The sequence below is a fragment of the Giraffa tippelskirchi genome, chromosome X (genome assembly GCF_054371585.1).
Source record: "Giraffa tippelskirchi isolate mGirTip1 chromosome X, T2T-mGirTip1v1.2.pri, whole genome shotgun sequence".
Classification (NCBI taxonomy): Eukaryota; Metazoa; Chordata; class Mammalia; order Artiodactyla; family Giraffidae; genus Giraffa; species Giraffa tippelskirchi.
In genome coordinates this window covers 150973945-151262302 of record NC_137289.1, presented here as the reverse complement: position 1 = coordinate 151262302, position 288358 = coordinate 150973945, and the positions used below count along the sequence as shown (strand labels likewise).

The window sequence follows — 288358 nt, the reverse complement described above, 5'->3', positions numbered from 1 at the left end:
AGACAGCACAGTCTATCATTGCTCGAGCCACTCCATCCTCGGTATTTTGTCATGGAAACCCAAGCAGAGAAATATAATCAGGTTCAGCCTTACTAATGCTTTTTGATAAATAATCTTACGGTAACTTGGAATAAAACAAAGAAACAGAAAAGCACATATTTTAAACTGAAATATCTACTTCTTCCCCCTCAATGATGCTAACAGACTGAATAAAACAGGAATGAAGAATTATTATTGCTCCTGTAATGTTAAATTTAAATTTATATCTTTGAATTCATGATCCCAGAAGATACTTCAAAACACTTATTCACATTCACAACTGTAATCGTATTCCTTCAGATGACTATTGTATTTTTAAAGCAAAGCCGTAGCCATTTCCTTAACATTCTTTATTAATCATGTTTAGATTTGGTTCCTGACATTAGTTATTTTAGAATGCAGATGACAGAATGCCCGACAATCGTATTTCAACATTCTACTGAAAAAGAAAGAAAGTGTAGTCACTCAGTCTTGTCTGACTCTTTGTGACCCCATGGACTGTAGCCTGCCAGGCTCCTCTGTCTATGGGATTCTCCAGGCAAGAATACTGGAGTAGGTTGCCATGTCCTCCTCCAGGGGGTCTTCCTGACTTAGGGACTGAACCCAGGTCTCTTACACTGCAGGCTGATAATTTACTGTCTAAGCCATCAAGGACGTGCCTCTAATAAAGTGAAGTGAAGTGTTAGTCACAGAGTGCTGTCTGAGTCTTTGCAACCCTATGGCTTGTAGCCCACCAGGTTCCTCTGTCCATGGAATTCTCCAGGAAAGAATACTGGAGTGGGTTGCCATTTCCTTCTCTGGGGGATCTTCCCGACCCAGGGATGCAACCCAGGTCTCCCACATTGCAGGCAGATTCTTTACCACCAAGGAAACCCACCTAATAAAGTGAAGTGTTAGTTACTCAGTCGTGCCCCAGTCTTTGTGACCCCATGGACTGTAGCCCACCTGGCTCCTCTGACCATGGGATTCTCCAGGCAAGAATACTGGAGTGGGTTGCCATTTCCTCCTCCAGGGGAACTTCCCAACTCAGGGATCGAATCCACGTCTCCTGAATTGGCAGGCAGATCCTTTACCGCTGAGCCACCAGGGAAGCCCAGAATGACCTTAAGTACCTTAAATTTACTGTTGAACTTGAGTGGCCGTCTCCACCCTGCACCCTCAGGCTGCCTCTCTTCCATGCCCACCTCAGATCATGGTCATAAGCATGAAGACACGTTCCTCTGGTGGGCTTTCCAGGTAGCTCAGCTGGTAAGGAATCCGCCTGCAATGCAGGAGACCCTGGTTCAATTCCTGGGTCGGCAAGGTCCCCTGGAGAAGGGAAAGGCTACCCACTCCAGTATTCTTGGGCTTCCCTGGTAGCTCAGCTGGTAAAGAATCCGTCTACAATGCAGGAGACCTGGGTTCCATCCCTGGGTTGGGAAGATTCCCTGGAGAAGGGAAAGGCTACCCACTCCAGTATTCTGGCCTGGAGAATGCCATGGACTGCATAGCTCATCGGGTCACAAAGAGTTGGGTGCGACTGAGCAACATTCAGTTCTTCATGTTCCTCTGGTATGCTGACATCAAAAAGGGCTTGTGCAAGACATATGCAAAGAAATGACAACACAGAGACCCTGGGTTCCTGCAGAACCCTAGAGTAGTTCACTACTGGAAACTCAGCCAACACAGGTTTCCAAAATCACATCTGTGGTAGATAAGAGAGTTGGAAAAAGCAGTGCTTGATAAGATAGACACGCACAATTCATGTCAGGTGAGGGGGCTTTATCCTGTAGGAGCTACAACACCACCCATAACTCCTTCAGTGCTGCATTAGAACCACCTGGGCTCTTGTTACAACTCGGCTTCTAACCCTGCACACCTGGGGGCAGGGGGTGGGGCGTTGTGTTTCTGATCAGCACGCCCGACACACTGCAAGCAGCTGATCCTCACACAAGTGGTCCCCAACCTTTTTCGCACGAGGAACCCATTTCGTGCAAGAGAATTTTTCCAAGGACCTGGGAGTCGGGGGACGCTTTCCGGATGATTCAAGCACTTTACATGTTTGTCACTTTATTTCTATTTTTAGTACATCAGCTCCACCTCAGATCACCAGGCATTAGATCTTGAAGGCTGGGGACCTCTGCCCGGGACTCTATTGTGCATAGCAAGCCCACAGACCTCCACAACACAGGGATTGCAGAGGAAAAACAACGTACTGATAGTTCACTTACTTGGACAAAAGTCATGCATATAGGCGATATTAGAACCTTCCAGCCAAGGTTCGTGATCTTAACAGAAAAGCAATCATTCAAACAGGAAAAAAAAAAAAAAAACAACCAACCCAGGGCTTCCCTGGGGGTCCAGTGGTTTGTTGCAGAAACCAGTACTCAAGAAACCAAGCACCACACCCAGAGAGTTGGAGAACTCACGTTTATTACACCGGCGGGCCCAGAAGACTTAGCTCTGAGCTAAGTCTGAGCTAAGTCTCCAAGCTCTGAGCCAAACTGCGAACAAAGGAGTTACAGAGTTTTTATAGACAGACTGTAGTGGGCAACACAGGCTGTTAATAGGCTGGTTTAAACTAAGGGGTTTCAAGAGCATGAGAACAGCAGTCAAGATGGGGAGGGGGATGCCTGAGCTTTACATGGACAGGCATGATGAAGCAGGTTTGCCGGGCTGGGCAATTGCAAAGAGCAGGACAAGGGCTAGAGAGATAAGCTCCAGTTCCGAGTATTCTGAGTCCCCACTTTCTGAGACTAGGAGACCTACCTGATCCAGACTTTGCAAGGAGCAAGCTGAGTTACAGAGGCAGAACGAGCAGGAGGTTATATAAACCTTTAACTTTTCCTCTTCAGTTAAGAATCCGCCTGCCAATGCAGGGGACACGGGTTCCACCCCCAGTCTGGGAAGATCCCACACGCTGCAGGGCAACTAAGCAGGTGCACAACAGCTACTGAGCCCGCCCGCACCTAGAGGGGGTGCTCCACAACAAGAGAAGCCACCGCAATGAGAAGCCCACGCAAAACCATTACCAGAGAGTAGCCTCCTGCTCGCTGCAACTAGAGAAAGCCTGTGCGCAGCAAGGAAGACCCAGCACAACCTAAAATAAATAAATATTAAAAAAAAAAAAAAAAAGCCAGCACTGAGTCTCAGAGCACGAAGGATATGGAGCCTGAGGTTGACGGTCTGCAAACACATAAGGAAATCAAGAGAGAGAAAGAGAGGGGGGCAATCATACAAACAGCAACGTTGCTGCTGCTGCTGCTAAGTCGCTTCAGTCATGTACAACTCTGTGCGACCCCACAGACGGCAGCTCACCAGGCTCTGCCGTCCCTGGGATTCTCCAGGCAAGAATACTGGAGTGGGTGCCATTTCCTTCTCCAGTGCATGAAAGGGAAAAGTGAAAGTGAAGTCGCTCAGTCGTGTCCGACTCTTAGCGACCCCATGGACTGTAGCCTCCCAGTCTCCTCCGTCCATGGGATTTTTCCAGGCAAGAGTACTGGAGTGGGGTGCCATTGCCTTCTCCGAAAACGTTAGTGAACTGAATAAATAGTGCATGTCTGAAAAGCACAGAAGAAGGCAACCTGGGGCCGTCTGCAGTCAGGCCCAGGTGCCCCAAACCCAGGCTGCTAGACTCAGTGGCACCAAAACAAAAACAAAAACAAAAGCAAAACTGCAAAAAGTCTTACCAACAAAGAAGGGAAAGAAATGAGCACAGGGAAACCAAAAACTTGCCAGGCTGAGCACAAGGTCGCAAGCGTGCCAACAACGCAACCAGGGAGATTCCTAGATGCACGAAATGAACTTACCTGCTCAGCTGCAAACCTCGGGGAGGAAACGTAGGTGTCCTGGTCAGAGAAATCCAGAGGACACAGCGTGTCCAGCGAGCAATCCCAGTAGGCCGAGGTGCAGACTTGCAAACTGAGCAAAGGGCTCAGCTCTAGCCATCCACGACTAGTCTGCGTAAAGCTACGTCGTAAACAGAGGTCGTACAGCTGGGTCTGCTTTTCGACCTGCCTGGCGCACGAGCTTATGCTAGTCTAGGTTAATATGCTGTCTAGGTTGCGACCAACCTAGGTTGCGATTACTTTCAGCCTGATTTCAAAAATGTAGATGGCCACTTCAAGATGACTCGACTTTAAGAGAAGTATGAGAGAGGGGAAGTAAGAGCTTGACATTCCTTTTTCTAAACCGTGTATGGGCAGAATTCATAAACCAAAGAAGACTTGGAGTCAGTGGAAGTTTTACTTCAATATTTAGTTGAAGCCTTTTTTTTAAAAAAAAAGAGAGGCTTCCTTGATGGCTCAGACAGTAAAGAATCTGCCTGCAATGTAAGAGATCTGGGTTCGATCCCTGGGTGGGGAAGATCCCCTGGAGAAAGAAATGGCAACCCACTCCAGTATTCTTGCCTGGAGAATCCCATGGACAGAGGAGCCTGGCGGGCAGCAGTTCACGGGGTCACAAAGAGTCGGACACGACTGAAGAACAACAGCCTGGCGGACAGCCTCTGATTCATAAGTGGTGTCACAGAACGAACACGGGTTGTGGAGTCCAAGCTGAGTCTGGGTGACCTTGACTAGCTTTATCCACAGACGGTCTTGGCAGGGAAATGAAAATGCATGTCCAGGGTCTAAGAGAGCACTCAAACCGTAGCTGCTTAATTCGGTGTTAATTACTGTTGTGTTTACTGTAGAGGAAATGTTATTCTTAGCTGAATCTCTGGACCTCGGGACTACTCCAGCTTCTCTGAATTCTGATTGGTTGGCAGCGTCGGGCATCAGTGGGGTACCTTGTTGAGGATCTGAGTGGGAGGAAGCATGCATGCTCAAAGCACAGGTGCTTTGGCTAGGTATATTGAAAAAGGTGGTGACAGTGTTTAATGCCAACGGGGCAATATTTTAAACAAAAAAGCTCAGGGAGGGACTCCCCTGGTGGTCCAGTGGCTAAGACTCCATGCTCCCAAAGCAGGAGGCTGGGGTTCGATCCCTGGTCATGGAGCTAGATGCCAGATACTGCAGCTAAGATTTTGCAAGACTCCACATGTCACTATAAGAGACCCCAGAGGCCAAAACCAGAGACCCCGCACGCCACAACCACAGAACCCTCACGCCACAATTAAACACCCCAGAGGCCACAACTAAGACCTGGCACAGCCAAATAAATACATAAAAAATATATTTTTTAAATAAATCACTGGGAGAAGCAGTGGTTTCCAAAAGCGACCAGTCCCAGTTCCCAGCCTTCTTCCACATTCCCCAACTGGTAGCATCTTTCCGGTTGGCACCACCAGCAAGACATCACTCCCCCACCCCACCCCCAGATGTGTGAGTCCTGCCTGGTGAACCCTTCTCCAGGCACCTGAAGAGCCAGCAGGCCTTGTCCTCCTCAGAGGTCGGGGTCCCAGGCCCCCAGACTCGGAGCTCTGTGAAGCTCAGTCTCTCTCCTTTGATCCCCGCCTCCGGGAGTGGCAGCTGCTTACTCAGGTTACTATCTCTGGGACCACAGACGCTCTCTTGCCCTTTTCAGCCTTCCAATAGCCCCTGAACCATTTCCCTCTATTAAATTCTCTGCTAAAAAAAAAAAAAAAAGAAAATTCCCAGGGAGAACAGTGGGTTCACTGACAGAAAGGCTAGATTCTGCAACAGAGGCTGCGGTGAGGGTCTGTGGCTTCAGGCTATTAGGGTTGTTACTCGGTACCTCAGCCACTGTTTTATCTGTAGCTAGGATTTGCCAGGTGGCAGAGTGGTAAACAATCCGCCTGCCAATGCAGGATATGTGAGTTCAATCCCTGTGTCACGAAGATCCCCTGGAGGAGGGCATGGCAGCCCACTCCAGTATTCTTGCCTGGAGAATCCCATGGACAGAGGAGCCTGGTGGACTGCAGTCCATGGGGTCGCATTGTGTTTGAAACAACTGAATGTCTGAGCACAGGGAAATTGAAATAGATACCTCTGAACATAAGGAATGCAAATTCTTCCAAGTGATCTTTCTAGCAAAGAATTCAGTGGGAGTTGTAAGTGCTTCCAGGTTAAGCAGTGTAACTATGTGTTGCCTCTGTAAGGGTGGCAGTTTAGATTATATAAAACTAACAAAGGGGGAAGGGATAGGGAGTCTGGGATGGACATGGACACACTGTTGTGTTTAACATGGAGAACCAACAAGGACCTGCTGGACAGCACAGGGACCTCTGCTCAATACTCTGTAATAACCTTATGGTTCCCAGGGGGAAGGATGGGGAAGGGATAGTTAGGGAGTTTGGGATGGACGTGGACACACTGCTGTATTTAACATGGAGAACCAACAAGGACCTGCTGTCCAGCACAAGGAACTCTGCTCAATGTCATGTAGCAGTTTGGATGGGAGGGGAGTTTGGGGGAGAATGGATACATGTGTATGTATGGCTGAGTCTTGTTGCTGTTCCCTTGAACATGTCACAACATTGTTACTCTACTATACCCAGGGATCTAACCCAGGTCTCCTGCATTGCAGGGGGTTTCTTTTCCAGCTGAGCCACAAGGGAAGCCTGACTATACCCCAATACCTCAAGAACCACCCAGCCTGTATGCTTAGGCAGTCAGCCAGCTGGAGCCTTGGTTATGAGTATGATGAACTAAGGTGGAAACTGAGACTTGTCTCATCTCTGCTCTTAAACCTCTTGAAATTCTGCAGCCAGTGCCTCAGACGTTAGTGGGAACCAAACTGAAAGGAACTTGGACTCTTAATTTGGTTTTTGTACGTGTTGTGAGACACTGTTGTAATTTCATTCTTTTACACGTAGCTGTCCAGTTTTCCCAGAACCCCTTATCGAAGAGACTTGTCTTTTCTACATTGTATAGTTTTGCCTTCTTTGCATAGATTAACTGACCTAAGCATGTGGGATTATCTCTGGGTTTTCTATCGCGTTTCATTCATCACTGTGTCTATGTTCATACTAGTACTATGCTATGTTCTTTACCTTAGCTTTGTAGCATGGTCTGAAGTCAGGGAGCATATTTTCCCAGGTTTATTCTTCTTTCTCAAGACTGGTTTCGCTATTCAGGGTCTTTTGTGTTTGCATACAAACTCCTGGTCCAATTCTGTGAAAAACTCCATTTGTGATGAGATAGGAATTGCACTGAATCTGGAGGTTGCCCTGGAAAACATGTGATTTTCTAAGAAGATTGATTCTTCCAGTCCAAGAACACGGTATCTCATGCCATCTGTTTGTATCCTCCTCAGCTATTTTCATCAACATCTTAAAGTTTTCGGATCACAGGTCTTTTGCTTCCTTTCTTGTTGTTCAGTCGCTCAGTCATGTCTGACTCTCTGCTTCCCTAGGTAGGTTTATTCTTAGGTGTTGTGTTCTTTTTGATGTGAATGATGAATGTGATGGTTTCCTTAATTTCTCTAATAGTTCACTGTCTGTGTATAGAAATGCTGCAGATTTCTGTATATTCATTTTGCATCCTTCAACTTTTACTAAACTGGTTGATGAGGTCTAGTAGTTTTCACATGTCTTTAGGACTTTTTGTATATGTATATATTGTATAAGTGCATGCTCAGTCACTGGGGTCTTGCTCAGGTCTCCCATTTTGAGTTGTGTCTGATTCTTTGCAACCCCATGGATTATAGCCTGCCAGGGTCCTCTGTCTATGGGATTCTCCAGGCAAGAATACTGGAGTGAGTTGTCACACCCTACTCCAGGGGATCTTCCCAACCCAGGCACAGAACCCACATCTCTTATGTTTCCTGCATTGACAGGCAGGTTCTTTACCACTAGCACCACTTGGGAAACCATGTATACGTAGCCAACAGTGACAGTTTTACTCCTTCTTTTCCAGTTTGTATTCCTTTTATTTGATTTTGTTTTCCTCTGCTCTGACTAAGACTTCTAAAACTGTGTTGAATAATAGTGGTGAGAGTGGATATCCTTGTCTTGTTCCTCATCTTAGAGGGAATGCTGGCAGCTTTTCAACATCAAGTATTACATTAGCCAATAGCTCAGCTGGTAAAGAATCCGCCTGCAATGCAGGAGACCTGGGTTCGATTCCTGGGTCGGGATGATCCCTTGGAGAAGCGAACAGCTACTCACTCCAGTATTCTTGGGCTTCCCTGGTGGTGCAGATGGTAAAGAATCTGCCTGTAATGTGGGAGACCTGGGTTCAATCTGTGGGTTGGGAAGATCCCCTGGAGAAGGGAACAGCTACCCACTCCAGTATTCTGGCCTGGAGAATTCCATGGACTGTATAGTCTGTGGGGTCACAAAGAGTCGGACACAACTGAATGACTTTGTGTCAAAAAGTCGGACACAACTGAATGACTTTGTGTCAAAAAGTCAGACACAACTTTCACTTTGTCATTTATGGGCTTTATTTTGTTGAGGTAGGTTTCCTCTCTGCCCGCTTTCTGGAGAGGTTTTCTCATAAGTGGATCTTGACATAACAGCCTTTTTATGAGCAAGCTCTTCGTTTATGGGATCAATCTTGCTGGTGCTTTTTCCTGGTCTTGTGAAGAGTGGAATTGTACGACAAGGGAAGAAAACCAAATGTCTCCCAATAACCAGGTGGAAGGCACTTCCAGCCTCCTCAAGTCCTGTTTTACTGCGGATGCTACAGACACATTTTAATAGCTTTTTAAAAGTTTAATTGGAGGATAATTACAATATTGTGATAGTTTCTGCCATACATGAGGATGAATGGGCCATAGGTATACATGTGTCCCCTCTATCCTGAACCCCCCCGACCCCATCCCTCTAGGTTGTCACGGAGCACCAGCTTTGGGTACCCTGAGTCATACATCAAACTCCCACTGGCTGTCTGGTTTACATATGGTAGTGTATATGTATCAATGCTACTCTCTCAAATTAGCCCACCCTCTCCTTCTCCCACTGAATCCAAAAGTCTGTTCTTTATGTCTGTCTCCTTTACTGCCCTGCATGTAGGACCATCTTTCTAGATTCCATATTTATGCATTAATATATGATATTTGTCTTTCACTTTCTGACTTACTTCACTCTGTTTAATGGGCTCTAGGTTCATCCACCTCATTAGAACTGACTTGAATGTGTTCCTTTTCATAGCTGAGTAATATTCCATTGTGTATACATACCACAACTTAGTTATCCATTCATCTGTTGATAAACATATAGGTTGCTTCCATGTCCTAGCTATTGCAAATAGTGCTTCAGTGAACATTGGGATATGTGTGTCTTTTTCAATTCTGGTTTCCTTGGGGTAATAGTTTCTTAAAATTGAAGTAGGGTTAAATTTACAGTGCTTTGCTAATTTCTCCTGTACAGCAAAGTGACTCAGTTATACATCTGTATACATTTTTCTTTGTATTCTTTTCTATTAGGGTTTGGACAAGCAATGGCAACCCACTCCAGTATTCTTGCCTGGAGAATCACATGGACAGAAGAGCCTGGTGGGCTATGGTCCATAGGGTCACAAAGAGTCAGACACGACTGAAGCGACTAAGAATGGATGGTTTATCCCAGGAGGTTGGATCTAGTCCCCTGTGCTATACAGAAGGATCCTGTCATCCATCCATTGTAATATTAATAGTTTGCATCACCTAACTTCAAACCGGAGAAGGCAATGGCAACCCACTCCAGTACTCTTGCCTGGAAAATCCCATGGACGGAGGAGCCTGGCGGGCTGCAGTCCATGGGGTCTCCAAGAGTTGGACACATCTGAGCAGCTTCACTTTCACTTTTCCCTTTCATGCACTGGAGAAGGAAATGGCAACCCACTCCAGTGTTCTTGCCTGGAGAATTCCAGGGATGGGGGAGCCTGGTGGGCGGCCGTCTATGGGGTCGCAGAGAGTCGGACACGACTGAAGGGACTTAGCAGCAGCAGCAGCAGCAAAGTTCAAACTCCCAGTCCATCCCTCTCCGTTTTCCCTCCCCCGTGAAAACCACAAATCCATTCTCTGTATGTGAGTCTGCTGTAGGTTGATCTCTGCTGTATTCTGATCTCACATATAAATGATACCGTGTGATGTCTGTCTTTGTCCGACTTGAAATGTCACTCGGTATGACAATCTGTAGTTGCATCCATGTTATTGCCGATGGCATTCTTGCCTTCTTTTTTATGGCTGAGTAGTATTTCATCATATGTGTGTACGTTTTCTTTATCCAGGGACATTTAGGTTGTTTCCTTGTCTTGGCTGTTGTAAATAGTGCTTCTGTGAACATTGGGGTGGGTGTGTCTTCTTGAATTATAGTTGTGTCCATATATATGCCCAAGAATGGAACTGCTAGATGCTATGATAATTCTATTTTCTGTTAAGGAACCTCCATGCTGTTTACTTGATTAATTCCCACTGACATCACAGAAGGGATCCCTTTTCTCCACATTTATTCCCGCCGCTCCAGCATTTGTTTGCAGTGTGTGTGATGGTTTTTTTTTTTTAAGATTTTTAAATTTATGTATGACCTCACTGGGTCTTTGTGGCTGCGTGGGATCTCTCCAGTTGAGGGAAGTGAGGGCTAGTCTCTCCTTGTGGTGTTCGGGCGTCTCACTGCAGTGGTTTCTCTGGTTACGGAACACGGGCTCTAGGGCACGCAGGCTTACTTATCCCTCAGCATTGTGTGATCTTCCCAGACCAGGGATCGAACCCATGTCCGCTGAATCAGTAGGCAGTTCTTTACCAGTGAGCCACCAGGGAACCACTCCAGCATTCCTTATCTTTAAAACTTACAATGACGGATATTCTGACTGGTGTGAGGTGGTACCTCACTGTAGTTCTGACTTGCATTTCTCCAACAACTGGTGATGCTGAGCACGTTTTCATATGCCTACTGCTCATTCATTAGAGAGATGTTGATTTAAGTCTTCTTCCCATTTCTCAATTGGGTCGTTTTCCTTCTTGATTTCTCTGAGCTATTTTTATGGAGATTTAACCCTTGGCAGTCACATCATTTGCAAGTAATTTTTTTTTCCATCCCATAGGTTGTCTTTTTGCTTTTCTAATGGTTTCCTTTGCTGTACAAGACCTTGTAAATTCGATTGGGTCTCATTTGTTTACTTTTGTTTTTAATCCGTTGCCTTGGGAGACTAAGAAAACATTGGTATGATTCATTTCAGGGAATGTTTTGCCTGTGTTCTTCTCTAGGAGCTTTATGGTTTCATGTCCTCTATGTAACTCTATAGGCTTCCCTTGTGGCTCAGCTGGTAAAGAATCTGCCTGCAATGTGGGAAGCCAGGGTTCAATCCCTGGGTGGAGAAGATCCCCTGGAGAAGGGAACTGGCTCCCTACTCCAGTATTCTGGCCTGGGGAATTCCAAGGGCTGTAGAGTCCATGGGGTTTCAAAGAGTTGGGCACAAGTAAGCAACTTTCACTTTCATTTAACTCTTTAAGCCTTTTGAGGTCACTTGGGTGCATGATGTGAGGGTGTGTTCTTTGCTGATTTATATGCAGCTGTCCATCTTTCCTAGCATTGTTGGCTAAAAATACTGTTTTATTCCCGTTTTATATTTTTGCCTCCTTTGTCAAAGACCAATTAACTGTAAGTAGGTGGGTTTATTTCTGGGCTCTTCCAATTTCTGGGCTTTATTTCTCCCAATACCACACTGTTCTGATTACTGTAGCTTTGCAGCATTGTCTGAGGTCTGGGATGGTTAGGTTTCCTGCTTTTTTTTTTTTTCCCCTCAGGTTCACTTTGGCAATTCTGGGTCTTTTATGATTCCGTATATATTTCTGGAATATTTGTTGTGGTGGTAAAGAACCTGCCTGCAATGTAGGAGATGTAGAATAAGAGGCTCGGGTTCAATCCCTGTGACAGACAGGAAGATCCCTTGGAGGAGGAAATGGCAGCCCACTCCAGTACTCTTGCCTGGAGAATCCCATGGACAGGGGAGTCTGGCGGGCTATATAGTCCATGGGGTCGCAAAGAGGCAGACATGAATGAAGCCACTGAGCAGCATTTGTTGTAGTTCTGTGAAAAATGTCCCAGGTAACTTGACAGAAAGAAGTGAAAAGTGAAAGTGAGGTCACTCAGTCATGTCCGACTCTTTGTGACCCCATGGACTGTAGCCCACCAGGCTCCTCTGTCCATGGGATTCTCCAGGCCAGAATACTGGAGTGGGTTGCCATTCCCTCCTCCAGGGGATCTTCACGACCCAGGGATTGAACCCAGGTCTCCCGCATCGCAGGCAGACGCTTTACTGTCTTGAGCCACCAGGGAAGCTAGAGATGCTGAGTGCTTCTCATTGTGGTGGCTGTGCACAGGAACGAACTGGAAGGTGGAGGACATAGTATAACTGAGCTCCCGGGGCCCATCCTCTGATCTTGTTCGTCTGGGGCCGGGCCTGAGAACGTGCATTCCAGTGCGCTCCTAGGTGACAGAGATACCCACAGACCCAGTCTGAGTAGCACAATAGTAGCCTTTTATAGCCTCTCACCGTGGGTATCTAATCCTCTAGCCTCAGGTGGGTGTCGGAGGCATTAAAATAAGTTGAGACGCACTATGCCGAGTATTCATGCTCAGCCGTGTCCGACTCTTTGAGACCACATGGGCCTAGCCTGCCAGGCTCCTCTGTCCATGGGATTTCCCAGGCAAGAATACTAGAGTGGGTTGCCATTTCCTCCTCCAGGGGATCTTCTGGAACCAGGGACGGAACCCATGTCTCCTGCTTGGCAGGCACATTCTTTACCACTGAGTCACCGGGGAAGCCTTGGATATTTTATTCAAGTGAAAAAATCGCTCAGTTGTCTCTGACTCTTTGTGACCCCATGGAGTGTACAGTCCGTGGAATTCTCCAGGCCAGAATACTGGAGTGGGTAGACTTTTCCTTCTCCAGATCTTCCCAACTCAGGGATCGAACCCACGTCTCCCACATTGCAGGTGGATTCTTTACCACCTGAGCCACAAGGGAAGCCCACACAGCCTACTAAAAGTCAGTAGCCCTGATATGTCCACTCAGATTAGCCCTGACAGACTGCTCCAAAGAGGTAAGTGGGGAGACAATATATAGATGTTTCTGCTTGGGGGCAGGTACATGTAGTGGAACATCAAAAGATGACTTCTATTCACAAAAAGCCAAACATCGGAAGGTAATAATGTTAACTCTTTTCTGTCTTTGGGAATTAAGTATCTTTTGGCCTTTTTATACAATAAAAAGATGGTTGGATGGCATCAGCAACTCAATGGACATGAATTTCAGCAAGCTCCAGGAGTTGGTGATGGACACGGAAGCCTGGCGTGCTGCAGTCCATGGGGTCACAAACAGTCTGACCCAAGCTGGCTACTGAACAACAGAAATGTTTGGGAAGGTGTAAGGGTCTGGGCTGACTGAAGACAGTCCAGGACGTCTTTCAGGCACGGTAACGATGGCTATTCTGCTTGGCAGTGTCTTTTCGAGGGTGTTTGTGTTGTTCATTACTTTTTGATGTCCCAGGATGCTGGTGAGGACGTGGAACCACAGGAAATTGTTGTCGGTGGGAACACAGAATGGTACAGGCACTCTGGGAGATAATTTGTAAGTTTTAGGTTTGTTTTTGTTTTTTTTTTTTTACCAAATTTATTGTATTTATTTATTTGGCTGAGCCAGGTCTTTGCTACACCACACAAGATCTTTTAATTTCAGCACAAAAGATGTTTAGTTGTGGCATGCAAATTCTTAGCTGTGGCATACAGAATCTAGTTCCAAGGACAGGGATCAAACAGGGGCCTCCTACGTCGGGAGCACGGAGTGTCAGCCGCTAGACCACCGGGGAAGTCCCCGGCATTTTCTTAAAAGTAAACATGCTGTTATCCATGCGATGCAGCAGTAACAGTCCTTGGCATTTCCCCTAAGGAGTCGAGACCTTAACATCTGCACAGAAGCCTGCACGTGGATGTTTGTGGCATCTCTATTCACATCTTGGAAGCAGCCAAGATGTCCTCCAGTAGGTGGGCTGACTAATAAAATGTGGTACATCCACGTAACAGGCTGTTAGTCCTCACTAAAAAGAAATGAGCCGTCAAGCTGTGAAAGGACACGGGAGAGACATAAATGCATTTTACTGAATGGAAGAAGCTAGTCTGAAAAAGCTACCTTCTGTGTGATGCCGAGCAGGTGAAATCCTAAGGAAGGAGAAATGATAGGAAAAGTATAAAGATCAGCGGCTGCCTGGGTGGGGAAGGGGTGAACAGCTGGGGCACACGATTTTTAGTAGTGAGACTAATGGTATCATAATGGTGGACACACGGCACTATGCGTGTGTGCGTGCACTGTTTCAGTCGTGCCCCACTCTTTGCAGCCCCATGGACTGTAGCCCAACAGGCTCCGCTGTCCATGGGTTTCTCCAAGCATGAGTACTGGAGTAGGTTGCCATGCCCTCCTCCTGGGTGTGTGTGTGTGTGTGTGTGTGTGTGTGTGTGTGTGTGTGTGTGTGTGTGTGTGTGTGTGTGTGTGTGTGTGTGTGTGTGTGTGTGTGTGTGTGTGTGTGTGTGTGTGTGTGTGTGTGTGTGTGTGTGTGTGTGTGTGTGTGTGTGAATATACACGTATACATTTGAATATACACATACACACTTGAAAATAGATGTATATGTTTGACTAGACGTGTATATGTTTGAATATACACGCGTACATTTGCATATGCACACATATATTTGAATATGCACACATTTGAATATACACATATACATTTGAATATAGATAGGTATATTTGAATATGCACGCACATGTTTGAATATACACATATGCATTTGACTACAGACATATATGTTTGACTATATATGCATACGTTTGAATATGCCTGCATATATTTGAATATACACATATATATATTTGAATATGCAATATATGAATATATATTCAAGTTGATAGAACATATTAATGCCAAGAATGAAGCCTAATGTAAACGATGGGGTAATATACATAAATGTCTTAATATAAATCAACTATATTCAATTAAAAAAGAAATAAATTAAAAAAATAAAAAGATCATGCTGTGAAACTGAATCAGCTATGCAATCTTTAAACTCTGCAGATACCTCTCATAGCTTAAATCGTAAGTATCAGATTCAAATGCTGTCTTAGAAAGAACACACTGTATTTGCTCAGCCCCAAAGAAGTGTGGGCAAAGTGAGTCACCTATGGCCTTTCCTTAAAAATTCAGTGTCCCCAGGGAATCCAGCAGTTTCCCTCCACACAGAGACCCAAACTAAGTGAAGTTATAGACTGATTAGGTATCTGTACACAGATGTTCACAGTGGTCTGATTTACAGTATCTGGAAAGTGCCAACAATCTGTCAATCCATGGCTGAGTGGATAAACAGCATGGTGTATCCATACTATAGACTACTGAAAAAAAGTGAAAGTGTTAAAGTCACTCACTCATGTTCAACTCTTTGTGACCCCCTGGACTGTAGCCCACCAGGCTCCTCTGTCCACGGGATTCTCCAGGCAAGAATACTGGAGTGGGTTGCCGTGCCCTCCTCCAAGGGATCTTCCTGACCCAGGGATCGAACCTGGGTCGCCTGCCTCTCCCTCATTGCAGACAGACTTCTTTCCCTCCTGAGCCACCAGGGAAATCCCAAGTCAGCCTTCAAAAATCTCTGACACAGGCTACAATGTGACCGAACCTTGAGGACAGGATGCTACATGATGCAAACCAGAGAGAAAGAGAAATATTGCATGATTCCTTATATGTGAGGCACTTAGAGAGGGTACCTACATAAGTAGAGTGGGGTGGGGAGGTAAGGGCTGAAGGAAGACAGAATGGAGTAGTTAATGGGGACAGAATTCTACTTTTGCCCACAGAGCTCTGGAGACAGATGGGGGTGATGGTTGTTCAACAGCGTCAAAGTACTTAACGTGACTGAACTACTCATCAGGATTTTTTTTTTTAAGCCTTTATTAAACTTTTTACACTACTGCTTCTGTTTCACGTTCTGGTTTTGCGGCCGTGAGGCCTGTGGGATCTTAGCTTCGCAACCAGGGATTGAACCCACACTCCCTGCATTGGAAGGTCAAGTCTCAGTCACCGGAGTTCCAGGGAAGGCCCTACTCTTCAGTTTAAAGGGATTATTATTTTTTTTTTTTACAGTTAAAAAAAAATGAGTTGGCCCATACAGAAGCCTGAGGTTGAGAGCTCCATGAAGTCATCAGTCCGTCTGTGCATGGTAAGCCGCCTCAGTCGTATCTGACTCTTTGCGACCCCATGGACTGTAGCTCACCAGGCTCCTCCGCCCATGGGATTCTCCAGGCAAGAATACTGGAGTGAGCTGTCATTCCCTTCTCCAGCAGATCTTCCCAACCCAGGGACTGAACCTGCATCTCTTCTGTCTCCTGCATTGAAAGCGGATTCTTTACCACTAGCGCCACCTAGTTGGGGGGCTGTATATACATTATTTGAAGCCTAGAAATAACTAGGCTTCAAATAAAACACCCCCAGAAAGTGTTGGAGACATAGGAGACTTAAACATAGTGGGCTTGCCTGATAGCTCAGTTGATAAAGAATCTGCCTGCAGTGCGGGAGACCTGGGTTCGATCCCTGGGTTGGGAAGATCCCCTGGAGAAGGGAATGGCTACCCAGTCCAGTATTCCGGCCTGGAGAATTCCATGGACTCTTTGGTCTGCTGCTGCTGCTGCTGCTGCTGCTAAGTGGCTTCAGTCGTGTCCGACTCTTTGCAACGCCATGGGCTGTAGCCTACCAGGCTCCGCCGACCCTGGGATTCTCCAGGCAAGAGTACTGGAGTGGGGTGCCATTGCCTTCTCCACTCCTGTGGTCTATGGGGTCTCAAAGAGTCGGGCACGACTGAGCGACTTTTACTTTCATTTTCAAACACAGGTACCCTGGAAAGAAAAGGATATTTTCACACTGAAGGTTATCTAAAAAAAGAATTTCTATTAAAAAAAAAAAACTTCATAGCTCTGCTCTCCATTAGGTGCTAAAAAGGTCACACTTTTAAAAGGAAAATGGCTCATTAGCATTTTACTCCCACTACTCTGATTATAATTGCCGCTGCACCAATGCTTCTGAGCAGTCCGTGCTGTTTAACACTATCACTTGGCTGAAGTTTCACCAAACCTATGGCCACTGACCTAAAATAAAAGTTGCTTAATTAGGAAGTTAACCTAAAACAAATGTTAAAGAAATTATGCAGGAAGAACATAAGAAATCATTTCTTTTTGTATTACGATAGGAAAAGAAAGACAGTTAGCCAAGTGCTATGTGTAAGCTTCGGTGTTTGTGCAAATGCAGAATTTTAGGAGTTGCCTGTTTCTCCATTGGGAGATTTTACCAACGGAAGGGGGAGTGGACAAAGACTTTTGAAAAGCCAGTGTTAATATACGATACTTGTTTTTCCCTTTCTGAGTTACTTTACTCTGTATGACAGACTCTAGGTCCAGCCACCTCTCAAGTACTGATTCATGTTCATTCCTTTTCACGGCTGAGTAATATTCCATTGTATGTGTGTACCAAATCTTTATCCGTTCATCTGTCGATGAACGTCTAGGTTGCTTCCCTGTCTTGCCAGCTGCAAATCTTACCGCTGTGAATACTGGGGTAGGTAAGTCTTTTTGAATTATGGTTTTCTCGGGGGTATATGCCCAGCAGTGGGATGGCTGGGTCATATGGTAGCTTTATTCTTAGCTTTTTAAGGAGTCTCTGCAGTCTTCTCCATAGTGAGTGTATCAGTTTACTTCCTCACCAACGGTGCAAAAAGGGTTCTCTTTTTTTCCACATCCTCTCCAGCATTTACTGTTTGTAGATTTTTAAAAAAATTTTTTTTTTGGCTGTGCTGGGTCTTTGTTGCTGTGCCAGCTTTCCTCCAGTTGTGGCGGGCGGGGGCTACTCTCTCGTTGTGGTGTGTGGGCTTCTCACTGGACTGGCTTCTCTTGATGCAGAGCATGGACTCGAGCGCACGTGGGCTCAGCAGTTGCGGCTCCCAGACTCCGGAGCGCAGACTCAGTAGTTGTGGTTCACAGGCTTTCTTTGCTCCATGGCATGTGGGATCTTCCCGGACCAGGGATCAAACACGTGTCTCCTGCATTGGCAGGCAGATTCTTTACCAGTGAGCCACCAGGGAAGCCCCCCTTGTAGATATTTTCGGTGCTAGCCATTCTAACCGGTGTGAGCTGATACGTCTTTGTAATCACTACCACGTGTAAAATAGATAGCTAGCAGGAAGGTGCTGTATAGCACAGGGAGCTCAGCTTGGTGCTCTGTGATGAACCTAGAGGAGTGGGGTGGCGTCGAAGGAGGAGGGAGGCTTAAGAAGAAGTATACGTATGGCTGACTTGTGTTGCTGCACGGCAGAACCCAGCACCCGCGTTGTAAAGCGATTATTTTGCAATTAAAAAATAATTCTAAAAGCGAAAGCCAAGGTGAGATCGTTCCTTTGAGCAACAGTAGGTCTCCCGACCATTTCTCCTGAAAGGAGGCTTCCTTATGAATCAGGCCCTTTGGCTCCACGCCAAGGAAAGACAAACATATGTGTCTCCCTGACATCCCGCCCCAGGTGGAGCAGTTGTTGCTGAGTCGCTAAGTTGTATCTCACTCTGCCACCCCGTGGACTGCAGCACGCCAGACTCCTCTGTCCTCCACTATCTCCTGGAGCTTGCTCAAACTCATACTCATCAAGTCGGTGATGCCATCCAACCATCTCGTCCTCTGTCGTCCCCTTCTCCTCCTGCCCTCCATCGTTCCCAGCATCAGGGTCTTTTCCGAAGAATGGGCTCTTTGCATCAAGTGGCCAAAGTATTGGAGCTTCAGCATCATTGCTTCCAATGAATATTCAGGGTTGATTTCCTTTAGGATGGACTGGTTGGATCTCCTTGCAGTCCAAGGGACTCTCAAGAGTCTTCTCCAACACCACAGTTCCAAAGCATCAATTCTTTGCCACCCAGCCTTCTTTATGGTCCAACACTCACATCCATACATGACTCCTGGAAAAACCATAGCTTTGACTAAATGGACCTTTATCAGTAAAGTAATGTCTCTGCTTTTAAATATGCTGTCTAGACTGGTCACAGCTTTTCTTCCAAGGAGCAAGAGTCTTTTAATTTCATGGCTGCAGAACCATCCACAGTGATTTTGTAGCCCGAGAAAATAAAGTCTGCCACTGTTTCCATTTTTCCCATCTGTTTGCCATGAAGTGACGGGGCTGGATGCCATGATCTTAGGTTTTTGAATGATGAGTTTAAAACCAGCTTTTTCACTCTCCTTTCCCCTTCATCTAGAGGCTTTTTAGTTCCTCTTCACTTCCTGCCATAAGAGCGGTGGCATCTGCATATCTGAGGTTGTTAGTTCTCCCATCAATCTTGATTCCAGCTTGTGCTTCAAGAACACCCTGGCCCAGGGTGAGCAGATGTTTCAGGAAAGTTAACTTCAGGTGGCGAGAGGCAGGCAGACTACACCCTAGGACTTGTTTTCCTGCGGGCAGTGTCACAAATACCACGGGCTGAGGGGATTAAAACCAGAAATGTATCATCTCGCAGTTCTGGAGGCCATGAGTCCAAAATCAAGGTGCCGACAGGCCACCCTGCCTCAGAAATCTGAGAGGGAGAATGTGTGTTTGCCTCTTGGAGCACTAGGTGGTTGTTGGTGGTGCTCCTTGGTCTTCCTGGGCATGAACGTGCTGGCGGGGATGGAGGGGGGTGGAAAATCCATGTGGATTTTTCTGTAGCATCTTACAGGAAAATGCTCACAGATGTTTTGACCCACCAGATACATCACTCTAGTCTCTGCCTCCATCATCACAAGGCCATTCCCACCCCCCCACCCCCCCCACCCCCCCGCCTCTTCACATTGTCTTCCCTTCTCTTCCTGTGTCCTTTTTCTTTTTTCCTGGCTGGCCCTGACGTGTGCCTTGTGGGATCTTGGTTTCCCAACCAGGGATGGAACCCAGGCCCTTGGCAGTGACCTAACCACTGGGGCCACCAGGGAAGTCCCCCTCTGTGCCTGTGCCTTAACCCTCATCCCTTAAGTGGACACCATCGATGGTGGATTAGCACCCACCCTGATGAGCTCACCTCACATTGATCGCATCCTCCCTGCCCATCATATCTGCGTCCTGTCACATCTGTTCAGAATGATCACGTCTGCTCATGATGACTGGGGATTTCCATGTGGCACTAGAGGTAAAGAACCTGCTTACCAATGCAGGAGATGTGAGAGACGTGGGTTTGATCCCTGGGCTGGGAAGATCCCCTGGAGGACGGCATAGCAACCCACTCCAATGTTCTTGCCTGGAGAATGCCATGGACAGAGGAGCCTGTCCATGGCAGGCTACAGTACATGGGGTTGCAAAGAGTTGGACACAACTGACCAACAGTTTTAACTTTCAATTTGATAGAGAGATACATAGAAATAGATGATAGATAATAAATAAAAATATGATAGATAATAGATTACCAGACCACCTGACCTGCCTCCTGAGAAATCTGTGTGCAGGTCAGGAAGCACCAGTTAGAACAGGACATGGAACAACAGACTGGTTCCAAATAGGAAAAGGAGTACGTCAAGGCTATATATCGCCACCCTGCTTATTTAACGTATATGCAGAGTACATCACGAGAAACGCTGGGCTGGAAGAAACACAAGCTGGAATCAAGATTGCCGGGAGAAATATCAACAACCTCAGATATGCAGATGACACCACCTTTATGGCAGAAAGTGAAGAACTAAAGAGCCTCTTGATGAAAGTGAAAGAGGAGAGTGAAAAAGTTGGCATAAAGCTCACCATTCAGAAAACTAAGATCATGGCATCTGGTCCCATCGCTTCATGGCAAATAGATGGGGAAACAATGGAAAGAGTGAGAGACTTTATTTTTGGGCTCCAAAATCACTGCAGATGGTGTCTGCAGCCATGAAATTAAAAGACGCTTACTCCTTGGAAGGAAAGTTATGACCAACCTAGACAGCATATTAAAAAGCAGAGACATTACTTTGCCGGCAAAGGTCCGTCTAGTCAAAGCTATGGTTTTTCCAGTAGTCATGTATGGATGTGAGAGATGGACTATAAAGAAAGCTGAGGGCCAAAGAATTGATGCTTTTGAACTGTGGTGTTGGAGAAGACTCTTGAGAGTCCCTTGGACTGCGAGGAGATCCAACCAGTCCATTCTAAAGGAGATCAGTCCTGAATATTCATTGGAAGTACTGATGCTGAATCTGAAACTCTAATACTTTGGCCAAAAAGTATGCGGAGAACTGACTCATTGGAAAAGACCCTGATGCTGGGAAAGATTGAAGGCGGGAGGAGAAGGGGACGACAGAAGATGAGATGGTTGGATGGCGTCACCGACTCAATGGAGATGAGTTTGAGTAAACTCTGGGAGTTGGTGATGGACAGACAGGCCTGGCATGCTGCAGTCCATGGGGTCGCAAAGAGTCGGACACGACTGAGCGACTGAACTGAATTGAAGATAATAGATAGGTATGGATAGATAGATACATTGAAAGGTGGATAGAGAGACAGACACAGATGATAGACAGATAATAGGTAAATAACTGATAGGTAGATAATAGATAAATAGATAGATAATGGATAGACAGGTGATAGAATAGACGACAAATGATAGATGATAAACTTAAGAGATATAGATAGAAGATGGAATACATACTAGATAGATGAAAGATGACAGACACATAGAATGGATGATAGGTAGACAGATGGTTTGGTAAGGAATTCGCCTTTAATGCAATAGACACAGGTTTGATCCCTGGGTCAGGAAGATCCCCTGGAGGAGGAAATGGCTGCCCGCTCCAGTATTCTTGCCTAGAGAATCCCATGGACAGAGGAGCCTGGCGGACTGCAGCCCATGAGGTTGCAAAGAGTCAGACAGGACTGAGTGACTTAGCACACAGGCACCCATGATGATTACAACTGTTTGCAAAAGAGCCTATTTCCAGGAAAAGCTCACGTTCCTACTGCCAAGGATTTGGACTTTGAAATATCTTCTTGCAGGACAGGATTCAACCCATCACACTACCCATGTGAGTTTGGAGGAGCGTTGAGGGTCCCACAGTCTTAGAGCCAGTGAGTGGACGACCTCTGTGTGTGACCTTAATCCTGGCTGACCCCTGGGGAATGACCTTGCCGTTACTCAGACCATCACCCACACAAGGAGCAGTGTCAAAGGATGGGGGCTGGCAGGTGTTCCTGCATCTGGTGGCTGCCCGCACGGTCCTCACCCCAACCCCAGCCCGCTCAAACCCTCTCCTTACGTGTACAGTTTCAACATTTTGTTCACTACAGATTTCTTGGCATTAATTTTGCTTTTCACAAACGTGGCCTTAAATGTATCATTCTGATGCCTGAATTTTCAGAACCCCTTAACTTCTCTACCCCAAATAAGACTCCTTGTCCCCTCACCCTAGTCCTCGTCTGAACCAGGGATTATCAGAACACGGTCCCGGATGTAACATTCTAGCTCCCCCAACGCAGTCAAGTTGCCCTGAGTGATACATTCTCCAAAAAGCCGTGTGTCCTCTCGAAGCTCATGTCCGCTGGCTGTCCCAGACCCACAGCAATTTACAACCTGCTTCCACACAGGTTTTATTACTTCAAATGGATATTTAAATAGGCATTTCAATAATTTAAGCAGGCATGTCAATAATTCATCCAGCATCAGATCACTGGTGAGGGGCAAAGTGGGAAAGCAAACTAGGATGTACATGTCCTGAGTTCATTTCTTTTCAGTTCAGTCCATCCAGACATCCAGATGCTGGTACAACCAGACGTGCCGAGTGGGAGGTCAGCCCAGGAAGGTGTCGCGCTGGGCCCACGGGGGTCGGGACGTGGAAATCTCATCTTAAAGACCTGTGTTCTTTCTCTCCTGTTGATGTGGAAGGCTCACTTAATTGTATCAGGGCTTACCAGATCAGGGTTCCCTGTTAGCTGTTTTAACTGTTGCTTCTTGACCTGCATACAGATTTCTCAAGAGACAGGTAAGGTGATCTGGTATCCCCATCCATTTCAGAATTTTTCAGTTTGTTGTGATCCATGCAGGATTATAAGGTGGAACTATCCAATTTCCTTTTTGGGGGTTTTATGTGCTAGTTCCCTGGGAGAGTGTCCCAGTTTTGGGTAAAATACACTGGAGTATTTTATGTGAGATAGCCGGTGGGTATGCTTCATACTGCTATTTCCGTTTTTTTTTTTTATTATACTTGAAATGCCTGAACCATAAATTACTTTTCAAAAGAACCATGTGAAAACCAAGCCATAAAGAACAGAGATGATATCAAGCTTCATTATAGAGGCCAAGCCTTAACCACATTCAGTTCACCCAGAGTGGGGATGCTAATCAGTCTTGCAGGAGTCCACATATTATTAACAGGCATGATGGACTTCCCTGGTGGCTCAGATGATAAAGAATCCGCCTGCTAATGCAGGAGACCTGCGTTTGATCCCTGGCTCGGGAAGATCTGCTGGAGAAGGGATTGGCTACCCACTCCAGTATTCTTGCCTGGAATCCCATGAACAGAGGAGCCTGCTGGGCTACAGTCCATGGGGTCCCAAAGAATCAGACATGACTGGGCAACTGTCACGTTCACTCTGGGAAGATTATAATAGGGGCCAACTAGGTCTCGGGTACTGTGGGCAACATGGGTTGAGTAGAAACAGTGGGATAGCTGGATGCTAGTTTTCCACCTCAAACCACACACACAAAAAGAAAAACTGGTAGAACTAATAAATGAATTCAGTAACACTGCAGGGTATTTTTTTTTGTGTGTGTGTGTTTGTTTTAATTCCACACAACGAGATCATATATTAACAGTATTTGTCTTACACAGAGCTTGACTGGATCAGAGCTCCCTTGATGATAAGTGTTTCCCTGGTGGCTCAGATGGTAAAGAATCTGCCTGCAATGCAGGAGACCCAGGTTCAGTCCCTGAGTCAGGAACATCCCCTGGAGGAGCGCATGGCAACCCACTCCAGTATTCTTGCCTGGAGAATCCCTTGATCATATCAGACTAAGATCCTCACATTCTGAGTTCATTTCTTTCCATCTCTGAAAACCCACCTACAAACACCACTGGCAGTAGAGATAACTAACATTCCTAGGAAACATGCCTTATAAATGTGCTATGTGTCTGACAGATTCATGATCACACTTGGCTAATGAGAGAGAAACTTAATTGTACAGTTTTTTCACATGTTCATTCTGTTGAGATAGAATGGATGTGTTAGTTCAGCTGTGTAGCATGAAAATCTGATATTTGTAATACACTGTAAAATTATCGCAATAAGAAGTCTGTTTAACATTTGTCAACAGCCATAGTTCCAGAAAATTGTTTTCTTGTAAGAAATCTAAAAATCTGCTTTCCTAGTAGTTTTCAAATATGCACTTGAGTGCTAACGATGGTCACCACGCTATATACTTACACCCCTAAGTGTGCTCAGATGCTAAGCTATGTCTGACTCTTTGCAACCTCATGGACTGCAGCCCACCAGGCTCCTCTGCCCATGCGATTTTTGCAGGCAAGAACACTGGAGTAGGTTGCCATTTCCTTCTCTAGGAGATCTTCCCGACCCCGGAATTGAACCTGGGTCTCCTGCATTGGCAGGCAGTTTCTCTACCACTGAGCCACCAGGGAGGCCCACATTATATCCCCATGAATTCCTTATTTTGTAGCAGAAACACTGTACATTTTCACTCCCTTCATCTGTGTCACCTTGCCCCCAACCCCTTGCCTTTGACAACCATCAATCTCTTCTCTGTAGGTAAAAATTTGGTGTTTTTTTTTTTAATTGTGTGTTTCTCGTTTGTTTTGATTCCACGTATTGAGATCATATGGTACCTGTCTTTCTCTGACTTGTTTTACTTAGCGTAATTCTTTGATTCATGAGGACTTCCCTGGTGGCTCAGATGGTTTTCATTCTTTGTTCTGGCATAATATTTTCACATACATACACTGCATTTTCTGTATCCATTCATCCCCAGATGAACATTTATTTAGGTTGTTTTCCTATCTTAGCTCTCGTAAACAATGCTGCACTGAACACAGGCAGTCGGTGCACTGGGTCAAGTTAGTGTTTTCGTTTTCTTGGCGTAAATACCCAGAAGAGCAACTGCTGATCGCAAGCTAATTCTCTTTCAAACTTTCGGAGGCTGCTGCTGCTGCTAAGCCGCTTCAGTCGTGTCGGACTCTGTGCGACCCCACAGACGGCAGCCCACCATGCTCCCCCGTCCCTGGGATTCTCCAGGCAAGAGTACTGGAGTGGGTTGCCATTGCCTTCTCCAATGCATGAAAGTGAAAAGTGAAAGTGAAGTCGCTCAGTCGGAGGAACCTCCTCTTATTTTCCATATCCTCTGCACCAGTTTACACCACCACCAGTAGTACACAAGAATTCCCATTTCTCTACATCCTGAACAACGCTTCTGATTTGTCACTTTGATGACAGCCATTCTGACAGGTGTGAGGTGACTGCCCTCACTACAGTTTTCATTTGCATATTCTGTTTTGAAATGTTTATTCCTTTTTAAAAAATTTTTGGTGGCATTTTTTTTAACAATTTAATTTAAATTTTTTTAAATTTTTCATTGCGGCATGGAGGCTCTTCCTGGCAGTGCATGGGGCTTTCTCCAGTTTCCGTGAGCAGTGGCTAACCTCTAGCCACTCCCTCTAGCTGCGGCACACGGGCTTTGCTGCCCTGCCGCCTGTGGGATCCTACTTCCTGGACCAGGGATCTAACCTGTGTCCCCTGCGTTGGCAGGCATATTCTAAACCACTGGACCACCAAGGGAAGTTCCCACTGAATTCTTGATGAGTCACGATGTTGAGCATTTTCTCGTGTACCTGTTGGCCCTCTCTATATCCTCTTTAAGAAAAACATGCATTCAATTTCTCTTGCCATTGTTAAATGGGACTTTTTTCCCCCCAGTAATAATTTATTTATATATTCTAGATATTGATCCCTTATCAGATATATAATTTGCAGATCACATTTTTTTTTCCCTCTCCACTAAATTGCCTGTTTTAACAGTTGTCCCTTGTGACTCAGCTGGTAAAGAATCCGCCTGCAACGCGGGAGACCTGGGTTCGATTCCTGGGTTGGGAAGAGCCACTGGAGAAGGGAAAGGCTACCCAACTCCAGTATTCTTGCCTGGAGAATTCCACAGACTGCATAGTCCGTGAGGTCGCAAAAAGTCGGACACAACTGAGCGCCTTTCACTTCAGTTTCACTTTCTTTCCTGTGCAGAACATTCTTTCAGTTTGACGTTGTCCCATTTGTATGTATTTGCTTCTGTTGCCGGATCAAAAGCATCATGACAAAGACCTATGTTAAGAACCTTCTGTGTGTTTTCTCCTGTGGATGTTACGGCCTTGTGTCTTAACATTCAAATATTTGATCCGTTCTAAGTTGAATTTTGTGAGTGAGGTGTCAGATCAGGCTCGAGCTTCATTCTTCACGTGTGACTATCCACGTTTCCTGCTTCCGTCATTTTAAAATTAGCTTTTGGCTGTGCTGGGTCTCTGTTGCTGCAAACAGGTATTCTCTAGTTGGCAGCAAGCAGGGGCTTTGCTTTCGTTGTAGTGCGTGGGCTTCTCATTGCGGTGGATGCTTTTACGCAGCAGGGGGTCTGGGGCTCAGGCTTCAGCAGTTGCTCTGTGGCATGTTGGGGTCTTCCTGGACCATGACTCCTGCATTGGCAGGTGGATTCTTAACCACTGGGCCAACCAGGGAAGTCTTCCCACTACCATTTACTGAAGACACAGTACTTTCCCTACGGTGTATTTTTGGTTCCTTTGCTACAGTCCATGGGGGTCACAAAAGAGTCGGACATGACTGAGCGACTTCACTTTCACTTTGCTATGCATTGGCCAAAAATGTGTAGATAAATCTCCAGGTTCTCTATTCTCTTCCATTGATCTGTGGGTGTGTGTGCGTGTGTTTAGGCCAAGAGCACACTGTTTTCATTACTGTGGCTTTGTAATACAGGTTGACATCAAAAAGGATGATGCCGCTGACTTTTCTGTCAAGTTTACTGTGGCTTTTTGGGTCTCTTGTGGTTTCATAGAGATCTTAGCATTGTTTTAATTTCTTTCTGTGAAAAATGCTACTGGGATTTTGATGGAGATTCCATTAAGTCTGTAGAGTTTTGGGGTAGTACAGACATTTTTTAGAACTTAATTTTTATTTTATATTACAGTTTGTGGCTGTCTGAGCCACTGTGGCTCAGACAGTAAAGATTATCTGCCTGCAATGCAGGAGACCCAAGTTTGATCCATGGGTCAGGAAGATCCCCTGGAGAACATGGCAACCCACTCCAGTATTCTTGCCTGGAGAATCCCATGGACAGAGGAGCCTGGTGGGCTACAGTCCATGGGGTTGCAAAGGGTCAGACATGACTGAGAGACTAAAACACACACACAGTTGATTTAAAATGCTGTGTTAGTTTCAAGTGTCCAGCACAGTGATTCAATTATACATAAAAATATATCCATGCTTTTTACTATTCTTTTCCCATAAACTTTATTACAGAATACTGAGAACAGTTCCCTGTGCTATACAGTAGGTGTTTGTTGATTACCTATTTTATATGTAGTAGTGTGTACACCAGAGAGGGCAATGGCACCCCACTCCAGTACTCCTGCCTGGAAAATCCCATGGACAGAGGAGCCTGGTAGGCTGCAGTCCATGGGGTCTCCAAGAGTTGGACATGCCTGAACGACTTCACTTTGACTTTTCACTTTCATGCATTGGAGAAGGAAATGGCAACCCACTCCAGTACTCTTGCCTGGAGAATCCCAGGGATGGGAGAGCCTGGTGGGCTGCCGTCTATGGGGTCACACAGAGTTGGACAAGACTGAAGCGACTTAGCAGCAGCAGTGTGTATACAGTGAAAATGAAAGTCGCTCAGTCGTGTCCAACTCTTTGTGACCCCATGGACTGCAGCACGCCAGGTTCCTCTGTCCATGGAATTCTCCAGGCCAGAATACTGGAGTGGGTAGCTGTTCTCTTCTCCAGGGGATCTTCACAACCTAGAGATTGAACCCTGGTCTCCCACATTGCAGGCAGATCCTTTACCCAGCTGAGCCACCAGGGAAGCCAGGTAGTGTGTATATGTTAATACCAAATTCCTAATTTATTCCCCCAAGAACCTTTCCCATTTGATAACCATAAGTTTGTTTTTGAAATCTGCAAGTCTGTTTCTGCTGTGTATGTAAGTTCATTTTTATCATTATTTTTTTAGATTCCACATGTAAGTGATATCATATGGTATTTGTCTGGCTTACTTCACTTAGGATGATAAACTCTAGGACCATCCATGTTGGTGCAAATGGAATTATTTCATTCTTTTTTAAGGCTTGAGTAATATTCCACTGTGCCTATACACCACCTCGTCTTTATCTATTCCTCTGATGATGGATATTTGGGTTGCTCCCATGTCTTGGCTATTGTAAACAGTGCTGAAGTGAACCCTGGGGTGCGTGCTTCTTTACAAATTATGGTTTTCTATGTATGCAGAGAAGGCAATGGCACCCCACTCCAGTACTCTTGCCTGGAAAATCCCATGGATGGAGGAGCCTGGTAGGCTACAGTCCATGGGGTCGCTAAGAGTCGGACACGACTGAGCAACTTCACTTTCACTTTTTCCTTTCATGCACTGGAGAAGGAAATGGCAACCCACTCCAGTATTCTTGCCTGGAGAATTCCAGGGACGGCGGGAGCCTGATGGGCTGCCGTCTATGGGGTCGCACCGAGTCGGACACGACTGAAGCAACTAAAGGAAGGAAGGATGGATATATGCCCAGGAATGAAACTGCTAGATCATATGGTAGTTCTCTTATTAGTTTTTTAAGGAACCTCTTTACTGTTCCCCATAATGGGTATACCAGCTGACATTCAAATTAGTGTAAAAGGGCTCCTTTTTCTCCACACCCTCCACAGCATTTAGTGTGTGGAGACTTTTTAATGATGATTCTTACTGATGTGATGTGGTATTAGTTCTTATTTGCCTTTCTCTAAGAATCAGCAATGTTGAGCATAGTTGCATGGCCATAGTTTTGGCCATACGTATGTCTTCTTTGGAGAAATGTCTACTTAGTTCTGATCATTTTTTGCCTGGGTTATCTGTTTGTGTTTTGTGGGGTTTTTTGTTGTTTTTTGTTTTAATGATCTGCATGAGCTCAGCTGTTTGTACATTTTGGAGATTAATCCCTTGTCAGGCACTTCGTCTGCAAATATTTTCTCCCTTTCTGAGGGTTGTCTTTTTGTTTTCTTTATGGTTTCCTTGGCTGTGATGAAGCTTTTTTCAGTTTAATGAGGGCCAATTTGTTTGCTTCTGTTCTCGGCTTCTTTACTCTAGGAGGTGGAGCAGAAAAGATATTGCAGTGACTTATGTCAAAGGGTGTTTTGCCTATGTTTTCCTGTGAGCATTTTATAGTATCAGGTTACATTTAGGTCTTGAATTCATTTGGAGTTTTTTTTTTTTTAGTGTATGAGGTTAATTTCATTCTTTTACATGTAGCTGTCCAGGTGTTCCAAAACTACTTATTGAAGAGACTGTCTCTTCTCCATCATATATTCTTCTCTCCTTTGCGCTCAGTCGCTTCAGTCGTGTCCAACTCTTTGCAACCCCATGGACTGTAGCCTGCCAGGCTCCTCTGTCCATGGGATTCTCCAGGCAAGAACACTGGAGTGGGTTGCCATGCCCTCCTCCAGGGGATCTTCCCAGCCCAGGGATAAAACCTACATCTCCTGCGTTGGCAGGCAGGTTATTTACCACTAGCGCCTCCTGGAAAGCCCATTTGGTGCCATAGTATGTGGTCAATCCTAGAGAATGTTCCATGTGCATTTGAAAAGAACATGTATTCTGGGTTTTTTTTTTTTCCTTTCTGTGGGGGGATGGAGATGTGATGTAACATCCTGAAGATATCAATTAAGTCTAGCTCTTCTATTGTATCCTTTAGGGTCTGTGTTGCCTTATTGATTTTCTAGAAGATTGTGTTGTTCATATGAGAGGGGTGTTAAAGTCTCCTACTATTATTTTACTCCATCAGTTTCTCCCTTTATACCTGCAAGTCTTTGTGCTACCTATAAAAGGTGCATATATGTTGGTGAGTGTAATATCTTCTTGTTGTAAGTTAAAAAATAGATAAATAAACTAAGTTAAAATAAATAAATAAAATATCTTCTTGTTTGTATTATGTGCTCATATATCGGGTGTATATATGCTGACAAGTGAAATATCCTCTTTTTGTATTGATCCTTTTATCACTATATAGCGTCCTCCTTTCTCCTATGTTATAGCTTTTGTTTTAAAGTCTGTTTTGCTTGGTATGGGGCTTCCCTGATAGCTCAGTTGGTACCTGCAATGCAGGAGAGCCCAGTTCAATTCCTGTGTTGTTGGGAAGATCCACTGCAGAAAGGATAGGCTACCCACTCCAGTATTCTTGGGCTTCCCTGGTGGCTCAGCTGGTACAGAATCTGCCTGCAACGCAGGAGACCTGGGTTTGATCCCTGGGTTAGGCAGATTCCCTGGAGAAGGGATAGGCTACCCACTCCAGTCTTCTTGGGCTTCCCTGGTGGCTCAGCTGGTACAGAATCTGCCTGCAATGCAGGAGACCTGGGTTCGATCCCTGGGTTGGGAAGATTCCCTGGAGAAGGGAAAGGTACCCACTCCAGTATTCTAGCCTGGAGAATTCCATGGACTGTATAGTCCATGGGGTCACAAAGAGTCAGACACGACTGAGTGACTCTCACTTTGTTTGGTATGAATATTGCGACCACTGCTTTCTTGTCATTTCCATTTTCATGAAATACCTTTTTGCATTCCCTCACTTTCAGTCTTTGTGAACCCTTTGCCCTAAAGTATCTCTTTAGTGGGTCCCTAAAGGCTGCATAGTGTAGTCTTTTTTTTTTTTTTTTTTAAATCCAGTCTGCCCTCTATGTCTTTTTAGTGGAGCATCTAAATCCGTCGACCTTTTAGGTCATTATTGAAAGATATATGTACTTATTGTTGCCATTTTAAATCCTGTTTTATATTTCTTGTCTCTTTCTTTTCCCTTTTCTGATTTGTTGATGTTCTATTGTATTATGCTTACGTTGCCTTCTTTGTGCTTTTTGTGAATCTATTTTATGGTTTTGAGTTGTGGTCACCCTGTTTTTCAAGTATGTCAACCCCTTTGTCGTGGTCTTGTTATAGCCACGCGTTCCGGGAAACAAGCTCACTCAGAAGGACGATGCAGATAGTGAAGTGCAGTTTATTACACCGGCGGGCCCAAGGCAGAGTCTCCTCTTAGCCAAGGACCCCGACCAGCATTTGTGAAAATCTTTTATACCCCATGTGTACGTCTGAACCCACCACCCAACTTCCTTGTGACTTACATAAACAAAGGAAAGGTAAATACAATCACAATAACTCCATCATTCATGTGTTATGTGTTCAGTCAATAATCAATAAGCCTGAGGTTACATTCCAAACAGTCAACAATCAATAAGCCAGAGGTTACAGATAAGAATTTATGACCTGTCCTGAGGGGGTCTTATCCTTCTATTGTCATTTCCACAGGCACTAAGCACAGAGTTCAGAGTCCATTAGAGAGGTGGCCGAGCATAATCAGCACGAACAGGCCTAAGATGGGAGTCCAGGCCCTATGAATTCCTTCTTCAGTCTGTGCGTGGACTGGAAAAGAATTTCCAGATGTGGGGGTGAATGAGCAGAGAATAGAGTTTATTAGAGTGGGAGACACTGTTAGAACAGTGGAATGGCTCAAGGGAGAGCTGATGTCTTTTTTGCAGGCTAGTAGCTGATTTTTATAGCCTCAAGACAGAGAAAGTTCCTGCTGGAAGGCATCAAGTGATTGCTTAGGCTGCTATAGTGTAATAGGGTGGGTATTTTACCTAATAAGTGAAGCCGCTCAGTCGTGTCCAACTCTTCGCGACCCCATAAGGGGTCAGGGAACTGGCTAGTTTAGGTTAGGAGGGCTCACGGCCAACAGTTGCTATGGGGCTTGGTTAATTCTGGAGATGTTTGTTCTGTGACCGTGGCACAGGGGTCCACACCCTTCCTATACCTACTTGCTTTAGACTAGTAGCCATATAGGCTCAAACATACTCTGGGGGAAAACGTGCATTTCTTACTGTCCTTCCCCCAGATTTTATGATTTTGATGTCCTCTTTATAGCCCTGTGTGAAACCTCTTGCTGTTCATCATCATCATCTTCACAGAATTTTTTTTTTTTTAAATCTCTGCACTGACTTATGTAAGTGATTTACTTTCCCATTGTGACTTTCCCATAGCTTCTTGTTTCTTTTTTATTTAGAGAAGACCTGTTAGTATATTGTTTTTAGGATAGGTTCAGTATTGCTGTGTTCGTTTAGTTTTCGTTTGTCTGAGAAATTCTTTCTCCTGCTATTCTAAGTGATCATCCTGCTGGGTCCCGTATCCTAGGTTGCAGGCTTTTTTTTTTTTTTCTTTCTTTTCAGGACTTTGAATATACCTTGCTGCCCCCTTGTGGACCTCCAGTGTTTCTGCAGAAAAATCCAGATAGTCTAGTAGGGGATTCCCTGTATGTAACTCTTTGTTCTCTTGCTGCCTTTAGAACTGTGGTAAGTTTTGCCATTTTAATCATGATATGTCTTGATGTGGATCTGTTTGGGTTCATCTTGTTTGGGATTCTCTATGCTTTCTGTACCTGGATATGTTTCCTCCTTTAGGTTTGCGGCAATGGTTTCAGCCATAATTTCTTAAAATACCTTTTTGACACCCTTTTTTCTTCTTTCTTCTCAGGGATCCCTGTTATGCATAGGGCTTCCCTGGTGGCTCAGATGGTAAAAAAAAAAAAAAAAAAAAATCTGCTTGCTATGCAGGAGACCCAGGTTTGATCCCTGGGTCACGAAGATCTGCTAGAGAAGGGAATGGCAACCCACTCTAGTATTCTTGTCTGGGGAATCCCGTGGACAGAGGAGCCTGGTGGGATACAGTCCATGGGATCGCAAAGAGTCGGACACGACTGAGCAACTAACACTTTACTTTTCAGTCCTTTTGTGTGTTTGCTTTTCCTCCCGTGATTTTCCCTCTCTTAAGAGATTTTTGCTTCTTTTCTATGTAGAGAAGAAGTTTCAAGTTTTTTTTTTAGGATAGGTTTAGCATTGCTGTATTCTTCTAGTTTTTGCTTGTCTGAGAACTTATTTCTCTCCTCTTCTATTCTAAGTGAAAACCTTCCTGGGTAGAGTATCCTAAAGTTAAAGTCCCTCAGTCATATCCGACTCTTTGCAAACCTATGGACTATACAGTCTGTGGAATTCTCCAGGCCAGAATACTGGAGTGGGTAGCCTTTCCCTCCTCTGGGGGATCTTCCCAACCCAGGGATCAAACCCAGGTCTCCCACATTTCAGGCACATTCTTTACCAGCTGAGGCACAAAGGAAGCCCAAAAATACTGGAGTGGGTAGCCTATCCCTTCTCCAGCAGATCTTCCCAACCCAGGGATCGAACCAGGTCTCCTGCATTGCAGGTAGATTCTTTACCAGCTGAGCCACCAGGGAAGGCCAGAGTATCCTAGGTTGCAGGATTTTCTGTTTCAGGATTTTGAATAGATCTTGCTGCCCCCTTGTGGCCTGTAGAGTTTCTGCAGAGCAATCAGCTCATAGCCTTAAGGGGGGTTCCCTTGCAGTTATCTGGGTGTGTTTCTCTAGCTGCCTTTGGAATACTCTAACTTTTGCCTTTTTAATCATCATATGTCTTGGTGTAGGTATGTTTGGGTTCATCTTGGGGATCTTTCCTTTTATACATTTGGCTGTAATTTCTTAAAAGACGTTTTTGACCCCCTTCTCTTTTTCTTCTTCTGGAATTCCTATTAGGCATATAGTGGCATGTTTTATATTATCCCATGGGTGTCTGATATTGGTTCTTTATTTTTTTTCCTTCATTCGCTGTGCAGCTCTGATTGGGTGAGTTCAATCCTGGTTTGGGAAGATCCCCTGGAGGGGGACACGGCAACCCACTCGTGTTCTTGCCTGGAGAATCCCATGGACAGAGGAGCCTGGCAGGCTACAGTGCATGGGGTCACTAAAGAGTCAGACAAAACTTAGCAGGAAAACAACAACAGTAACAACTGACCACTAGACCAGCAGGGAATTCCAGTACTGACATTTTAAATTTGTATTTCAGGTGGAAAGAGTGCCATCATGAAAATACTTCTAAAGAAACAGATTTCTCTGCATGATGTTGTCAAAGCACTAATAAACTGATTCCTTTTTTTTTTTTTCTCCTACAGAGTTACATGGCAATCTTACTTGCAAGTTGGCTATATGAGACCTTCTGCCAGAGCTCAGTAAGTATTCTGGAAGAACTGCTCCATATGTAGATTTATGTTTGATGTATTTACAGGAGGAGATGTCCACGTCCTTCTGTTCCACCATCTTGACTCAAGCGTTGACATTTTGAAAGTGAAAGTGAAAGTCACTCAGTCGTGTCCGACTCTTTGTGACCCCACGGACTATACCACTTATGGAATTCTCCAGGCCAGAATACTGGAGTAGGTTGCCTTTCCCTTTTCCAGGGGATCTTCCCAACCTAGGGATTGAACCCAGGTCTCCCACATTGCACGCAGCTTCTTCACCCACTGAGACACAAAGGAAGCCCAAGAATACTGGAGTGGGTAGCCTATCCGTTCTCCAGTGGACCTTCCTGACCCAGGAATCGAACTGGGGTCTCCTGCATTGCAGGCGGATTCTTTACCAACTGAGTTTTCAGGGAAGCCGTGTTGACATTTTACATTTACATTTTAAAGTTGGAGATTATTAACATGATTCACCTTCATATATGTTTCTCTTTCATTGATCTTATTCATGTCTTTGCACGGAAAAACCATGCCTCATCTGTACATCACACAGTACTTTAAATGCTGATTTATGGGTACTTTGGCAATTTCAATGTCTTTTTAAAAAATAAACAAAAACATTCTACTGTGTGTTGCAATTCTTGTTCTGGTTGTTCTTGGTCAGTCGCTGAGTCATGTCTGACTCTTTGCGACCCCATGAACCACAGCAAGCCAGGCTTCCGTGTCCATCAGCAACTCCCGGAACTTGGTCAAACTCATGTCCATCGAGTCAGTGATGCCATCCAACCATCTCATCCTCTGTCAACCCCTTCTCCTCCTGGCCTCAATCTTTCCCAGCATCAGGGTCTTTTCCAGTGAGTCAGGTCTTCCCATCAGGTGGCCAAAATATTGGAGTTCCAGCTTCAGCATCAGTCCTTCCAATGAAAAGTCAGGGTTGATTTCCTTTAGGGTGGCCTGGTTGGATCTCCTTGCAGTCCAAGGGACTCTCAGGTCTTTCTACTATGTTTCTACCAGTTTCCTCTATCACACTCCTTTGCCCATTATCATCTGAACTTACTATCTCAGTAAGTGGTCCCGCCAGCCCGTCTGGAAAGAGGTGGAAATTTTTGGTTAAGCTAGAAACTTCCTTAGAGAAGCAGAGACTTTTAGGAATAAAGTAATTGGCAGGTGCTGTCAGAAGAAATGGGCCGTCCTTCTGTGAGCAATCAGAACGTGATTTCCTCCGCGGACACGTTCATCAGCTCCAAACTCCTAAAGGGAGGGAGACAGCTGATGCCTCGTGCGGATTGAGTTTCACACGTCCGAACGTTTCCCCCTCGCCTCTGGCAGGAGGGAGATTCTGCAGGTGCCACAGAGATTTATTGCCCTGCATGCTCCTCTCCACATCAGGTATTCATAGAACACTGTAATATTTCTCCTGGATCAGAATGACAGAAGATGAAGATGAGCAGATTCTGCGGCTAGAGGGCAGGAAACATTTGTGCCCCCGGTGGAGTGGCTTTCTGAGGCCTGTTTTAAGGGTAACAATCCTTGGGAGATATGACCAGGAGCTGTTAGAAGCACATCACGATGGGATTGGCGTTTTTTTCCTCTCCTTTGCGCTGTGAGGACGAGAAGTGTACACGGAGTCATGGTGGATATACATGAGTATCTCCTCCCCTAGAGCCCCTGGATGCTGAAAACACTGGCCTAAGGGCAGTGTCTGCAGTTACTGTGAAGCACTGTGCAAATGCATAGGGACCATTAAACACTGAGAAATGTTTAAGACGCACAGTCAGTGCTTTCTGTGTACTTGGAATTGATAAGTACTCTTGATAGCGATAAGCACTCTTGGGCTTCCCTTGTGGCTCAGCTGGTCAAGAATCCGCTGGCAATGCAGAAGACCCAGGTTTGATCCCTGGGTTGGGAAGATCCCCTGGAGAAGGGATAGGCTACCCACTCCAGTCGTCTTGGGCTTCCCTGGTGGCTCAGCTGGTAAAGAATCCACCTGCAATGAGGGAGACCTGGGTTCGATACCTGGGTTGGGAAGACCCCCTGGAGAAGGGAAAGGCTACCCACTCCAGTATTCTGGCCTGGAGAATTCCATGGACTGTACAGTCCTTTGGGTTGCAAAGAGTCGGACACGACCGTGTAACTTTCACTTTATAGTGAAGTCTAAAGCATATCCATGTGATGACTAGGGTTCAGGGCCAACTCTCATCTTTAATTGTTTTTGTCAATAAAGTTTTATTCACACACAGTCATATTCATTCCTTTGTATCTTTTTTTAAGTTTCCACATAAGTGATATCATACTATATTTCTTTGAGTTAATTCACTGAGTTTGATAATTTCTAGGTCCATCCATGTTGCCTCCAATGGCATCATTTCATTCTGTTTTATGGTTCAGGAATATTCTGTTATATATGTGTACCAAATCTTCTTTATCCATTCATCTACTGATGGACATCTAGGTTTCTTCCATTGCTGGCCATTGTAAATAGTGCTGCTATGAGCATTGGGATTTTTCTGGGAATATGCCCAGGAGTGGGATTGCTGGATCACATGGTAACTCTATTTTTAGTTTTTTAAAGAGCCTCTATACTGTTCTGCATAGTGACTCCACCAGTTTACATTCCCACCAACAGTGTAGGAAGGGTCCCTTTCCTCCAAACCCTCTGCAGCATTTATTGTCTGTACATTGTTTGATGACAGCCATTCTGACTGGTCTGAGATGATGCCTCATTGTAGTTTTGACTTGCATTTCTCTGGTATCTTGTGATGTTGAGCATCTTATCATGTGCTTTTTCGCTATCTCTATGTCTTCTCTGGAGATAAATGTCTATTGAGATATTCTGCCCATTTAAACATATCTTCTTATTGACACTGAGCTGTACAAGCTGTTTGTATATTTTGTAAATAAATTAATCTTAAATTTTGTCTGATTTTGAACATTATATAAGAGAACCAGACTGTACACGCCTTTCTTAGACTCTGTCCTTGAACTCTGTGTTCAGAGATATACCCAGGGTGATTTAAATATGTGTGCTTTATTATTCCTCATTGCTGTATAGCATTTTTTTGTATTAATATAAGAGATTTTTTTTACCCAGTCTACTTTTGACAAGCATATGTATGATCTGGGGTATTGCTCATACAAAAGAAGCTTCTATGAATATCACAGTACGTGCTTCAGGGTCTAAACATTTGTGAGTTATCAGTAATACATGCATTCAGGTATAATTGTTGGTTCATGAGTTATCCTTCATGAGTGACTCCTTCCTTTTTTGTATCTGGGTGGATTTCCAGCAGAAGCGGACCTCTGTTCTGAAACCCTGATGACAACTTACAATCCAAGAAGATGTGGGTGATAATGTCCGTTGATTCACAGCTCCAAGTTCAATTGGGATTTTTCAGGTATGTTATCCTAGCCAATTTTATGGGTAAAGACATGAAATATTCTTGTTACATTTATATTTATATTCTGTGGGTGAACTTAAAAACTTTTCACATGCCTCTCTATGAGTTGTAAATGATTACTTATCTCTGAACTACTTATTTATAATTTCCCTCAATTAACTTGTCTTGGGGGTTATGTATTTCTCTGTGTGTACTGTTTTTAATATTTGTTGGAGAAACAGATCGAAAATATAGCCTCGAAAATAGATGGCTCATTTCTCATTCTAACGTTAGAGACAGAATTTTACATTTTCAGGTAAGTCAGTTAATCAAATGCGGTTTGGGGTTTCAATTTATGCATTCCACAATCCCGTGTGATAAAGTCATTTTCGAACATTCTCCTCAAAGTTTAGCAATTTTGATATTTGGCTCTAAGTTCTTAACAAACCTATCAGTGTTAATTGATTCATTTTTTTAAGGGTGCATGCATAATCAACTGAAAGTTGACCTTTCCCTAGTCAGTTGTTTGAAAAGTGTGTTTCTCTGAGTCTCTGTGGGTTTGCTCATTTCCCCCATTGAACTGTGAATGTTCCTGCCAAAACGCTCGTATTGGCTCGACCACCTACTGTAGGTCTGTGGGTCTGTGTGGTCTGTAGGTCTGTGTGGGTTTTCTCTCTGTATGATCACATCGTGGATGTAAACACCTTTCTCTAGCCAGCACAGAACAGACGTGGTGACCGAGAGTAGCAGGGTATTGCTCCTGTGCTACATATTACACGTACATCATCCACTGTAGGTTTTTATGAAGCCTTTGCCTTCATTAAGAGAGCTCCTTTCAATTCCAGTTTTCTAAGAGATCTGTCATAAGTGTTTGTAGGATTTTATTTTTTTGTCATCTGTTGAAAAAAAAATAGTCCACCCTTAAGGGGGAACAACGTGCTTTTGCTGAAAGGGGCACATTCTGCTGCCATGAAGTGGGCTTCATGATTATATTGATTATAATTAATTGATTATAAAGCTATTTTTATACAATCAACTTATGTGTTCATTCTACATCCACCCTGATGAGCGACTTCAGGTCCAGAAGAAGCTGTCTGACCACACCCTTTCTGGGTGACCTTGAATTTCATAGATTCCTGTGTCTCCAACCAGCGTTGCAAACCCTTGGAACTCAAGGCTGGGACAGTTTGTGTCAAATGTCACTGCTTTCCTAAAGGATCAGTGTCGGAATAAATAGTTTCCAATAATTTCTCTCACCGTGAGTTTGTCTTAGTGTTGATCTGTTTTTAAACCCAAATGGATGCGTAGTTATTTATCATTATTAGACTAATGCGCACATTATGAAACCAAACGTGTAACAGTGCAGGTTGGTGAGCTTCAATTATTCATCAAAGAACCACTTGTATGACATGTCTGAAGATAACAGTACATAGCTACAGCTTTGTACAGAAGAAGCTGCTATGAATATCGCTAGAAAGCACCTCGGGATCCGAACATTTGTGAGACAGCTATGATATGTGTGTGCAAGTACCATTGTTGGTTCATGAGTTACTCTTACGGTGGATTTCCAACAGAAGCTGAACGTTACTCTGAAACGTTGACGACAGTGTATAAGCTGAGAAGATGTGGGTGGTAATAATGTCCCATTGATTGACAGCTCCAAGTTCTGTCAGTATTTTTCAAGTATGTGTTGTCTTAGCCAACTTGATGGGTAAAGACGTGATACTTTCTTGTTACGTTTATGTTTATATTCTATGAGTGACCACCTATGTGTAAAAACATTTCATGTCTGTGAGTTCTAAATGATTACTTCTCTCTGAACTACCTATTTCTGATCTCCTTCCTTTTTTGTATCTGGGGTTATGTATTTATATGTGTGTGTTTTATATTGGCTGGATAAAAAGATTGCAAATATATCCTTGAAAATGGATAGTTCACTTCTCACCCTTTGCCATTACAGACAGAATCTTACATTTTCATGTAAGTGAAGTCATCAAACTTTCTGCTCTGGGTTTTGTGTGTGTGTTAAGTCGCTTAGTCATGTCTGACTCCTTGTGACCCCATGGACTGTAGCCCGCCAGGCTCCTCCGTCCATGGGATTCTCCAGGCAAGAACACTGGAGAGGGTTGCTATTTCCCTCTCCTTTCTGGGTTTTAATTTATATATTTCGCAATCCAGGGTTGTAAAGTCCTTTTCAAACGTTCTTCTAGAAGTTTAGGAATTTGGATATTTGGCTTTAAGGTCTTAACAAACCTATCAGGTTTAATTGATTGGTTTTTTAAGTGCACAAGCGTAATTAAATGAAAGTTTGCCTTTCTCTACTCAGTATTCATGAAGTGTGTTTCTCTGTGTCTCTATAGGTTCACTTTTGTTTTCCCACTGAAATGTATATCTTCCTGCAAATGCCACACCCTTCTAATAAGGGTTCATCACGAAGGCATGAAATCTCCACCCACCTGCATCTTTTCCTTGCAGGGCTTCTTGTCTAACCGTGGTAAAACACCACGGTTTTTCTAAATGAGTTTTTGAAACAGCTTATCAAGTCCCACAGAACGTAGTTTTGACAATTTTATTTGAACTTAACTGAATCAGTCGGTTAATCAGGAGAGAAGTGACACCTTTGAGTCTTATACACGTTGACGCCAACAAAATGGTTCTGTTGTTGCCACTATACGTGATACGCCTGTCCACGTTTTCTGAAGGATTATCACTGGTTGCATTTTCTAAAGGGAACTGACTTTTGTAAGTCGCTTCTCTTATCTAACAACGCCATTAAAACACTCATACTGACTTGACCTCCTGTCTGTAGGTCTGTGTGGGCTTCCTCTGGGTGTTAGCACATCCGGGATATAGAATACCTTTCTCCAGCCGGTGCAGTACAGAATAGAAGTCATGACAGAATACAACAGGGTATTGTTCCTGTGTTAAACATCACGTGCACCTTATTTGCTGTGTGTCTTCAGAAGGCCCTTTCTTTTGTTAAGAGAGCTCCTTTGAATTTCCATTTACGAAGACACAGGCTCACAAATGTTTACAGATTTATTTTTTGACATCTGTTGACAAAAGCGTCACTTCAGATGACCATTTACCAGTTGTGAACTGCTACGGTTTAAAAGATATTCCAGGATCAAGGGGGGATAGATAAGCTTTCTCAAAATGGGCTTCAACTGATTACAAAGCCTATTATTTTTATACAGTCAACGCATGTGTTAATTCTGCATCCATCCCAGTGAGCCAACAAGTGGTCTGGAAGAAGCCGTCTGACCACACTCTTTCTGAGTGATCCTAAATTTCAGAGATTCCTGTATGTCCGTCAAGCATCGCAAACCCTCAGAACTCAAGACTGGGTGGTAAACGGTAACTGCTGTCCTAAGGACCAGTGTCAGAATAAATTATTTCCACTACCTTCCCTCACCTTTCCTCCATTTCTCTGACTGTCAATGTCTTTTTAAATTCAAATGGATGCATGGTTATTATCATTATTGAATTAACGTGTACATTATGAAGCCCAACATTTAACAGTGTGGCTTGGTTCAATCACACTTCATAGAACCCTTTATATTATTTGTCTGAAGATTCAGTACGTAAGTGGACTGCTGGTGAATATTCAACAAAAACTTACAAGATTTTCTATTTGAAAAAAATAGTTGTGTTTTGGAGCTCCTGTCAACCTTTACTTCAGTGATTACATCTTGAAGAGCTATTATGTGCTGTTCTGATCATTACACAGCTTGCGTGGCTAGATGGAAGTGGTTTATCTTCTAGTGGCAGGCTAGTTTTAGGCAGAATAAAGAGTCCATACAGTCTTTGAAGTGCACTGAACAGAAAGCATTTGTGTGTGTGTGATTTGACATGGGACTTTGGGTCTTTCCAAATTCACAAGACCATATGGCTGGATATTACTAATAATGCTCCAAATAGTTGATGTTTCTTATTTATCATTGGAAGAGGAATATTCAAAGGTAAGGGAACTGCTGTGTGTCAAAGCTTCACGTGGAGGGGTAAGTGGGCATTTACATATTCAAGAAAACCTGCCTTTTCCCCATTTTTCCTCCCTATGCATGGGTATGACTCCTACTGATGTTGAAGTTTCTGGCACCTGACATTAATTCTTATGCCTCGCTGGTTGCCATTTCATTAAGGGAACAAAAGATGATGCTGATGAGAAAGGCATTGGCTTGTAGAGAGAGACGGTTTTAAAACCTTGCACTAAATTACATAACGAACTGACTACATACATAATACTTTATCATCCATGCAAAGGTGACACGGCCCAGAGAAATGTGTTCATAACATCCAGAAACTAAAAGTTTTGGTGGAGGGAGTCAGGAGCCCCACAGCTTTCATTTCTGCGAGAAGCCTTGCATGCACATACAGATGTAAATTTATGTTTACATGTCTAGTTAGTTGTCCTCTTACTTCGGTGTTTCTGGTTTGTTCTATAGTCAAACGGCAACCCACTCCAGTGTTCTTGCCTGGAGAATCCCAGGGATGGGGGAGCCTGGTGGGCTGCCGTCTATGGGGTCGCACAGAGTCGGACACAATTGAAGTGACTTAGCAGCAGCAGCAGCAGCAGCAGCTATAGTCACAGCAGCAATTTTGTGTGCTTACGCTGGGTGCTTCAGTTCAGTTCAGTTGCTCAGTCATGTCCGACTCTTTGCGACCCCATGGAATGCGGCACGCCAGGCCTCCCTGTCCATCACCAACTCCTGGAGTTTGCTCAAACTCATGTCCATTGAGTCGGTGATGCCATCCAACCATCTCATCCTCTGTCGTCCCCTTCTCCTGCCCTCAATCTTCCCCAGCATCAGGGTCTTTGCAAATCAGTCAGCTCTTCGCATCCGGTGGCCAAAGTATTCGAGTTTCGGCTTCAGCATCATTCCTTCCAATGAATATTTTCAGGACTGATTTCCTTTAGGATTGAGTGCTTAAATGGCTTAAAACGTGTTGTTTTCAATCCCCTAGCAACTTTGACCAGTGAAAACACACACACATACACAAATATGACACATGGGCTTTATGAAATAATTAGTCCAATGGGAAACCACGGAATACACTGACACCACGGAATATATTCTCACTATGGAATACATTTTCAAGTTTTAATTACCTGTCGCCTCTGAGATTTTTTTCAGTTCAAGATGTAAAGTCACTAGATGTCGGCTTCCTTGGTCGTTACATGGATAAAATGATCAACTACGCACCGTTGTTTTTAGGATGAAAAGTGTACATGTTCGTAAACCAAAATGAGGTATGAATCTCACTTTAGGGCATGTTTCACGTTTGATGTTTAAATAACACGAACAGGATGATACCTTATGGCGAACAGTGTCAGATTTGTGATCTCTGAAGAAGAATATGTAGCTTTGGGACCAGGGACCAGACTTGATCACTCAAGAGCTTCTGTGTGGCAGAGTTTTATTCAAGTGAAAAGGGGACAGACAAAGCTTCTGACACAGACATCAGAAGGGGAAGGCGAGTGCCCACCTCGATAGTCTTAGAAAAGGGAGCTAGATACTTTTTCAATTGGTTATCACAATACATCAAAAGAACGTCTCAAGGTTGTAAAGATTTTACAAGGCCCACTCCCACAATTTACATTTGAAGACGACAGGATTAGAACTTAACAAGAGAAAGATCTTACCAGGCCCATACATTCTGAGATAACAGGATCAGTCGGAAGGTTTTCAAGAAGGAAAAACTGTCCTCAAGCAGGATACAGTGTTGTTACAGAATTCTTAGTACAGAGTTTAATCTGAGTTGTTTGTTGTGTAATCATCAGCTCCAGGCTTAAAGAAAAAGACATTTGTCCTTTCCTCCTTCTAGAGAATGCCAGACCCCTTTCTCCTCCTAGGGGGCCCCGGGCTCCTTATCGACCTGCCTAGGAATTGGCTCTCTCAAGGAGATGGTAAACAGACAGGTGTCTGCTCTAGTGGGGAAAATCTATGTGACTCTGTGACAGTGTACATTTGCTTCATTTGGTTACTTGCATGGTGGTACTAGAGCTTATCACACAGAAAGGAAGAAGGGTCTCTTGAAGCACAGGATCAACTGGACTCTCAAGGTGATTTGGCCACTGGGCAGCTCTCCGTGAATTATTGAAGGGAAAGAGACCCCGCAGCAATGCACTAAAATGCTGGCAGTCACAAGCCTTTTCATAAACACAATGTAACGTGTTTTTTTGGAGCGCAATAGGGTTGAAAAGTCATTTCTAAGAGGGGGTTTTTGGGGTGACAAGAAATAACTAAGATACATTCAGTTAGACAAAGAGGGAGGAAAACTAATTCTCAGGCTTTGACGTATCTCATTAAAATTCCTGAACACCATTCAAACACAGAACCCTGTAAATTCTAGGGCTCTCTGCAGGGAAATATTAGTAATACTGTGATTACAAAAGCCATCTTCATGGCAGTATATTCACCTAAATACTTGCAACTATTAGACATCCCCTGGAGAAGAGAATGGCAACCCACTCCAGTATTCTTTCCTAGAGAATCCCAAGGACAGAGGAGCCTGGCAGGCTCAGTCTCTGGGGTCGCAAAGAGTCAGATACAACTAACACTATTATACATCAGGTATGTTGAGCATCAGCTGAGACAGATTATAAGTCAGATTCATTAAAAACATGGTGAAAGTTCTATAGCTAGCTTTTTACCCAGAAACCCAGATACTTTTTTTCCCTTAAAGGTAAAAGAAAACAGTACTCTGAGCATGGACCAACTCAGTTATAAACAGTGAGGATATCTCTTAAGGATGTTTACTGACAAAAAAAAAAAAAAAAAAAACAACCTCTAAATAAAACTGATGGTATAATATGTAGGGGAACATAAGAGGTTCAGAGGGAGTGAGGAAGGATAAATATTACAATATTGTTTAACTGTCTGCGGACGGAATGAATGTGGTTTTCACAAAGGCCTGGAGAGTGAAGAGTAGACAAGGAAACAAACTTATCTGGAGGGGGGATTGGTACAGTGCATCTTAACGAATTAACAGGGGAAAAGAGAAAAGAGTGATCAATCAGTTGTGAACACAAATTTGAGGATTTTGTATTCCCTATAAGACAGACTTTCATACTTGTTACTTTTTTTTCTAATTCTTATTTTTATTGGAGTACGGTTGATTTTACAATGTTAGTTTCTGCTGTACAAAGTGATTCAGTTATACATATACATATATCCATTCTTTTTCATCTTCATTCCCCATTTAGCTTTTATAGAATATTGTATAGAGTTCCCTGTTCTATACAGCAGGTCCACGTTGTTTATCTGTTTTATATATAGTAGTTGTGTATATGTCAATACCAGTCTCTTAATTTATCTCCCACCCTTTCCCCACCTGGTAACCACAACTCTAGTCTCTAAGTCTGTGAGTCTGTTTCTGTTCTGTAAATACGTTCATTTGCATCATATTTTTAGATCCCACATACAAATGATATCATATTTGCCTCTATGTCAGAACGACTGAATATTGAAAATCTGTAGGTCCATCTTTGTTGCTGCATATTGCATTATTTCATTCTTTTCATGGCTGAGGAGTGTTCCATTCTATATAGGTACCAAACCTTCTTTATCTCTTCATCTGATAGATACTTTGATTGCTTCCATATCCTGGCTACTGTAAATACTGCTGTAAAAAAAACACTAGGGGTGATTTTTTGTTGTTCAGTCACTAAGTCACATCTGACTCTTTGTGACCTCATGGACTGTAGCATGCTGGGGTCCTCTGATCTCCACCGTCTCCCAGAGCTTACTCAAACTCATGTCCATTGAGTCAGTGATGCCATCCAACCATCTCATCCTCCATCGTCCCCTTCTCCTCCCGCCTTCAATCGTGTCCAGCATCATGGGCTTTTCCAATGAGTTGGCTCTTTCAGCAGGGGGCCAAAGTATTGGAACTTCAGCATCAGCCCTTCCAATGAATATTCAGGATTGATTTCCTTAAGGACTGACTGGTTTGATCTCCTTGCTGTTCAAGGGACTCTCAAGAGTCTTCTCCAACACCATAGTTCAAAAGCAGCAATTCTTCAGTGCTCAGCTTTCTTTATGGTCCACATCTCACATCCATACACGACTACTGGAAAAAGCAAAGCTTTGACTAGATGGACCTTTGTCAGTAAAGTAATGTCTCTGCTTTTTAATATGCTGCCTAGGTTGATCATAGCTTTTCTTCCAAGGAGCAAGTGTCTTTTAATTTCATGGCTTCAGTCACCATTTGATAATTGCTTCTAATTGTCTCTAATGATTCTTTGCACATCTTTGGTGTCACTTTTAACTTTGTCTTTTTCACTTCTAATTCTGTTGATAAGAAGCCTCTCCTTTTCTGTTGTTCATGAGTCTGGTTAGTGGTTTATCAAGTTTATCTTTCCAAAGAACCAGACCAGTTTCAGAGATCTCTCTGCTATTGTTTTGTTTGTTTCTATTTCATTTATTTCTGCTCTGATCTTGATGATTTTTTTTCTTCTTCTAGTAACACAGTGTTTTTGTTCGTTCTTCTATCTTTGCGTTGCTTGAGGTGTAAGGTCAGTCATTTCAGACTGTTTTCTAAGGTACAACTATATGTTATAAACTTCTCTCTGAGATCCGCTTTTGCTGCGTCCTGTAGGTTTTGGATCGTCATGTTTTCATTTTCACTTGTCCTGAGAGATGACATATTTCTTGATTTCCTTTCTGATTTTTTTCCAGTGATCCGTGGTTGTGTAGTAGCGTACTGTGGAGCCTCCATGTGTTTCTGCTTTTATTGTTTTCTGCTGGGTATGACTTGGTTTGTTTCTGGGTGGAGGAAGAAGACAGGCTTACACACACTGAGCTGACATTACTCTTAAAGCAATATTAACAGGAAAACTCCCAAAGGAAAACTTCAACTATATGCCATTTAAACATACATCCTCAGAGAATGCAGTAACCAAGAGATTGTCTAAGAGAGGTGGCTTCTCTAGGGACCTTTCAACATTGTGTGTGTGTGTCTGTGTGTGTGTGTGTTTCCCAGGTGACAAAGAATCCACCTGCCAATGGAGGAGATGCAGGTTTGATCCCTGGGTCAAGAAAATCACCCAGAGAAAGAAATGGAACCACTACAGTATCCTTGCCTTGGAAATCTCACGGAGAGAGGAGCCTGACGGACTACAGTCCATGGAGTCACAGAGTCGGACACGAATGAGCAGACACGTATGTATACATCTTCTCAGTGTATCTATATTCAGTCTGTCTTCTGTCTGTATGTATCTATCTTCTTTCTATGTATACCTTTCTCTCTCTCTCTCTCTCTATGTATACACACACACACACACACACACATATGTATATATAAAAAATATCTTCTTTCTCTGTGTACCTATCAACTCTCTATGTATATCTAGCTATCTTCTCTATATATGCTCTGTGTAACTATATTCTATTTTATTTCTCTCTGTCTTCTCGCTGTGTATCTGTCAACTTTTCACGTATACCTAGGTATCTTCTCTATACACATATCTGTCTTCTCTCTTTATAACCTCTGTATCTAGCTATTTTCTCTCTCCGTATATTTATACTTTCTCTCTCTGTCTCTCTTTCTCTCTCTCTCTCTATATATATATATATACATATATTTACTCTCTACATATCTACTTTATCTGTTTTTATCTCTTTATTTTTGTTATATAATCTTCCATGAATTATCTTCATGGTATATACCTCCTGTTTTCTCTATACACTTACCTTCTCTCTGCTGCTGCTGCTGCTGCTGCTAAGTCGCTTCAGTCGTGTCCGACTCTGTGCGACCCCACAGACGGCAGCCCATTACGCTCCGCCATCCCTGGGATTCTCCAGGCAAGAACACTGGAGTGGGTTGCCGTTTCCTTCTCCAATGCATGAAAGGGAAAAGTGAAATTGAAGTCGCTCAGTCGTGTCCGACTCTTAGCGACCCCATGGACTGCAGCCTACCAGGCTCCTCCATCCATGGGATTTTCCAGGCAAGAGTACTGGAGTGGGGTGCCATTGCCTTCTCCGTACCTTCTCTCTATACACTAATAAGTACCTTGTGTCTCTATATATGTCTCCTGTCTCTGCATACCGAGCTGGGTACTTGCTCGCAGTCTCTGTCGTCCCTCTAGCTATCTTCGCTCTCTGTATGTCTAGCTCCCTTCTGTGTCTCTAGGCCTATCTTCTCTCCCTCGAGACATCTGGCCGCCTTCTGTCTCTCTATACTTTGCCATCTGCTCTATTTTCTGTCTTTCTCTTTCTGTCTTCTCTCTCTCACTGTCCCTACCTACCCTCTCACTGCCTAGCTACATTCCGTCTCTATATCTCACTATCTTCTCTATGTGCTGTCTCTCTCTGTACACCTCCCCACCTCTGTCTCTGTAGACCTAGCTCCCTTCTCTCTCTCTCCTCTTTCTGCCTACCTTCCATCTCTCTGTACATCTAGCTCCCTTCTCTCTCTCTCCTCTTTCTGCCTACCTTCCGTCTCTCTGTACATCTAGCTCCCTTCTCTCTCTCTCCTCTTTCTGCCTACCTTCCGTCTCTCTGTACATCTAGCCACCTTCTCTCTCTCTCCTCTTTCTGCCTACCTTCCATCTCTCTGTACATCTAGCTCCCTTCTCTCTCTCTCCTCTTTCTGCCTACCTTCCGTCTCTCTGTACATCTAGCTCCCTTCTCTCTCTCTCCTCTTTCTGCCTACCTTTCGTCTCTCTGTACATCTAGCCACCTTCTCTTTCTCTTCTCTCTCTACCTACCTTCTGTCCCTCTGTACACCTACCCACCTCTGTCTCTGTAGATCTAGCTAATGTCTGTCTTTCTTTGTACCTAGCTTCTGTCTCTCTCTCATATCTAGTCATTTGTATCCTCTGTCTGTCTCTAGGTACATCTTCTCTCTCTTAGTATATCAGACTACCTTCTGCTTCTCTGTACCTATCTTCTGGTCCCCTCTATATCTGTCTTCTCCTTCTGTGTGCATCTAGCTATCTTCTGTCTCCATGTTTAGCTGCCTTCTCTGTTTATCTAACTGTCTTCTTCTCTCTTTATGAGTAGCTGTGCTCTATCTCTCTGTAGCTATCTCCTCTACATATACTAATATATGTATATTAGTACATATCTACATATCTAGCTACCTTTTGCCTCTCTCTGTACCTGTCTTCTGTCTCTCTTATATCCAGCCATCTGTCTCCTGTCTTTCTCTGAATCTATCTTCTCTTTCTCTGTACACCTAGCTACTTTCTCTCTCTGTACCCATCTACTCTCCCGCTGTCTTTCTAGCTGCATTTCTCTCCATATATGTCGCTACCTTCTCTATGTGCTGTCTTGCTCTATATCTATCTTCTCTGTGTGTGTGTATATCTAGCCACCTTCTGTGTCTCTGTATCGAGCTATCTTTTCTCTCTCTCTGTCCACCTAGCTATTTTCTCTCTGTGAAAGCGAGTGAAAAAGTGAAAGTCACTCAGTTCTGTCTGATGCTTTGCGACCCCATACTGCATGGACTTCCCTGGTGGCTCAGACAGTAAAGTGTCTGCCTACAACGCGGGAGACCTGGGTTCATTCCCTGTGCTGGGAAGATCTCCTGGAGAAGGAAATGGCAACCCACTCCAGTATTCTTGCCTGGAAAATTCCATGGATGGAGGAGCCTGGTTACAGTCTATAGGCTGCAGCCCATGGAGTCGCAACGAGTCGGACACGACTGAGCGACTTCACTTTCACTTTCAGAATATACAGTTCATGGAATTCTCCAGGCCACAATACTGGAGTGGGTAGTCTTTCCCTTCTCCAGGGGATCTTCCTAACCCAGGGATCAAACCCAGGTCTCCCGCATTGCAGGCGGATTCTTTACCACCTGAGGCAGTATATCTAGCCAACTTCTATCTCTCTGAACTTCACATCACTGTCTGTACATCTAGCTACCTTCTCTCTATATATACTTAGCCGACATCTCTGTGTATCTGATTACCTTCTCTTTGCATGTCTCTTCTTGTCTCTAATACCTAGTCACCTTATCTATCTCCTCTTTCTCTCTATATCAGGCTATCTTCTGCTTCTCTGTACCTCTTCTTCTGTCTCCCTTATATCTAGCTAACTTATCTTTCTATCTTCTGTCTATACATCTATCTATCTTCCCTTTCTCTGTACCTGTCTTCTCTCCCAATGTCTATCTACCTACCTTCTCTGCGTGTGTGTGTGTGTCTCTATATTTAGCTATCTTCTCTCTATCGCTATCTTCTCTGTCTCTCTTATACCTAGCCATCTTACCTCTCTATCTTCTATGTATATATCTATAAATGGCAACCCACTCTAGTACTCTCAGTTGGAAAATCCCATGGACGGAGGAGCGTGGTAGGCTATGGTTCACGGAGTCACAAAGAGTCAGACACAACTGAGTGACTTCACTTTCTTTCACCCTGTCTGGATGTCTCACTACACTCCCTCTATACTTTGCTACCTTCTCTATCTGCTGCCTCTATATCTATCTCCTGTGTACACTCAGCCACCTACTATCTCTCTAGAGATCTAGCTACCTTCTGTCTAGCAACCATGTCTGTCTCAGTACCTAGCTTCTCTCTGTGTGTATATCTAAACACCATCTGTTTCTCTATGTCTTGCTATTGTCTGTGTGTGTCTCTGTCTTCTCTCTTGCTGTACACTATCTACATACTGTGTGTGTGTGTGTGTGTGTGTGTGTGTGTGTGTGTGTGTGTGTATATATATATAGCTCCCTTCTCTCTCTGGACACCTAGCCACGGTCTCTAGCTATCTTCTCTTTCTCGGTATGCCATCCTCTCCCTCTGTGTGCATGCACCTAGCTTGTGTCTCTCTACATTTAGCTATCTTCTTGTACATCTGACTCTCTTCTCTGTGTTCATAGGTAGTGACCTTTATAAGTAGGGACCTCTCTCTACTTTTAGCTGTCTTCCTGTATATCTGACTCTCTTCTCTGTCTTTACAGGTAGTGACCTTCTGTCTGTCTGTGTATCAGGCTCCCTTCTGCTTCTGTGGACGTATCTTCAGTCCCTCTCTCTGTCTAGCTGTCTTCTCTGTCTGAATCCATGTTCCATCTCTCTGTACATCCAGCCACCTTCTCTCTCTCTGTGCCCATCCTCAGCCCCCCTCTCTCTCTCTGTCTTTTCTCTGTGTGTGTATATATCAGGCTCCCACCTTCTCTCTCTCTGTGCCCATCCTCAGCCCGTCTCTCTCTCTGTCTTTTCTCTGTGTGTGTGGATATCAGGCTCCCTTCTGATTCTCCATCCCTCACTATCTTCTCTGTCTTCTGTCTCTGTATGTGTCTTCTCTCTGGGGGGGGGCGGTGTACCTAGACACCGTCTGTTTCTCTCTCTCTTGCTATCTTCTCTGTGCACATGGAGGCACCTTCTCTGTGTGTGTGTGTGTGTGTGTGTGTCCCTATTTTCTGTCTCTCTATATACGTAGCCACGTTCTCTACTTATACTTGGCTCCCTTTTTCTCTTTCTGTGTCCCTATGTTCGCTCTCTGTCAGGAGATCTAACTCCTTTCTCCCTCTCTCTCTCTGTCCCTACCGTCTGTCTCTCTCTGGATCGAGCCACCTTCTGTCCCTCTGCACTGAGTCCTCTTCTCTGGCTCTATATCCAGCTGCCTGCCCCCCACCCCCGAATCTCTCCTCTCTGTATACCTAGCGACCTTCTCTATACTTGGCCGTCTTCTCTCTCGCTGCAGCTAACCTCAGTCTCTCTCTTCTCCGTCCTTGTGCATCCAGCTACCTTCTCTGCACCTCGCTCCGTCTCTCTGTACATCCGTCTGCCTTTTCTACTCTGTCTGTACCTGTTTTCTCTCCTGCTGTATATCTAGCTATGTTCCGCCGCTCTATGTTTAGCCGTCTTCTCTCTATATACGCCTGCTCCCTCTCCCTCCGTATCTATCTGTATTTGTGTCCATCTCCCTTTGTATACATCTACCTTCTGTCCCTCTTAGATAGGAATCTTACCTATATCCTAACTTCCCTCTCTCTCCCTACCTTCTCTCTGTATGTCCAGCCACTTTCTGTGTCTCTGAATTGAGCTCTCTTTTCTCTCCCTCTCTTGTCACTGTCTGTCTGTAGCCAGCTCACTTCTCTCTGTGTTTCTGTCCTCTCATACTATTTACATGATACATGTAGAAAAGCATATGAACAATACATACAAGTACCTTTATATATTCTTTTAAGTACATATATATATATATATACACACACACATATATACATATACATATACATATATATATATATATATATATATATATATATATATATTGTCCTGGGTAACATAAATATTATTACCCAGGTAATATATATATGTGTGTGTGTGTGTGTATATATATATATATATTAACCTTTTCCTCATATATGTATACACATGTATTTTCATCCTGTATATATGATGTGCACATGTGCGTGTGCACACACACACACACACATATTTTCATCTTCTTCCTGTCCCTCGGTGTGGTCCTTGGATCAGGTTCCTGCCTCTCCTAGGCTTCCTTAAGGTTGTACCAGGCCCCAAAGGCATGAAGGAATGATGATGCTAGAACAGAAGCCTTCAAATAAATGGAAGGTGGAAGTTGAACACTACCATATTAGAGAAGGCAACCATCTTTGACTCCATCTTACTTATTCCAGTGAAGTCATAATAAGTGTGTGTGTTCGAATAGCTATCAAAGGATGCAGAGAGAATGAAGTCTGTGTTTTAAGTATATTCAAATCATCTTATATCATTCACATTATCTTTTCTGTCATCGCATCGTTTTTACACACATCATTAACATACGTTCATTCTTCCATATAACCGTCATTATTTGTCACTCTATCATTTATCCTTCCATCTATCCCACTTTTACACACAATCAAAGTGTTGAGAGCTTGGAGGAAGGAGAGTTAAACTACAAGGTCTTTTTCCTAGGAACACATCCTACAGTGTCTTCAATTATACATGACTAACCATAACTGGGTGACATGGCTCTATGAGTCTAGGGAGATAAAGGGAAAAGGGGGTTGGAAATGTATATTCTGTATAGGTATTTCACACTGTCTGCCAGAGAGTAACTTAACTCCTGTATTGGGTGAGAATTGCTAAATAAAATTATATATATATGTATATATATATATATATATATATCTACTCCCAAGTATTAATTTGATTTTTTATAAGTCATTTTCAAGTAATGATCCTTACAGAAGAAGTAGAGCCCTGTGCCTTACTGAAAGTGCTGTAATATGCACCCTGCACTGAATTTATAAAGCAAAGACCTGGCTTTTTCCAGGATAAGCCTAGGCTACACATTACAGAACAATTTTCAGTCATTTTACTCATTTTCTGAAAGAAGCATGAGTCAAACCAGCACATGTCGTGGTTACCGATACATTATTTCAGAGTTTAAAAAATGTTTTTCTAAAAGAAAATTATTGTAATTTTGAGACATGATAGAAACACTCAGAAAACTGAATCATGGAAGCAAAGCTAGTTTGTTATTTTAGATCAATAAAATTATGCCAACATCTGGATATATAGAATTAAGGAAAGCTGACAATACACTGAATTCTATCATGCGTGGTTTTAAAACATGCACACCTAAAGAATTATGCCTCATATTGTTTTGTGTGAGTGACTGCTCTCACTGTAATCCCTGCCTTTGTAAGAATTAGTTCTCTATCTCAGTCTCAACAAATCCACACACTTTCAATGCCTTACCATCTTTGAATTCCACTGCCAAGATTTGATTTTAGTGCACTGACACGCAACAGAAATAGTTATGTCCCTCCATTTGTAATGACATTTTCTCCCCCCTCTCCTGTTTCTGGAGAATTACCTACACAAGAGAAGAATAAAGTAGGAAAATATTCTAAAGAAACATAGGTGAGACCCCAAAGACCACTGCTGATCCCGGGTGATGGCTCTAGTGGGCTTCAACCTGCGGGAGACAGCCAGTCAGTATTCTAATGTTCACTTTTGGAGAAAAGACAATGCTGGAAATCGATGACTACACTTACTTGGCAACTGAAAGGTTTGTGGTGGTTTTTTTTTTTTTTTGGTATCCGAAATGTCTGTGGTTTCTGACTCAAACGAGGCAAGCTACAGATTGAAAGTAAGCCTGTATTTAATTAGCAGCAGGCCATCTTTGAGCAAGTGTCTTGTGCACACGTAAGATTACTTAGCACTCACTTAGGATTCCAGTGACCTGACGTTACAGGGGAAGTTAGCACCGAGAAGTTGCCTTCAATAAATGTCTTGCTGTAACCCCCTTAAAGTAGCAACAGCAAAGTACTCAGTAGGTTTAGTCTGTAACAGAATGTACAGCCACCTCTAGAAGTGAGCAAAGCTGACTCTCACCAGAGCCCTGCTACCCGAGGAAGCAGCCACGATGAAGAGATTGCTCATGTTCTGTGTTCTGGGAAACTCCTTTATCACCTGAGTTGGTAAGACGGCTGCCACCCCTGCACGTCTACCTTGGTGACAAGGCCACATGCAGACCCTCAAAGTTCCCATGTGTGTCGTGAGAGATGCTCTAAATTGTCCACACTTACTGACCAAAACAAAATGCTTGTCAGTTTGTCTTTCTTCTGCAGGTGAACGATGAAGCCTGGGATTGACCCTCTTTCAGTTCAGTCAGTTCAGTCCAGTCCTCAGTCGTGTCCGACTCTTTGCGACCCCATGAACTGCAGCACGCCAGGCCTCCCTGTCCATCACCAACTCCCGGAGTTTACTCAAACTCATGTCCATCGAGTCAGTGATGCCATCCGACCATCTCATCCTCTGTCGTCCCCTTCTCCTCCTGCCCTCAATCTTTCCCAGCATCAGGGTCTTTTCCAATGAGTCAGCTCTTCGCATCGGGTGGCCAAAGTTCTGGAGTTTCCACTTCAGCATCAGTCCTTCCAATGAATATTCAGGACTGATTTCCTGAATATTCAGGACTGATAACATGATCCTCTTTAACCGTGCCCAGTTCACCCCTCCCTATAAAGAAAGAGGAGGCCTTTCCTGCCTCACCTGGAGAGGACACAGGTCCCATGGTTAGTGTGGTACCTACGGAAGCATCTCTCCCCCCAGCTCAGCAGCCCCCCACACCTTGCACTAATTCCCCATGAGATAGCCCAGCTCCTCCTGCGATATGGCTTGGTCAGCTGCACAAGAGGGTTTCTGCATGTCTGCTCTTTGCCCGTCCCCACACGCGCACGCCACGTTGGGGGGTGAAGGGTTCAGAAATGACCAACAGCACCGTGAGATCGTGAAGATCTTGCACCGGTGTTCTAGCAGCTTGATCACTCTCTTCTGAGACCCAAACCATCTGTGCTTCAGCCTCATATGGACTACAGGACCCTGAGTTACCTCACACAGCTCAACCGACAAGCCCATCTCAAGACAAGAAATCCCCTGCAAGAAAGAAGGCAAGATTACCCCCGGAGAGGACCTCAGCACAATGAATTACCAGAGTGATGGCCGGGCCACTGAATGAGAGCTACTCAGGGCAGAGAGACTGTCTGACATGTACGATATAATGAGAAAAATGCACTGTTAGAGTAAAATAGCACGTTTTTCAAAGTTACTTAGAAGAGATGGGAGAGAAACACAGTTTGAATGCAGGCTTAGTTTGTGAAGAAAAAATGTAAAAAATTAACACTCAAAGCTGTCATGAAAGAAACCAAGGGACTTTTCCAAAGTACAGATATCAGATGACACATTTCTCAAGAAAAAAAAAATAAAGCTCAATCTCAGCCAACACAAAGAATTAAACATCTCAGAGCTATATGTGCATAACCACGTGTACAACCAGTGTACATACATATGAACACACAAGATGCTAAACCTTAGTGATATATTTATACAAATCTATAGTCTCTATATATTTGTGCATATGTCGTATTAGTTACATGTATATTTATACATAATCTATAAAGTCTTTGTGATATAAGTTATATGTGTCTAAATGTGTATAACAGTAGTAGTCGTTCAGTCACTAAGTCGTGTCTGACTCTTGCGACCCCATGGACTGTGGAGTCCGCCAGGCTCCTCTGACCACGATCAGATTGTCCAGGCAAGAATCCTGGAGTGGGTTGCCACTTCCTTCTCCGATCTATAAAGTGAATCAATATGGGTAGTAGTAGTAGTCGTATAAGCATGCCTTACTGATACGTGCTTCACTGTTCCTTTTTAATGGGAATATAATTGCTTTACAATGTTGTGTTGGATTCTGCTGTACGACCGAGTGAATCAGACGTAACTATACATATGTGCCCTCCCTTTTGAGCCTCACTCCCACCCCCCATCGCACCCCTCCAGGTCATCACAGAGCAGACTTGAGCCCCCTGAGCTATACAACAGCAGCTTCCCACTAGCTCTCTATTTCACACACCGTAGTGTACATACGTCACTGCTCCTCTCTTAATCTGTCCCACCCTCTCCTTCCCTCACTGTGTCCACAAATCCAATCTCCATGTCTCAGACGGTCCCCTTTATAAAACTAGTCAAAACACAGAGAAGCCAATAGAAAACACAAATAACAAGTAATCGAAACCTGTCCATAAAATAGTGACTTGGGATTATTTCAAACAGAAAACTAAAGAATATTTAAACTTCACTTACAAAACAAAGCACATACGCTGCACCTTAGTAACATAATTAATCGCAAAATCACGTACTTTTGGGGTGCAACTAGAAGAAAGAAGAGGGCTTTTGAGAGTTGCTAATTTGAATGGATACACGCATCTTTGGCTGAGCTGTTCTGCTGTGCACCGGAAACTATCACAACATTGTATGAAAAAAAAAAGTTGCTGATTTGTATCTTTTTTTCCAACTGTCTAATGGTGAAAAAATGAGCAACAGTAATCCTGAGGAGGGTATTATCTATAGACATCACACTGTATTAAAATCAGATGAGTTGTTCGTAAAAAAGATTAAAAATGCCTTACCTCTGAGAGTCTGAAAAGAGGGTCTCCTGTAATAAAAACACTGTGGTTCAAACACCTCAGGTGGTTTTAACAGAGTGGCCCTTTCATTTTGAGAACAATTGAAAGACATGAACCAAAACCTTCATCATCAGTTCAATTATAGAAAGAGAAATATTGGCATGCACTAACCCCACCACACACAGCCCCAAAGGGTATATCAGATGGGACTGGCAAATAAGGCAGGAACTGTCTAGTGAAAAACAAAGCCAAGGACGAGATGAGATCACAGGAATTAACCCAACCCAAGAGTGTAGTACAGCTTTACAAGGTCTCAACAAACCAACTCTGTAATGAATCAACTCTAATACACTCAACAGACACAAATAAATTGCATCCGGAGAGCTTAAAGGGTAAAAAGTTCATGGAAACACACAAAAATGGCAGGCACATTTGGATCTAAGTCATGTGTGCTAAGTCCCTTCAGCTGCGTCCAACTCTTTGTGACCCCCACAGACTGTAGCCCACCAGGCTCCTCTGGCCATGGGGATTCTTCAGGCAAGAATACTGGAGTGGGTTCCATGTCCCTTCTCCAGGCGATCTTCCCAAGCAAGGGATGAAACCCACATCTCTTACGTCTCCTGCATTGGCAGGGAGGTTCTTTTCCACCAGCGCCACCTAGTAAAAACTGTATACATTATATTACTCAGGCTTAAGAAAATGAGACTACTATTTGCAGCAATATGGATGGACCTAGAGAATATTATGCTTTGTGAAATAAGTCAGGCAGAGAAAGACAGTATATAAAATCACTTACATGTGGAATATTAAAAAAATACACATCAGTGTACATGCAGAACAAACAGAGACGCACAGATGTAGAAAACAAACTAGTGGTTACCACTGGGAAGAGGGAAGGGAGTGGTAGGGACAAATTAGGGCGTGTGGGATTCACAAACTACTGCATATAAAATGCTGCTGCTGCTGCTAAGTCGCTTCAGTCGTGTCCGACTCTGTGCGACCCCATAGACAGCAGCCCACCAGGCTCCCCCGTCCCTGGGATTCTCCAGGCAAGACCACTAGAGTGGGTTGCCATTTCCTTCTCCAGTGCATGAAAGGGAAAAGTGAAAGTGAAGTCGCTCAGTCGTGTCCGACTCTTAGCGACACCATGGACTGCAGCCTACCAGTCTCCTCCGTCCATGGGATTTTCCAGGCAAGAGTACTGGAGTGGGGTGCCATTGCCTCCTCCGCATATAAAATAGGCAAGCAATAAGGATTCACTGTGCAGCAAAGGGAATTATACTCATATCTTAAAATAACTATAACAGAATCAGTTCAGTTCAGTCGCTCAGTCGTGTCCGACTCTCTGCGACCCCATGGACTGCAGCACGTCAGGCCTCTCTGTCCATCACCAACTCCCGGAGCTTACTCAAACTCATGTCCATTGAGTCAGTGATGCCATCCAACCATCTCATCCTCTGTCGTCCCCTTCTCCTCGTGCCCTCAATCTTTCCCAGCATCAGGGTCTTTTCCAATGAGTCAGTTCTCAGCATCTGGCGGTCAAAGTATTGGAGTTTCAGCTTCAGCATCAGTCCTTCCAATGAATATTCAGGACTGATTTCCTTTAGGATGGACTGGTTGGATCTCCCTGCAGTCCAAGGGACTCTCAAGAGTCTTCTCCAATACCACAGTTCAAAAGAATCAATTCTTTGACATTGAGCTTTCCTTATAGTCCAACTCTCACATCCCGTGACTCCTGGAGAAACCATAGCTTTGACTAGATGGATCTTTGTGGGCAAAGTAATGTCTCTGCTTTTTAATAACAGAATAGAATCTGTTAAAAAAAAATTAATCACTGTGCAGTTCATCTGAAACTAGCACAATATTGTAAATCAACTATACTCCAATCAACCCTGAATATTCATTGAAAGGACCGATGCTGAAACTTCAGTACTTTGGCCACCTGATACAAAGAGTCAACTCCTTGGAAAAGACCCTGATGCTGGGAAAGACTGAGGACAGGAGGAGAAGGGGATGACAGAGGATGAGATGGTTAGATAACATCACCGACTCAATGCACATGAGTTTGAGCAAACTCTGTGAGACAGTGAAGGACAAGGAAGCCTGGCTTGCTGCAGTCCGTGGGATCGCAAAGAGGCGGACACAATTTAGTGACTGAACAATAACAGTAAAAAATTAAAATGGAAAAATTGTAAAAGGCAAAGCTATGTAGCACTTGTGCCTGTCTGAGTTAAATATCTAAATACCAAACTACACAGAGCAAACCTCCCAAGAGGCCCCACTATGATTTACTCCTTTCATTATCAAGACATTCCTTTCATTCAGTTCAGCTCAGTCGGTCAGTCGTGCCCGACTCTTTGCAACCCCATGGACTGCAGCACACCAGGCCTCCCTGTCCATCACCAGCTCCCAAAGTTTGCTCAAACTCACGTCCATGGAGTGGGTGATGCCATCCAACCATCTCGTCCTCTGTCGTCCCCTTCTCCTCCTGCCTTCAATCTTTCCCAGCATCAGGGTCTTTTCCAATGAGTCAGCTCTTCGCATCAGGTGGCCAGAGGATTGGAGCTTCAGCTTCAGCACCAGTCCTTCCAATGAATATTCAGGACTGATTTCCTTTCGGATGGACTGGTTGGATCTCCTTTCATTAATATGGTAATAGGTCCCTGTGTCTTAGTTTACAGGGATCCCCAGCTTCCAGGATCTAATGCCTGATGACCTGAGGTGGAGCTGATGTAACAATCCTGGAAATAAAGCGCACAGTAAGTGTAGTGCTCTTGAATCATCCCGAAACCACCTCTCCCCTCCCACCACTGCGCGTCCCTGGAAAAACTGGCTTCCGTGAAAGCGGCCCCTGTTGCTAAGAAGGTTGGGGACTTCTGTCGTAGAACACAGATTCCGTCTCTGCTTGAGGGAGAACAAGCTGCTGAACTATTTAGCGTTCTCTGTGGGTGGCACCCATGGGTTTGCCATCTCGCTGTCTGGTTTCTGACATGTTTATGCTGCCCTGAGAAGACACATCCTCCCCCTAGGGTTTTGCAGCCCTTGAAGGCTGGACTTGTCAGTAAAACCATGGTTAGGGAACAAGCCAGCGCCTTTTACAAGACAATGCAGTTAAAAAGGTCTGGTGGTTTAAGAGATGGTGGGCAAGTTCAGATAGCAGTTGCCTGGCCGTGACAGGACAGCGTAGAGCTGCAGGGAGGGTGAGGTCATTCCATCCTTGGCCCAGATACTCTAGGACTCAGCAGGGAATCGTCTTTTTTGTACCCGACGCTGACACAAACAATCAGGAGAAACAAGTGGTCCTGGGCAGGAAGAGTCAAGAGGTTCAGTGAGAGCAAAGGTGCCCGCACCCTGAAAAGATTCTGGGAGCACACAGCAGGAAACCATGACCACTGCACGCCCGGCTTTACTTTGCCAAGAGGGACTGGAATGTTAGAGCAAAGGCATTGTCTTCCTTCCCTCATCACCTGATTGTAACTTCTGAAAATTATCATGAGTGAGGCCACCATTTCAATAAAGCATTACAGACATTCCAAAGGCTTCAAGCAAGTGAATATCCTACCTTGTTGAGTACACAGCTCCCTACGACTGCACAGAAGCCATGATGAAGCTGTTGGAAATATAACTGAGGTGGACAGGCCCTTCAGGAATTGGCTGTGGTAACTCACTCTCTCTCTCAGCATTGGTCATTTTTTTTTTTTTAAACCAAAGCAGCAATGCTTGAGGTGGTATATTCTGAAGATGATAAATGCCGTTGCTCACGGGAGGTAGAGGTTGTGCTCACATCTAAAGACAAGAACACGATGAGGTGGGTGCTGGTCCCCGCTAAGGGGCAGAGGTTAAACTCTCTGCATTCTTCTCGCTGAGCTTGCAGAAAGCACTCCACTGTACGCGTCTACTGTGTTTCACTTTGGCATCCGTGGCCTGGGACAGAAACACGCATCAGGAGAGTGACTCTGGCTTCGCTTGCAGGCTGCCTTTTTGAGATCTAGCCAACGGTCAACTGGGAGATCTGGGCTGGGGGTGGAGTGGTGGCAAAAGGGGGTGTCTTTTGCAGATAGTGACCCCTGTACCCCAAGTCTCCATGCACATAAATGCACTGCATCCTTAGGACAGCAGACATGGACTCATTATGTCTTTCTTCACTGAAGAGTATGTGCTAAGTCGCTTCAATCGTGTCTGACTCTCTGCGACCCTGTGGACCGTAGCCCGCCAGCCTCCTCTGCCCGTGGGATTTCCCAGGCAAGAATACTGGAGTGGGTTGCCATTTCCTCCTCCAGGAGATCTTCCCCACCCAGCGATCAAACCCATGTCTCTTATGTCTCCTGCCTTAGCAGGCAGGTTCTTTGCCGCAAGTGCAGCCTGAGACGTATAGAGACTTGAAAATCTTATGCCAAGTTGCTGAAGTCTTACAAATTCCAGGGGTGACCCCATGTGGGATGCAGAAAGATTCCCACTCGCCTCCACCTCCCAAAGCTTCGCCCATGCTGACCCTGGAATCTGTGAAGACTGTAACTTACAGCAGGGGTTCCCCAATCATCGGGATCCAGTGCCTGATGATCTCAGGTGGAGCTGATGTAATAATACCAGAGACAAAGTACACGAACAGTGCAATGATCTTGCATCATCACTGCAAAACCACGCCCACTCTACCCCTGGTGAGCGGGAAAACCGTCTCTTATGAAACCAGTCTCTGGCACCAAAAGGGCTGGGGACCACTGTCTTACAGGACAAACTGGGTTTGGCAGACACGACTGAGTGAAGGACCTGAGGAGGGAAGTTATCACGGATGATCCAGGTGGACTCAGCATCACTGCAAAGGTCCCGTATAGTATGGTGAAGAAGGCATGAGACTGGACAGACTGTGAGAGACAGCTCTGTGAGAAAAACTGACCAGACGTGGTTCGCTTCACAGATGGACGGGGGCCATGAGCAAAGGTCACCTTGCATTCAATCCAGCGAGACCCACCTGAGACTTCTGACCGCAGAGGAACAAGATAATCCACGTGTACTGTTTTAGCCCCGAGGAGCAGTATTCGTTACGGCAGCCACAAGCAACTCATTACAGCTGGAAAAGGAGATGCATGTCCCAAGCAACTCATCAAGGCAGAACACGGTGTGTCCGAGCAGGAAAGTATTGTCAAACCTGGTCAAAGAGTGCAATCCAGGAACCCAGAGGAGCACTATGGGTAAGCAGGTGACTTGCAGCCTTTCTGGAGGACCGAGTTCAGGAGCCTCAGACAGCCCAGATGACAGATCCATCCCCAGGTCCACTACACTCCCCAAATCTACAGAACAGGATGCCCCAGGAGGTGTCTTCTCAACACCAGGAATCATGATAAAGGACTCGAGGGCAAGGCTGAGGTGGGCAGGGGAACATCCCTTGCTGAGAATTAGGTCATTGGGATATAGTCCTATTCCAGTTTTGTAAATTTCATGCTGATGCTGCTAAGTCACTTGAGTCATGTCCGACTCTGTGCAACCCCACAGACGGCAGCCCACCAGGCTCCCCTGTCTCTGAGATTCTCCAGGCAAGAACACTGGAGTGGGCTGCCATTTCCTACTCCAATGCATGAAAGTGAAAAGTGAAAGTGAAGTCGCTCAGTCGTGTCTGACTCTTCCCAATCCCATGGACTGCAGCCTACCAGGCTCCTCTGTCCATGGGGTTCTCCAGGCAAGAGTACTGGAGTGGGGTGCCATCGCCTTCTCCATGTAAATTTCATGGATTTTACTGTTAAAACGAGAAGATGACTCCATGGAGCCATTTATTTAACCAAAGAAGTGTTGGTCATGCACGTAAGGGATCCTCTGTTCAGCGATTTTAAAAAATGCAAATATGTTCCAAAAATAACCTTACATGCATACTGCCAAGTGAAAGAAGGCACTCTCTATAATGCAAAAGAATCAGAAAAAGAATATACGTGTACGCATGTTTGTGTATAAACATACACACATATTACTGAATCACTGATGTACACCCAAAACTTCAACTATACTTCAATTAAAAAGGGAGCAAAGTATCATTCTAGCTGATTCATTTTGTTGTACAGCAGAAACTAACACAACATTGTAAAGCAATTATCCTCCAGTTAAAAATTTAACAACTCTGTAATTTCATAATTTAAAAAAAAAAGGTTGCAGTCTGAAAAGACTCTACACAGAATGATTCCACATATATAACCTGACACTGTGGAATAGCCAAAACTAGAGAGGAAGTAAACCCATCAGTGGTAACCAGGTTTTAGTGTGGAGGAGTTCTAGGTGAAGCGCGGGGATACTTTTAGAATGCACGACTATTCAGCATGATACACTACTGGTAAATACACGAAACTACGCATCTGTCAAAAGTCACAGAACTTTACAGCACAAAGACTGAAAGTAAGCTTTGCAAATTAAAACAAACAAAAGAAACCACCGAGAAGTTTAGTGATTCCCAGGGGGGATGCATATTGTGACAGAAGAATTTAGTGGTGTACACATAACTGTATTTAACATGGAGAACCAGCAAGGACCTGCTGGACAGCACAGGGAACTCTGCTCAATACTCTGTAATATCCTTATGGTTCCCAGGGGGAAGGATGGGGGGAAGGGATAGTTAGGGAGTTTGGGGTGGACATGGACACACTGCTGTATTTAACATGAAGAAGCAACAAGGACCTATTGAACAGCACAGGGAACTCTGCTTAATGTCATGTGGCAACCTGGATGGGAGGGGAGTTTGGGGGAGAATGGATACATGTTTGTATGGCTGAGTCCCTTCACTGTCCACCTGAAACTATGGCAACACTTTTCATCAGCTATATTCCAATATGAAATAAAAGGTTTTTTTGGAAAAAGAATTGAAAGGTGTTCCCAGTGTGTGAAACAACCATCACTGAGGTGGGAGGGGAGTGGGCAGTGCTCACGTAATATCACTTTACGTATTGATGAACCTGTAAGATGGAAGACAAGAACAATCAGGCTCCAGTTGAGAAAACCGTTTCCCTTGGAAAACAGTTTACACCGGAATTGATCCAGTAAGTGAATGGACGGCAGGCAGTAGGAGCCAGTCCACAGATGGCCACTGGAGGACGCTACAGGACCCATGTGGGATGCGTGGGTCAGACCTGGACATCATCGCCACACTCTCAGGTCCACCTTAGTATTCCAACACATCCTCATGTAAAGGAATATTTACAGATACATGTGCACACATGAGTTGGCAAGCACACACACACAGTCAGCCCTCCGTATCCGAGAGTTTCGAATCCTCGGAGACAACCAACCATGGAACACTTCTACTGGGGTGGGGGTGCGGGTGGGGGTGGGGCTTCCAGGAAGTTACAGAAAGGAAACTTTGCACTTGCTGTCAGAGGGCACTGATTTACACACTATGTACAACTGTTTACACAGTATTCACATTGTACTAGGGAGTATACAGTTGGTGGTGGACAGGGAAGCCTGGCGTGCTGCAGTCCATGGGGTCGCAAAGAGCTGGACACGACTGAGTGACTGAACTGATCGCTGACAGGCATTGTAAGTAATCTCCAGATGACTGACAGTACAGGAGAGACCAGCCTGCATTATAAAGTGAAAGTCGCTCAGTCGTGTCCAACTCTTTGTGACCCCCGTGGACTATAAAGACCATGGAATTCTCCAGGCCAGAATACTGGAGTGGATAGCTGTTCCCTTCTCCAGGGGATCTTCCCAAGCCAGGAATCGAACCCACGTCTCCCACATTGCAGGCGGATTCTGTACCCAAGAATACTGGAGTGGGTAGCCTATCCCTTTTCCAGCGGATCTTCCCGACCCAGGAATCAAACCGGGGTCTCCTGCATTGCAGGTGGATTCTTTAGCAACTGCGCTATCAGGGAGGCCCTGATATGTGCTGCATAGGCCTGAATTACACGCAAATACTAAGCCAACGCTTGGAGCATCCATGGACTTTTCACTTCCCAGGGGATTCTGGAACCAGCCCCCCACAGATACCGAGGGACCCCTATATACCTCCTCGCTCTCTCAGCTGGCCAGGCCCTGAAGAAACAACACCCCAGGGGCCACAAGCCCATCGGCTGCCCAGAGCTCGGCTTCTAATCCCACTCTCCCATACAAGGGCTCCTGGGACAGACGGCCGACTCCGGGATTTGGACAAGTGTCAGAAACAGACCGGATGTGTGTGGCCCCTTGTACGATGGACCCGGAACCTGTCATACAGAGTGAGGTAAATGAGAATGAGAAGAACAAATAGCATCGTCATGCGTATCGTCATGCGTTTATATGGAATCTGGAAAAATGGTACAGGTGGAGCCATCTGCAGGGCAGGAATAGAGATGCAGGGACAGAAGTTGGCACAGTGGGGAAGGAGACGGTGGGATGAATTGAGAGAGTGGTACTGACATATACACACGACCGTGAGTAAAACAGACAGCTAGCGGGAAGCTGCTGTATAGCACAGGGGCTCAGCTCGGGGCTCTGTGAGGGCCCAGAGGGGTTGGGGGGGGAGGGAGGCGGCATACGCACGCGTAGAGCCGATTCGCTTCACTCTAGTGAACGTGCGGGTCCCAGACCTGGTCGTGGAGCTTGGTCCCACAGTGCGGCAACTCGGGGTTGGCACGACGCAACTGAGACTTGGTACAGCCAAACAAACAAAATGAATACTTTCACAGAAACAAAGAAACAAATTAGAGAACTAGAGCTCCCAAGTTTTCCACGGATTGCTGCAAATACTCAAAGACTGATCATGGAAAGCTGGTTATCTCTTGGTGTCTCCTAGGACCTGCAAGCTGGCTAAATGTTAGCTCTCAAATTAATGAGAGCTAAGATACCTATTTCTTAAAAATAATACACTCATTTGTTTTTGTTTTTTTTTTTTCACGTAAGGAGTTACTGTAAAGGTTTATGGGGAAATTTAAAACAGGTTAATTGAAGAAGTTTTATCACTTAAAAAAAAAACACATAGCAGTATAGAAATTACGTATACTAAAATTGGTACTGAGAGCAGAACAGGATAGTAAACATCTTTTAGCATGTTATACAATTATGTGTTCTCTATTTTTTATTTTTAAGCAATAGTTGAACTTTTCAATGTGTCTCACAGCAGTATCACTTTCAAGTTGTATGACTAGGACTTCCCTAGTGGCTCAGTGGTAAGGATCCACCTACCAATGCAGGGGCCACGGGCTCGATCCCTGGTCTGGGAAGATCCCACATGCCGTCGAGCAACTAAGCCCGAGGACCATAACGACTGAGCCTGTGCTCTAGAACCTGACAGCCGCAACTACTAAAGCCCGTGTGCCCTACAGCCTGTGTTCCACAACAAGAGAAGCCACCACAATGAAAAGCCCTCACACTGTAACTAGAGAGAAGCCCCTTGTAGCAATGAAGACCCAGCACAGCCAAAAATAGATCAATTAATTTTTTTAAAAAAAAGCTGTATGACTAGTTGGCTTCCTCTATTTTCTGTATCTTATGAGACACATACAATACAGAAAATCATCATCCCATAACAAAAATCTCATGTGGGGTTAGCGTCCGTGAACTCGACGAAAATAATATATATTATCACTTAGGTATTTATTAAGTAAATGGACTGATCCATTCTCCTCACATACACTAGCAGAAGCAATCTGTTCAGCAGACAACAAAGCTTATTCTGTTGCTATTTTTAATAGCACACACTTTACATCTTGCATTATTTCAAAGAATCTCTAGATGGAGTAGTCCTCTTCCCATGGATAAATACAGATGTTAATAAGGGAAGATAGAAATGAATGGTGTACAAGCACAATCATTAACCAACAGTCTTCAACTACAATAACAAAACCTTCAACGATAATTGAGGAAACTGAACACAGCCTGTTTATTATATTAAGGAATTATTGATCATTTTGTTGAGTACGACAATGGTATTGTATATTTCAAAGAAAACTGTCATCTGTTAGAAAAAGATAAGGATGTTCAGGTAAAATAATACACGGGGCTTCAATAATTCTTGCTCTATCTCTCTCTACACATACATACATACATACATACATATAAAAAGAAATGGATTACCAAGGACCATACCAATGATTGTTCTAAGGTCTTTACAATTATTACCCTGTTTGATCATCAAAATAACCCTTCTGGACTGACATGTTAAGAAGAAGTAGATCAACCTTCCTGACTTCAGACTATACTACAAAGCTACAGTCATCAAGACAGTATAGCACTGTCACTAAGACAGAAATACAGATCAATGGAACAAAACAGAAAGCCCAGAGATGAATCCATGCATCTATGGACACCTTATCTTTGACAAAGGAGGAAAAAATATGCAACGGAGAAAAGACAATATCTTTAACAAGTGGTGCTGGAAAAACTGGTCAACCACATGTAAAAGAATGAAACTAGAACACTTTCTAACACCATACACAAAAATAAACTCAAAATGGATTAAAAATCTAAACGTAAGACCAGAAACTATAGAACTCTTAGAGGAAAACATAGGCAGAACACTCTCTGACATAAATCACAAGATCCTCTATGATCCACCTCCTAAAGTAATGGAAATACAAACAAAAATAAACAAATGGGACCTAATTAAACTTAAAAGTTTTTGCACAATGAAGGAAACTACAAGCGAGGTGAAAAGGCAGCCTTCAGAATGTCAGAAAATGATAGCAAATAAAACAACTGACAAAGAATTAGTCTCTAAAATATACAAGCAGCTCATACAGCTCAGTACAAGAAAAATAAACGACCCAATCAAAAAGTGGGCCAAAGAACTAAACAGACATTTCTCCAAAGAAGACATACAGATGGCTAACAAACATGAAAAGATGCTCAACGTCACTCATTATCAGAGAAATGCAAATCAAAACCACAATGAGATACCATCTCACACGTGTCAGAATGGCTGCTGTCAAAAAGTCTACAGACAATAAATGCTAGAGAAGGTGTGGAGAAAACGGAATCCTCTTATGCTATTGGTGGGAATGTTAGTACAGCCACCATGCAGAACAGCATGGAGATGCCTTAAAAAACTGGGAATAGAACTGCCATATGACCCAGCAATCCCACTGCTGGGCATACACACCGAGGCAACCAGAGTTGAAAGAGACACATGTACCCCAGTGTTCACCACAGCACTGTTTACAATAGCCAGGACATGGAAGCAACCTAGATGTCCATCAGCAGATGAATGGATAAGGAAGCTGTGGTACATGTACATGATGGAATATCACTCATCTATAAAAAAGAACACACTTGAGTCAGTTCTAATGAGGTAGATGAAACTGGAGCCTATTATATACACAGTGAAGTAAGTCAGAAAGAGAAACACCAACATAGTATATTAATGCATATATACGGAATTTAGACAGACGGTAACGATGACTCTATATGCTAGACAGCAAAAGAGACACAGATGTAAAGAACAGACTTTTGGACTCTGTGGGAGAAGGAGAGGGTGGGATGGTTTGAGAGAATTGCAATGAAACATGTATATTATATCATATGTGAAGCAGATGACCAGCCCAAGTCCAATGCATGAAGGAGGGCACTCAACGCTGTTGCTCTGGGACAACCCAGAGGGACAGGTGGGAGAGGGTTCAGGCCGGGGGACACATGTACACCCATGGCTGATTCATGTCAATGTAAGGCAAAAACCACCACAACACTGTAAAGTTATTAGCATCCAATTAAAATTTATTAAGAAAAAAAAGAAGTAGTAGAACCATATTTTACAAATGGAAAACAGTTCAATATAAAGCTGTCTCCTTTAGACCCCCACTTTTACTCCGAGTTTCTCACTGGCCCAGGAAATCACTAAATGGTTAACAATAAATACTGTTGTTTCACCACTGAACACCTCAAGTTCCCCATCTGTGCAATGGGATAACAACGGTCCCCAGCTCACAGGGTTAACGTGAGAAAACAAGAGCTGAGAGAGGGCCCTCCCTGGTGGCTCAGTGGCTAGGACTTCCTGTTCCAAATGCAGAGGGCCCTGCTTCAATACCTGGTCCAGCAACTAGATCCCCATATTGTAACTAACAGTTGGCACGCCACAACTAAAGATTCTACATGCCACAACTAAGACCCAGAACAGCCAAACAAATATTAAAAAAAAAAAGAATGCTTAAGAGAATGTTTTTAACAACGAATTCAGTAAGGAGCCAAGGGCTATCACCTATGAATTTTTATCACTAAGTTCAGTTCAGTCGTTCAGTCGTGTCCAACTCTTTGCGATCCCATGAACTGCAGCACGCCAGGCTTCCCTGTCCATCACCATATCCCGGAGTTTGCTCAAACTCATGTCCATCAAGTCAGTGATGCCATCCAACCATCTTAACCTCTATCATCCCATTCTCCTCCTGCCTTCAATCTTTCCCAGCATCAGGGTCTCTTCAAATGAGTCAGCTCTTTGCATCAGGTGGCCAAAGAATTGGAGCCTCAGCATCAGTCCTTCCAATGAATATTCAAGACTGATTTCCTTTAGGATGGACTGGTTGGATCTCCTTGCAGTCCAAGGGACTCTCAGGAGTCTTCTTCAACACCACAGTTCAAAAGCATCAATTCTTCAGCGCTCCGCTTTCTTTATAGTCCAACTATATCTTTATCAACTTTATAGTCCAACTAGATTATGAGTTGGACCTTATAGTCCAGTTATATTATATTATAGTCCAATTATAACTTTGTAGTTATAGTTTTATAGTCCAATTATAACAGATAGTCCAACTGTATTACTTTTATCACTAATAATAATCTGTGGCTTGATGGAATTTTTTCAACAAAAATATTTTGTCTCTGTCTATGTCTACATTGAATGCAACATATGTGTCACCATCAAGGGTCAGAATGACTGGAGAACTGGTTTCTACATCTGGTGTCTCCCCCCGGAGGAGTGGCCCATGATGATGCCTCCTTTGGAGCTGTCCATGGTTGGGGAACACGCTACAAATGTGTACTTTCATGTCATTCACCACACCTAAGTGTCCTTCTACACATATCCCTTATAATAAATTACAGATTGTAGTATAGATTAACTGCCATGAAACCACTTAATAAAGCCGATACAGGAGAAAGCTGCAATGGTATCTGGGAAAACATGGCTAAGCAGACCCGCCGAGACGTAATGAAGCATTCTGTGCTTGGATTGCTAACTGTAATAAACCAATTTTTAAATTTTCAGACTTGTCACAAGAAAGTTATGTGAATTACCCGAAAGGTGTGAGTCACCTTCCAGTCTGCTTATCAATTATCTCAACAAAATTAAAGCAGAGAAGCAAGCTATATAACACTGTGGGAAATATTGCTATTTATATGTGTGTATGTGTCCCTAAAGCTGTATGCATTTACATTTATATTTTTGCCTCGATCCAACTATAAACTCTATCATACATTTATCTGTCAAATTAGGGCATTTTCATAAAGGAAAACTGTGATCATAAAGACCCATGGCACAAAACTGGTTACATTACCTTGATAATAATTGGTAATTTATTGTGATAGCAGGGATGGCAATAAAGCTGTGTGATAGAGTTGAAAACTGGGAAAGTCAATCTAATAATTCACTGTCTTATAAGATAATAAAAAAAATGAGATGTATGAGGTTCATGATTAAACTTGTTGGCATGCCGACACGCAGTACAGTGTTATCATGTTTGTTTGGCTAGATTATCATTAATTATTTCTGACACTGTACAGTCCTTGTCTAGAATGCGGTTTGTTAATATCATCCCTACATACAAAGACATCTGTCTTCACGTATTTTTTGCTTGAGTCCCCGTCTCCTGTGTCCTGAATTGTTAGTATTTGGTTATGATAATTGTTCATCATAACAATATTTCACCACGTATCAGCGATAATAAAAAAATATTCTGACAGTGGTATGGATTGATCTGGAAACTACATTGAATTTACAACAGAATCAAGATGTAGAGTAACCAGCTTTAGAGAAACCCAAAAACTAGAACACACGTACAAGCAGACGTAGCCTAGCAAAACATGAAATCGTACCTACGTATGGCCTACAGACGATCTGTTTTTTCACATTTCTTCCCTCTATCTAATGCATAGAAGTATAAGTAGGTGCTGAAGGTAATGCATCAGAATAAAAATATTTTCAGACAATGAGAAAATCAAGCGTAGCCAGGGAAATCTGAAAACTGAGGAGTCTAGTGGGAATTTGCTTTCATTCCATCATTTCTTCTTTCTGGTTTCACGGCAGTTAATCTATACTACAATCTATAATTTATTATAAGGGATATGTGTAGAAGGACACTTAGGTGTGGTGAATGGCATGAAAGTACACATTTGTAGCGTGTTCCCCAACCATAGACAGCTCCAAAGGAGGCATCATCATGGGCCACTCCTCCGGGGGGAGACACCAGATGTAGAAACCAGTTCTCCAGTCATTCTGACCCTTGATGGTGACACATATGTTGCATTCAACGTAGACATAGACAGAGACAAAATATTTTTGTTGAAAAAATTCCATCAAGCCACAAATTATTATTAGTGATAAAAATAATACAGTTGGACTATAAAGTTATAATTGGACTATAAACAGAAAGACCATCTTTTAACATGGTTTTAATACCACCTTTTCTTCCGAGGAAGTGAAGAATTTCGTAAATCTAAGCGTAAACGAGGGCGTCTCTGGTGTCTCAGTGGTAGAGAATGCACCCGCCAATGCAGGAGACGTGGGTTCGGTCCCTGGCCCAGGAAGACCCCGCGTGCCTCGGGACAACTAAGTCCGTGTGCCACAACTGCTGAGCCTGCGCACCGGAGCCGCAACGACTGAGCCCACGAGCTGTGACTACTGAAGCCCGCACGCTGTAAAGCCTGTGCTCTACGAGAGGAGTCACCGCAGTGAGAAGCTTGCAAACCGTAACTGGAGGGTAGCCCCTGCTCTGCACAGCTAGAGAAACACCCAAGCAGTAACGAAGACCTAGCTCAGCCATAAATAAATACATGGCAATTGAGAGCACGTGGTCAAGAGGCTTTTACAATCTTACCTATTTATAATCTACGGACTTTGATCTCTCTGTTACTGAGAGAGGGCTGTTAAAATCTCCACCTATGTCCGTTGATTCCTCTCTGCTTTGAGTCTCTGCAGCTGAATTTCCAACTGCAGCTGTTCCTGCAGAACTTGAGGCAATGGCTACACAGGAATAAACAGTGCTGTGATCCCGAGAAAGAAAGAAAGGTGGTGAAGCGCAAAGTAAGACAGGGGATTGTTACTTCCAAAGAGGGGGTAACCAAGCACCAAGTAAGAACGGGGATTGTTACCTCCAAAGTGGGGCAGGGAGACAGGCCGCCCCAAGCAAGTCCACTTGCTAGTATCACCCGTCTTGCACAACCGATGTGTCATCAATGGACGAATGTGTGTAATAAAACAGCAGCACCAAGAATGCCATAATGTGCACGTTCGTTAAAAGTTACCCACAACGATCTTCATAAAGAGACTGCATGGCCTGGGGCTCATTCAGGGACAGGGACTTTGTCTAGGAATTGCCCTGAGAAGATAGAAAAATGTGACTACATCTCGCTTGTCACTTGCCCCCATCTCGGGCTCCTGTACACATGGATCGTTCTCTCCCCCACGTTTCTAGCCACCAGGCTCTCCAGTCACGGCCTGGTGACTCCCCCCACCCGCAGCAAAAGCTCCCTTAAACACACTCCCCTCTGTTTCACCATCCCCACCACCAGGGCCACTGTGCCAGTCTTGCAGCTTCAGAGTGTACGCACAATTTCTAAACCCCACCTTCCTTATGGACATTTTTCTACATCCACCTGTCTAAGCACCTCCAAAATACTTTCGTTTGTCTAGAACTACATATTTTTGCAACAAGTACTCGTAATATTACCCTTGCTGTTATTACATGTTGTGCATACCTTGTATGACTTGAGTAACATTTACATTCCAGAGGGCAGAAGCCAGGGTTCCTTGTACACATGAGCCCGAGCATAGCAGGAGGGGCAGGTAGGGGTGAAATATTTTCGAGAAGCACATGTACATACAATAAGGTTCGCCTGAGGACCTACTCGCGGGAGCAATGCATCTCTTCCTTATACGTTGTACCGAGCACCTACAGCATTCCTGCTACCTCCCCTGTTACTGGGAAAAGGGGTGCCTGTGATTCCTCGGGAACCAGCGGAGAAAGTCTCATTGTGACAACACTCTAAGGATGACAAAGCTCGTCACGGGTATGCAGAGCATGGAAGGGCCATTTTTACTGCTCATGGGGACGGTAGAGACCAGCCAGGGTAATGCGATGCTTGAGCAGATGGCCACTCACTAAAGGACAGGCTTTCATGACGTCACCTAAACCCATGACATATTCATCTAAGGGTGGTTCATGATAACAGCTGAAGCATGCAAGTGGAAAAGACTAGCAAATTCAAAGTGCAAAGAGAAGCTGAGGAATGTGAAAAAAAGCCTCCTTGGTTATCTTAGGACATCGGGTCCTGTCCAAAACGCCCCTAAGACATCTGCATCTGCAGCTGCTGCTAAGTTGCTTCAGTCGTGTCTGACTCTGTGCGACCCCACAGACAGCAGCCCACCAGGCTCCTCTGTCCCTGGGATTCTCCAGGCAAGAATATTGGAGTGGGGTGCCGTTTCCTTCTCCAATGCATGCATGCACGCTCAGTTGCTTCAGTCGTGTCTGACTCTATGTGACTCTATGGACAGCAGCCCACCAGGCTCCTCTGTCCACAGGATTCTCTAGGCAAGACTTCTGGAGTGGGTTGCTATTTCCTTCTCCACCTAAGACATCTGCTCCACACCAAAAGGGACTTGATATCTGGCTTGTCTTTACTGCCATCATATTTACTGCCATCCTAAGGCTTCCCTGGGCTTCCCTGATAACGCAGTTGTTAAACAATCTGCCTGCAATTCAGGAGTCCCTGGTTTGATTCCTGGGTCGGGAAGATCTGCTGGAGTACCCACTCCAGTTTTCTTGGGCTTCCCTTGTGGCTCAGCTGCAACGTGGAGAGACCTGGGTTCCATCCCTCGGTTGGGAAGATCCCCTGGAGAAGGGAAAGGCTACCCACTCCAGTATTCTGGCCTGGAGAATTCCACGGACTGTATAGTCCTTGGGGTAGCAGAGTTGGACATGACTGAGCGACTTTCACTTTCACTAAGGCTTCCCTGGTGGCTCAGATGGTAAAGAATCTGTCTGCAATGGAGAAGACTGGGTTCGATCCCTGGTTCGGGAAGATTCCCTGGAGGAGGAAATGGCAACCTACTCCGGTATTCTTGCCTGGAGAATCCCATGGACAGAGGAGCCTGGTGGGCTACAGTCCATGGAGTCGCAAGCCTTGGACACATGACTGAGCGGCTAAAACGCACTCAAGACCTCCTAAGACAACTGCTCCATAACAAAAGGTCCCTGATATCTAGTCATATTTGGTCCTGTCCAAAATGACCCTAAGATGTTTGTTCCACACCAAAAGGTCCCTGATACCTGGTCATATTTGGTCCTGTCCAAAATGACCCTAAGAAATCCGTTCCACACCAAAAGGTCCCTGATACCTGGTCATATTTGGTCCTGTCCAAAATGACCCTAAGACAACTGTTCCAAACCAAAGGGTCCTTGATAGCTGGTCTTGTCTAAAAGCCATTTCGCATGGACTGAATACGCATATGGATGTTTAGAACAGGACCAAACATGAAGGATCGTTTGGTGTGAAACAAGCATCCTATAGACCAAACATTTTATGGACATTTTGGAAAGGAATAAGTGTCTACTAACTACCTAGATTTCTGACCTTTTCCAGATCCCATTCCAATAATACACATTTTCACTGTGTGTGTGTGTATGTGTGTGTATACACATATATGTCCATCACACATATTATCAACTGAGTGCCAGATAATGCTGGCAAACAATGTAATTCTCTAAACAAAAAGAATGTATATATACAGTTATTATATAGTGAAATTTGAAATATACAAATGCATAGAAATATTTGTGCATGTGTATATATTTATATATATATATGAACATACCTATGTCCATGTATGTACCTTGTATGAGTTTTCTGTAGCTACTACAAAAAATCACTACACAGCTGTTGCCTTAAACTATTAGAGAAATGTCTAAAATAACAGATGTATTCCCCCTAGTTCTGGAGGGCAAAGGTCAGAAATCAAGGTGTGGGAATGGTCACACTCCCTCCGGAGACTCCAGGGGACAGTCCTTCCTGCCTCTTCCACCTTCTGGGGGTCTCCGGGAGTCCATGGGCTCGTGGCTGCCTCCCTCCTGTCTCTGCCTCCATCTTCACGTGGCTTCTCCCATCTCTGTGTATCCAAGTCTTCCTCTCCCTTCTAAGGATACCAGTCAGTGGACAGAGCCCAGCGTAACCCCGTATCACTTCACTTTACATATATATATACACACACACACACACACACACACACACTATCACTTCACTTTACACACACACACACACACACACACACACATATACGCACGGCACATATTTACAAACATATGCACACATATCCACGCCACCTGTTATGAATTAACCACCGGGACAGGTATTGGAGAAACCACACAACTCTAGAATGAATGCTGCACTGGTTCAGAGCCATGAAGTACAGACAGAGAGGAGAGAAGGCAGCTGTACAGAGAGGAGGAACAATTCTCTCCTGCAGAAGCAACTCCTCCTGGCAAGGGGCCCTGCGGTAGAGCTGACTGTCCTAAGCCGGGGAAGAAGCCTGGACTTTGGCCACTGCCTCACTTCTGTGCTGCTTTATGGCCAAGTCTTGTTCACTGAAGCAGAAACACTGGAGGAGGTCAAACATCAGCATTAACAGATCATTCTGAAAATAACAGTGTGATATGAAATTGTGTCTCTGTGTTGGCATGTGTGTGTGTGTACTGTATGGTGGGTGAAGTCCATAGTTACAATTCAGACCACATTTATGGTGAGTGAGTGAGTGTGTGTGTGTGTGCGCGCGTGTGTTTCTCTTCTGCAGGAAAAAAGGCGGCAATTTTTATCTACCTAAATCCCCCACCTTCATTTTCTTGAATGATGGATACCTTCTCTGCGCTGATAACTCTGTCTACATCTGTAACTCAGGCATTCAGCTAGAGTGAGTTACTCTCATGAGGACAGACTGCTCTGCATGTTACTTACAATACTGGGTAGCGAGCCTTCTGGACAGAGAAGTCTTACTGTTTTTAATAACGAAAGAGTAAACCTCCTCTCAGAATTTCTCGGAGCCTGAGGGCTGCCATTTCCCCAGCTCTGCATTGCAAGGTCTGTAGAGTACCACAGTTGGCAAGCAAAAAGAAACCCCCAGAAATTAGTAACAAAAGCAAAAAAAAAAAAAAAATCACTAAAATTCTGATCTTGCTTCCACCTAACAAATTAGTAAATGCTCTCTCACACACACATCACACAAATACAGACATACACACCCATACACACATGCATACACATACACACACCCACAACTCCCAGAAATTTGTAATAAAAGACAATCACTAAAATTCTGATCTTGCTTTCACCTAACAAACTAGTAAATGCTCTCTCACATACACATACACACATATACAAACATGCACACACATACACATCCACACACAACTCCCAGAAATTTGTAATAAAAGAATCATTTTTTTAAAAAAATCACTACAATTCTAATCTTGCCTTCACCTAACAGAACAGTAAATGCTGTCTCATACACACCCACAACTCCCAGAAATTTGTAATAAAAGTCAAAAAACAAATCACTAAAATTCTGATTTTACCTTCACCTAACAAAACAATAAATGCTCACTCAATCACACCCACAACTCCCAGAAATTTGTAATAAAAGACAATTAAGAAATCACTAAGATTCTGATCTTGCCTTCACCTGACAAAATAATAAATGCTCTCTCACACATGTACACACCCAGACACACACACACACACACACACACACACACACACACACGCACTCAAACATAAACACACCCAGCCAGAAGGAAACAGAAAACCTGAGAAGTCCAAAATCAGTGTTAGATTTAAGTATCTCTCTCTCTGAACATGTTTGACAAGCAGAAAGGTATTTAGAACAGAAATGTAGATACAACCTAGAATATTAACAGGCCTGTACCAATGAAGTTTTACAGAACATTGCACACTGGGAATAATTACAAATGTAATACGCTGACCAGTACTCTGACACTCAGCAGCAGAATAATACAATTAAAATGTTAACCTGACAACACTGTAGTACAATTAGAAACTGATAAAACATCAGTGAAAAATTTGTCATCTGCTTGGATCATGAAGCATATACTTTTAAGAAATTCAAGGTGGTCAAAAGAAAAACAGAACTCAGAAAATAAGCAGAATCCAGAAACACTGACAAAGTCAATCACCAAGTCATGTGAAGTAAAGCTAACGGGAACTAGCTTCACAAATTTTAATTTTAATGTCAGTAATTTTATTTTTTTACATATAAATTTATTTATTTTAATTGGAGGCTAATTACTTTACAATATTGTAGTGGTTTTGCCATACTGACATGAATCTGCCACGGGTGTACATGTGTTCCTCATCCTGAACCCCCCTCCCACCTCCCTCCCCATCCCCTCCCTCTGGGTCATCCCAGTGCACCAGCCCCGAGCACCCTGTCTCATGCATCGAACCTGGACTGGCGATTCGTTTCACATATGATAATATACATGTTTCAATGCCATTCTCCCAAATCATCCCACCTTCGCCCTCTCCCACAGAGTCCAAAAGACTGTTCGATACATCTGTGTCTCTTTTGCCGTCTCACATATAGGGTTATCGTTACTATCTTTCTAAATTCCATGTATATGCGTTAGTACACTGTCAGCTGAATTCTACCAAAATTTAGAGAAGAGCTAACACCCATCCTACTCAAACTCTTCCAGAAAATTGCAGAGGAAGGTAAACTTCCAAACTCATTCTATGAGGCCACCATCACCCTAATACCAAAACCAGACAAAGATACCACAAACAAAAGAAAACTACAGGACAGTATCACTGGTAAACATAGATGCAAAAATCCTTTACAAAATTCTAGCAAACAGAATCCAACAACATATTAAAGAGATCATACATGATGACCAAGTGGGCTTTATCCCAGGGATGCAAGGATTCTTCAATATCCTCAAATCAATCAAGGTAATATACCACATTTACAAATTGAAAGATAAAAACCATATGATTATCTCAATAGATGCAGAGAAAGCCTTTGACAAAATTCAACATCCATTTATGATAAAAACTCTTCAGATAGCAGGAATAGAAGGAACATGCCTCAACATAATAAAAGCTATATGTGACAAACCCACAGCAAACTTTATCCTCAATGGTGAAAAATTGAAAGCATTTCCCCTAAAGTCAGGAACAAGACAAGGGTGCCCACTCTCACCACTACTATTCAACATAGTTTTGGAAGTTTTGACCACAGCAATCAGAGCAGAAAAGAAATAAAAGGAATCCAGATTGGAAAAGAAGAAGGAAAACCCTCACTGTTTGCAGATGACATGATCCTCCACATAGAAAACCCTTAGTGTGACTAATTTTAAAGCAGAAATATAAAGGACAAAGTAATTAAAAGTTGGAAAACCCAGATTAAACGCAAAAGAAAGCAGCAAGAAAGAACTGAGATGGAAACACAGAGAAGGAAATAACCACAGGACTTCCTGTGCAATGCCTGGGAGAAATCAATAGTATAGCTAATAAAATTTAAAATACTGGCTTATGGGAAAAGTAGTAATGGGAATAACACTGAAAAGCTTGGTCAGGAAGAAAGAAAGAAAAGCATAAACCGTCAACAGTATATTGAAACATTAGATAATTTCCTGATGGAGAAATGCGTCATAATGCATCATTTTATATCCCACAGACTATGTGTATAAACCATGAAACAGCCCAGCACAGCTGAGGAGACACTTTAATCCTGACACGACTCGATAATTAGCTACAGTTCATGACATTTTCCAGGGTGGTGGCCGGAGTGGGGAGGATCCTTGAAACAAGCTGGTTCTAAACCCATAGTAAATGAAGGTCAGCAGTGAGTATATTCATTATACTCATCTCTCTACGTTGGCAAGTGCTTTAAAATTCACCTATTTTAAAAGTTAATCTCCCCAAAGGAACACCAGTCCCTGATTAATTTACAGGAATATCTTTAGGAGACTAATGCTAGGAGGGGGCTTCTCTTAATTCACAAAGGATTTGCTTCTCAACATTTTGCAAGAATCAGAAGTACTCAGCGAAAAAGATAACGCTGCACTGATTCAACATTGTATCTGAGGATGCACCTCCTGCAAAAAGACAGGGAGAAAGACTATAAAAAGATGAAGGTGTTCAGAATTGAAAGAAACATGCGTACCCCAATGTTCACCACAGCACTGTTTACAATAGCTAGGGCATGGAAGCAACCTAGATGTCCATCGGCAGACGAATGGATAAGAAAGCTGTGGTGCATATATACAATGGAATATTTCAGCTATTAAAAGGAATGGATTCGAATCGCTTCTAATGAGGTGGATGAAACTGGACTCTATTATACAGAGTGAAGTAAGTCAGAAAGAAAAACATCAATACAGTATATTAACGCATATATATGGAATTTAGAAAGATGGTAACAATGACCCTATAAGCGAGACAGTGAAAGAGACACAGATGTAAAGAACAGACTTTTGGACTCTGTGGGAGAAGGCGAGGGTGGGATGATATGAGAGAATAGCATTGAAGCATGTATATTATCATATGTGAAACAGATCGCCAGTCCAGGTTCGATGCATGAGACAAATTTTCAGGGCTGGGGCAATGGGACGACCCTGAGGGATGGGATGGGGAGGGAGGTGGGAGGGGGTTTCTGGCCGGGGAACACATGTACACCCATGGCTGATTCATGTCACTGTACTATCTGAGCCACCAGGGAAGACTCTTTTGTAAGAGTCGAATGCTACTTAGTAGAAAATTAAAGGGAAAAACACATGCTATTGTCATTATTTCAAAATATGACTTAGGGCATAGATCTTAATTCTGATAAAAAATATTTTTAAACATTTGATAAGAACCTAATATGTGACCCAGAGCTAAGTCAGTAAAGAACTGCCTGCAATGCAGGACACCCAGGTTCGATCCCTGGGTTGGGAAGATCCCCTAGAGAAGGAAACGGCAGCCCACTCCAGTATTCCTGCCTGGAGAATCCCATGGACAGAGGAGCATGGACGGCTATAGCCCACGAGGTCACCATACTGGGACACAACTTAAAGAGTGAAGCACCACTGTGCACTGCACATATCACACTATGAAGCCTGTAAGCATTCAAGTCAGACTCCACCAAGAGGAGTTCCATTTCAATACCTGAGTCAAGTGCGCACATGTGAAATGTCTGGGGCGGTTAATTATTTCATAAGCAACAAACATAATCATGGAAGAGATTTATTTCCATTAGTAAAGGGAAAAATAGCAAAAGAATTGAGCAATCACTGCATCGGACTCTGAGGAATCAAAGAGTGATACTGTTTGCAATTGAGTTTTGCTGTCTGTGTACTCCTCTCTGAGATGTTTTCCAATTCTCTGTGAAAGGACTTCTTGATTTTGGTAGCTACAATGTTTTAAAGGATGCAGCTTATAATGGATTTCTAAGAAAAGACTTTCATCCAGTAATCCTATCCAGCTCTAAATACTCTTACCTAAAATACCGTTTTTGATTGCTACATGTTTTGTTTTTTTTTCTCTAGATGGTTCAAGTATTCTTGAATGGTCTTTATGCTCAAAGTTTTAAATTTTAGATTCAGAAACTGTCTTATTTTGTTGTTTTAATTCCATAATGCTGCATAAACACTCAATGAAAGCTTTATCAAATATTTAACACCGATAATTAAAAGCAAAGATAAAAACTTGACACGGGAACATCGAGAAATCAGTCCTTTTTTAAACTGTAATAATCTATGAACTCTATCTGAATTGCATTTTAGCCCAGTCCACTGGGTTAGAGAGATTTCAATACACTCAAATTGCCCTTTATACTATTACTGGTACAAAAACATATACACACACACCGTATAGAAACATGAGTTTTATATTCATTCCTGACTTTTCAGAATTATTTCATAAATCATAAACCAACTAATTATGGTTAGCTACTCATCACTTTGCTGCTGCTGCTAAAATAAAAGATATAAAATTCCATTAGTGTCTGCCCCACAGGAACCAGGTAATAAACGCATGTAAAATAATTAGACACAATAATATCAAATTTCACCAATAAAAATAATGGAAGGTATAACTGTCAACATCAATAACACTCAGAAAGGTAAACTGATCTCATCAAGGTATCATAAGTGTGGAATGAATTAGATATGCCCTGCTGTTAAGAGACTATCTGTCTGAAAGTGAACTTCTGTGCATTGCCTTCACAGGACACAGCTACAGTGGTCTTGTGAGATGAAGTCTTTGGGTAGAAAGCTGGCGTTTCACCACCATGATTTATTTCTCTAAGTCCCTGAATGCTGTGTTCCAGTGCTGGGAGGGTCTGTTAGAACGCATTCCTGACTTGTGTCCCAAAGGCTGAGGTGTTTGTTTTTGCAGGTGAGTTACAGAGTGTGTGTTGATTTACCAAGATGGCAAAACACTACAGATTCCAAATTTCGTCTTGAGGAGCCAAGTGGCCAGTTCTACAAAGGACACCTCAGTGTGGCGTACGTGACCGTGCTATTTCCCTCTGCCTCACGAGGCCTGTCCCCAAGAAATGCAACATACAGCCAGAAGAAATGTGATGGGCAAGACGCTGAAACTCCCAAAGGAGGCATAAAATGATTGCATGCTTCAAAGTGATGCTGTCCCCGTGTTCTCATAAAGGGAATTTCAAGGGGCATGCTAAGATGCGCGTGGTGAGCGAAAACTTCTACTAAGCCTGAGATCCAAACATGCATTAACCTTTCCAGGTCAACCAGTGCTCACAAGAAAAAATTGGAATTCCATTGGACCACAGGACATGGTAACCCTCAAAATATCTCACATATTGTTATAAATTTGGGGTGTCAGCAGTATCATGAAGCAAGACACGTCATGTTGTTGTTGTTTAGTTGCTAAGTCATTTCTGACTCTTCGGGACCCCATGGACTGTAGTCCACCAGTCTCCTCTGTCCATGGTATTTCCCAGGCAAGAAGACAGGAGTGGGTTGCCATTTCCTCCTCCAGGGGATCTTCTGGACCTAGGGATCAAACTCATGTCTCCTGCACTGCAGGCAGATTCTTTTTTTTTTAATATAAATTTCTTTATTTTAATTGGAAGCTAATTACTTTACAATATTGTAGTGGGTTTTGCCACACATTGACATGAATCCACCAGGGGTGAACATGTGTTCCCCATCCTGAACCCCCCTCTCATCCCAGTGCACCAGCCCCGAGCACTCTGTCTCATGCATCAAACCTGGACTGGCAATTCATTTCACATATGATAATATACATGTTTCAATGCCATTCTCCCAAGTCATCCCACCCTCGCCCTCTCCCACAAAGTCCAAAAGACTGTTCTTTACATCTGTGTCTCTTTTGCTGTCTCACATATAAGGTTATCATAACCATCTTTCTAAATTCCATATATATGCATTAGCATTTCCAGTGCTCACGTATGGACGTGAGAGCTGGATGGTGTAGAAAGCTGAGCGCCAAAGAATGGATGCTTTTGAACTGTAGTGTTGGAGAAGAGTCTTGAGAATCCTTTGGACTGCAAGAAGATCCAACCAGTCCATCCTAAAGGAGATCAGTCTTGGGTGTTCATTGGAAGGACTGATGTTGAAGCTGAAACTCCAATACTTTGGCCACCTCATGCGAAGAGTTGACTCATTGGAAAAGACCCTGATGCTGGGAAGGATTGGGGGCAGGAGGAGAAGGGGACGACAGAGGATGAGAGGTAGGATGGCATCACCGACTCGATGGACATGGGTTTGGGTAGACTCCGGGAGTTGGTGATGGACAGCGAGGCCTGGTGTGCTGCGATTCATGGGGTCGCAAAGAGTCGGACATGACTGAGCGACTGAACTGAACTGAACTGATACTGTATTGGTGTTTTTCTTTCTGGCTTACTTCACTCTGTATGATAGGCTCCAGTTTCATCCACCTCATTAGAAGTGATTCAAATGTATTCTTTTTAATGGCTGAGTAATATTCCATTGTGTATATGTACCACAGCTTTCTTATCCATTTGTCTGCTGATGGAATGATTCTTTACCGTCTGAGCCATGTCTTATGTCTAGTTCATCAGGTTAAAAACTAGCACATTTATTTAATTTGCAGCACTGCGACTTAATTTAGTGAAAGAAAGTCTGGTTTTAAACCATACTGAGGTTTTGTACCTTTTTCACCATATGAAACAACTGGTTATTTCCCCTAGCTGGGTCATCAAGCTATTTCAAAGTCTGCCATGTTGAAACTCGAAAGAAGAAATGGAAGCTATGGTATCATCAACTCGTGTCTTGAGTGGAGACACTCCAGAGGACAAGAGTCTCTTTATTCCTGTGTCTGTTGGCCTCAAACTCTAAGGATCTTTTTGCATGCTTATTTCCAGACTGTCTGGGTTCTAACATGCTGCCCTAAACCCTTTTCTCTCATCTTATCTTCTTTCACAAGCCCTTGTGCTGTGCACACCCTGCTTTTTCAAATAGATCTTCCATTGTTCTCCATTCTACCTTATGACCTTGTTCTCTGGCTTTCTTACTGATGCAAAAAAAAGCTCAATGACAAATATGAAACCATACAGAAGCCCTGTCTCCTTTGTGTTTGTGTACCTGAAACTTTCATGGAGACCATCGGGTCTGGAACTACCTGTCACCTTCAAGCCTTACCCATGGCCGTGTGGTCAACCTACGGCAAAACCATGTCACGTTACAGCCGTGATCCCTGCACCTGTCCCTTCATTGCCTGTGTGGGCTTCCTGTGAGTGTTTCAACAGAAATCACCTTGTTTTCAAGAGTGGAGGGCTCATGTTATCACATGATCGACCAGGGGATTTTTTTGCAGAAACTAATGCCTGTGGCCAGCGATTTGCTGTATAAGTGAACATGTCTCCAGTCAATAATGTTTGGGCTTGGGTGGCTCAGTGGTAAAGAGCACATCTGTCAGTGCAGGACACCCAGGAGACCTGGGTTCAATCCCTGAGTCGGGAAGATCCCCTGGAGGAGGAAATGCCAACCCACTCCAGGATTCTTGCCTGAAGAATCCCACGGACAGAGGAGCCTGGCGGGCTACAGTCCACGGGGTCACAAAGAGGGTGACAAGACTGAGTGACTAAACAACAACGACTGGGTAATGAAAGGCTTATTAATACGTCTCTGTTCAACGATGCCTTAAGCAAGATAGACCCGACATGTTTCAGTTATTTCTCAATATTTATTTTGCATTTTTCCCCATGTGATCTATTTGGCTCTGTTTATCATTTAGATGTCCGTGTTTTTTTTTTTTTTTCTTTTACCATTTTTCCTCTCCACTATCTGTTCTGTATCACAGATGGCAAGCTTTAATCAAAGTTTGCATGTAAACAACGCACTTCTCCTGCTCCTGGGTGTGACCAGGATCTTAGGAGTATAAAGGGTGGACATTCTCTTTCCAGCTTATAAGCTGGTGCTGTCATATATATTTAGGGAGATCACACTGCACTATCGTTGCCATAAGGCATCCTTATTTTCAATTCATAAAGACGAGTCTCTGTGTCACTGCACATCTCCTCACTGTCAATAGGCTTCATCTCTCCTTGTGTCCTAGCCCTTTAATCTGAAATGATGCACCTTTCTTCTGAGACTTTCCCACTCTTATTCAAATAATGTTAAAAGCATCTCTGAGACCTTCACTGCCATCACTAAGGAAAATTCTAAGGCTATCTCTTGGATTTAAAATGTCTTTACTCTGCCCTTGCTGTGGAAGGATATATTTTTTTCCGAATTCAAAAATCTAGGCTGACATTAGTGCTCAGAAATCTGATGTCAGACTAATTGTTATTCCTTTGGGTGTTTTTTTTTTTCCCTCAATCCTTTCCAACTTTTAAGATCTTTTTGGAGACCTCCCTGGCGGTCACGTGGTTAGGACTTGGTGCTGTCACTGCCACGGTCCTGGGTTTGGTTCCTCGTTGCAGATTAAGATCCCACAAGCTGCGCAGTGCAGCTAAAAAAAAAAAAAAAGCATTTTCTTTGCCTTAGTATTCTGATTTTAAAACCTGTGCTTTCTAGGTCTGACGTGGTTTGCACTAATCATGGTTGGATTTGCTCCGGTTTTTAAACTCAAAGTTGGTGACTTTAATCAACTTGGCAAAATTAATAGGTGATAACCTTTACAAGCTTTTCTTGAGCGCCGAAGAATTGATGCTTTTGAACTGTGGTGTTGGAGAAGACTCTTAAGAATCCCTTGGACTGCAAGGAGATCCAACCAGTCTCTCCTAAAGGAGATGAGTCCTGAATGTTCATTGGATGGACTGATGCTGAAGCTGAAACTCGAATACTTTGACCACCTGATGGGAAGAGCTGACTCATTTGAAAAGACCCTGATGCTGGGAAAGATTTAAGGCAGGAGGAGAAGGGGACAACAGAGGATGAGGTGGTTGGATGGCATCACTGACTCGAGGGACATGAGCTTGAGCAAGCTCTGGGAGTTGGTGATGGACAGGGAGGCCTGGAGGGCTGCAGTCCATGCGGTCTCCAAGAGTCAGACACAACTGAGCGACTGAACTGAACCTCTTCAAAGAAAGCTTCACCCCTGCCCTGTTTTTTTTTCCCCTCACTTTTCCTCCTTGAAGAGATACATTTTAGATCTCTTCACTGTCTTCTCTATATTCTGCAATCTCACTTTCTAGTTTTCCATGTTTTTGTCATAAGCAAAGCTAGGTAACTTTCAAAGACCCAAATACGTTCATGTCATCATTCTTCCCTGTCTTTCCATATATTGAGCATAATTATATTTTCGCATTATCCATATGAAACACGTGATACAACTGGACTATGGACACCACCCAGCACCCTAGGAATGTGACAGCAACAATAGCTAAGCACAAGCATGTTAAAACTTCCCAGGTGGCGCTCATGGTAAGAAGCAGCCTGCCAATGCAGGAGACATAAGAGACGTGGGTTTGATCCCTGGGTCAGGAAGATCCCCTGAAGGAGGGCACAGAAACTCATGCCAATATTCCTGCCTGGGGAATCCCATGGACAGAGGAGCCTGGCAGGCTATACAGTCCATGGGGTCACAAAGAGTCGGACATGACCAAAGCGACTCAGCACTATTTTAACCTAAATGTTGGCACACGTTTGAACAAGGCAGACAGTGAATCTGGGCTGCCAAACCTCTTGTGCATTTTGAACCCTTCTGCTGCGAGGAATTAAACCGTCTGAACACACACACGGACGTGGCGCCCCTCCGTCTGTTTAATACCTTTGGTCTGCACCTGCGGCCAGCACACAGCACCCGCTTGTGCAGATGTGTTTGTGACAGACACAAGTAGTGGGGGTTCCCAGGCGGTGTGTGACAGACACAGACAGCGGCGGTTCTGGAGCGGAAGGTCAACTCTGCAGTCATCTACTCCTACTTGTTCACCATAACACAGGACCCATTCATCTCTGGAGATCGAGTCCAGCCCTCAGAGAAGGCGGTGTGTCTTCCGCTTCTGGTATGAAGGGAGCGTTCTTTCTGAAATGAGCCTGCATTTATATTCCGCTCACGGTGGCTCTATTGACTGTAGGTGAAAGTGGATAAAGACAGATATCTTGGCAGGAGAAAGAAAGATGCATTTGCAGAAAAGAGCAACTCTGGAGGGTCAATTCTTTTCCATTAAGCAGTCAATTATGATGAGCAGGCTGCCCGGTCCAGGGCTTTCCAGTGTGCGCCTTGGTGAAAGAATCTGAGATCGGGGGCCAAATTGCCCTCAGAGAAGCTTCTGATCTATTTTTTGAGCCACTTATGCCAAAAAAAAAAAAAAAAAAATCCCACATCAATAATTTAGTACCATTTTAGGTGAATTGGGTTTTGAAAGTAGAAACTGCAAAATGGACCTATTTGAAATTGTAAAATACAGTTCTTAGATGTGGGGATTCATATTTAATATAAATTTCTATTGCGTGTTTAAAAATTTAGTGGTGCTCCTTTCTGAGTTTCCAGATGGTAAATAAGCCATCTCACAAGTATGCTTCATGCAGAGGTATACAGATGTAAAAACCAATGAAAATTAAATTTGAAAAGCAACAATGTATTTTATGCATATAAGTAAGTGTTAGTCACTCAGTCCTGTTGGACTCTTTGTGACCCCATATAGCCCACCAGGCTCTCCTGTTTGTGGAATTTTCCAGGCAAGAATACTGGAGTGGGTTGCTGTTCTCTTCTCCAGGGGATCTCCTTAGCCCAGGGATGGAACCCAGGTCTCCTACACTGCAGTGAGTCTTTAGTGTCTGAACCACCAGGAAAGTCTTTATGCATATAAATGGATTTGCAAGTGTGAAAGGGTTACTAGCTTAGTTGTGTCTGACTGTCTGCAACCCTCATGCACTGTAGCCCACCAGGCTCCTCCATCCATGGGATTCTCCAGGCAAGAATCCTGGAGTGTGTTGCCATGTCCTCCTCCAGGAGATCTTCCTGACCCAGGGATCGAACCTGAGTCTCCCGCACTGTAGGTGGATTTTTTTTTACCATCTGAGCCACCAGTCTACCCATATATGGTCAAATAGTGTATGACAAAGGAACTAGGAATATACAGTAAAGAAGGGACACTATCTTCAATGAACAGTGTTGAGAAAACTGGTCAGCCACATGCAAAAGAATTTAACTGGACCCTTATCTTACACCATACCCAAACTTCAACTCTGATTAACTAAAGACCTGAAACCACAAAACTCCAAGAGGGAACTACACATTGGTGATAATTTTTGTGAATCTGACTTGAAAAGACAAGGCAACAAAAGCAAAAATAAGTAAGTGGGAGTACATCAAACTAAAAGTTTTCTGCACAAGAAAAGGATCAATAAAAAGATAGCCTACTTAATGGGAGAAAATATATGCAAATCATATATTTCATACACGGTTAATACCTAAAACATACAAACAACTCATACAACTGCATAGTGAAAACCAAACAATCCAATTCAAAAACAGGCAAGAGGGTCTGAACAGGCTTTTTTCCTCAGGAGACATACAGATGGCCACAGGCACATGAAAAGATGTTCAACACCACTACCCATCAAACCACAGTTAGATAACACCTCATACATGTCAGAATGGCTGTCGTCATAAAGCCACAGCAGCTTCCCACGTGGCTCAGTGGTAAAGAATCTGCCTGTCAGTGCAGGAGACACGCTTCAGTCCCCGGTCTGAAGATGCTACGTGCCAGGGGCAACTGAGCTCACATGCTCCAGCAACTGAAGCCCAAGGCCCTAGACCACCTGCTCCACAATGAGAGAAAACCGGGTGTCATAACTCCAGAGGAGCCCCCACCTGCCCCAACTACAGAAAAGCCCGCACAGCAATGAAGACCCAGCACAGCCAAAAATAAATAACATTTTCTTTTTTTTAAAAAGACCTCCTTTGTTTTAAAAGACCAGAGTGGGGACTTCCCAGGTGACCCACTGGTTAAGAATCTGCCTTCAAATGCAAGGGATTCGAGTCTGATTGCTAGCTGGGGAACTAAGGTCTGGCATGCCGTGGAGCAACTGAGCCCCAAGTACCACCACTGGGACCACAGTGAAGTATCCTACGTGCTGCAGCTGAGACTTGACACAGCCAAAGAAATAAATATGTACGGTTTGGTCGATGTATGGCAAAGTCCACCACAATATTGTAAAGAAATTATCCTCGAATGAAAACAAATTAATTTGTAAAGTAATTAGCCTCCAATTAAAATAAATAAATTAAATTAAAAAATAAAATAAAAAGCAAAATGCTCCTTCAGTAATACTTTGGAAAGATGCCAAACCATTAACTGAAGAAATGAAAATCTGAAGATCTCATAATAAATGAAAAATTAATCAGCATAAAAAAAAGAAAAATGAAATTAATAAATGAAACACAAGAGTGAACCGGGGTTAATGGTGCAGGAGGTGTTTCTCAACTGGGGGCAGTTTTGCTTGTCTGCCTGGTGGCGCAGTGGTGAAGAATCTGCTTGCTGATTCAGGAGACATAAGAGGCTCGGGTTCGATTCCTAGGTTGGGAAGATCCCCTGGAGTGGGAAATGGCAACCCACTCCAGTATTCTTGCTTGGAGAATCCCATGGACAGAGGAGCCTGGCAGGCTACAGGTCATGGGGTCGCAAAGAGTTAGACACGACTGAATCACTGAGCATACTGGGTCATTTGGTAATGCCAGGGGACATTTTTCAGTCACCACTGTGGGTGAGAGGGTTGCTACCAGCATCTGGTGGGTGGAGGTCACGGATGTTGGTTGGCATCCCACAGTGCACAGGATGACCCATCACAGACACTGATCTCTCAAATGTCAACAGGGTCAATACTGAGAAGCCCTGGAATAATAACAAATTTGGAGTGAAAGCTGAAAGGTGTTCTTTGGTGATCTGGGTCTAAAAGTGTATATTGAAGACATCATGTTAGGCATCAGGTTTGATCCAAATATGGTCATCAGCTACTTTGTTGCAGTATAGCTGTTTTTATTTCTGCAAAGTGTCCATTAGACAGAATGTTTAGTTGGCAGCAATGAATGTATCATGTTTCCACAGCCTGAGCTGATTCCTCTCACTGTTGTCATTACTGTAACAAAATGTCAGGGAGACATAATATTGAGTATCTAGATATGAATCAATACTTAGCTTCCAGTAATGAATGCGCTAAATGTATTTAATATGGAACAAACATAAATGCAAAAATCGTGAGGCTATGCCTTCTAAGACTGGTTTTAAAATATTTCTAGGGACTTCCTGAATGGCCCAGTGGTTAAGACGTCACACTGACAAAGTAGAGGGTCGCAGGCTTCCCTGGTGGCTCAGTCAGTGAAGAATCTGCCTGCAGTGTAAGAGATCTATCTGGATTTGATCCCTGGGTTGGGAAGATCCCCTGGAGAAGGAAATGGCAACCCACTCCAGTATTGCTACCTGGAGAATCCCATGGACAGAGGAGCCTGGTGGGCTACAGTCCATGGGGTCCCAAAGAGTCAGACACGACTGAGTGACTTTTACTTTCAGGCAGAACTAAGACTGTACATTGCTGTGCAGCACGGCCCAATCATTAAAAAAAAATTCCTTGATTCAAAAATATATATTTGTATTTCTCTGTCCTCCCTGTGCTGGCTCAGCTGGTAAAGAATCCGCCTGCAATATGGGAGACCTGGGTTTGATCCCTGGGTTGGGAAGATCCCCTGAGGAAGGGAAAGGCTACCCACTCCAGCATTCTGGCCTGGAGAATTCCATGGACTGGATAGCCCATGGGGTCACAAAGAGTCGGACACGACTGAGACTTTCACGTTCACGTCCTTCCTGTACTCAGCCAAATAAAACTGCCTTTAAAAGAATCAGATGATACGAGACACCACCTGTGATGTGACTGGCAATCCCCTCATTTGGTTGGCCAAACCTGCTTCTGTTCATTTACAAAACTGCAAGCCGCGGGACTGCCCTGGCAGTCCAGTGGTTACAACGTTGCCATGTGGGCTTTCCCGGTGGCTCCGGGTAAAGACTGTGAATGCAGAGGACCCGAGCTCAGTCTCTCCTCTGGGAAGACCCCACGTGCCTTGGAGCAACTAAGCCCCCTGCACCATAACTACTGAGCCTGTGCTCTAGAGCCTGGGAGCTACAACTACTGAGCCCAAGTACCCTAGAGCCTGTGCTCTGCCACAAGAGAAGCCCCTGCACTGAGAAGCCCAGGGAACCACATCGAGGGGGTAACCCCCACCCTACCCCCCTACTCGCTAAACTAGAGAAAAGCCCACACAGCAACGGACACCCAGCACAGCCAAAAACAAATACAATCAATCAATGAATAAAACAGTAATAATCATAAAAACTTCGCCTTCCAATGCCTGTGTTGGAGGGGGTGTAGGTTCGATCCCTGGTCGGGGAGCTAGATCCCACATGCCTGGGGGCCAAAAGATCAAAGCATAAAACAGCAGCAATGCTTTCAACTGCAACACACTCTTTTTTTTTTTTTTTCTGTTTAGTTCTGCCACGTGATTTTCTGCCCTCAGCTCTGAGATTTCCTCCTTTTTCCTGTGATGAACCCCCAGGCACGTGGGCTGATGGAGGCCTAGCTTCTTCCTTCTGTATGTCTGTCTTCATTTCTTTGTCTAACCCTTTTGAGGCAGCTGAGAAAAGCAGCTGTCTCAATTTCCCATCCCCACCCCAGCAGACAGATTATCATCTTCCGGCTTATCTCTGTTCTTTAGAATCAACACAAAGGAAGCATTTGCCTCAGGTCCCTGACAAGTAATTGCTGGCACAAGGAAGGATTTTTTTTTTTTTCCTGATTAAACAATGTTTATATATGCTGAGATGTCTAACTTGGGAATAATAGTATTTTTTTTTTAATTTCCTATTTCACTACTTCTTTTTTTTTTTCCTGCAAGTGAATATAATTAAATATATGTTGAGATTTGGTCTGCAATGCTTCAGGTTCACATGAGAGGGAAAACGTAAGCCACTCAGTCGACCTCATGGACTGTATAGCCCGCCAGGCCCCTCTGTCCATGGGATTCTCCAGGCAAGAATACTGGAGCGGGTCACCATTTCCTGCTCCAAGGAATCTTCCCTACCCAGGGATTGAACTGATGTCACAGTTACTCCACCTCCTCCAAAATTAATGGATTCTTAGAAATAATGTATATATATCTTTTTTCCTTTTCTTTTTTTTTTTAGGCTGCAATGCATGGTATGTGGGATCTTTGTTCCCCGACCAGGGATGGAACCTGACCGGTTGCAGCGGAAGGTGAAGTCTTAACCACTGGACCTCCAGGGACGCCCAACAATGCATATATATATATATATATTTCTTAAACTTAGTTCAAATTACAGCCAAGCAGTGTTCACATTAAAGACCATTTGAGTAGGAAGATATCAGCTTATATTTAAGTTTCTATACTGAATTGGATTCATCGGGAAGGAGAGTTCTTCTTATTTTCTTTAGTTATATACAGCCCCTTAAGTAAGACTCTCACTTCTCACTTGCCTTAAGGAAAGATTTTGTAACAATACATCATGAACACATAAGTCAAAAGTGATTAACAAGGCAAGCTTTGCACCACCATTCGGGTTAAAAAGAAGACATGGGAAAATAAGTAAGACACAGTTGTGATTAAGAAGACCATCAACCCTTGACTAGGGCACCTATCTCCCCCAAAACTGAACAGCGTCTATTCCCTGTTTTCAAATGTGTCCTTAGCGGGTTCGATCCCTGGGTTGGGAAGATCTCCTGGAGAAGGAAATGGCAACCCACTCCAGTACTCTTGCCTGGAAAATCCCATGGACGAGCAGCATGGTAGGCTACAGTCCAGTGGGTCGCAAGAAGTCGGACGCGATTGAGCGACTTCACCTTTCTCATTAGCTTCATATTTGCAAGAGGGAATCATGTGACCAAGGAACTTGGATCAGCCTCACTGAATGAAAAATGAAAAACTGAGTCGCTCAGTCGTGTGTGACTCTTTGTGACTCTATAGACTGTAGCCCTCCAGGCTCCTCTGTCCACGGGATTCTCCAAGGAAGAATACTGGAGTGGGTTGCCATTTCCTTCTCCAGGGGATCTTCCCAACCCAGAGATCGGACCCAGGTCTCCCACACTGCAGGCGGATTCTTTACCAGCTGAGCCACCAGGGAAGCCCAAGAGTTAGCTGCTCAGTCGTGTCCGGCTCTTTGTGACCACACGGACTGCAGCCCACCAGGCTCCTCTGCCCATGGAATTCTCCAGGCAAGAATTCTGGAGTGGGTTGCCATGTCCTTCTCCAGAGGATCTTTCTGACCCACGGATGAAACCCAGGTCTCTTATGTCTCCTGCATCGCAGGCAGATTCTTTACCATCTGAGCCACCAGGGGAGTGATAAAGAGGAGAAAGACAGGCTTGATCTCACAGGGCAGAGTTGAAATCAACCTGAGAGCCAAGAAGAGGAAGAAAGTTACCGGAAAAGGAACAGCTTCTGCAAAGGGTACACTCTGAAGTCAGACTGCATAATCACGGGATGATAAGAAGTGCGTTTCATAATGAAAATGCAAATCTACATTTGCAAGTGTACATTCATTCATATGTTAAAGATTTTGCAAATATCAGTGCCTAAAGATTTCTTCAATGTAGACAAGCTCCAAAGTACGGTGTTAGCATCAGTTTAAGGTAACTGGAACAAAACAAACTGCATGGGATTTAGTACTGCTTTACAAATTTATAGTGAGAGTTGGACTCTAAAGAAAGCTTATCACCAAAGAAGTGAGGCTTTTGAGCTGTTGGAGAAGGCTCTTGAGACTCCCTTGGACCGCAAGGAGATCCAACCAGTCCATCCTAAAGGAAATCAGTCCTGAATATTCATTGGAAGGACTGATGCTGAAGCTGAAACTCCAATACTTTAGCCACCTGATGTGAAGAACTGACTCCTTGGAAAAGACCCTGATGCTGGGAAAGATTGAAGGCGGGAGGAGAAGGGGACGACAGAGGATGAGATGGTTGGATGGCATCACCGACTCAATGGACATGAGTCTGAGTAAACTCCGGGAGCTGGAGATGGACAGGGAGGCCTGTGGTCCATGGGGTCGCAGAGTTGGACACGACTGAGTGACTGAACTGAACTGAGCTACAAATTTATGTTCTAGGGCATTTTTTAATTTTGGGGGAGAATAGTCAGGTTACTTACCAAGGAACCAAGTAATCAACAAGAGTAATCATATGTGAAACAGAACACCATTCCATGTTCGATGCATGAGACAAGGGCTCAGGGCCGGGGCAATGGGATGACCCAGAGGGATGGGATGGGGAGGGAGGTGGGTGGGGGGTCCAGGAAGGGGAACACATGTAAACCCATGGCTGATTCATGTCAATGTATGGCAAAAACTATTACAATATTGTAAAGTAATTAGCCCCCAACTAAAATAAATAAATTTATTAAAAAAAAAAAAAAGAGTAAATGCTAGAAAACCTAAGAATAAAAATTGTGACACCTACTCCTGATGACTATCATTTTCCTCAATATTTCTTACTTGCTTTGAATCTCCTTCTTCTCTTTAGGTCATGTTGATAGAGTCATTATAAAGTTGCTGTCTTTGCTCCTAAAGCTTGTGAGGAGGACAGGCAAAAAATAAATAAATAAATAAATAAAATCAAGAAAGAAGCACAAACTTCCAGTTGCAAAATGAATGGGTCATTGGTTTGAAATGTACAGTGTGGGGAATACAGTCAATAGTTTATATAATATCTTTGTGTAGTGACAGAAAAAAGGAGATTCATCCTGGGTATTTTTATAGACGCAACAAAACAGCAACAAATCAAGTAGTGATACTTGTCGATACAAGAGACACACAAGCCAGGATGCTGTGTAAGTTAGAAATAGGAATGTGAACAGAGTAAAGGCGATTAGTTTCATCACGAATGAAAGTGAAAGTTGCTCTGTCGGGTCCAACTCTGCCTCACCATGGAGTGTAGCCCGCCAGGCTGCGCTGTCCATGGGATTCTCCAGGCAAGAATACTGGAGTGGGTAGCCGTTCCCTTCTCCAGGGGATAGTCCTAACTCAGGGATCGAACCCAGGTCTCCCGCATCGCAGGTAGATTCTTTCCTGTCTGAGCCACCAGGGAAGCCCAAGAAAACTGGAGTGGGCAGCCTATCCCTTCTCCAGGGGAATTTTCCAACCCAGGTATTGAACCAGGGTCTCCTGCATTGCAGGCAGATTTTTTACCATCTGAGCCACCAGTCTAGTGGATTCAACAAGCATAAGGTGAAATAAATATACCTAAAGTTGGGATTCAGTTCTGAGCAATAGTCATTCAAAGACTAGTATGAAAGGATTTCTTTAACTATACAGTACAATTAGATTTGGACCAAACATACTTAAATGTCCCTTCTTATAATAACATGTTCCATAAACCTCACCTTTGCTGCTTGCTATATAACTAATGTTGTGTGTCTACGTATATACACAATCACATATTAATTACTTGCATTTTGTTTTCATTAACAAGGGGAATAAATGATTACATTTCTAAGGTTATCTACATCCAAGAACATCACCATAGCTTTTTGGTGTTTTTGTGGCTTATATCTGTTTCAAGGGACACTGAATGTACCACAGAATTATTATACTCATTCCTGAATTAATTAGTAGATACAAATCTGTGACTTTTTTGTTGGCAAATCAATGTGTAAAAGTCTATTTTATAGGACTCCGACTGCTGTCCATAAGGAACCTGAAGGCAACCAGAGAGCTTTTGCCATGCCTCTAAAAAACACATTATGTAGGATATGTGTGAGGGACAGGATCTTGACTAGACTTGATAAACTATGGATCGAAAGAATGTTTGTCACACATCCATAATTCTATTACAACTCTTTCTTGCTTGTCCCTTACTCACCCTAAAGCACTAAGTCTGAAAGCAAAATGAGCTGGTCCAATGGTTAAGAATCAACCTGCCAACGCAGGGTACACGGGTTCGATCCCTGGCCTGGGAAGATCCCACACGCTGTGTGGCAACTAAGCCCGTGTGTGCGCCACAACTGCTGAGCTCATGTGCCTACAGCCCGTGCTCCACAACAAGAGAGGCCACCACGATGAGAAGCCTGTGTACCACGGCTGGAGAGTGGCCCTTATTCCCCTAAGTGGGAGAAAGCCTGTGAAGCAATGAAGATTCAGCGCAGCACGGCCAAAAATAATCAATTTAAAATATGTCCCAACTCAAAACATTTAGTACTATAAAACTAAAGTCTATGAAATACATATTTTTTTTAAATCTTATTGTCTTTGATTATTGGGTTCAACAGAAAAATAGAGGGATCAATTCTTCAGCATTCAGCCTGCTTTACGGTCCAACTCTCACATCCATACATGACTACTGGAACAACCATAGCTTCGACTAGATGGACCTCTGTTCAAAAGGTGATGTTTCTGCTTTTTAGTACACTGTGTAAGTTTGTCAAAGCTTTTCTTCAAAGAAGCAGGTGTCTTTTAATTTCAAGGCTGCAGTCACCATCTGCAGTGATTTTGGAGCCCAAGAAAATAAAATCTGTCACTGCTTTCACTTTTCCCCCTTCTATTTGCCATGAAGTGATGGGACCGGATGCCATGATCTTAGTTTTTTGAACGTTGAGTTTTAAGCCAGCTTTTTCACTCTCCTCTTTCACCCTCATCTAGAGGCTCTTTCCTCTTGCTTTCTGCCAGAAGGGTGGTATCATCTGCATATCTGAGGCTATTGATACTTCTCCTGGCAATCCTGATTCTAGTTTGTGATTCTTGCATCCTGGCATTTCCCATGATGTACTCTACATATAAGTTAAATAAGCAGGGTGAAAATATACAGCCCTGACATACTCCTTTAGATCCACAGAGTCAGAGGCTCTAGTGTAGTCAATGAGGCAGAAGTAGATGTTTTTCTGGAATCCCCTTGCTTTTTCCATGATCCAGAGGATGTTGGCAATTTATCTATGCTTCCTCTGCCTTTTCTAAATCCAGCTTGTACATCTGGAAGTTCTCGGTTCACATACTGTTGATAACTTGAAGGATTTTGAGCATTACTTTGCTAGCATGTGAAATGAGTGCAACCGGGCATGGTTTGAACATTCTTTGGCATTGCCCATGTTTGGGACTGGAATGAAAACTGACCTTTTCCAGTCCTGTGGCCGCTGCTGAGTTTTCCAAATTTGCTGACATACAGAGTGCACCACTTTAACAGCATCATTTTTCAGGGTTTTAAATAGCTCAGCTGGAATTCCATCACCTTCACTACTTTGTTCATAGTAATGCTTCCTAAGGCCCACTTGACTTCACACTCCAGGACGTCTGGTTCTAGATGAGTGATCACAGCATTGTGGTTATCAGGTCATTAAGAACTTTCTCATACAGTTCTTCTGTGAGAATTCTGTATTTTATTTCAAATCGAAAAGAGTGCTTGATATCAATTGTGGAACACAGCATAGATATTTAACAAAATATTAATAAAGCTAGGCATTAATGGAATGCATGGTGAAATACTATCCCAAATTACAAAGTGCTGTATATTTTAACTACGTATCCACTGCAGATACAGTCATATGCTCCAGTCTCCAGTTCAGCATTTTAAAATATCTGGATTGCACCCCAAGGAGTAAAAACCATATTACATACCAGAGTAAGAAATTTAGTGTGTGAATTCACAACATTTTAAGGATAAATATGTAGTTCCATATCTGAGAGCAGTGTTCATGGACATTAGAATGTTGGCAAAATCATGAAGAGAAGTTATGTCAATAAGACATCAGAAACCTGGAAAAGAATCAGACTCTCCCTTGCATGATCTGATGATTCAGACTCGAAATATCTCGACCTGGCAGTTTTCCAGCTCCAATAGTTTTATGTGGTCTCTTAGGGAGATGACTTTCAAAGGCACTATGTTAATAGATCACCTCGGGTGAGCATTTTGAGTAAATTCAGTTTTTCAGGCTTCTTCACTTTCATACTTTAAGATGGAAATCCTCCCCCAAATAACTAATAGAAATCATTAAGTGCTATTCAGTTGATGGACTGTCATTCCAAAGGAGAGTCGTTTTTTTGTTGTTTTTTTTTCCCCTCTGGCACAAGATCTTTTAGGGTACTCCAAGGGCCAGAAGTTCAAAGAGGAATTCATGGGACCCCCGTTGCTATCCTGACTGGAGCTGTCATTAATACGGAAATGCAAAGATAAAATTCCACATGAGCCGAGGGCCTTTCCATTCTCACAGTCTGACCTGGTCCTGGGCCTCTGAAAGTCACAGTTTGCTTTCCCTCAGTGCCTGAAGGAGGGGCAGGGGGAGGCAGGATACTGAGAATAGAGTCGGCAGCAACTGAGGCTGTGGAACGCGGTCCTCGAGACAAAGATGGGGCTTCCCCAGCGGCTCCATCGGTAAAAAATCCACCTGCAATGTGAGAGACGCAGGTTCAATCCCTGGGTCGGGAAGATTCCCTGAAGGAGGAAATGGCGACCCACTCCAGTATTCTTGCCTGGAGAATCCCATGGACAGAGGAGCCTGGCGGGCTACAGTCCATGGGGCTGGAAAGAGTCGGACACGACTGAGCACAGGGGACATTTTTCAGTCACCACTGTGGGTGGGAGGACTGCCACCAGCATCTGGTCACGAACGTCGCTTAGCATCCCACAGTGCACAGGACGACCCGTCACAGAGACTGATCTCGTCACAAGTGTCAACAGGATCAACAGAGACGGAATTCATTTTCCTTCAGAGCTGGGTCCAGAGTTCCGGGGTTCGTATCCATTCACCTTCATCCTGTGTTGTCTTTATCATCACACCACGTTTGGGGCTCACCCTAAGACAACATTTCAGTCACTATTACAGGACCGTGAAGATGAGTTGACTGGGTTTGGGGTTTCTTGGCTTGTTGCTGCTGACCTTGGTTTTGTGTTGAGGTCTATGGGTGGTGCTGTTGTTGAGGTCTGGGTGAGAGCTGACAAGGCCCTTTGTAAACTGGCCTTGGCCTCATAGCTCAGTTGGCAAAGAATCCACCTGCAATGCAAGAGACCCTGATTCGATTCCTGCGTCGGGAAGATCCCGTGGAGAAGGGATAGGCTATCCACTCCAGTATTCTTGGGCTTCCCTGGTGGCTCAGCTGGTAAAGAATCTGCCTGCAATGCGGGAGACCTGGGTTCAACCCCTGGGTCGGGAAGATCCTTTGGAGAGGAAATGGCAATCCACTTTCGTATTCTTGCCTAGAGAATTCCATGGACAGAGGAGCCTGGTTACAATCCATGGGGTCGCAAAGAGCTGGACACGACTGAGCAACTACACTCTTACTTTCTCTCCACAAAAACAGACACGGAAATCAGACGCTTCAGAAAGGATCCTACTGGTCACGGTCTTTGCAGACCGGGACCTGGGGACTGGAGTTGACAAGAAGAAAGACGCAGGGGACCCAAGTCTCGAGTGAAACAAGGGTGCCTGATTTGCAGGAACGCATGTTTATATACCTTCATACAAGGCAGCTTTAGGCAGTAAAAAAAATGGAGCAAAAACAAAGCCAAGCAAATAACAATCTTCAAAGGGCCAGAAAGCATCCCGTATCCTGAGTAAGAGGGGCATAACTGAATAGGTTAGCTTTAAGTAAGGTCACTGAAGAGAGTCACTGAAAGGGACCCAAGCAGGTGCCCTCTCTCAGGATCTCAGTCCTGAGAACTGCATGCAGCTCTGCTCATTCCTGTTTTCCAGGAACTGATAAGGAATAGAGTCTTTGAGAAACGGCACACAAAAGAAGAAAACAACATATTGGGTCCCTTAAAGTTGAACGTCCCCTGACACCTACTCATTCACGTGTGATCACAGGTGAGTTACCTGATCTATCGCTCATCTACCTGCCTTATCCTGTCATCTTCTGGTTGGAAATGTTAGGGGAAACACTGACTGAAACCACACACCCTGGCCAGGCACCAGAGTAACCGTTTCCATGAGCTATCTTACAACAGAAGGTCCTGGTAAGGAACATGGAACTAACAAGACACCATCAACTGGAAGAGTTCGGGAAAGGTCAAAAGGATATACCACATGTCCTATCAACCTCCTAGAATCCTCCTTGCTGGAATCCATCTTGGCTGAGCAATGCGTGCACCACCAGGAAGGACCCTGAGTCAGAACGATGGGCCAGGGACAACCTGGAAACTGACCCCATCACCATAAAACCACATGGCTGAACAGTCCTCCTGGGTCCCCTTACCCTCCTGCTCTCTGCCCAGGCGTCCCTTGCCAATACAGTCTCTTGCTTTGTCAGCAGCAGTGTCTCCACAGACAATTCATTTCCGAGTGTCAGACAACAGCCTATTTCTGGGCCCTAAAAGTGGGTCCCCCTTCCTCCAACAGAATCAGGGCCCTAGTTCCAGCACACACACCAGGAGAGGGGGTAACAGAATGGAGGTGAGGGCCACAGACTGAGGGCTGGTAACACTGCAGATTCTAGATGCACGGAGTGCCTCTGAATGCAGCTGGTATATCTACCGGTGAGTTGGCTAGGTATGTAAGTCACTGAATGATAATGAGGACTTTAAAACACAGAATGAGGGACTTCCCTGGTGGTCCAGTGGTTAAGAATCTGCCTTGTAATCCAGCAGATGCTGCAGGTTCGATGCCTGGTCAGGGGACTAAGAGCCAACGTGGTTCAGGGCAACTGAGTCTACACGCCACACCTAGAGTCCGCACACGGCAACTCCTGAGCCCACGCACTGCCTCAGAAGATCCTGCCTGACACAATGAAGATGCGACACAGTCAAAAAAATAAATATCAAAAGTAATAATAATAAAAAATAGAATGACAACTACCATAGTCATAAGACGAAAAAGGTGGGAAACAGATGCTGAAAATATGTTGGGCAGCAATTAAAAATGCAACCTCCCTATCTTATCCCAGAGAAAGATTTACCAAGTCTTCAGTTTTTGTCTTGGGTAGAAACACAAACAGGGTTCTCTCTCGGAATGAGCTTGTCGGTTTCTGGTTTCCATCCCTCCAAGAAAATGAACAGTACTGCTTTTACTTATTTCCTATTCACATCTAAGAAATCAATGATCCAGTCTGAGTCAATTCTACACTCTGACATGTTCTCCAATTTCCACATTCTCAACATTTATAACACACATCTTAGTGTTATTTATGCAGTGTGAATTAAAACAACAACAAAAGCAAAACAGTTTCAATACATGTCACACACAAAAGAGAAAACTGTGAAGTATTGATTACAGACCAGATTGAATCTGAAATAGGGTTTAATGAGTCAAAAAATTCAAACAGCCCCTTGAAAGTTAATTATGGTGCCAAAAGCCTGTCTTCAGGCCCTTTTATTAAATCTATGTTTTGCTTTATGATGGAAAAATATAGGGCCCTTGAGGCGTTCTTTGCGCAGTAATTACTTCTAAAGGGAAAACCTTGAACACTGCAATGACACGATCTGAATATCATACGCAAGCTTTCACCCTTCTTTGCTTTCCCTTCAACATTTTTATCATAGATAATAGGAAAGAAAAATGGATTTATCAGACTAGTGGAAATAATTAGACTCAGATTATCAAAAAAAAAAATGTGTCAGTTGATGACAGTTTTTGTAGAACTGTGAGAAGTAACAGGGCTTTGCTAGTGGCTCAGATGGTAAGGAATCTGTCTGCAATGCAAGAGAACCAGGTTTGGGAAGTAATAAAACCCTATTTCCAGTAACAAGCAGGATGTATCTGTAAAAAAAAAAAAAATGCTCTTTCTCTGTCAGGCTAAAGTCAGATCTGGAGCAAGACAAGATACCCACACATTGTCTGAAATGTTATGCAGATGACAGAGAAGGCTGTAGGTAAGGAAGGTAACGGTGTGTAAGTAAGGAAGGAGGAAAGTTACGGTCTGAAGAATCTGGTCAAACGATCTCTCCTACATGCGTGACAGTCTTATCAAGGCAAGGGCTCCGTGCGTGACACGGAGCAGACCTGGAAAAATACACTTTAGCCAGTGAATCTGTCTTGTGATGGGTATGGGTTCTATGATGTAACCAGTGTCCACACTAGCAAGATTTCTGACAACAATCCCTAGACTCCTCGTGTTCTGTTCCTGTCTCAGCCCATTATACGAGATGTTTTCTCCAAAGCTTTTATTAAAAAAACAAAAACAAAAAAAACTATGTGCTTAGTCACTCAGTGGTGTCCAACTCCTTGCGATCCCACGGACTATAGCATACCAGGCTCCCCTGTCCATGGGATTCTCCAGGCAAGAATGCTGGAGTGGGTTGCCATATCCTCCTCCAGGGGATCTTCCCAACCCAAGGATCGAACTCAGGTCTCTTGCACTGCAAGTCGACTCTTTACCATCTGAGCCACCAGGGAAGCCTGAAAAAAACTACAGTCTGTTCCCTAAAGTGACTGCTGAACTGAATCATCTCACCCAGCCAGTCTTGGGAGCCCCAAACCTCTAGCCCCCGTACGATTCGGAATGTAGCTGGGGTGATGCATGCCCTCGTGTCTATGTGGGCAGGACAAGCTAACTTAGGAATGGCCAACAACCTGGAGGTCTAGGAATGAACACAAGCACATCTGCACGACCGAGAGTTCTCAAGAGTAGGATTTCATCCAGGGGGCTGTGCACAGGGTGGGTGAAGCCTGGGACCCTATGAAAGAGATGGGGGTGGACCCGTGTGCAGGAGGGAACACAGCAAAAGAGCTAAGATGAAACTCCGGAAATCCATGAAAACAGAGAGACAGAGAAGGTCGTCACTGGGGTGAGTTAAGTGGTCCTTACCAACAGAGGTCCGTCCAGTCAAAGCTACGGTTTTTCCCATAGTCATGTATGGATGTGAGAGTTGGACTATAAAGAAAGTTGAGCACTGAAGAATGGATGCTTTTGAACTGTGGTGTTGGAGAAGACTCTTGAGAGTCCCTCGGACTGCAAGGAGATCCAACCAGTCCATCCTAAAGGAAATCAGGCCTGAATGTTAATTGGAAGGACGGATGCTGAAGCTGAAACTCCAATCCTTTGGCCACCTGATGCGAAGAACTGCCTCATTGGAAAAGACTCAGATGCTGGGAAAGATTGAAGGCGGGAGGAGAGGGGGACAACAGAGGATGAGATGGTAGGATGGCATCACCGACTCAACGGACATGGGTTTGAATAAACTCCGGGAGTTGGTGATGGACAGGGAGGCCTGGTGTGCTGCGGTTCATGGGGTCATGGGGTCACAAGGAGTCGAACACAACTGACTAACTGAAGCGAAGAAGACTTCTACTTCCTACCTTGCTGAATAACATGACATGACATCATGATTTCTATTGGAGCAGAGAGCATAGAATTCTGCTCAGATGGCTGGATGGCATCACCAACTCGATGGACGTGGGTTTGAGTAAGCTCCGGGAGATACTGAAGGCCAGGGAAGCCTGGTGTGCTGTAGTCCACGGGGTTGCAAAGAGTCAGACACGACTTAGATAATGAACAACAATGAGTATATTTTATCTATTAGAAGTTTAGATTTCTAAACGACACAAATGAACTTATTTACAAAACAGAAACAGACTCACAGATATAGAAAAGAAACTTATGGTTACCAAAGGGGAAAGGAAGGGGAGGGATAAATTAAGAGCTTGGGATTAACATATACCCTGTTATACAACCAATAAGGATTTACTCTAAAGCACAGGGGAATATAGGCTTCCCTGGTGGCTCAGACGGTAAAGAATCTGCCTGCAATCCAGGAGACCCGGGTTGGATCCCTGGGTCTGGAAGATCCCCTGCAGAAGGAAATGACAACCCAGTCCAGTATACTTGCCTGGAGAATCCCATGGACAGAGGAGCCTGGCGGGCTACAGCGCACGGGGTTGCAAAGAGTTGGACACGACTGACTGACTAACACTTTCACTTTTTCCCCCCCACAAGGAAGTAGGTTCAGCGTCTTGTCATAACCTCAAAGGGAAAAGAATATGAAGAAGAATAGATATATGTAGACTGTAAATATATGTGCAGGCATGTATATTTGCAGCCAGGTGTGCTGCAGTCCAAGGGGTCACAAAGAATCAGACACGACTTAGTGACTGAACAATTTATATATATATATATATATATATATATATATATATGGGAGGGGGGTGTGTACAACTGAGTCACTTTGCTGAATATGTGAAACTAACACAATATAGTAAATCAACTATACTTTGATTAACAAAAAAATGTTTAGGAAAATTCTGCAGTGGGGCCACTGGGGCCTGGTTTCTTGGTGGAAAGGATCTTAAAGACAAATTCAATTTATTTAACCCCTCTATGGATATGCAGGTTACCCACTCCTTCCTGAGCGAATGCTGGTTGTTTGTGTTTTTCAGGAAACTCGTATATAGAAGCAATTTTCATATACCTGCTCTTGGTCTTCTCTTATGTTTTCAAGGCCTACAGAGATGCAGTGATAAGAGATTTTTCATTTCTAATGTTACTAAATCGTTTCCAGTTTGGCCAAAAGCTTAGAAATTTTATTGATCTCCAGAAGAACCATCTTTGGTGTCCTTGCTATGTTCTATGGTTTATCTGTTTCCTAGCTCATGATTTCTGCTTTGTTATTACTTCCCCTTTTCTGCTTGTATCTGGTTTATTTTCTAGCTGCTTAAAGTACAAAATGAAGTCAGTGACTTGAAGCATTATTTCCTCCGCAATATAAATGTTAATCGTATAAACATCCCTATAAGTGATTACTTCTTTAGTTGCAACCCACATTTTCTTTCTGGGTGAGACTATTTTTTTCCAGGTTTATTGAAGTCTACTGAGTACATAAAAAGCTGCAAATAATTAATGTACATAATTTGCTGACTCTGGACATTTCTGTACACTAATGCTACCATCACCACAATCCAGGTAATAAACTTAACTATCTCCTCCTGACACTGTTGCTGTTCAGTTGCTCAATCGTGTCCAACTCTTCGTGACCCCGTGGCCGGCAGCACGCCAGGCTGCCCTGTCCTTCACTACCCCCCGGAGTTTTCTTCAATCCTCTCTTCTGTACAAGCAAAAGAACATCCTCCAGCACCGTGCGTTTCATCTTCACTTTCCATATCAGAATCAGTCACTAAGGTTTCTTGTCTTTTTGTTGGTCTAATATTCACTTTGTCTGAATCAGAAATATATTCCGAAGAACTATCATCTTCCAAGCCACTAGGACATGGGTAGCTTGTACAATCAGAGAAAGCATCTGCATAAAATTCACAGCAAAATTCTTCTTTGCTCAACATTTTTGAAAGTTTTAGGGGCTTCCCTGATAGGTCAGTTGGTAAAGAATCCACCTGCAATGCAGCAGACCCCGGTTCAATTCCTGGGTCAGGAAGGTCCCCTGGAAAAGGGCAAGGCTACCCACTCCAAGATTCTGGCCTGGAGAATTCCATGGACTGTGTAGTCCATGGGGTCGCAAAGAGTCAGACACGACTGAGCAACTTTCACTCAGGGTAATAAACTTGCATTTATAATATACACAACGCTGGAACAAAAACCTGACGGAACAAAATGTGAATGATATCTACAATCACAAGTTGCATGATGAACTCACGATCAATTTTAAGTTCCAGCAACTTTACATGGTGACGATAACTGCATCAGTCTCTAAAAACGTATTTATACATCTCCAGTCAATAACATTCGGGTACCAAAAAAATGTTTTAATACACCTCTAGCCAATAATGTGTTAAGAAATGCACATTCTTTTATATCTACTGTGATACATATCATTTATGATGGTTTGCATTCCTTCGCACAGATCCAGGTCTCTATTTGCTACAGTCGCCCTGCTGTTTTTAAGAATTCTTTTCACATTGCCTGTCGGGCTGGTCTGCTGGGGTGACTTCCTCACCGGTGTGTGTCTCAACAAGTCTGTATTTCAGTTTCCATTTTTGAAAGATATCTCCACTCAGTTTACCATTCTAGGATGAAGAGTACTTTCTGCTCTTGAAGGACGGCACGCCACTCTTTGCTGGCTTACATTGTTTCTCAAGAGAAATGTCAGGTCATCCTTATCTTTGCTCCTCTGAAGGGAAAATCTGTTTAAGAGCCTCCCTTTAAAAGGCTATCTTTATTATTGTCCGATTAAAGTGCATTTTGCTTTCGTTTTCCTCCGTTTTCTCCCATTTCATCCATGTTCACGTGATATTTTCTGGAAATGCGAGTTTACAGGTTTCATTAAATTTCGTGGGGGGTTGGGGGGTGGGTGGGAAATGGCATTATTTATTTTATTTTATTTTTCCCTTTCACTCTCTCTGCAATTCTAATCACACGCATGTTCTCCTGTCTGAAGTTTTCTCACAGATCACTGGATCCTGTTCTCTTGTTAATCCATCATTTTAATCTGGAGGTTTCAATCTGGATAGCTTTCTTTTTAAAAAAAAATTTCCCTAACTTTTCATTTTTCAGCGTCTGCCTGCTGTGAATTCCATCCAATGGAACCTTTATCTCAGACACTGTATCTTTTGACTCTAGAGTATTTATTTGTTTTCACAATTTTCCTGACCCTCTTTATGATACTGTTAACCTTTGGCCACCTTCTTGAAATTATGGGATTCTTAAAAATAATTATTTCATACCGTTGCCTATTAATTCTATCATTTCTGTGTTGCTGTTCCGTTGCTAACCCATGTCCCCATGGACTGCAGCATGCCAGGCTCCCCCAATCTTTCACCATCTCCTAGAGCTTGCTCAAACTCAAGGCCACTGAGTCGGTGATACTACCCAACTATCTCACCCTCTGTCTTCCCCTTCTCCTGCCTTCTTTCTTTAAGTTTTCTGTTGTTTCTTGGTCTGTTTCTATTTACTGATCTCTTTTCTTCACAGTAATGGCCATTACTTTTCTCCTTTTTTGCATGTCCATAATATTTCCTTAGATACCAGTCTTTATAAATGTTGCCACTGTGGGTGCAGGATGTATCTGTATACATATTGGAGATTTGCCTCTCGAATACTCTTATGTAACTTGGAAATAGTTTGTTCAAGTCTTGCTTTGAAGCACAACTGAGAGGAAGTAGAAAAGCCTTTTGTCCAAGACTGAATTTCTGAAGCAGTACACTTTTGAATGTATCCTACTTCTTTTCACTTTTTTTTTTTAATTGTGGGCAGATACACATAACATATAACTTACTATCTTCACAAATGTTTAGTGCACAGTTCAGTGGTATTGAGTGCATACTATATCTTTCTCTTCTGATCCGAGGGGATGTTTTTCAATTGTTCTACTGCTTTCTAATATACCATTTAATTTACTGATTATCTCTGCTATCTGTTACCTGTTAGATCCATGCCATGAGAGTTACATCTAAATCCCTGCACCTGTACTTGACATATAACAGGTATTCAATAACTATTTTGTGAATCAATCACTCCGTTCATTCAATACCAGAAAAGTACAATGAAAGTTTCTTTTTTCCTTTAAAAACTACAGTTTAGTGAGAAGACTATACTAAAGAGTGGGAGATGTGCTTTTAAATTGATATACAATAGTGTGTTAATTTCTGATGTACAGCAAAGTGATTACTATTCTTAAGTACTTTTATGTAACCACCTGCAACCCACAAGTTGAGGGACTGAAATTTGTATAAAAGGATAATGTAAGGTGAGTGCAGAGAAAAAGAGAGCAAGACGGGCAGTCAGGCAAGAAAAAGGAAATTTATTAGAGGGAAAAGAGAGGGTGACTGGCTCTTAAGGAGAACCAGAGTTTTCCCTTTCTGACAGAGTCCTTTTTATACCCCACCAATGAAAAGTTCTCTGAAGGGATGGTCACGTAGCCAGAGGTCTGCAATCTGGTGGTCTTGCAGCTTTAAGAAGATAAGCGCCAATGAGATAACAGGAAGCCATTTAGGCAATTTGGTCAGTCTCACAGATTACTGTGATTTTATTCTTTGTTTGCAAGGTCAACATAAGGACATAACTAGCCATCTTATCAATGAGACCCCATGTGGGCCCTATCAGAGAGCAATCTGTCTATAGACCTGTGTCTTTCCTTTGAAGGGCCATGGGCACATATTCTTTATAACAAACTGAGAATGTCACAGCAACTGCAAAAACTGGTGAGAACAATTTCATATAACCATACAATAAAGGAAAGATGTAATAATCACTTTAAAATTATAAAGCTATAAATGCTGTCACTTTTACTTTCAAAGAGGAAATGAGGTGAAATTTAAATATATATGGGACCTCCCTGGTGGCTCAGTGGTTAAGCATGCGCCTGCCAATGCAGGGACACAGGTGCTATGCCTGATCCCGGAAGATTTCACACGCCCTGGGGCAATTAAGCCCCTGTACCACAACCACTGAGCGTGCCCACTACCGCCAGTGCTCTTCCACAAGAGAAGACATTGCGAAGGAAAACCACCTCAGTGAGAAGCCTGGGCAGCACAGCAAAATGTAGTCCCTACTCGTTGCAACTAGAGAAAGCATGTGTTGCAGCAATGAAGACTCAGCGCAGCCAAAAATAAATTAATTTTAAAAATCTTAAAAATACATTTTGGTGTGTATATATGTATATGTCCATGGGGTCACAGAGAATCGGACATGATTGAGCCACTGAGCTAAACTGATACGTATATATAAATATATGTATATATAACAGTTTATCATTTTCTCAAAACAAAGAGGAATACAATGTGTGCACCCTTTCTGATTAACTAAAATGATCGTGTCACTGTGAAAAACCTGAAATATATACAGGGAAAATATTCATGTGAAAAAAAATAGTTATCTATTTCTTTCTGTAATATTCTAACAAATAATATTTTTCCTGAATAGAATAAAAATCTCTCCTTGGGGCAAAAATGGTGATCCTCACCAATATTTTGTTAAGTAATCATTTTGATTAAAATATGGTTATCATCTTATTTGAAGCTATAATTTCTGATTTTAAAATACAATAGGATTTTAAAAACTTTATGTTCTGACCTTTGAAAGTAACTTTCTAGTTTAGATTCCTTAAGTTCAATAAGATGTGTCAACCAAAGAAAATAAAATTGATTCTGAAAGTTAACCAAAATTGAATTTACATATTGTAACAAGAGATCATTGATTGATGGCACTTTAAAAGAAAACTAAAAAAGAAATGTATATTGGAACTATTCAGGGTTCTGAAAATGTAGCCTGATTAATGCTGACTTCTCATGTCTTTTTCCTTTTTTTTCTCCCCCTTAAAGAAAAAATATATATACTGGCAAGTTATGTCCTTTGAGAATCCCTGACAATTCATCTATATTCTGCTCACTAAAACTTTAAGATCTGCTTCCAAAATCGAAAGCCTGTCAACAGGTTATGGCTGTAGGAAATAGAAAATGAGTATTTTTCAAAAATGTCTCAAAATGCGTTAATGCGTGTGTGTGTTCAGGTAGAATGTAACAGTGAAAATACCAAGTAAAGACAACCACCTTTTAGGAGCACATTTTAGTATAAGTACAATAAATAGATTCTCTAAAAAATAAATGAAAAACAAAAATAAATTATGGTAGAAAAATATATGCCTAAAATCAAAAGGAAAAGGTAAACTCTGCTCAATGTCACCAGAAATGAACTACAGTCCATAAAAAATACTCATTTCCCTCTGCTTATTATCCTTAAAAGAGAAAGAAGTGGGCTGACTTAAAACCTTAGTGACTCAAAAGAGAAGTTAACGTGAAAGTCTGTCAGTCATGCCCAGCTCTCTGTGACTCCACGGACTGTAGCCCGCCAGGCTCCTCTGTCCATGGGGATTCTCTAGGCAAAAATACTGGAGCGAGTTGCCTTTCCCTTCGCCAGGGGATCTTCCCGATACAGGGATTGAACCCACATATCCTGCAATGGCAAGCAGATCCTTTACCACCTGAGCCACCTGGGAAGCCCAAGAAAATTGGAGTAGGTAGCCTTTCCCTTCTGGAGGGGATCTTCCTGACCCAGGAATTGAATCAAGGTCACCTGCATTGCAGGCAGATTCTTTACCAGCTGAGCTACCAGGGAGGCACAAAGAGAATTTAAGAGACTTTCTAACAGATGTCCTTTCACCAGGGCTATGGCAGCTGTCCTGGGGCTACTCGCTGTGACCCAATAGAGACTCACCAAAAGTCAAAAATAAAGCAAAACTCAACCTGTTATAGCCACGCGTTCCGGGAAACAAGCTCACTCAGAAGGACAATGCAGATAGTGAAGTGCAGTTTATTACACCGGCGGGCCCAAGGCAGAGTATCCTCTTAGCCAAGGACCCCGACCAGCATTTGTGAAAATCTTTTATACCCCATGTGTACGTGTCTGAACCCACCACCCCAATTTTCTTGTGACTTACATAAACAAAGGAAAGGTAAATACAATCACAATAACCCCATCATTCATGTGTTATGTGTTCAAACAATCAATTATCAATAAGTCCGAGGTGACAGAAAAAATTTATGACCTGTCCGGAGGTAGGGGGATTAGTGTATGTTTTCTCTTAGGTGATGAGTAACCTGGATATAATCTTCAAGATTCCCCTGTCTGGAGGGGGTCTTATCCTTCTATTGTCGTTTCCACAGGCACTAAGCACAGAGTTCAGAGTCCATTAGAGAGGTGGCCGAGCATGATCAGCACGAACAGGCCTAAGATGGAGCCCAGGCCCTATGAATTCCTTTTTCAAACCCTCTTGAACTACTGGTGGGAACGTTAACGGAGACAACCACTATGGAGAACAGTATAGAGAGTTCTTAAAAAACTAGGAATAAAACTACCACAGGAGCGAGCGATCCTGAAGGAGGAACAGGCTCAGTCTTGAAAGCAGGACTCCATCTTGGGCTGGACTGTGGAATTTGAGCTCGATGCCCAGTATCTATGGAGACCACATACCAACTGGAAAACCAGGCCCCCGGATGGAAGAGCCCCAGGGCTCATACCCAGACTCTCCATCACCTAAAAGAATACCCTAATTATCTGTGCAACCAAACAGAATCAAATATTCTATTATGCTTTTTGGGGTATGACCACAGGCCTATTGATAATTGTCCACTGTTAACTACCTAGGCTTAAGGCATACAAATCATGGGTTTAAGGCATACAAATCACGGGTTAACTTTGATTGTATCTTTCTTTTCCTTTGTTCAGACTAGTTTTGGGGAATTTGGGGAGGTGGGTTTGAGCACGAACACTTAGGGTATATAACGTTTTCACAAAAATTGGTTGGGGTCCTTGGTTAAGAGGAGACTCTGCCTGGGGCTTTCACAAAAATTGGTTGGGGTCCTTGGTTAAGAGGAGACTCTGCCTGGGGCCCGCCAGTGTAATAAACTGCACTCCACTATCTGCATTGTCCTTCTGAGTGAGTTTGTTTCCCGGAATGTGGGGCCACAACAATCACACTCCTGGGCAACTACCCTGAGAAAACCGTAATTCAAAAAGACACACATATACCCCAAGGTTCCCTGCAGCACTATTTATAATAGCTAGGACACGGAAGCAACATAGGTGTTCACTGACAGAGGAGGGGATAAAGATGTGGTACAGATAAACGATGAAATATTACTCAGCGATAAAAAGGAACAAATCTGAGTCGACTGAAACAAGGTGGATGAACCAAGAACCTGTTATACAGTGTGAAGTAAACTGTATACTAATACATACATATATATATATATATATATATGGAATCTAGAAAAATGGCACTGATGAACCTGTTTGCAGGGCAAGTTCCAGGAGATGGTGAAGGACAGGGAAGCCTGGCGTGCTGCAGTCCGTGGGGTCGCAAGGAGTTGGACACGACTGAGCGACTGAACTGAACTGAATCCTAGTGCAAGGTGTGAAGAGATTGCTGCTGCTGCTAAGTCACTTCAGTCATGTCCAACTCTGTGCGACCCCACAGGCGGCAGCCTGCCAGGCTCCCCCATCCCTGGGATTCTCCAGGCAAGAATGCTGGAGTGGGTTGCCATTTCCTTCTGCAATGCATGAAAGTGAAAAATGAAAGTGAAGTCGCTCAGTCGTGTCCGACTCTTCGAAACCCCATGGACTGCAGCCTACCAGGCTCCTCCGTCCATGGGATTTTCCAGGCAAGAGTACTGGAGTGGGGTGCCATTGCCTTCTCCAGTGAAGAGATTAGGAAGCAAGATAAAACTACTGCTTTCAACTCATACATTTTCAACCAAGCATTCCTGGCTGAAATAAAGTCCTCAACAGACAGCCCTGCCCTCAGACTATCACTTGCAAAATCCAAGTCATTTGCAGAGATGTGGGTGCATCTAGAGGCTGTCTTAGAAAGTGAGGGAAGTCAGAGAAACCCAAATATCATTAACGCATATATGCGGAATCTGATGAAGAAAAAAAAAAGTGGTACAGACGATCTTAATTACAAAGCAGAAATAGAGACACAGATGAAGAGAACAAACAAAGGGGAAGTGGGGGGCAGGTTGTGAGGTGGCTTGCGAGATTGCAGTTAACATATATACACCTTTGATAACTACGTAGAAATGGCAACTCACTCCAGGATTCTTGACGGGCAACTCCAGGAACACAGGAGCCTGGCAGGCTACAGACCATGGGGTCTCAGAGAGTTGGACACGACTTAGGGACTAAACAGCAGCAATCACCTCACAGACAACAACATAAAATGGATAAGTAATGAGAATATATTGTGGAGCACAGGGGGCTCTACTCAATATTCTTTGATAATCTAAATGGGAAGGAAATCTAAAAAAGAGCGTATTATTTGTATAACTGATTCACAAATGGGAAGGAAATCTAAAAAAGAGTGTGTGTGTGTGTGTGTGTGTGTGTGTGTGTGTGTGTGTGTGTGTGTGTGTGTGTGTGTGTGTGTGTGTGTGTGTGTGTGTGTGTGTGTGTGTGTGTGTGTGTGTGTGTGTTTTTCCCTGGTGGCTCAGATGGTAAAGCATCTGCCTGCAATGTGGGAGACCTGGGTTCTATCCCTGGGTCAGGAAGATGCCCTGGAGAAGGAAATGGCAACCCACTCCAGTCCTTTTGCCTGGAAAATTCCACGGACAGAGGAGCCTGGTAGGCTACGATCCACGGGGTCACAAAGAGTCAGACACAACTGAGTGACTTCACTCACTCACCCATACATATATAAAAAACTGATTCACTTTGTTATATAGTAGGAACTAACACAGCTTTCGGAGAAGGCAATGGCACCCCACTCCAGTACTCTTGCCTGGAAAATCCCATGGACGGAGGAGCCTGGGAGGCTACAGTCCACGGAGTCGCTAAGAGTCGGACGACTGAGCAACTTCACTTTCACTTTTCCCTTTCATGCACTGGAGAAGGAAATGGCAACCCACTCCAGTATTCTTGCCCGGAGAATCCCAGGGACGGGGGAGCCTGGTGGGCTGCCGTCTATAGGGTCACACAGAGTTGGACACGACTGAAGCGACTTAGCAGCAGCAGCAGCAACACAGCATTGTAAGCCAACTATAGTCCAGTAAAAATTAAAAGCAACAACAAAGTCAACAGACAGCCCTGCCCTCAGGCCATCACTTGCAATAATTGGGGTCCACGAGAGTCTTCCAGCCCACTAGGACTAAGCCAGGGTCATGGGATTCCAGAGCAGGGACAAGGGAGGCTTCTAGGTCAGATGGAATGGGGGTCTCTGGGGCTGGCCACCATGATGGCACCCACAGCCAAGGTGTGGCAGCCAGGGAAGCCACAGACAGCACCAGCTAGAGCCACGAGTTCAGGAGAGGGACAGATGGACACAGCTGATGCCAACAACCAGGAGAGCCCAACAAGCATCCAATGGTCCCCTCTCTTCCCTGCATCCAGGATTCCCAAGATGCCGCTCTCCTCCACATCTCTGGGGGAGAGGCAGAGGATAGGAGGCTGAGCATCAGGCTTCCCTGTGACTCTGTGGTCAAGAATCCGCCTGCCTGTGCAGGCGACTGCGGGTTCTAACCCAGGTCCGGGAAGGTCCCACGTGCCCAGGAACAAGCAAGCCTGTGTGCCACAACTGCTGAGCCCGGGCACTGCAAATACAGAGTCCTGTGCACCCCCGAGTCCACACTCCTCAACAAGAGAAGTCAGTGCAAGGAGAAGCCCACCTACCGCAACCAGAGAGTAGCCCCTGCTCACCGCAAATAGAGAAATCCCACAAGTAGCAATGAAGACCCACCATATCCAAATAAATACATTTTTTTAAAACACAGTCATTCATAATGTGTTTTTTTAAATAAAGGTGAGAGTCTTGAGATCTCTTTCCAAGAAATTCTACCTAATAATAAAATAATAAAAGTTAATAAAAATAATTTTAAAAATTTCAAATTACCTAATGAAATCGAGATGTTAAAACCATGTCAAAAGGTAGCTGATTTTTCTCCAAATAAATACCTTTTTAAAAAGCACAGTCATTAATAAAGTTTTTACTATTTAAAGAAGGCTGAGAGTCTTGAGATTTCTTTCCAAGAAAATTCAATCTAATAATAATAAAAAAAACTATTCAAATTATATAGTGAAATCAAGACGCTAACAGGTTGTCGATTTTTCTTCCAGCTAATGAGCAGGTTGGGACTTGAAAACAAGGACAGATTCCAGAGTAAATAAATATCATTTTTAAACTGTCATTTACCCTGCCGATCTGAGTGACAGTGTAAATGAAACGTTTGAGCATATCATTATATTTTACCGTGGCTACTGTATTTCAAAGCAGTCTGTCAAATGGACAGCCAAACAGGCATGAGAAGAACTGTCTCATCTTGGCCCATCTTTTTTATATACTGATGTGGAAATGAGCATGCGAATGAGGGAGCGGTGAATACTTAACTGCATCAACACAGGAGAGGAAAGATTCCAGGAGGTTGGGCTTGGTGGGATCATCCCAGAGTTACAGCATTATTTGGAAGAGGTGACCTCCCTATCAACTGGGAATGTGTGTGTGTGTGTGTGTGTGTGCATGCGCACGCACGCGCGCACTCAGTTGCTAAGTCGTGTCTGATCCTTTGCGACCCCATGGACCATAGTGTGGTGTGTGTGTGTGTGTGTGTGTGTGTGTGCGCGTGCACGTGCGCACTCAGTTGCTAAGTCTTGTCTGACCCTTTGCGACCCCATGGACCATAGTGTGTGTGTGTGTGTGTGTGTGTGTGTACCATAGTGTGTGTGTGTGTGTGTGTGTGTGCGCATGCAGAGTGTGTGTGTGTGTGTGTGGGCGCGCACTCAGTGTGTGTGTGTGTGTGTGGGGGCGCGCACTCAGTGTGTGTGTGTGTGTGTGTGGACGCACACTCAGTGTGCGCGTGTGTGGACGGGCACTCAGTGTGTGTGTGTGTGTGTGTGTGTGTGGGCGCGCACTCAGTGTGTGTGTGTGTGCGTGTGTGTGGGCACGCACTCAGTGTGTGTGTGGGGGGGGTGCGCACTCAGTTGCTAAGTCATGTCTGACCCTTTGCGACCCCATGGACCGTAGCCCACCATGCTCCTCTGTCCATGAGGTTTCGCAGGCAGGAATACTGAAATGGGTTGCCATTTCCTCCTCCAAAGGATCTTCCCGACCCAGGGATTGAATCTGAGTCTCCTGCATTGGCAGGTGGGTTCTTTACCGCCAAGTCACCTGGGAAGGCAATGGCACCCCACTCCAATACTCTTGCCTAGAAAATCCCATGGACGGAGGAGCCTGGTGGGCTTCAGTCCATGGGTTCGGGGAGAGTCCAACGCGACTTCACTTTCATTTTTCACTTTCATGCATTGGAGAAGGAAATGGCAACCCACTCCAGTGTTCTTGCCTGGAGAATCCCAGGGATGGGGGAGCCTGGTGGGCTGCCATCTATGGGGCAGCACAGAGTCGGACACGACTGAAGTGACTTAGCAGCAGCAGCAGCAGCACCTGGGAAGCCCTTATCAATTGGGAATGGTAACCATGAAGCAGTATGGCGTCTTGACTCCCATTGGGCCTTTCAGGAGGTATGAGACGTGTGTGTCTGACAATTTAGTTCACTGCACAGAGCTCTCAGTGCCACCGGGATTCATTTGTAAAAGGATCTGTATTCGGCAGGGCCAACTAATTAAATGGCTCCCGCTGGCATTGGTGAATTGTGGGTGCTGACAAAAGTTTACTGGCAGAAAGAGAACCAGCTTCTACATAAGAGATAAAAGAGTCTGGCTGTTTTCCTTTATCAGGTGACAGAGACTCCAGAAGAATCACTTTGTCAAGGCAGATCAAAAGCATCGAGCTTTCTTCCTCTCTCTCTCCTTCCATTTTTTAAAAAATATTGATTTATGTATTTATTTATTTGGCTGAACTGGGTCTTAGCTGTAGCATCCAGGATCTTTTTTTTTTTTTTTTAGTTGCTTCATGCAAACTCTTAGTTGCAGCATCAACTTCCCAGACCAGGGTTTGAACCTGGGCCCCCCAGCACTGGAAGCTCAGAGTTTTAGCCACTGGACCACGAGGGAAGGCCCTCTGTGCTTCAACCATGAATCACATTTTTAGATACAGGCAACTCCATACTCTGAGAATCTGTAGATCATAAAAGTATGTGAAGGACAGGGAAAACCAGATCGCATCTCCAAGAATCACTGTTTTCCAAGGCAAACAGTTTAAAAATGTCATTTTTACAATGAACACTTACATTATGACTGAAAGAAATGGATGTGGATTTTACTGACCCAGAGATGGGATGTCAAAGACGTTTGCTTGGGGATCTCCCACATAGTTCACTGGCTAATACTCTGAGCTCCCAATGCAGGGGGCCCAGGTTCGATCCCTGGTCACGGAGGTAGATCCCACAGGCCGCAGCTGAGAGTATGCATGCCAGAACTAAAGATTCCATGTGCTGCAACTAAGACCCTCTGCAGCCAAATAAATAAATATTGGGAAAAAAATACATCTTTGCTTCAGGAATGCAGCTTGGGGATACAGCTACTGGTTTTTCTGTCACTGTTTCCCCTAACATCTACTGTGGCCATAACTGTGACCTGCTTCTGCTTGTTCACAATTTATTGAGGCACAAATCGCACACCATGAAATGCCCAGAGATGAAACATGTGCTTTGATATTTTGCTAATCCCATGAATCAGACAAGATGGATTGTATTCTCATGGCTAGAAAAACGTCTCCCAAGCTCCTCCCAGGATTGAAGACTACTGTTTCTGTCTTGCATTACCACTGTTTGTTTTTTCTGCTTGTTGTTGAACTTCACACAATCCTAAATCCAACCTACACATATGCACTAATTTGTATCTGCTTTCTTTCAGTCAACCTAACGTGTGTGAGAGCCGTCCATACGATTCACTCGTCACTGTCTGATTTTTCTGTTTTTTCTTTCAGTGAGTGATATCCCATGGCCATCTGCAGACCTAGTTTCCCTGTGAATTTCATGCAGGTATTTCATTCAGTTCTTCTTCCCCCCACTGTCTCCTGCATCTACTCAGTTGACTATACGGTTGTCCATCTTTATGCTTATAACAGAATTACGGAGACAATCACAAATTGATCTTCCCATGTTAAACCCACCTCACGCCTCTGGACAGAAGGCCACTGTACCTTTTTTCTATACGGCTGGGTCTGATTTAACAAACAGGGCACCTGACTCAAGGGGATTCTCCCTGAGAACCTCGCTCTCCGTTTGGTTGTTTCAGGAGAAGGACACTTTTAGTTATTTCCAAGCAACAGAGTACAGGTTAAACATAATCTAAGAATGGCTTTACAGAAGGAAAGAAGTCACATATTAGGCGAGTAAAATGAGTCCAGAGGATGCAATTATGTTGTGAAACTATTCTGCTTCACTACAAGGGCTCATCCAGGGGCCCTTATCTCAAGTACCTGATTTTTTTTTGGTAAAACGTCTTACTGGCTAAGGAAGGAAACAAACAGCAGGAGCGTCATCCTGAACCTTGAACTTACTGACTGTCTACCTCTGCGCCTCTGACCCATCTTCTTGAGAAACTTTCCTTTGTTGCCACACACACCCATGTATTTTGGAGCCAATATGCCAGTTTGAATATGACTCATTTGAAAAGACCCTGATGCTGGGAAAGAGTGGAGGCGGGAGGAGAAGGGGACGACAGAGGATGAGATGGTTGGATGGCATGACTGACTCAATGGACATGAGTTTGAGTAAACTCCGGGAGTTGGCGATGGACAGGGAAGCCTGGCGTGCTGCGGTTCATGGGGTTGCAAAGAGTCGGACACGACTGAGCGACTGAAGTGAACTGATGCTAATTTGGGGTATCAACTCCCCTACGATTTATAAATATAATCTATTCTGATTTATAAGGTTATCTAGCAGTCCAAACACTGAGAGGCAAGAATATATGGTGGATACTTCACCTTTGTACTTGAAAGCTTTGTCCGAAAACAGTACAGCCCCCTAAATGTGAATGAGTTCCATTCTGAGAGCACATTCCTCATTTCAGTGTTCGTAAGTCCAACAGAGTTAGCCTACGTATCCAACTAATACAACCGGCTACACAGTACTGTACTGTCACACGTTTATAATATGTTCACACAAACACATAAAAAATAAATGTTTTTAATCTTACAGTTCAGTACTTTGAAAGGTACATTTCAGTTCAGTTGCTCAGTTGTGTCCACCTCTGCGACCCCATGGACTGCAGCACACCAGGCCTCCCTGTCCATCACCATCTCCCGGAGCTTACTGAAACTCATGTCCATCAAGTCGGTGATGCCATCCAACCATCTCATCCTCTGTCATCCTCTTCTCCTCCCACCTTCCATCTTTCCCAGCATCAGGGTCTTTTCCAATGAGTCAGTTCTTCCCATCAGGTGGCCAAAGTTTTGGGGCTTCAGCTTCAGCATCAGTCCTTCCAGTGAATATTCAGGACTGATTTCCTCCAAGATGGAGTGGTTGATACAGTAGTGCAGGACAACAGCTGGCGTACAGGGGCTGGCATCGAGGGAACAGGCAAGAAAGGCACTGACTGGAGGAGGGAGGAGGGATGGGAGATGGTAGAGCTGATGAGGGGTCAACAGCAACAGGAGGCAGAGGGCAGGCTGCAACGTCACTCATGCCTGATGTGGATGGCACCGGTTCTGCACGTCCGCGTCTTTGAAAGTCTACAACCTGAAGCTTCGTCTGTAGGGGAACTTAACATATATGTTACCCAGCTCCCTTCCATTTCAAACAAGTCCAGCCTAGCAACTACTACCTATTTTTATAACTTTTTTTTTAAGTCTCTCTGCAGCTTTGACACAGAGGCAACCCACCGCTCTACAACTAAGAGTTAAACGAATCTCGGTAGGATCTTTCAGCTCTTCTCTGTACTGTTTGCATGTACTGCCACGAATCCCTGGTGAAGAACGGTAAAGAGTCCGCCTGCAATGCAGGAGACTCAGGTTTGATCTGTGGGTGGGGAAGATCCCCTGGAGAAAAGAATTTCTTTCTCCACCCCACTCCAGTATTCTGGCCTGGAGAATCCCATGGACAGAGGAGCCTGGTGGGCTCTGGTCCGTGGTGTCGAAAAGACTCAGATACAAACCTAGAGAAACCCATGGACAGAGGAGCCTGGTGAGCAACTCAACACGCTTACATACACAAGATGTCTCTAAAGTGTCTCTAAAGATGAACACACAATGGTCAAGCTGTGTTGAACACAAAGATACACGACTTTGGCAATAAATTCAACGGACTATTAATACCGGTCTATCATCTCTCCCCACTTCCCTCTCTCTCTCTCACACCCACACACATAATCCCCAAATGGACTAAAGCTGTGAAGAAGCCCCGTGGCTCTGCTCAGCGGATCTAAAAAGACGAACTCCCGGGACCACGCAATCAAGCTCTTATCTAACTTTCATATAATGAGGATGCAGGATGGAACGAAAGTGAAGTCTCTCAGTCGTGTCCGACTCTTTGCGACCCCATGGACTGTAGCCCGCCAGGCTCCTCCGTCCATGGAATTTTCCAGGCAAGAGTCCTGGAGTGGGTTGCTATTTCCTTCTCCGGGGATTGAACCCGGGTTTCCCGCATTGCTGGCAGACACTTTATCATCTGAGCCATCTGGGAAGCCACCTGGGAAGGATGGAACAGATTTCCAAAATCACAGCAAGAGCTGGCCGCACCTATATGGGATGCACGATGCTTCCTGATCCCCTTCTTTTTACACTGCAGGCAGTGTTTCATCGTGTTGAAGTTAAATGTTCTAAAGAGGGAGGCTGGCAGACTCCGGGTAGGAGGCACTGGTTGTTTCCTGAGGGAGGCATTCAAAATAATACTGCAGTGCTGTCCGTTCTGTGGCCTTTTCTGTTACTATGACAGGTGAGTGAGAGCTGTGAAGCTCATGTCAGAACACGGGTTTAGGTGTCTCCAACTCGAACACAAACACATTTTAAATACACTTGTTCCAACGTCACAGTCACTCAACCGAATTCAAAATCTCCAAGTGTCACCAGTGCGAGCGACAGTGTTTAAAGGACTGATTCGCTGAAAACTGGCTATTTCCGGGGCGTCTCTGGTGGCGCAGGCACTAAAGAAGATTGGCTGTTTCTGACCCATCTTTCAGGACAGCCACGGTCTGCCCTCTTTTTCCTACACGTGTTTTCCCTTCCACAGAAAAATACTTTAAAGGACACAAAAAGCATTTAATTGGCTCCAAGAGAAATAGCAAACGTTAATCAAAAGGACTAAGGCACTGAAGTAAATCTTTCATTTCACATCACACAGATGAAAGTGTACTGCTTGTCACGGTTTTCACCTTTTAAGACAGATTTAAATATTCATCACAATCTGAAGTGGTAAGTCTAAAGCTAAGGAGTACACCATTCTACATAAAATAACATCAGTCAACAGGAGCAGGAAGAATGAAGGGGGAGAAAGCTCTAGTCTCATACCAGGAAAGCCAATGGGAACTCAAGTGGGTTCTGCCCGGTTTGATGTTCAGTATGACCTTTTATGGGCTTCTCAGAGAGCGCTAGTGGTGAAGAACCGGCCTGCCAACGCAGGAGACATAAGAGACGTGTGTTCAATCCCTGAGTGGGGAAGATTTCCTGGAGCAGGGCATGGCGACCCACGCCACTGTTCTTGCCTGGAGAATCCCATGGACACAGGAGCGTGGTGGGCTACAGTTCACGGGGTCGCAGAGAGTCGGACACGACTGAAGCAACTTAGCACACGCGCACAGGATCTTTTTATAATAAAGCAGAGGAGAGGCAAATTGTGTTTGCCTTCCACCGCTGGAGCAATACCCTTCAGCAGTTAAAGTTCATCTGTGTAATTAAATCAACAGTAGAAGAACCGCCTCCCTGTGGAAAGGTCACACATCACTGCAAAAGGCAGAAATATCTAGCTGTAGAAGAAACGGTGATTAATTGCCAAAACACGAGGTAGCTCTAACACTCTGCCAGCACAACTAAGAACTTAGAAAGATTCTGGGTAAGACTCAGAAGGAAATACTGACAGACCGTGAGGGAACATTATTTATCAATGACAGCCTTCCTTCTATCCCTCTTCTTGCTTTGGAATGGATAGATTTTTACAAATCTAAGGATTCTCTTATCTTACTGGTTTCTGGAAGAAAATGCTCCTCAGACGCACTAGTCTTGAAAAAGTCAGATGAAATAGGAGAATGTACTCCTAAAACTTAAAAACACAAGTAATAAGCTGGTAAATGACATTAAGTTAAGCAGTATGTAATAACTACTAAGTGAAAGCATTATAGTAAACAAAGTTTCTTGTTTACTATTGAAAGCCTATATTCTTAAAGTAACTTATGGCAATAATTTTAGTTGTCAATGCTACTTTTATTGGAAGACATCTGTTTATCTATCTTTTAACTCATCACTTAAGAAGGAGGGAAAGTAAAACATAGCTCTCATGAGAAAGTCCCAGTGCAAATTAGCCAAAATGCTACAACTGTTCACATGTTTTAAGGTCAGTTGAAGAAACAAAAGAGGTCAGCATAGGGTATTAATATAATAACATGAAATTATTTTAAAATGTGTATGTAATTGCATTTTTTTAAAAGAAAATATTTCCAAGTCAAGAATTAGGTACCTAACAATTGAATTAAAGAGAAAACTCCTACAGAGGATTTAAGACAGAACAAAACAAATCCAAAAAAAAATAAAACAAGAACAAAACAAAACCCTTCTTCCTTAGAAACATATATTCTCAGCCAAATGCTACACAAACAGAATGAAAGCAAACAACCCATTTCATATATATGTATTTGTTGCCATTTTCTTGCTAAGTCATGTCCAACTCTCTGCAACCCCATGGACCGTAGCCCATTAGGCTCTTCTGTCCATGGGATTTCTCAGGCAAGAATACTGGAGTGGGTTGCTATTTCCTCCTCCAGGGGATCTTCCAAATTCAGGGATCAAATCTGTGTCTCCTGTTTGGCAGACAGAATTTTTGTCACTGAGGCACTAGGGAAGCCCAGAAATAAAGGACTAAGTGGTTTTCCAAATTAGGTACTCAGAATGCGGATTCCAAATGCTTTACAGGAGTATTTGCCCTTACAGAAGTGATATCCAAGAAATTAAACTGCTTATATTTTTATTTTCATTCACAACCAAAGATTGACTCTTTTCTCACTACACTGTAATATCACAGTTTCGTTTTGTCACTTTTGTACTCACGATGAGGGATAATTGTCATTTAAGTGATCTTTAGGACACTAACAAAAACAATCCTCAGAGTAACATAATTTTAACTCTGCTCATCTAAATTACTGAATTAAGTGGGAGTAAAAAGTTATCTCAGCTTTAGGTGGCATATTATTCAAACAGGTGTAGCCCAGCCAAAGATTAAATTACAATGTAATACAAGTTTACTAGGAAAAGCAAAAGATTTCTGAATGGCTTCCAAGTACAACCTTAAAGTGCTTTTTCACAGAACTCAATTCTATCTTCAATCACTTTTACTTATCCACTTAAATGACTAGGATCCAACTATTAATTTCCTGGCAACACTGTGACTAAGCATTTCATTTGTCTTCATTGTCCACATCAGGCCAAGTGCTTTTCTAGACTCCTCTGGCCAACTTCCCTGCCCCTTGAGTTCTCATCAAAGGGCCAGTTTTACTGTTGGAGGCATGTATTTATTTGCCTACCAACACAGTTTTTACTCAGTTGGAAGCAATGAATCTTACAAAATTAAGGGTTTCTCCACTAGCAACAAAGATTTATATACAATGTGTCAATTTTAAAAAGAAAGCTTGTATTAATTTTTCAAAAAATATAATTTACCATCAAATATACACCTAACTCCTGGAGGAGGGCATGCCAACCCACTCCATTATTCTTGCCTGGAGAATCCCCTTGGACAGAGAAACGTGGTGGGATACAGTTCATGGGGTTGCAAAGAGTCGGACATGACTGAGGGACTAAGCACACACAGGCCTAGCTATATATGACATGTATCTGTGAATCGATACACATAACTTCACATACAACATATATATGTGAGTATACATGTAGGTGCATATGTGTATACATGAATACATAATATACACCGATGCATAAAGCAGCTAACAAATGAGATTAAACACTTTAAGGAGAGAAATAAGATATTGGACTGCACAATACCAAAACAATTAAATAGGCCAAGCAATACACAATAGGTATGTATATAAGAAGACCCTGCATCATTCATGTCTTTCTAAGTTCCACATCGGCGCAAACCAAATTCTTGACTGCTTTCCTTGTGAAGCTCAGAGAGAAACTGGTCTCAGAAAGGCAACACTGGCTCCTTTGCAGATACCGTGTGCATGTCCTAGTGTTATTAAAAATGCCCAGATCTACATGCTTCTTCTTTTACACGTTGAGGTGGATACTGACACTTCTATAGAAGAACAAGAGGCCAAGGGTGGAAAACTACCTTCTGAAGACGGACAGAAGCAGAACTCACCCTCTTGTGTGCTGGCTGTCATAAAAGGTTCTGGTAGTGAAGAATATGTACTTATATGCAGAGTACATCATGAGAAACGCTGGGCTGGAGGAAACACAAGCTGGTAGCAAGATTGACGGGAGAAGTACCAATAACCTCAGATACGCTGATGACACCACCCTTATGGCAGAAAGCGAAGAAGAAACTAAAGAGCCTCTTGATGAAAGTGAAAGAGGAGAGTGGAACAGTTGGCTTAAAGCTCAACATTCAAAAAACTAAGACCATGGCATCTGGTCCCATCACTTCATGGCAAATAGATGGGGAAACAGCAGAAACAGTGAGAGACTTTATTTGGGGGGGGGGGGCTCTAAAATCACTGCAGATGATGACTGCAGCCATGAAATTAAAAGACTCTTGCTCCTTGGAAGGAAAGTTATGACCAACCTAGACACCATATTAAAAAGCAGAGACATTATTTTGCCAATAAAGGTCCCCCTAGTCAAGGATATGGTTTTTCCAGTAGTCATGTATGGATGTGAAAGTTGGACCACAAAGAAAGCTGATCACCAAAGAATTGATGCTTTTGAAGTGTGGTGTTGGAGAAGACTCTCAAGAGTCCTTTGGACTGCAAGGAGATCCAACCAGTCCATCCTAAGGGAGATCAGTCCTGAGTGTTCACTGGAATGACTGATGCTGAAGCTGAAACTCCAATCCTTTGGCCACCTGATGCGAAGAACTGTCTCATTGGAAAAGACCCTGATGCTGGGAAAGATTGAAAGGAGAAGGGGACGACAGAGGATGAGATGGTCGGATGGCATCACCGAGTCAATGGACATGAGTGTGAGTAAGCTCTGGGAGTTGGCGATGGACAGGGAGGTCTGGCGTGCTGCAGTCCACGGGGTCACAAAGAGTCAGATACGACTGAGTGACTGAACTGAGCTGAACAGACGCTTTTAACAAATCCCAAAGTTTCCTTGTGTCCCTGTGGTTTAGTCTTTTGGTGAGAACACTCCCCATGAGATGTACCTTTGTAACAAATGTTACAGCATACGACCTCATCTTGTTTATTGGAGGTGTGCTCAGTACACAAGATCTCTAGGATGTCTTCACCCAGCATTACTGAAACTTTGTTAGGACCACTCCTCAGTCCTGCGGCCTTCAGACACAGGCCAACCCTAGCGGGCTCTCTGCTTCTGTGGGTGACCCTGCTGAGGGTCCACGTGTAAGGGAGATTGTACGGCACGTGTGTTTCTGTCATCAGTTCATTTCTCTGGGCACAATGTCCTCTGAGGGCATTCATGTTGTCAGACAGGGCAGGATTACCTTCTCTTTTTAAGGGTGGACGATATTTACAATGTGTAATCAACATGTGTGTGTGTCTGTGTGTGTTTCCTGTCACTGGCATCTGTGCTCTGAGACCCGTCCTCATCCTCAGCTTTCTCTGCCTGCAGGCGGCAGGCTCCCTTGGCAACTGGCATCTTTAATTCAACTCAGCGAGAGGAGGCCAAGGTACAACATGGGACAGGTAAAGGAGGTGAGAGCCTGGGTAACTCCTTTGCTTCTGCTCTGCAAGAAGCTCTGTCTCCACGGTCCCAATCCTGACGCTTGGGTTCAGCACCTAGACTCCCTGGGGGGTGGGAGAACTCATGCCTTGAAAGGCTCCCCCATTCCTGACGGGTCCTTCTACCTGTCTCAGTGCTTTGGCAAACAGCTTCCAATATTTAACTCTCCTCTGCAGCTAGCTGGTGTACATCCTATTTTTCTGAGTGGGTCAAGAATGACATACTCAAGAAACCAGAATTGAAAGAGACACGTGTACCCCAATGTTCATCGCAGCACTGTTTACAACAGCTAGGACATGGAAGCAACCTAGATGACCCCAGGCAGATGAGTGGATAAGAAAGCTGTGGTACATATATATGATGGAATATTACTCAGCTATTAAAGAGAATGCATTTGAATTAGTTCTAATGAAGTGGATGAAACTGGAGCCTATTAGACAGTGTGAAGTAACTCAGAAAGAAAAACACCAATACAGTATATTAATGCATATATATGGAATTTAGAAAGATGGTAACGATGACCCTATATGAGAGACAGCAAAAGAGACACAGATGCATAGAACAGACTTTTGGACTCTGTGGGAGAAGGCGAGGGTGGGATGATTTGTGAGAACAGCATTGAAACATGTATATGACCATATGTGAAACAGATCACCAGTCCAAGTTCAATGCATGAAGCAGGGTGCTCAGGGCTGGTGCACTGGGATGACCCTGAGGGATGGGATGGGGAGGGAGGTGGGAGGGGGGTTCAGGATGGGGGCCACATGTACACCCATGGCTGATTCATGTCAATGTATGGCAACAACCACTACAATACTGTAAAGTCATTAGCCTCCAATTAAAATAAATAAATTAATTTTTTTAGAAAAAGAATGACATCGTTGAGATTTCTCTGCTGGTCCAGTGGCTAAGACACTGAGCTGCAGCGCAAGGCACCCGGCTTCAATCCCTGGTAAGGGAACTAGAGGGGCTTCCCAGGTAGCACTAGAGGCAAAGAACCTGTTCTGCCAATACAGGAGACCCAGGTTCCATCCCGAAGGCGGGGAAGATCCCCTGGAGGAGGAAATGGCAACCCATTCCAGTATTCTTGCCTGGAGACATGGACAGAGGAGCCTGGGGGCCTACAGTCCATGGGGTCGCAAAGAGTCAGACATGACTGAGCACATGTGTGCGCACAAGAGAACTAGATCCCACATTTCATATCTAAAGATCCCATATGCTGCAACTAAGATGCGGAACAACCAAATAAAATTTTTTTTTAAATGACATATTCTGAAACTTGAGGTTTTAATTGATGCAGCTTTACAGAGTTGCTTGGCCACTGGCAGAACCTCCTATGTACCCTGGGATCCAGCAACAACAATGAAAAGGACCCACAGGTTTCTGAGATCCTTCGTCTCTTACCCACGATAACCACTTGTCCAGACCACTGACCTGTCAGTTTCGAGACAGTAAATACTTTTGTATAAATAACGAGCAACGTTAGTATCACAAACCTGTCACATCTATACATCTGGGGCCCCTTCTCCCTAGATTCAAGTCTCCACACAACCAAACAAAACAGTGATGGTAACTTAGAAGCGATCCACTTTCATTCAGAAAATGTGTGTTACTGGCATTTTCAGAAATACGAGTTTCATTTAACGTGAGGGCTACTGTATTGCCAGAGATTAAATAATTCTTACAAGCTTTCCAATTTTCTAGTTAATTCATCATTTGAAAGATGGATTCAACCCATATTAGGTCTTAAGAACTGAAGTTTGATGAGATGATGCAAGTCAATTTCCCAACAGATATGAGTTAATGTCCTTAAGGAATTTATTGCGATATACAAAACGGAGTAGAATTTCAGGATGCCAAGTCCGATCTACATGAACATTTCCATTTGTTTGTCAGAGTAATCACATCTTTCTCTTTAGAGCTTCATAGATATTCAAGGGATGCCCCCAACTCCCCCTTGCTTTGTTCTCTCTATAGACGTCAGCAATGCTGACTTTATGTCACCAAACTTGTCTCACTGGCTGGTACACACATCTTTTCCAATAACTCAACACGAGTAAAGTCTTATATACCTTGCCGGGGAAGTTGCGCTGTTTAGTTTTTACACATGAATTGTGTGAATTCTTCTAAAATGTGTTATTTTGAAAACACATAACTGGCCTAACTGGCAGAGAGCTCTATTTTATTTATTTTTTTGCCCACACTGTGCAGCATGTGAGATCCTAGTTCCCTGACCAGAGATTGAACCTGTGCCCGCCTGCATTGGAAACGCAGAGTCTTAATCACCGGATCACCAGGGAAGTCCCAAGAGCTCTATTTTTAAACATGTGAGTGTTGAAGAATTCATTTTGGTTCTGGGACTCCAGGGTGGCACTTAACACTGTCATAAAAAAGCAAATCACAACATAAATTTAGAGGATGCTTTTTAATTTACACGTTGTCTGTCATACACCTTAGGGTTTACACATAAACAGCACTGAAGACATTTGCAATCTTTTGTCCATGGGGTCCTCCAGGCAAGAAGAAAAGATCTTGATGCTGGCAAAGACTGAAGGCAAAAGGAAAAGGGGACAGCAGAGGATGAGATGGTTAGATAGCATCACCGACTCAACGGACATGAGTTTGAGCAAAACTCCAGGAGACAGTGGAGGACAGAGCAGCCTAGTGTGCTGCAGTCCATGGGTTCACAAAGAGTCAGACACCATCTAGCGACTGAACAACAGCAACCTGCCATGTTCGCAATATGTTTATCTTTGTTTTACATCCCTCATGAACGAGTTAAATATTTGCGAGCACATCAAAGCTTAGTCACCTTTATGGGGCAGGAAAGCTTGGCATCTAAACTTGTTCCATGCAAAGATTCAAACTGGAGCTGTTATTTACAGAGCATGCCAAGAAGAAAGAAATTGGAACATGACACATTCTGAGGGAAGAACCCAATAAGCTCGTTCATAAGAACTGAATCAGTTTGGAAAAGAGCAAATGTCACGGATGTTGGTAGGTACTGCTGAAATTGTTTCCTGAGTTCAGGCATTCCTCAAAAACGTACAGAAAAACAAAAACAAAAAACCTAAGAGTCGGGTCATGAAAATTTTGGAGTATAGATGACCTGTACAAAGCAGAAGAATCAAACACGACTTGGTGGCTAAACAAGAAAATGAGGCCGAACTCCTCTGTAGACGGTTTACAAGAACTTGACAGAGAGAGAGAGACAACTTGACAGAGAGGTCCTCAGGACTGACAGCTGCCTTGGTTCTGAGCAAAGGTCGTCTTTCAGATGATCTAATAGCCCCTAAAATATGACCATGTATTCCTGTGAGCTGAAACCCTGGCTTTTGTAAGATCACGCTATTTTGGATTTTACCTGACACTGCGAGATGATCCTTCTTGGACCCCACTGTAGTATACTCATCCTTTGCCAGATCTAAAACTTTTCATTTTCATCCTAGAACAGGTTTCTTCAAACCCACTCTCACTGGGCAGTTAGTTCAATTTGACGCTTTCAGGTATCATCTAAAAATCGACAACTTTCTTTTCTAGAAATCATACAAGATACGCACCAGACACACAACTCTCCCCTTAGATCTATTATCTGGAACATTTAATACACTTGTGTCTTGCAGACACAGCAAAGAGCTGGCCTGATAATGTCTCTCTTAGTAAGTATTTCTACTTCATGGATATTTATCTTTATAAGCGATGTCAGATTGGTTTTGCCACTTTTTTTTTTTTTTTGCTTTAAAAGGTTTGTCTTTCTGTTTTATTGAAGTTGTTTCTTCTTTTGAGTTGTGTGTGCTAACCTCTTCGTCCCCGTCTGCCCTCCTGACCTTTAGATAATTTCTATATTATATTCCTAAACGTTTTGTCTCTTTTTCTTTTCTATTGGGTTGGCCAAAAGTCTGTTCGAGTTTTTTTGTAACATCTTAAAAGTCCAAGGAACTTTTTGGCCAAATCAGTATTTTCATTTAATTTTACTTGTTTTGTTAAATTATCAGCTTGAGCCTCTTTTAAGTTCACTTAGGAGTTATTTTATAGATTCAAAATTGTACTCAATTTGTTCAAATGAAAAATAAAATAGCAACTCTTTATTCTTATGAAGGATGAAGAAATTAACTTCTGTTAATTGGAAAGTCTCACTGTAAACCCTTTTCACATAATTTTGCTGATTTTTATACATTGCTTTTTTTTTTTTGGAGATAAAACAAATAAATTCCTTACTGTATAGCTATGGCCTATAATTAGTTTCAGTAAACACTTATTTTACAATTGTAACATGTACTGACTGTGATATTAGAGCATTATAAAGATGAACCAATACATATGTAGCTCAAATTATTTAGGCTTTCAGAAAACAGAAAGTGAAAACTTGTTTAAATGAGATTATGATAAGATCAAGATATGGCCAGCAACAATTTATAAAACAGAATTATTACATATACATAATTTTTATAAAAAGTATCTAGGTAAATATGTTACATGAGTTTTTACTTCTGTACTAACTCACAGTTAAGTATATTTCTTAAAAAAGAGCAAACTATTGGAGCAAAAGTTTCAGTATTTCCTTATAAACTACTAACCAAGACCATTAAGTGAACTCACGTTTGAATCATCACTCTTGGTGATGTACAGGTTCACTCAGAAAACAAAGAAAGAAAGAAATACACTACGCAAACCTACACATGCATAGTTGTTACAGAGCCAAGACACTTAAAGTGTAAGGAATAAAACATCTTTTCTAGAAATCTGAATTTGTCTTGCTTAAATATATAATAATCCCTTACTAACCTCTATAAGCCACTCAAATAGACGCTCAATTAAATCTGAATAAAACCCATACCTGAATTCATTATCTTCACAATTATTCAAAATATAGCATTCTTTTTCTCAAAAAATATTTCAAAGTAGTAAAGTGCAAAACTTTTTGTCAGCTCCAGAGAAAGTTAAGGGAACTCATTTTGATAAAACAGCAGGATATATTGGAAACAGATGCACTGGTATCTATTAGAAAGGTTAATCAATTAAAGAAAGAAAAAATTAACTCAGCAACAATAAAAGTCCCATTATGATAACTTTCTAAAGCTGTCATGTCTTTCTCTTGACCATTATAATAATGGCATTTATTTTCTTGAGTTTTTATAAAGGACTTAATTAACTAGAGATTTGGGGGATTATTAAGTATAGGCTTAATTGACTGTTAGAGCCCTATGTTTAAAAATTGTTTCTGCAGCTTCTAAAGATACGTGTTTCCCCTTTCTTTGTCCTAATTTCAAAAGTCCTGGCCTGATCCTTATTTACAATTATTTAATTGTTCAGAGTGCTCACTGTCCTTGTCAAAGGTAACTGCACTGTTGAGTATATATCCAAAGAAACGAAAAACACTAATTCAAATAGACATACACACCCTAATGTTGACACCAGCATTGTTTACAATAGCCAAGTCATTAAAACAACCCAAATGTCCATTAACAGATGAATGGATAAAGAAGATGTCGTACATATACAGCGGACCAGTACTCAGCCATAAAAAATGAAAATTTGCCATCTGCAGCAACATGGATGGACTTACAGGGTATTGTGAGTAGTGAAATAAGTCAGAGAAAGACAAATAGCGAAGCATATCACCTATATGTGAAATCTGAAATATATGCAGCAAACTTGTGAATATAACAAGAGAGAAACCCTCACTGGATACAGAAAGCACATGGTGGTTACCTGTGGCCTGGAGGGAAGTGGGGAGGGGATTAAAAGGTACAAACTATCAGGTATAAAATAAGCTACACAGAAGGACATATTGCACAATATACAGAACATTGCCAATATTTTATAATAACTATAAATGGAGTATAACCTTTAAAAACTGTGAGTCACCATATTGTACACCTGTACCTTATATAATACTTCACAGAAACTATACTTAAATTGAGATACCTGAATAAAAATTAAAATAACTCTGTGGTGTTGGACTGAAAACAAAACAACCACAAACAGATCATTCACTAAATGTTAGATTTGGTTCTCTCTCTGTTCTAAGTGCCCAGCCACAACGCATGGTAACACTTTTTTAGGGCCAGGAGTCTTCTCAATTGATTGCAAGTCAGCATCATTCCATTTTACAGACATTGATAATTATCAAGACCGTATGCAACCATGAAAACAAACAGATGAGTCGCAGGCCCCGAAGCTTTCAGGGTTACACAAACTCACACTGGTGCATGAGTGTGAAAGCACACACAAACACAAGCACTTGTGACCCTTGCGGGGTCACCAAAATATGACAGTAACACCTTATATTTCGAAACACCAGGAGATACCAGAATCCTCAAGGCAAACAAAGAAACGCAACTGCAGAAAACAAACTAGATGACTTGTTACCTCTGACCTTCAACAGTCACTTAATCCTACTGGAAAAACATGACAAACACACTTCACAATTCATCTAGGCCTGTCCCCAGTGTAGACAGAGACAAGGCCATCAGACTCACATCCTGAAATACACTTGACCAAGTATGAGAGTCACAGCTCAGAGCCAACACACGCAGTGGCTTCTCATGAAAGTGAAAGATACACCTGAAGAATGGAGCCAGGAGATTCCAGGGCCACAAATCTGCATCAGGAACAATTGGAAGGTATGACCCTGGTTGGTGGCCTTTCAAGCGGATCACCATCAACCTATACACATACTTACTTCCTCTTCACTTCTCTCTCCCCCCCGATATCATCTAGGTTAACCAATCTCCAACATCACGGTCGTCAGCCTACAACCAGGCTTTCATGGCAAAACCAATTTGGAAACCCCTGTTAGGCTCCAACTCTCCGTAAGGCTACTGCCTCATTTTAAATCCTCATGAACCAAATCACCTTGAACCAAGATACACGTGCCATCTGCATACAGTGTATATCACGGTGGCCTTTGGCCTACTTACCCCAGCTGATCTTTCAGGGCCACAAACGCTCAGATGTCACGACTCTCCCGTAGATGACTTCAGCACTGACCATGCGGCCAGAAGTTTGGGGTCAGAAGTCCACTGGCCAATTTGCTGCCTAGATGGGAAAGGAGGGAAACATATGGATTAAATAAAGCCCACACAGCCTTGGTGAAAACTCTTGCGAGTCCCTTGGACTTCAAGGAGCTCAAACCAGTCCATCCTAAAGGAAATCAGTCCTGAATATTCATTGGAAGGACTGATGCTGAAGCTGAAACTCCAATACTTTGGCCACCAGATGCAAAGAGCTGACTCATTTGAAAAGACCCTGATGCTGGGAAAGATTGACGGTAGGAGGAAAAGGGGACGACAGAGGATGAGATGGTTGGATGGCATCACTGACTTGATGGGACATGAGTTTGAGCAAGCTCCGGGAGTTGGTGATGGACAGGGAGGCCTGGCGTGCTGCAGTGCATGGCATTGCAAAGAATCAGACACAACTGAGGAACTGAACTGAACTGACACAGCCTTGTAAAAGAAAAAAATAAAAGAATGATAAAAGAGAATGAAGGTCTGGGGTTTAATCTGGGTGGGAGTTTAAGTATTTGACAGGTGGATATCAAAGATTTGGGGGCAGCGGGATGAGTAAAACAAGCACACTGCTTAAGAGTAGCTTTTCGTAACATAAGACAAAAACAAAAAAATAGAGAAATGATCCACTTTGGAACCCAATTATGTCAACTTGTACTTATCTCAAATAAAATAATCAGATTATTGGGGGGTGGGGAGGGGAGAAGTAGCTATTCATACTCCAGTAGAATGTGTGGTCATGAAATTAAAAGACACTTACTCCTTGGAAGAAAAGTTATGACCAACATAGACAGCATATTAAAATGCAGAGACATTACTTTGCCAACAAAGGTCCATCTAGTCAAGGCTATGGTTTTTCCAGTCGTCATGTATGGATGTGAGAGTTGGACCATAAAGAAAGCTGAGCACTGAAGAATTGATGCTTTTGAACTGTGGTGTTGGAGGAGACTCTTGAGAGTCCCTTGGACTGCAGGGAGATTCAATCAGTCCACCCTTAAGGAAATCAGTCCTGAATATTCATTGAAAGGACTGATGCTGAAGCTGAAACTCCAATACTTTGGCCACCTGATGGGAATAACTGACTCATCTGAAAAGACTCTGATGCTGGCAAAGACTGAGGGCAGGAGAAGGGAATGACAGAGGATGAGGTGGTTGGATGGCATCACCAACTCAATGGACATGAGTTTGAGTGAACTCCAGGAGTTGGTGATGAACAGGGAGGCCTGGTGTGCTGCAGTCCATGGGGTCGCAAAGAGTCGGACACAACTGAGTAACTGAACTGAACTGAACTGAGAATGTGGTGGTATTTGGACAAAGGCGGTAGCCATGGATGCGGTGAGAAACAGTCTGATTAGGTTCTATTTTGATGGCAGACCTATCAGAAATGGCTAAGAATTGACAGTAAAATATTTTTCCACATTTTTATTTATTTATTTTTTAATTGAAGGATAACTGCTTTATAGAATTTTCTTGTTTTCTGTCAAATATCAACATGAATCAGCCATAGATATTAAAATATCATTTAAATGTGGGCAAGCAGGGTGAATAGTTGGGCCATGTCACATAATAGAAGAATCTAGGGGAAATCAGATTGGGTTTCCATGTATGTTGCTCAATATGTTTATGGGATGGACTTCCCTGGTGGGGAACTTAACCAAGAAGTGGGTAAGACTCCATGTTGTCAATACAGAGGGCCTGGGTTCAATCCCTGGTCAGGGAAGTTCCACAGGCTGTGCAGAGTGGCCAGAAGAAAAAAAAATGTGTATTTGATATCTACTGGGAGTTGCATCCTTTAAAGTGTCATGCCTCATAAAGGACTGTTTTAAAGAAAAGGACAGGAATTAAGGGATGAAGGAAAAAGCGAATTATCGTGGAGCGAATGACTGAATTACATCTTCGATGAATACCCTTGCTTCTTCCATTCTGACTCATCTAGAATCTTCTGTCAACCAGGAAAAGGATCCTACGGTAAAGCTATTCTAAACACGTGAGCTTACTCCCTCAGTCGCTTCTGGCTGTTGCAACACTACGGCCCGCAGCCGGCAAGGCTGCTCTGTCCATGGGATTCTCCAGGCAAGAATACTGGAGTGGGTTCCCTTTTCCTCCTCCAGGGGATCTTCCCGATTCAGGGATTGAATCCACGTCTCCTGCATTGCAGGCAGATTCTTTACCATCTGAGCCACCAGGGAAGCCCAACACAGGTAGCGGTAATTTCTCAGCCTCATAGAAAATGGGAGACATGTGCTGTTCCTGGTACAGCTTTGCGAAGATATCCCCACCACCCAGCTCCATTTAACAACCCGGTCTTTCGGCTTAGGGTTCATCCCTCATTCAATTTTAGATGGAGTTTTCTTTTTCCCTCATCTTTATTATAGGTTTCAGAAAGGCCTGTCTGGTAACTGGTAACTTTGCTCCTCCATCTCTCTCTATAACTCTTAGTCTTTTAAATACATCCAAAGGGAAATTAATAGCTTTCTGGGGAATGTGTGTGATTTTTACTTCATGTTTCCTTAACTCAGGTAGATTCCTGGGAAGACCTCCTGGAAAAGGAAATGGCAACCCACTCCAATATTCTTGCCTGGAAAATTCCATGGACAGAGGAATCTGGCAGGGTACAATCAATGGGGTCTCGCAGAGAGTCGGATACAACTGAGCAATTAACACTTTACTTTTTACTAACTCAGGTAGCGAAGAATAAAGAAGCCCATTTCCAGTTAAATCCTAAGGTTCATCAGTTACTATACATAGCCACAGGAAATTAAAATGTTCCCCTCCCCTTCTCTCTGGAAACATCAAGATTTAATGAATTATCCTCTACCTCAGCATTTTTACTATCACCTTTACTACCTGTGCTGCCGGTCATCCTCGCCCAGAGCAGAAATCATGTTTCACTACTGGCCTTCCTAAGAACATTTTCCCAGAACTTGTAATATCAGTGGTTTTACTATGAAACATGGCCAAATCAAACTTTACTGCTCTGTGATGACAGTGACCTTAAAGATAATAAGAGGATAAAAGTCGCAACTCAACTCCAATGGAAGATCCACCCAAGCTTGAAGTTTCACAGCCCGCAGACTAAATCATTCTCAGGGTCTTTCTTTTGGGAACACTAAACTCCCTTTTGGGCTTCCCTGGTGGCTCAGATGGCAAAGAATCTGCCTGCAATGCAGGATACTCGGGTTCGATCCCTAGATCGGGAAGATCCCCTGGAGAAGGGAATGACAACCCACTCCGGTATTCTTGCCTGGAGAATCCCTTGGACAGAGGAGCCAGGTGGGTTACAGTCCATGGGGTCGCAACGAATCAGACATGACTGAGCGACTCAACAACAAAAATTTCCTTTCACCTCCCAAGATAAGAAAGTTTCTATGAATAACTGAAATGCCAGCATTGGGTCTTTCTCCAGGAACCCGCAGGTGATGCTCCTAAACCCATCACTCTGAGCTCCTCCCAGCATGGACCACACCCTTTGCAGAACATAACTGGCAACCCATAGACAGAGGAGCCTGGTGGGCAACAGTCCACCGGGTCACCAAGAGTCGGAGGGGATGTAGCGACTAAACAACACAAACAAACTCCCTTTCACCTCCCGGGATAAGAAAGATACCATGAATAACCGCAGTGCTAGGACTGGGGCTTTCTCCAAGAACCCTCAGGTGATGCTCACAAACGCATCACTCTGAGCTCCTCCCGGCATGGACCACACCTTCCGCAGACCAGAACTTGCACAACAACTGTCACCGGGATCAGGGCCGAGAAAAATTTACGAGGAGACCGCTGACAATTCCTGAGAACCTACGGGGCAGCAGAGACTATACAGAACATGTGAGAAATCCCACTGAGCTTTGGTGGGGAGGGGGAGAAGGGAACTACCCACAATGCTCCTGGGGAGCCCAGGTGCGCCGCCCTCCCAGAGATGAACTTCCCACACCTGGCGGGCTGCTTGGCAGGCAGGCTGCGGCCTCGAACCTCGGCTGAGGTGGAACTGGGGGGTCCTGGGGTCCCTCCCCGGAACTCCCTGCCCACCCCGCACCCCAGGCTCCTGGAAGTTCTAAGCTCGAGGCCCCGGTTTCCACAGAGCACTGACCCCTCGAGGCCTCCACACAGCCCCCCGGTCCTTACCCCAGTTTTCTGCAGCTGGCCCGGCGGACCTGGGACAGGAAGGGGGTGCAGGCATCACGAGGACGGCGGTTTGCTGCGCAGACGGAAGGAGCCCGCTGTGAGGCGCCCGTACAGAACCAGAAGCCTCCACAGCCCCGCCGCCCGGAGACGCTCCACTCTTGACATCCCGCGAGAGCCTGAAAGATCACGTGAGACCGCCGAGTACCGTCGCGAGACCAAGCGAAACCCCGCGAGATCACCTTTTTCTGGGAAGGGAAGTCACGTCTGCTGGCCTTTCGGGCCTGTTTCCGCCATTTTGGAGTCCACCTGATGCTCTGTTGTTAATTTCTGTGAAAGTTCACAAATTCAAACGCTTTCCCTGAGAAGGCAGACGCAGGGTTTTTTCCTGTCTGCCCATTCTATCCATTGCTTATGACTAAGATACCCTCTTCTGTGTTCCTACGCTGGTCCCTTTAATGCTCCACATACTGAAAAGAATTCCACGACCTGATCTCAAAGTATTATAAAATCTCCAGGTTTGCACACTTGAAGCTACAAGTAAATAAACAGCTGGTTTTAGAGAGAGAAAAAGCCTGGGAGAAGTGAATTGTTATTAATACGCTTACCATCCTGTCTGAAAGTAGCATACTCAGGATTGGTGGAGGGACTTCCCTGGCAGTCCAGTGGTTAAGATTTCAACTTCCAATGTACGGGTGTATAGGTTTGATCCCTGGTCAGGAAACTAAGATTCCACATGCTTCCAGGCCAAAAGACCAGAAGATAAAACAGAGGCAATATTGTAACAAATTCAATAAAGACTTTGAAAATGGTACACATTAAAAAAAAAATTCTAAAAAGTTATGTGGAAAATAGGATCAGATCATAGGTGCGTTCTTCAATAGTCAAGGTTGCTCAAAGACCTCTTGGAAGTTTTTTTTTTTTTAATTACTTGCAGTTTTTTGGTTTTTGGTTTTTTTTCTTCAGACAAGATAATTTTGGAGATAGTGAAAAAAGAAAACAAAGATTTTTCAAGCTTTAAGCCCTGGTAAATTTATCTAGTATATGTGCATTCATTTTGTTTCCTTTATGGAGCAAAGAAGGGAACCAGTATAAGGAGTTTTCCCTTGGAATGCCAGGAGAACACACACATACACACACAACAGCATTAAACAGCTTGTATCACCGAAGAGAGAGAGATTAAAGCTGATCTTCAGAGTAACCCCAGAGTGGAAGGATCCCTTCCAGTGAAGGTTTGGAGTTTTTTTTCTTATATTTTCAGGAAACCTTGAGGATGTGTTTGGCTGGCTTCACTTTCTGCTCTAGAGAGGTTCTTACCTTGGAGAATAAGGCTATTTAAATGTTTAAGATTCTCAACAAGTTATAACTGTTTGGACTCTGTGACTGTAAAGTTTACAAAAGAAGCAAATGTGAAAAAGGGTTTTGTTAACTTGTCTCAAGTACAACTACTTGAAAGCTGATAACTCTTGTTTTATTTCCTGAACTGAAAGTTACCGGGCAAGGTGGTGTTCTTTAGGTCAAGCATGAGAGTTGCCTTAACCTCAAATCATTCCCTCTCCTTCACTTTCTTCTCAGAGATTCAAATGTTTGGTTCTCACTCCCCTTTCACCTTCTCATGATTTATTCATTTTTCAGATATGGATCTTTTATTCTATCCACACCTCTGTCACCCAGTGTACAATTCCTTTTCAGAAATCTGTGTGGAGCCCCGACCCCCCCAAAAAAATTAAAAATAGAACTGCAAATTGACACAGCAGTTTACTTTTGAGTACTTGTCTGAAGCGAACAAAAGTATTATGTCAAAGAGATATCTGCACCCTTATGTTCATCGCATCTTTACTCACAATCACCAAGATGTGGAAACAACCCAGTTTCCATGAATGGGTGAATGAATGAAAAAAAATATTAGAATACTATTCAGCTGGTAAAAATGAGAAAATCCTGCTATTTATGACAACATAGATGGGCCCTGAGGATATATTATGCTAAAAGTTAGAGAAAGACAAATACTGTATGATCTCACTTACATATGGAATCTAAAAAAGAAGCTAACAAGCTCACGAAAAAAAGGAAATCATGTTTGTGGTTCCCAGAGGCAGGGTGTAGGTGGTGGGGGAATTTTATAAAGGTGGTCAAAAGAGATAAACTTTCAGCTACAATGTAAATAAATAATAGAAATATAACACACAACATGATGACTACAACAAAGTTGTGTAGTAATATATGAGTTGCTAAGAGAATAAATCCTAAAAGTTCTCAAGTAATTATGAGATTAAAACCACAAGGCATTATGCTGTACAACTTATACAGTATCTAAATTTACTGTATGTCAACTATATCTCAATAAATTTAGGAGAAAAAATCCTAGTCATGTCCTGTAGATTTATTATCATTATACAGGTAGCATAACTAAAAATTTCCAAGTTATCTCTTAAACTGAGGGTACAAATGATGCCTCTAATTTTTCCTTTTTGTTTTTAAATTTTCAAGTGACTGAGAAAAGTCTTATACTTGCCGGTTGAAAATAAAGATGGTGTAAGTGGAAGAAATAAGCATATGCAAGCATATATCATCTAAACTGTGCCTTCAAATCTTTACATAGCAGGAACATTCAAACATTCAACGTTTCAAGTTATAGAAACTTTATGGCATGAAACTAAAACAAACAAGGCAAAAAGTGAAGGTTGGTTCAATAGTAATAAACACAATAATTATGCACATTTTATAGTGCATAATGCCAAGCATGAAAATGCTTCTTAAATCTTTTAGAAGCTTTGAAAAAGAAAGTGAAGCAATTCCCAAAACTATTCAAATATGGAGAACACATATATATAGACTCAAGAAAAATGGTATAGATGATCTTATGTGTAAAAGAGAATGATACACAGATGTAGAGAACCTATCTATAGACACCAAGGCGGGCAGGGGGTGTAGGATGATTTAGGAGACTGTGATTGATACATATACAGTAGCACTAGTGGTAAAGAACCCGTCTGCCAATGCAGGGAATGTAAGAGACGTAGGTTCGATTCCTGGGTCAGGAGGATCCCCTGGAGGAGGGCATGGCAACCCACTCCAGCATTTCTTGCCTGGGGAATCCCAAGGACAGAGGAGCCTGGCAGGCTACATTCCATGGGGTCACAAAGAGTCAAACATGACTGAGTGACTGCACACACACACACGTGCATATGATGCAATGAGATCAAGAAAAAAAATAAACCCTCTTTGAAGGAAGACCACACTATCCCAAGGCAGATTTTGTTTCTCAAAATTATTTTAAACAATGCCAACATTAAAACAACATACCAGTGTAACAGAAACTAACAACACTGTAAAGCGACTATACACCAGTAAAAATTACAAAAACCAACATAGCAGATATACAAGGAAACACTAACAAATGGCTGAAAACCAAGATAAATGTGGAGAGACAAAAAAAAAACCCTAAACATAACAAAAAGAAAACCCCAACAACACAAAGAAACCGTAACCAATCCAGCTATTGTAGATAGCAGAATAGGAGTTTTACATGCCTGTCATTACCATCTTCACTAAGTGCCCAAGGTCAACATCACCAGTAATAAGACATCAACATGATGAATGAAATGAGAGGACATATTGAGGATCGAGTATCATTCCTACTGGATTTCTGCCCAAGAGGCACACCTGTAGCCTTGTATAATCATGAGAAAACATCAAACTTTGAGGGACATTTGACAAAATAACTGGTGAGTATTACTCAAAAGTGTTAAGATCTTAAAAAAACAAGAAAGACGGAAGACCATTATAACAGGACACTGAAAAGCAAAATTAAATGCACTGGATTGCAGCACTGTTTACAGTAGCCAAGACATGGGAACAACCTACATTTCCATCAACAGAGGAATGGATAAAGATGTGGTACATATACACAATGGAATATTACTCAGCCATGAAAAAGAATGAAATAATTCCATTTGCAGCAACACAGATGGACCTAGAGAATGTCATACTGAGTGAAATAAGTCAGACATAGAAACACATATAATATTTTATATTGCTTACACGTGGGATCTTAAGAAATGATACAAATGAACTTACTTACAAAACAGAAACAGACTCACAGATGTAGAAAACAAACTTCTGATTACCAAATGGGAAGTGGGGAGGAACAAATTATGATTTGGGGATTAGCAGAAATAAAACTACTACATTTGAAATAGATAAAACAACAAGGACCTACTGCATAGCACAGGGAACATATTCAATGCCCTGTAATAAACCATAATGGAACAGAACTTGAAAAATAAAATATATATATTATACTATAATTATATATGTGTGCTCAGTTGCTAAGTCATGTCAGACTCGGCAACCCCATGGACTGTAGCCCACCAGGCTCCTCTGATCCATGGAATTTCCCAGACAAGGAAATACTGGAGTATACTTGGAGTATTCTTGGAGGGTTGCCATTCCCTCCTCCAGGGGATCTTCCCCACCCAGGGATCAAACCCATATCTCCTGAGTTTCGTGTATTGCTGGCAGATTCTTTAGCAGCTGAGCCCTTGGGAAAACCATAACTGAATCATTTTGCTGTACACCACAAACTAACACAACACTATAAATCAAGCATTTAAATTTTCAAAAAAAAAAACAGGGAAAAAATTTTGGATTTTTACTAGACGCCATTAAATCATGAAAGTACCAGCTACTAAATAGAGATAATTGCAATAATGTCTAATATTAGATATTCCCAACAAAATGCTCATCTCTAGCACTTAAAACATTGTTTTATATAAATTATAAAAAGGACAGCCTACTTAATGAAAAAAAAAAAAATAGTTTGCTTAGTAGGATATCAAACTGCCATTCTTTAGCCATCTGTGTAATGTACATGAAGACCATACACAGACCTTGTGTCCCAGAGTAACTGAAAGTATAAAACTGATGATCTCAAGCACTGGCATTAAAGCTCTGGAGTAAATGAAATCTTTCCCGAGATGATGTTTTATACTAAAATTGGAATAGTCACTTAAGACTATTTTAGCAGCATCAGCAAAGTTGAAAATAACCATCTTATAACCCAGGCTCAGTCTCTGTGAAAATAATTGGCTTAAAACTCAACATTCAGGAAATTAAGATCATGGCATTTGGTCCCATCACTTTATGGCAAATAGATGAGGAAACAATGCAAACAGTGACAGACTTTGTTTTCTTGAGCTCCAAAATCACTGCGGATGGTGACTGCTGTCATGAAATTAAAAGACAGTTGCTCTTTGGAAGAAAAACTATGACCAACGTAGTGTATCAAAAAGCACAGACATTACTTTGCAAATAAAGGTCCATCTAATCAAAGCTATTGTTTTTTCAGTAGTCATATATGGATGTGAGAGTTGGACTATAAAGAAAGCCGAGCACTGAAGAATTGATGCTTTTGAACTCTGGTGTTGGAGAAGACTCCTGGGAGCCCCTTGGACTGCAAGGAGATCCAACTAGTCCATCCTAGAGGAAATCAGTCCCGAATATTCACTGGAAGGACAGATGCTGAAGCTGAAACTCCAATACGTTGGCCACCTATTGCTAACAACTGACTCACTAGAAAAGACCCTGATGCTGGGAAAGATTGAAGGCAGGAGGAGAAGGGGCCGATTGGAGGATAAGATGGATGGATGGGATCACCAGCTGGATGGACATGAGTTTGAGAAAGCTTCGGGAGTTGGTGTTGGACAGAGAGGCCTGGTGTGCTGCAGTCCATGGGGTCGCAAAGAGTTGGACACAACTGAGCAACTGAACTGAACTGATAACACAGGCATTGCATTCTTAAATAGATAAAACTGTAGATGTCCAGGAGTCATGTACAGATGTGAGAAAACTGGACCATAAAGAAGGCTGAGCCCTGAAGAATTGGTGCTTTCAGACTGGTGCTGGAGAAGATTCTTGGGAGTCCCCTGGACAGCAAGGAGATCAATTCAGTCAATCCTAAAGGAAATCAACCCTGAATGTTCATTGGAAGGACTGGTGCTGAAGCTGAAGCTCCAACGGTTTGGCCGCAGGATCCAAAGAGCTGACTTATTGGAAAAGATTCTAATGCTGAAAAGATTGAAGGCAAAAGGAGAAAGGGCTGGCAGAGGATGAGATGGTTAGTATCACCGACTCACTGGACATGAATTTGAGCAGACTCCAGGAGACAGTGGAGGACAGGGGAACCTGGCAGGCTGCGGCCCATGGGGTTGCAAAGTATTGGACACAACTTAGCGACTGAACAAAAATAGCATGCAGGTATCTGCAAATATTCCTGTATCTTAGAATTTTAACTTGTCTTGTTTTACATGTAAATATATAAAACACATGTGTACACACAAACTTATTGAAAAGAGTGAAATTGCACACATATTCTTCATAAAGAAACATGTCCTTCCAATAAAAATTACCTCCAGCCTATCCAATGTAGAAATAATATCTTACAGAAATACTATCTGAGTTCCCTGTCAGTTAATTAGCATGGACACAATGGTTTTCCCTGGTGGCTCAGATGGTGAATCTGCCTGCCATGCAGGAGACCTGGGTTCAATCCCTGGGTGGGGAAGAACCCCTGGAGGAGGGCATGGCAACCCACTCCAGGATTCTTGCCTGGAGAATCCCATGGACAGAGGAGCCTGGTGGGCTGCAATCCGTGGGGGTAGCAAAGAGTTGGACACAACTGAGCGACTAACACACACACAATAACACAATAATGGTGACAATTAACAAAGTCAAATACATCTTCTCCCAGAGCTTCAGTGGGAAAAAAATCAGAGTGGGAAAGACAAAATAATTATAACGCTGAATATACAGTGCACACAAATTCAGATACTGCAGCAATTAAAAGGAAAAAAATAGAAATAAATGAATAACTGCAAGTAAAGGTTAACAGTAATTTAAACAAGTGGAGATCAGCATACTCATTTCGTAAATTGCATCTTTTAATAATATCATTGTATTATAATTGCATACATGTAGCCTCAGATCCCAAAAGGATACCCACGAGGGACAGGAGATGAAAACACGACCTTTCCAAAATTATATTTTCTTTAATCATTAAAACATTAATAAAGCTACTTGAAGATGGCGCCTCTCATTTGAACTAGGCTGCATTAGACATTCATTAAACATTTGGAGGAATGTGTAAATAGATTAAGTCAAACCCACATTATAATTGCAAAGATAATAACTCTAGGGTTCTGTCAGTTCTAAAACACACTCACGGCCGTTTGCCCCTAAAAGAGATTAAATGTTCAGTTATCAAGTCGGCAATGACTGTACTCAAGGTAATAGGAAATGACTTTCTTCTATTTAGTAACATTTTGCTATTTAGTTTTAAGGGGTATTGGGTTTTCTTTATAGCGCTCACCTTAGCAAGAAGCAATTATGTAAATATCTCTGCATTATGGCTGTGGTCCTTCCATCACCCTTATTCTAAACAGAAATGACCAATTAAAAAAAGCAAGGGTTTAAAACATTTCACAGACTCCAAGATGACTATTCAGGGGCTAGTGGAGCTGAGCAGAAAAGGTGATTAAGTTAACTAACTATATACTTCGAGAAGTCAGGATAACACAAGCTTTCTCTGAAGAAATTAACATCACAGCATACATTTGTGAAAATTTGCATATTAAATCACCTGTCACCCACCCCCGTTGTTTGGGGTCATTTTTTCGTATTTCCACAAACGAAAATAAATACAAAAAAAAAAAAAAAATAGAGGGAAGCCATTATTTAAAAAATAAAGTCTAGAGTACAACCTTAATTAAGAGTTATTGAGTATTGCTATTGTTTCTACTTATACCACTTTGCTCCCATTGTCTGAAAATCATTCAAATATGCAAAATATGGGGCTTCCCAGGTGACATTAGCGATAAACAACCTGCCTCAAAGGAAGGACACACAGGAGGTCCAGGTTCGACCCCTGTGTTGGGAAGATCCCCTGGAGGAGGGAATGGCAACCCACTCCAGCATTCTTGCCTGGAGAATCCCATGGACAGAGGAGCCTGGCGGGCTACAGTCCATAGTGTTGCAAAGAGTTGGACATGCTTGAGGAACTCAGTATGCATGCATGCAAATTATGATTGTTTTCTCATACCTTCCTCAATTTTAATCTAAGGAAAAAAAAAAAGTGTTTTCTTTCACTCTCAAGTTTCCAAGACAGTAAAAAATACCAGTAAGTAAACAGCTGAAACCTGGCAACCTAATTTTAATCATGTCTTGCCTGCACAAACGTTTTCTCACCAAAGTGAACGTGAAATTAGCTCGATCGAGTCTGACTCTTTGACACCATGTCCATGGAGTTCTCCAGGCCAGAGTACTGGTGTGGGTAGCCTTTCCCTTCTCCAGGGGATCTTCCCAACCCAGGGATCAAACCCAGGTCTCCCACATTGTAGGTGGATTCTTTACCAGCTGAGCCACAAGGGAAGCCCAAGAATACTGGAGTGGGTAGCCTATCCCTTCTCCAGTGGATCTTCCCGACCCAGGAATCGAACCATGGTCTCCTGCATTGCAGGCGGATTCTGTACTAACTGAGCTATCAGGGAAACCCTTTCTTATCAAAATGCCCAACATTTCATTTCTGCTGCAATGATGTACTGAAAGACATAACATGGGAGAGATACATGTACATGAAGCACCCCCTCAACGTGTTTGCAAGTCACCTTCAGAGAATGGAAGAGGATACCATTTCTCTACAGTGATTTTTTAAATTTTATTATATTGATACTTTATTGGAGTATAATTGCTTTCCAATGTTGTGTTGGTTTCTGTTGTGCAACTTCGTGAATCAGCTGTGTGTATACACATATCCTCTACCTCTTGAGCCCCCCTCCCACCCCACGCCACCATCTACACAGTGAGTTTATTCCATCCCTTCAGTAAAGGAAGAGTGGAGCCATCTCTGATGTCTGAATTGTACAGTGACTTGATGTAATTTCACAAATGAGGTCATCTGAAGGAGAAAACTGGCTTACTTTCTTCTATCATCATTTTTTCTCTACTTGGTGTTCCTTCTGTTTCCAGGTGCCCACCTCAGAGATATTTAACCCATCCTCAGAGCGTCTACACATGTTTTCATACACATGTGCGTGCATGCTAAGTCACTTCAGTCTTGTCCGACTCTTTGGAACCCCATGGACTGTAGCCCGCCAGGCTCCTCTGTCCATGGGATTATTCAGGCAAGAATACTGGAGTGGGTTGCCATTCCCTTCTCCAGACATAGAGATCAAACCCACATCTCCTGCCTTGGCAGGTGGAAATTCTTTACCACTGAGCCACCAGGGAAGCCCATTTAGTTAAGTTACTCCCTTTCTATTCTCCACTAATTACCATTAACAGTCAATATTAACTGGAAAAATGCTGAAGAAATTTAGTACGGTGGTTCCTTATTATCCTGCTATAACTGCTACCAATCAAAGACCACTCAAACTGCACCCTCCAAGTTCAGTGTTTAAAAATTAGGAATTGCCATGCAGAAATTAAAAGTAAACTTTTGGTTATCAGGGGGAAATGAGTGAGGAATAAATTAGAAGATTGGGACTCACGTATACTTTGCTGTTATTTGTCGTTCAGTCGTTAAGTCGTGTCTGACTCTTTGCGACCCCATGGATTGCAGCACACCAGGCCTCCCTGTCCATCACCAACTCCCGGAGTTTACTCAAACTCAAGTCCATTGAGTCTGTGATGCCATCCAACCATCTCATCCTCTGTTGCCCCCTTCTCCTCCTGCCTTCAATCTTTCCCAGCATCACGGTCTTTTCCAATGAGTCAGCTCTTCACTTCGGGTGGCCAAAGTATTGGAGCTTCAGCTTCAGTATTATTTTTAGCTTCCTAAAATTATGCTTTTTTTTTGGCAAGGCTTGAGATTGATTCTTAATATGATATCAATGTTTAGACTCCTATCAGTCTTGCAGAAGCCGCTTGAGAAAAACAGCTAGATGGATGGTTTAGGAGAGTTGATGTTATTAAGAAATAGGATTAATTTCAGTAGGAAGAAAATTTCTAAACAACCAGTGCCCTAGGGAATTATCACACAGATGAGAAATCTCTCATAACAGGAAAAAGTTTATTTTTCATTCAAATTCCCAATAACACTGTATGCAAATAATTATAATTCCAAATCAAAGTCCAAATGACTAATATATTTGAAAGCCAGTTTTGGTGGACTTATTAGTTCAAATTCCAAGGAAAACTGGGATATGTATTTCAAATTTATATTTCAAAATCTGAATAACCCAGTGATCAAGCACTAATATACTTACTCTAATTCTGAATAACATCAGTGTACTTACTGCATCAAATTAAAATGCTAATTAATTATTCCCAATAATTCTAGGTGGCTCTAGTGGTAAAGAACCCAGCTGGCAATGCAGGAGATGTAAGAGACGGGGTTCAGTCCCTGGGTCAGGGAGATCCCCTGGAGAAGGGACTAGCAACCCACTCCAGTATTCTTGCCTGGAGAATCCCATGGACAGAGAAGCCTGGTGGGCTACAGTCCATAGGGTCCCAAAGAGTTGAACACAACTGAAGTGACTTAGCATGCATGCAATAATTCTAGTGTGTTTATTTCAATCTCCAATTCGAATTTCAAAATTGAAATAACACTAAGAATAAATATGGGAACAGTTATTATTTTTGATTCCAGATAGCACTAGCATATTTATTAACTTAGAATGATTCTAATTTCTATTTCTGTCTTAATTTATCCGTAACAAATACTAATGTACTTATTAGCGTAAACTGCAAATAGGATTTCGAGTCTCATTAATTCAAGTTCCAACTCAAGTTCTGAAATATAAACTGCATTGGTATCCAGCACTGCAACAACTATTAGTTCCAGTTTCAAATAATAGTGGTGTAATTATTGCTTATTTCAATTAAAATCCAGAATTTAATATCTCATAACATATACTGCGGCAATTATTAGTTCAGATTCAAAATAACACTGAAAAATGACTATGTTACATTTCATTTCTATTTTCAGCATTTCACTATCTCCTCTAACAATCACCGGTACACACATATCATTTCCGATAACAAGTAACACGGCGTTCTAGCTGTTCATTCCCAACTTCAAAGAACAGATGCTTACGTATTTAAACTCCACGCTGGGAAAGTTGATTTCTCGGACTCCCCTGGTAGGCCAGTGGTTAAGAAAGTGCCTGCTTGTGTGGGTGACACGGGTTCAATCCCCGGTCTGGGAAGATCCCAGGTGCCACAGAGCAACGGAGCTCGTGCACAACTATTGAAGCCAGCATGTTGCAGCTACTGAAGCCCACATGCCTAGAGCCCATGCTCCACAACCAGAGAAGCCACTGCGATAAGCCTGCTCACCACAATGAGAGAGTAGCCCCCACTCTCTGCAACTAGAGACAGCCCGCCCGCAGCCACAAAAACCCAGCACAGTTGAAAATAAATATTTTTTTAAAAAGTTTACTTCTATGTTCAAATTCCAAATGAGATCAATTTGCGCATAAATTCATCTCTCAGTCCCCATTCTAAAATGCAAATAAAACTGATAACAAGGTTGGATGCACTTATCACTTGACATTTCAGGTAACGCTGATGTATTTATTCCATCCCTATGCTCAAAAGCACGTAACGTCCGGGGTTCACTTTTAGCCGAAGTGCCACTTCGATTCCAAAGTGTAGATAAATCTGACCACAAGCATAGGTGCACCGATAAGGTTGAAATTCCAATTAAAACTGGAGTGTGCTAATTAATTAATATGCCAATTGGTGCGCAAGTATGCTAAGCTGCTTCAGTTGGGTCTGACTATTTGCAACCCTATGGACTGTAGCCCACCAGGCAACCACCAGGTTACCATTCCCTTCTCCAGGGGATCTTCCCAACTCAGGGACTGAACCCAAATCTCCTGCATTACAGGCAGGTTCTTTACCGTGAGCCACCAGGATAGCCCATATTTTGATAAACACTTTTGAATTACTGTCATCCTGTAAAACTATTTAAACTTGCTCAACCATGTGATCACTGAAACCTCACATTATATCCTTTAGATAGCTCAGCTGGTAAAGAATCCGCCTGCAGTGCAAGAGACCCTGGTTTGATTCCTGAGTTGGGAAGATCCACTGGAGAAGGGATAGGCTACCCACTCCAGTATTCTGACCTGGAGAATCCCATGGACTGTGTAGTCCATTGGGTTACAAAGAGTCGGACACAACTTTCAAATCAAATAAAGTGTTCTAAAAACTCTGTGGGGGTACAGTAGACCTTTAGAACATAAGACATCTTTTTTAATGTTTATTTTTATTTATTTATTTGGTTGTGCCAAGTCTTAGTTATGGCAAGTGGATCTTTACTTTCAGCATGTGGGATCTAGTTCCCTGACCAGGGATCGAACCCAGGACCTCTGCATTGGGGGCTCAGTCAGCCACTGGACCACGTGGGAGTGCCTTAGACTTCATGCATAACCAAAAGCTTGTACATCCTGTACTAACATCTCTCCAACCCCTTCTTCCCCCAGTCCCTGTGAACTACTATGCTACTCTCTGCTCCTATAAGATGGAGTATTCTAGATTCCTTATACAAATGGTATCATGCAGTATGTGTCCTTCTTTTTCTGGCTTATAAGTTGCTGAGACAGTAGATCCTAATTGTTGTTATCACAAAATAACAATGATGATATAATGCTAGTAGTGGGAAGAAACTTTTGGAAGTGATGGAAATATTCATGGCATAGGTTGTGGTTTCACAGGTATATATCATACCTGTCTCCCAGCTCATCAATTTGTATATGTTGAATACACAGTTTTTTGTATGCCAATCACACGTGCATAAAATGGTTTAAAAAGATACTAAAGAAACTCCAAAGTGTTGAACAGGTACGCTTCAAGTAAACAAAAACCTCTCAACTATTTCTAATATTTCACCTTCATTGCTTAATTCTTTAAGTTTTCTTTTATGGGGCTTCCCAGATGGTGCCAGTGGTAAAAAGAACCCACCTGCTAATGCAGGAGACATAAGAGATGCAGGTTCTATCCCTCGGTCAGGAAGATCTCCTGGAGGAGGAAATGGCAACCAAAGTGTTCAACAGGTATGCTTCAGTCAAACCAAAACCTCTCAATTAGTTCTAATATTTCAACTTCATCCCTTCATCATTTGTTTTCTAATATAGACCAAAAATATATATATATTGATAAAAACATATTGGGTTGCAACTAGAGATTATCATACTAAGTGAAGTCAGAAAGACAAATATCATTTGATACCGCTTACATGTGGCATCGAAAATATGACACAGATGAACCTATCTAGGGAAGAGAAACAAAATCAGAGACACAGAGAACAGTTGTTGTCAAGGGGAAGCGTGGAGGGAAAGGGAAGGACTTAGGAGTCTGGGATTAGCAGCTGTAGACCATTGCATATAGGATGGATAAACAACAAGGTCTTGCTGTACAGCTCAGGGAACTCTTCAATATCCTGTGATAAACCATCATGGAAAAAAAAATAAGAAAGCATGTATGTATGTATAACTGAGTTACACATACTGCTTTGCTATATAGAAGTAATTAACCTAAGGCTGTAAGTCAACTATACTTTAATAAAAAATAGATTAAAAACAAAAAAGACGCTTTATATATAAAGAAAAAAACTTCACTAAAATAGGAGAAAGTAACATTTTTTCATTCTGTGCAGGTGGTCTACATGCATGCAATAATAAATACCTGCGGGCTTATTCCTACTGAGATACATTATATCAAGAAAAGGTTACTCAAATATAACTGTGAGATTGAAATATTTCTATATAGAGCCAAAAATTCAATCTAATTCAAAAGACAGGGACATTTCTTCCAGGTAAGGTGGTGAGTTAGTCTCTTGGGCAGTCTGGGGCTAAAATTTAAATTTTAAAAATTTTAAAGAATTTTAAAAATACTGAATCTATGTGTAGAACTTCTCTGGGAGACCAGAAAACTGAACAAAAAAAGTTTAAAATCATACCCATGGCTGAATCATGTCAATGTATGGCAAAAACCACTACAATATTGTAATTAGCCTCCAATTAAAATTAAAATAAATTAATTTTTAAAAAGATTAAAAAATCAAATCAAATCATTGTAAATGAAATTATGTATCATATTAGAGAAATTTTGATGTCTTATTCGAAAGTCAATCATGGGTACTTATAAAGAACAAAATAATCTAGGGGACAATTCTATTTATATGTATTTCTAATCTGTTTTCAATGTTCCCAGTTGCAGCCCTTTAATTTTCCTGTAATAATACACACTCATACTGTAGTAATTACTTTGAGTTAATTTCGTTTCGTTTATAAGCAAATGAAGCTAATTTAAAATTAAAATTCAAATGATAAGCCTTTCACTTGATTTAAATTAATAAAAATAATTGACCTGAAGGTTTATGAAATTATTCTACCTGGAGCATTTTCTACTGAGGATCCATGCAGATGTAATTTTCCTAAGGTCTAAGAGAGGAGATGCAAGCAGATTCAGTCTGATTTATATCCAGAAAAGATGTCTGTGTAGTCCATTTTTCCCCCTTTCTCCTTCTTTCAGTGAGTTGCTGGCTGGGTTATCACAGTCTAAGGGAACCTGGCAACTGAGCAATGCTTAGGAATCAGCATGCATGTTCAGTTGCTCAGTCATGTCTGACTCTTTGTGACCCCACGGACTGTAGCCCACCAGGCACCTCTGTTCATGGGATTCCCTAGGCAAGAATACTGGAGTGGGTTGCCATGCCCTCCTCCAGGGGCTCTTCCCGACCAAGGGATCGAACCCATGTCTCTTGTGTCTCCTGCATTGGCAGGTGCTTTCTTTACCAACTGCGCCACCTGGGAGTCAGTAGAATCTTTATATAGATTTTTTTTTTCTCCAATCGGTTCGTAATTTAGGTCAAAACTTGGCTATTATGTAAACCCTCTAAGGACAGAAGAGTGGTGAGAATATGGCCATGAATTATGTGCATACTGAAATGAATAACCCGAGCGGAGCTGTGATGGATGCTACCCTTGCCAATTTCTATTTCCAGTGTTCCCTTTCTTTTCTAAGAAGAAGAATAAAACATGTCACCCAACTTCACTAATTGGTATCATTGCTTCCAGCACTGTGATTCATGTCTGATGTTCAAAAGCTATGGAGTGGAGCTGGACTTGGTATTAAATTGTCAAAGAATTACCCACAGAAGCTTTCCAAACTCTTGCAGTTGTGAAGGCAGCATGCTTTATTCAACCTCCATTCAGACAAATCATTTCACGTACTGCCTATATTTTGACTCAATTTCCTTGCAACAACAAGAATAAGAAGGTAAAAATAAACACACGGTCTTTAGCATACTTGAAAAGTGTTGCCTTGCCTTGGGAAGGAGACAAAAATGATGAATTCTTCATGCTGAAAAATGTATGACACTTGGGTGAAACTTAGCAATATAGTGAATATGAGTTAGCCATTTGTTTGAGGGGATAACAGCTAGTTTATGTTCAATAGGGCTTCCCTGATAGCTCAGTTGGTAAAGAATCCACATGCAATGCAGGATACCTGGCTTCAATCCCTGGGTTGGGAAGATCCCCTGAAGAAGGGATAGGCTACCCACTCCAGTCATCTTGGACTTCCCTGGTGGCTCAGCTGGTCAAGACTTTGCCTGCAGTGTAGGAGACCTGGGTTCGATCCTTGGGTGGGAAGACCCCATGGAGAAGGGAGAGGCTACCAATTCCAGGATTCTGGCCTAGAGAATTCCATGGACTGTATAGCCCATGGGGTCACAAAGAGTCAGACACGACTGAGCGACTTTCACTTGCACTTTCCCAATACAATGGACATGAAGTTGAGCAAACTCTGGGAGACAGTGAAGGACAGAGAAGCCTGGCGTGCTGCAGTCCATGGGGTCACAATGAGCGAGACACGGATTACCAACTGAACAACAGCATACTCCAAAAGGACTGGGGTCCTTATAAGAAGAGGAGATCAGGACACAGACACACACAGAGGGATGACCACGTGAGGACAGAGGGAGCAGACGGCCGTCGACACGCCCAGGAGAGAGGCCTCAGGAGGAACCAGCCCTGCCCGCACCTGGATGTCAGAGTTCCAGCCTCCAGGACTAGAAGGGAATAAATGTTGCTTAAGGCCCCCAGTCTATGGCCCTTTGTTACATCAGCTCTAGACACTACTAACAAGGGTTATCGCCCATGGCAAACACTGGACTTCCATAAGTTTCCGCTTCTACCCACATCAAGGTGTGATGAATCTAGGATGCGGAAAAAATCAAAACAGTAACGCTCTACATTGATGCAGAGAGGCGGAAAGCTGTCAGGACGATAAAGATGTAACGTTGGCACGGCTACCACAAAGTCAACGTCTATTAGACCCTGCTGCTTATTGAGACAGAGAATGAACAAAAGGAAGAGATGAAACGGATACAGTTGCCCACACAATAGCTGTATTCTACAGGCCAGGTGTCTGTGTTTGGTTCATTTGTTTCTCGGGAGAGATAAAAGAACATGCATTTGAATGGCAGTTGCAATTGAAGTCTCCACCAGATGAATTTCCGTCTCGATCCCTGTTGCTCTGCAAAAGCACCTGGATTCTGCAGAGGACAGACATGATAACAAACAAAAAGAACCACCACCTGCGCCTGGAAACGTGGGCTGCCTCTCAAAACACCGATTATCATCTTCTTTTCGTTTCCTTTTCTGAAAGAAAGACCAGAAAGCTGTAGCTGCTACACTGTTTTCTGGACCATCTTTCATGCTACATTGTTTCCATGCAGATAGCAACTTTTTAAGTTCTTCCAAATAAATGCACTTGCCTAAGAGATAAAGCCAAAGCTGATGCAGGTGATAGGAGAGGCAGGCTGAGGCATCAATGGTACTCATACAGATGATAGCTGAAGTGGCATGATTTGAATCAAGTAATTATTTAGAAAATGATTATTTGGTTGCACCAGGTCTTAGTTGAGGCTTGTGGGAGTTAGGTGAAGAAGAACTAAAGAGCCTCTTGATGAAAGTGAAAGAGGAGAGTGAAAAAGTTGGCTTAAAGCTCAACATTCAGAAAACAAAGATCGTGGCATCTGGTCCCATCACTTCATGGCAAATTGATGGAGAAACAATGGGAACAGTGGCAGACTTTATTTTGGGGGGCTCCAAAATCACCGCAGATGGTGACTGCAGCCATGAAATAAAAAGATGCTTACCCCTTCGAAGAAAAGTTATGACCAACCTAGACAGCATATTAAAAAGCAGAGACATTACTTTGCTGAAAAATGGTCCATCTAGTCAAGGCTAAGGTTTTTCCAGTAGCCAGGTATGTATGTGACAGTTGGACTATAAAGAAAGCTGAGCACCAAAGAATTGATGCTTTTGAACTGCGGTGTTGGAGAAGACTCTTGAGAGTCCCTGGGACTGCAAGGAGATCCAACCAGTATATCCTAAAGGAAATCAGTCCTCAGTGTTCATTGGAAGGACTGATGTTGAAGCTGAAACTTCAATACTTTGGCCACCTGATGCGAAGAACTGACTCATTTGAAAAGACCCTGATGCTGGGAAAGATTGAGGGCAGGAGGAGAAGGGGACGACAGAGGATGAGATGATTAGATGGCATCACCAACTCAATGGACATGAGTATGAGTAAACTCCAGGGGTTGGTGATGGACACAGAGGCCTGGCGTGCTGCAGTCCACGGGGTTGCAAAGATTCGGACACGACCGAGCAACTGAACTAAACTGAACTGTGGGACTTAATTGCAACATGCAGGATGTTTAGTGTTGGCAGGCAAATTCTTAGTGGCAGCATGCAAACATTAATTGCAATTTGTGGGATGTAGTTCCCTGACCAAGGGACAATTCCTGCATTGCAGGGCAGGAATAGAGAGACAGACCTAGAGAACAGACTTGTAGATAGACATATATACACTGCCATGTGTAAAATAGATAGCTGGTGGGAAGCTGCTGTACAGCTCAGGGAGCTCAGCTCGGTGCTCTGTGATGACCCAGGGGGTGGGGGATGTGGTAGGGAGGCTCAAGAGGGAGGGGATATAGGGATACACACGGCTGATTCACGTTGTTGTACAGCAGAAACCAACACAACATTGCAAAGCAATTTCACTCCAATTAAACTCTAAATTAAACTGTGCTGGGTCTTTGTTGTTGCACATAGGCTGGGGGCAAGGGGGAGTTGAGGAGATGGCAGTCAAAGGGGTACCAGCTTTCAGTTATGCATGAAGTCTAAAGGACGTTCCTGGTGGTCTAGAGACTGAGACACCTCCCCATGTATGCAGGGGACCCAGGTTCAATCCCTGGTCAGGGAGCTAGATCTCACATGCCATAACTCAGAGTTGCTGCACCCAAATAAATAAAAGGTAAATATTAAAAAAGATGTCTTAAATTCTAAAGACCTATAGTACCCCCACAGAGCCTACATTTAACATGTTGTAATGTGTACTTTTTACATCATTTTCCTTCAGCTAGTGAAAAATAATCATGTGAGGTTTCAGTGACAAAATGGTCACATAAATTAAGGTAGTTTTATAGGATATTTCATTGGGTTTCAGCCAGAAAATTGAAGGTGGGTCATAGGGAAGCAAAATTTCTGCAAAAGTGATAGCAGTGCTCCAGCTTCGGTCTCGAGGAGACTCACACTGCAGAATTTTTACCAGATAAAGCGGAAAGTAAACCTAAAAATTGAAACAGTTTCCTTGCATTGCAAAGTGATCATCACACCACACAAAACACATCTTCTCACCTAAGTGGTTGAAAATGGTATCATCTGAAAATCTGCTTTTATGAATTTTTGCAATCCTGGATGCAGCCTGCAGAAGTCTAAATAGGCACTGACTTCAGTTTGAAAAGAACGGTAAGCGAGCAATCCAGGACCTAAAATTAATCAGAATGCTGCTCGCTTGGATGAAATCATGGAAAAGTGCAAAATAAAGCATATTAATTTTTCTCCTGCTTTTGTGACTATTACGATTATGAAAGTGAAATTTTCTCAGTTGTGTCCAACTCTTTGCACCCCCACGGATTGTAGCCCTCCAGGCTCCTCTGTCCATGGGATTCTCCAGGCCAGAATACTGGAGTGGGTTGCCATGCCCTCCTCCAGGGGATCTTCCCGACCCAGGGATCGAACCCTCATCTCCTGCATTGCAGGCAGATTCTTTACCATGAGTCACCAGGGAAGCCCATTATGATTATATCCAAACCTTTTTATGCCAAACAAACTCAGAATGGTATAGAGTCAATTGACATCTGATATCTTTTGCAATGGGTAGGAGGAATATTGTCTGCTTGAAACTGACTCTGTAGAAATTATTTTGCTTTAAAAACTTATATTTCCTGGACCTCCCTGGTGGTCTACAGCAGCCTGGTGGGCTACAGTCCACGGGGTAACAAAGAGTCAGACACGACTGAGGGACTAAGTATACACACATTTGACTAATATCGGTCACCTGACAAGTTCTTAATCTTGAGGACACAACTGAATCATGGTAATGGAAAACATATTGACACAGCCATCTTCCTAAATGCGTGTATGTTCCTGGTCTAGAACAATAATATCTCAGTAAACTGGATACCATTTCCAGGCAAAAGCTGGGGGAAGAAAAGACAAAAGATGACGCTGTATAATTTGAGGGTATGTAGGTATTCATGATAACATCTTCTTGTCCTTCATAGAAATTTCACAGACTGTGACTCAAAAACAGATTGGAAGGACTTTCCTGGTGGTCCAGTGGTTAAGAATCCAGCTTATGGTGGATTCAGCAAAGACCCAGTGCATTCAAATATTAATTTCCTAAAAATGTTTAAAAAATAATTTTTAAAGGAACAGATTGGAAGACTAATTTTTAACTCTGTCTTTTTTCCGCTCATCTATAACTAATATTCACAATGACACAGGCAAATAGCACCCTCAAGTAAATAGGTACTCTTTTCTCTTCCATTTTTGACACTGATATTTATCTGCATTCTCTCACTGACAAAGGGACCGATTACTGCAACATGAAAACAGGACACCATCAGATGACTTGCAGCAAGTTGGTGGAAAAATAAAATATTGCTAATTATACAGACAGCATATACTTTTAGCATGAAATGAAACCCAAAATTACTGCCTACCATCCAGTTAATGAAAATGAAAAGGGAAAAAAAAATAAAAACAGATGCTGAAAGTTATGCCTTATAGACTTCAATCATTACCCAAGTTACCCCTCATTAGAAATGGCCTTTGACCTGCGAGCAGAAAACCTTCTTTCATGAAATTTTAAATTGAGTTCTCCGGTAAAATGAATCCTGTAAGTTGCACATTGCCATCAACCTAGACCGACCTCTTTCTCGTGGTTTACATAGATCTGATTGTCACTGGGTTGCCATGGATGCTGAATTTGATATTATCGACATGTATTTCCCCAAGCAAAGTAAACTCTCATTATATGGTCACTTGTAGGTGATGTTTAATTAAAAATCCTACTTAGTTCAAATCATTTAAGATACTTAAGGCTTTAAAATTAAGATGGGGTGAAGCCTACATCAACGATTTATTACATGTTTTTAAGAAATGATTATTCTTTTACAAATAATACATGCTGGAAGGGATGTGGGAAAAGGGGAACCTTCTACACTGTTAATGAGAATGTAAATTTGAGCAGCCACTGTGGAGAACAACATGGAGGTGCCTTAAAAAACTAAAAGTAGAACTACGGTATAATCCAGCAATCCCACTCCTGGGCATATATCTAGCGAAAGTTCAGTTCAGTCACTCAGTCATGTCTGATTCTGTGACCCCATGGACTGTAGCATGTCAGGCTTCCCTGTCTATCACCAACGCCCAGAGACTGCTCAAACTCATGTCCATTGAGTTGGTGATGCCATCCAACCATCTCACCCTCTGTCATCCCCTTCTCCTCCTGCCTTCAATCTTTCCCATCATCAGGGTCTTTTCTAGCGAGTCAGTTCTTCATATCAGATGGCCAAAGAATTGGAGCTCCATCATCAGTCCTCCCAGTGAATATTCAGGACTGATCTCCTTTAGGATGGACTGGTTTGATCTCCTTGCAGTCTAAGGGACTCTCAAGAGTCTTCTCCAACACCACAGTCCAAAAGCATCAATTCTTTGGTGCTCAGCTTTCTTTATGGTCCAACTCTCACATCTATATGTGACTGCCAGAAAAACCATCGCTTTGACAAGATGGACCATTTTTTGGCAAAGTAATGTCTCTGCTTTTTAATATGCTGTGTAGGTTGGTCGTAGCTTTTCTCCCAAGGAGCAAGCATCCAGAGAAAAATATGGGCCAACAGGACACAGGCACCTCAGTGTTCACCGCAGCACTACTTACAAGAGCCAAGACACAGAAGCAACCTACATATCCATCAGCAGAGGAATGGATAAAGACGAGGTGCATGTGTACAATGGAGTATTAACCATAAAAAGGAACAAAACTGTGACACTTGTAGAGACCATGATGGACCTGGAGACAGTCATATAGAGTGAAGGAAGTCAGAAAGAAAAAGACAAGTATCATATAATTCTGTTTTTATGTGGAATTTAGATTAATTGTAGAGATGAGCTTATGTGCAAAGCAGAAACAGAGTCACAGACTTAGAGAACAAACGTATGGACACCAAAGGGCAGAAGGGAGAATGGGATAAGTTGGGACATTAGGACGGACATATCTACATGATTGATGCTATGTATAGAACAGATAACAATTGAGAATCTACTGTGTAGCACAGGGAACTCCACTTAGTGCTCTGTGGTGAGATAAATAGGAAGGAAATTCAAAAAAGAGGGGATATATATATAGGTATATATCCCTATACAGGTATATATAGGTATATCTATCTATCTATCTATCTATCTCCCTATATAGGTATATACCCCCTATATGTATAGGGAATATATGTATAGCTGATTCACTTTGCTGTACAGCATAAACTAACACAACATTGCAAAGCAACTATGCTCCAATAAAAAAAAAAAATTAAAAATATAAACCAAACCAACTTTATTATACACACAATTTTTTTTTCTAATTGACACTATATGTAAAATACATAACTAATGAGAACCTCTGTCCGTGGATTCTCCAGGCAAGGAACCACTGGAGTGGGTTGCCATTTCCCACTCCAGAGTTTAAAAAAAAAAAAATCAAACCAACTTTGAAAGTGAAAGTCGCTCAGTTCTGTCCCACTTTTTGCGACCCCATGGACTTTACAGTCCATGGGATTCTCCAGGCAAGAATACTGGAGTGGGTAGCCTTTCCCTACTCCAGAGGATCTTCCCAACGCAGAGATTGAACCCAGGTCTCCCACATTGCAGGAGGATTCTTTACCAGCTGAGCCACAAGGGAAGCCCTAAACCAATTTTATTACAAAAAAAAAAAAAAAAAGCCCTTGATAACATTTCTTCTCTTTAGTTTGAGGACTGGAGAAAGTCTGTTGGACTAGTAATGAGCATGAATACTCATACAACATCTAAGATACATCTAAAATACTCATACAACACCTCCTCTGGGCTTCCCTGGTGGCTCAGCTGGTAAAGAACCTGCCTGCAATGCAAGAGACCTAGGTTCAACCCCTGAGTCAGGAAGATCCCCTGGAGACAGGAATGGCAACCCACTTCAGTACTCTTGCCTGGAGAATCCCATGGACAGAAGAGCCTGATGGGCTACTGTCCATGGGGTCGCAAAGAGTTGGACACGACTGAGCCACTAACACTTACTGCTCCAGTAGGACCTCATCAGAGCTGATTACATCTGCAGTGACCCTATTCGCAAGTAAGAGTCATCGCACCACTTTCTTACACAATTCTATCAAGCTCGGGCTAAGAATCCATCAACTAATGTCATTACTTCATGCATTCAAAAAGGCACTGATATAAGAGTATCATTTTTCTAGGTCTATGGAGGGGAGGGGGTCAGTGATATTGTCAAATTTACATCAAATGAAAATGAGAGACCAACAGATCTTAATGAGATAGAGAAGACCCCCAAGTAGCCAATTTATAACCTTTCTATTGTTACTTATGGGGTGGCTCAGCAGTAAAGAACCCACCTGCAATGTAGGAGTCACAGAAGACTTGGGTTTGATCCCTGGATTGGAAGATCACCTAGAGGAGGGACTGGCAACCCACTCCAGTATTCTTGCCTGGAGAATCCCATGGACAGAGGAGCCTGGCGGGCTACAGTCCAGGGGGTCGCTAAGAGTCAGATACGGCTGAAGCGACAGAGCATGCATGCATTCTTACTTAATAATTTAAAAGTGATCAACTGATAAAAATCCAGTATCTTCATTCTTACTAAATTATATTTTATTCCCAGAAAAATACGTGCCTCCTAATTCTTTTTTCTCTTAACTTGTCTTGCTCTCAAAAATCCCCTGGTTATCCCAAGAAACAGAGTTATATTTCAATGTCTGACAAACCAAGGCAGAAAGAATAATTTGGTAACTACATGTAAAGTAAAAATGCAAGAGGTTTCAGTCTCCTCCCCACGGATACGAAAAGAAGATTTTGTGTTGACTGGAGAAGTCGTCATTTGTAATTGAAAATTTGTAATTTTCTCCATGAGACCTAAAGGGCAGTTAAATATACATTTGTGAGTCTTATAGTACAGGAAGGGCAGGAAGTAAATGGTACAGATGAAATATCAGATGTTGTTGTCAGATTTGGAGCAAAATAAAATACATCCACATACAACAAGGAAACTCCCACAGGACTGATGAAATTTGGAGACTGAAGGAAGAGAAATGTTTAGAGATGCACTGCTACAGGATAAATTTCAATTTGCAAATTCTTAAACTGAATTCTAGCTATGACAAACCTAGACAGTGTATTAAAAAGCACAGATATCACATTGCCGACAAGGGTCCATATAGTCAAAGCTATGGTTTTCCCACAGCTGACTCATTGGAAGCTCATAGAGCTAACTCGCTGGAAAAGATCCTGATGCTGGGAAAGATTGAAGGCAGGAGAAGGAGGGGATGACAGAAGATGAGATGGTTGGTTGGCATCACCTACTGGATGGACATGAGTTTGAGTAAGCTCCAGGAGTTGGTGATGGACAGGAAAACCTAGCGTGCTGCACTCCATGGGGTCGCAAAGGGTTGGACATGACTGAGCGACTGAACTGAAATGAACTGATGGTTTTTCCAGTAGTCATGTACAGATGTGAGACTTGGACCATAAAGAAGACTGAGCACTGAAGAATTGGTATTTTTGAACTGTGGTGCTGGAGAAGACTCTTGAGAGTTCCTTGGACTGCAAGAAGATCCAACCTGTCCATCCTAAAGGAGATCAGTCCTGAATATTCATTGGAAGGACTGATGCTAAAGCTGAAACTCCAATACCTTGGCCACCTCATGGGAAGAGTTGACTCATTGGAAAAGAGCCTGATGCTGGGAAAAATTGAGGGCAGGACAGAAGTGGGCAGCAGAGAATGAGATGGTTGGATGGCATCACCGACTCAATGGACATGAATTTGAAGACAGGGAAGCCTGGAATGCTGCAGTTCATGGGGTCACAAAGTTGGACTTAGAGACTAATTTTAAAAGTCGACTTCAAATACATAGTAATATTTAATCCCATCTCCTTTCTGAAAATTTACATCCATTTTCCTTTTAGCAGATTTCTAAAACTGGTGTTCATAGTGATAGTATTAGGGAATTTCTATCCCCCTAAATAGTAATAAGAGATGTAGGCAGAAGAACAGATTCTATATAATCGGAAGAAAAGGATACATGGTCTCCGTTTGTAAATTAAAATACATTATTTCAGAGCAGAGCAATGGGTGAAGCTTTGGTTTGTATACAATCAAAGTCCAAGAAGGGCTTAGGGGCTTCCCTGGTGGTCCAGCGGTTAAGAACCCAGCAGTCAATGCAGGGGACGGCAAGTTCCCACATGCTGTGGGGCATCTCCTGAAGCTTGTGTACCTAACACTTGTGCTCCACAACAAGAGGAGCCACTGTGATGTGGCCCACGCACCACAACTGTAGAGTACCCCTGCTCGCCAAAACTAGAGAAAGGCCATGCACAGCAGTAACGACTCAGACCAGCAAAATAAAATAAAAAAATAAAGAATAAATCAAGAAATAAATAACATTTTTTTTAATTAAAAAAAAGAAAAGGAAGGGAGGATGAAGTTAAGGCCAAGTCACTGGGATGGGTCCTCATCCCATAGGACTGGGGTCCTTATCAAAAGCGGGGATCAGGTCACAGACACACACAGAGAGATGAGCACATAAGGACACAGAGAGAGACCTCGGGAGGAACCAGCTCTGTTCACACCTGGGTCTTAGAGGAAGAGCCTCCGAGTTTATGAGACAACCTCTGATGTTCAAGCCAGCCAGCCTATGGTATTTTGTCATGGCATCCATCGCTGACTAACAAACAAAAATAAATCAAAATGAGCCAAGAAAATAAATTTTTAAAATTTATCTTCCATCACATACATTCTCTATTTATGAGAATAGTAATAAAGTATTCGGTGCACTTAATGTAACCACGATTCTAAAAAAAAAAATTGTATTTACACTGGAGGCACTAGGTATTACAGAAAAAAAATCACATACTAGAAGAAGAAGGTTATGAGCTTATTCAATATATTTTTGCCTCCTTCCAGAAGGGGAAAGACAAAGAGCATCGCGATTGTCATAAAGATGATGGAAGTGAAATCACTTTTAAGGTCCATCAAGACAGATTGATACTCTAATCTCTTAATATGGCATCATGTTTTTAAGAATAGCTGCCATCTAAAATGATACTCATTAACTGTGTACCAGATAAACCCTACCTTCTATTTCCAATTTGCTTCCACAAAGAATTATACACGCATAAAATTCTAGGCTATAGGCCATGCTTGGAAAAAAAAAAAAGATGATCTAATATACCATTTTAACATTTTAATGCTTTGGGGCTATCACCAAGCTGTTTTGTTGTTTGCAAAGATTACAATTGATGGCATATTCTTGTTTCAATAAATGGCGGAACATCTGGCATTAAAAAAAACACACACAAGAGCAAGCTATTAAATGCAATCTTATTATTAGGGAAGCCTGAGAGAAAGGGCAGGGAATTTTGGTGGTGAGTAAATTTGTGATGGTAAATTTTATGGTGCTAAACTCCCATTTTTAGGTACTTAATTATGAAATGTACTCGAACACATTCATAAGAATGTCTTTGGGTAGAGCTTACGGAATGGTACCAAAAATATGCAGAAAAGAATATTGGAGTGGGTTGCCATTCCCTTCTCCAGGGGGATCTTCCCAACCCAGGGATTGAACCCAGGTCTCCTGCATTGCAGGTGGATTTTTTGCCAGCTGAGCTAGAGGGGAAACCCACCAAAACAGCTGGTTACAGTGGAACTGTTTTTCGACTGTTTATTTGTTCTCTAAAGATATTTGTAACCCTCAAACATCATCTAGATAATAACAGTAAAGAAATGACTGTAACCTAAAGGTTGTTCAGTCACCAAGTCATGTCTGACTCTTTGAGACCCCATGAACTGCAGCATGCCAGGGTTCCCTGTCCTTCACTATCTCCTGGAGTCTGCCCAAGTTCCTGTCCATTGAATCATTGAACCTAAAGGTATCAGCTAGATAAGATGATTGACTTTATTCAATGGTGTGACTGTTTTTTTGTTTGTTTGTTTTGTTTTTTAGTGTTTATTTCTTTGGCAACATCGGGTCTTAATTGCACGTGGTATCTTTAGTTGAGGCATGTGGGATCTAGTTTCCTGACCTGGAATTTAACCAGGGTCCTCTGCATTGGGTGCAAAGAGTCTTAGCCACTGGACCACCAGGGAAGTCCCTGTTCATTCTTGAAATAATGGTTGTGCAGACTATCAAATATTGCGGCATGGGAAGCATATCCATGTTCCTTCTCCATCTGCTGGGCTTTGGAAAGAAATTTATTTTTGTTTAGTCTCTCCGTCTTGTTTGACTCTTGGCGACCCCATGGACTGCAGCCCGCCAGGCTTCCCTGTCCTTGAGTATCTCCTGTAGCTTGCTCAAACTCATGTCCACTGAGTCAGTGATGCCATCCAACCATCTCATCCTCTGAAGCAAGTTACGTCTTAACAACCTCTTTATTTCCTTATATGATGCCAACTGGATTGAAGCCACATTTCTGACACTTGGTCTAAGAGACATGTTTTTTGAAAAATTACAAAGGTCATGAGGTAAAACTCTATTCTTAAAATTGCTAGGAGAGAAACAGTGGGCCTATGTTTAATCTCTGCTTTTCCCACTGGTCACAATGGCTACCATAAAAAAAAAAATCCACAAACAACAGATGCTGGAGAGGATCCAGAGAAAAAGGAACCCTCCTGCCCTGTTGGGGGGAGTGTAAATTGGTACATCCCCTGTGCACAACAGTATGGATGTTCCCTAAAAAATAAAACTAAAAATAGAGCTATCATTTGCTGGATATCATTGCTATCTAGCAAGTCCATTCCTGGGCGCATATTCAGAGAAAACTACAATTCAAAGAGATACAAGCACCTATATATTCATACCAGCACTATTTAAATAGTCAAAACACAGAAACAACGTAACTGCCCACTGACAGATTGACAGCGATTGCAGCCACGTCAAATAAGACCTCGTGAGCCCCGAGGAAGTTCAGGAAAAAGGACACCTGCCATCTAGCCTCCATCAGGCTGCAACCGCTCCCCAAGGTGAGCCCTGAGGAAGCTGATGATGTGAATACACAGGATACTAGCCCCACATGGCTGAGGTGTGGATCAAAGGAATGACTTCTGTGAGCCCAGATTATTGCATCTTTACGTACGTAGAAAAGCACAAAATTCCTTAACTTGGGATATCTGATTTTCTTTCATTAACGATCATCTTTTGATGTTCAGACTACCTGCCCTTTGTTGCAAAACTCCTCCATAACTTCACTCCCCTACTCGCCTCCTTGGAGCAGTTCTTGCAGGGTTACTTAAGATTCTATTTCCCACACTCAGAGTCCTAAAATTTCCTATGAAATGGAACATAGCTCTCAATTTTCAGGCTGTGAATGTTTTTCAACTCGACAATCCATAGCCGCAAAGCCTAGTGAAATTTCTACATCTGCTTACAGCATAAATAACAATCATACCAGTGCAAGCGACATATATTTAACCTGATTTTTGTTCTGCATAACTGAGTCAGTATTTATACCTTTATATAAACAACTCCAATCCCACTTCATTCTAGAAGAAAAATGAAGAGAAAGGAATTCAGTGCTTTTTATCAAAGCATAAGTTTCGATGGGTTAGATTTTTAGTGTTTTATGTTTACAAAATTAAGTGGCATATTAGTTTTTTGGCATCTGCCAATAATATGGAATCTTTACAAAGAGTATAGTATGTTTCCCAAGCATTAAGACACATACCAGTATATGTTATAGTTCAGATAGCTGAAAATCTTATTGGTGGTTTAATTGCTAAGTCCTGTCCAATTCTCTGCAGGTGGTGTCCTGCAGGCAGATTCCTCACTGACTGAGCCACCAGGGAAGCCATACTCAAAATAAACAGAATGTACATTAATTTCCTTCCTTCTCAGATTTGCAAACTGAACCAAAGTGCTATTTTCACATAGGAAGCACAGTTTTATAAAAGGTTGGCAAAGCCAGTATATAACATATTACCTGATAGATGATGTTGGTCTTCTAGGTTATTATGCATATTATCAACCTTTTTACAGCAAAATAAACTTAAACTAGGCTTTCTCTTTTCAATGGAAGAACTCAGAATTCTTTTGTAATTATTTTCCATGAATACAATACACAGAAGCCAAAGGAAGTGGCTTGAAAATCAAGTTGGGTTAAACAGCTATGCTTTTCATGGTTTAAAAAAGAATGTCAGTTTACTGTGTATAATGGTGTCTAGGTCCATCCACGTCTCTACAAATGACCCAGTTTCGTTCCTTTTTATCGCTGAATAATATTTTATTGTATATATAGATCATATGTTCTTTAACCATCCATCTGTTAATGGACATTGAGGTTGCTTGCATGTCCTGTGTTAAGTCCCTCAGTCGTGTCCAATTCCTTGCGACCCCATGGACTGTAGCCCACCAGGCTCCTCTGTCCATGAGAATTCTCCAGGCAAGATTACTGGAATGTGTTGCCATTTCCTCCTCCAGGGGATCTTCCCGGCCCAGGGATCGAACTCGCATCCCTTACATCTCCTGAATTGGAAGGTGGATTCTTTACCATGAGTGCCACCTGGGAAGCCCTGCCATATCCTGGTTATTATAAATAGTGCTGCAATGAACACTGAGGTTCACCTGTCTTTTCTTGAGTTATGATTTTTCTCAGGGTATGTGGCCAGGAGTGGGACCGCTGGGTCATATTAATGCATGTGCACGGAGTCTAGAAAAATAGTACAGATGAACCTGTTTCCAGGGCAGGAACAGAGATGCAGATGTAAAGAACAGACTTGCGGACACAGGGAGGAAAGGAGATGATGAACTGAGACAGAACAGCACTGACATCTATACATTTTTGTGTGTAAAGTAGACATCCAGTGGGAAGCTGCTATATATAGCACAGGGAGCTCAGCTTGCTGCTCTGTGATGAGCTAGAGGGCTGGGATGTGGGGTGGTGGAGAAGGGGACTGCAAAGGGCAGGGATATATGTACACATGTGGTGGATCCAATCTGTTGTACAGCAGAAAATAACACAACAGTGTAAAGGCAATTATCATCCAATTGAAAATAAATACAGAACAAGAAATTTCAAAAATGTTTTGAAAAAAGAAAACAAAAGAAGAAATGGATGCTAGTGATACTCTTTAGATACTAGAGAATAAAAATAATGCACATGAAAATCAGATGAAAAACTCTGGGCTCCCCCACCTCTCTTTGCAAGATCTTTAGTTTTCCAGGACATATGACTGCCAGATAACACCGTGAATGTATTCTAATTTCAGGTAAACACAAAAGCCACGCTCTCCTGCCCATTGGTGAGAACTGCATCCAGGAGCAAATACTTTGCACTCCTGTTTAGGAAGCTTCTTTTCTTCTTTTTAGAAGACCACTGAAAACGCTCTTGCAATATGTTTTGCTTCTTTTTGGCCACCCTGAGGAAAACCTGGAAAGCTAGTTTTCTTGCTGATTTTATGAGCTTGTCATTAATTCTGGAATGTAAAGCATCTTGCCGCCACCCCACCACCATCCTTCTTTGACAACCTCTCACCAATTTTTCTCAGCCCAAGAATATATGTAAGCATGAGGAAATGACCATTGTACTTCCCTGGGGGTTGGGAGTCCGCCTGCCAATGCAGGAGACACAGGTTCGATCCCTGGGCTGGGAAGATCCCACATGCCACGGGGTACTTAACCCCATGGACCACAACTATGGAGCCTGTAGTCTAGAGTCCATGTTCCATAACAGAACCCACTGCAATGAGAAGCCTTGCGCTGCAACTAGAGAGTAACCTCCACTCATCACAACTAGAGAAAGTCCACACAGCAACAAAGACCTGTGAAATGAAAATACCTCCTCCCATTTTAATAAGCAAGAGATGTCACAGCCATCAGGGATTGCTGGCTTTTCCAGTAGTCGTGTATGGATGTGAGAGTTGGATTATAAAGAAAGGTGAGTACTGAAGTATCGATGCTTTTGAACTATGGTGTTGGAGAAGACTCTTGAGAGTCCCTTGGACAGCAAGGAGATGCAACCAGTCCATCCGAAAGGAAATCAGTCTTGAATATTCATTGGAAGGATTGATGCTGAAGATGAAACCCCAATCCTTTGGCCACCTAATGCGAAGAGCTGACTCATTTGAAAAGACCCTGATGCTGGGAAAGAGTGAGGGCAGAGGAGAAGGGGATGGCAGAGGATGAGATGGTTGTGTTAGGTAGTTAGAATAGGAAACAGGAGTCCAGAATGGCGGTGGCTAAAAGATAAGGGAGGGAAAAGCCTGCAAAAATAGAACAAAAGAAGGTCCGAGGACAGGAGTGAGGACCTCAGGTAGAACAAACAACACTCCTTGCTAGCCCAGTTTACATAGGGCAGGCCCAGGGGGAGAAAAAAAACATATAAAAAGAGGAGCTAAAGGGCTGGGGGTCTCTTTCTCTCCTGCGTGCTGGGGCGCTCTTCTCTTCGCGTCTATGGGTCGACACGCCTTGAGGATGGATTTTCCTGCTATTTTCTAAATAAAATAGAGCTATAACACGGAGCTGTAACACTGATTTATCTAAGAGCTATAACACGGTCTATTCGAGACTTGAGAGCTATAACACGGTCTGTCCAAGACCCGAGAGCTGTGACACACCCAGGGCTTTAATGTCCGTCACTCCAAATCTTTGTTGTGACGAGACAGAACCAAGAGTATACACTCACCTGTCAGTTGGATGGCATCACCCCCTTGATGGACATGAGTCTGAGTGAACTCCTGCAGTTGGTGGTGGACAGGGAGGCCTGGCGTGCTGCAGTCCGTGGGGTCGCAAAGAGTCGGACGCGACTGAGAGGACTGGACTGAGCTGAACTGAAATGTGAGTGAGGGCTCCCCAAACTGCAATAACGCCACCCCCCATGGTGACTGCTGAGGAGCTGGGGGAATGAATACAGGAAGCAACATCAACAAGAAAACAGGATTGGCCCCAGATAGCAGAGGTGCATATGAAAGGAGTGAATTCAGTGAGCCCAGGTGCTTGCATCCTCCCATTCACAGAATGCTAAATTCCTTAACTAGATACCTGATCTTTGATGTATCACTTTTTTACAACCTTTTGATGTATCCTGCCTGCTCCATTTGTTGTAAACTTGTATATCGCCTGACTTCCTCCTCCTGCCTCTCGGGAGCAGTTTTCTCAGAGCTTCTGAGATGCTGTCTCCTGGGCTCGGTGTTAGGGTCCACAAGGGGCTCATAGCGTATAGTTTAAAAATGGTCCTTTGTGGTGACCTGAGAAATGAGGGATGAAGTCACAGTGGCCACATTGCCCTGGTGGGCATTCTGTTTTTTTTCCTTAAGGTGATAGCCTGTTTTTCCATGCTGGTGACAGTTTCTCAAGACTGTGTGACCACCACACCGTGAGACCCCCTTTCGACTGTGTAATCACAAAGACCCCAGCTGCAGGCAAAAGATAAACTAAGGCCGCCCTTCCTCTGGGGCACTATTTCCCATCCATAGCGTTATAAGAAGGGCTGGCTGCAAAGAGTGAGCACTGGTTTTTCTCTAAAGCCAGTCCCTTTCTTTCTTCCTTATAATAAATCTTTCTCTGCCTGAATGCCCGTCTCCTTCTCTTTTTCTCCACGCTCACCTTACCTTCAGATTCCTAAACATTCCTACCAAATAAAATAACTCTTCACGTTCATGTTGTGACTATATTTTTTAGTTGACAGGCCCAGCACACACAAATATGAATTAATTAAAAAAAAAATCCGTAACAGACAATTAAATAATTCCCTTCCTTATACTCCCATCTCACTTAAACAGAGATCATATCCAAACTTTGAGTGTTATGGGATTACCCTTCGATTGAGATGATAAAGTGGAAAAATAAAATTGATAGAGATAGCTATCATTTCCTTTCAATGTGCCACTGGTACAGAGCTGGTGAACACTGATAATTGAAAATATTTACACTGCATAAGGGCTTTCTTGATAGCTCAGTTAGTAAAGAATCCACCTGCAATGCAGGAGACCCCAGTTCGAGTCCTGGGTCAGGAGAATCCCCTGGAGAAGGGAAAGGCTACCCACTGCAGGATTCTGGCCTGGAGAATTCCATGGACTCGCAAAGAGGTGGACATGACTGAGTGACTTTCACTTCACGTACTGCATAAAGTAGAGGAGAGGAAATAAAATTATTTTGAGCTCTGAGTTTTTTTTTCATGTGCTTTATTTCTTGGTCACACTGTCTGCTCCCTTGGGAAAAACCACAAAACCAACATTAAACAGAGAGTAGGAGCATTTACATATGCTGCTGCTGCTGCTAAGTCGCTTCAGTCGTGTCCAACTCTGTGCGACCCCATAGACGGCAGCCCACCAGGCTCCGCCGTCCCTGGGATTCTCCAGGCAAGAATACTGGAGTGGGTTGCCATTTCCTTCTCCAGTGCATGAACAGGAAAAGTGAAAGTGAAGTCGCTCAGTCATGTCTGACTCTTAGCGACCCCATGGACGGCAGCCTACCAGGCTCCGCCGTCCCTGGGATTCTCCAGGCAAGAATATTGGAGTGGGTTGCCATTTCCTTCTCCAGTGCATGAACAGGAAAAGTGAAAGTGAAGTCGCTCAGTCATGTCTGACTCTTAGCGACCCCATGGACGGCAGCCTACCAGGCTCCTCCGTCCATGGGATTTTCCAGGCAAGAGTACTGGAGTGGGGTGCCATTGCCTTCTCCGGTTTACATGAGAAGCATACAAACGCGTGATGTTGTCTCTTGAGGAAAAAGGGTATTTCCAGGGATGGCTCAGTGACTTGCCCAAGGGGAAAAGTTGGGACTTACAAGTTCCTAAAGACTACAGCATCAGCTCTGTGACGATAATTACTTCGTGAGTTAAATCTCAATCTAGTAACCCTACTTCTGAGAGGTCAAAGAACAAGAAAGGAAAGAAATTAACATATGAATTGTTTGCCAGGCGCCAGAAAACTATTATTATTGAAATTCTACTTTGGTAGAAGAATGCTACACTTTCAGTTTTCACACTAGAAGTCTGAAGGTCAACCAAGAAGCTGGAAGTTCAAGACCCAGGTGTGGACAGTGCTGGTTCCTCCTGAGACCTCTGTCTGCTGGGCGTGTCGATGGCCGTCTGCTCTCTGTCCTCACATGGTCGTCCCTACGTGTGGGTCTGGGTCCCGACCGCCTCTTCTTATGAGGACCCCAGTCCTGTGGGGTCAGGGTCCAGCCCAGGTGACCACATTTTTAGCTTCAACACCTCTTTAAAGATCCTCATCTCCGAATACAGTCTGACTGTGAGGTCCTGGGGCTTTAGGACTTCAACATACCAATGTCAGCAGAGGAGGACCAGAGTTCAGCCCAGAACTGCTGCTCTATTAATATTTTTATTTATAACGTTGTTAGCCACACGTTCCGGGAAACAAACTCACTCAGAAGGACAATGCAGAGAGTGGAGTGCAGTTGATTACACCGGCAGGCCCCAGGCAGAGTCTCCTCTTAGCCGAGGACCCCGATCAGTTTTTGTGAAAACTTTATATACCCTCAGTGTACGTGCCCAAACCCACCTCCCCAAATTCCCTGAAACTAGTCTGAGCAGAGGAAAAGAAAGGCACAAAGTTAACCCGTGATTCATATGCCTTAAGCCTAGGTAGTTAACAGTGGACAGTTATCAATAGGCCTGTGGTCATACCCCCAAAAGCATAATAGAATGTATGATTCTATTTGGTTACACAGATAATTAGGGTATTCTTTTAGGCGACGGAGAGTCTAGGTACGAGCCCTGGGGCTCTTCCATCCAGGGGCCTGGTTTTCCAGTTGGTAAGTCGTTTCCACAGATACTGGGCACAGAGCTCAAAGTCCACAGTCCGGCCCAAGAAAGCAGGAGTCCTGCTTTCAAGATGGAGCCTGTTCTGTCTGTTTCCTCCTTCAATAATATTCTTAATATTTATAATATTTTTCCCCAGGGCGTTTTCTTCATCTGATTGTTAGGTTTTCTGTAATAGGAGTTGTCTGGATTTTTGACCCTGGACATTGCTAATCCAATGTGGAAAGCACCCTGGAGACATGAGAACTATACATTTCTACTTTTGAACAACATTACATTCTTCTCAAGAGATGGCAAAATTGTGTCTCCTGGCGATCCTATATCTCGGTTACTCTCGAATAGTTCTACTCTGCTGTTATGGCCGTGTCCTACAACCTTCTCAACGTTTCCCGTGTTCAATTGCATTCATTGCTTTTAACGTTACTGTTTTAGTCATGTCCAACTCTTGTGACCCCACGGAGAGGAGCCCACCAGGCTCCTCCATCCATGGGATTCTCCAGGCAAGAATACTGGAGTGGGTTGCCATGCCTTCCTCCAGGGGACCTTCCCGACCCAGGGATTGGACCCAAGTCTCCTGCATTGGCAGGCAGGTTCTTTACCACTAGCACCACCTGGGAAGCCAACAGCTAGGTGTGTTTGCCATGAATGCCACGTGCCTATTTGTTTATTTTGTGTGGCTTTTAAGGTCTCATTCACTTTCCAAAGAGCCTGAGATTCTTCAGACTGGCTCTCTCAAGGAATTTTTGGATAAAATATATAATTTTAGGAATTTGTAATTTTCACCTGTTTGCTGATATGCACATAAATATAGACATAGCTGTCTGATATTCTTTTATAATATTAATTGTGGATAATATTTTTATATTTTCAGTCTTGTATCTGTTTATCTTGTGCTTTAAAAAAAAAAACCTTACGACTTCTATTTATTATTCTTTATGAAATTTCATCAATATTTTCCAGACTTGACAAAAAAAAATCCTTTGTTGTCATATTCTTGTTAATTCCCTAAATCACATGTTTTAATCCTACAACACCAATGTATGACTTCTTTCTTCCTTTATCATACAATTTCAGGAAATATTTAGTTCATCAATTTTAATTTTTAATACAATTATTTTAAGGTCTATTTTAAACTACTAATGTTTATTTCAGTCACTCATTTTTATATATAACTGTATCAATACACTGATATAAAAATTTTAGACTATCTTAAAGGAAAAAAATCAATGTGTAGTAAAAAATCTACAAATGCTCCACATTTTGGAATCAAACAAGGAGTCTAAAATAATTATTATCAATCATCAAAACACAATATAGGACAAACTAAATACAGTAACTGAAAAAATGGGGGAATTTTAGGAAAGATTAGAATGCTGTAAAAAGAAAATATTCTGGAACTGAAAAGAACTATTTGAAGTCCAGTCACTGAATAGAAATCACTGAGGATTGTATACAACTGAGAAATCAATGAACTTGGAAAAGTATTCATCTGGAAGCATTAAAAAATAGATATAGAATTCTATATCAAAATTACTTTCATAAATAAGGTGAAATAAAGGCAGCTTCTGAAAAATGAGGAATTTATCTGCAGGCCTGGGCAGAAGGAATGAAAATCAACAGGAATGTCGATATGCAGGTAAATGCACAGGCTATTTAAGTAAACATGGACTTCCTTTAGAACCATTACTAAACAAAATCAAATACATTGTGAGAACTATGATATTATAGAAGTATATTTCATGAGAGCACCAAGAAAGATTTGAGGAAGGTAAGTGCAATTTTACTGTTGTGGGTTTCTTAACTTGTGTGAAAAATTACATTAAAAAAAAAACAAAACATTAACTAACAGTCAATCTTAAAGGAAATCAACCCTGAATATTCACTGGAAGGACTGATGCTGAAACTCCAATACTTTGACCACCTGATGCAAACGGTGGACTCATTGAAAAAGACCCTGATGCTGGGAAAGACTGAGGCAGGAGGAGAAGGGGACGACAGAGGATGAGACGATTAGATGGCATCACTGCCTCAATGGACGTGAATTTGAGAAAACTCTGGGAGATGGTGAAGGACAGGGAGGCCTGGCGTGCTGCAGTCCATGAGACTGCAAAGAGTGGGACATGACTGAGCAACAGAGAAACGAGAACAAAAGAGTCTAACAGGGACACTGTAGTCACTGGAATAAATGCTGCAAAAAAGAGAAATATCTAGAACTCATAAACAGTTCAAGTACAAACATTTTGCTAAATGCAGAAGAATGTGGAAAAGAAATAAGAGAGAAAAAAGAACAGATGGACCAAACGGAAAATAAATGTCAAGCTGACCCACTGAAATGCATCCATGTGAAACACTGCACTGTATGAAAATAGACTAAGTGCCCCAGTTAAAAGACAGATTTTCAGGCTGATTTAAAAAAAAAAAAAAAGCAAGACATTGCTGTAGGCTGTTAGCTTTTCAATGGATAGAAATCTAAAGACACAGACTGAAAAGCATTAAGGTGAAAAGAATGATCATACTGGGTTTCCCAGGTGGCTCAGAGGGCAAATAATCCACCTGCAATGCAGGAGACAAGGGTTGGATCCCTGGGTCGGAAAGATGCCCTGGAGAAGGAAACTGCAACGCACTCCAGTATTCTTGCCTGGAGAATCCCATGGACAGAGGAGCCTGGCGGGCTGCAGTCCATGAAATGTGAAAGTTGCTCAGTTGTGTCCGACTCTTTGAGACCCCATGGACTATACAGTCCCCCCATGGACTATACAGGGAATTCTCCAGGCCAGAATACTGGAGTGGGTAGCCTTTCCCTCACTCTTCTCTGAAATGGTTTATTTATTGCCAAGCTCCAGATACCAGGGTTTTCCTGGCAGCTCAGATGGTCAAGAATTCACCTGCCAATGCAGGAAACCTGGGTTCAACCCCCGGGTTGGGAAGATCCCCTGGAGCAGGGAATGGCAAGTCACTCCAGTATTCTGAGAAATCCCATGGATGGAGGAGCGTGATGAGCTGCAGCCCATGGCGTCACAAAGTCGGATACGACTGAGCAACTAACACCATACTCCCTGTATGCAAGGCTGCAAGAACAGCAGTTACACTATCGGAACCCTCTTGGTTGAAATGAGAACTTTCTTATATGGGACCTGAGCCAACTATAAAGCAAGTGCATGTCATCGAGTTAACAGAACCTGCATATAAATGTGTGCTCAGCTGTGACTTCATTAAACATGGTAATGTGGATTAAAAATAAGTGTGTGGGATATCCCCGGTCATCCAATAGTTGAGACTTTGCCTTCCAATGCAGGGGGCGTGGGTTCAATCCCTGGTCGGGGAGCTAAGATCCGACATGACTCCCGGTCAAAAAACTGGAACAGAAACAACAGAAGTAATACTGTAACAGATTAGATAAAGAGTTTTAAAATAGTCCATATCAGGGCTTCCTTGGTGGCTCAGGGGTAAAAGAAATTGCCTGCCAATGCAAGAGACACAGGTTCCATCACTGAACCGGGAAGATCCCACATGCCGTGGACCAACTGAGCCCATGCACCCCAACTACTGAGCCCGTGCTCTAGAGCTCAGGAGCTGCAACTACTGAAGTCACAGCAACCTAAAGTCTGTTCTCTGCGACAAGAGAATCCATCGCAATGAAAAGTCTGTACTTCACAGCTACACAGTAGCCCCTGCTGGCTGCAACTAGAGAAAAAGCCGATGCAGCAACAAAGACCCAGCACCATCAAAAATCAATCAGTACACATTTTTAAAAAATTGAAAATTGTCCCAAAAAAACTCACATTAAAAAAAAAATTCTTGAAAAAAAGTATGCGGGCTGCACCTAAGATATACCGCATTACATACAATACAGTTGATTTATAAAAATGACACAGAAGTCTCAAGTAGCTGTGACCACTTCTGTCTATTGAAACCCTTTATCCATCATCTCTCCACTGATTTAGAAGGTTTCTGTGTTTAGTGTATGTGCCAAGGGATCATGAATGAACCTGACTCTTTTTTTCATCTGCCTGAAGTGAAAGTCCCTCAGTTGTGTCTGACACTTTGCGACCCCACGGACTATACAGTCCATGGAATTCTCCAGGCCAGAATACTGGAGTGGGTAGCCATTCCCTCCTCCAGGGGAATCTTCCCAACCCAGGGATCGAACCCAGGTCTCCCGCATTGCAGGCAGATTCTTTACCAGCTGAGCCACCAGGGAAGCCCAAGAATCCTGGAATGGGTAGCCTATTCCTTCTCCAGTGGATCTTCCTGACCCAGGAATTGAACGAGGATCTTCTGCATGGCAGGAAGATTCTTTACCAGCTGAGCTGTCTGGGAAGCCCATCACCTGCCTGGGAGTAATGACATTCTAGGATGGGGATATCTGGCTGCAGAGTCCTTCCACATGAACAGAGTTTAGAATCTTTCTGATGTCGTCTAATGAGATTGGGCACACAGCAATTAGTGAGCCCTCAGGCACAAGGGAATAAAGATTGGACCACTGCAGGGAGCAAGCCAGCTTCTGCTTGTTCTTGTCAGTGATGCACCTTTTTTTCTGGTAAAAGCTTAAACTTTATTATCTTCCCCTTACACAAAGGTATGATGGAGATTTCCTGTTCAGTCTCTAAGTCGTGTCCGATCTGACCCTTTGTGACCCCATGGACTGGAGCACGCCAGGCTTCCCTGTCCTTCACCAACTCCCAGAGCTTGCTCAAATTCATGTCCATTGAGTCGGTGATGCCATCCAAGCATCTCACCCTCTGCCGTCCCCTTCTCCTCCTGCCTTCAGTCTTTCCCAGCATCAGGGGCTTTTCCAATGAGTCAGCTCTTCGCATCAGGTGGCCAAAGGGTTGGAGCTTCAGCTTCAGTCCTTCCAATGAATATTCAGGGTTGATTTCCTTCAGGATTGACTGGTTTCATGTCCTTACTGAACATAGGACTCTCAAGAGTCTTCTCCAACACCACAGTTGGAAAGAATCAATTCTTCCACACTCAGTCTTCTTTATGTCCAACTCACATCTGTACAGACTACTGAAAAACCATAGCTTTGAGTATTCAGACCTTTGTAGGCAAAGTGATGTCTCTGCTTTCTAAAACACTGTCTAGGTTTTTGATATAGCTTAGGGAAGAAGGGTCTTTTAATTTTGTGGCTGAATTCACTGTCCACAGTGATTTAGGAGCCCAAGAAGAGAAAACCTGTCACTGTTTACACTTTGTCCCCATCTATTTGCCATGAGAGTAATTAAGAAGTTCTTTTTCGTTATTATTATTTTTTGCAATAATAGGCAGAGATTCTCTAATTTTATTTTTCAATAGTCCATGAGGCCTGGCCAAGTAAACCATCACACTTAATGCATTCTGGCTAAAATAAATAAATGAAGACTTAAAAGAAAAATACTTAATCAGGGACTTGCCTGGCAGTCCGGTGGTTAAGAATCCCCCTTGCAATGCGAGGGGACCTGGGTTTGATCCCTGGCCAGGGAACTAACATTCCGCACACTGAGGGGCAGCTAAGCCCATGTGCCTCAGTGGAAAATCCCGCATGACATGACCCGGACCCCCAAGTGCTTCAACTAAGACCCACTGCAGCCAAGTAAATAAATATTTTTAGAAACTATTTTGATCATGGTTGTTTCAAATTGTGCTTAGGGCTTCCCTGGTAGACCAGGGATTTTTTTTTTTTTTTAAATAAATTTATTTATTTTAGTTGGGGGCTAATTATTTTACAATATTGTAATAGTTTTTGCCATACATTGACATGAATCAGCCATGGGTTTACATGTGTTCCCCCTCCTGGACCCCCCACCCACCTCCCTCCCCATCCCATCCCTCTGGGTCATCCCATTGCCCCGGCCCTGAGCCCTTGTCTCATGCATCGAACATGGAATGGTGTTCTGTTTCACATATGATAATATACATGTTTCAATGCTATTCTCCCAGAACGTCCCACCCTCACCTTCTCCCTCAGAGTCCATAAAATTGTTCTATGCATCTGTGTCTCTTATTCTGACTCGCATATAGGGTTATCGTTACCATCTTTCAAATTCCATATATATGCATTAGTACACAGTATTGTTGTTTTTCTTTCTGGCTTACTTCACTCTGTATAATGGGCTCCAGTTTCATCCATCTCAATAGAACTGATTCAAATGTATTTTTTTTAATGGCTGAGTAATATTCCATTGTGTATATGTACCACAGCTTCCTTATCCACTCGTCTGCTGATGCACATCTTGGTTGCTTCCATGTCCTGGCTGTTGTAAACAGTGCTGCGATGAACATTGGGGTACACGTGTCTCTTTCAATTCTGGTTTCCTCGGTGTATATGCCCAGCAGTGGGATTGCTGGGTCATATGGCAGTTCTATTCCCAGTTTTTTAAGGAATCTCCACACTGTTCTCCATAGTGGCTGTACTAGTTTGCATTCCCACCAACAGTGTAAGAGGGTTCCCTTTTCTCCACACCCTCTCCAGCATTTATTGCTTGTAGACTTTTGGATAGCAGCCATTCTGACTGGTGTGAAATGATACCTCATTGTGCAGACCAGGGATTAAGAGTCCACTTGCCAATGCAGGGGACTTCAGTTGGACCCCTAGTCCAGGAAGATCCCACATGCCAAGGAGCAACTTAGCCCATGGGCCACAACGATTGAGCCTGTGCCCTAAAGCCCAGGAGCTGCAACTAAGGAGGTCACACACCCTAGAGCCCACAAGTCGCAACTACTGAAGTCCGTGCACCCTCGAGTCCCTGCGCCATAGAGAGAGGAGCCACCGCAATGAGAAACCCAAACACCACAGTCAGAGGGTAGCCCCTACTAGAGAAAGCCCGTGTGCAGCAACAAAGAACCAGAATAGGTAAAAAACAAATGCATAAATAAATAGAATTTTGCAGACCGTAAATGCTCTAAGAGTCATAATTCAGTGAAGGGCCGGTATGCCTGAAACAGATTCGTGAAATGAGAAGATCAATATCACAGTGAGATTTAAGTCATCTTTTCAACATTTCACCTTAATGCATACTGAAATAAATTACCCTATTATTATTTCAGTCTATGTTTTGAGTGAAGGTTTTAGCTTCTTGTTAATCCTGTAAATGTGATACTGTTGACAAACCGTTAAAAAATAAGATAAAATTTGAGACTTCTCTATGCATTACTTTTTCATCCCTTTCATTTCTCAAGAATTATATCCAAAACCAACATCGCTTTCAAGAGTGTACACAGCTCATTTTAATACATTCTCCTTCTTGACATAAAGACACCTATTATTTATGCCATGGTTGCTGCATACAAGCCACTTAATACTTCATTGTTGGATATATTTTCCTTCACATCTGATTGCAAACTAGAGTCTTTTAACTTCCTTTCACGATGAGAGAAATCACTTGAAGCCTACAATAGTTTTCATTTACAGTGAAATGCAAGTATCATATTCTGGTCCGTCACTGGAGACAGTTTCATGAGTCACAGAGATTAGGAAATGCTCAGTATTTTTCAGAAAAAAAAAAAAAAGAAAGAAAACTACAGTGTTGGAGTGGGTTATGATATCAAGGCCAATACTTGGAAAAGTATTGAGTTGCTTGATATTTACAGAAAGCTATTTAGACAGCAAAGACCTTGTGAAGATACAATAGAGGAAAAAAAAAAGCAGAAAAATTACAAAATCTTGCATTCTAATCGGCCTAAGAGCTGGCTAAGCCAAGGTCACAGACAGAGTTGCCAAAATGGAACAAAGCTTTGTATCAGATACTAAAGTTGGTTTTGTTTAACAATGGCAGGCTTTTATGGTAACGGTTACAAAAATGATACAAGTCACATGCAAATAAAATAATTAGGAATCAGAGGCTGAGCGGACATGGTCCAGTCTGGGAACGTGTCAATGGAGCTCTTTGGGGACAGAGTTGAGAAGAACTCACACACTAAGTGTGATCCTGGGGGGATTCATTTGCCTCCAGGTAAACATATAAAAGTCATCCTAAAGGAGATCAGTATAAAACCTATAAAAGATCATCCTAAAGGACATCAGTCCTGGGTGTTCATTGGAAGGACTGATGCTGAAGCTGAAGCTCCAATACTCTGGCTACCTTGTGCAAAGAGCTGACTCATTGGAAAAGACCCTGATGTTGGGAAAGATTGAGGGCAGGAGGAGAAGGGGACGACAGAGGATGAGATGGCTGGATGGCATCACTGACTCAATGGACAGGAGTTTGAGTAAACTCTGGGAGCTGGTCATGGACAGGGAGGCCTGGCGTGCTGCGATTCACAGAGTCACAAAGAGTCGGACACCACTGAGCGACTGAACTGAACTGAAACATATAAAAAGATGCTTGCCGTCCTGTAGTTGCGTTCCCTTCTCCTTAACAAGTTGGGTGGATAAATCATGGAATGTCAGGTCACCAGTGGGCTCTGTGTGTTATCGGCACCAGCTCTGCATGGAAGGGACTTGGCATTGGAAAAAGACGACCTCCATATTTTATAAGCATAAGCTTAAGACTGGAGGGGTTATTCAGCCTATTCAAAGATTCATCTATTCCTCTCTCTGTTACCTTGGAGGTTTAAATCTGTCCAGAAGACAAAACCACCAATGAAGCTGCGTGATATTAATGTAGAATCTCTTTACCCATGCCGTGTACTCTCAATCGGGGAAAAGACCATCAACAAGGAGACAGCAGGTGGAAGGCGTAAACACCTTACTCTTTGATGTATAAAACACAGGCATGTGTACTGTACAAATCAGACATAGGCTTTGTCTAACATCCATGGGAGCAGGGGGCAGATCTTTGGGCAAATACGTCCAAAAAGGCTCCTTCAAGGGAATGGAAACAAACAAACAAACAAACAAACAAAACAAAACAGATTGGCATTGTCAAAGGAACAAACAACCCAATAGAAAACTGGGCAGAAGATCTAAACAGACATTCATCTGAAGAAGACGTACAGGTGGCCGAGAGACTCAGGAAAAGATGCTCAACTTTGCTGGTTATTCAGTTCAGTTCAGTCGCTCAGTCATGTCCGACTCTTTGCGACCCCATGGGCTGCAGCAGGCCAGGCCTCCCTGTCCATCACCAACTCCCGGAGTTTACTCAAACTCTTGTCCTTCGAGTTGATGATGCCATCCAACCATCTCATCCTCTGTCAGGCTCATTATTAAAGGAATGCAAATCAAAACTACACTGAGGTATCACCTCACACTGGCTGGGATGGCCATCATCAAAAAACCAACAGAGAATAAATGCTGGAGAGGGTGTGGAGAAAAGGGAGCCTTGGTACACTGTTGATCGGAATGTGAACTGGTGCAGCTACTATGGAGAACAGAAGGGAGGTTCCTTAAAAAACTGAAAATAGAATTACCATGTGATTCTGCAATCCCACTCCTGGGCATCGGTTACTGCTGTTGTGTAGTCGCTAACTCATGTCTGACTCTCTTTGACCCTATAGTCTTTAGCCCACCAGGCTCCTCTGTCCATGGGATTCTCCAGGCAACAATATTGGAATGGGTTGCCATTTCCTCCTCCAGGGGATCTTCCTGACCCAGAGATTGAACCCATGTCTCCTGCATTGGCAGCTGGATTCTTTACTGCTGAGCAACCAGAGAAGCCCCCTGTACAACTTAAAAATGAGTCATATTTTTCCTGTTATTAATTGAATGTCAGTATATTTAAAAAGGATCACTCTGGTTATCAGAGTTCATTTGTATGAATGCTGCATAAAGCTACAGAAACAGCTGCCTGAGAACTGGTATAGTCTTACTGTCGGGAGTTGAAATTAGTGCATTTTGATTTGCTCAAATTGCTAATGGAGAGGGGGGAAATAGCATATAATTGCTACAAACGAACACATTTCCTGTTTCCACAGTTGCATGGAAATACGTGATTGACAGTTCTGAATTTAACTTTATGCATCTCAGCGTTTTGGAAGGGTTGAAAATACAAGTCATTTTCTACATGTTGTCCCTTATTATTATAATCAAATTACCTCAACAATTCAGATAAAATATAATTCAGGGTTTGGAGTTCTTCAAATGATCACATCAATTTCCCACATTTAGTGGATTGCAGAGACGAATCCATCTTGAGAGAAAAACAGTGATGAATTCTTGCGTGGGTTAGTTGCTCAGTTGTGTCTGACTCTGTGTGACCCCATGGACTGCAGCCCTCTAGGTTCCTCTGTCCATGGAATTTTCCAGGCAAGAATACTGGAGTGGGTTGCCATTCTCTTCTCCAGAGGAGCTTCCCAACCCAGGTCTCCTGCATTGCAGGCAGATTCTTTATCATCTGAGCCACCAGATAAACTCTCAGAAAAGTCAAATGAATGAATGGATTAGCAAACATGCTTGTATTATGGGTCGACATTAATCAATGCACCTTTCTTTCTAGCTAGACTTGTAAACATCCATGTGTGAACTCCTCAATCCATAGCACCCTGCTGGGTATGCCTGTGTGCGGATATACGTGCTCACATGTTCATGACTGTTTGTGTATAACTCTGGAAGAGAAGGAATGTTTACAAAGTTATAGATATAGAAATCATCCTCTAAATGACTTCACCTCCTCTGAACAACTAAACAAGCACCTAATTAGTCTGACTCAAAGGCTACGGTGGTTCTTTCTCATCAATATTATATGACACCACTTGGAGATAAACAGAAATCAATTTAAAGGGGAAGAATAAACAACTGTCATAAGTGAGCAAACAGCGATGAGGATTTAGCCTCAGCTCCTAGAAATGCTTTCTCACTTCTGTTGTTCACTTTTCCTGAACGTTGCGTCTCCGAGGGGAATACGATGGTCCCCGTACCGTGTCAATCAGAAAAAGGAATAGACATTATAATTCACTTATCTTCACGATGTCTTTAAAGTTTACTTGCAGTATCCCTTTTCATCAACTTCGGTTCAATTCAGTCGTTCAGTCGTGTCTGACTCTCTGTGACCCCATGGACGGCAGCACGCCAGGCTTCCTTGTCCATCACCAACTCCCGGAGCTTGCTCAAATTTATGTCTATGGAGTCGGTGATGCCATCCAACTATCTCATCCTCTGTCGTCCCCTTCTCCTCCTGCCCTCAATCTTTCCCAGCATCAGGGTCTTTTCCAATGAGTCAGTTCTTTGCATCAGGTGGCCAAAGGATTGGAGTTTCAGCTTTAGCATCAGTCCTTCCAATGAATGTCCAGGACCCATTTCCTTTAGGATGGACTGGTTGGATCTCCTTGCAGTCCAAGGGACTCTCAAGAGTCTTCTCCAACACCACAGTTCAAAAGCATCAATTCTTCGGCGCTCAACTTTCTTTATAGTCCAGCTCTCACATCCATACATGACCACTGGAAAAACCATAGCCTTGACTAGATGGATCTTTGTTGGCAAAGTAATGTCTCTGCTTTTTAATATGCTCTCTAGGTTGGTCATAACTTTTCTTCCAAGGAGCAAGCACCCATCAACTTAAATGTACATAAAGAGCTTTGCACGCAGAATCAAACTGACAAATGTTTCTCACTTGTATATATATTTACTCACATTCCTGTGGTTGTTTTCATGATGAAATTTTGCAACAAAGGCACGCCCAACGTAGTAAGCTTGCATAGGTAGAATGAAAGGTCCCATCGTGGTCCATAGCATCTTAAGGTTATTTTTTAAAATGCCCCACTCCCTTACACAGCTCATCTAGGAAACACAGTATGTCTTCTTCAAGCGACGGTTGGCTCGTTTTACTCTTGATGTACTTGTTAGAGTGCACTGAATGTGATTTGAGACAGATATTCTTTTTTAAAAAATTTATTTATTTGGCAGCCCCAGTTCTTGGTGGCAGCCCGTAGGATCCTTGGTTACGGCATGTGGACTCTAGTTTCCCGGGCCAGGGATCGAATCCGAGCTCCCCGCCCTGGGAGTGCAGAGTCCTGGTCCTTGGACCACCAGGGAAATTCCGTGACAAATATTCTTGATTTCTTTTTCAAATTCCAGATCCTTTCACGTGGAAGTTTCTCACACACATGTAGGCAAATATCTGTGTATGCGTATTCACTCAGTCATTCGAGAGTATCCAATTCTTTGCAATCCTATGGACTGTGGCCTGCCAATGTATGCTGAGTCATTGAGCTATAGCCCGCCAGGCTCCTCCATCCATGGGATTCTCCAGGCAAGAATCCTGGAGTGTGTTGCCATTTCCTCCTCCAGGGGATCTTCCCAACCCAGGGATCGAACTTTCATCTCTTAACATCTCCTGCATAGGCAGGTGGATTCTTTACCATTGAGCCACCCTCAGAAGCCCAACATCTAGGTAAATCTTTTAATATTAGATCTCCACACAGCTATACAACACATATCTGTATATACATGCAAATATACATGGATATAAATGCATGTGGAACATATGTGGAATATTGAGTGCCATTTTGATAAATAGTATTACACCATTGGGGGTGTATATACTGAGGCTATTTCCATGTCTGAACATATGCTTATAGAAGTCATGCTCTGTTTGTATATGGTGATAAGAAATTCTATTCTCTGCAAAACTTGTTTATAGCACATGATACTTTTTATATTTTATCGCTTTTGGTATCCATCCTCTTGATGGAGGGGATTTTAAGGGAGGTGGGAGGGAGGTTGAAGAAGGAGGGGACAAATGTATGCCTACCTCTGGCTGATTCATGTTGATGCATGGCAGAAACTAATACAATATTGCAAAGTAATTAGCCTCCAATGCAAAATTAAGAAATTCATTTTTTTAAAAAAAAGAAAATAAAGTCTAGAAACTGCTGTAAGAGGGAAATTCGACCCCCTATAGATGAACAGTATAATCTGACAACTTGGACAGAAAAATGCTTTGGTATTTGGGGGTTTTCTTTTGCCAAGGGTTGGGACTGGACAGAGAACCTGGGAGGTTCTTAATGATGTCTACAGAAGACAAAAATGAAAAAGGTGAGATTAATGTCACCTTCTTCTATTTAGGTGCCAAAATCTAATGACACAAAATTAATTCAAAATACAGTAGTACAGGGCTTCAGTGGTGGCACAGAAGGTAAGAATCTGTCTGTCAATGCAGGAGACATGGGTTCGATCCCTGGTCTGGGAAGATCCCACTTGCCTTGGGGCAACTAAGCTGGTACACCACAACTGTTGAGTCTCTGCCCTATAGCCTAGGAGCCACAACTACTGAGCCCACGTGTTGCAACCACAGAAGCCCACACGCCTCAGAGCCGGCATAACACAAGTGAGGCCACTGCAAGGAGAAGCCGGAGCACTGCAACTAGGGAGACACCCACATGGCAATGAAGACTCAGCACAGCCAAAACTAAGTGAATAAGATACTTTCAAAAACTAAAATAAACTCTTAAAAAAACACAGAAGGGTGAAAATGAAGGGACTAAAAACAAACAAAAAAATCCCAAGTACAATAAATGAAGTGATTACAAATATCTTAGATATTAATCCAATTATCTCAATGAATGATAGTATTAATGGCTCAGTTGAGTCCAACTCTATTTGACCCCATGGACTGTAGCCCGCCAGGCTCCTCTGTCGATGAGATTCTCCAGGCTTGAATACTGGAGTGGCTTGCCATTCCCTTCTCCAGGGGATCTTCCCGACTCAGGGATAGAACCCAGGTCTCGTGCATTGCAAGCAGATTCTTTACCATCTGAGCCACCCAGGAAGCCCCTTGCTTTAAATGTTAGCACTTTAAATACAAGGATTAAAAGAGAAAGGCCCCCTGCTTGCCATAACTAGAGAAGGCCTGCACAGCAATGAAGATTCAGCACAGCCAAAAATAAGTAAATAATACTAAAAAAAAAAATCAACTCCACAACTGTGCATTAGACCTTGGTTGGGGCTTCCCTGGTGGCTCAGCTGGTAAAGAATCTGCCTGCAATGCAGGAGATCTGGGTTCGATCCCTGGGTTGGGAGGATCCCCTGGAGAAGGGAATGGCTACCCACTCCAGTATTCTGGCCTGGAGAATTCCATGGACTGTATAGTCCATGGAATCTCAAATGGTCAGACACGACTGAGTGCATCAGACCTTGGTTAAATGGTTTTGAAAAAAGTGTATCAAAAACACAGTACTTGATACCATTTTCTTTGGCTTTCGTTGACCAAACCACTTACTCTTCTTTCTAGACTTTCCTCCATCCTCTCGAGTCAGCTAATTCTGTCTCCACTCATTTATCTGTGTGCGTGCTAAGTCACTTCAGTTGTGTCCGTCTCTTTGCAACCCCTCGGGCTGTACCCCCCAGGCTCCTCTGTCCATGGGATTATCCAGGTAAGGATATTGGAGTGTATCGCTATGCCCTCCTCCAGGGGATCTTCCTGACCCAGGGATCAAACCTGCATCTCTTATGTCTCTTGCACTGGCAGGTGGGTTCTTTACCACCAGCACCACCGGGGAAGCACTAATGGTAAGGAACCCGCCTGTCCTTTATCTGTCTACTTATATACAAATTCATATGTACATCCATATGGGGCCAATTTGAAAACAGTGTTTTAAATTTAAAAAAAAAAAAAAAAGGTAGACAAGTTTTAGAGCCATGTTCTCAGAGCTACTGTTGGCCAAACACACATATACAAATTTTCACTTTTCATTATCATGTTGTAATGATTCACAGCAGATTAAAAACAAGCTGTTTCTAGTAGAAAATGGATAGTGGGAACCTTTTGTGGGAGGTGCAATTATTTTTTCTGTCGCATATACTTAATTTTTAAATTTGAGAAAGGCGGTTATCATCAGCTACCGTTTGTTTATTTTCTTTAAATTTCCGTTACTTGTCCATCCTAAAGGAAATCAGCCCTGAATATTCACTGGAAGGGCTCATGATGTTGAAGCTGAAGCTCCAATACTTTGACCACCTGACATGAAGAGCTGACTCATTTGGAAAGACCCCGATGCTGGGAAAGATTAAAGGCGGGAGGAGAGGGGGGCGACAGAGGTTGAGATGGTTGGATGGCATCACTGACTCAATGGACATGAGTTTGAGCAAGCTCTGGGAGTTGGTGATGGACAGGGAGGCCTGTTGTGCTGCAGTCCATGGGGTCGCAAATAGTCGGACATGCCTGAGTGAACAGCACAGGGTGATGGAATGAAAAAGATCTTGCTGCAATTTATGTCAGCCTGTTTTTCACATGTTTTCCTCTAAGCGTTTCATAGCATCAGGTCTCATATACAGGTTTTTAATCCATTTAGAGTTCATTTTTGTGTATGGTGTTAGGGAGTGTCCTAATTTCATTTTCCATGCACCTGTCCAGTTTACCTAGCAGCGCTTATTGAAGAGACTTGTCTCTTTTCCATTATATAGTCTTGCCTCCTAAACTCAAAATCTTTCTGCACAGCAATGGAAACCATAAACAAAATAAAAAGAAAACCCATAAAAGGGGAGAAAATACTAGCAAGCAATGTAACCAACAAGAGATCAACTTCCAAAATCTACAAACAGCTCATGCAATTCAATATTAATAATAAAAAGAGAACCACCAAAGAACCCAATCAAAAACATGGGCAGAAGACCTATAGAGACATTTCTCTAAAGAAGACATACAGACAGACAACAGGCACATGAAAAGAGCTCAACATTGCTAATTATTAGATATATGCAATCAAAACTACAGTGAAGTATCACCTCACATCCGTCAGAATGGCCATCATCAAAAAATCCACAAACCACAGATGCTGGAGAGAGTGTGGAGAAAAGGGGCACTCCCTTACACTGTGGGTGGCAGTGTAGATTCGTACAGCAACCATAGAGAACAGTATGCAAGTTCCTCAAAAAAACTTCAAAACTACCATATGATCCTGCAAACCCAGTCCTGGGCAGATATCCAGAGAAAACCGTGGTTTGAAAGGCTGCACGCACCCCAGTGTTCATAACAGCACTATTTACAATAGCTGGGACATGGAAGCAATATAAAAGTCCATTGACCGATCCTTCATCCAGGGACCGTGCCTGCGGGATGAGGAGAGGGGGTTGGAAGATGTGGTACATATATACAATGGAATACTACTCAGCCATGAAAAAGAATGAAATAGTGCCATTTGCTGCATGATAGATGGAACTAGAAACTGTCATACTAAGTCACAGAAAGACAAATATGACACTGCTCAAATGCAGAATCTAAAAATATGATCCAAATGAACTTATTTACAAAATAGAAACAGATTCACAGACTACGGGAACAAACTTGTAGTTACCAAAGAGGAAAAGTTGGAAGAAGTGGATGAATTAGTAGTTTGGGATTAACATATATGCAGTATTATATACAAAATAGATAACCAACCAGGACCTACTGTATAAAACAGGGCACTAAACTCAACATTCTGTAATAACCTGGGAAATGATTTTGAAAAAGAATAGATATATGTATAAGTATAACCTAATCACTTTGTTGCACACCCGAGACTAACAACATTGTTAATCAACTATACTGTAACATAAAATAACAATTACAAAAGCAGTTTAGCAAATAATGCTTACTGCCTTAAACTCCAGAGTCCATTCTTCATGCCTAGCTATAGATTGAGATATATATATATATATATTATTTATTGCTGTAGTTCAGTTGCTAAGTCGTGTCTGACTCTTTACTGCCCCAAAGACTGCAGCACACCAGGCTTCCTTGTCTTCTACTGTCTCCTGTAGTGAGGTCAAGCTCATGTCCATCAAGTCAGTGATGCTATCCCACCATCTCATCCTCTGCCACCCTCCTCTCCTTTTGCCTTCAATCTTTCTCAGCATCAGGGAACATTATATGTACATGTATATATACATGTATATTTACACTATATGCACATGTTTAAAAAAACACCTCAAAGCACTTAGCCTATTATTTTAAATTGGTGTTACAAAAATTTCAATCATGTTTCGTTATGCCATTCATTTTTGGGGAATAGATCTTCTTCCATGTCTTCCTCTACTTGTCAAGCCGACTCACTTTGCATTACATCTGTCGTTAGCTGTTTTGGTTCTGACATCCTGAACTTTCCTTGATACTCAATTCTTGTTCCTAATCGTGCTTAATTAAGCTTTCCTGCCTGGCATTCTAATGAGACTCAACCAACTTGACAAGCCTTATCCCGACTTCAAGATTCATTACATCAACTTGTTCAGTGAAGCCCTCTCCTTCACATTTTCTCTTAAAAAGATAAATTAGAATTCATAAGAGACATCACTTTGTTGACACAGAATCCACACAGCCAAAGCTAAGGTGGTTTTTCCAGCAGTCATGTATGGTTGTGAGAGTTGGACCATAAAGACGGCTGAGCACTGAAGAACGGATGCTTTTGAACTGTGGTGTTGGAGAAGACTCTTGAGAGTCCTTTGGACTGTAAGGAGATCCAACCAGTCCATCCTAAAGGAATCAACCCTAAATATTCATTGGAGGGACTGATGCTGAAGCTCCAATACTCTGGCCAGCTCATGTGAAGAACCAACTCATTGGAAAAGACTGTGATGCTGGGCAAGGTTGAAGGCAGGAGGAGAAGGGGGTGAAAGAGATTGAGATGGTTGCATAGCATCACCAGATCAATGAACATGAACTTGCATCAACTCTGGGAGAGAGTGAAAGACAGGGAAGCCTGGAGTGCTGCAGTCCATGGAGTCGTAAAGAGTCGGACAAGACTTAGTGACTGAACAACAACAAAAGTACAAACCAGGGTCAATGTTTTGTTTTTTTTTTCTTAACCCTAAAACATTGATGCAGTATTTGTAAGCTACTCTTGTGTGTCCAGAAAGCTATGGTGGTTTTTCCGGTAGTCATGTATGGATGTGAGAATTGGACTATAAAGAAAGCTGAGCGCTGAAGAATGGATGCTTTTGAACTGCGGTGTTGGAGAAGACTCTTGAGAGTCCCTTGGACTGCAAGGAGATCCAACCAGTCCGTCCTAAAGGAGATCAGTCCTGAATATGCATTGGAAGGACTGATGTTGAAGCTGAAACTCCAATCCTTTGGCCACCTGATGCGAAGAGCTGACTCATTTGAAAAGACCCTGATGTTGGAAAAGATTGAAGGCAGAAGGAGAAGGGGACGACAGAGGATGAGATGGTTGGATGGCATCACCGACTCAATGGACATGGGTTTGTATAGACTCAGGGAGTTGGTGATGAACTGGGAGGTTCATGGGGTCGCAAAGAGTCGGACACGACTGAGCGACTGAACTGAACTGAATTGTGTTTGTGATTGTTATTTCAAAAATCTATGAGATTTAAGATGTGACTGTGACTTAACCAAGAGCAGCCGGAGTGAAAATGCAGCCCAAGGCCACCCTGTCTTTTCAGGAACAAGAAGCTAATTGCTTATGACGCCAATTAAGCAGCTTCGGGTGCTCAGTTGAGTCTTTTTTGATTGGAGAACAGACATAACAAGAACTTGTAACATTACAGCTTACACAAGTGGTGAAGATACGTTCCCATGACTTATTCACATTATAGAGCAAGAGACCCAGAGGAACTAGAAAACTTGTTCAAAATCCCTCAGCAAATAATTAATTAGCCACAAGGACATAATCAAAATTATGAATCTTGTTCTAATGCTTTTCTCCTGCCTTATGTTTCTTTTGATCCAAAGGTCAAAAGGTCTCGGTAAGATTACCTGGAATACTAACAGTAATAATAAGTCCCACTCAGCGATTGCTTACTGGGCTAAGTTCTGCCTACAGCTTAACATATGCTATTTACATTTTTTCAACAGTTTTGAGGCTGGCGTGATTATTCCCATTTGACAGAAGCAAATTGAGTTTGGATAAAGATTAAAGATTATTCCCAAAACCCAGAGGTAGGAACTTTTAGAGGATATAATAACTAAAGAAATGTTTCATTTAAAAAGTGAGTATTTTTCCTGGGGATAAATCCAGAAAAGAAGAAAACTAAAAGGTTGACACACCCCAGTGTTGATGGCAGCAATATTTACAACAGCCGGGACATGCACACAACCTACATGTCCATCAACAGATGAATAGATAAAGAAGACATGGTATGTATATACAATGGAATATTACACAGCCATAAACATAAGGAAATAATGCCATTTGCAGGTACATGGATGGACCTAGAGATGATCATACCAAGTGAAGTAAGTCAGACAAAAGACAAATATCATGTGATATTGGTTATATGTGGAATCTAAAATAGGACACAAATTAGTGTGTTAGTTGCTCAGTCCTGTCTGACTCTTTGCGACCCCATGGACTGTAGCCTGCCAGGCTCCCCTGTCCAAGGGATTCTCCAGGCAAGAATACCGGAGTGGATTGCCATTTCCTTCTCCAGGGGATCTTCCCGACCCAGGGATCAAACCGGGGTCTCTAACCTTGTAGGCAGATTCTTTACTGTGCGAGCCACCAGGGAAGCCCCACAAATTAACTTATCTATAAACAGAAATAGATCCAAAGACATAGACAAACTTGTGGTGACCAAAATGGAAAGGGAGGGGGAGAATAAATTAAGAGATTTGGGATTAACATATACACACTACTGTATGTAAAATAGATAACCAAGGACCCACCATATAGCACAGGGAACTGTACTGAATATTTCACAATAACCTTCAAAGGAAAAGAGTCTGAAAAAAGTGGATGCATATATGTATAACTGTATCACTGTGCTGTACGGCAGAAACTAACACAATATTACAAATCAACTATCCAATTTTTTAAGTGAGTATTTCATTTTTACAAATTCTAGCGTAAAAGTCCATAAAATGTTCTGCAGATTTTCAGGAGGCAGATATTTTTTGTCACCCTTCTCTTTCATGCTAAGAGTTCCCAATTCCATCATCTTGTTGTTATTTTTACCCTGATACACATACACACAAATGTGTATTATTTTATTATGGCCTTCAATCTGTTAACTAAATCCTAGTGGAAATCTTTTTTTTTCCCCTTCTAAGCAATTTGTAAATCTTTATGTGTAAATATAAAGACTCTTGGCTATGGAATACATCATGATCTTCATGCTGGCAAATCTACCATCTCATTAAAAATTAATTTAAATATAATATGCATAAGGAACAAGGTCCTACTGTAGAGAACAGGGAAGTATAATTGATATTCTGTGATAAGCCATAATGGAAAGGAATATAAAAAAGAATGGAAAAGAATATATATAAGTGTGTGCATATATATCTATATATATACATACTTATATATACACACACACAGTTAGCTACATATTGGCACTTGCCATCCACCTCTACAAATATTAAATCAGGTGCTGCTGCAGCTGCTGACCTTCAACACCCCCTGAAAGGAGCTCAGGGTGGAAAGCAGAAACAAAGCAATCTGGGAAAAACTGGCAGGACAGGTCTTCAGATAGTTAGATATTTTCAGGAGCTGATTTTATGAACCCAGGTCTTGTGTCTCACCTCATATCTAGAAAAGCACTGAATTCCTTCATGGAGATGACTGTTTCTCGTGATTAGTGAAACCTTCTGCAAAAAATAAGTGTCTGGCTGCATGTATTCCCCTTCACCAAAATCACATTTATATTGACCTTTGCCCTTGCCTCCTTGGAGCAGCCTGTCAGAGCTATCTGAGGTGCTGTCTCCTGGGGTGCACGCCTCAGTTTGCCCCAAACAAAACCTAGCTGGGAACGCTCATTTTGTGCACTTAAGTCTACAATATGTATACATAACTGAGTCATTTTCTCATGTAGAAGACATTAACACAACACTATACTTTGATAAAATTTTAAAAATATGAAAAATGCAGAAAAAATTAATTTAAAGACGCTAGTTGAGCCGCCTGACATTATTGATGGAGAACATACTCACAGGGTAACTATTATATTCCAGTCGTGGGTTTTACAGTGTAGATGGAAAGTCTGTTATGATGTCGGCTTGTGGTTGACAGTACTATGCTAGTCATAATATCCTTATTGCTTGAACCTCATGAGTATTCCTGCCTGGAGAATCCCATGGACAGAGGAGCCTGGAGGGCTATATAGTCCATGGGGTCACAAAGAGTTGGGCATGACTGAGGTGACTTAGCATACATGCATGCATGACTGAAAACATACTTTTTTTTTTTTTTCCTTAATATTTATTGTTATTTATTTGGCTGTGCTGGGTCTCTGCTGCAGCATAAGAAGAGTTAGTCGTGGGATGTGGAATCTTGTTCCCTGAGCAGGGATCAAACCGGAGCCACCTGCATTGGTAGTGCAGAGTCTTAGCCACTGGACCACGAGGGAAGTCTCAAAATAGAACCTCATTTTTAAATTTTTTTAATGTATTTTTTAATTGGAGGAAATCTGCTTTACAATGTTGTGTTGGTTTCTAGAGCTGGAGGCATCAGACTTCCTGGACATTAGACTATACTACAAAGCTACAGTCATCAATCCAATATGGTACCAGCCAAAACATAACTTTCCAATAGCACTTTCTGGCTATTTCTGCTTGCAACCTCCTCCCTAAAGCCCAGTAACATTTCTCTCTATACTTTTAGACATAACAATAAGGTCAAGTCATCTCCATAAAAAGACGACCATCCAAGCGGGCAGATTGTAAAGAAGGGCACTGCACAGAGATGAGGGCTTGGTCCACTGAGACGTGGGCTTGGCCCAGAGATGCTAACTTGGTCCACAGAGATGCAGGCTTGGTCTACAGAGATGAGGACTTGGTCCATAGAGATGAGGCCTTGGTCCACAGAGATGCAGGCTTGGTCCACTGAGATGGGGGCTTGGTCCACTGAGATGAGGACTCGGTCCACAGAGATGCTGAGTTGGTCCACAGAGATGCCAACTTGGACCACATTCCTGCACGTCGTCGGTGCATAAAAATGATTCAGTCTGTAACCCAGAAGGGTGGGATGGGGTGGGCAATAGGAGGGAGGTCCACGAGGGAGGGGACATATGTATACCTCTGGCTGATTCATGTAGATGCATGGCGGAAACCAACACAATATTGTAAAGCAGTCATCCTGCAATTAAAAATAATTTAAAAAATGACTGAGTTCGTGAAAATGATTTGAGGCTTCACCTGGTCATTTGACATCAGGGGTTCTGACTAATGTCCGCCGGTGCTTGCTTGGGGCTTGATGCCCGGCGGTTCCACCGGCTGTCACTTGGTCTAACCACACAAAGCGGCTGGAACGTGCATGAAGGATTAATGCCCACTGCAAGCTGAATCCATTACAGATGCACTCACCTACAGACTTCTCTTGTGTCTACCTCCTTAGGCAATAACATTATTGGAAAATCCCGTCAGAACATAACTTCCCCCGTGTACTGAGTGTTTTGCCCTAATGTCTATTATTACGCTTGCTTATTTTAAGACAGATGCATCACTGTGAATAGTTACCTCTGCTCACCAGCCAATTCATGAATTATTACCTCAAAGTATTTTTTTGCATACAAATTTGTAAGTGAATGCCACAGAATGCATTATTTTTCTGGATATGAAAGTTTCATCTCATTGGCAAATAAAGGGTATCTAAAAGCAATCAACGTTACACACAGTTTTATACTGAGTTTATAGAAAAATCAATTAGCATTGTTGATGCCTGTGTGTTTTTTTTTTTAAATATTTGATGTAGTTACAATCACAGAGATTGAAAAGGACTTTGACAGCACATTGGAGTTGGGTTAGATGCAAAATGCAGGAGAGGAAAAATGAGAACTTTCTAAATTGAAGGAAGAGAAAAATGAATGGAATTCTGCCATTTGCAACACCGCAGATGGACCTAGAGATTATTATGCTGAGTGAAATTAAGTCCGAGGGAGAAAGACAAATACATATGATATCATTTAGGTGTTGAACCCAAGAAAATAAAACAAATGAATGTATGTGTAAAAACAGAAACAGACTCACGGATACAGAAAATAAACTGCTGGTCACCAGTCGGGAGATTGAGACCAGAGGATTATTCTGGATTAAGAAGGACCAACTACTATGTACAAAATAAATAATCATTGCATTGGGAATACACTGCATATAGCCAAAGATTTTCATTGGCAAGACGGACTTGGAGCTGTCACAAAATTCAACTTTTCTAGTGGCAGAACTTGACAGTGGTTTATGAGAAAATGCTGTCAAAAATGAGGTGGTTTTATTTGCTATCTCACTGCCACTGTTTTCCTTGAAAATTTAATAACTATAAACTGACACACGGAGTTTACAAAACTTAAAAAATTGTAAAAAGTGAAGTACATGTATACTCCCAGAGGTATCTGTAACACTGTGCTGAATCTACTTCCATTTTTTTTTCAGATGTGCAAAGCCACACACACACACACACACACACACACACACACATTGTTGTTTGTTTAGTTGCTCAGTCGTGTCCGACTCTGCGACCCCATGGAGTGTAGCCTGTCAGGCTCCTCTTTCCATGGGATTTCCCAGGCAAGAATACTGGAGTGGGTTGCCATTTCCTCCTCCAGGGGATCTTCCCAATATACGGCTACCACTATCACCAAATCAAAGAACAGAACCCAAGCAGGACTTCACAAGCTCACCTCTTGCCATAGAGATGTCTACTTGCCATAGAGACATCTCTTCTCTTCCAAATGGCAACTCTTTCCCCCTGAGATTTAACACCAAAGAAATGCTTCCCCAAGTTTTCTTTAACTGCAGATGTCTCGGCTCATCCTTATAGTTCAGTTCAGTCCAGTTCAGTCACTCAGTCGTGTCTGACTCTTTGCGACCCCATGAACCGCAGCACGCCAGGCCTCCCTGTCCATCACCAACTCCAGGAGTCCACCCAAACCCATGTCCATTGAGTCAGTGATGCCATCCAACCATCTCATCCTCTGCCGTCCCCTTCTTCTCCTGCCCTCAATCTTTTCCAGCATCAGGAAAGGAGATTAGGTGTGATGTAGCATGGGGTCCCAAAGAGTTGGACACGACTGAGCGACTACAAAACAGCAACAGCAAATTTATCCATTCCACTGTTAGTGGACATCTGTATTGTTTTGAGTTTTAGCAGCTACATATGTTATAGAGACTCTTTGGCTCATATAAGTCAACAACCACAAAAAACAAACAACCCAATTAAAAAAAAAATAGAAGACGTAGACAGAACTTTCTCCCAAGAAGACATACAGATGGCCAAGAAGCACATGAAAAGATGCTCAACATCACTAATTACTGGAGAAACGCAAGTCAAACGGACAATGAGGAATCAGCTCACACTTTCATAATTCCCATGATTAAAGTGTCTACAAATGATAAATGCTAGCGAGGGTGTGGAGAAAAGGGAACCCTCTTACACCGCTGGTGGGAGTGTAAATTGGTACAGCCACGAGAGCAAACAGAATGGAGGTTCCTTAGAAAAGTAAAGATAGAATTACTATGTGATCCCAGAATCCTGGTCATCTATCCAGAGAAAACATTAACTGGAAAAGCTACACGCAGCCCAGTATTCATAGCAGCATTATTCACAATAGCCAAAGTCACGGAAACAACTTAACGGTCCATCGACAGATGAACAGATGAAGATGACGTGGTACATATACATGGTGGAATATTACTTGGCCATGAGAAAGAATGAGATAATGCTTTTTACAGCAACACTGATGCATCACAGTGAGTTAAGTAAGGCAGACAGGGAAAAAGACAAGTATCCCATGATATCACTTGTATGTGGAATCTAAAATATGACACAGATGAGTTTATCTAAGAAACAGAAACACTCACGGACCTAGAGAACAGACCTGTGGTGGGCTACAGTCCAAGAGGTTGCAAAGAGTTGGGCAAGACTGAGCACGTAAGCAAATTATTGATCATACTAGGAATAGAGCCAGTCAACACAGTTATGAAAGTACACTTCAGTCTTGCGGGTTGTCATAAAGCCAGGTAAACAATATAATAAGCTAATATGTTGTAAAAATGTACATATACTAATACTGAAACAACATTAATCAAAAAAATACTATGTGTTCCTCCCATAGTTGAGGGAGTGGGGAAGATAAATGAAGTGAAAATCGCTCAGTTGTGTCCGACTCTTTGTGAACCCCATGGACTGTAGCCCGCCAGGCTCCTCCGTCCATGGGATTCTCCAGGCAAGAACACTGGAGTGGGTTGCCATTCCCTTCCCCAGGGGATCTTCCCAAGCCAGGAATCGAACCTGGGTCTCCTGTATTGCAGGCAGATGATTTACTGACTGAGCTATGAGGGAAGCCCATAGTTCATATAGTTAATAGATATAGGTTAATAGTTAGGTTAATCGTTAATAACTGCTACCAGGTGGTGCTACTGGTAAAGACTCTGCCTGCCTAATGCAGAAGATGTAAGGGACATGGGTTCAATCCCTGGGTCAGGAAGATCCCCTCAAGGAGGGCATGGCAACCCATGCTAGTATTCTTGCCTGGAGAATCCCATGGACAAAGGAAGCTGGTGGGCTGCAGTCCATAAGGTCACAAAGAGTCAGACACGACTGATGTGACTTAGCAAGCATGAATAACTGATAATAATGTTAGTAGTTAATAATATAGGTTAATAGTTAATAAGGTTCATAGGAATTAACCAGGGTTAAACTATTTTAACAGATAGCTTACTATGTTTCTGTCATAAAAAACATGACTTTGACATTTCCCAAATATGTATCAGATACCTCAAATGCCATGACATTGCTTAGCATTTTGTTTTTCCTCTCCCCGACAAAGGAACATAGTCTGAATATTTAGCTCTTTCGCTGCAATTTTGTAAATTGGAAACCTTTACATCCCAAATAATATTGTTTTACCATATACCAGCTAATGTGTAGAAAAATACCGTGAATTCATCTAACAGATATGTGAAACACAGTACTCCTCTCTGTTTACTTGCTGGATATAATCTTGCACAATTCATTCTGAAAACAAATTTCCATAGTAACGCAATGTTTTATAAGATGCACTGACCCATGGAGTTGCAGGTTTTCAGTCATAAGCTGGCAGCTGTCCTTGAGGGAGCTAAAAATAAACCCCACATTAATGCAAAACATCTCCATAGAAGCACATTCTGTTTTCACAAAACCTGCTTTCGAAATAGATGTTTGACTAATACTCTTCTTATTGAAACGCTTAACATTTGTCTTCCTACTTTGTGTACGGAGTAATTCTACGATATCCCAAAGTATTGAAACTTCAAAGATTTGGTGGCTCTCACTCTAATATCTGTTGTTCAGTCGCTCATTCATGTCTGACTCTTTACGACTCCATGGAGTGTAGCACGCCAGGCTTCCCTGTCCATCACCACCTCCTGGAGCTTGCTCAAACTCAAGCCCAGTGAGTGAGTGATGCCACCCAACCATCTCATCCTCTGCCATCCCCTTCTCCTCCTGCGCTCAATCTTTCCCAGCATCAGGGTCTTTTCCAAGGAGTCAGTTCGCATCAGGTGACCAAGGTACTGGAGCTTCAGCTTCAACATCAGTCCTTCCAATGAACACCCAGGACTGATTTCCTTTAGGATGGACTGGCTGGATCTCCTTGCAGTCCAAGGGACTCTCAAGAGTCTTCTCCAACACCACAGTTCAAAAGCATCAATTCTTCAGCACTCAGCTTTCTTTATAGTCCAGCTCTCACATCCATACATGACTACTGGAAAAACCATAGCCTTGACTAGACGGACCTTTGTTGACAAAGGAATGTCTCTGCTTTTTAATATGCTGTCTAGGTTGGTCATAACTTTCCTTCCAAGGAGTAAGCGTCTTTTAATTTCATGACCGCAGTCACCCCTGCTCTCTGTAGTTACTTTCAAAACAATCAGAAGAAAACAGGTCTGGTAACTAAGAAAGATGGAAACTCAAAGGTTAGAAAAGCTCTTGAGAGTATCTTTCAGATACTGGCAAACTAGAGAAAGGAAGAGACCCTGATGCTGGGAAAGACTGAAGGCAGGAGGAGAAGGGGACGACAGAGGATGAGATGCTTGGATGGGATCACCGACTTGATGGACACGAGTTTGAGCAAACTCCAGGGGATGGTGAAGGACGGGGAAGCCTGGTGTGCTGCGGTCCATGGGGTCGCAGAGAGTCGGACACGACTAAGCCACTGAACAACAAAGAGAAACCAGATAAAAATTTACAGTGAAAAAAAAAACACTAGAAAAGCTGGACAAAATAATTTTCTAAAGTGTGACTGTAGTTACTAGGTCAATTCTTAGTGCATTTTGTGGTGATTTCTTCCTAAGACTGTCTCCTAACTGTTGAAGAGGCAACTGAAATGCTGTGAAGGTGAACAAATATTTTAATAGCCTCATAAATTGTGCAGGAAAAATTTAATGCAGTGCCCACAGGCACTGATGAGATTTTCTATGTTTTGAATGGAGATCCTAAAAGTTATATCCTAGTGATAAGTGTGAGCTAGAAGAAGTCTGCCCAGCACCAGAGAGAAAACTCAATGAACCCTGGAAAATATGTCATGATTATCTAGGATTAGCAATGCCCACAGCCATCTAGTGGCAGCAAATGCAATTTTTTTTCCCCCTCTGAATGAAGAAAGTCATTCAAGACCTACAGTTATTCCTATGTTTTCATGTATAATGTCTGGTCCTCCATTTAAAATGATTAGGTACTTGAAGGCATTAAAAAAAATGACATCAGCAAAAGCCAAGAGAAATAATAATAAAACAGAGTAATGAAGAACGAGCATATTGTCGTATCTGAAAATGACAAAATACAAAATAGTTTTCAACATTTTTTTCTCCCATCCCCCATCCCCACCCCCGTGGACCATTTTTAAAGTCTTTATTGAACTTGTTACAGTATTTCTTCTGATATTTATGTTCTGGTTCTTTGACCTCAAGGTATGTGGGATTCAGCTCCCCAGTCAAGGCTGAACCTACATACGCTGTGTCTGTTTCAAGAGTTCTAGCAAAAAATGTTCACTTTGGGGCTACCCCACTGGCTCAGTGGATAAAAATCCGCCTGCCAAGGCAGGAGACATGGGTTTAATCCTTGGTCCGGGAAGATTCCGCATACCATGGAGCAAATAAGCCGGTGTGCCACAAGGACTGATCCCGGGCTCTTCCAGAGCCTGGGAGCCGTAAAGACTGAGCCCACAAGCTGTGAATACTGAGCCCATGTTGTACAACCACTGAAGCCCTACTGCCCTAGAGCCCGTGTTTCACAGCCAGAAAAGTCACAGCGATGAGAAGCCCACGCATCACAACGTGAGAGTCGCCCCTGCTCCCCAAAACTAGAGGAAGCCCCGCTCACAGCAACACAGCACAGCCCAAAATAAATAAAATTATTTAAGAGTGTATCTTTTTTAAAATTGGTAAAACCACGAGAATGTCTGTCTTTTCTGTAACCTTCTCAAGCCGATATCGGAGAAGGTGATGGCACCCCACTCCAGTACTCTTGCCTGGAGAATCCCATGGACAGAGGAGCCTGGTAGGCTGCAGTCCATGGGGTCGCTAGGAGTCGGACAAGACTGAGCAACTTCCCTTTCACTTTTCTCTTTCATGCATTGAAGAAGGAAATGGCAACCCACTCCAGTGTTCTTGCCTGGAGAATCCCAGGGATGGGGGAGCCTGGTGGGCTGCGTGTCTATGGGGTCACACAGAGTCGGACACGAGTGAAGCGACTTAGCAGCAGCAGCAGCAAGCTGATATCTCAGAGGTGGAAAACCAGTCTTGTTTCAAGGAGCGTTGAATATAAACATCCAACTAAAGGTGGCGTTCTCAAAGACGAAAAACAAACTGTAAAGATTCCAATTCAAAGGACTTATTATCAGAATGTATTCATTTAATAAAAAGATGTGCAACCCAATGTAACTATATATCATTTCACTGCAATGAATATAACAATACATCATTTCTCTGTGAACATCTGCTGTGTGACATTCCTTTTATATTAAGAGCAGATGTAAAAATTAATAGACTTCCCTGGTGACTCGGGTGGTAAAGAATCTGCCTGCAGTGCTGGAGACCTGGGATTGATCCCTGGGTCGGGAAGATCCCCTGGAGGAGGAAATGGCAACCCACTCCGTTATTCTTGCCTTCAGAATCCCATGGATGGAGGAGCCTGGTGGGCTGCAGTCCACAGGGTTGCAAAGAGTACAAAACAACCACGTTTATAACTTTAATATGTCAATTAATATTAAAGTCAATATGCCAATTAATATAGTATCTAAAAATTGCCTAGAAGTTTGCCTTTTCCCCTTCTTTATGCTCATTCAGGAAAATGCCTGCCATTTCCAAAATTCCTGTAGGTTCCTTGGGAGAAGCAACAGGTGTAGACTTGAGTTTTATCATACACCCATGAATTAATTACAGGCTCTTTGTTCAGTAATGCTCCTTCCTTAGTGAAAGAGTCCTGCATCAACAAATTGCTGTGACTCTGAACATTGGCTAAGATCTGTGATCCCCTATGATACTGATTTACGTTTTTGCCAGGAAGAGCTAGAAAATCCCCCTCTTTGTGTATCAAGTAGCACCTATTTGGTTACGACAAACCTAGACAGCATATTAAAAAGCAGATACATCACTTTGGCCACAAAGGTCCGTCTAGTCAAAGCTATGGCTTTTCTAGTAGTCATGTCTGGATGTGAGAGCTGGACCATAAAGAAGGCTGAGTGCCGAATTGATGCTCTTGACCTGTGGTGTTGGAGAAGACTCTTGAGAGTCCCTTGGACAACAAGGAGATCCAACCAGTCCATCCTAAAGGAGATCAGTCCTGAGTGTTCATTGGAAAGACTGATGTTGAAGCTGAAACTCCAATCCTTTGGCCACCTGATGTGAAGGGCTGACTCATCTGAAAAGACCCGGATGCTGGGAAAGATTGAAGGCAGGAGGAGAAGGGGACGACAGAGGATGAGATGGTTGGATGGCAGCACTGACTTGATGAACACAAATCTGAGCAGACTCTAGGAGACAGTGAAGGACATGGAAGCCTGGAGTGTTATAGTCCCTGAAGTCGCAAAGAGTTGTATACAACTTAGCAAGTGAACAAGAACAATTGAGTTATTTCATCTTCTGAGGTCCCGTGATCAGTGAGTTCAAGACTCTGAAATCCAACATATGCTCTCCTGCTGTCCTCCTGTGGAGTAGTTCACGTGTCATGTAAGAAAATTAAATGTACTCTATGCTTCACCCCCTCAGGATCCCTTGACTCAAACTGAGATGAAACAGAGAGTGCAATTCTGATCTTTCCAGGAAAAAAACATCCTAAAAGCAAAATCTAGAATGATCAAACTGTTTTCAACAGTGTCTGAGAACAAACTTCAAGAATACTCACAGAAAATTTTAGCCCTGAAACAAACAAAAAATGGTCAACCTAGAAATTGATACCAAGTAAAAATACTTCTCGCTTTCAGAAAGTTAAAAAAATATATATATTTTTGGACATATGAAAGTTTGAGGTAGTTTATCACAAGCGGACCTATAGTATAAGAAATTGCATGCAGAAAAGAAATTTTACCAGGTGGAAATATGGATCTAATCCTAGTAATTCAGTTCAGTTGCTCAGTTGCGTCCGACTCTTTGCGACCCCATGGATTGCAGCACGCCAGGCCTCCCAGTCCATCACCAACTCCCGGAGTTTACCGAAACTCATGTCCATCGAGTTGGTGATGCCATCCAGCCATCTCATCCTCTGTCGTCCCCTTCTCCTCCTGTAATAAAGAAGTACAATAAAAAGTACCCGAGTGCACCTTCCCTGGTTGTACAGGGGACAGGAATCCGCCTGTCAAAGCAGGGGACATGGTTTTGATCCCTGGTCTGGGAAAGTCACATATGCTGTGAAACCTCTAAGCTCATGTGTCACTAGAAAAAGCCTGTGTACCGGTGAAGACTCAGCACAACCAAAAATAAATAAATGCATATTTTTTTTTTTTAAAGTACATGTGTAAGTGCATAAGGTTATTTTATTTCATCTCTTTAATGGATCATTGGATATTGAAACAAAAATTAAAATGTAGCTTGTGGTTTGCAGCATATGAAAAACTAAAATGCATGAGAACATGGCACAATATTCAGAAGAGGAGAAACTGAAGTTAGTCATTCCAAGAGAAGAAAAGTAAAAATTTTCCAAGGTTCTTATACCATCTACGAAACAATGTAATATCACTTGAAAGTAAATTGTGACAAGTTAAAGGCTTAGCCTATAAAAAGTAAATGAACGGTTAATAGAACAAGAAAAAGAATTAGAGCTAATGTTTTTTAAAAAAAAGAATTAGAGCTAATATGATGACAAATGAGACACAATGGGAGGATAAGAATTATTCAGGCAACCCAAAAGGATGAGGAAAATAAGAGAAAAGTGAACAAACAACAGATGGACAAATAGAAAAAAAAATAAAAGTGATCGTGCGTTTATTCTTGACTACAACAAATTTAGATGTAAAAGACTGAAGACTTCTCACTCAAAGATAGAGTCTCAGAACATATAGAAAGCAAGACCTCGCTTTATTCTGTTTATAAGAAACACATGACATAGACACAAAGGTTAAGATAAAGTGATGAAAGAGAATGTAACAAACTAACGTTAATCAAAATTGTGCTGAGAAATCTATATTAGCATGAGATAAAATAGATTTTTAGGGCAAAAGCTATTGTCTTGGATAAGGAAGCTCATTTTATAACAATAAAGGGTTCAGTTCATCAAGAGAACATGTGTGTCCAACTCTTTGCGGCCCTGTGGACTGTAGTCCGCCAGGCTCCTCTGTCCATGGGATTCTCCAGGCAAGAACACTGGAGTGGGTTGCCATTTCCTCCTCCAGGGGATCTTCCCCACCCACGGTTTGAACCTGCAATTCTTGTGTCTCCTGCATTGGCAGGTGGATTGTTTACCACGGAGCCATCTGGGAAACCCCCATACCACACTTGATCTTAGCAGGAAGGCTGACGAATGCATATAAGATTCTTCAGTGTTTATGCATCTGATACTGCTGCTGCTGCTGCTGCTGCTAAGTCGCTTCAGTCGTGTCCGACTCTGTGCGACCCCATAGACGGTAGCTCACCAGGCTCCCCCGTCCCTGGGATTCTCCAGGCGAGAATACTGGAGTGGGTTGCCATTTCCTTCTCCAATGCATGAAAGTGAAAAGTGAAAGTGAAGTCGCTCAGTCGTGTCCGACTCCTAGCGACCCCATGGACCGCAGCCTACCAGGCTCCTCTGTCCATGGGATTTTCCAGGCAAGAGTACTGGAGTGGGGTGCCATTGCCTTCTCCGATAAGAGAACTTCAAAATACATGAAGGAAAAACATGAAGAGAATTGCAAAGAATTAGAGATTTCAGTACCCCTCTTCAATAACTGATAGAATAGCTAAAAATTCAGTACGTAGGTAGAAGCCAATACATGGAAATTTTTCACAACGCTGTTGCATATCTTCAGTCATTTTAATGACGGAGCCCCAGTTTCTGAAACGCATTAATTAAGGTATAACCAACATGTATTAAACTGCACATATTTAAACCATATAACTTGATGTTTTGATGAATGTATATAATGGTGAACTCAAACCCCCAAATTTACATAGACTCCTTGGTAATTCCTTTTTTATGTCCTACCCAACCCTTACCAGTCAATCCTTAAGACTAAGGTCAAGAGGAGAAGGGGGCATCAGAGGATGAGATGGTTGCATAGCATCAAAGACTCAAGAGACATGAACCTGAGCACACTTCAGGATAGTGAAAGACAGGGGGGTCTGGCATTGCTGCAGTCCATGGGGTCGCAAAGAGCTGGACATGACTTAATGACTGAACAACAGCAACAACTCACCCCCTGCTAAATGACTGTGATTCCAAAAAGGCCATCAGAAGGAAAACTACGATTTGAAACCATATCATAAAATAATGAAAGCATAATATTTGTTTTGGAAGGAAACAGATGAGAATTGATTGGAAGTACACTGATATTTCTATATTCTCTTACTAGAAAATGGATAAGGAAATGGCAACCCACTCCAATATTCTTGCCTGGAGAATCCCATGGACAGAGGAGCCTGGAGGGCTACAGTCCATGGGGTCTCAAAGGGTCAGTCACGACTGAGTGACTAACTTTTACTAGAAGAAGTTTGCTGCTATCTAAGGAACTTTCCATCTTATGAAGGTAGTCAAGTAAAAATATGATGTATTAAAGAAAGGAAAGCATTAATAAAGAGGGAATTGACTATTTACTCATTGTCTACTGAGCCTTGGCAAATATGGCAAAGAAATGCCAATGTATGTGGCAAGGTGTCTGCTTATAATTACGTGGCAGAATTACCACAAAAATACAACACACACATACTAACATATTGTGATACAACTAGACTGCTATTATTCTAAGTGACCAAAATTGACTCAAGAAAGAATGATAGTGAACCAGTTCCCCCTAAAAGACTGAGTAGATGGTATGTGTTTTGAAAGCCATCAGGGGATGGGAAAGTGAGTCAATAAAAGTTGCTAGTGGCTCAGCGGTAAAGAATCCACTTGCAATGCAGGAGACGTGGGTTCGATCTTTGGGTCGGGAAGATCCCCTGGAGGAGGAAATGACAACCCACTCCAGTATTCTTGCCTGGAGAATCCCATGGACAGAGGAGCCTGGAGGGCTACAGTCCATGGGGTCAAAAGCAGTCGGACACAACTGAGCGTACACACACACACACACACACACACAAATCAGAAATAAAGGGTCTTTGGCGAAACATGAACTCCTCAGACAGGTTATCATTACTTTCATGGTACATCAGTGGCGGACAGAAGCTGAAAACTGAGTGAAACAACACAGAAAAATACTGAAAGATGCAAGTCTACTTTCATCATGTCCAAATCAACAAACTTTAACATTTAAACATAAAACATTTAGCAAAATCCAGCAGTAGAAGGCATGCTTTACTTTTCAGATAAGTTGAAAGTTGAAAAATTGTTAAATCAGTTAAACACACACACACAGTTCAGTGCAGCTTTGGAAGCTGCTTCTTAATGGAACTGCCCATAAAATGTATGAATCCCATAAGCATGTTATCATTTCTTCCTCTTTTTTTTTTTGCAGGGGGGAAGTTGCATAGCATGTGGGATCTTAGTTTCTTGACCAGGGATCAAACCCACACCCCCTGTAGTGGAAGCGTGTCATTCTAACCACTGGACCACTGGTCCCTTACTATTTTTTAAAAAAATTTAGATTTATTCCATTTGATGCTTAAGTATTTCTTTAGATGTCCAAAGTGAAATGAAGTGAAAGTTGCTCAGTTGTGTCCAGCTCTTGGCGACCCCATGGATTATACAGTCGACGGAATTCTCCAGGCCAGAATACTGGAGTGGGTAGCCTTTCCCTTCTCCAGGGGCTCTTCCCAACCCAGGGATCGAACCCAGGTCTCCCTCATTGCAGGCAGATTCTTTACCAGCCGAGCCACCAGGGAAGCCCAAGAATACTAGAGTGGGTAGCCTTTCCCTTCTCCAGGGGATCTTCCCAAGCCAGGGATCGAACCCAGGTCTGCCTCATTGCAGGCGGATTCTTTACCAGCCGAGCCACCAGGGAAGCCCAAGAATACTGGAGTGGGTAGCCTTTCCCTTCTCCAGGGGATCTTCCCAAGCCAGGGATCGAACCCAGGTTTCTGGCATTGCAGGCATATTCTTTACCAGCTGAGCTACCAGGAAAGCTAGATGTCCAAGAATGTGCACAAATAATCAACACATTTCAACTCTGCCTGTCAAGTAGAATAATACCATCCCCAGTAACTGATACTGTATCGACTTTTCAATGTAACAACTGAAATAGCACTCAAGTTGGTTAATCCCACAAAAAACCGGAGACCTTAAGATGCTTTCAGGATAACCGTGGAAAATAAATGCACTTCCCGTTTGGTCTTGTTTTGCTCTCCTTCTCTCCCTAATCTCCGGGCTCTGTGCAATGCTGCTTCATCTAGTTATTCAATCTTTATCAAACTGAATTGTGCTGATAACACAGTTCTCGTGTTTCATTCGCGGTCTGGGGGCCAGCGGTAAACTCGTTGAGGATCCGTTACTGTGACAGCCTGGTGTGGGGGGGTGTCCACAAATCCATTCCTGTCTGAACACATGTATTCCTAGAAAACTGTCAGCAGAAAAAGAAGACCAAGAGCATCATTTGTAACCTGTTTCTCAAGGCGTTTCTGACAACAAGCCTCGTTTGAAAGGACCGTTCTCTACACAGTGTACCATCCAAAATGAACTTCCTGATCATTTTTTACATTATTAGACAGAGCTTCTATTTTCTTGGCTGTTTTCCTGCAACAGGACATCTTGGAAGCTGAGGTTTTCATGGCAATACTGACTGGTGAGAAATCATGTAAAAAGATCACTCCATATCTATTTCAAGATATATGGAATATCATATATGGAATATTATATGAAATATATACACTCCAAATAAAAGAAACACACTAAAGGATATATACTATGTCCCAAACACTACTTATTTTGACCTTTTTTATTGTAAAAGTCAGACGGCTCATATGGTAAGGAGTCAGCCTGTAGTCTGGGAGACCTGGGTTCAATCCTTGGGTTGGGAAGATCCCTTGGAGGAGGGAATGGCTACCCACTCCGGTATTCTGGCCTGGAGAATCCCCACAGACAGAGGAACCTGATGGGCTACAGTCCATGGGGTCACAAAGAGTCGGACACGACTGAGCGACTGACACTCTCACAGGCTCAAAGGTCCATTGCAAAAGTCGTATCTAATGAGGGGAAAAAAGATATCATTAAAAATGGATAACCACATGAGACATCAAGGCATTCGATGCCTCCAAAACATTGGTCCTCCATTGCCTCATGCGTGCTCAGTGGCTAAGTCGTGTCTGACTCTGAGACCCCACGGACTGTAGCCCGCCAGGCTCCTCTCTCCATGGGATTCTCCAGGCAAGAATACTGGAGTGGGTTGCCATGCCCTCCTCCAGGGGACCTTCCTGACCCAGGGATCAAACATGGGTCTCCTACATTGCGGGAAGATTCTTTACCCACCGAGCCATTGGGGAAGCCCATTTCTGCCTCCTAGAGGTAAATACTTAGTAAAATGTTCTCATCTGTCCCTCCAAGAATATTTATAAATGAGCATCTCTGTGCTTGTCTTCACTAAGTGAGTTCTGCACTGCAAAATGAGATGCTAACTGATGGTCCTACTCTGACTGGGTAGGATGTTTGAGTTCTCCAGGGTTTGCTTCTGCTTGTCTCTTTCTTTCCCTGGTTCACCACCTTGGCAATGCCTGTAGCTCTCTGTTCATACCAGCCCAGTCACAGAGAGATACCAGAGAACACCCTTCCAGATTCAGGGCTGCCTGTTTGTACAGCTTCCTCATCCTGCTTGCCTGATCCCGCAGACTCCAGCCATGTGAGGTTCTAAGAAATGAGACCAGCACCTTCGCAGCTCAGAAGAGCCACTTGACTATTCTAAGCTTGCTCACCCACCGGGAATTCACACTCAGGCAAAAAGCTACGCTCACCCCATGAATTCTCTGTTTTCTCAGAAGACCATTATCCTGTCTGCCTGCTGGTCAATACCAGAAGGCAGTGGTCCCAGATGGCCAAGACACACATGAAGGAATGCTCCATACCACTAATCATTAGAGAAATTCAAACAGAAATGACAGTGAGGTACGACTTGCATCAGTCGGAATGGCCATCAAAAAAAAAAATCTACAAAAATAGATGCTGGAGAGGGATGCCTCTTGCAGCATTGATAGGAATGTAAATTGATGCAGCCATTTATGGAGAACAGCACAAATGTTTCTTAAGAAACAAAAAAGAGAGTTACCGTGGGACCCACCAATCCCATTCCTGGGCATATATCTGGGGAAAAGTTTTAAATTAAGAAATTGTTGATTGCACTGGCTCTTTGCTGCTTCCTGGGCTTTTCTCTAGGTGGGTGAGGGATAATTTTCATTGTGTTGCTGGAGAAGACTCTTGAGAGTCTCTTGGACAGCAAGGAGATCCAACCAGTCCATCCTAAAGGAAACCAGTCCTGAATATTCATTGGAAGGATTGATGCTGAAGCGGAAGCTCCAGTACTTTGGCCACCTGATGCGAAGAGCTGACTCATTGGAAAAGACCCTGATGCTGGGAAAGGTTGAAGGCAGGAGGAGAAGGGGACGACGGAGGATGAGATGATTGGATGGCATCACCGACTCGATGGACATGAGTTTGAACAAACTCTGGGTCCGTGGGGTCGCAAAGGTTTGGACATAACTGAGTGACTGAACAACAATGTCATCAGTGTCAATAATGAACAGAATTACTAGCTTCAGCCTCATTTCTCCCCAGATTTAGAAATGTTCCAATCCCTATAACTTTCACTTGGGTCATATTTCCTAATTTTCTAATCTAACAGGATGTGCTTGATAACTATGGCTATTTTAATCACCTCTTTAGTAACTGTTTTCCCAAGTCTATGAGAAAAAGCTTGCCACTTTTCCTTATCTTTTCTTTCAGCGGCATCCCAAGGCTTGTGGGATCCTAGCTCCCCAGCCGGGGATATAACCGGGGCCCTTTGGCAGTGAAAGCGCAGAGTTCTAACCACTGGACCAGCAGTGAAGTCTCAAGCTATGTCCTTTCTCTCAGACCTGTCAAAGAAAAAGAAAGAAAGTGAAGCCACTCAGTCATGTCTGACTCTTTGTGACCCCATGGACTGTAGCCCACCAGGCTCCTCCGTCCACGGAATTTTCTAGGCAAGAACACTGGAGTGGGTTGCCATTTCCTTCTCCTGACCCAGGGATCGAACCCGGGTCTCCTGAATTGTGGGCAGACACTTTACCATCTGAGCCACCAGGGAATCCCACATAGTATATAGGTCAGACCTGTCAAAAGTCTATCCTATATACTATGTGTGGGCTTCCGTAGTAGCTCAGCTGGTAAAGAATCCGCCTGAAATGCAGGAGACCCTGGTTCGATTCTTGGGTCGGAAAGATCCCCTGGAGAAGGGCATGGAAACCCATTCCAGTGTTCTTGCCTAGAGAATTCCCATGGACAGAGGAGGCTGGCAGGTTCCTCCATGGGGTTGCAAAGAGTCGGACATGACTGAGTGGCTAAGCGCACATATGCTATGTGTCATTTGTATGAACTACTTTATAAATCCTAACTGTGCTATGAGACACAGCCCTCGATCTTTCTGGTCATCAACGTGCCATTCAAGGCCAAGTTCAATTCTATCTGGGATTCTCTCACTGTGAGAGCCTCTCTCTTCTTAGCAAAAAGATCATACTTCCTTTCCCTTACTGGGGAGTTCTCGTCATACCTAAAATAATCACCTGCCAACTCTACAGTTTCCTGACTGTATAGTTCAGAGCAGAGGGGGGAATTACTTCAGCGAAATAAAAGAACACAGATTCGGGTGACTCTGAAAGCGTCTAATGATTTCTTGGGTGGACAGTTGCTTGCTCATTCAAGAGCTAAATAACTCACAAGAAAAGCTCTTAGGAGAGATTTGTTTCTCCCTTGGCATGGGATGTGGGATCTGAAATTTCCTGACCAGGGATCAAACCTGTGCCCCTTGCATTGGAACTGCAGAGTCTTTACCACTGGACCACCAGGGAAGTCCCCCAGTGACAAGATCTTTAGATAAACGTCATCCGTGTTGCTAACTAACCGGTGGTCAAAGGATTCAACTGGGCTTCCCTGGTGGTTCAGCTGGTAAAGAACCCGCCTGCCAATGCAGGAGATGCAACAGATGTGGGTTCCATCCCTGGGTTGGGAAGATCCCCTGGAGAAGGAAATGGCAACCCACTCTGCTGTTCTTGCCTGGAGAATTCCATGGACAGAGGAGCCTGGTGGGCTACCGTCCACGGGGTTGCAAAGAGTTGGACATGACTAAGTGACTTTCATTTTTCATAGTTGTATAATATTATATAAGTATCAGGTGTTTATATCCTAACTTGAGAAGCCAAAGCAACCGCGGATAACATCCACCAGTAGACTTTGCCACGCCAAAATTAAAAATACCAAGTAATTAAGACCTCTGGGCTTCCCACGTGGCTCAGTGGTGAAGAACCTGCCTGCCGATGCAGGAGACGCGAGAGATGTGGGTTCTATCCCTGCGTCAGGAAGATCCCCTGGAGAAGGAAATGGCAACCTGCTCCGGTATTCCTGCCTGGGAAAATTCCACGGACAAGGGAGCCACGGGACATGAGCCAAGAGTTGGACATGACTGAACCGGCACGCACATGCAAAGGATTCAGCTCAAGCCACTTCAGATCATTTCTATGCCGCCTGAAGCCACGAGTTAGGTTTGAAAGTAGAGCAAGCAGGTTTATTCTTAGCACGAAGTCAGATATTTCTGTAACCCAGGAGGGCTGGAGGAGAACGCGGGTGGTGCTGTTTAGAGAGACATCAGAGAGCTGATGAAAGCGTTAAGCCCCGGAAGGTGATGGTCACAGCCTTTTACTCGCCGAGAGGGCAGGTCTCAGGGACCGCCTTTATGGCAGAAACCCTGCAGAGGGTGTCTCTGCACTTTCAGCGCTTGACAATAAATTAGGCTGGGCAGGACCCCCTCCTGGGCAAACCTCTCTTTTTATCTACCTTGCTCTGCGGTTCTTTATCACAAGCTGAAGCTCACGGCATCCTCAGAAAAACATGAGATGTCACCACTGGAAGCACAGCTGGGGAGGTCTGCCTGCTTTCCCCAACTCCCGGTACACGCCATTCATCTTCAGTGAAACATTGCTTTCCCATCTCCTTTCATCAAATGTCAGCAAATAAAATATCACATTTAAAAGTCATTCGTGCTATGCAGGTACAAAATATTTTATTCCTGTGAACAGAAAGGGCTCTTGCTTTTTATCGGAGTGGAAAGGGCAGAAAGGTCTCTTGCTTTTTCTCGGAGTGCACAGAAGATCTTCTGAATTTTAAATCAGTTCAGAATGGCTCGAAATAGTAGCTGAACGGGCAGTCGTCACGGCGACCGGGGCTCTTGGGGGAAATAAAAGAGGCTACTCAGTCAACGAGAAAGCAGAGAGTTTATAAATTCATTGCTAAGTAAAGTCTGGCAGTTACGAAGCCGCTGATGAGTAAAGACGCTGAAGAACCTCCTAAGTGCTGTACAAAAATTTCCTCCGTGTCATCATGTACCAACAGGGCTTATAGAGTCACCATCCAGAACTAATGGAGCTGAAATGAAATTGTAAATCCGTGTGCTGTGGATTTGCTTGGCATGGAAGCTGTTAGAGATCTTGGAGGCTGAAGGTGGAAGAGATACACCGATACCATTTACAAGTGGTGAAAACAAAAACCATCAAGAAATAAAAACAAGTCAAGTTGTATGTGTATTTATAATTGTCAGTGCTTGCCCACTGAAGTAATGTGAGCAGTTTTTGTTATATTTTTTTAATTTATTTTTAATTGAAGGATAATTGCTCTATCGTATTGCATTGGTTTCTACGTGGATCATTTTCTTAGCCTTTTTGGAATTTGTCACAATATTGTTTCTGTTTCACGTTTCGTTTTTTGTTGTTGTTGTTATTGTTTTCTTTTTTTTGGCCACAAGGGATGTGGGAATCTTAACTCGCCTGAAAAGTGAAAAATGAAAGTGAAAGTTGCTCAGTTGTGTCCGACTCTTTGCAACCCATGGACTATACAGTCCATGGAATTCTCCAGGCCAGAATACTGGAGTGGGTAGCCTTGCCCTTCTCCAGGGGATCTTCCCAGCCCAGGAATCAAACCGGGGTCTCCTGCATTGCAGGTGGATTCTTCACCAGCTGAGCCACAAGAGAAGACCAAGAATACTGGAGTGGGTAGCCTATCCCTTCTCCGGCAGATCTTCCCGACCCAGGAATTGAACCGGGGTCTCCTGCATTGCAGGTGGATTCTTTACCAACTGAGCTATGAGGGAAGCCCTAGCTCCCCTACCAGGGATTGAATCTATATCCCTTTCACTGGAAGGCAAAGTCTTAACCACTGGACCACAAGCAAACCTGTTTGAAACAATATGCCTAGCCTATGTTTTGGAAGAAGAATAAACACTTTGTTTTTATCAATCACTTTGGGAGGAAATGGAGAGTATTTTATTATAACATGTGTCATATTCATTCTACCATATCTGAAATTTTCCTTATTTTGATATTTGAAGAGTTATCAGAAATATTCACAGTTTGTCACTACTTTGCTGCATAATCATGAGTATAAGTACATGAACTTGACAGAAAATTATAATGACTGTATAAAAAACTGTTGCACCTTCAGGTAGAGAAACTAAACAAGAAAACTGACTAATACAGTTAGAATGACATATAGAATCAAATTGAAAAAGTGAAAAGTGAAAGTTAGCCGCTCAGTCGCGTCTGCCTCTTTGTGACCCCATGGACTGTTGCCCGCCAGGCTCCTCTGTCCATGGGATTCTCCAGGCAAGAATACTGGAGTGAGTTGCCATTTCTTCCTCCAGGGGATCTTCCCACCCAGGGATGGAACCTGGGTCTCCTGCATTGCAGGCAGACTCTAATTAAGAGTTTGGGATTAACATATACATGCTTCTTCACATAAAATAGATAAGCAACAAGGATACACCATATAGCACAGTGAACTAAACTCAATATTCTGTAACAACCTATAAGGGAAATACATCTGAAAGAGAGCAAATATATGTATCTATTTGTATAATCGAATCACTTTGCCATAAAGCAGAAAAACTAACACAACATCGTATATCAACTATGCTGCTGCTGCTGCTAAGTCGCTTCAGTCGTGTCCGACTCTGTGCGACCCCATAGACGGCAGCCCACCAGGCTCCGCCGTCCCTGGGATTCTCCAGGCAAGAGCACTGGAGTGGGTTGCCATTTCCTTCTCCAGTGCACGAAAGTGAAAAATGAAGGTGAAGTCGCTCAGTCGTGTCCGACTCCCAGCGATACTGCAATTAAAAAAAAAAAAAAAGAATCAGGGACTTCTCTGCTGGTCCAGTGGCTAAGACTCCATGCTTCTACTGCAGGGGGCGTGGGTTTGATCCCTGGTCAGGGACTCACATCCTGCATGCTGCAACTAAGACCCAGTGGGGCCAAATTGAAAGCAAAAGAATCATATTGGAAGCAGAATCAACTTGGATTTGTACCAAATACGAAAAAGGCTGACCTTCATTTCTTGATATTAACTGAGCACCTATTAAACAGCAAAAGTCTAGGAATAAATGATAAAAAAAAAAAAAACATGCTGTATAACATAGGCACTCAACATGACTTCAACTGTATTTGGCGGTCAGAGGATGGACAACAAAGTAGCAAGATAAATAATTGAAAAAGCTCCAGCAGAATGTCCCCAAAGAAAGACAGCCTCTGTCTTCTCAGCTGCTCTCAATTCTATAAAGTCCTGGACACCATTAAGAATCTCAAGACATAGAATGACAGTCTCTCGTTTGAAGCTCTCTCATTTCATACAACATGGCGCCATGGAAAGAGAACTCTGGGTCCACTGGACAGAAGGAGATACACAAGGTTTGTCCTCACATGAGGTTTCCTACTACAGGATTGTTCCATATCACGGGCGACCCTGAAATCATTTTCAAGCATATGTGTGTCCACGGGCAATGGTTCACACTGTTCCTTGACTTGGAAGAAGTGAACAGCTGCAAAAATACAGACTGCTCTTGAACAAGTTAAAACAAGTGTAGATGCATATCTGGATCTAAGTGAAGAAATGATGCATTACACCATGGTTTTGGAACACATCCATGTATTTTTTTTTTTTTTTGGTCTCACTCACACATTACAGTTCTATAATTTTCAGCAAATGATCATACTTATCATATGCTATTGATGTTGCTTAGTCACTAAGTCATATGGTTGATACTTTTGCGACCCAATGGACTGTAGTCCACCAGGTTCCTCTGTCCGTGGGATTCTCCAGGCAATAAGACTGGAGCCAGTTGCCATTTCCTTCTCCAAGGGATCTTCGCAACCCAGGGACTGAACCCACATCTCCTGCATTGGCAGGTGGATTCTTTACCACTGAGGCACCAGGGAAGCCCACTTTTCAGATCACATCACCTCAGAATGGAACATGGATGCAATGTACTTCGTTTCTGTGATCAATAATTCCTACTAGAATATCAAATCCTTTCCTGCCAAGAATTGAACTCTGCCCTCCACATCTTTGCATCTGAAAAGGAGAGTATTATAAATTGCATCTGATATGAATCTATGGGAAAGTGGATATAGTCAGTCATATTTCATCCCAACTCATTAAGGTATAGTGAAACAACTTATACTGGTGACAGGTATTTATACAAAGCGAATGAGATGGAAAAGATATATTGGGTTGGCCAAAAAGTTCATTAGAGTTTTTTTTTTTTTTTTTTTGTAATATGTTACAGGAAAAACCCAAACAAACTTCTTGGCCAACCCACTGTGATACACTTTCATCATTTTTTATTAATTCCTGATGGTTGTGATCCTTTCTCCAGACTTCCATTTATTTTTAAAATTGGAGTATAGTTGTTTTTTGGGCTTCCCTCATAGCTCAGTTGGTAAAGAGTCTGCCTCCAATGCAGGAGACCTGGGTTCCATCCCCTGGAGAAGGAAATGGCAACTCACTCTAGTATTCTTGCCTGGAGAATCCCATGGACAGAGGAGCCTGGTGGGCTATAGTCCAGGGGGTCGCAAAGAGTTGGACAGGACTTAGTGACAAGACAACAACTCTATATATGTCTATGTCAATGTTTAATTCCCACGTGAATCATTTGAGCAGCTCATCTTAGTAAGAGAACCGACTTCTCTGTTATTTCCCCAAGAGCCATACTTTTTCTCAGGAAACCTATATTTCAACATACAACTCAAAGTATGAGTTGTAGCCTTCTGAGTAGGCTACTGATAATCGTACCATTCCCCCCCAACCCAAATTTATAGCAAATCTCCTCAAAAAACCCGAGTAACCAGTAGGTGTAATGAGATTCATTTAAGGAGATTGAAATGGATGGGCAGTTGTGCCTTCTGGCCAGCTGACTGATTATCAAACACTCTCAGCGCTGCCATCCACGATTCCATTCCCTCAAACCTGCCACTCCCAAACTTTCTTCTGGATTCAACATTTGATTACAGCACGTGTCAGGTTTTATATGGTGGTGAATCATTTTCAACACATCACGGATTGGGGGATTTCTACAGAAACTCTAATGCCTGTGACTGGCACTTTTTATTTATTTTGACTGGCCAACAATTAATTCTGTTATTTCACTAACACTTTGTGGGTTATTACGTTCAATAACTGGAGAAGGAAATGGCAACCCACTGCGGTACTCTTGCCTGGAAAATCCCATGAATGGAGAAGCCTGATGCAGGCTACAGTCCCATGGGGTCGCAAAGAGTCAGACACGACTGAGTGACTTCACTTTCTTTTTTTTTCTGTTCACGTCCAGGAATTACACCTGGGCTTCCCTGGTGGTTCAGTGGTGAAGGATCTGCCTGTGAATTCAGGGGACAGGGGTTCCATCCCAGATCCCGGAAGATCCCATGTGTCGCGGAGCAACTAAGTGCATGAACACGACTATTCAGCCTGTGCCCTACAATCTGTGGTTGTTGTTGTTCATGGCTCAGTCGTGTCCGACTCTTTGCGACCCTGTGGACTGCAGCATGCAGGCTTCCCTGTCCTTCACCGTCTCCTGGAGCTTGTTCAAACCACCCACCACGACTTGAGAGTAGCCCCCACCCGCCACAACTAGACAAAGCCCGGGCATAGCTTTGTGATGACCTAGCACAACCAAGAAAAAAATATATATTAAGAAAAAATAGTTACATCTCACACACCATACACATCTTCTCCAGCATGGTGAGCTTTATTTTCATGTTTCATATCAGAATCAATCACTATGGTTTTTTCTGTCTGTTTGTTGGTCTAATATTCACATCGTCTGAATCAGAGCTATATTCCGATGAACTCCCAACTTCTGAGACACTAGTACGCGTGTCGCTCAGTCAGAGAATGTATGTGCATAAAATTCACCGTAAAATTCTTTCACTCAAAATTGCACTTTTGAAAAAATGTTGATGTTTTTGAAAATCTTACACCAATAAACTTGCGTTTATAGTAGAACCAGGGGGGGAGACACAGACTTAATGGAGCCAAATGTGAATGGTAACAACAGTCCTAAGGACTATAATGAACCCTTGGTCAATGTTAAGCTCTAACGTCTTCGCATGGTGATGTTAACTAATTGCATCAGTTTCTAAACACATATAGATAAGTCTCTGGTCAATAATGTGCTAACGATAGCAATTTTGAAAACATTCATGGGAAACACAAAGGTGTCATATCTAATCTCATTTTTGATCAAAAGATATTACAGCACAGAGGTAGGTGGGCAAAGCCATTGAAAATACAAGTTTTTGTTAGCTAGCATATCAAATAATTTATTTCCATGAAGTTAAAACTTTAATAGATTCAGAATAAAGATATTTCCCCTAATATAGACTCTATGGACTATAGCCTGCCAGCCTCCTGTGTTCATGGAATTCTATAGGCAAGAATACTAGAGTGGGTTGTCATTTCCTTCTCCAGGGGATCTTCCCCACTCAGGGATCAACCTGGAGTCTCTTGCATTGCAGGAGAATTCCTACCATCTGAGCCACCAGGGAAGTCATTAGTCACCAATGAACAGGCTCAAAATGTCCAAAATACTTACTATTCTGTAAAAGAAATCATAAGATTTGCTGAAGTTTTGGTATGTTTTCTTTTTAAAAAAATTGTCAGTTGCCATAAGTTGTTTATCATTTTTCGCATAACTGCAATATTCAGTAAATGCAGAATCTGCTCTAATAATCTGTGTTTGTTTTCCATAGCTATTACGTTCTTCAGAGTAAAATGGAAAACAGCATGCAACATAGAGATAGCAATTAAATTGTGCTAATTATTAATTACTTCTAAATAACTGCAAACAATTCACTCTTGGGGGTATAAATGCATTTGCAGCCATACACAATAAATGGTCAAAATATGTTTTAAAAAAGTCAGTGAGTGAATTGTGGGTGAAATCCTCACTGTGCAATCTGGAATCAAGGGTTTTGATTTAACGCTTTCTTTACCCAGATGGAAAAGTTTGGGATTTTCATCTTCATAAAATCCCAGTAGAGAATTCTACTAACTTTACTCCAAAATGCAAAATAGTGTTCATTTTACTAAAGGTACACATTTAACACAATTGGTAAAATGTAAATAGTATTTTTCCAAGTTAACATCTGTCTTTTTGAAATTATATTGCAAATAATGGAATTATATTTGGAATTATGTTTGCATTGTTGAAAATAGACTTCTAATAAGAATAGTTAATTATGGGTAGTGATGTGCTCAAGTCAAGTATGACCCTTTATGACCCCATGGACTACAGCCCACCAGCCTCCTCTGTCCGTGGGATTCTCCAGGCAAGAATACTGGAGTGGGTTGCCATGCCCTCCTCCAGGAGATCTTCCCCACTCAGGGATCGAACCCAGGTCTCATGTGTTTCCTGTATTGGCAGGTGGATTACTTACACAGTGCCACCTTGGAAGCCCCAAGAATAGTTAATAGCCTTATAAATTTTGAATCTTAAATATCATCAGTCTTAGATTTAATCATCGATTTAAAAACTTTACCATTCCTCTCCTCTATGTTTTACTTAGAGAAATATAATGATTTGCCAGTTACTTTATGTTCTTTCAATTCTCTGTAAAGATTTATATGATTTTAACTTGGGATCAATTTCAAATAAGGTTAATTATTTTAATATTCCATTTGTCCATGAAAATATCAGTTCAGTTCAGTGGCTCAGTCGTGTCCGATTCTTTGCGACCCCATGGACTGCAGCACACCGGGATTTCCTGTCCATGAAAATACACTGAATAAATTGAATATGGACTATCATAATTTGGCAATGAACCAATGCATACTTGTAAAGATTTAGCTTATGAAAATACTATACATATATAAACTACATATTTATATTATTATCTTTTTTGATTAATTATTTTGACTGCATCTCACAGGACGTGGGATCTTAACTCCCAACCAACCAGGGATTGAACTCAGGCCTCCTGTATTGGAAGGCAAAGTCCTAGCCCCTGGACCACCAGGAAAGTAAGTGCTGCATATTGCCATTATTTTCATTTGCTAATCTCATGCATCCTCCTCCTATGAAAACTATATTAAAATCTATACAATTTTATGGACAAGGACATTTTTCTTATGAGAAAAAGTGAGGAAAGTATTGTATTAGTGGCTGTGTAGATAAGGAAGAAAAAACAAAAAAGAAAGCAAACTGTCAACTTCTGCTTGAAAATATCTTTTCCAAAGCAGTGGTACACATTATGTTAACGCCAAAGCCATCCTTTAAAATTGTGAGCCACAGAGAGCATCTGAACGGCTTCTCAGATAAGCAAGCATCTGGAACACTAATTAAAATACGTGCATGGAAACCTGGGCTGCTGCTCTGTGCTCCTTGCAATGAGATAGTGACGAAAAGTAAACTGGTTTGATGGCGTCACCGACGCGAGGGACGTGACTGTGAGCAAGCTCTGGGACTCGGTGATGGACAGGGAGGCCTGGCGTGCTGCAGTCCATGGGGTCGCAGAGACTCGGACACGACTGAGCGACTGAACCGAACAGAACAGGGCTTCCCTGGTGGCTCAGCGGTGAAGAGTCCACCTGCCAATGAAGAGATGTGGGTTCGATCCCTGGTCCGGGAAGCTCCCACAGGCTGCTGAGCAGTGAAGCCCGGGAACCACAACTCCCGAGCCTGTGTTCTAGAACTGGGGAGCTGCAACCACAGAGGCCGTGTCTCACAATTACTGAATCCAGGGCACCCTAGAGCCCGTACTCCACCACTAGGGAAGCTACCGTCACAAGCAGTCCTCCCACCATGACTACAGAAAAGCTTCGCAGCAGTGAAGACCCAGCACAGCCCAAAACAAAGACAGTTTTCGAAAACAAACTCAGAGCAAGGTCGTGATTTTCACCGACTTGGTGCTGTGGAGGACGCCTGGCGAGCCTCTAAGTATACTTGGCTTGTGACTCTCAATGACAAGACGTGCCTGAGCTATCATTGTGTGGCGACCACAACCATCGGGGTTTTTCAATAATTTTTTGGTTAGCTTCATGATTGTAATGTTAAATTAATGTTGATACGAATGTTAAATTAATCGAATGTTAAATTCCCCATTAAATGTTATATGGGGAACACCAGAGTATTTCTCAATGAAAGGAGACAGTTAAACATCACGATCCGAGCTGTGTTGTCCTATTGCCCAGGGATTCTAGTGTTGAAAGTGAAAGTGTTAGTTGCTCAGTTGTGTCCGACTCTTTGTGACCCCATGGACTGTAGCCCACCAGGCTCCTCTGTCCATGGGCATTCTCCAGGCAAGAATGCTGGAGTGGGTTGCCATTTCCTCCTCCAGGGAATCTTTCCAACCCAGGGATCGAACCCGGGTCTCCCACATTGCAGGCAGATTCTTTACTGTCTGATTATAGGATGTGGGGGAAAACGGTGGAAACAAAAATCAGAATTTCGTCCTACTTGACAGGCCACCATCCAGGCCTTTGCAACAGCTAAGGATGTTCTCACAGTTTTCTATGTTAAATTCTCCCCTTCCTCGGGACTTCCCAGGTGGTCCACTGGTTAAAACTTCACCTTCCAGTGCAGAGGGTAAGGGTTCAATCCCTGATGGGGGAACTAAGATCCAATATTCCTCAAGGCCAAAAAACCCAAACATAAAACATAATATTTTAATAATTTCAAGAAAGATTTTTAAAAATTATGTTACTATACTTGTATTGTTGTTGTTTAGTCACTAAGTCATGTCTGACTCTTTGTGACCCCATGGACTGTAGCCCACCAGGCTCCTCTGTCCATGGGATTCTCTAGGCAAGAATGCTGGAGTGGGTTGTCATTTCCTCCTCCAGAGGATCTTCCCAACCCAGGGATCGAACCCATGTCTCTTACGTCTCTTGCATTGACAGGCGTATTCTTAACTGTTAGTGCCACCTGGGAAGCCCGATATAAGGTGGTGCTTCTTTTTATGGATACTTAACGATTTTTAAAGGGTATATAAGTTACCAGATCATGAATGGCATACACATACAACTAGGATTTGGCTGTCTTGGTATGCGTAGGGGACTGCTGCATATTAGGATGAGAAAAATACATTTATTTTCAATAGTGACAAAAGGTGATTTCTTTTTTTTTTTTTAAAGGCAATTTCTTTATATCCTGAATTCACAAATGTAATTATGTATTTAAAAACGTTTAAGGTCACTGGATAGTAAGTTGGAGAAGACTTGTATAAAATACATAAAGGCTTGAGCATGTTTTATTTCAGGCGGCAAATATACAGTCTATAATCATTAAATAACTTGAATTTCAATGGGCATGAATGACATGAGTGTCTATTCTATACTCCAAACTCCATAAATTATGCAACATATTACAAAGAGTTATTATAACAGAATAAAGCACAAAGACTTCCCTGGTGGCTCAGCTGGTAAAGAATTTGCCCACAGTGGGGGAGACCTGGCTTCAATCCCTGGGTCGGGAAGATCCCCTGGAGAAGGGAAAGGCTACCCACTCCAGTGTTCTGGCCTGGAGAATCCCATGGACTGTATCGTCTTTGGGGTGTCAAAGAGTGGGACACGACTGAGTGACTTTCACTTTCAATCTTTCAAAGCACTTAACAAATGTTTCTTTCTTTGGAACGTTTTTTTTTTCTAATTTACAAAAATATTCCACCCAGGGAGGGCCTGCCACAGTCTGTCATTCATAGGATGTCAAATCAATCATAGTACAAGTGGTGTGCATATGAAAGTGTTTGTAGAATCTGGTTCTATAGTAAAACTTTAGATGAAAAGTCACAGCTGGTAGGAATGCTGGCATCCTTATGAATTATAGTTATTGAATCCCACACTAATTATTATGATTAAATCCCCATAATCAGTGTTGACTGAATGTCACTGCCCATATGTTAAGTTAGTACCATTTTACTTGATTAGTGAAACCATCAGAAAAATGTGAAACTTAAAACTTCTGAAACAGAAACCTTCCTACTCCTCCTAATAGTGTGTAAACATTCATGACATGTAATTTCTTACGTTAAAACATGTCATGGTGGGATGTCCCTGGTGGTCCAGTGGTTAGGAATTCGCCTTCCAACGTAGGGTGTGTGTGTTGGATCCCTGGTCAGGCAACTAAGATACCAGGTGCCTCGTGGCCAAAAAATCAAAACATAAAACAGAAGGAATATTGTAATAAATTCAATAAAGACTTGAACATGTTTAATGGTGCACATTATCATTTTTTTTTTTTTTAAAGACATGTTGTGGTATTTTTCTGGCTCTGGGGAAAACTATGATATTGTTGGAGGCTTTCCTCCTATAAGGACATTGGTTCTGATTTTAAGTCTTATTGTTGTTCAGTCACCCAGTTGTGTCAGGACCTTGGCGACCTCATGGGGTGCAGCATGCCAGGCTTCCCTGTCCTTCACTATCTCCTGGAGTTTGCTCAAACTCATGTCCATTGCATTGGTAAGGACATCCAACCATCTCATCCTCTGTCGTCCCCTTCTTCTCCAGCCTTCAGTCGTTCCCAGCAGCAGGGTCTTTTGCAATGAGATGGCTCTTTGCATCAGCGGGCCAAAGTACCGGAGCTTCAGCTTCTGCATCAGTCCTTCCAGTGAATAATCTGGGCTCATTTTCTTTAGGATGGACTAGCTTCATCTCCCTGCTGTCCAAGGGACTCTCTTCTAGACTCTCCTGCGTCGCAGGCAGATTCTTTACCATCTGAGCCACAAGGACCCTTATCTCTTCTAGATGACCACAAACTTTATTGCAAAGTTCAGTTCAGTCGCTCAGTCATGTCTGACTCTTTGCGATGCAAAACCAAGTATCAAATATTAGAATTGTATATATGCTATAGTAATATAAAGGCCTTTCCAGGTAGCATAGTGGTAAAGAATCACCTTGCCAATATAGGAGAAAAAGGAGACATGGGTTCAATCTCTGAATCAGGAAGATCCCCTGGAGAAGGGAAAGGCTACCCACTCCAGTATCTTTACCTGGAGAATCCCAGGGACAGGGGAGCCTGGTGGGCTATAGTTCATGGGGTCACAAAGAGTCGGACACAACATAGTGACTGAGCACATATAGTAACATAAACATATCAAACATATATACTCTATTCACAATGCAAAACTAGTCATTAGATAACCAAAAATTATGAATTTGTTTGTGTTTAGATTAAATATTTAAATTTCTAATTGCAGTATAGTTGATAGACAATGTTCTGTTAGTTTCTCCTGTACAATAAAGTGAATCAGTTACACATATACATGTATCCATGATTTTTTAGATTCTTTTCTCAAATAGGTCATGACAGAGTACTGAGCAGAGTTCTCTGTTCTATACAGAAGGTTCTTGTTAGTTACCTATTTTACATATAGTATTGTGTATACGTCAGTCCCAATCTCTTAACTTATCCTTCCCTACTATGCGGCTTAGTAACTATTTAATTTTTGGTAAAAGAAGATTAACAGAACTTTAATATTTTAATGATATCATAACTATTGGAAAAACAGGAGTTTCTTATAGAAACATCAGTTCAGTTCAGTTCAGTCCCTCAGTCGTGTCCGACTCATTGCAACCCCATGAACCGCAGCACACCAGGCCTCGCTGTCCATCACCAACTCCTGGAGTCCACCCAAACCCATGTCCATTGAGTCGGTGATGCCATCCAACCATCTCATCCTCTGTCGTCCCCTTCTCCTCCTGCCCTCAATCTTTCCCAACATCAGGGTCTTTTCCAATGAGTCAACTCTTCGCATGAGGTGGGCAAAGGATTGGAGTTTCAGGTTCAACATCAGTCCTTCCAATGAACACCCAGGACTGATCTCCTTTAGGATGGACTGGTTGGATCTCCTTGCAGTCCAAGGGACTCTCAAGAGTCTTCTCCAACACCACAGTTCAAAAGCATCCATGCTTCACTTCTCAGCTTTCTTTATAGTCCAACTTTCACATCCATACATGACCCCTGGAAAAACCATAGCCTTGACTAGACGGACTTTTGTTGGCAAAGTAATGTCTCTGCTTTTTAATAAGCTGTCTAGGTTGGTCATAACTTTCCTTCCAAGGAGTAAGCGTCTTTTAATTGATGGCTGCAATCACCATCTGCAGTGATTTTGGAGCCCAGAAAAATAAAGTCTGACACTGTTTCCACTGTTTCCCCATCTATTTCCCATGAAGTGATGGGACTGGATGCCATGATCTTTGTTTTCTGAATGTTGAGCTTTAAGCCAACTTTTTCACTCTCCTCCCTCACCTTCATCAAGAGGCTCTTTAGTTCTTCTTCACTTTCTGCCATAAGGGTGGTGGCATCTGCACATCTGAGGTTATTGATATTTCTCCCACCAATCTTGATTACAGCTTGTGCTTCCTCCACCCCAGCGTTTCTCATGATGTACTCTGCATATAAGTTAAATAAGCAGGGTGACAATATACAGCCTTGACGGACTCCTTTTCCTATTTGGAACCAGTCTGTTGTTCCATGTCCAGTTCTAACTGCTGCTTCCTGACCTGCATACAGGTTTCTCAAGAGGCAGGTCAGGTGGTCTGGTATTCCTATCTCTTTTAGAAATTTCCAGTTTATTGTGATCCACACAGTCAAAGGCTTTGACATAGTCAATAAAGCAGAAATAGATGTTTTTCTGGAACTCTCTTGCTTTTTCAATGATCCAGCGGATGTTGGCAATTTGATCTCTCGTTCCTCTGCCTTTTCTAAAACCAGCTTGAACATCTGGAAGTTCACGGTTCACGTATTGCTGAAGCCTGGCTTGGAGAATTTTGAGCATTACTTTACTACCATGTGCAATGAGTGCAATTGTGTGGCAGTTTGAGCATTCTTTGGCATTGCCTTTCTTTGGGATTGGAACGAAGACTGACCTTTTCCAGTCCTGTGGCCACTGCTGAGTTTTCCAGATTTGCTGACATATTGAGCGCAGCAGTTTCACAGCATCATCTTTCAAGATTTGAAATAGCTCAACTGGAATCCCATCACCTCCACTAGCTTTGTTCGTAGTGATGCTTCCTAAGGCCCACTTGACTTCACCTTTCAGGATGTCTGGCTCTAGGTGAGTGATCACACCATCGTGATTATCTGGGTCGTGAAGATCTTTTTTGTACAGTTCTTCTGTGTATTCTTGCCACCTCTTCTTAATATCTTCTGCTTCTGTTATGTCCATACCATTTCTGTCCTTTATTGAGCCCATCTTTGCATGAAATATTTCCTTGGTATCTCTAATTTTCTTGAAGAGATCTCTAGTCTTTCCCATTCTATTGCTTTCCCCTATTTCTTTGCATTGTTCGCTGAGGAAGTCTTTTCTTTTCTCTCCTTGCTATTCTTTGGAACTCTGCATTCAGATGGGTGTATCTTTTCTTTTCTCCTTTGCTTTTCGCTTCCCTTCTTTTCACAGCAATTTGTAAGGCCTCCTCAGACAGCCATTTTGCTTTTATGCATTTCTTTTTCTTGGGGATGGTCTTGCTCCCTGTCTCCTGTACAATGTCATGAACCTCCATCCATAGTTCATCAGGCACTCTGTCTATCAGGTCTAGTCCCTTAAATCTATTTCTCACCTCCACAGTATAGTCATAAGGGATTTGATTTAGGTCATACCTGAATGGTCTAGTGGTTTTCCCTACTTTCTTCAATTTCAGTCTGAATTTGCCAATAAGCAGTTTATGATCTGAGCCACAGTCTGCTCCCGGTCTTGTTTTTGCTGACTGTATAGAGCTTCTCCATCTTTGGCTGCAAAGAATATAATCAATCTGATTTCGGTGTTGACCATCTGGTGATGTCCAAGTGTAGAGTCTTCTCTTGTGTTGTTGGAAGAGGGTGTTTGCTATGACCAGTGTGTTCTCTTGACAGAACTCTATTCGCCTTTGCCCTGCTTCATTCTGTATGATACAGAAACATACTGCATGATGTTTAGATGATCTGATGAAAAAGACTTTTGTGGCATGAATTGCCACATTCTTGAAGTCTTTTAAGAACTTAAATGCTTAAAATCTTCCACATAGCTCTCCTGGAAAGGTTATCCTACACATTCCATTATCCTAAAAGAACTGTAAATCTTCTTTTATGTGAGTAACCTTGGGAAACAAGATATGAGGAGATTCAGAGCAATACTTATGTGCAGAGGCATATACAGACAGTGATCTGAATACTATTAGCATAAATAGCGAGGATTGTTAATATTATGGGCTTGGTGATTGGCACATATCTTTCAATAGAGAGATTTTAAGAGTCTCATGCTCTACCGACTGAGCTAGCCGGGCTTTCAATAGAGAGATTTTAAAAGCAAACTATGAATTAAAGTTCAAGTGTCACCTGGAGAAACTCTCTGTGGTAACAGAAAACCAAATGTCAAGGCACACCTAGAACAGAGAGTAAGGAAGAGAATTTCATGGGAGAGTTTTTTTCTTGTATTAATTTTTTTTTAATTGAACTGTAATGGGTTTATAATGTTGTGACAATGTCTGCTATACAGCAAAGTGACTTGGTTATACACATACAGACATTCTTTTTAAAATATTCTTTTCCATTATGGTTTATCACAGGATATTGAATACAGTTCCTTGTTTATCTATCCTACATATAACAGTTTGCATCCGCTGATCCCTCTCGGTCCGTCTTGCCCCCATTCCAATCCCCCTTGAAGGGTGCAAGTCTGTTCCCTGACTATGAGCTGGTCTCTGTTTTGTACCTTTAATCATTTGTATCAATGTTTCAGATTACATATACAAGTGACATCATATGGCATTTGTCTTTCTGTTTCTGACTTAGTTCACTCAGGACGACAATCTCTAGTTGCGTCCAATTCAGTTCAGTTCAGTCGCTCAGTCGTGTCCGCCTCTTTGTGACCCCATGGACTGCAGCATGCCAGGCCTCCCTGTCCATCACCAACTCCCAGAGTCTACTAAAACCCATGTCCATCGAGTCAATGATGCCATCCAGCCATCTCATCCTCTGTCGTCCCCTTCTCCTTCTGCCCCCAATCCTTCCCAGCGTCAGAGTCTTTTCCAGTGAGTTGCATCCATATTGCTTCAAATAGCATTTCTTCGTCCTTTTTAATGGCTGAGTAATATTCCATCATATATATGCCCCATGTCTTTTTTATCAATTCCTCTGCTACCCACTCCAGGATTCTTGGGTTTCCCTGTGGCTCAGCTGGTAAAGAATCCATCTGCAATGAGGGAGACCTGGGTTTGATCCCTGGATCGGGAAGATCCCCTGGAGAAGAGAAAGGCTACCCACTCCAGTATTCCATCCTGGAGAATCCCGTGGACTGTATAGCCCATGGGGTCGCAAACAGTCAGACACGGCTGAGTGACTTGCATTTTCACTTCACTGTTGATAGACACATTGAGATTGTTTCCATGTCTTGGCTGTTGTGAACAGGACTAATATGTAGAGGTACCTGTATCTTTTTTTTTTTTAATTTGGCTGCGCAGGGTCTTATTTGCAGCATGTGGGATCTAGTTTCCTGACCAGGGATCAAACCTGGGACCCCTGCGTTGAGAACATTGAGTCTTAGCCACTGGACACCTGGGGATATCCCGTATCTTTTTGAATTATAGTTTTGTGATCCAAAAATCCCACTCCTGGGAATATATCCAGAGAAAACTGTAATTCATGGAATAGTTTAGGATGAGAAAGTATATCAGGTTTTGAGTAGGTTGGGAAAACAGAACCCTATCCCAGTCAACCAAAGATGAACCAAGTACTAAGATAAGTTTCTCACATGTGGAAATAACATAAATAAAGATTCATTCACCTCTCTATTCTCTCACGCATGACTTGTTCAATTAATAAATTATATTCAGCTGGATTTAATGCTCAAAAAAATAAATAAATAAATAAATAACAGACGTTAGGAGCACAAGCTCCCTGATTGAATAATGGCTCTGTCCCTTAGGAACTTTATCATTTTGGCCAAATTATAAACTTACTGTCTTTATCTTTTGTATCTGTAAGTGAGGAATCTTTAAGAAGAAGAGGGAGGCATAGGATGAGGTGGTTGGAGGGCATCACCAACTTCATGGACACGAGTTTGAGTAAAACTCTGGGAGACAGTGAAGGACAGGGAATCCTGGAGTGCTGCAGTCCACAGGGTTTGCAAAGGCTGGGCATGACTTAGTGACTGAACAACAGCAACGGCAGATATGACTTCATGGCTAGTACGGTGGCCTAGAAGACATAATATACCTAAATTCTGGGTGAAGACACAAGTTGATAAACAAAGTATACCATATATAGCTCTCTTTGTTTCATCCCTCATCTGCACAGAATCAGAGGCTGAAGGAGTGACACAGAATTTTCATATCTACCTTGTTCTTTAACTGTATGACTTTGCGTAGTTTATTCAAGACTCATGAGCATGTAAAACATTTCACCACCCTTGTAAGCACTGGTGTGTAGAAGCACCACATCAAGGCTTTCTATGCCAAAATAAGGAAATCAATGACTGCATCTGCCTCAATAGGAAAAGTTCTCTGTGCCTGGATAAATTTTCCAGGAGATTCATCTGCAACATTCAGCCCCACAATCGTACACCATGCGTGAGCCGCCATATTGGATGTTAGGAAGCAAAAGTGTATGTGGAATGACGCCCTGGTTGAAGCTGGAAATGTTGTTTAGTCGCTAAGTTGTGTCCGACTCTTTTGCAACCCCATTAACTGTAGCCAGCCAGGCTCCTCTGTCCATGGGATTTCCCAGGCAACAATACTGGAGTGGGTGGCCATGTCCTTCCCCAGGATGGGATCTTCCCAACCCACAGACTGAACCCAGATCTCTGGCACTGCAGGCAGATTCTTTCCCGTCTGAGCCACCTGGGAAGTGAGGCATCTCTTAAGTCTTTCTCTCAGGGACTTTAACTAGTGGTCCAGTGGCTAAGACTCCAAGCTCACAATACAGGAGACCTGGGTTCAATTCCTGCTTATGGAGCTAAGATCTGACACGCCAAAAAACCAAAACATAAGACAGAAGCAACAATGTAACATATTCAATAAAGGTTTTTTTAATGGAAAAAATAAATCTTTTGCTATTTATGCATTTCCAGCTTAGTAAATGATGATCAAATTTAATTATAAGGAAGCCTACCTTGTAATGAATCCCCAGAGGAACAGGAAGAGACTAGTCAACACTCAAAGAATAAAAAAGTTCTGCTTCCACACTTGATGAACACCAAATGTCCCCTTGAGGCAAATAACCAGGAAAAGCTAACTACACTGGGAAAAATATTTTTCCTGTATCCACCAGAGAGCAGAACACAAAACTACGATGGAACACATGAACCTTTACCAATATGACAAGCCTAGACAGCAAATTTAAAAAGCAGAGGCATTACTTTGCCAACAAAGGTCCATCTAGTCAAAGTTATGGTTTTTCCAGTAGTCATGTAAGGATATGAGAGATGGACCATAAAGAAGGCTGAGCGCTGAAGAGTTGATGCTTTCAAATTGTGTGCTGTAGAAGACTCTTGAGAGTCCCTTGAACGGCAAGGAGATCAAATTAGTCAGTCCTCTAGGAAATCAACCCTGAAGATTCACTGAAAGTACTGATGGTAGCCAACTCATTGGAAAAGACTGTGATGCTGGGAAAGATTGAGGGCAGGAGGAGAAGGGGCGACAGAGGATGAGAGGGTTAGACAACATCACCAATTCAATGGGTGTGAATTTGAGCAAACTCTGGGAGACAGCAAAGAACAGGGAAGCCTGGTGTGCTGCAGTCTGCTGGGTCGCAGAGAGTCGGACTCAACTTAGTGACTGAACAACAACAGCAAGACATAAGTATTAGGTTTTTATGATACGAATCAAAGCATTATACTTGTGTCAGCTTTAAACGATTATCTTTCGATCTCTTTGGTACAGGAATCTGAGGACACCATACCTGCGTCATAAGCAAGATTGCAACCTGGGGGCTGGTCATAGCTGTTTCTGTTTTGAAGCTTTTGCAGATACACTTCTGTAATACACTCGCTTAGTTTGTTGCAAGAACTGATTTTCTTACAGATGTGGAACTTGCGAACTCACAGCACCTTGATTCTTCATAGCCGGCAATGGAGAGAAAGACAGAGTCAGAAGTTGGGTGAGAGAGGGAGAGAGTAAGGGAGAGATCAAGAATAACGAAAAATTTCATAAGCCTGACCCTTATAATCAATAGGAGATGCAGACTGTAAAGGGACGTGACTATTTCTGAGAAGCAAGTTCCACAATTCAAATAGATTAAAAAAGATAAATTAGAATGAACAGAATGATGAATCAACTTCAAGCATTTTAATAAAACCTTGATAGAGGTAAATATCTAATTGCTCCAATTGAAAAGCAGAAATTATCAGATTGGATTAAAAATTGACATACACTGTCTACAAGGACTCTTACGTTAAATATAAAGACACATAATGTTTCATAGTTTGAAAATATTTAGTCATGCAAATGCCAAAACAAAGCTGGACTGGCTGTACAGCAAGCAGAAAACGTGTACTTCAGAGCAAGAAGTAATGCCAGGGATAAAGAAGGGTATTATGGGATGATAAAAGGATCAACTTGCCAAAAATACTAAAATCCTTACATGTTTATGCATCATACAACTGGGCCTCCAATGCATATCACAAAATCTGACAGATTGCAAAGAAGTAAACAAATCCAAATTTATAATTGGAGTTTTTAATACTGCTCTCTTAGAACTAGTCAGGAAAAGCAGAGAAAATCTCAGTATTAATATGGCAGACCTAAATGTTGTGTACCCATGTGACATTATCAACATGCTCAGGCACAAGAGTGAACAGGAGAATATACACTGTTTTTGCACGCTTGCTCAGTTATGTCTCACTCTTTGTGACCCCATGGACTGCAGCCCACCAGGCTCCTCTGTCCACGGGATTCTCCAGGCAAGAATACTGGAGTGGGTTGCCATTTCCTTCTCCGACACACTGTTTTGGAGTACCACTAAGAAAGATATTCAAATATAATTGATATTCTGAACCATAAGCCATCTGTAGATTTAAACAGTAGAAAATCATACAAGTATGTTTTCTGATGTAAGGAAGGGAATTTTTTTTTTGCTTTCTAGGTTTCTTGGCTAATCTAAGAATTAAATTGGCATAAGAGGGGTTAATAGGAGAAACAAATGTAATTATGTATACAATAATGCATGTTAAGTTGGTTCAGTGGTGTCCGACTCTTTGTGACCCCATGGACTGTAGCCCACCAGGCTCCTCTGTCCATGGGATTCTCCAGGCAAGAATACTGGAGTGGGTTGCCCTTCTCTCCTCCAGGGGATTTTCCCGACCCAGGGATCGAACTTGCGTCTCCTGCAAGGAGGGTGGGCTCTTAACCACTGAGCCACCTGGGAAGCCCCATGTACATCAGAGAGCTCCACAATGACATAAGACCCCCCACCCCACAAGGTAAAAGTAAGTCAGTTGAAGCAAAAACGTTCTCCTGAGTTAAGAAATGGGAAAGGGACTTGGGGTTTCAAAGTGGGCGGGTGGGGTGGGCAATAACTCACAGGATGAGAAAAACAGACGTTTGTTAAATTGTAAGTTTGACCTGCCATGGGGGTGGAACTTTCACACAAAACGCTGTCTCTAGTGTGGGACTTCCCTGGTGGTTCAGTGGTTAAGAATCTGCCTTGCAATGCAAGGGACACCGGTTGGATCCCTTGTCTGGAAAGATCCCACATGCCATGGGGCAACAGAGCCCGTGTACACAACTGCTGAAGCCCGAGTGCCCTGGAGCCCGTGAGTCACAACAAGAGATCCACTGCAATGACGACCCTGCACAATGCCACTACAGAATGGAGAAATCCCAAGTCCAGCAACAAGGACCCAGGACAGGCAAACGTAAATAAATAAAAACTAAAAATTTTAAAAACGTTCTCCCTGGTAATAACTCTTTTTTCGGGGGTGGGCTCCCTGTCTAAAATCTAAATTCTTCTAGGCAGTGAGGGCATAGAGAAAAGTTTTTCCCCTGAATCTGCCATCTCTTAATCGCCTTCAGCCCGCACGCCATAGTGGCACATTTAGAATGGCAGAGTCTGCTCCCCTTCAGTGATTACAACAGAATTTAATTAGAATAAAGCTGCAAACAAAATGCAATTACAGACTTTAAAAAAAAATATGTCTGGAAAAACTCGTAATTACTTCGACCTGAAGTAGCGCATTTCAGAGTCACCTATGAGTCAAGCATGAGCTGAGGAGGTAGTCACAGCGGAAGATAGAAGATGTTTTTAATTGAATGAGGATGGAAACAAAGTACGTAAAAGTTGGTGGGATGCATCCAAGGCAGTGCTTGCAGGGAAATTCAAAGCATTAAATGCTTACATCAGAAAACAATAAAGATTATGCACGGATAATTGAAACTTTCACCAAAACAGGCGGAAGAGAGAAATAAAAGTCAGAAGTCAATGCACTTGAAGGGGAAAATAGAAAAAAATCATCAGGCTTAAAAACTCAATATTCAGAAAAACAAAGATAATGGCACCCAGTCCCATCACTTCATGGCAAATAGATGGGGAAACAATAGAAAATTTGGGGCTCCAAAATCAATGAGGACGGTGACTGCAGACACAAAAGCCGCTTGTTCCTTGGAAGAAAAGCTATGACAAACCTGGACTGCATATTAAACAGCAGAGACATCACTTTGCTGACAAAGGTGTGCATAGTCAAAGCTATGGTTTTGCCAGTAGTCATTATGGATGTGAGAGTTGGACGGTGAAGAAAGCTGAGCGCCGAAGAATTGATGCTTTTGAACTGTGGTGTTGGAGAAGACTCTTGAGAGTCCCTTGGACTGCAAGAAGATCAACCAAGTCAATCCTAAAGGAAATCAGTCCTGAATATTCACTGGAAAGACTGATGCTGAGGCTGAAGCTCCAAACCTCTGTCCACGTGATGCAAAGAACTGACTCTTTAGAAAAGACCCTGATGCTGGGAAAGATTGAAGGCGGGAGGAGAGGGGATGACAGAGGATGAAATGGTTGGATGGCATCACCGACTCAATGGACATGAGTTTGAGCAACCTCCAGAAGGTGGTGAAGAACAAGGAAGCCTGGCATGCTGCAGTCCATGGGGTTGCAAAGAGTCAGACACGGCTTATCAACTGAAAAATAACAAGAAAGAAAAGCTGTTTTGCTGACATGAATCACTAATGTAAATCTCTTTTCAGACAAATACAGAGAGAGATACAATAGAAATTACCACTAACAAAAATTAACATCACTGAAGGTAGCCCATCATAGTTTTAAGGAATGTTATCATCAATTTTATACTAATGTATTCGAAAACTCTGATGAAACCATTCGATATATGAACTACCAATGCTTATTGAAGAAGGAAAACATAACATGAATCGGTTCAGTTCAGTTCAGTCACTCAGTCGTGCCCGACTCTTTGCGACTCTCTGCGACCCCATGGACTGCAGCACGCCAGGCCTCCCCGTCCATCACCAACTCCAAGAATTTACTCAAACTCATGTCCATTGAGTCAGTGATGCCATCCCACCATCTCATCCTCTGTCGTCCCCTTCTCCTCCTGCCTTCAATCTTTCCCAGCATCAGGGTCTTTTCAAATGAGTCAGCTCTTCGCATCAGGTGGCCAAAGTACTGGAGCTTCAGCTTCAGCATCAGTCCTTCCAATGAATATTCAGGACCCATTTCCTTTAGGATGGACTGGTTGGATCTCCTTGCAGTCCAAGGGACTCTCAAGAGTCTTCTCCAACACCACAGTTCAAAACCATCAATTCTTCTGCGCTCAGCTTTCTTTATAGTCCAACCCTCACATCCATACATGACCACTGGAAAAACCATAGCCTTGACTAGACGGACCTTTGTTGGCAAAGTAATGCCTCTGCTTTTTAATATGCTGTCTAGGTTGGTCATAACTTTTCTTCCAAGGAGTAAACATCCTATATTTACTACAGAAACTGAATCGATAGTTAAAATCAATCTAATAAAGAATAGGTTGGTCATAACTTTTCTTCCAAGGAGTAAATATCCTATATTTACTACAGAAGCTGAATCGATAGTTAAAATCAATCTAATAAAGAAAACTACAGGCTGTTTGTTTTCCTGGTTCTTTCCATCAAATATTTAACAACAAAACATTGCAATGCTACATTGACTATGAAAAGCATAGAAAAGGAGGAATGTGTTTCGGGTTCTTCTAGGAGGTCTAGACGAGCGTGGTCACAAAAGGAGACAGAGATATTCTAAGAAAAGAAATTTACACACCAATTCCTTATGTCCAAAGGTAGAAAAATTGCTAGAAAGTATTACTAAGTATAAATCCAGCCATAGATATAAATGTGAATACACTATGATTAAATGAGATTTATGTCAGGCGTGTGAGATTGGACTTCCCAAGTGGTTCAGTGGTAAAGAACCTGCCAGCCGATGAAGGAGACCTGGGTTTGATCTCTGGGTCAGGAAGATCCCCTGGAGGAAATGGCACCCTACTCCAGTAATTCTGCCTGGGGAATCCCACTGGGTCCAGTGGGCTACAGTCTGTGGGTTCGCAAGCAGTTGGAAAGGACTTAGTGGCTAAAAACAACAGTTGAGTTCAGTTGCTCAGTCGTGTCCGACTCTTTGTGACTCCATGGACTGCAGCACGCCAGACTTCCCTCTCCTTCATCACTTTCCAGAGCTGGCTCAAACTCAAGTCCATTGAGTTGGTGATGCCGTTCACCATCTCATCCTCTGTTGTCCCCTTTTCCTCCTGCCTTCAGTCTTTCCCAGCATCAGGGTCTTTTCAACTGAGTCAGTTCTTCGAATACTTTTTGGCCAAAATATTCGAGTTTCAGCTTCAGCATCAGTCCTTCCAATGAATATTCAGGACTGATTTTCATTAGGACGGACTGGTTGGATCTCCTTGCAGTTCAAGGGACTCTCAAGAGTCTTCTCCAACACCACAGTTCAAGAGCATCAATTCTTTGGCGCTCAGCTTTCTTTATGGTCCAAGTCCCTCATCCATACATGACTACTGGAAAAACCATAGCTCTGACTAGACAGACCTTTGTTGGCAAACTAATGCCTCTGTTTTTTAATATGCTGTCTAGGTTGGTCATAACTTTTCTTTCAAGGAGCAAGGATCTTTTAATTTCATGGCTGCAGTCACCATCTGCAGTAATTTCGGAGCCCAAGAAAATAAAGTCTGTCACTGTTTCCACTGTTTCCCCATCTATTTGCCATGACGTGATGGGACTGGATGGCACGATCTTAGTTTTCTGAATGTTGAGCTTTAAGCCAACTTTTTCACTCTCCTCTTTCACTTTCATCAAGAGCCTCTTTAGTTCTTCTTTGCTTTCTGCGCTAAGGGTGGTGTCATCTGCATATCGGAGGTTATTGATATTTCTCCTGGCAATCCTAAAGCACAAGCTGGAATCAAGATTGCTGGGAGTTCAACTGTGAAAACAGTAATTAAAAAAAAAAAAAAAAAACACCTATTTGACATCAACAAATACTATTACATACAAATAGATGAACAACCAGGACCTACTGTAAAGCACAGGCAGCTATATTCAATATCTTTTAATAACTTATAATGGAAGCAAATTAGAAAAAGAATACATAAAACTGAACCACTCTGCTGTGTACCCGAAACATTGCAAATAAACTGTACATCAATTTGAAACAGTTTACCTTAGTAGCAAAGAGGAGGGGAAAAAAGCTAAAAATTATGATCATTTATAGAGAATCAGAGAAGGCATTTCAAAAAATACAACATGCAATACTGATAAAAATTATCCAATGGGAATACAAGAAGCCTTTATTCAACCAAGAGAGAGTAGCTAAGAAAACCACAGATATATGTACATATATTATAATATGTATATAATCTGTAGATATCCATATATCTCTATGCCTATCTATCTGTGTATTATCTTATCAGAGATATTAGAAATTTGGTTCCAGACCACTGCAATAAACTGAATACTGTAGTAAGGTGAGTCATGTGAAACATTTGTTTTAAAGTGAATGTAAAAGTAATGTTTACAATATACTTCAGCCTATCAAGTAATGCTGGGAAAGACTGAAGGCAAAAGGAGAAGGGGGCTATAGAGGATGAGATGGTTGGACGGCATCACCAACTCAGTGGACATGAGTTTGAGCAAGATTCAGGAGATGGTGAAGGATAGGGAAGCCTAGCGTGGTGCAGTCCATGGGGTCACAAAGAGTTGGACACAATTTAGCGATTAAACAATAACAAAATGTTAAAAAAAAAAAAAACCTTAAATACCTTCATTAAAAAATACTTTATTGCTAGCAAATGTTAACCATCATCTGATGAGGCAGGGTTGCCACAAGTCTTCATCTTACACAAAGAAAAAAAAAAATACAGTATGTGCAAAGGATGATAAAGTAAGACATAATACAAGGAGGTATGTCTATACTGCAAGTTCTATTCAGTGCAATGATCAAGAAAAAAATCTGAATACAAGGTTGACAGACTGAAAAGGAAGAATCTTAAATGCCTTGCTCTGCATATGACATTATGCTGTCCTGTGCTTAGTCACTCAGCCTTTGCGACCCCCTGGACTGCAGCCCACCAGGCTCCTCTGTCCATGGGATTCTCCAGGCAAGAACACTGGAGAGGGTTGCCATGCCCTCCTCCAGGGGATCTTCCTGACCCAGGGATCGAACCCACGACTCTTGCACTGCAGGTGGATTGTTTACCGTCTGAGCCGCCAGGGAAGCCCATAGATAATGCCAACTGACCTCAAACAAAATCTTCTAAAACTAATGAGTTTATCAATTACACTGGCTAAAAGCTTAATACATTAAAAACCCAGCTGCCTTTGCAAAGGGGGAAGACTTCTTTTTCCTTCCAGGCTTTTTGGCTGCCCTAATTATTCTGACATAAGACAGATTAACAGGAGAAAAGCAAATTTGATTTTGTACATCCAGGAGCTCATAAAAATATAAGACTTAAGTAACCAGCCCAAGCAGCAGCTCCTCTATCGTGTGGACAAAGAAACAATAAATCTGTAAGGAACCGATAAGAGAAAGAAAACTGGGCATGGGGTAATAAATTCGTAAAGAAGTAACACGGTTTGTTTATACAGCCTGCATGGCCATGAATTCCCTGGTGATAACAACATCTCTTTGTCCTGGCGCAAGGCAGACACCTTTCACGGGGGAGATTTATTTCCTGCTTTCAGGGAGACAACGAGGGTCAGTGTACCCTTCTTGCATCAGCCGTTTCTTAAGTCACTTTAATTGAAAATAATCAGGACGTTAGGGGAAACACTGATGGAAACCCTCAGGCCTGGCCAGGCACCATAGCAACCAGTTGCGCGAGCTATCTGATAACAGGAGGTCCTGGCAAGGAACGCTGAACAAGCCACCACCGGCTAGAAGAATTTGGGAAAGGCCGCAAGGAGAGAGGAGACGCCAGTCTTTTGAGCTGTGGTGCTGGAGAAGACTCTTGAGAGTCCCTTGGACTGCAAGGAGATCCAACCAGTCCATCCCAAAGGAGATCAGTCCTGGGTGTTCATTGGAAGGACTGATGCTGAAGCTGAAACTCCAATCCTTTGGCCGCCTGATGCAGAGTCAACTCATTGGAAAAGACCCTGATGCTGGGAAAGATTGAAGGCAGGAGGAGAAGGTGATGACAGAGGATGAGATGCTTGGGTGGCATCACCGACTTGATGGACATGAGTTTGGGTAAACTCCGGGAGTTGGTGATGGACAGGGAGGCCTGGCGTGCTGCAGTACATAGGGTCCAGAAGAGTTGGACATGACTGAGTGACTGAACTGAACTGAAGTCATACCTACCTCTCAGAATCCTCCTTGCTAGAATCCATCTTGCCTGAATGATGCATGGGCCACCAGGAAGGTCCCTGAGTCAGAGTGATTGGCCAAAGACAACCCAGAAACTAATCCCATCACCATAACCCACAAGACCGTGAGCCACAAAGGCAGAGCCTTTTTCCTGGGTTCCCTCACCCTCCTGCTCTCCACCTGGGTGCCCCCTTCCCAATAACATCTCTTGCTTTGTCGGCTCAAGTGTCTCCTTGGACAAGTCATTTCCGAGTGTCAGACAAGAGCCCGCTCTCAGGCCCTGGAGGGAGTCCCCCTTCCTGTAACATTTGCAGTAACACTGATGGACCTGGAGACGACTGTACTAAGTGAAGTAAGTCAGACAAAGACAAATATCAGTGTATTGCTTATATGTGGAACCTCAAAAATAATGCAAATGAATTTACAAAGCAGTCAAGACATGGAAACGACCTAAGTGTCCATCGAAAGATAAATGGATAAAGAAGATGTGGTAATACATGTACAATGGAACGCTACACACACAAGCATAAAAAAGACTGAAATAATGCCATTTGCAACCACACGGATGGACCTTCACACTAAGTAAGTCAGATAGAGAAAGACGAACATCATAGGATATCACTTATGACACCACCTACATGGCAGATTTGGGGAGAAGCCTGCCCCAAACCCCAGTACATTTAAATATATTCACAACGAATGATTGGAAATTAAAATTTAAAGGGAAGCATTCACAATAGCACAGAGCCATAAATGATTCAGGCATAGAGCTGACAAAATACGCACAAGGTGTTTAAGCTGAAGACAAAATACTGATGAGAGAAATCAGAGAGGAATATTGGCCAGAGGTTAGTTCTCAAATTGATCTCTGGATTTAACATAATCCCCGACAATTCACAGCAAAAGATTTAGAGAGACTGACAGCTGCTCCTAAAATTTCCATGTGGAAGGAATGAACCCAGATAAATCAAAACAATGTAGAGAAACTCGAACACAGAAGCTGGAAAACTCCTATAACTTAATTCCACGATTCACTTTAAAAACTTGGTATTCAAGGGAGTCGAATTTTGGCAAAAGCACAGGCACAGGTTTTCGAAACAGATTTGATCATTAGGAGATGGGTTCACATAGATAAATTATTTTTGATACAAGCGTCAAGGTAATAAATTATTTTTGATACAAGCATCAAGGCTAATTCAATAGAGATGACAGTTTTTCAACAATTAGAACTGGAATAATTGTACATCCAGACGCAAAAAAAAAAAAAAAAATACCTCTCTAAACTTAATGGGTTTCTCAGACTGTACTAAACATTAAGTTGATATGTATCAGATTAAAATGGAAACCTTAAAAGAAAACTTCTCGGAAAAAAATTCAGGAGAAAATTGCTAAGACTTGTGCTAAGCAAGGGGCTTCCCTGGTGGCTCAGAAAGTAAAGAATCCACCTGCAACGCAGGAGACCGGGTTCGATCCCTGGGTTGAGAAGGTCCTCTGAAGAAGGGAAAGGCTACCCACTCTAGGCTTCTTGCCTGGAGAATTCCATGGACAGAGGACCCTTCCAGGTCATGGGGTCACAAAGAGTTGGACTCAACTGAGTGACTAAGCACAAGCCAAGCAAATAAATTTTTTTAGAACACACACAAAATGATGAATCGTAAAAGAAAAAAAAATGGAAATGTATCAAAAAAGAGCAACTTTTTAAAAGAAACTAAATAGAAAGGCAAAGAAAAGTCAAGGGCCTGGAGTAACTATTAATATTTGAAAACATGTAGTCAATGAAGGACTCATCCACAGAATGTAGAAACAACTCTCACGATACAATAATAAGGGAACATAAACTGAAAGTCACTCCATTCTGTGCGATTCTTTGTGATCTCATGGTCTATACAGTCCATGCAATTCTCCAGGAAAGAGTACTAGAGTGGGCAGCCTTTCCCTTCTCCAGGGGATCTTCCCAACCCAGGGATCCAACCCAGGTCTCCCCCACTGCAGGCAGATTCTTTACCGGCTGAGCTACCAGGGAAGCCCAAGGAAGCAAAACTCCAAGTCAAACAACCCATCTGAACATACACTCCGCCAGGAAGATATACACAAGGCAAATAATCAAAAGAAACTCAACAGTGGAGATTTAGAAGTTAACACCCCATTAGCTTAAAATGCACATCTATTAGCATAGAACAGGAAGAGAAAAATATGCTGACAATGTCAAGTGTTGGTGAGGACAGGGACCCTCTGGAATTATCTCCCAAGGCTGGTAGGGCTGCAAACTGTCACAGCTACTTTGCAAAGCAATTTGGCCATTTCTTCCACCATTTAACATAACACTCACCATCGAGCCAGCCATCCCATTTCAGAAATTCAACCAAGAGAAAAGAAGACATCTGTACACAGAGACCCGATTTCCATCGAGTCTACTTATCATCAGAAAAAGCTGGAGACCACCCATAAGTTCATCAGTGCGCAAACAGATAATCAAATTGTGGTGAGGGGGAACAGAACATGCCACCCCAAAATATGTCTTGTTGGCATAAGGACTGTCTTTAGCTGGTTACTTTTAGAAAACTGCAGGGGAACTTCCCTGGTAGTCCAGTGGCTAAGATTTCAAGCTCCCAAGGCAGGGGGCCCAGGTCACATCCTTGGTCAGAGAATAAATCCTATCAGAGTAACAGTGAAACTTGCTCAGTCATGTTCAACTCTTTTGTGACCCCATAGACTAGCCCACCAGGCTCCTCTGTCCATGGGATTCTCCAGGCAAGAATACTGGAGTGGGTTGCCATTTCCTCCTCCAGGGAATCTTCCTGACCCAAGGACTGAACCCAGGTCTCCCACATTGCAGGCAGATTCTTTACCATCTGAGCCACCAGGGAAGCCCAGATCCTATGTGCGTCAACTAAAGAGTCTGCATGCTGCAAAAAAAAAAAAAAAAAAAAAAACCACATGCCACATGAAGATTGAAGACCCCAGGTGTTGCAATTAAGACCTTGAGCAGCCAGATTAAAAAAAAAAATTAGGAAAAAATCAGCAGACACAGGAGGAGCTTTGAAAACTGAATATAAGTTGTTTAGTCACTTGGTCGTGTCGGACTCTTTGCAACCGCGTGGACTGCAGCACGCCAGGCTTCCCTGTCCATCACCAACTCCCACAGCTTACTCACACTCATGTCCATGGAGTTGGTGATGCCATCCAACCATCTCATCCTCTGTCGCCCCTTCTCCTCCTGCCCTCAGTCTTTCCCAGCACCAGAGTAGAAGTTGCTCTGTTGTAAAAACATTGCAAATGGAAACCTCCATTTGTAAGAGTGTTTCCTTCTCTATACCAAGAAGAGAACAATGACTCCAAACCTCTAGAAATTCTTATTAATAGAGAAGGCAGAATTGAAATCTGCATAAAAACCATACCCTGCTTTTCCTGGTAAATTTCCTGAACTGACACCCCTTCCCCCAAACACTATCTTTAAGCTAAAGATAGTGTTGAAGGTGATGCCTTGGACAGTTTTGGAGACTTTCAGTGAGTTTGTTCGGGTATCTCCTATGTATACAGGAGATATACATGTTACTAAGCCTCTGTTTTCAGGCCGCTTTCTGTTATATTTCTGAAAATTAAGTCAAGCAATTTCTTTTAAACTGATTAAATCAACTTTGTGTACAAATTAATTTTGATAATACCAGCCAGAGGTAAAGACATATCCATAATGAACATATCCACCCATCCATCCATCAGTCCATCTATCCATCCATCCACACAGACATCTCATAGTTTTCCTGTTCAAGTTTAAAAAAGGCCTCTTTTCTTCAGTCTCAGAAATCACAGAGGATTTGATAAAAGTCCCTGAGAACCCTGAGAGATAATTTACATCTCAAAAGAACAGGAAGAGAATTGCAAGCTCCTTCTAGAAAACCATCTTCCTTTAACCACACATGCGAAAATCAGTTATAAAACCTCCGAGCAGTTTCATCGAGGCTATTTTCAGGGGAAGACTTGCTTCAGTTCAGTTATAATTGATAGCAGTAATAGACAATAATACATATGATTCATGTCCACATGCCTCACTTCTGGAGCAAAGCAAATAAGTGTTCAGGTTACCAAGACCCCTAAGGAGAGTCAAAACCAGGAGGAGAGAATAGGATTTAGACTCATGTACCAGGTTGGAAAGGTCCCCTGGAGGAGGGCAAGTCAACTCACTCCAGTATTCTTGCCTGGAGAATCCCATGAACAGAGGAGTCTGGTGGGCTACAGTCCACAGAGTCAGAGTCGGATGCAACTGAGCAACAAACACTTTCACTTTTCACTTCAGCAGGACACTCACACCTGCTCCTGAGATAAATACCACTCCAATTACAAAAGATTCACTTTGCTACAATACCATCAGAGCCTATACATAAGCAAGTCCTTCCCATCCCCCTTTCCTTTTAGAAAACAGTGGTAGTTGAAAGAGGGTGTTGTAATTCAGAACCCTTAGAGTCCATTGTTCTCCAGATCCCAAGAAACCTAAGGCTCAGCAGTGTGATAACAAAGTATCATTTTATGTCATTCATGAAAGCCTAGCTGAAGATCACCCTGTTTTGCAATAGTCACCCTGGGGGGACTACAAGATGGAACAGAGCTCTGAATGCCCACTGCTGATTATTTATACCACCTGTTGCCATGTATCAGGTAAAAAGCAAAACAATGCAAAGCAAAATGATCCCTTGGGGTCACAGTTCCTTAGCCCCAGAAAAGGAGGTTCTCAGCCAATATCCTATCAGAAATAGAGCCAAGTGACCAAACTTGGGTCTAAGGGACAGAATCCAACCAGTGACCCATCAGAGATGAAGCCAAACGGCCAAACCTTAGTCCAAAAGGGAAAAGCCCAATGAAAGCTCTGCCATATGCAAGACCAACCCAATAGGGAAGGTTACCCAGGTATCATCATTATCTTCATTATGTACCAAAGGTGTTTCAGCCAGCTAGTACCAATACACAGGCAAACATAGACAAGATAAACACGATCCCACGAACAACCGATCAGATGAAGTGTAGTCCCAAAATTTCCCACCACTCTGCCCCTTTCCCAGATGGAGGCTTCCAAACAGATTGGCCTAGCTCTGTAAAAAACATTGAGCCCAGATTGACTCACTCCCCAAAGAGAAAGAATCAAAAGAGTAGAAGTGTTGTCAGCTTGCCCTCCCTGGAATTACTCACCCCAGAACAAAACCGAAGGTGGACCATGATTCACTGTCTTCAGTCCTCATGTGGAGCGTGGCCAGCACCATCAGGGAGAGCCCCTCCAATTTCCTGGGAGCAAAATGAGCTCCAGTAGCTGCTGGAAATCCAGGATGGGGGTCAACCTGCCACGGGCACGGACTGCTGGCTGCCTCGCCAAAACGGTTGTTGAATCCAAGTGTGTGTGCCAGACGCACACCCTGAGGCCAAACAGCCTGAAATGTCAGAGTAATGGAGTAACATTCATTACAGAGGCTGAGCAAAGAGAACAGGGAGCTTGTACTCAAATAAGCCTGAACTCCCTGATGGTTTTCAGGGAAGGGGTTTTATAGGCAACTTTCGAAGGAAGGCTGAAGGGTACGTGACCTTTCACTGATTGCTTGATAGTGAGGTTATGGGAGGCCTTCCCAGGTGGTGCTAGTGGTAAAGAACCCGCCTGCCAATGCAGGAGACGTAGGAGATGCAGGTTCGATTCCTGGGTGAGGAAGATCCCCTGGAGGAGGAGGGCATGGCAACCCACTCCGGTTTTCTTGCCTGGGAAATCCCACAGACAAAGGCGTATGGCACGTTATAGTCCATGGGGTCGCTAAGAGTTGGACATGACTGAAGCATCTTAGGCGCACATAGGAGGTTATGGGGTAGTGTTCCATGAAATCTCAATCGTCAGTCTTTTGCTTCCAACCCGTCTGGGGTCCCCGTGCTTGTGCTCAGCCTGAAGTTACCAGCCTCCACCCTGGGGGGAGGGAAGTGCCAAGTTCCTGCAGACATGCTCAGGGATGTAGTTTTGTGTCTAATCCCTGAGCAGGAACCCAGACCCTGCCCCAAGGCTACACTACTGTTTCCCTGCAGCTCCTCCCTGCTTTCTGCATCAGCTCCCTTCTCTGATGAGCACCGGTTTGAACCTGCCTTTTGGAACACAATTCTCTGGCGCTCAGCCTTCTTTATGGTCCAACTCCCACAACCGTTGGGCTTCCCTGATAGCTCAGTTGGTAAGGAATCTGCCTGCAATGCAGGAGGCCCAGGTTCGATTCCCTGAGAAGGGAGAGGCTACCCACTCCAGTCTTCTTGGGCTTCCCTCGTGGCTCAGTTGGTAAAGAATCCTCCTGCAATGAGGGACACCTGGGTTTGATCCCTGGGTGGGGAAGATCCCCTGGAGAAGGGAAAGGCTACCCACTCCAGTATTCTGGCCTGGAGGATGCCACAAACTGTATAGTCCATGAGGTCACAAAGAGTCGGACACGACTGAGCGACTTTCACTGCCACAATCATATATGACACAATGCAGGGCACACGGGTTCAATCACTGGTCCAGGAAGATGTGGAATCTTCCATGGAGCAACCAAGCATGAGTGCCATAAGCACTGAGCCCACGCAGCAAAACCGGAGAGTAACTCCGGCTCATCACAACTAGAGAACGCCCGTGCACAGCACTGAAGACCCAGCACAGTCAAACATAAATAAAATAAAAAAGTTTTAAATACTTCCCAGAAATGGCAGACATGAAATGTGCCTTTATCTCTGTTCCCTGCCTATGTTGGCACAGCTCTGATGTATTTACACAACTCATTACCCTGAATGCACGGAATAGCAATGATTTACACATGAAAGTGGCAGAGGCTGTATCGGGCACGAACGATTTGCTGTTTTCGTATAAAAAGGTGAGCAGCAGGCTCTGTTTATTCAATTCAATGTATTTCACCTGAAGAAATATGGAAGCAAACAGCCTACGGTGAGGAGAATGAGCAGAGATGCATACCTGCGGCGAATATTAAGAATGCGCTGTTGAAATCGGTGATGAGGCAGGACAAAAGTCATAACATGTGGGATGCTGCAGATGTCAGAATAGAGCGGAAAACTACTGACTATTACATACTGTGATTATCTCTGAAACTTTCTGCATCGTGGGTAGATTCCTTGAGGCAAGGTCTTGAGTTTTCCAATCCCCGTGCTGATGCATAGTCGATGTTTCATGAAATCTGGTAAGAAATCAAGAATGAATGAAGAATGATAAGGAGAGAGGGAGGAAGAAATAAAAGGAAGAAAGGAAGTTTAGAAGGACATGCCTGCTGAGTTGCTTCAGTCGGGTCTGACTCACTGCGACCCCATGGACTAGAGCCCGCCAGGCTCCTCTGTCCATGGGATTCTCCAGGCAAGAATACTGGAGTAGGATTCCAACCCAGGGATTGAACCCGGTCTCCTGCATTGCAGGCAGATTCTTTACCACCTGAACCAACACAGAAGCCCCATAGCCTAAGTCACTCAGCCACCAGGGGACTGGATTTTAATTTACATCATCAGATGAGTCAACACAGAGGCAAGTTGGTGATGGACGCTATTCCGTGGGCTGCAATCAACAATCCTGAGGCACTCCCACTGTGTTCGCTGCAGATCCATGGCATCTTTGTAGGTCTGCTATGTCAGGACAGGCCTATGGGGGACTTTGTGGGTTGAGCTAAATATGCTCTCTCTTTTTTAAACTTCCTATTTTATACTGGAGTGTAGTTGATTAACAACGCTGTATTAGTTTCAGGGGTACAGCACTGTGTAGTTACACATAGACATGTATCTCTTCTTTGTCAAATTCTTTCCCCGTTTAAATCATTGCATCATACTGAGCAGAGTTGTCTCTGCAACACAGAAGGTCCCTATTGGTTCTCTATTTAAAAAAAAAAAAAAAATTATTTTTGGTTGTGCTAGGCTTTCGTTGTTGCACGGGCTTTCTCTAGTTGCGGTGAGTGGGGGCTATTCTCTAGACGTGGTGTGTGGGCTTCCCACTGGGGGTGGCTTCTCTTTTTGAAGAACATGGACTCTAGGCACACGCACTTCAGTAGTTGTTCAAGGGGGCTCAGTAGCTGTGGCACATGGGCTTCATTGCCCCACAGCACATGGAATCTTCCCAGACCAGGGATCAAACCCATGTCCCCTGCATTGGCAGGTGGATTTTACCCAGTGGACCACCAGGGAAGTCCCACTCTGAACTGTTGACAATGATGGCTGTGATATCTCAAGGCTACCCTTGTTTATCTGAGAATGCATCTCTGGAAAATCAGTATCAGTGCGGAAAGTATGATATAAGTTACTGCATCTTTTCAGGATGGTTTGCACACTCATTGTCATTGTAGAGCATGGACCCCTTGACTCACGCTTGCTCGCTATAACACCCATGGTGGCTGAATTGCTTAAGAACTCTGTATATCAGGATTCAGGTACTTCCAGGGTGTAGGTGTGCTCTTTCGTAAGATGTGTTGATAGAGACACAAGGTAACACTGGGTTAATACCCATGTTTGACAAGTTTTCACGTGTACAACTTTTCAACAGACGCTGCTATTACCCACTTAGCAGGAAACACTCCTGATCACAATTAGTCGGGACAAAACCGGAGCCCACGGCTCAACTGAACAGAAAACTATTCTACCCACACTTTGAAATATCGCTTTACCTGAAGGTCGGCATTATCCTTCCATGAGCACAGGCTGCCCGTCCCTCTGGATTAAATGGGAGAGAAGACATCTGCATAATGAAAGAAAACATACAACAAAAATATAAAAGTAGGAAATACAGATGCTAATCCTACTGCAGTTTATGTGTACGGTTATGAACGAGATGTGCTTCCCAGCGGATTCAGTGGCAAAGAAAATGCCTGCCAATGCAGGAGATGCAGGTTCGACTCCTGGGTCGGGAAGATCCCCTGGAGAGGAAATAGTAACCCACTCCAGTATTCTTGCCTGGGAAATCCCATGGACAGAGGAGCCTGGCAGGCTACAGTCCATGGTATTGCAAAGACTCAGACACGACTTAGCAACTAAACAACAACAACAGCTTATGAGTTTTTGAACTTCTCTTTAGCATTGATGCCCTGGAAAAGTAACAGGGAAATTATTGGGCTGGAAGTGCATTTTGAAAAATTTTACTTTCGGTGTGGACCATTTTTTAGCAAGTCTTTATTCAGTTTGTTACAATACTGCTTCTGCTGTTATATGTTCTGGGTTTTCGGGCCCGAGGCATGTGACATCTTAGCTCGCAAAAAATAGATCAAACCCATACGCCTTTCATTGGAAGGCAAAGTCTTAACTGCTGGACTGCCAGGGAAGTCCCAGGAAATGTACATATTAAGGAAAGTGCTGCATGACAGTTCTTTACATCCAACTTGAGAGTCTGACTCAGCAAATATGAGAGGGGACCACTACGCAGGGTATGCCTCAAATAGGGTTCTGTTTTCTCCAGAAAACCTGAATTTCACAATTTTCTGTCCTAACACTACCCCATGTATGTCCTGCTTTGGGCTACTGCTGTTTTCCATAAGAAGCTGGAATTTAGACAACTTTTCATATCTTGAGATAGGAATCTAGGTCCTTTTCCTTATCACTCCGAGGAATCTAATGATATGGATGTGGCATGACCAGTTTAACAATTTTCACAGTGATGGACACTTTGCTGGCTTCACATTTTTAGCTGTAACAAGTAATAAAGGTAAAATCTGAATTCAATGGAATAAAAGCTTTTGCAATAAAATCTGAGTGTCTATCCTATATCTCAGCTCAGAATGCGAGCCAGATACACATAGGGCCAGATTATCAAGTAATCACAAGAAAAAAAAAAAGAAAGGAAAGAAATGAATTTTTTAAACTATATTTGAATGAACCCAATATCCTGATGTGAAGAGCCAACTCACTGGAAAAAGACCCTGATGCTGGGAAAGGTTGAAGGCAGGAGGAGAAGGGGACGACAGAGGATGAGATGGTTGGATGGCATCACAGACTCCATGGACGTGACTTTGAGCAAGCTCTGGGAGTTGGTGATGGACAGGGAAGCCTGGTGTGCTGCGGTCCATGGGGTCACAGAAATGGACACGACTGAGCGACTGAACAACAAGAATGTGTAATGTGATGGTTTGATACCCATGTATATATTGTGGAATTTTTACCAAGATCAAGATAATGAACATATCCATCACCTAACTTTATATATATATACATATATATATGTATATATGTATATATATATGTATTTTACATATATTTTACACCTAACTATATATATATATATTTTATATGTACATATATTTTACATGTATATATATGTGTTTACATTTATATTTACTTGTATATATATGTACATATATTTTTTACATGTATTTTGCACCTAACTATATATATATATATATTTTATATGTACACATATTTTACATGTATATATCTATGTTTATTTATATTTACTTGTATATATATGTGTATATATATATTTTACATGTATTTTACACCTAACTATATATATGTGTGTGTGTGTGTGTGTGTGTGTGTGTGTATTTTTTTTTTTTTTGGTGCTGTTAACAGGTAAGATCTACTCTCAGCCACTTTCAAGAATAACTTCTGAGCACTGAATGCTCAGCATGGTGTCTATAGTTAATAGTAAGGGATTATATATGCAACCATTTCATTTTGTAAGTAAAAAGTAGTATTTCACAAAATACTTACAAATGCATTCTTAGTATGAAAATATTACTGGGTTAACCAAAGAGGTCATTCAGATATTTCCATAAGATGTTACAGAAAAACCCAAACGAACTTTTTGATCAACCCAATACTTTTATACCAGAAAAAAAAGCCTCTCAAAGACAAGGATGCTAATGTCCATCAATTAAAAAAATACATATTTTAACCTATTTGCAAAGCAGAGATAGAGACACAGACAGAGAGAACAAACACACGGACCCCAAGAGGGGAAAGAAAGGAGGGGTGGGATGGACTGGGAGGCAGGGATGGACATATATACACAATTGATACTACATATAAAATAGGTAACGAACGAGAATCTACCGCAGAGCACGGGGAATGCTGCTCAGAGCTCTGTGGTGACTGAAGGGGAAAGAAATCCAAAAGAGAGGGGATGTATGTGTAAGGCATAGCTGATTCACTTTGCTGTACAGCACCAACTAACACAACACTGAAAAGCAGCTACACTTCAATTAGAAAAAAAAAAAATGTTTTTAGTAAAGCAACTGAAAACTGTAAATGCATATGCTTCAAGCATCATAAAAGCATTACATATGTTCACACATCAGTGTTGCAAATCTGAGGAGCTTTTTAAGAGAAATCAAGAGAAAATAAACTCTTTTGCTTAGATAGCTCTAGCAGATGCCTGAGATTTAAAAAAAAAAAAAATTAAAAGATGGATTGCTACTTTGAAAAAAAATCAAAGATGGAAAGTCACATCCTAGCTCAATTAAATAAGCCCTGAGTAACCTAAAAAAAGGAGACAGGCAAATAAATCATTCATTCAGTTCAGTTCAGTCACTCAGTCATGTCCAACTCTTTGCGACCCCATGAACTGCAGCAAGCCAGGCCTCCCTGTCTATCACCAACTCCCAGAGTTTACCCAAACCCATGTGCATTGAGTCGGTGATGCCATCCAACCACCTCATCCTCTGTCGACCCCTTCTCCTCCTGCCCTCAATCTTTCCCAGCATGAGGGTCTTTTCAAATGAGTCAACTCTTCACATCAGGTGGCCAAAGGATTGGAGTTTTAGCTTCACCATCAGTCCTTCCAATGAGCACTCAGGACTGATCTCCTTTAAGATGGACTGGTTGGATCTCCTTGCAGTCCAAGGGACTCTGGAGAGTCTTCTCCAACACCACAGTGCAAAAGCATCAATTCTTCAGTGCTCAGCTTTCTTCACCGTCCAACTCTCACACCCATACATGACCACTGGAAAAACCATAGCCTTGACTGGACAGACCTTTGTTGGCAAAGTAATGTCTCTGCTTTTCAATATGCTGTCTAGGTTGGTCATAACTTTCCTTCCAAGGAGCAAGCATCTTTTAATTTCATGGCTTCAATCACCAACTGCAGTGATTTTGGAGCCCAGAAAAATAAAGTCTGACACTGTTTCCACTGTTTCCCCATCTATTTCCCATGAAGTGATGGGACCAGATGCCATGATCTTAGTTTTCTGAATGTTGAGCTTTAAGCCAACTTTTTCACTCTCCTCTTTCACTTTCATCAAGAGGCTCTTTAGCTCTTCTTCACTTTCTGCCATAAGGGTGGTACCATCTGCATATCTGAGGTTATAGATATTTCTCCAGCAATCTTGATTCCAGCTTGTGCTTCCTCCAGCCCAGCGTTTCTCATGATGCACTCTGCATATAAGTTAAATAAGCAGGGTGACAATAGACAGCCTTGACATACTCCTTTTCCTATTTGGAACCAGTCTGTTGTTCCATGTCCAGTTCTAACTGTTGCTTCCTGACCTGCATACAGGTTTCTCAAGAGGCAGGTCAGATGGTCTGGTATTTCCATCTCTTTCAGAATTTTCCACAGTTTCTTGTGATCCACACAGTCAAAGGCTTTGGCATAGTCAATAAACAGAAATAAATGTTTTTCTGGAACTCTCTTGCTTTTTCGATGATCCAGCAGATGGTGGCAATTTGGTCTCTGGTTCCTCTACCTTTTCTAAATTTGTAATACCTAAATCAGACAACTAGTTAACTTAGATTTCATCAGTGACACATCTGGAAAAAATTAAAGAGCATTTGGGCTGATGTTTATACAGATTTTTTTACAAAAATAAATTGCCAAAAAATTTATAGAGTCAGACACGACCAAGTGACTAAGCGCCTTAAGAAGAATGAAGTGAAAGTGAAGGTCGCTCAGTTGTGCCCAATTCCCTTCTCCAGGGGATCTTCCCAATCCAGGGATCGAACCCAGGTCTTCCACATGGCGAGCGGATTCTTTACCAGCTGAGCCACCAGGGAAGCCCAACGAGAATAGTTACACTCTATGAAGAACAAAAACAACAAAAGAAACGTCAACTCTGTCTCCAGGGGTGACGGATTTGCTAATATTTAATCGTCTTTTACTTTCATTAACTGCCTTGTAAGTGAACCGACTAAGCGATCTTTTACTCATTTATCCCTGCTTACCGTCTGCTCCTGAAAGTAACTCGGTAACAAGGAAATTTTTGATGTATCAGGGATCTTGATAATTTGTCATGTTCTCTCTTCCATAGTGTCCAGATGACATAAAATTTACTATTTTAAGTATCAACATTCATGTTTTTTTAAATTTTTATAGAGCATAATTCCTGTATTAGTAGATGACTTATGAAGATTTCAAGCACAGTTGCCTTTTTCAAGATGTTGGAAAAAGGATAAAGTCACATTTGAACTTCAGGAAAAGCACTCAAGATTTTTCCCTCCGTTTTACACCTTTAGATTACAGGCTGGTGTTTTGTTTTGTTTTTTAATTACCTTTATAAGTGTGAATGATGTATTTTTAATTTGCATGGGAGGTTTTAGCAAAAGGAATGATTGAAGCTAGATCATGGCCCCAGTTTTGCATTTTCAGAGGTACAGCGTCTTGTTTTCTCCTTTACAAAGGGTGCTGTTTCAGATGCTTCCAGCTGAGCTTTGCCAGCTTGTGTTCTGTGATGAATCCTGCCTGCATTCCAGTCCTGCTGCTGCTGCTGCTGCTGCTAAGTCGCTTCAGTTGTGTCCGACCCTTAGCGACCCCATGGACTGCAACCCACCAGGCTCTTCCGTCCATGGGATTTCCCAGGCAAGAGTACTGGAGCGGGGTGCCATTGCCTTCTCTGGCATTCCAATCATAGGAGGGTGTCAACTGATGAGGAGGAAAAAAAACATTGCACAATCTCAGCTAGCTTTGTGTCCTACACACAACAGAGAGAGAACAGAAAGGCAAGTCGGTTTTTATAAATAAGACACGACTTTTCTTTGCCTGTGTTGCTCAGTCACTCAGTTGTGTCCAACTCTGTGCTGTTTTAACACGCACAGCACCAACATAAGTTAGGTTGTTGTTGTTTAGTTGGTAAGTCGTGTCCGACTCTTTGTGACCCCATGGACTGTAGCCCACCAGGCTCCTCTGTCCATGGAATTCTCCAGGCAAGAATCCTGGAGTGGGTTGCCACCTCCTCCTCCAGGGGATCTTCCTCACCCAGGGATCGAATCCTGAATATTTGGCATGTAATATATTTTATGCTTATCATCTCCATATACTCAAGCTTATGGATATATTTATTTTCATCATATTATTCTTTGTCTGATTTTCACTATCTTTGTGAGCAAGAGAGTAAATGCCCCAACTTAACAGTCAAATGACTTAAAAATTTCTAATTTATCAAAAGATGTTTTTTTACTGTACTGATTTTTCAATGGTACTCAGAATATCTGAGTTCCCTTGTTTAAGTACTTGGATGTGGACCATTTTTAAAGTGTTTTATTGAATCTGTTACCATATCGCTTCTGTTTCATGTTTTGGGGTTTTTTTGCCCCTGAAGCATGTGGGATCTTAACTTCCTAATCAGGGATTGAAGCTGCACAGCCTGCATTGGGAGGCAAAGTCTCAACCACTGGATGGTCCACGAGGGAAGTCCCGAGTTCTCTTGAAAAAGTATATCCATGAGCACAGAAAGGAATTAACACGGAACATAAAAGGTAAAAGAGGGTGTAAAGGTATCTTATTTGCAGGATAAAGCAATCCATTCATAGTTGAGCAGTACCTGACAAAAGTCAGAGTTACTCTTCAAAAACAGGACTGAAAACTTGCCTGTTGCATCTATATAGCTTAGGTATAATACCATTATCCATGAAAATGATTTTCTTTACAAGTGATTTTAGAAGCTTCACACTTTTTAGATGGTTTTGCTAGAACTAAGAGATTCTGAATTTATAGTAGCTTTCAACTGCAATATTTAAATGAGTTCCACTGGGAAATTTTCATTATACTTTTTTTTTTTGCCTTGCTTATACATGACTGGATTTCCCTGGTGGCTCAGTGGTAAAGAATTTGCCTGCAATGCAAGAGACGTGGGTTTGATCCCTGGATCAGGAAGATCCTCTGGAGGAGGGCATGGCAACCCGCTCCAGTACTCTTGCCTGGAGAAACCCATGGACAGAGGAGCCTGGTGGGCTGCAGTCCATGGGGTCGCAAAGAGTCGGACATGACTGAAGTGAGTTAGCGTGCACATACACGACTTTTTCTGTATGTTGTCACCAATAACTAATTTCTATTAACTTTAACAAAAAGGTTATCGAGTGCCTGAGAGTACTATTAAAATTGTCCTTATATGTAGTCAACCATTATAGATTTAATCTGTACGTTCTGAATGCATCACTTTTTTGCCCTTCATACAGATAAATTTTAGTACATTTTAATTCAAGTAATATGAAGAAAACTAATAGCACGGTGACCCATATTTCTGGCATGATATGAGATGTTCAAACTCTCTTACTTAGTTGACTGATTTTTTTTTTTTTTTTTTTAATGCAGACAGTAGTTTCAGGAGCAGAAGCACAGTTTCTCCCAAGCTGTCAATGCGCCTGTATTCCTGGGAGAGGTACGCATTGCTTATATCTATGAATATTAATTACCATCTGACAGTATATCACAAATTTATTTTTTACTATGTGTTTTTTATTAACTTTTATTGGAGTATAGTTGCTTTACAAGGTTGTATTAGTTTCTACTGTACAGCAAAGTGAATCAGCTATATGCATACATATATTCCCCTCTTTTTTGGATTTCCTTCCATTTAGGTTATCACAGGGCACTGGGTAGAGTCCCCTGAGCTACACAGTAGGTTTTCATTGGTTATCTGTTTTATACATAGTATTAAACTAGTGTGTATGGGTTCATTGCAATCTCCCAATTCCTTCCACCCCACCCTTTTGCCCTTGGTATCCATTTGTAGAGACATGTATGGACCTAGAGGGTGGGACACAGAGCCAAGTTAGAAAGAAAAACAAGTTTCACATATTAACATACATATATGGAATCTAGAAAAAATGGTACAGGCAATCTTATTTGCAAAGCACAAATAGGGACACAGGCTTAGATGCTATAAATTAAGAAACATGCTCCCGTTACATGTCTAATATACAGTTTGATACATGTGTAGTACATTCTAAATGTGTCTTCCAGTTCCTACATGACCCTGCATATTCAGGGGAACCTTGACTTTGATATTAAAAAGAGATCTTTATTTCTGTCTTTGACCTACTGCTATGAATCCATGATCATTTGTTCTATAAACACTTTCCAGGACCGATGACCACGTATTGAAGCCTCCTTCATATAGAAAAACGGATGGAGAGTCAATAGAATTTTCAGGGTTTTATTTATTTATTTGTTTTTTGCTTGCATTGTCCGCATGAATTGTTTTCCTTTTGCTCTTAGTGATTTGTTGTTGGTTAAGATAAATTTTCTTTCAAAGGTATCAGGGAGCAACTTTTTTTTAATAAAAATATTCATTCCAGGGGCTTCCTGGTGGCTCAGTGGTGAAGAATCTGCCTGCAAACGCAAGAGATCGGGGTTCAGTCCGTGATCCGGCAAGACCCCACATGCCTTGGAATAGCTAAGCTCGTGCACTATTGGTCCTGTGTTCCAGAGTCCACGCTCCACAGCAAGAGCAGCCGCTCTAAGCAGAAGCCCACGCACCGCACCTAAAGAAAAGTCTGTGCAGCCACGGGAGACCCAGTGCGGCCTCGGATAAATACAATTTAGAACAATCCATTCCCTCTACGAGATTGTTTCTTTCAACTAGTGCTTTTTAACCTAATTTTTGTGCTGCTGCTGCTGCTGGGTTTGGCTGGCCCATCTCTCCCCAGTAGTTTTGCAATATTTGTGTTTACCTTTTTCCTTACAAAAGTTCTTTCATCAGTAACACTGAAAGAATTAAACATTATGCGATGTTAGAAATGTTCTTGATATCCTCTCCCCCCACCCCACACTGGTAAATTCTATTTTGTTAAAAAAAATTGGAGTATAATTGCTTTACACTGTTGTGTTGATTCAGATATACAACAAGGTGGATCAGCCATAAGCATACGTATATCTCCTCCCTCTTGAGCCTCCCTGCCACCCCCTTGACATAATTTTAAATAGAAACTGTAGTTTTAAAAACAGGAAACCAGCACAGAAATAATACTAACAAACATTTTTTCTCAGAGCCATGCATCTGCATACTTTCGAGTATTAGTAAAAAGCCCATTTGCCTCTCAGATACCACGAATACACATTTAAATTTCCCTGGAGAACCTCTCACTATTTTTGTTTCCGTTTAATTAGATAGCAAGACAGCACTGATTTCATGAATATCAAAGCTCGCTACAGTACACTTGGAAGACACTTTTTAAAGTGAGGCTAACCCAGAAATGCAGAGTGGGATAAGTCATGATGCTTTAAAGTGAAATACATTTAAAAAAAAACAAACAAAAACTGAATAACAAAAATTTCAATGACACCTGTGATTCAACTGCTGATATTTAACAAATCTCTTGCTATTTCAAAACGATGGATTCAAACAGATCCCCATTCAGAGGATTTATGGAAGTGTGGGCTTTGAATTTAGCTGTTTGCTCTCGAAGCTGAGCCGTTCACAGTTTTCTCAAACTGTGGACATCCTTGTGTCTACTCTTCCATGTTCGACATCTCTCTAGTCGGTTAGATGGATCCTTTTGGCCAAACCTTTGACATATACCGAGAATCGAGTACCGGTTCTGACCAAACTCAACAGCATCGCCATGAAGCCTGTGTCTATTTTCCTCCCAGGAATCCAGAGCATCACCCTGAAAGCTCTGCTCATTTTCCCCCCATGAATTTCTGCATCCCTGGTCTCCACCACATGGGCACATCTCCGAGATGTTTCTAAACACACATAAGATGATAACAGCCTTGCCCAATGCTTTGCAGTAGAAACCCAAGCTACTCAGCGTAACAGACGTTAACACTAGGTAGCCTGTCACACGAGGAATTGTCATACAAGTCTTTACCTTGTATTTCTCCTACATTCTCTTTCTGCCGGCCAGAGGGGTCACTCCTGCCATGGGGTCTCTGCCCTGGTTGAACCCCAAGTCTGTATAAGCTTCCTCACTTACTCCTCTCAAATCTTCCTCCAAGAAATCTCTCACGCCTGTCATGTTTTCCCTTTCTGTCTTTGAGAGCATCAGTCGCTCATTCCTGTCTGACTCTCTGCGACCCCACGGACTGCAGCCCGCCAGGCTCCTCTGTCCGTGGGATTCTCCAGGCAAGAATCCTGGAGTGGGCTGCCATTTCCTTCTCCAGCGTCCCGACCCAGAGATCGAACCCGGGTCTCCCGCACTGTAGGCGAATTCTTTACCAGCTGAGCCACAAGGGAAGTCTCTTCTGTCTTTAGACCTTAATGAAAATTGCAGCCCACAGTCTCACACTTCTACCTCGAGCCTGTCTGCTCTACATCAGCTGTTTCAATAGTACTTGCTATTCTATTCTTCTAAACTAAAATGCTTTTTAGTTTATTTATTATATTCTTCATTGACTCTTTTACTAAGTATAAGACCCCCAAGGGTGAGGACTTATTTTTTGTTTTGTTCATCACCAAAGTATACTCAGCATCCTAGCTGGGACATTTCTGTATCAGAAAATAGGTACCGACCATAGGATATCATAGGTGGTGTTGAAGAAGTGACTCTTGAGAGTCCCTTGGACTGCAAGGAGATCCAACCAGTTCATCCTAAAGGAAATCAGTCCTGAATATTCACTGGAAGGACTGATGCTGAAGCTGAAGCTCCAGTACTTTGTCCACCTGATGCGAAGAACTGACTCTTTAGAAAAGACCCTGATGCTGGGAAAGATTGAAGGCAGGAGGAGAAGGGGACGACAGAGGATGAGATGGTTGGATGGCATCACTGACTTGATGGACATGAGTTTGAGTAAACTCCGGGAGATGGTGATGGACAGGGAGGCCTCGCGTGCTGCAGTCCTTGGGGTTGCAAAGAGTTGGACACGACTGAGCGACTTTCACTTTCAAGTGATAATGGTGGGGGAAAAGAACAGCTTCATGCATTAGGAAAGATGCAATAGAAACCATCAGCCTTACTCCTATCTTGAATGTTTATTAAGCACCTACTGCATATGCAGTAGCCTAGGTGTAGTGAATACAACAGGCATGCAGCGTGCTTTGTCGTCTTAAACATCTCTGACAGTGAACAACTGTACGCCAGGAGCTCGGAAACACGTCTAACTCCTTCCGCAAGTATGCACATCCTTCCGTGTGATACATGTCTCTTATTTGCAGAGCACTGGAGGCAGCCAGAGAGGTAGAAGGATGAAGGAGACACGCTTTAGCCCATTTTTACTAAAAGAGCTCATTGCAATAAAAGCACGACATCCGTAGTAATGTGGGGACTCCTTTGCAGTAGTTTCTTGATAATTATCGTTTGTTTCTCTATCATCCTTGAGACAGTTTTATATTTCAGAGTTGGCCGATAAGGAAAAATCTGTGGGCTTCTTTTATAATTTTTATAACTTAAAAAAAAATTAATTTGTTATTGACTTTAGATGAAGGCTCAGATCATTAACTCTCTAGCAATACACTTGTAGACAATATTATTTGCCAAGGAATTCACAGGGCAAACTCCTCTTATTACAGATTTGTGTATCCCCTTTATGTTATGACCCTAGGATGCTGACTCTCATTTGTGCCACTAAATTAAAACAGTTATTGTGATGACAAAGAAAGGTCAGTGCTCACAGGCTGGGTGGATGAGTGTTAAATCAGTTTTGTGTGTGTGTGTTAGTCTCTGAGTCATGTCTGACTCTGTGCGACCCCATGGACTGCAGCCTGCCAGTCTCCTCTGTTCACGGGATTCTCCAGGCAAGATTTTTGGAGTGGGTTGCCATTTCCTTCTCCAGGGTATCTTCCTGACCCAGGGATCGAACCTGGGTCTCTCGCATTGGAGGCAGATTCTTTACTGTCTAAGCCACCAGGGAAGCCCTTAAATCGATTGCTGAAAACTCTAAATGTTACAGAAAATGAATAACTAATGTATAAGAGCTGCATAAAGGTACTCACAGAAATGAGTAAGAAGGCAGAAAAGAAAATGGAGACTACTTAAAGAAAAAAACTATTACTAAGGTGGAACAAAATTACACTCGATAAAGGTGATATTTGAAACTTAAAATGTTACTATTTCAGGTGGCACCCCACTCCAGTACTCTTGCCTGGAAAATCCCATGGACAAAGGAGCCTGGTGGGCTACGGTCCATGGGGTCACAAAGAGTCAGACTCGACTAAGCAACTTTACTTTTTCTCTTCTTTCTTTAGGTGATTCTGGAGATTTAGTATTATTAGAGTAATGACTAGATAATTTAGTGATTATCATCTATTTTGTGCTCTAACATGTCTTCATCTTACTCTTTATTTATAACCGTCCTGGAATAAAAAATCCTATACGATGTTATAGAAAATGTGTTACAATAAAAGGCATTCAACTCTGTCCTTCATTTCCTTAAAAAGAATGCAGATTTACAATCAGTCCCTGATTTGATTCTGGGTTGAATCAACAAAGATTAAAACGTGTTTCAGAGGGGACTTCCCTGGTGGTCCAGCGGTTAAAAGCTTACCTTCCAATGCAGAGCATTATGGCTTTGATCCCTGGTCTGGGAGCTATGATCCCACTTGCCTAGAGGCCAAAAAACTGAAACATAAAACAAAAGCAGTCCAGTCACAAATTCAATCAAGACTTTAAAGATGGTCCACATAAAAAATATATTTTGGAGCTAATAAAAGAAATTCAATTGGGTATAAATATTATGGAGCTGCTCATAGTTATAGATTTTCATAAATAAAACTAGAGTTTTATGTTGTTTTGAAAGGATATTGAAATATCTACCTATTAAAAAACCATGTCCTCTTTGACATCCTTTACCAAACAAATATAAGCGAAGCAAACATAACAGATACGATACATTGTTAAATATAGAGAAAGAATGTTTAGTGTTCATAATACATTATGCTCTACATTTCTGCGTATTTGAGTGCTTTGAAAATTTTTTAAAATTCAAGAAATATTTCAAGTAAAAATATTCATCGCTGCATATGCATTTAATGAAATACAAAGCCACTTATTTATTCACATTTTATGTCTCTAAAACGTATCTTGTCTAAAATGTGGAGTAATGGTTGAAGACCCTTTACCAAATCAAGAGAGTTGATTGTCCTCCTAAAATACATTTTTATGCATCTTCATGGGAGACAAAATAATGGGACCAGTGCATTCACGTTTGCCCAGTCACATCTAAGCCTTTGATGTGAATGCTTTCATTTGCATTTTTGAGAAGTTGGTGCGGACGGACAAATGAAGATATCTGCTAACACAATATCAATTCTTGTAAGGAAATAAGTGAAGTCCATGGACTGCAGCCCAGAAGGCTTCTCTGTCCATGAGATTGCCCTGGCAAGAATACTGGAGTGGGTTGCCATTTCCTTCTCCAGTGGATCTTCCCCACCCAGGGATCAAACCGGGGTCTCCCGCATTGCAGGCAGATGCTTTAACCTCTGAGCCACCAGGGAAGCCATCCACATCGATTCTTGTAAATGTGTCCTTTTACTCCCAAATGAGCCCGTTAGGGGTGACAAGGTGAAAGCCTTCAGGCGCTGAGACAAGTGTTAGTCACTGAGTTGTGTCCGAGTCTTTGTGACCCCATGGACTATAGCCCGCCAGGCTCCTCTGTCCATGGGATTCTCCAGGCAAGAATTCTGGAGTGGGTTTTCATTTCCTTCTCCAGGGGATCTTCCTGAGCCAGGGATTGAACCTGCATCTCCTGTGTTGGCAGGCAGATTCTTTACAGTCTGAGCCAACAGGGAAGCCCCCCAAACCATAAATCCATTCCAGAGGGAAGCATATTTGTTCAATAGAAATTCATTACTATGTCCAGATGGTTGCACCTTCCAGAAACATAAGTTGGCTCAAAATATGCTTATGTTTAAAGAATATGCTATTCAGGGACTTCACTTGTAGTTCAGGGGTTAAGAAGTTCAGTTGCTCAGTCGTGTCCACCTCTTTGCAACCCCATGGAATGCAACACACCAGGCTTCCCTGTCCTTCACTATCTCCTGGAGCTTGCTCAAACTCATGTCCATCAAGTCAGTGGTGCCATCCAACCATCTCATCCCCTGTCATCCCCTTTTCCTCCTGACTTCAATCTTTCCCAGCATCAGGGTCTTTTCCAAGGAGTCAGCTCTTTCCATCAGGTGGCCAAAGTATTGGAGTTTCAGCTTCAACATCAACCCTTCCAATGAATATTCAGGACTGATTTCTTTTAGGATGGACTGGTTGTATCCCCTTGCCTTCCAAGAGACTCTCAAGAGTCTTCTCCAACACCACAATTCAAAAACATCAATTCTTAGGTGCTCAGCCTTCTTTATGGCCCAACTCTCACATCCATACATGACCACTGGGAAAACCATAGTTTTGAGTAGACGGACATTTGTTGGTAAAGTAATGTCTCTGCTCTTAAATATGCTATCTAGGTTGGTCATGACTTTTCTTCCAAGGAGCAAACATCTTTTAATTTCATGGCTGCAGTAACCATCTGCAGTGATTTTGGAGCCAAAGAAAATAAAGTCTATCAGTGTTTCCATTGTTTCCCCATCTATTTGCCATGATGGGTTAAGACTCCACTTGCCAATTCAGGGTTTGATCTCCGGTCCGGGAAGATCCCATATGTCTGGGGCAAGTAAGCCTGTACGTCACAACTACTGAGCCTGTGGGCTCCAACTTCCGCAGCTCACTTGTCTGGAGCTCCACCGCATGAGAAATCCATGCATTGCAACTAGAGAATCACCCTTGCTCTCCACAACTAGAGAAAGGCCATGTGCAGCAACAAAGACCCAGTGCCACCAAAAATAATTAATTAAAATAAAATTAAAAAAAATTAAAACACATGATGTGGATTGCACACACTCCTGAATTTCTAGTACAATAAACTGTTGATTTCCTGGTGGCCGGATGGTAAAGAATCTGCCTGCAATGCAAAAGAGGCTGGTTTGATTCCTGGGTCGGGGAGGATCCCCTGGAGAAGAGAATGGCAACCCACTTCAGTGTTCTTGCCTGGAGAATCCCATAGATGGAGGGGTCTGGTGGGCTACAGTCCATGGGGTCGCAAAGAGTCAGACAGTATTGAGCGACTAACACCTTTACTTCACTTCAACAGATCCATATCCTGGCTTAGTAGGTAGAGAAGGAAACATATTTTCTATCTACTTTGCATCACATAGACTCTAAATGTGGATGAAATTCAGCAAAACATAAGATTCCAAAGCATCCTCTAGTTTTTGATTATGCCACAGACTACATTGACCCTTGTGATCAATGTTTTTATGGGAAAAAATCTGAAGGGTTCATAGCATATAGTCATAAACATAATAAAAGGGATAATTATGACATATATAACTGCACATTGTAGATGCTCAAAGACGATAAAATAAACTTACTCTATTTACTCAAAGAGAAAAAGTGAAAGTGAAAGTCACTCAGTCGTGTCCGACTCTTTTCGACCCCTTGGACTATGCAGTCCATGGAATTCTCCAGGCCAGAATACTGGAGTGGGTAGCCTTTCCCTTCTCCAGGAGATCTTCCCAACCCAGGGATCAAACCCAGGTCTCCTGCATTGCAGGCGGATTCTTTACCAGCTGAGCCACAAGAGGAGCCATTTATTCAAAGTATAAAATAAATTTACAGGACTCTGAGTTGCATTGTGATATGGAAGTGCTGACTATAAATAATGAAAGAAAATAATGTCCTTAGTTTTGAGGGACTTTGATCCCACTATAAATTTTTTTTCAGCAAAGTTTTTGCAAAGAATTCTCTTAGGTGAAGTGCTGTTTTTAGTGTGGAGAAACCACAGGTGTCCGGCATAAAAGAGGTATAATTTTGACAAGCCCAGTTCATTTTAAAACACTTTCAGGTAGTACTACTTTTGGAAATGTTAAAAAAAAAACGCAGAATTACTTTTATGTTTTTTTTTCTTTCTTTTAATTTATTTACTTTAATTGGAGGCTAATTACTTTACAATATTGTGGTGGTTTTGCCATAGTTTGACATGAATCTGCCATGGGTGTACATGTGTTCCCCATCCTGAACCCCCCTCCCACCCTCCTCCCCATCCCATCCCTCAGAATTACTGTTAAAGTAGATACAGAACATATATGGGACTTTCCACGTGGCTCAGCAGTATTCTGTCAATGCAGCCAATGTAGGAGACCAGGGCAGGAGACTGGGGTTCAATCCTTGGGTCAAGAAGATCCCCTGGAGGAGGAAATGACGACCCACTCCAGTGTTCTTGCCTGGAGAATCCCATGGACAGAGGAGCCTGGCGGGCTACAGTCCACGGACTCTCAAGGGTCAGACACGACTTAGCAGGAAAACCATCACCACCACCAGCTTCTTTCTATCCAGTCCATCACACTAATAAAATAATCTCTCTTTCTAATAAAACAATCTCTCTTTCTATAACGTCTCCACCAGACAGAGACCTCCATAAATGCGGTCTCAACATTTGAAATTCATCTTTATACTCTCAAAACATTCCATATTCCCTGTCCCACCGAGGGCATCACTGAGTCCCCTCCATCCTGAATTAATCATCCTGTTTAATCTTTCTAATGAGAGAGGTTTAAAAATAAATGTATGTCATTTGAATATATAAATATTTAGAGAATTAGATGAAATGATCAAATCCCTAATGAAGTTGCATGCATTTTAATTTAATAGGAAATAATACCTTAATTTAGAAACACGACTTGATCTCCTTCTCACTTTGTGATATAGTTTTAGGCACCTTCCCATACACTTTTGGAACTGTCTGCTTCAAAGCAACCACGACCAAATGCAACTGTTCATAAACATCAAATTCATCTCCAACTAATGAATACTTGAAGTCAATCAGGTTTTGCACGCCGCACTGCTGACACTGGAAATTTTCTCGTAAGGCAAGAGTGCTGATTTTTATGCTGTCGTGAGTTTATTTTTCCATTCTGTTTTCATCTGCAGAATTCTTCATTCTACAAACAGAGCTTTTACTCTATGGCTTTTTAAATGGGTTTAACATATTTAAAAGTCTCTTCGATGTTTCCATGTTTTCAGCAAAAAAAAAAAATTAATGTTAAAGTAGTTATTAACATGCAACATACATGTATATTAGTATATTCCTATATACTGTATAGTGTTTATATACATGTATATTTTATTATATATTAGTAGTAGGTACATATTAATTATTAGTAATGACATATGTTCTTGCTGTTTAGTTGTTCAATCTTGTCTGACTCTTGCGACCCCATGGACTGTAGCCCGCCAGGCTCCTCTGTCCCTGGGATTCTCCAGGCAAGAATACTGGAGTGGGTGGCCATTCCCTTCTCCAGGGGAATCTTCCCGACCCAGGGATCGAAGCCAGGTCTCCCGCATTGCAGGCGGATTCTTGACCAGCTGAGCCACCAGGGAAGCCCAAGAATACTGGAGTGGGTAGCCTGTCTCTTCTCCAGCAGATCTTCCCGACCTAGGAATCGAACCGGGGTCTCCGGCATTGCAGGTGGATTCTTCACCAACTGAGCCATCAGGGAAGCCATTTGCTCTGTTGTAAATATGTACATAGCATTTAAACCTCTGGATTGACCATCTCGCAGGACAATTAATTATTCCTGGTGCCCGAGAGTGGTTAAACAGCAGTGTCTCTCTCTCTCTCTTTTGAAGAAGCCACTAAAATGTAGGAAAAGGGAGATATTATCAGATCTTCAGCTTCATGGCGGGGAGGATTCAGTGCCCTGGATACGAGGCTTACTCCTGTGGAGTTTGCTGCGTCTAGACAACTGGAGATTGTCTCCTGGGGGGCTTGCTGCTCTTCATCTGGAAAAAAACTGGGTCAGTAATGCTGGGTTTTCTCTTCTCAAGGCCTCTGTAAGATCTAATCCTTTTTTATGTATGTCATCACATAATCTCTTGGTGGATTTAAGAGGAAGAAGATGTGAACACTGTGTATGTTGATATTAACACACAGTTTACCCATTTGGAAGATGCCAGAAATGCATTTTGATGGATGAAAGCAGAATGTGATCCAGTGTGGACTATTCTGATTATCTACCCTCCTCATGGCACACCGAGCTGGTTTCAGACACATTTTTATAAACTGTGCCTTGCGTTTCTGTTCAAGCCATCTGCCGGCACTAGTAATAAAATTAGGAAAGGTCTCCCGTGTATCCTGGTTCGGTTAATCAACTTTTATGATTGGATGGCTTGCTGATGATAAAGGTTACATCATTCGTGTCTAAAGGATTATTCACCATATATATATTTGTCTGTTGTTGTTCAGTTGCTCGGTCATTTCCAACTCTTTGTGACCCCACGGACGGCAGCACGCCAGGCTTCCCTGTCCTTCACCATCTCCTGGAGTTTGCTCAAACTCATGTCCAGGGAGTCGGTGATGTTATCCAACCATCTCATTCTCTGTCGCCCCCTTCTCCTTTTGCCCTCAATCTTTCCCAACATCACAGGCTTTACCATATATACATATTTTTTGTTCTTTAGTAGATGGCTACATGCTATCAGCTCCCTGGATTAATCACCTATTCAGGCAACTTACTTTTCTCTGTGGCTGGAGTACTGCCTTTCATTCTTTCCAACTTTTTTTGTTTTTTAATATTTATTTACGTGGCTGAGCCAGGTCTTAGCCGTCACACATGGGATCTTAGTTCCCTAACCAGGGATCATACCCAGGCCCCTTTCATTGGGAGCATGGAGTCTTAGCCACTGGACTTCCCAGTTCTTTTCTTTTTAACTTTTTAACGTTGTTTGAAACTTTTAATTTGCAAACGTTTAAAACGCATAAGGTCATGTGTCCCAAACAAGCTTTAGTGAGGAAAAGATCCAGGATTTCCTGTGGACTAGAGTCAGGATTTTGTGTAGATAAGAGGAAGGCTTCCCTGGTGGCTCAGATGGTTAAAAAACAAAAAACCACAATGTATGCCGACGCAGGAGATCTGGGTTCAGTCTCTGCGTCGAGAAGATCCCCTGGAGGAGGAAATGGCAACCCACTCCAGTGTTCTTGCCTGGAGAGTTCCCAAGGACAGAAGAGCTTGGCGGGCTACGGTCCATGGGGTCACAAAGAGTCAGACATGACTGAGTGACTAAACAGCAACAACAATAATTAGATTAGCAAATCCAATTAAGTAGCTCCTATCAGAACTGCCAGCCTGGAAGAAAATTTGTAACTCAGCGGTCCAGGTTCTTATTTGCCTGCATTGGGTTGGATATAACTTCAAACCCCGTATCTGACATCACATTAGTTGTCCATATACACTGGTCCCAAATAATGCTTGTTAATTAAGAAGGAAATGTATAAATTTGAAGTTACTGGAAAAGACCCTGATGCTGGGAAAGACTGAGGGCAGGAGAAGAAGGGGATGACAGAGGATGAGATAGATGGTTGGATGGTATCACCGACTCAATAGACATGAGTTTGAACAAACTCCGGGAGATGGTGAAGGACAGGGAAGCCTGGCGTGCTGCAGTCCATGGGGTTGCAAAAAGTCAGACACGACTGAGTGATTAAACAACAGAAGCACACTAATAACCTGTTTTAAATAATTTTCAATAGGACGCAGCAAAAGCTTATTCCCAGGTAAATTCTATGCCTAGTCAGTGTCAAAAGTATTTTCATTGCAAAGGCTTTCCCCTCCTTTGCATGACACATAAAAACCCATCGGTGATGAAAAGAAATGACAAATTGCCCAAAAAGAGCAATGTTTTGCCAAAGATACAATATCCGTTTTAGGACAGATGTGTGGACGCCTTATGTAACGTGATCACAGTTGCTCCTCTTTGTCCTAAATCTGCAACATTCTAAAAATACATGACAAAGTAGGCTGTCCTGTTGAGCCCAGATTCTTTGTTTCCTTTTAGACTGAATATTCTCCTGGGCTAACTGCCACCCAGGAAAAGAGCCTGTGCTCACAGAGCAGAGGAGGATTCAACACAACTGTGACAAAAGTGCATTTCAATAAATTATTTCTTTATTTGCCCCTTAAAATTTATGTGTAAGTAGCAAAATTAATCACAGTACTTATACAAGGGCTTCCCCTCTGGCTCAGCAGTATAGAACCCGCCCGCCCATGCAGGAGATGCAAGGACGCAGGTTTAATCCCCGGGTCAGGAAGATCCCTTGGAGGAGGAAATGGCAACCCACTCCAGGATTCCTGCCTCGAGAATCCCATGGACAGAGGAGCCTGGTGGGCTACAGCCCATGGGGTCACAAAGAGTCAGACATGACTGAGTATGCGTACAATATATAAATATGTAATGATTTAGACCTGAATGACCCATTACACAAGCGAGTTCTCATCTTCATGATGCCAGCGTAGATGTAAACACTGCAGAGGACTGGAAGCTAAACTGATCATTAGGAATTTTTTTCTCCAGGTCTTAGTGCAATCGAAGTGCCCGTTTGTAGCTCAGGGACGTCTACTCAGGGCTCTGTGATGACCTAAATGGGAAGGAAGTCGAAAAAAGAGGGGATATATGTATGCATACAGATGATTTCTACAGGCAGGAGGAGGAGGTGACAGAGGGTGAGATGGTTGGATGGCATCACCGACTCAATGGACATGAGTTTGAGCAAGCTCCGGGAGTTGGTGACGGACAGGGAGGCCCGGTGTTTCGCATTCCGTGGGGTCACAAAGAGTCGGACGTGAGTTAGCAGCTAAACAATAGCCACATGGCTGATTCACTCTGCTATACAGCAGACATTAACACAACACTGTGAAGTGGTGTTAGAACCATAAAAATAAATATTAATTTAAACCAATTTAAACACTAAAAATAAAATATTCCAATAAAAATTAATTTTTTAAAAAAGAGGGTGGGATGAATTGAGATAGTAGTGCTGACACATATACACGACCGTGTGTAAAATAGCCAGCTAGTGGGAAGCTGCTGTGTAACACAGGGGGCTCAGCTCCGGGCTCTGTGATGACCTAGAGGGCTGGATGGGGGTGGGAGGGAGGCTCAGGAGGGAGGCGGTATATGTACACTTACAGCTGATTCACTTTTGCTGTACGGCAGAAACCAACACAACACTGTAAACAAGTATACTCCAATACAAATTACTTTCTTTTCAAATGACCTTTTTTAATATCTGTAGGGACTGCATTTAGCCAATGGCAGCTACTGATTTCACTACAACCTCTGACGGGGACAGAGCCCATGACAACTGCATCCAGGAATTTAACAACTTTGTGATTCAACAACAACAAATACATGACAAATACTGCATGCACATATTATCTACTAATGAAAAAAAAAAAAGCCTCTCTATTTTGTTGAACCGCATTTTTAAAAGCTGATGCTTCCCTTGGATAATAACCCAATCTCTAGAAGACAAAACTTTTTAAGTATCACTTTTCTTATAACCAGTATGAGTAGAAACTTAAAACTCCTTTTCTTAAAACCCAATATGAGCGGAAGCTTACAGCTCAAGAATGTAGCTTTCTAAATGTCAGTGCAGAATGTATGCATAGCAGTCTATTTGACAGACTGGTCCCCTTAGGTCCAGAGGGGGCTAAGACTCCGTGCTCCCAAAGCAGGGGGCCCGGGTTCCATCCCTGGTCAGGCAACTAGATTCCGCGTGCCATAATTAAGAGGAAACACGCTTCCATTAAAAGATCCCACGTGCCACCACAAAGACCTGGGCAAGCAAATAAATACATACGTAACAATTTATAATAAACTTTAAAAAAAAAATTTCTTTTTAAAAAGTCTATTTAAGAGTGAATCTGTGGACCAACTTCTAAAACCGACAGCTTTTGAACCACCAGACTTGTTCTCTCAAACCCCATCCACCAACTACTGATTTAAACTCACAACGTCATCATTTTCACAGCATCAACTTGATCTCTGGCAGAACACTATTCCCTAGCTCAGGATTGTGGATTCAAAACCTAATGTCTTTTCACAATATTACAGAATTTGTTCTTGCTGTATTTTTTCAAACTGCATTGCTGTGTTGATAAAGAGTTGTTGTCATTGTTTAATTGCTAAATCTTGTCTCTTTGCGACCCCATGGACTGTAGTCCGCCAGGCTCCTCTGTCCATGGGATTCTCCAGGCAGGAATACTGGAGTGGGTTGCCATGCCCGCCTCCAGGGGATCTTCCTGACTCAGGGATCAAACCCACGTCTCCTGCTCTGGTAGGTGAATTCTTTACCACTGTGCCACCTGGGAAGCCCATTGATAAAGACAGTGGGTTAAAACTGTCTTAAGAGGGATTACGGAAAATGAAAAGTAAATGCATCTTTGAGTTATCATCCCCTATCCCAGTCACTCCACAAAATTGAAAGTGAAAGTCATCCAGTCATGTCTGATTCTTTGCCACCCATGGACTACATGGTCCATGGAATTCTCCAGGCCAGAATACTGGAGTGGGTAGCCATTTCCTTCTCCAGGGGATCTTCCCAATCCGGGGATGGAACTCAGGTCTCCCGCATTGCAGGCAAGATCTTTACCAGCTGAGCCACCCGGGAAGCCCCTCCACAAAACCTATGATGAAATACCTACACTGGTGATTGTTGCATTTATTATAAATGGTTTTACTAACAGAAGGACCTTTAACTTAAATTATTTGACAAACAACAACTTTTTTGGTTTCAACTCACTGAAACCAAAGGCTGTATGTCAATTGTCATGTCCTTGGTTTTGAGTCAGGTCTTATGGTTTTGTTGATCTCCTTTTCTATATCTTTAAGTTGTATAATATGCCCATGAGGAATTTTCAAATTAATGAATTAATTTAAAAAGTATAGTTGATTTGTAATGCTGTATTAGTTTCTGCTGTATAGTAAAGTGATTCATGTATGTATGCATAAACACATACACACACACATATATATACAAATATATGGATATATTCTTTTCCAGATTCTTTTCCATTATAGGTTATTACAAGATATTAAGTAGAACTCTCTATGCTATATATTAAATCCTATTTTACATACAGTAGTGTGTACATGTTAAGCCCAGTCTTCCAATTTATCCCTTCTGCCTTCCCACTTTGGCAACCATAAGTTCACTTCCTATCTGTAAGTCAGTTTAGGTTTTGTAAATAAGTTTATTTTTAAGATATGTCCAGTAGAATCTAAGATATATGAAAGACCTATCTCATGTGACTCAAATACTGCTTTTTCCATCATCTCTAGAAAAGCTGTGAAAACCACAACTGTAAAATCTCTCTTGGCCATTTATCCTTCCCCCGTAAAAATCTGGATATCTGTTTCTGCACATCTGTGCATGCTGGCACTTGCTGGCAGAAAAGGGAGACAGCTTTGCAAGTCCCTGCTGTTCAGTCACTAACTCGTGTCCGACTCTTTGCGACCCCGTGGACTGCAGCACGCCAGGCTTCCCTGACTTTCACCATGTCCCAGAGCTTGCTCGAACTCATGTCCATTGAGTGGATGACGCCATCCAACCATCTCATCCTCTGTTGCCCCCTTCTCCTCCCAGCATCAGGGTCTTTTCCAATGAGTCAGCTCTTTGCATCAGGTGGCCAAAGGATTGGAGCTTCAGCTTCATCATCAGTCCTCCCAGTGAATATTCAGGGTTGATGTCCTTAATGATGGACTGGCTGGACCTCCTTGCTGTCCACGGGACTCTCAAGAGTCTTCTCCAGCACCACAGCTCAAGAGCATCAACTCTTGGGTGCTCTACTCCACGAGCAAGCCTCGTGACAACATATCTGGAGGAAGAAGGGCCTTTGCTGATAACAGCATTGCCTACCGGGGAAATCTGGGCCAGTTGATCTTCTCAGGAAAAAAAAAAATAATCTTTCCCACATGCAACCACAGTTCATTATTCCTTGTTGTCAAAACACACCTAAAATATCTCACGGGTTGTCAGCCCACCACTGCAGAGAAGTGACGCGTTTTGACAACCACCTATTTGTTGATTTTGGAATTTACATCGTGTGTGACAAGCACCCAGTAAGATATTAGGTCTTCCTGTTCCTTCTTTTCCACGTGATTTAGTTTTCTGGTCCAGGTCCTGATGCCACATACTGGAGACAAGACTTCTCAGGAAAAGTCTCTGGTCACATACAGGAGGCCATCAAGGGACATCAGGCAAGGGGCAGGGTTTCTACCCACGTTTCTAAGTGGAAAACCATGCCCCAGTTGCAGAGAAGACATGTGTAGATGTGGAATCCATGGACATCAAGCATTTTGCTCATAAGCATTCTTTAGAATTTATTAAAAAAAAAACACACTGATTTTATCATTGATAAGTGTAGACCATCCTGGTTGCCATAGAGTTAGAAAATTTCTCTCGAAGGAGAAAAACAAAGATGGAATAATAATTCATGCATGTGGGATCTAGAATAATGCTACAGATAAATCTATCTGCAGGGCAGGAACAGAGATGCAGACGTAGAGAACGGACATGTAGACACGGGGGGGAAGGGACTGGTGGGACAAATTAGCACTGACATATATACACGACCGTGTGTAAAATAGACAGCTAGTGGGAAGCTGCTGTCCAGCACAGGGAGCTCAGCTCGGGGCTCTGTGATGACCTAGAGGGGTGGGGTGGGGGAGGGAGGCAGGCTCAAGAGGGAGGGGGTATATGTATACTTATGGCTGATTCACATCATCGTTATAGCAGAAACTAACACAACATCGTAAAGGAATGATACGGCACTTTAAAAAAAAAGCCCCATTACACTCTCTAATAGCTTCATCAAAAATAACGCTGCTATTCTGATGTGAAATAAAAAAGAAAATTTCTCTCTGCCAATCCTTACACAAGGTTCTCACTTTCATTAAAATGTGCAGTATTGTTAAATTATATGTGTAACATTTCTTTGGGGTCGTTAAAAAACCACATTGCTCACACATTGGACTTAAATATGATCCAACAGGGCATATTTGGGATTCCCCTGTGGCTCAGCTGGTAAAGAATTGGCCTGCAATGTAGGAGACCCCAGTTCAACTCCTGGGTCAGGAAGATTCACTGGAGAAGGGAAAGGCTACCCACTCCAGTATTCTTGGGCTTCCCTGGTGGCTCAGCTGGTAAAGAATCCACCTGCAATGTGGGAGACCTGGGCTCGATCCCTGGGTTGGGAACAGCCCCTGGAGAAGGGAAAGGCTACCCACTCCAGTATTCTGGCTTGGAGAATTCATGGACTATACAGTCCATGGAGTTGCAGAGTCAGACACAACTGAGCAACTTTCACTTCACTTTCAACAGGACAAACTTGCAATTATAAGATAAATAAGCCCTGGGTATATAAGGTTACAGCATGGTGACTGCAGTTAATAATACTGTATTATATATTTTTGTTAAGAGAGTAGTACGTCTTAAAAGCTCTTATCACAAGGAAAAAATACTGTAGCTGTAGGTGGTGATGGATGTTAACTAGACTTACTGTGGTGATCAAGTCACAGTACATACAAATAGGGAATCATCATGTTGTACACTTGAAATTATAGCCTTGCCAGGTGGCTCAGTGGTTAAAGAATTCCTCTGCCAATGCAGAAGGTGTGGGTTCAGTCCTTAGTTCGGGAAGATCCCCTGGAGAAGGGAATGGGAACCCACTCCAGCATTCTTGCCTGGAAAATCCCATGGATAGAGGAGCCTGGTGGGCTACAGTCCATGGGGTCACAAAGAGTTAGACACAAATGAGCGTGCATGTGTACACACATATACATGAAATTAATGCAAGGTTACATGTCAATTTTATGTCAATAAAAATACATAAAATTTTTAAAAAACCCAAGCTATATATCTCTATTCATTTAGTTCATTATTAATTTGAAATGACATAAGATTATTGAGGCATGGTTATTTAGCTGATTAAAAATTCATCAAAGGATTAAGGACTTAAGTTTTATAAATTTTACTACAGGAGGTAAATATGGCAAAATAAAATTAAAATTCAAGGGGAAATATATGATGTAAGAACATGAAATCACTGTAAACAATATAAGCAATCAACATCGTTAATTAACAATGAACATTTTTCAATCAATACTTGGATTGAAAGTGGATGTAAGGATGTGAAAAAGAGTGGAAAGGAAGAGCAGTAAAATTATTATTTTGAATGAAATGCCTTTTGAAGGAAGATTAGAGATGTCTCCTTGATTTCCTTGCTTTATAAAAAGTTTCACTCTTTCATTTGTGATAATTAATCACCAATGTTTATTACTTCTGAGCCCCACTACACTTTCCACTGCTTGTTTCAAGTTTTTCTCACATTTTCAAATGAATCCTTCTTGTTAGGACTTGTACTGAAGATCAATAGTTTAGACACTTCTTATACAGACTTTAAAAATGGAAAGAACAAAGTTCTACTAGCAACAGTTCAAAAATTTCATCATGTTCTCTCTTAAGCCAACATCCCAATCATATTTCTTGCTTTTATGTCAACATCTAAGTAATGCAAAGGAACTCACAATGAAACACAACAAAGATTCAACATATTTTATTCAGTGAAAGCAAGGCTGAGATGGTTCAATGGAAAGCTCATTAAAAGTTCATGTATAACTCTTTGTTGTGGCATGGGGGATTGAACTAGTTCCCTGACTAGGGATCGAACCCAATCCCCCGGCATTGCGAGCCTGGAGACCTAGCCACTGGACCACCAACTATGAAAGTGAAAGCACCAACTATCCATCATTAAGGAAGACCTGGTCTGAATAATTTTACACTCAAGTTTAGAATAAGGGATCTAATTGGTTCTATAGGTTTCAAAGAATCCTAGACCAATCCCGTCAAAGACTCATCGGTTCTAAAGCATCCACTTAGGGCAAAAAAAAAAAAAAACTCTCCAGAAAGTTGGCATAAAGGGAAACTACCTCAATAATTAGTGTGATATACCACATCAACAAATTACAGAGTAAAAAAATCACAGGACCATCTCAGTAGATGCAGAAAAAGCTTTTGCCAAAATTCAGTGCCCAGTGATGACAAAAAACTCTCCAGAAAGTAGGCACTGAGGTGATATACCGCAACATAATAAAGGTCGGATATGACAAACCCACAGCTAACATCATATTCAAGGGTAAAAAGCTGACAGCATTTCCTCTAAGATCAGAAATAGGCCGAGGATGCCCAAGGTCCCCACTTTTATACAACATAGTTTTGGAAGTCCTAGACACAGCAGTGGCTAAAATAAAAAGCACCCAAATTTGAAAGGAAGAAGTAAAACTGTCAGTGTTTGAGATGACATGATACTGTACACAGAAATACTGAGGATGCTACCATAAAATTATTTTAAGTGTGAAAGTTGCTCAGTCATGTCTGTCTCTTTGTGACCCTATGGACCATATACTCCTTGGGAAGGTCCAGACCAGAATACCGGAGTGGGTAGCCTTTCCCTTCTCCAGGAGATCTTCCCAACCCAGGGATCGAACCCAGATATCCCGCATTGCAGGCGGATTCTTTACCAGCTGAGCCACCAGGGAAGCCCATCAATGAATCTGGTAAAGTTGTAGTTTACAAAATTAGTATGCACAGAAATCTATTGCATTTTCTATGCAGTAATAACAAACAGAAAGAGAAATTACGGAAACAATCCCACTTACCGTTCCATCAAGAAGAATAAAACACCTCAGAATAAACTTTCCTAAGGAGGTAATAAGAGACGTGTACTCAGAAAACTATAAAACTCTGCAGAAAGAAATCAAAGACCACACAAACATTTCAATCATACTCGTTCGAGTTGTTAAGCATTCAACCATGGCTGCCTGAAGGTAGCTTCTTGTTATCATTTCAAGTGAGTTAGAATCATAGGCTTTTCAACTGGGACCTAAACGAGAGAGGGTGGGACGAATTGAGAGTGTATCATTGACATACACACTAAAGAAAGTGAAGTTGCTTAGTTGTGTCCGACTCTTTGCGACCCCATGGACTGCAGCCCACCAGGCTCCTCCATCCATGGATTTTTCCAGGCAAGAGTACTGGAGTGGGGTGCCATTCCCTTCTCCAGGACGTACACACCACCATGTGTAAAATAGATAGCTACTGGGAAGCTGTACTATAACACAGGGAGCTCAGCTCGGGGCTCTGTGATGATCTAGAGGGGTGGGATGGGAGGTTCAAGAATGAGGGGTTATATGTATATGTATGGGGCTTCCATCATGGTTCAGACAATAAAGAATCTGCCTGCAATGCAGGAGTCCCAGGTTCGATCCCTGGGTCGGGAAGATCCCCTGGAGGAGGACATGGCAACCCACTCCAGCATTCCTGCCTGGAGAATTGCAGGGACAGAGGAGCCTGGTAGGGCTACAGTCCATGGGGTCTCAAAGAGTCGGACACGACTGAGCAAACTAACGCTTTTATCACAGCTGATTGACTTTGTTGTATGGCAGAAACTAACACAACACTGTAAAGCAATTATCCTCCAATAAAAATTAGTAAAAAAATCCAAACAGTTAAGCCAGAATGATGGATTAAGAGCATGTCTCACTTACCCTCATGTGAATAATGCTTTTTGGGGGGTTACAGCTAGAAAACGTATTCTAGGTCACTGGCACCAACACCTTTCTTTCGAATAAACATGGTGGATCTAATGATTGAGAAATGCCAGGCCAGTCCCAGTAGCATCATGCGGCTGCCTTTGTATCCTCGTGTTTGCGAGGCAGAAGCCACTCAGCACCCTCACAGCTTCCACAGACAAACGTTTGCGCAAAAAAAAAAAAAAATGAGTCCCTGCTGAGCGTGCTACGTCTCCTCAAATTGCCTGGACTCGGTTTTGCAGGTAACGCAACATGACAAAGGAAGGAACTGCCAGAACCAATCAAGTCAACTCAAAACTTGAAAGTCAGTGGTTTATAAGCTGGTCTAGGGGCAGGAGCGAGAGAAATATCTCTTTAGGAACTTGTGGCATTCACTATTAATGTCCCTGTGATAGATTTGAAATGAAAAATTAAAATTATAAATATATCCAAGCAGTTTAGTAATAAATACTAAATCTTTAATAATCTTTAATCTGTTAATACATGTTATATATCACTAAGTCTCCCCAAGTAATCTCTCTATTAGCTCTATATAAATAAACCTCCATATATTACTCTCTCTTCTTAGTTGCTAAGTTTTGTCCGACGCTTGCGACCCCATGGACTGTAGCCCACCAGGCTCCTCTGTCCATGGGATTCTCCAGGCAAGAATACTGAGGTGGGTTATACTGGGCTTCCCTGATGGCTGAGTGATAAAGAATCTGCCTGTCAAGCAGGAAATGCAGGTTCGATCACTGGGTCTGAAAGATCCCCTGGAGGAGGAAATGGCAACCCACGCCAGTATTCTTGCCTGGAGAATCCCATGGACAGAGGAGCCTGATGGGCTACAGTCCACAGGGTCGGAGACAGTTGGACACGACTGAGCAACTAAACAACAACAACAATATTATTACTGTTACTAAGTTAGTAAGATATGCTACATTAGTAATATAAACTGATATACTGGGGCTTCCCTGATAGCTCAGTTGGTAAAGAATCTCCCTGCAATGCAGGAGACCCTGGTTCGATTCCTGGGTTGGGAAGATCCCCTGGAGGAGGGAAAGGCTACCCACTCCAGTATTCTGTCCTGGAGAATCCCATGGACTGTATAGTCCATGAGGTCACAAAGGGTTGGACACAACCGAGCTACTTTCACTTTCACTGATATAGTTGAGAAAGGCATTTCTAAACAGCACAAACATTGTATATGCATGAATATATGTATATATATATATGATTAGATATAGATGAGTATACACATACATGTATGTATCCATATATACAACAGTAGATACATAAGATACCTATATTGTATATGAGATATATATATATGAGTACACAGATGCCTATATTATATTGCATTATTAGGGTCCCTAGCTGTAACCCACAAGAGTTTACTGCTTCCAGGACAGAAAGATAAAGGCAAGGAAGAAAGTAAGAATATATATACACTACGGATGGAGGCTAAAAATCACCATTGCTGCTGCTGCTGCTAAGTCGCTTCAGTCGTGTCCGACTCTGTGCGACCCCATAGACGGCAGCCCACCAGGCTCCTCTGTCCCTGGGCTTCTCCAGGCAAGAATACCGGAGTGGGTTGCCATTTCCTTCTCCAGTGCAGGAAAGTGAAAAGTGAAAGTGAAGTCGCTCAGTCGTGTCCGACTCTTAGCGACCCCATGGACTGCAGCCCACCAGGCTCCTCCGTCCATGGGATTTTCCAGGCAAGAGGACTGGAGTGGGTCGCCAGTGCCTTAAAAATCACCATTACTGAGGATAAAAGCCGGGTTGTTCTCACTAAGAATACACACATAACACTGTGCATATATGTGTGTATGTACTATGTGTATATTTGTAACAAAAGAGCATTACAGAATTAAGGGTACAAACACACACCTATGTTAGAATACCTAACACACTGTGTCAAAGTAGAATTGGAAGGCGTGATTTTCCCTGTTGTTAAAGCACGGAATTAAAAGGCAGCTCCTAAAACGTGTTGCAAGTTGTTACAGGAACTGTCAAGGATGCAGCAAAATCTTGCTTCTGGGCAGGGAAACACAGGATCGGTGCAAAAGACACTTAACGCCCCCCAAACCCCACACATATTTCAGGCCCTTTTAGCATAGAAATTCTACAAAGGAAACTCTTACAATAAACAGTGTAATCAATTCACCCTTCCTCTTTCCCCTTGGTGTCTGCACATTTGTGGTCTACCGTCTCTGTCCCTACTTCTGCTTTGCAAATAGGTTCATCTGCACGGCTCAGAGAACTCAATGTCCCGTGGTGATCTAAGCGGGAAGGAAAAGCAAAAAAGAGGGGACCTATGTGCACGTATAGCTGATTCACTTTTCTGTACAGCAGAAACTAACACAACATTGTAAAGCAACTTGTTTCTTTTTTAAATTTACGTTTCCAGAGACATTAACATAAACAATAAACATGTGCAAATGGATTTAAAGAAGATAAAGAGTGTACACTTGAAGGATGTCAGAAATGACAGCTGGCCCTCAAGACTGAATGATGCAGTGTTCCCACACAGGGTCGAGGTGAATCCTATAGGCATGAATGAATACATTACGCGTTAAAATGGGAAGCCTGGATCAGGTGATAAAAAAGCAATAATCCTCTCCGTCCTGTTTCTTAAGCATTCTCATCCACCTTCCTCAAGTGTTTCAAATAGTTTCCCACTTTGTCTCAGTACCAGGCAAAACGATGCAAAACTTACCTAGGACCGCAAAAAAGTACATTTAGAGTCATTCGTGCGGAGAGAGACAAACGCTGAAATTTTTCCCATGCACTTCCCACCAACTGAAGATTTTAGATTGAAGGGTCTTAAATCTAAGACCAGACCCTTTCTTGTCTTCACTCACAAGAAATTTATGAGTCGTCACAAAGGGGTGCAGATCACAATGCAGATCATAGGGGGTGGCTTTTAAATTACATGTTTGCTACAAACTGGTATATTTAACATGGATTTTAAATGGTCCTTATTTAACCAATAAGGACTTACTGCACAGCACAGGGAACTCTGCTTAATGTCATGTGGCAGCCTGGATGGGAGGGGAGTTTGGGGGAGAATGGATACAGGTACATGTATGGCTGAGTGCCTTCACTGTCCACCTGAAACTATCACAACATTGTTAACTGGCTGTAGATCAATACAAAATACAAACTTTTAGAAAAATACAGAAGAGCTATCTTGAGATATAGCCAGGGTCAGGTATGCAGAGGTGTATGTGTGCATGCGTGCATACTAAGTTGATTCAGTCATGTCTGAATGAATGGGCATCTTTACTAAGATGGACGGGAATCTTTAGCACAGCACTTCAAAAGCATACTAAATTAAAAAAAAATGTATTGACTTGCAGAATAGTAAATAGCTCAAAAGCATATGATTATGTGTATGGTCAGTAACTAAGTCATGTCCTAGTCTTTGCAACCCCATGGACTGTAGCTTACCAGGCTCCTCCGTCCATGGGATTCTCCAGGCAAGAATCCTGGAGTGGGTTGCCATGCCCTCCTCCAGGGGATCTTCCCGATCCAGGGATCGAACCTGTATCCCCTGCATTGCAGGTGGATTCTTTACTGCTGAGTCACCAAGGAAGCCCAAAGCATGTGATAAAAGCACCTTATTTATACACAAAATGTAAGATTCTCAGAACCATTCTGTTTTCCTGAATTACTTTTAAGCCATGGAAGCCATAGAATATTCTGATGATGTGGTGATGGTTTAGTCCCTAAGTCATGTCTGACTCTTTGTGACCCTATGGATGGTAACCCGCCAGGCTCCTCTGTCCATGGGATTCTCCAGACAAGAATACTGGAGTGAGTTGTCATGTCCTTCTCCAGGGGACCTTCCTCACCCAGGGATTGAACTCTCATCTTTCGTGTCTCCTGCCTTGACAAGTGGGTTCTTTACTACGAGCACCTCATGGGAACCATATTGCTCCATATGTATACATATACTGGTTCAGTCGTGTTGGACTCTTTGCAACCCCACAGACTGTAGCCCGCCAGGCTCCTCTGTCCATGGGTTTTCCCATGCAGGAATACTGGAGTGGGTTGCCATTCCCTTCTCCAGGGGATCTTCCCGACCCAGGGATGGAACCCAGATCTCCTGCATGGCAGGCAGGTTCTTTAACAACTGAGCTACCAGGGAAGCCCAATTCTGATGATACCTGGCCTCATAAGGGAAGTTGGGTTTTGCATGGGCTGGTTTCTGTGAGACCTAAACCCGTTAAAATTTAGTAACTGATCTTACAAGTAGAGAACATTATGCATTAATAGAGTTCTGCAGGCTTTTCATCTCAGCTCTGTCAGCCGAAAACAGCTGGTGTAGCAGGTGGCCGACTAGGACACACGTGTCAGAGGAAAACACCAACTCAAATTTTTCCTGAATAAAATAAATAGTCATAGATGTGATAGATCTTAGCTGCTGTGGTGTAGAGAGCCCACTTGAAATTATTAACGAGGTGTGCTATATTGTAGACTTCCCAGGTGGCACTAGTGATAAAGAACCTGCCCGCCAATGCAGGAGACCTAAAAGAAACGGGTTCAGTTCCCGGGTCGGGAAGATCCCCTGGAAGAGGGCATGGCAACCCACTCCAGTATTCTCCCCTGGAGAATCCCACGGATGGAGCCTAGTGGGCTACAGTCCAAGGGGTCACAAAGAGTCGAACACAACTGAAGTGACTTAGCACACATAGCGTAATTCCTTGGCTTTATAAAGCTGACTTGGTCTTGTCGTCACCATCGGTTTCAAAATTCATCAGTCCATTTTTTTTTCCCATGCATCCAAGTAAACAAAAAAACACTCAAGCAGAAATATATGTGGAAAGCATGATTTTAAGTTGCATGTGGTTGAAAACCCACTCTCTGGATGTTTTTTTTTTCTCATCTATTGCATTGTTAACTATCACCAGAAACCAAAGAGTGAGTGTATAGAGGGTGAGTATTTAAATAGAACAACAACATTTAGGCAATAATAAATAAATAAAACATTTAGACAATGGTGTGGTTTTCAACTAAAGCAAGGACTTCCTCCATTTCTAGAAAACTAGTCTATTTGGTGAGCTTGGGCTTCCACTGTGGCTCAGATGGTAAAGAATCTGCCTGCAATGCAGGAGACCCGGGTTCAATCCCTGGGTCAGGAAGATCTTTTGGAGTCGAAATGGCTACCCAGTCTAGCATTTTTAGCTGGAGAATTCCATGGGCAGAGGAGCCTGGTGATGATACAGTCTGGGGTTGAAAAGAGTCGCATGCAATGAGAAGAGCCGCACACAACTGAGCAACTAACACTTCCGCTCTGAGAGGTAATTATTTCTGGTCTGCGCATAAAAAAAAATATATATCCATGAAGTCAACACACACACACACACACACACACACACACACACACACGCACAAGAAGAAAGCTCAAAATTACATTGGCAATCTTCCAAAATGATCTTTCCAAATTGAGTATTTCAGTCCCAGGTATTAATAACATGGTCAATGGTTAAGCATCATTATGATCAAGAGATGGTTAACAAAGTCAAGTAAGTCAGAAAGAGGAAAATATGCATATGAACACATATTGGTGGAATCTGAAAAAACTGGTGTAGGCTAACCTATTTGCAAGGCAGAAAGAGAGACATGTACGGAGAGACCAAACCATTTGCATATGAAGGGACCAAGGGTGTTTGGGATCAATTAGAACATCAGGATTGACATATATACACTGTTTAAAAAAAAAAACTTTTCATTTTCTACTGGAGTATAGCCAACTAACAATGTTGTGATAGTTTCAGGTGAATAGCAAAGGAATTCAGTCATACATATACATGTATCCATCCTCCCCCAAATTCCCTGCCCATACATACATTACTGATACTATGCATAAAATACATAACTAATCAGAACATACTGTATAGGACACAGAATTCTACTCAGTGCCGTGGTCACCTAAATGGGAGGGGAATCCAAAAAAGAGGGGATATGTGTTATGACTGTTTACTCGCCAAGTGGTGTCCAACTCTTTGCGACCCCACGGACTGTAGCCCGCCAGGCTCTTCTGTCCACGGGGTTTTCCAGGCAAGAACACTGGAGTGGGTTGCCATTTATGTATAGTTAATGTACTCTGCAGTACGGCAAAAACTAACCCAACGTGGTAAAGCAACTATACTCCAACAAAAATGTGAAAAGAGAGAGAGATGGATAAAGAGTATCTTATGCCTACTTTACTTACCGAAGCTTGCTTTCCAGAAGTCGAAGTAAAGATGGTGGGGAGATGACATCCTTGGTGGTCCAGTAGTAGAGAATCTTCCTGCCAATGTAGGAGACGTGGGTTCCATCCGTGGTCCAGGAAGACCCCACATGCAGCACAGCAACTAAGCCCAGAGCCGCAAGTACCATCTTCTGGGATGGTAACATTTATGTGATTCTCTAGGCATATTCTTTCACAAGCCCGTACTCCACAAGAAGAGAAGCCCTCATGTCACCACTAGAGAGGAGACCCTGCTAGCTGCAACTAGAGGAAAGCCCGCACAACAATGAAGACCTATCACAGCTGAAATTAAAAAAAAAAAAAAAAAAAGATGGTCAGGAGACAGGAAACTCAATTTGTGGATAATTTAAAGACAGAGCAAAACGTAAGTGAAATTAAACTTTCTAATAACTACTAACGACCCTCAAATAATGGAGGAACAAGTATCTTCTGCGTTTTCATCACTGAGCTCACAGTGACTTCAGGGACCACGTAGCTGGTCTGTTCTTAGATGGTCTGTGTCTCTAAGGATATCTGCATCATGTTTGCTGTAAAATCACTGCATTACTCATATGCTTGCTGCCCACATATTTACCTTCCAGAGCCAATCAGAAAGCCAACTGTGCTTTCTGTCTCCTAAAAGAAGACACTCAACCACAGTGGTGATGGTGAGGTTGGTCTTGGTCCATCATCATAGTAATAACAATGCTATATCCTTCTATCTCTAAGCATTCCCACATACCTCTTTCACTTTCCTTCCATAATCCTCTAATTCCCATTTGGCATTGTCACTGTAGGTTCTATCTGGGGACGGTGACATTTGTGTATTTATTTTCTCTGTCCATGGAATTCTCCAGGCAAGAATACTGGAGCAGGGTACCATTCCCTTCTCCAGGAGATCTTCCCAACTCAGGGATCGAATCTGCATGTCTGGCATCTCCTGCATTGGCAGGCAGATTCTTTACCCTTGAGCCATCTGCGAAGCCCCCATTTATTTATGTATTTATTTTTTAATGGAGGACAGTTGGTTTACAATACCGTGTTGGTCTCTGTCATACATCAGCATGAATGAGCCACGGGGGTACATATGTCCCCGCCCTCTTGAACCTCCTTCCCACCTCCCTCCCCATCCCACCCCTCTAGGTTGTCACAGAGCCCCAGGTGGAGCTCCCTGAGTTATACAGCAAATCCACACTGGCCATTTTATACTTTATATAGTAATGTATGTTTCCAAGCTCCTCTTCATTCATCCCAACATCTCCTTCCCCTTCTGTGATCACAACTCTGCTCTCTATAACTGAGTCTCCCCTGCTACCAGGGGGATGCTAACATTTATTTTACTCTCTAGGCCTTTTTTTTTTTTCTTTTGCTTGCAAGTTCAACCTACATCTCAATTGAAGGATTCTCCCAAATAATTAGGACTGGCCTGCTTTTCCTGAATTTTGGAATGATTCGATAACAGCGCAGAGAAAGTCTCTGTGCTGAAGGAATGGCTCATTCTTATCCAAACGCTTCTGAAATCGACAGAGACGGAATGGTCTGGAAGTGACCTCCTTTCTTCTCCAGATTCATTTCAGAGACCATCTAAACCGCACTCGGGGGGAACACCTGCAGTGAAAACCTCTGAGCCAGCCTGGATGTACCCTCGTACAGTGCTCTGGAGTCCTGCCCAGCCCTGGGTCTGTGAATTCCCCCAGCCCTGGGCTGTGAATTCCCCCAGCACTGGCTAGGACAGCTGCGACCCAGAAATAAGAGCTCATCTCAGTCAAAACGGGCTTTGAAGCCCGTCTGCGGATAAACACTCTTCATTTATTAACGACTTAATCCTTTGATAAAACTCACTTTGTTAAGTGGCTTGGCTTTGAGAAAACAGCCCGCACGGATATTTGCATGAGCCTTGGAAAGACAATCGGACAACAGGAGAGGGCTGAAAATATTGCCCCAGGCTTCTGGTAAACCTTCGCAGTCTGTCCCAACTGGGGGTTGGGAGAAGGTGACCCAAAACGCTTTGGGCTAAATTAGCTTGTGCTGAAATCAAATTCTTCCTTTTGGATCTATCAAAATTTCACTGTACGTTTTTTTGTGGTCTCTGTTGCTGTTATCTTTGTGTTTTTAATTTTTTTTTTTTAATTGGAGGATAATTGTTTTACAACGTTGTGTGGTTTCTGCCACACAATAACACAGATCAGCCATAAAGGTGTATATTTCCCCTCCCTCTTGAGCCAACCCACCCCTCTAGGTCATCACGGAGCAGCGAGCTGAACTCCCTGTCTATTCAGCAGCGTCCCGCTAGCTATTTTACACACAGCAGTGTATATGTGCCCATGCTATTAATATTTGATGCATGTTGCTGTTTAGCCGCTAAGTCGTGTCCGACTCTTTGTGACCCCGTGGACCGTAGCCCGCCAGGCTCCTCTGTCCATGGGATTCTCCAGGCAAGAATAGTAGAGTGGGTTTCCAATTCCTCATCTACGGAATCTTCGCGACCAAGGATCGAACCCATCCATGTCTCCTGCACTGCAGGGAGATTTTAGTGACTGTCATGATAGAGTTGGGATTCCAGAGAATACAAGGTTTTGCTGTTGCTGTTTAGCCGATCAGTTGCACTATTAATATTGTCTCTGTTTGTCCCACTCTCTCCTTCCCCCACGTGCCCGCAAGTCTGTTCTCCATGCTTTGTGCTTCCTTGCTCAGTCGTGTCCAACTCTTTGTAACCCCACGGACCGTAGCCCGTCACCCTCCTCTGTCCTGGGGATTCTCCAGGCCAGAATACTGGAGTAGGTGGCCATGTCTTTCTCCAGGGGATCTTCCCAACCCAGGAATCGAAGTGGGATCTCCTGCATGGCAGGCGGACTCTTTACCGACTGAGCCACCAGGGAAGCCCCATACATAGTGTGAGTCAAGTGCAAGAGGCTCAGTCATGCCTGACTCTTTGCGACCCCGTGGACTATACAGTCCATGGAATTCTCCAGGGCAGAATACTGGAGTGGGTAGCCTTTCCCTTCTTCAGGGGATCTTCCCAACTCAAGGATCGAACCCAGGTCTCCTGCATTGCAGGCGGATTCTTTACCAGCTGAGCCACCAGGGAAGCCCAAGAAGACTGGCGTGGGTAGCCTGTCCCTTCTCCAGGGGATCTTCCCAACCCAGGAATCGAACCGGGGTCTCCTGCATGGCAGGTGGATTCTGTATCAGCTGAGCCATCAGGGAAGCCCCCATTCTCTCTATCTGCTCTCTCTTCTTGCCGGGCAAATAAGGTACAGCTCCTTCCCAATGCTGTCCTGGTTTACTGCTGCACAATGAAATGAATCAGCTCGATGTATACGTATATCCCCTCCCTCTTGAGCCTCAACCGCTCCCAAGCCCACCCAGTACAGATGAACCTAACTGCAGGGCAGGAGTAGGGATGGAGATGAATAAAATAGACGTGTGGACACGGGGGTGAGAGCTAAGAAGGGTGGGCCGGATGATCTGGGAGATGGGGACTAACACAGATGCCCTGCCATGGGATGGTCTTCTTCACTTTTTTAGTAACTCATCCACACGGAGGGTCTTGTTTAAATTCTGAGTCGAAACCAGGAGACTAGTAAGAATAGGTAGCTGGAAGAGTCGGCAGCAGTAGACATCTGGTAAACTGAATTGGGTCCTTGAAACACCGCTTCCCTGGAAATCCCGGCTTCTTCTCGTTTCACCAAGGCGGTGAATATAAAACACGGCAGAAATGGGGTGGGAAAAAAAAACCTCATTGGCACTGCGGTTACAGTGCCTGTGAACTGCACTCCGGTTAGAGCGCCTGCGGGTCTTTTAAGCCAAAGTGGTGGAACTAATAGCGTCCGTCGCTGTGTTGCTATGTCCAAGAAGTACAGGCATTGTTTCAAATGGGAAGGGTGTGGCTTATTGTATGTCTGCAGAGAGCAAGTTAGAAGGAGGGAGCGAGGCAGAGAACAAAGTTATGAAGCGACTCAGTGATTTCCATGGTAAAAGAGAATTCGTATCTGACGACCTAGTTTTTTCTTTGCTTTGGGAAACCCCGAGAGACAAACAGTAACATACACATTAAAATGCAATCAGACATAAAGGAAAACACGAACACTAAAAAGGAAAAAAAAAAAAAACAACCAAGAGAAACAATACAACTGTTAACTGAACAAAAGTGTGCAAATGCCCATATATGTAAATCTGATGTAGCAACAACGAGGAGACGGAAAAGCACATTCAAAATGCCAAAATGAGCATTTAAAAAAATCCTTCTAGAATAGATACGTGCTTGCCAACAAGGCCAGGAGTTGGGGAGAGAAGGGGTGGGAGTTTGGGATTGAAAGTCAAGTGAAAGTCGCTCAGTCGTGTCCGACTCTTTGCGACCCCATGGACTCTACAGTCCGTGGAATTCTCCAGGCCAGAATCCTGGAGTGGGTAGTCTTTCCCTTCTCCAGGGGATCTTCCTGACCCAGGGATCGAAACAGGGTCGCCTGCGTGGCAGATGGATTCTTTACCAGCTGAGCCACCAGGGAAGCCCAAGAATACTGGAGTGGGTAGCCTTTCCCTTCTCCAGGGGATCTTTCCCACTCAGGAACTGAACCAGGGTCTCCTGCATTGCAGGCACTTTCTTTACCAACTGAGCTATCAGGGAAGCCTGGAGTTTTGGATTAGCGGATGTCAATTAGTATATATAGGATGCATGAAAAAAGGTCTACTGTACTGCACAGGGAACTATATTCAACATCTTGTAATAACCTTTGCTGCTGCTGCTGCTAAGTCGCTTCAGTCGTGTCCGACTCTGTGCGACCCCATAGACGGCAGCCTACCAGGCTCCGCCGTCCCTAGGATTCTCCAGGCAAGAATACTGGAGTGGGTTGCCATTTCCTTTTCCAGTGCATGAAAGGGAAAAGTGAAAGTGAAGTCGCTCAGTCGAGTCCGACTCTTAGCGATCCCATGGACTATAGCCTACCAGGCTCCTCCGTCCATGGGATTTTCCAGGCAAGAGTACTGGAGTGGGGTGCCGTTGCCTTCTCAGTAATAACCATTAAGGGAAGACAATATGAAAAAGAACACACACACACACATAAAGTGAAACACTTTGCTGTACAGCTGAACCTAACACAATGTTGTAAATTAACTACACTTCAATTTTTAAAAAACGGGGAACCGAAAATAAAATTCAGAAAAGAAATACACATAAAATGAATATCTGCGAAACTTATTTTCAAATTTTCTATTACAAGGTTAAATTATTTTTTTAATCACTGAAATAGAGATATATAAGCAAACATCTTAAAAAAACCTCTGGATGTGGAAATAAACAAAATATAATTGAAATCCCTGAGTGTGTCTTATAGAGGCAAACTGAGCTTATTAGGAGACACGGAATTATGAGGAAATGGAGGCCAGTGAACAGCATTGATGCTTCCCCTGAGAAATACTGATCTTTTCTGAGAAATGACAACCAGAGTGTTTTCCTTGATGACTTCAACAAACAAGCTTCGGCTACACCTGTTCTGGAAGGAAATACTCAGGTGTGGAAAATTATTCCCATGGCTGATTTTGTGCATGCATGTGTTTGTTAGGCAGGTACTAATTTCTATTAATATATTGGGGCTTCCTTGATGCCTCAATGGTATAGAATCCACCTTTCAACTAGGAGATGTGGGTTCAGTCCCTTGGTTGGGACCATCCCCTGGCAAAAGGGATGGCAACACACTCCACTATTCTTGCCTGAGAAATCCCATGGACAGAGGAACCTGGTGGGCTACAGTCCATAGGGTCCCAAAGAGTTGGACAGGACTGAAGTGACTTAGTATGCATTTATTAAAAAGTGTGCAGAATAAAAGGGCATAAAGTCAAATTTTCAATGATTTTATGAGGTTTTGAAAAATGACTTAGTTAGTGCTAGCTTGAGGAACATGGGCTTCCTGGGTAGTTCAGCAAGTAAAGAATCCACCTGCAATGCAGGAGACCCTGGTTCGATTTCTGGGTTGGGAAGTTCCCCTGGAGAAGGGATAGATAGGCTACCCACTCCAGTATTGTTGGGCTTCCCTAATGGCTCAGATGGTAAAGAGTCTGCCTGCAATGCGGGAGACCTGGGTTCGATCCCTGGGTCTGGAAGATCCCCTGGAGGAGGGCGTGGCAACCCACTCCAGTATTCTCTCCCAGAGAATCTCATCGACAGAGGAATCTGGCGGGCTACAGTCCATGGGGTTGCAAACGAGTTGGACATGAGTTACAACTAAACAACAACAATAACAATTTCCATATTTCACTGAGAAGAAAGGACAGAGGGAGGAAAAGAGAAAGAAAGAAAAGGAAAGTAGAGACAAAAAGAAAAGAGAAAGGGAGAAAGAAAAAAAGACAGACAATAATTTGGGTTTTCCTATTTTGAGGCTGCAAGTTCACAACTTTAAATTGCATGAGCCTTGGCAACAAAAGCTGATCAATGGACAGATAAGACAGTGTTTGTGTATCTGTGTGTGTGTGTGTGTGCGCGCGCGCGCGTGGGAGAGAGGCGGTGTGGATGAAACCCCAAAGTGATTAGGAAAGATGACAGTGGAAATTCATTATCTAAGTCAGAAGCAGGATCCCCAGATGCCATTTTCCAAGAGCAAACCTCCTCCCTTGTTCTGTTGGTCCTTGGTGTCTTCGCCTTGGGAGGTGGTCCTCATCAGAGGACAGAAAGATCCCAGTGGCTGAGGTCTTGTCCTCAGACTGGCCCCATGCCACCCACGCCAACAGATGGATTAGAACAGGGTCACGGACAAGCACAGAAACACAATGCATCACTGAGACACCGTGCCAACTCGCTGCCCGCTCCCTGGGGGCCAGCGTCTGGGTCAACAGCTCCCATGTTCATTTCCGCTGCAGATCACTTGCTTATTACGGAAACACGCTCACAAACCTACGATCCATCTCACACATCTGCCAAGACTTGAGCTTGAGCCTTGTGGCATGCCCAGACGGTGTTGGAAGAGCAGTGTGGAGCGTGGGCCATGTAGACCACGGGGCTCGGCATTCACACGGCTTTCATAGCCGCACAAAGCCTGGTGATCACAGCTCTTCAGCCTCCCATTTTCCAGTGGCCCAGCTCCCTGACCATTTCTGCCCACAGCTCCTTGCCCCTGTGGATGCTCTCTGAATTTATAACACATTCCCTCAGCCATCAGCCTGGAGTCATCCAGAGTGGTGCCTTTTTCAGAGACCTGCCCGGGGACTTCCCTGGTGGTCCGGTGGTTAAGAATCTGCCTGCCACTGCAGGGGACACGCATTCAATCCCCGGTCAGGGAACAAAGATCCAACCTGCCTCGGACAAACTTAGGCCGCCCACCACAACTAGAGAATCCATGCACCGCAAACGAAACATCCCGCGTAACACAGGGAAGAAGCAGAGTGACTCAGCTAAGACCCAACGCAGTCAAATCAATAAACATTAAAAACAAACAAGCAAACAAAAAGGACTTGCATGATTCAACGTCATTACTTCAAACTCCTGCCATCACCCAGGTCATGCTAGGTCTGAACTCGTCAGCGTGTCTGTTAGTCACTCAGTCGTGTCTGACTCTTTGCGACCCCCTGGACTGTAGCCCGCCAGGCTCCTCTGTCCATGGGATTCTCCAGGCAAGAATCCTGGAGTGGGTTGCCATGCCCTCCTCCAGGGGATCTTCCCAACCCAGGGATCAAACCTGGGTCTCCCGCATTGCAGGCAGATTCTTTACCGTCTGAACCACCAGGTTTGTGCTTACCTGGATGAAATTCATCCACATTTGTAATGACAGACACGCCCCTCTCCACAACCCTCCTCAAATATTCTATCCACCCCAAGTGCCTTTATTGACTAACTTTCTTCACATATGGACATGTAACATGTGAGCATTTGGAGTTTTCTCATGGGTCTGATGACCAAGTAAACCCACAGTCTAAGTGTGGTGTTTCAGGAAGGGATTAAAAAAACATTGGTATCATGTCATGGAGGTAAATTCCTTTCTGGATGGGGAAGACCAGCAACCCACTCCAGTATTCTTGCCTGGAGAATCCCATGGACAGAGGAGCCCGGTGGGCTACAGTCCATGGGGTCACAATAATAATGCATTGATTGTTAGTGGCTCATTACTTGTGACAAACATGTCATGCCAATAGACAATGCTAATAATAAGAAAAACTGGGCGTGAAGTCTATGAGAACTTGCTGAACAATCTTCATGATAATTCTGTTAAGTCTAATACTGTTTCAAAATAAAAGTCTATTTAACAAAAAATGAAAATCCACAATATATACTATCAGAAGGAACTAACCATTTTCATGCGTTATATGATCAGAGAAAGTTACACTAACAATATGCATTGCTTCCTTACATTTAAGCTGAAGCCCTTCTTAGGAGTTTTGAGAATAAATCAATAAAGTCTTTTTATTAGATGCCATCTTAAGTAATTAATTTAGAGAGATAATGGCATTGACATAATTAGGATCCTGAACAAATTACATCCTTATCCCTCAGAGGGCAGACAGAATGCAAACCACAGTCACAGAGAACTAGCCAAACTGATCACATGGACAGCTCAACTAGACTATGAGCCATGCCGCGTAGGGTCCCCCAAGATGGACGGGTCATGGTGGAAGAGTTCTGACAGAATTTGGTCCACTGGAGAAGGCAATGGCAAACCACTTCACTATTCTTGCCTTGAGAAGCCCATGAACAGTATAAAAAGGCAGAAACATATCACATTGAAAGCCGAACTCCCTGGATCAGTAGGTGCCCAATACGCTATGAGATGGTTGGATGGCATCACCAACTCAATGAATATGAGTTTGAGTAAACTCCAGGAGTTGGTGATGGACAGGGAAGGCTGGAGTGCTGCAGTCCAAGGGGTAGCAAAGAGTCAGACACGACTGAGCCACTGAACTGAACTGAACTGAGCTAAATTATACTCTGTGACACCAGCTATCAACTCACAACCAAGGACTCAAAAGATACAATTTTGCACACATGCTTAGTTGCTCAGTCGTGTCCAACTCTTTGAGATCCCATGGACAGTAGCCCGCCAGGCTCCTCTGTCCATGGGATTCTCCAGGCAAGAATACTGGAGTGGGTTGTCAATTCCTCCTCTAAGGGGTCTTCCCGACCCAAGGATCGAACCCACATCTCCTGTGTCTCTTGCCTTGGAGGTGGATTCTTTACCCTCTGAGCCATCGGGGAAGCCCCAATTTACACCTACACAAAGTAGTAAGTTTTTAGGCCATTGGACTAAAATAGTGTCAGCTGCATCAGACTCTGAGAACAGCTGCATCAGACTCTGAGAAAATGTTAACAGAGATAAAGGAGCTAGTACTGACTTAAAGTAAAAAATAAAAAAGTTAGCCAAGCGCTGTCTCTCGGAGACAAGAACTCAGGAGACCACCGACGTGAGCAAGAAGAAAACGTAGAAGGAAATTTACCTGGCGAGTGATTGGTTTCCATTTGTTCCTTGAGAGATCAGATCTTGGATTTCAGTGTGTCAAATTCCCTCTGCTGTTTCTTCAAAATGTAGTTTCTGGTGGCTCCAAAGTCATCATTTTCAGGAAAACGTTCTCAGGAACATGAGCAGGTCTCATGGATCGTGGACAGTATCTTTCAAGACTATTCATGTAAAAGAGAGGGAAAGAGTGAGGGAGAACATGATGGATGGATACAGATTTATATTTTAATTTATCAATTATAATAACTATTTTTATTGTATATTTTATAAGATATTTTATTTTATAAGATAACTGTGCTCAGTCGTGTCTGACTCTTTGCGACCCCGTGGACTGTAGCCCACCAGGCTCCTCTGTCCATGGGATTCTCCAGGCAAGAATACTGGGGTGGGTAGCCATGTCCTCCGACCCAGGGATTGAACCTGTGTCTCCTGCAATGCAGGTGGATTCTTCATCATCTGAGCCATCAGGGAAGCCCTATGTATAGGAAAGATAACGATGAAAAACTACTGCTTAGCACAGGGAACTCTATTCAGGGCTCTGTAGTAACTTAAATGGGAAGGAAATCTAAAACAGAGGGGATATAGGTATACATATAGCTGATTCACTTTGCTGTACAGCAGAAACTAACACAGCAGTAACACAGTATAGTAAAACAACTATAATCCAATAAAGTTTAATTTAAAAAAAATTTAAAAATCAAAAAAATAAAGGTCCCCAACATATCAGTTAG

The 288358-nt window shown here is 42.8% G+C and overlaps 1 protein-coding gene across 1 annotated transcript; it reads right to left on the bottom strand.

Moving 5' to 3' along the window:
• Window positions 1-128219: 128219 nt before the first annotated feature.
• LOC145536933 (uncharacterized) lies at window positions 128220-287667 on the bottom strand. The gene is made up of 7 exons (XM_081567245.1): window positions 287608-287667; window positions 278173-278493; window positions 256045-256118; window positions 244088-244158; window positions 242521-242623; window positions 240627-240862; window positions 128220-131391 (listed from the first exon to the last, which is right to left on the bottom strand). The coding sequence occupies exons 2-7, from the start codon at window positions 278300-278302 to the stop codon at window positions 131310-131312; spliced, it is 696 nt and encodes a 231-aa protein (XP_081423371.1). The 5' UTR covers window positions 278303-278493; window positions 287608-287667; the 3' UTR covers window positions 128220-131309.
• Window positions 287668-288358: the final 691 nt, after the last annotated feature.

Bases quoted from the DNA above. Each gene is read 5' to 3' on its own strand.
- LOC145536933 (XM_081567245.1), bottom strand. From the start codon at position 278,302: ATGTGGGGTCTTCCTGGACCACGGATGGAACCCACGTCTCCTACATTG. The intron at 256,119-278,172 runs GTAAGTAAAGTA...TTTATGTTTCAG, and splicing joins CTTCTGGAAAGCAAGCTTCG to TTTTTTGGCCTCTAGGCAAG. The intron at 244,159-256,044 runs GTAAGCTTTTAA...TTCATTATGCAG, and splicing joins ATAATGCTCTGCATTGGAAG to ATGTCTTCTCTCCCATTTAA.